The 288,358-nt window shown below is 40.3% G+C and overlaps 13 protein-coding genes and 1 long non-coding RNA gene across 30 annotated transcripts; 8 read left to right on the top strand and 6 right to left on the bottom strand.

Annotated features, from left to right (window-relative positions):
* Positions 1-3,565: 3,565 nt before the first annotated feature.
* ppil1 (peptidylprolyl isomerase (cyclophilin)-like 1) lies at positions 3,566-7,603 on the top strand. Of its 2 annotated transcripts, none has more exons than XM_048255167.1 (4): positions 3,566-3,747; positions 4,095-4,249; positions 5,492-5,560; positions 7,303-7,603. In XM_048255167.1, exons 1-4 carry the CDS (start codon positions 3,692-3,694, stop codon positions 7,518-7,520), a joined length of 498 nt encoding a protein of 165 aa, XP_048111124.1. In that variant the 5' UTR covers positions 3,566-3,691; the 3' UTR covers positions 7,521-7,603. The 2 variants fall into 2 exon arrangements, with proteins under 2 accessions (XP_048111124.1, XP_048111123.1); XM_048255166.1 differs by having other exon boundaries at positions 7,300-7,603.
* A 5,775-nt stretch (positions 7,604-13,378) lies between these two features.
* On the top strand, positions 13,379-17,806 carry LOC125301779. Its single transcript, XM_048254514.1, has 2 exons — positions 13,379-14,254; positions 16,440-17,806. The coding sequence occupies exons 1-2, from the start codon at positions 13,618-13,620 to the stop codon at positions 17,804-17,806; spliced, it is 2,004 nt and encodes a 667-aa protein (XP_048110471.1). The 5' UTR covers positions 13,379-13,617.
* A 38,265-nt stretch (positions 17,807-56,071) lies between these two features.
* Positions 56,072-79,405, bottom strand: slc6a11a (solute carrier family 6 member 11a). Its single transcript, XM_048254999.1, is given in 15 exon segments — positions 56,072-56,445; positions 57,419-57,589; positions 57,932-58,032; positions 58,804-58,906; positions 59,009-59,146; positions 59,248-59,265; positions 59,268-59,362; positions 62,054-62,178; positions 63,867-63,970; positions 64,060-64,194; positions 64,421-64,553; positions 68,849-68,927; positions 76,619-76,759; positions 78,666-78,800; positions 79,021-79,405. Coding segments are annotated over 15 exon segments (1,734 nt in total). The 5' UTR covers positions 79,193-79,405; the 3' UTR covers positions 56,072-56,361.
* Positions 79,406-84,729: 5,324 nt separating this feature from the next.
* On the bottom strand, positions 84,730-117,058 carry LOC125301830 (sodium- and chloride-dependent GABA transporter 2-like). 4 transcript variants are annotated; one of them, XM_048254608.1, is made up of 15 exons: positions 116,855-117,058; positions 115,469-116,138; positions 114,572-114,706; positions 112,997-113,137; positions 110,369-110,456; positions 105,718-105,850; positions 105,079-105,213; positions 104,154-104,257; positions 102,589-102,713; positions 99,194-99,306; positions 98,957-99,094; positions 93,835-93,937; positions 90,655-90,755; positions 90,324-90,494; positions 84,730-88,318 (listed from the first exon to the last, which is right to left on the bottom strand). In XM_048254608.1, the coding sequence occupies exons 2-15, from the start codon at positions 115,662-115,664 to the stop codon at positions 88,163-88,165; spliced, it is 1,839 nt and encodes a 612-aa protein (XP_048110565.1). In that variant the 5' UTR covers positions 115,665-116,138; positions 116,855-117,058; the 3' UTR covers positions 84,730-88,162. The 4 variants fall into 4 exon arrangements, 3 of the variants coding, with proteins under 3 accessions (XP_048110565.1, XP_048110566.1, XP_048110567.1); XM_048254609.1 differs by having other exon boundaries at positions 115,469-115,734; XM_048254610.1 differs by having other exon boundaries at positions 115,469-115,696.
* Positions 117,059-119,561: 2,503 nt separating this feature from the next.
* On the bottom strand, positions 119,562-147,552 carry frs3 (fibroblast growth factor receptor substrate 3). Its single transcript, XM_048254513.1, has 7 exons — positions 146,771-147,552; positions 144,979-145,103; positions 143,766-143,854; positions 142,241-142,427; positions 126,883-127,044; positions 126,596-126,717; positions 119,562-124,605 (listed from the first exon to the last, which is right to left on the bottom strand). The coding sequence occupies exons 3-7, from the start codon at positions 143,829-143,831 to the stop codon at positions 123,940-123,942; spliced, it is 1,203 nt and encodes a 400-aa protein (XP_048110470.1). The 5' UTR covers positions 143,832-143,854; positions 144,979-145,103; positions 146,771-147,552; the 3' UTR covers positions 119,562-123,939.
* A 16,311-nt stretch (positions 147,553-163,863) lies between these two features.
* Positions 163,864-165,692, top strand: tspo (translocator protein). 3 transcript variants are annotated; one of them, XM_048254611.1, is made up of 4 exons: positions 163,864-164,193; positions 164,750-164,923; positions 165,039-165,177; positions 165,357-165,692. In XM_048254611.1, the coding sequence occupies exons 2-4, from the start codon at positions 164,751-164,753 to the stop codon at positions 165,531-165,533; spliced, it is 489 nt and encodes a 162-aa protein (XP_048110568.1). In that variant the 5' UTR covers positions 163,864-164,193; position 164,750; the 3' UTR covers positions 165,534-165,692. The 3 variants fall into 3 exon arrangements, with proteins under 3 accessions (XP_048110568.1, XP_048110571.1, XP_048110569.1); XM_048254614.1 differs by lacking the exon at positions 163,864-164,193 and adding an exon at positions 164,256-164,403; XM_048254612.1 differs by lacking the exon at positions 163,864-164,193 and adding an exon at positions 164,256-164,407.
* A 1,325-nt stretch (positions 165,693-167,017) lies between these two features.
* Positions 167,018-172,996, bottom strand: LOC125301661 (ubiquinol-cytochrome-c reductase complex assembly factor 2). 2 transcript variants are annotated; one of them, XM_048254318.1, is made up of 5 exons: positions 172,678-172,996; positions 172,202-172,276; positions 170,271-170,340; positions 170,132-170,190; positions 167,018-167,197 (listed from the first exon to the last, which is right to left on the bottom strand). In XM_048254318.1, exons 1-5 carry the CDS (start codon positions 172,813-172,815, stop codon positions 167,147-167,149), a joined length of 393 nt encoding a protein of 130 aa, XP_048110275.1. In that variant the 5' UTR covers positions 172,816-172,996; the 3' UTR covers positions 167,018-167,146. The 2 variants fall into 2 exon arrangements, with proteins under 2 accessions (XP_048110275.1, XP_048110276.1); XM_048254319.1 differs by lacking the exon at positions 170,132-170,190.
* Positions 172,997-173,022: 26 nt separating this feature from the next.
* On the top strand, positions 173,023-174,504 carry tomm6 (translocase of outer mitochondrial membrane 6 homolog (yeast)). The gene is made up of 3 exons (XM_048254321.1): positions 173,023-173,297; positions 173,541-173,683; positions 174,300-174,504. Exons 1-2 carry the CDS (start codon positions 173,197-173,199, stop codon positions 173,635-173,637), a joined length of 198 nt encoding a protein of 65 aa, XP_048110278.1. The 5' UTR covers positions 173,023-173,196; the 3' UTR covers positions 173,638-173,683; positions 174,300-174,504.
* A 3,825-nt stretch (positions 174,505-178,329) lies between these two features.
* srsf3b (serine and arginine rich splicing factor 3b) lies at positions 178,330-184,586 on the top strand. Of its 4 annotated transcripts, none has more exons than XM_048254314.1 (7): positions 178,330-178,442; positions 179,424-179,464; positions 180,200-180,410; positions 180,661-180,795; positions 183,346-183,384; positions 183,551-183,637; positions 183,862-184,586. In XM_048254314.1, the coding sequence occupies exons 2-7, from the start codon at positions 179,449-179,451 to the stop codon at positions 183,887-183,889; spliced, it is 516 nt and encodes a 171-aa protein (XP_048110271.1). In that variant the 5' UTR covers positions 178,330-178,442; positions 179,424-179,448; the 3' UTR covers positions 183,890-184,586. The 4 variants fall into 4 exon arrangements, with proteins under 4 accessions (XP_048110271.1, XP_048110273.1, XP_048110274.1 ...); XM_048254317.1 differs by having other exon boundaries at positions 178,347-178,442; positions 179,424-179,442; XM_048254315.1 differs by lacking the exon at positions 178,330-178,442 and adding an exon at positions 178,665-178,689.
* Positions 184,587-195,662: 11,076 nt separating this feature from the next.
* LOC125302320 lies at positions 195,663-209,553 on the top strand. Its single transcript, XR_007194894.1, has 3 exons — positions 195,663-195,822; positions 209,088-209,209; positions 209,394-209,553. It is a non-coding gene; the product is annotated as an uncharacterized LOC125302320 (long non-coding RNA).
* Positions 209,554-254,170: 44,617 nt separating this feature from the next.
* On the top strand, positions 254,171-259,280 carry cdkn1a (cyclin-dependent kinase inhibitor 1A). Of its 3 annotated transcripts, none has more exons than XM_048255186.1 (3): positions 254,171-254,248; positions 257,126-257,603; positions 257,754-259,280. In XM_048255186.1, exons 2-3 carry the CDS (start codon positions 257,135-257,137, stop codon positions 257,807-257,809), a joined length of 525 nt encoding a protein of 174 aa, XP_048111143.1. In that variant the 5' UTR covers positions 254,171-254,248; positions 257,126-257,134; the 3' UTR covers positions 257,810-259,280. The 3 variants fall into 3 exon arrangements, with proteins under 3 accessions (XP_048111143.1, XP_048111142.1, XP_048111141.1); XM_048255185.1 differs by lacking the exon at positions 254,171-254,248 and adding an exon at positions 254,541-254,982; XM_048255184.1 differs by lacking the exon at positions 254,171-254,248 and adding an exon at positions 256,813-256,876.
* A 1,244-nt stretch (positions 259,281-260,524) lies between these two features.
* On the top strand, positions 260,525-267,586 carry tmcc2 (transmembrane and coiled-coil domain family 2). The gene is made up of 6 exons (XM_048255956.1): positions 260,525-260,930; positions 262,693-263,064; positions 263,603-263,999; positions 264,108-264,315; positions 265,345-265,480; positions 265,883-267,586. The coding sequence occupies exons 1-6, from the start codon at positions 260,928-260,930 to the stop codon at positions 266,180-266,182; spliced, it is 1,416 nt and encodes a 471-aa protein (XP_048111913.1). The 5' UTR covers positions 260,525-260,927; the 3' UTR covers positions 266,183-267,586.
* Positions 267,587-270,704: 3,118 nt separating this feature from the next.
* On the bottom strand, positions 270,705-282,483 carry usp49 (ubiquitin specific peptidase 49). Of its 5 annotated transcripts, none has more exons than XM_048255340.1 (8): positions 282,356-282,473; positions 282,072-282,162; positions 280,567-280,688; positions 278,558-280,069; positions 276,148-276,352; positions 275,609-275,717; positions 272,298-272,503; positions 270,705-271,923 (listed from the first exon to the last, which is right to left on the bottom strand). In XM_048255340.1, the coding sequence occupies exons 4-8, from the start codon at positions 279,995-279,997 to the stop codon at positions 271,820-271,822; spliced, it is 2,064 nt and encodes a 687-aa protein (XP_048111297.1). In that variant the 5' UTR covers positions 279,998-280,069; positions 280,567-280,688; positions 282,072-282,162; positions 282,356-282,473; the 3' UTR covers positions 270,705-271,819. The 5 variants fall into 5 exon arrangements, with proteins under 5 accessions (XP_048111297.1, XP_048111298.1, XP_048111296.1 ...); XM_048255341.1 differs by having other exon boundaries at positions 282,072-282,165; positions 282,356-282,444; XM_048255339.1 differs by lacking the exon at positions 282,072-282,162 and having other exon boundaries at positions 282,356-282,483.
* On the bottom strand, positions 282,288-287,560 carry med20 (mediator complex subunit 20). Its single transcript, XM_048255344.1, has 4 exons — positions 287,456-287,560; positions 286,505-286,650; positions 284,671-284,924; positions 282,288-283,524 (listed from the first exon to the last, which is right to left on the bottom strand). Exons 1-4 carry the CDS (start codon positions 287,467-287,469, stop codon positions 283,300-283,302), a joined length of 639 nt encoding a protein of 212 aa, XP_048111301.1. The 5' UTR covers positions 287,470-287,560; the 3' UTR covers positions 282,288-283,299.
* Positions 287,561-288,358: the final 798 nt, after the last annotated feature.

The raw sequence follows: 288,358 nt of genomic DNA, 5'->3' as shown, positions 1-288,358 counted from the left end.
CCTAGGTAACATTAAGTGGCAAAAAGTCTCCAGAGAGTTCAGCTCAGGGAAACTATACCTCACCTGTAGCTGTGTAACTATAACCCTCCTCAAGTGATACGTCATCTTTGTTTATAAGAGCAGAAATATAAAATGGTCAAAAGTGGCAAAGTAAAGAATCTGGGTTCAATGTCAACTTGTAACTCTCCTTTTCCCTTGTCCAGAGGTCTCAAATGCTGTTTCAGATGGTGTGAGATTCCTGTGTGTACAGCTGGTGTCCTCAAGTGGGCTATTTCCCCCATTGCCCATTGCATCAACAGCCTGCTTTCACATCTTCCTCCTTCTGTTATTATGTTATGATCTACAATCACAAAGCTCCTATGGACTTCTACCTGCCCTGAGAGGGCCTTGGATTCTGTCTGGATGCGGTCAGAAGTTCTCATGCACAATGAATGAATGTAGAGCTGTGCTGTCCCCCTTTGGAGCTAAAGTTGATCAGATTGACATGGGGCTTTTCCAACTCTTGTTCTATACTTTGTGTAGGCCTAAAACTGTCACAGTTTTTCTTTATTTTACCATTTCAAACATTTGTTCATATCTCTTATGAACTTAATACACATATAATTCAGTGCATTAAGGAAAAAGAAACAAAAACATTTGAAAATGTTCAGCTCCTGAAGTAGGAATCAGCTTGCTGTTGAGTCATGCCTCATACTTCAGTTTTGCTATCAGTCAACTACTGGTGAATATTTTGTTAACTGTAGCCAGATAAGCTTGGACACTTCAGAGTGTGCACAATGGTAGCAAAACCAGTGGAAAGAAGGGCATTTTATATAAGGCCTTCAAATGTTTGCTTCGAGGGGCATTTCCAAATATCATGTTCATATGGGATGGCCATCTTCATCTTACAAGGCAGTCTTGGATGTCCTTACTCTCTCTAATACTGCCTGGTAACGATGAGGATAACCTTCCACCAGCATCATATCTTCAGTATCCTTAAGGAAAACATATTTACATCCAACTCTGAGCCAAACTAAACTTCTTCAGATCAAGGGAATTTGAATGTATGATGCTATTGTCGTCATAACATGGTGTGGAACAATTTATTCTTTATTCAAGCATTATTCTAACCAAATAAGAACAAAACATATTTAATGGGCTAAATAAAATAATTGCTTACTTTTAGAAAGTTGTTCATATGTGTGTCAAGTTTCAAGGTTCAACCGAAAGGTCAAGGTGATGTATTTTAAGTTCTGCCTACATGTTTACTGCTTCTACTGCTTGGACAGTTGATTTTGAACTTAGTGATGCTTAATTAAAACAGTAGCATCTAGCTCTCAGAGCACATCTTACCTGACAGTGTTTGGCTGTTCCCAGGTGATCTAACACTGTCTGGTAATGATGTTCTCAGGGTGTCTATGACAACATAAACCCTAGAAATGAATGGCATTCTTTTCTACTATTCACTTAAGGCAACAGTAAACATGCTCTGACTTCAAGGTCAAATGCCAACAAGGTTGTTGTTCTACACTGGACTAAAGAAAAGACTAGAAGATGCAGGATAAATACGAAAAGCAGAAAACAATATCTGATCAATCCCCAGCCCTTTGTCTGCCACCCTTTTGTGTTTCGATTCAGCACTGCCACTCCTGCCATTCCGTTCTGAAATACTGGTTTGGTGACTTGTCACCTACTCAAACTCATTCTCATCCCTACTCATTTGCGCACCCAACCCCCATAGATTATGCTTGCTTGTTCTGACTGGGTGAGGAGCTCAGCACCTGAGTGGCACAATTGTGAGGCTAAACAAATACAAGTGATTTCATTGTTTTCGGTGTATGGACTGTATACTACATTTTCTGATAGGTTATTTTCTTTCTCTCTGAGTGTCTGTAAGCGGAACTCTGGAAAGTGCAACATAAATGCATCCCAGTCAAGACACAGTTGGTTTCTATGCTTAATGTCTACAAATAAATACTTGATGTTTTAATCTGTCGTGATAAAATTATGAAAACTGCTCAACTTCAAAATAAATGTTGATTGAAATATCAAAGGTAGGCTGTAGTGGACTGGCCATAACCCACTGGTGGTACTTTACAGTACGTCTTCGTCAATGGTAAGTTGTCACTGGTGTTACCAAAAAATGTAATGAAAAACTGCATTTTACAAAATGGCTGCTATAGGGAATAAAAAAATATGTTGTTAGTCAGGCTAGACTCACTAGTATGTAATTGAATCCATTTGATTTCAATTTTCTTCAATTTACCTAAGAGTTGAGAAGGTCATACCAGTGACTTTGACTAAGGACTTCAATAAGAAATCAGGATATAAATGCTAAAATTTCTGATAAATGAAAGGAGGCTGTGGATTTAACATGTGCCTTTCATCATATAGGCTACCTTCAGGTAAAGGGAGTACAGTGGTGTCAATGATAGCTTGTATTTCAAAATAAGAGTTTTGTTGTGCAGTAACACCAGTGACACGACTTCCTGGGACAGATGCATTTTAAATAAAATAATGATATTCATTTAATATTGTGTATTTAAATAGTTGCTTATAATTAATGTGATAGTTATGCATTATTACAGTTAAACTATTTCAAAAACATGTTTTTGGCCTCAGAATTTGGCCCTCAATCTGTATACATGAGGATTGGGACGGGCAATTTTGTAGTGCTTGGAATCCTATAAAATCGACTTAAAAATAAATACTGTCACTTTAAAGGCTCAAAAACATTTGATTGTTCAATTAACATATTGTTTTACTTATACACATATATATTTTACTAAATACAAAGAAATGCAAAAATTAGGTGTTTTTCAAAGTGTAATAGATGTGTCCGTTTCTGACCTGACTGACTGATGACTGATACGGAACCACTGTGTCCTTGCTTCATTTGCATAATAGCCCAGAATTAGATAACTGCTCTCATGACACTCAGCATCTGTGCATATGGTATGAATCTGACATTTGAGATTAAGACTCACCTGGCTAAAAGTGTGTGTGTATGTGTGTGTGTGTGTGTGTGTATGTGTGTGTGGGTGGATAGGCTTCAGCCTCAAAGTTCCTGTATCATGTGTGAAAAATGGCCATGTAAACCTACATATTCTATATTTTGCTTATAATAGGCCTACAACCAGTGTGTCACATCCTGCAATGTAGTCTACAAAAACACCCGTTGATATTGTCGGTGAATAACCTCAAAGAGATGCCTGCGAGTTCCCCATGGTGTAGTCAATGAAAATCGGATGAGGCATTTAACAAAGGGAATTGCCTCATCATAGCATCTGGATAAATGAGACAAGAGAGGCACTGCAAAATGTTCATAAAAATGGAGACTCAGGAGTGCAACAATGTTAACCTATTAGATAGTTTAAGCATAGCCTAGTGTTTTTTTTTTTTCCTAATAGCTGAATCTTTGGTGTGTGTGACGATAAGTGAAAATGTAGGCTAAAAATAAAACCAAAAGCTAAGGCCTGGGGCACAAACCAAAAGCTAAGGCCTGGGGCACTCTGCTCAACCATAGATATACTGTCATACTATATATATGGTGCTCATCATGAATCGAAACATCCACTACAGTAGGTGGCAGTAGATTGCTATTCTTAGCATTTGCTACGTGACAACAGGAAGTGTGCTGTCGATGCGGTAAATGTGAATTCAACATTTCTCTGACATTTCTTTATCCTTCGCAAATATAGTCGTTTTTGAAATGGCAGGACTACCACCAGATTCATGGCAGCCTCCTACAGTTTCATTGGAGACAACGTAAGCTGAGTTTGGGTTTTTTCTTAATGAATGAATGGATGACTGAATGATGACAGTGTAGCGTAGACTCTACTACTAAAACACTATAACGTTAACTGAAGTTAAGCTTAGCTATAGTAGCTATAACTTAAGTAGCAGCATCATATTTTTTATACTTTTTTTTTTTTTACTTTACCAGTTCACATAACGTGGCTATTTTTCCCTGCAGACTTTCAGTTTGTCTCGCGGTATGACTTTTTCTCCATTGTGCAGTATTGGTGATGGGCTACAGAACAATGAATCCACTTGCCAGGATATGACTCACTATTTAAAGTTTAAAGTCTTATTTTATCATGTGTTTATTTCAGAATGGGAACTATTGTGGTTGAACTTTACTGGAAGCATGCTCCGAAAACTTGCAAGAATTTTGCAGAGCTGAGTAGAAGAGGATATTACAACACTACAAAGTTCCATCGCATCATCAAAGATTTCATGGTCCAAGGTGGAGATCCAACTGGAACAGGTGAGGTAGCCTAATCTGTTGTTAACAGTCCAGGCAATCTGTGAGAATTTCACCCAATCCAAAACTAATCTCAACGTAATTTATGTTTGTTGTATTACGTTCATAAAACCTTCCCATATCACATAAGACAAGTCCATGAAAATCCAAGTAGTGGAACATTTGCATAGGTCAAAGGCCAAAAACTGTACCTTTGGCAGTTTTACTGAACTTGTGTAGTAGGACTACACGTGAATTGTGAAAATTAGGTCCATTGTTTTACATAAAAGCATGGAACTTGGTACACTTACACAGTGTGGAGCCCTGAACATTTTCAGATATAAAATTTTATACCAAAAAACCCTAATGTTTACCGAGGCAACCAGGGCCATATGCAGAGTTTAGAAAATACTGAGGTCCAAAAAACCGAGGACCCTCCATAAGCACCAACACACACTTATGGACACAGGATAAAGAGGGTGAAGAGAATTGCAGGTTGGTTAAGGCCTCAAGGTTGCTTTTGTCAGGGCCACCAAGTGATGCTAATGACTCTCATTGTCCAAGTAATCAGAGTGTTTCTGTGGCTTTTCATGTTACAGGAACATGAAAAAGAAACAACTTTGACCTCATGCTAGGCTATGTTGAGATTGTTAGTAGACAGAATGCTATTGAGAATAAGTAACAGTCTGAGATGGCTGGAGAATGCAGGAGTCGGCAAAAGTTCTTTGAATGGCTGAAAGGAAGTTGTTTCTTTAAATTTAATTGATTTAGATTGCAATGACTCTAGGGGGAGCTCTACAGTCGCCCAAAATACCTCAAACTGCATAGTATACCTTTAACATATTCTCACCAACGGGATTTTAATGGACTTTTACTTTGTTACGGCATCAATTGAAAAAAAAAAACTGAAAAACAATTATGTTACAATTAGTTTTGGCTGGACTTTTGGCTTATTTTGCCTGGACTTTAAAGTGGAAATGAAGCACTGAACAATGTCTTATGTTTTTCGGATGCTTTTATTTTAGGTGAGCTATGGTTTTATAAATATAGCCTATTTATAATAAATATTTGCTGAAAAATGAGGTAGAAATTCAGATTTTCGCCACCAGGGCACAGCCACCTTTGATCAAGGCTTCATTTTCACTTTAAGGCTCCACTCTGTCCTGGAAGGTGGTTTAGTGTTGGGTGATTCTACACTGAAAAAAAGTTTAATCTTATTGAGGCACAACTAAACCATATTTCTAAATTGGTGAAATGTTTTCGTAGGTCGTGGAGGTGCATCAATATATGGTAAACAGTTTGAAGATGAATTGCACCCAGAGTTGAAATTCACAGGTAAGTTGGTAAATTACCTCAAGGCTTAATTTAGGAAATCTCTGGAATGTTTCTATGCTGTATGCTGAGAGCCACCAGATTTGTGTATTTTCCACAAGGATATAAAACATTTGCCAAATCAACACACCACTGTGTACTCTAATGGACCAGCCATTTAGCATTTAAACTGAAATTTAGCATTTTAATGTTAGCCTCCTTTGTTTATTTGTATGTTTTTATTTACGCGTTTACCTTTACTTGTTATTCTACACATATCATGCAGATTCAGTCAATTTCAGTCCAATGTTATTCAGCATGCTCTAACAAAGCTTCCCCCAGTGGTTTGGTATTGTTTTGCACCCATTTTATTTCTATATCTGCAACAAAAATCCAAAAGGCAATGCATAATACCACTCTGTACCCTGAGCAGCACTGGTGAGTCAGTCAGAGTGCTGGATTGAATCTATGAATGGATCCAAATAAGCCCTGTAGTTGGGGTGGGCAGTATGAAATCATTTAGCTTGCTAGACAAACCCTAGCCAGTTTTTTCATTCAAAACTTCACACCAAATTATGTATTTTGTAACAGGACAACTTCATTTGTAAGTGACTGTAAGCTGGTCTGCTTATTTCTATCCCGTGTATGGAGTGGACAAATAATCTGGCAGCAAATGTCCTGCACTTCTCTGCTCATCTGACACAGTGCAGGGTAAAACTATACATTTCCTTGAGGTGCACTCCACTCCACTGGAATATACAAATGATTATCAAATTCCATCTTACTTTAACTTTATGTTAGCTATGACACCAGATTAGTCAGATCAGGACCACAAATTAACGGATTCGTCTTTGGCCCATCAGTAAGCCTGCTAACCCACCAACCAAGCAACAGACAGGTGAATACATAACCTCCTTGGTGAAGGGTCTGTTACAGATCCGAGGCGGAGGTATGCATTCTAATGAGTGCCATCATAGTTTGTATCTAATGCTTTTGTAGAGCTGAACATTTTATGCACCCTGATGAATAATACATATGATTAAATTTCAATTTTTTTATCTTTCTTTGTTTCGTTGTTCTCCCCTTGATTTAAGATTTAGGCCATGTGCCCAAGGTCCATCTGACAACCATTGATCCTTTCAGTAATAGACAGCTCATTACCTACAGCTTAATCACAGCCATGGCGATATCTGTACTGTAAATGTAAAATCAGGTTTATAGGCCAAGTATACTTGCGTATACAAGGAATTTGGTCTGTGCATTTATCCCATCCGTGAATGAGTGAACACACAGAGCACACAGTAAGGTGAAGCACACACTAACCCAGAGCAGTGAGCTGCCTTGCTACAGCAGCACTCGGGTAGCAGTGAGGGGTTAGGTGCCTTGCTCAAGGGCACTTCAGCCATGGATGTGGGCATGGGAGAGCAGTGCTCAACCACTTCCCCGCCCACATTTTTCTTATTGGTCGGGGATCGAACTGGCAACCCTTCGGTTTCAAGTCTGATGCCCTAACCAGTAGGCCACGGCTGCCCCCGTGCCATATCAATGCCACTCTCGCTCGTGCCATGTAGCGTAACTCTTATATCTGTTTTAATGGATTGGACATGCATTATCATGTGTTTGCGTGACGCAAATGCAAGGACACATAAAGCCTTGCACTGCCAAAGAGTTTAACAGATAACAGTGCTTTTTGAGGAATAGTGTAGGTCCTAGGATTGTTATTAACTGTAGATATGTAAGTCTGATATGTATTTTTCCACAAGGAGCTGGTATCCTGGCCATGGCAAATGCAGGTCCTGACACCAACGGCAGCCAGTTTTTCCTGACCCTGGGTCCAACTCAGTGGCTGGACGGGAAGCACACCATTTTCGGCCGTGTGTGCCAAGGCATGGGAGTTGTCAATAGGATTGGTATGGTGGAAACCAACTCACAAGATCGACCTGTAGATGACATCAAAATACTGAGGATGACTCTGCCGAACTGACTAAAACAAACCTCAAATATTTTTTTAATTTTTGTGTTCATAATCAAGGCAAGTTTGTAATAAAAAAACATCTGTGAAACTTTTATATAGTCTTTGTATATGATTTATTGTAATCTTTTAGAATTTAGTTAGTTTGTTAGCTTCACCCAAGCCACTATATATAAATCAAAATGCCATTTTGGGAGTAGCCAATTGATGCTGTGGCTACTGCCAGGGAATGTGGTTTTATTTTGTCAAGATAAGAATGAGTGATCAGATCACTGGGGCAGTGTTGTCCCTTCTCAGAACAGGGTTTCCTTGTAGGTACAGACTAGACCACAGAGTTGTGCTGTAGAGCTAACCTGGGATTTGGGATAATTCATATTGCAGTGCACATGACTCATGCAAAGGGAAACATTAGCAAGTCAATACTGGCTCTAGCCAACTAATAGCATGAAAGCAACCACCCGCAGGAGGTAAACAAGATATGGGAAAGGGGTTTTTTAAGCTTTAACTTGACATTGAACTTTTGTAGTCACTGTGAGATACAACAATGTTAAAACTGTTCACCAGCACCCTGCAATTGATAATATATCTCATACAAGAAAATTGGTTCATTAACAGGTTTAGGGTGCATAAAACATCTTACCACACTGAGACAGGTGTTTTTCTCATTGCTAGTTCTGCTCCATTTATTGCAACATATTTCATGTGGGTTAATATATAGATAGACCATAAACTCTGACACCTGTTAGGGATGTAAAAGATTCGCTGAAGTCCCAGCATGGGGTTCTCCCAGAGCACCCGCCTGGAATGTGCTCACCTCTTTGCCTCGTTGATGTGAAGTGAGGACACCGCTGTAAGTCTTCTCTGAATAAACATGCTGTGACAAAGCGTTGGTCTGCATGGACTAGGTGTAATTGAGGTTTACCTTTGTCATGGTTCTTACAGGTGAAAGTCAGGAGAGTCTTATTAAGCTATTTTTCTTTTTTTTGTTGTTACTTTATTGATGAACATTAACAGGCAATTTTAGGCTCTGGTGTTTAAAGCACCCACTGTCAACTTCAAGGCACCTAACCTTAACCCTAACCCTAGTGCCATGCAGCGCTGCCTGGAAGATTGCGTTGGAGGCTTAAAACACCACCGTGCCAATTTTAGCAGTAAAAGAAATCAAAATCACCTTGAGGTTGGGCTTCATTTGGCACATGCTGGCTACATGTACTTAATGGACATGAAATTACTCTGCACAGGGACTAAGTTGTTTTATGACTATTTTTGGACGTCCAGTGAATACTAAAAGGCCATCAGTATATTGGAAATGCCACTGCATGCAATCCTTATGTGACTGGAAATAGTGATGACATGTCTATATTAGAACACACTCCACACTTCTAGAATTCTATTAGAATTGTCCTTAAAGTTATCTCTCGTTTTGAAGTAGATAAAGGATTCCATAGTAAAGAAAATGTGCTTAATTGTAGCAAAATTAAAGCCATCTTTACCAGAAGATTTGGGGAAGATGGTAGTCTTTTGAGTAAAGTTTGAATGGGGGGCTTTAGTTAAAAGACTCCAATCTTGTCAAAGTCTTCTGATGTATGGGTAGCATAAGAGATTCTTCAATCCAGATAGTTGTCATGAAATCAAAATCAGCCTGGTTTGGTCTTTGCTCTGAGGTATTTGGCTTTTTTTAGCTGTTTTTTTCCATTCAGTTTTGCAACCTGGGCACGTGAAAAGGAATGTGATGTAATATGCTTCTAGTGAGACACTTCAATGAGACAGATTAATCTGCACTGTCCCTCTGTTAACCTCTGTTCAAACTATTCATTGCTTCTTGAGTTTTCCTTTTTGCCTACTGGATAATGGCCAAAAGCTTGAGTTTTGTAACTCCTGAAAGGCCACTTACACAAGTCCTTGTCTTTCTGCCAGGGAAGGGTTTATATCATCATCTAATGGTGAAACATGATTCAAATATCCACTGGTGAGGCAGGTCACATTATGAAAACCTTATATGGCTGATCTGAAGTAGAAACATTTTTGAGCTTAAAAACAGGTAAAAGGAATAATAAATAAAGTAAACTTAAGAAAAACAATAGTTTGCTTGATCAAGCCCACTAATAAACTAGACTGCATTTCTGTGAAACTGAAAAAAGTGTGCTGGCTCAACTAAACTTCACCAACAAGAGCAGACACAGTTTAGCAAGCACAAAGTTCCTCGGATATGCAGTCTAGTTGTAATTGTTCTTCAGCCTTAGTTTTTGCTTGTTTCGGTTAAATGATTAGCCTACACATCATATCAGCTCATCTGTTCATAGCCTGACATTTTAGCATTTACACAGTAGCACTGTCATTTTAAAGGTAAACTATGCAGTATTGGCAATTTCCTTACTGTTTTCTCGGGTTTTGCTTCTTTTTCGCTGGCTCTGTCATGACGAATGTCTGAGAAACTCCATCGCTACTCTTTTTCTAGCCGGTGCCTGGCGTGTATGTATATTTGAATGCAGTAAAGCAGGGATGTCAAAGTCAAATACATTAGAGGGCCAAAAAAACAAATTTGCTACAAGCCGAGGGCCGGACTGGTTCAATGTTTATTAAAACATATTAAAATGACTGCATGTAACCTATTGAACCAAGACGTGTACTGTATTTTATTTAATGATTAAATGAATAATGACTGTGACTGAAGTGCGGGCAAAGTTTGCACAAATGTACGATTTTTCCCATCCTCACCGACCTTGTCATAAAACTTGTTTAAATGATCATATGATGCCACCTTGCTGCTTTGTCGTCTACATGAGCCTTTCTCAAACTTCTTTGACCTGAGGCCCAGTCAAGGCATACTTTGGGGTCATAGGGCCCACCTACATGAACCCACCCCCTCCTCCCACCCCCCATTAAATTATCATAATGATATCACAATTATTATTATTTTTATACTATATTGCTATACATGCACTTCAAAACAGTTAATGTTTAAAGTGCTAAGATTGTTCACAAAAGTTTGTGAAAACATGCACATCAGAGTACTGCTTTACTAATGTAAAATATAATTAGGCCTACAATAGTTTCATTGTTTTTGCATTGTTGCATGATGCTTGCATGAGAAATACTTCTCAAAACAACTGCGGTTATATGCCGTGGTTTTGGGATGTTTCCCTCATGCAAGCATCCTACACTGATAGAATATTTATACGTTATTTAATTACATTTAATTTGAATGCCTGAATGTAAGGATTCAGGAGACACAATACCAGCTTGTGTGAATGGTAAATGGCGGGTCAGATCATGCGTAAATCACTGATCTGGAGATCTTTAACTATGACTAATTAATAGTTTTTGGCTGACTTTAATACTTAATGCCAAACAGTGTTTTATATAGTCTGTGCTCTGTTTTTTATGGAAGTTGCATAAATCCACGTCGTTCTATTAAATGTCGTTTCATAATTCCAATAGGTTGAAGCTTAGCTTTGCTACCAACGTGCACACGCATGCATTGAATAAACGCTCATACCACGACTTAATTATATGCCTCTATGTTTGATGACACCAAATTAGCAAGTATTTCCTACTAAATGCAGAAATGTTTGTTTTCTTTTTCTGTCCGCGGCTCCTTGACCAATTGCGCAGCAAATTATCAGACGATGGCCCGGGAATAATTTCACTCTGCAGACCATTGTCCACATTGCGGAACGCGGCCCATAGTTTGACAAATGGTGACCTGCATGCTGCCATATTAAGGCCTTTTTACGGTGTGTTTTAGCCGGGTTTTCGCGTGGAAGGCTCTGTAGAAATTCTGATATCCTATTCAACTAAGTTAACCTGAAAGAGCATGCCGTTCAGATACCAGAATGAACGAGTTCACAGTGACGTTCATCAGGCAGTAGTAGCCTAATACAGTACGCTCAGTTCACGTTCGCTCAAAATACATATGAACGAGTGACTTTCGTTCAATGAGCGTTCAGGCACAACACTGGGGAGGGGGGTAACTGAAAGTTGACATCTGCCCTGACTGAATACTGATGAATAATGAAGCCGAGGCCCACTTGCGGCGCCGCAGTGAGTTCGTGGGCTACCGTTGCATTGCGTGGAATGGAGTATTGATGCGCAAAACAGCACCTGGCGGCTGTGGCCTGCGGGCCGGTTCTAATACTAATCAAATATCATCCCGGGGGCTGTAGATAATTCATTCGCGGGCCGGGCCTTGACCTTGACATGTCTGCAGTAAAGCAATTTGTTATGTCACAGTCAGGAGGGTTTATTATTATTATTATTATTATTATTATTATTATTATTATTATGTATAAATGTCTGATGTTGGGGGAAAATGCTTATTTGTGCACAGTGCACAATGAACAATTCCCTGTGATGGACGTTTTCCTGCTTTCTCATGTGGAACACTGTGATTGGTGGATGGACTAATTGGACTGGGGTGTGTGAGGGTTTTGCGATTGGGAGAATGGGGAGGTAAATCCTTTTATAGGGAAAGGGGAGGTTGTAGTGACGACGGGGAACCCAGGGCTGGCCTGATGACCGACCCTGAAGCAACAGCTGATGCGAGGTGGACTGCTGAATGACTGACCGCTGTGGGTTGATTAAGAGGACGCAAACTAGCGATCCATGAAGGAAAGTAACTTTGCTTATCTGCTGTCTTGCTGTGTGAGTGGGCCTTCGGTCATCTGTCTAAGTTTTAAGAACTGTCCTTTTCGAGAGGGGTGCCGACTTCCTGGAGCTGTGCAGCCTGACTGAAGAGAGGAGACAGCTGATATGCGCGATCGTGACGTCTGCTAAAGGAAAGTAAAACAATCATTCTGTCTTAGTGTGGATGAGCCAGCTCAAGGTTTTACGAAGTATTAAAACATTGTTCTCTCCCGAGGCGATTGCTGCGTGGAAGAGCGCCTGCCGACAAGGAAGTCTTCTGCGCATTTTGGACAGCAGTCTGAGGCGTGCCCTAACGTCACTGGCTGCAGGGAGGCGGACTCCCACGGAGACAGCTGCTACACCACCCGTGCATTGTGGGATTTGTTGTTTTCTTGGTCGGGCGAGGAGGGTGCCGCGACCAATGTTATTTCTCTGATTGGGGGCCAGCAATATGCGACAGCCGGAGGGGCGTGGACTGTGTCATGGTGAGCCCTCCCTCCTTATAACTGCTTGGGCCTATTGCACAATTGTCTACCTGTGTGGCAATTAAGAACAAACTGGACTGAAGTGATTTATTGTGTGCTTATTCCTATGTGGCTTTATTGGTGTTAAACGTATTGCTATGCAATTCTGAATGGTACATTCTGGAGTGCTGTGAATAATATTGTGTTTCTACTAGTGCTAGCCTGTGTGTTGGTAATGCTATTCCCTTTGCTGTGATTGAGTGTGTGTGTGTGGGCTATTTTATCTTAAGAGTCCTGTGATGTTCTTCTTGTTGCTCAGAGTTAGGCTTCTAGTGGCTTAACTGGTATTGCGGGCATTGTGTGGGTGATATCCTGGGCTTTAACAGAGGGTGGGCTCGGGCCTGACACTGTACACTTAACATCTTCTGCCGGCTCTGCATGTATGCTTGCTGCTGCTGCTCCCTTGTAATAAATAACTGTAAATTTATTCAGTGTGGTGGTTGTGTCTCAGAGAGGTTCGAATCTGCATTGTTAAGAGTGGCACGACAATTTTGGCGTTAGTCGGCAGGACCTCTCTTAAGACACAGCACCATGTCTGAAGATCAGCAGGCCGGTGGAGCAGCTGGACCTGTAATCAACAACATGATGATGGTACCATGGTTTTTAGGGGGTCCATGGGTGCCCAAGTATGGGGAAAAGAATGGTCCCCCGCTAGCAGAATGGCGTAGCCAAATGGAAATTTACTTGAGAGCCCAGACTTTGTCACTTCAAGTGCACTTCAAGGTGAGGCTAAGAGAGAGGTGTTATTGTTGCCCCCTGCAGAGAAAGACACAGCTGATCATATCTTTGAGGCCCTAGGAAGAATATATGGGGATGCTGTAACAGTAAGCCAGTTAAGGGCACAGTTTTTTAAGTGTCAACAACAAGCAGGGGAAGGGGTGGGGCCTTTCATACTGCGTCTCCGCGAGTCTCATTCCAGGTGGCGTGCGAAAGAGCCGACTGTGGGATCCGATGATGAGATGCTTCGAAGCCAGTTGGTGCTTGGACTACAGCCTGGCCCTGTACAGATGGAACTGCAGAGACGAGCACGCAGGGAACCCACACTGGCTTTTGACGAGGCATGCAAGGAGGCAAAGGCTATGGAGAAAGAAACGCAACAGGCTCATGCACCAATGGATGTGGAGACCCGCCGCACGTATAACAGTCCGACTCCGCCCCAGCCCAGCCATGGATCGAAGTCCTCAACCGACCCGCTGCAAGACTGGGGTAGCCTCAAGGAGGCAATGCGCACTGAACTGGTGGAGGAGTTACGTGCTCAAGTAAACGACATGAAGACCTCTCTCTTAGCAGAACTGCGCACTCAACGAACAGCTCCCGGGCCAACACCTCGACAACCTGACCCGGCTAGCAATAACAGTAGCCATCCACAAGGGACCCGCCCCCGCCGGAGAGATAGAACACCTCAATGGGACGACCAGGGACGGCCCATATGCCTCCGGTGTGGCCAAGCTGGCCACATGCAGCACAATTGTGTTTCTCAGGGACCAGTCGACCATCGCAGAGTGGCGTCCTCTGCAGACGGCAGTAGCCCCGCGGAAGCCCCAATGAAGACGGCCCTCGTAGGACAGTGCCCTGAGGTCGAGGTCCTGGTCCAAGGTAAGCGGTTCCCTTGCATCCTTGACACTGGGTCCCAAGTAACCTTATTTAGCCGTGGTCTCCTCAAACAGCATCTGGGAGATATTGAAATGAAAGATACTAAAGATGTCCCATGGCTAACTCTTAAAGCAGCAAATGGACTAGCTCTCCCATATGTGGGCTATGCTTTATTAGATTTTGAAGTGGGTGGCATTGCAGTCCGGGGGAAAGGCGTGGTGGTGGTAGAAGATCACTACCTACCCCCCACTTATGGGGTGCTTGGCATGAATGTCATTCAGTACTGTTGGGAGGGCCTGCGACAGCAGGGGGGGCATCAATTTACTTTGTTTAAGTCCACTCTCCCCAGGGCAGCCACAGTAGCATGGGATCGGGCATTCGCAGCTTGCCGCCGGCTGCGGGCAGAAGAACGCCGAGGCCCAAGTCTGGGGGTAGCCCGCCTCCGCACGGCCGAGCCAGTGCGGTTGGCTCCACAGACAGAGACTGCGGTGTGGGCTCATGTCCCTGAGGTGCCGAGAGCCAACCAGAGTGTGCTTCTAGAAGACTGTTACCATGGGGCGCAGGAATGGTGTGTGGGGCGCGCGGTGGCCAACCTTCAGGATGGACGGGTCCTCCTCCGAGTGTGCAACCCCCATCCATATCCGGTCGAACTGCCTCCTCGACGCCCCTTGGCGAGGGTCTTGCGGCTGTCTCAGGAGGACATCCAGGTGCCCAACCAGCTGGTGCTCCGGAGGGAAGATGAGACTGTGGTGGAGGTGGATGGTCGCCCTGTAAGCAGTGCCCTCCCGACCACTTAGCCTCTCTGGTCCATCAGGCGGAAGACCTGGCCCCTCTACAGCGGCGACAGCTCGAGGGTCTACTGGGCCGATGGCAAGGTACATTCGCACAGAGTGAGGAAGATTATGGCTGCACTGATGTAGTATATCATACTATCCCGACGGGAGATGCTGCCCCCATATGTCAGCGCTACCGACCCGTGCCACCCAGCCTCTACGCCGAATTGAGGACTCTACTACAGGGCATGTTGGAGGGGGGTGTTATTCGGGAAAGCTCCTCTCCCTGGGCCTCGCCGGTGGTACTTGTGAGGAAGAAGGACCAGTCCTGGCGGTTTTGCGTAGACTACCGCAAGCTGAACGAGGTCACGCACAAGGATGCCTTTCCTCTTCCTCGCGTGGAGGAGACATTGACTTGCCTGAAACGAGCTGAGTGGTATTCCACCCTCGACCTGGCCAGTGGCTACTGGCAGGTTGAAGTCCACCCATCAGATAAGGAAAAGACTGCCTTTGCCACACCTGTGGGCTTGTATCAATTCGAAAGAATGCCATTTGGGCTATGTAATGCCCCCCCGCTACGTTCCAGCGTTTAATGCAGCGGTGTTTGGGAGGGCAGGTTCACGATTTTCTACTCATTTATTTAGACGATGTGATCATATACTCACCTGATTTTGATTCCCATTTAGAACATCTGGGACAAGTTTTCTTGAAGCTGCAGGACCACGGGCTGAAGTTGCAGCCTTCCAAGTGTCGTCTCCTACAGAAGTCAGTAAAGTACCTGGGCCATGTGGTTGGAGGGGGTGGGGTGGCGACCGATCCCAGCAAGACCCAAGCAGTGCAACAATGGCCAGTCCCAACAACGGTGCGTGAGGTCCGTTCATTCCTTTGGTTCGTTGGATACTATCGCCGCTTTATCCCTGCCTTTGCCCAGAAAGCTTCTCCCTTGCATGCTTTGCTGAGGGGTACAGGGGGGCATAAGACTCGGTCCATCAAGTGGACCTCTGATTGTGAACAGGCCTTTAGCCAGTTGAAGCAGGCGCTCGTGAAGGCTCCTGTGTTGGCGTATGCCGATTTTACTCTGCCCTTCCGACTTTATACCGACGCTAGTTTACATGGGTTGGGGGCTGTACTAGCTCAGGTTCAGGGAGGGAGGGAGCGTGTTATCGCTTATGGGAGCCGCAGCCTGCACGATGCTGAAAAACAAGACCAAAATTACAGCGCATTTAAGTTGGAGCTCCTCGCTCTTAAGTGGGCAGTGACTGACAAATTTAAAGATTACCTCTGGGGGGCAACCTTCCAAGTGTTTACTGACCACCGGCCTCTGCTCCACTTGCGGACTGCAAAATTGGGGGCTGTGGAGCAGAGGTGGGTGGCCCAACTGGATAATTTTGATTTCTCGTTGTGTCATAAACCAGGGTCAGAGCACCTGAATGCAGATGCGCTGTCCAGGCTTCCAGAGGCCCTGCTGGCAGGACGTGTCGAGGCCCCAACTAATGGAGGTACGCAGGAGGTATGGGCAGAGCGGCAGGGAAGTGATCCGGACCTCACACTTATACGTCGGTGGCAGCAGCAGGGGCATGAACCATCTGCAGTGGAGCGGCAGACCCTCCAGTTGGCTGGTCGACAGCTGTTAAGAGAATGGCCTAACCCAACTGTAATGGAAGGGGTATTGCTGTGTAAAAGGCCGGCCTCAGGTGCACTGGGAGAGGTGACTGCGGTGGTGGTGCCGGTGGCAGACAGAAGGCAGGTTTGGACTCGCTACCATGAGGCCCTGGGTCATGCCAAGGGGTACCGACTGCTGGCTGCACTGAGGGAGAGGGTGTTTTGGAATGGTATGAACCGAGACAACCGCAGGTGGGTAAGGGAATGCACCCAGTGCTGCCTCAATAGCAACGTGGAGGGGCCAAGGGCACCGCTATGCTCCATCGACAGCAGCTACCCGTGGGAGACACTAGCCCTGGACTACCTGTCGCTGAACCGGGCTGGTGACCGGTATCCATACATATTGGTCATTGTAGATCTCTTCTCCAGATTTGCATTCGCAGTGCCTACAAAGGACCAGACAGCACCGACGACAGCTAGAGTCTTGTGGACCACGGTTTTCCAATCATTCGGGTGCCCAGAGAGGATTCTGACCGACCAGGGACCTGCGTTTGAGGCTGAGTTGACCCAGCAGTTGTGTGGACTCTACGGCTGCCACAAGGTGAGGACCACGCCATATCACCCACAGGGCAATGGAGCCTGTGAGCGTATGAACCAGACCATCTTGGGGTTGCTCAACACCCTCAGCCAACGTGAACAGGGCCGATGGATGGAGCATCTACCAGAGCTGACGCATGCCTATAATAACACGCCCCACAGTGTTACTGGGTTGGCCCCCTTCTTTGTCTTGTTTGGTAGGCATGCGCGGCTGCCGGTCGACCAGCTGATGGGAGTACACCGATCGGAGTGGAGGGGTAACACCCTCGAGTGGATCGGTGAGCATCATGGCCGCCTAACCTCGGCGTACCAGCTAGTGCGCCAGGGGACTCAACAGCGGCAACAGCAGGATCAGCGGCGCCATAATCGGGGCCGGAGGGCCCTGCCGCTGCTTCCAGGAGAGCGGGTCTTGGTCCGGGATTTCCGCCGCCGTGGCCGGGGGAAACTAGGATACCATTGGGATCCTAGGCCCTATGTGGTGCTGAACCAACCCTCAGCGGACCGTCCAGTCTACACCCTGCGCCCAGAAGGCCGGGAGGGGCCCACCAAGACTATTTCAACCACCTGCGCGCCAGCCTGCTGACTGGGGGACCGGAGTGGGACTCGTGGAGATGCAGGTGAGGTGGCAGGGGAGCGTAGAGTAGAGGGTCCAGAGCTGGGGTGGTGGCCAGTGGGTTTACCTGTCCTGGGAGGGGAGCCCGGGTCAGGGGGAACCACAATGATGAGGGAGGGCATGGCCCCTGAGCTTGAGGAGGGGGCTCTGTCTGAGGAGGAGGCGGGATCTGTCTCTGGAGCCCGTCGGTCACAGCGACCCAACTTGGGAGTTCGGCCAGCTAGGTACCGTGAGTGATGGTCGGGACGACCATTGATTTAGTGGGGGGGAATGTCACAGTCAGGAGGGGTTTATTATTATTATTATTATTATTATTATTATGTATAAATGTCTGATGTTGGGGGAAAATGCTTATTTGTGCACAATGAACAATTCCCTGTGATGGACGTTTTCCTGCTTTCTCATGTGGAACACTGTGATTGGTGGATGGACTAATTGGACTGGGGTGTGTGAGGGTTTGCGATTGGGAGAATGGGGAGGTAAATCCTTTTTATAGGGAAAGGGGAGGTTGTAGTGACGACGGGGGGAACCCAGGGCTGGCCTGATGACGCCGACCCCTGAAGCAACAGCTGATCTTGAGGTGGACTGCTGGATGACTGACCGCTGACGGGTTGATTAAGAGGACGCAAACTAGTGATCCATGAAGGAAAGTAACTTTTGCTTATCTGCTGTCTTGCTGTGTGAGTGGGCCATCGGTCATCTGTCTAAGTTTTAAGAACTGTCCTTTTCCCGAGGGGTTGCCGACTTCCTGGAGCTGTGCAGCCTGACTGAAAGAGAGGAGACAGCTGATATGCGCGATCGCATCGCCTGCTAAAAGGAAAGTAAAACAATCATTCTGTCTTAGTGTGGATGAGCCAGCTCAAGGTTTACTGAAGTATTAAAACATTGTTCTCTCCCCTGAGGGCGCATTGCTGCGTGGAAGAGCGCGCCTGCCGACAAGGAAGTCTTCTGCGCATTTTGGACAGCAGTCTGAGCGTGCCCTAACGTCACTGGAGGCGGACTCCACGGAGACAGCGCTGCTACACCACCCCGTGCATTGTGGGATTTGTTGTTTTCTTGGTCGGCGAGGAGGGTGCCGCCGACCAATGTTATTTCTCTGATTGGGGTCCAGCAATGCGCGACAGCGGAGGGGGCGTGGACTGTGTCATGGTGAGCCCTCCCTCCTTATAACTGCTTGGGCCTATTGCACAATTGTCTACCTGTGTGGCAATTAAGAACAAACTGGACTGAAGTGATTTATTGTGTGCTTATTCCTATGTGGCTTTATTGGTGTTAAACGTATTGCTATGCAATTCTGAATGGTACATTCTGGAGTGCTGTGAATAATATTGTGTTTCTACTAGTGCTAGCCTGTGTGTTGGTAATGCTATTCCCTTTGCTGTGATTGAGTGTGTGTGTGTGGGCTATTTTATCTTAAGAGTCCTGTGATGTTCTTCTTGTTGCTCAGAGTTAGGCTTCTAGTGGCTTAACTGGTATTGCGGGCATTGTGTGGGTGATATCCTGGGCTTTAACAGAGGGTGGGCTCGGGCCTGACACTGTACACTTAACATCTTCTGCCGGCTCTGCATGTATGCTTGCTGCTGCTGCTCCCTTGTAATAAATAACTGTAAATTTATTCAGTGTGGTGGTTGTGTCTCAGAGCGGTTCGAATCTGCATTGTTAAGAGTGGCACGACAGTTACACTCGTTATACTTCCTGACACTGAGGCCGTCCTCAGATAGTGGAATCCACTATATTGAAATCTCTTAGCTTCTTCTTCTTCTTAGAGGGAAAGCAGATAGATAACAAACGTTCAGAAAAAGTCCTGTTGGCAAATTTGAGGAAAAGTCGGTAAAGGGGCTATTTCACACAATTTGAGGGTGCTGAATTCAAATATGTTGTTTACCAAGCTCAATTTTGAGTTTTAAGCTTGCTAATTAGCATAATTCACATACTTTTTGGTTTTGCCATCAGATATCATAAGAATTGCAAAAAAGAAGGCATTAATATACTCTTTATGTATCAGATATGTTGTAGGACAGGACAGGAATTACTCCAATGACCCTCAAGAAGCAAATGAAAATAAGCTACAACTAAAATACAAATTGAAATCATAGCTAAAATTCAGTGTGACGTTTAGAAACAAAATAGATTCCTTGATAATAAATTGATAGAATAGTAGGTGACTGCTCATTTTTCTGTAGAAAGTAGGCTACTTTGTCACTAACTATTATGAACAGTTGTCAGTCTTTACAGAGGATTTACACTGTATTTTTTTTTACTGTAAAGACGACTGTGCTTGCCTAGTTAAAACATCTTATTGGTGCTCTTTCCTATCATTCAAATTCCAGCCATGCAGAAAAATGGAAGAGTGTGCTGTGCATGTTTGAGGAGTGCTGAAGAGTGCTATGGAGATTGCATTATTTGCAAAAAAATGTATGGTTATGGTTATGGTTATGGGACGCCTTTGTCCAAAGCGACACACAAATACAAAAACAACATAATATTTAAAATATAACAGGGAACAGATTAGAATGTTGGTCAAAGTATAATGAGGAGGATAGCAATAATAAACAATAATGTCAATTCAATCAATAGCCTAATAAAATAAGCAATGAAAATGAGGGAAAAAGCAATAATATAAAAACAATGACATGGTAAGACTATATTAAGGAGAATATCAATAATAAACAATAATGTCAAATTAATCAACAGCCTAATGGAAATAAAACAATATTATACAAACCATAACGCATAAGAAGCACTTAAAGAACTAAGTGCATGTTGAACAGGAATGTCTTTAGACCCCTCTTAAACAACCCAAAACTACCACAGGAACGGATACCACTGGGCAACTCATTCCACCATCATGGAACCACTGAGGAAAAGAGTCTTGAATTAGACCTAGTGTTTCAATTACATCAATTACGGTCATCAATTACAACGGCCAAGTTACGTGCCGATCTAGTTGGGGTCAGTGAAGTTGAGTCAAGCTGGATGTTAATCTGTTGGGGAATAGCTGTTTTAGCTGGAAACACCAAAACAATTTAGACAAGATATCCTTTATAGTGCAAAAAACAAAAAGAAACATTCTCCAGTGCATCATTACTGCATATGATGCTGAAAAGGAAGTGGACCTAGGACAAATCCTTAGCTATGAACTGATTAATGTCTCTGTACTGTAGCTATTGCAGATAGCGATGGTTATTTGTGAAGTGGAAATAAGTCTATCCTCACTCAAGTGCTGTCTAGCAATGTGGAATGTCCAGTAGTGATCACTGCAAAAACTGCTCATTCAACACTGGTAATAGATGCTCAAGATCTAGTTATGTCTTTAGGACACCCATCTGACTGCAGCACATTTAAGAAGTATGCAGGAAGTATGCAAGAAGTTTGTAAGAAACGTTTGTATTGTTATTTGGTATTTCTTATGTGGGAGCAAATGATGTTAATCAAAGAAATAGACCTAATGTAGGAATGCACACAGATATTGCAACAGATAATGGTGTAGGCCTATCTGATGAAGACCTGAGTGGTTAAAACATACTTAATAAATTACACTGGGAGCAAAGAAGACTATCTTCACTTTTTTCCCTTTGCAACTGTCAAAGAAATCCCATAAACACGGGAAGGCCTAGGGTAGCCTACATCAGATGGCCTAAAGATTAGGCTCTTCTGCATAGCATTAAGTGATTTGCATCCAGTAATTTGAACACTGACCTTGATCTAGCCTACTTTGGCTATTTAAAGGTAATTTATTGCCAAAACACCACACAATATAATTGAGCTATAACAAACAATAAAGGACTTAATCACACACAAACTACTATTTTACTGACTACAAAAATAATAATTATGTATGAAGTTTAGAAGTTTAAAACCCAGAATTGACCAAAAGTGTACCAAATTCAACACACATGATTCAATACACTTGGAGGAGGCCTTTCTTTTCCAGATATTTTAGGATTTTGATATCGTTTCAGTATCGAGTATCAACATATTTATGGCAAGTATTGTATCGAAGTCATAATTTTGGTATTGTGACAACACTATGCCAGAGCCACTCTGTTTTCTCTGCTCTACCATCAACAAGTGATGCAGCTCAGTGGCATATTAGAAGAGCTCATTATCATGCTCCAGTATGGAGGCAAGCACACATACCAAATCCAGTGTTACTAGAAGTAAAATGTTTTTTACTTGTTGGTTGTTGCTGACGGTAGATGCAGTTCTGCATTAGGCTTATTCCTGCTATCTAAGTTCATATGTACTGTGGGATATATTCTGAGTTGAAGGTTATCTGTGCAACTTGTTATTGTGATGAAATGCATTAAACACCACATGAGTGACTCACTATGTTAGCAATAAAAAATACGGTTGTTTTGATTAGAATTTCCGAGTTTATTACATGTTAACTGTAATCATCATCATTTGTTCCCATTATGTTGACACTTCCCTGAAGCAAGCCATCATCCCATCATGTTTCAAAGCTGCCACCATTATACCTGTGCCAAAGAAAACTGCTCCATCCTGCTTCAATGATTACCGCCCCGTGGCACTGACACCCATCATCATGAAGTGCTTTGAGCGGCTTGTCATGTCACACATCAAATCCATTCTCCCCCCCACCCTGGACCCCTTCCAGTTTGCATACCGAGCCAAACGGTCCACCGAGGATGCAATCTGCTCTGCCCTCCACCCAGCCCTCACCCACCTGGAAAAAAGAGACTCATATGTGAGATTGCTGTTTATAGACTTCAGTTCTGCATTCAACACCATAATACCACAACAACTCATCTGAAAACTTGACAAACGGGGCAGCCGTGGCCTACTGGTTAGCACTTCGGACTTGTAACCGGAGGGTTGCCGGTTCGAACCCCGACCAGTAGGCACGGCTGAAGTGCCCTTGAGCAAGGCACCTAACCCCTCACTGCTCCCCGAGCGCCGCTGTTGATGCAGGCAGCTCACTGCGCCGGGATTAGTGTGTGCTTCACCTCACTGTGTGTACACTGTGTGCTGTGTGTGTTTCACTAATTCACGGATTGTGATAAATGCAGAGACCAAATTTCCCTCACAGGATCAAAAGAGTATATATACTTATACAGTACCTACCTCTGCAACTGGCAACTGGACTTCCTCTGTCAGAGGCCTCTAGTAGTACGTGTTGGCAACTATATCTCAAGCAGCATCACACTGAGCACGGGGGCCCCCCCAAGGCTGCGTGCTCAGTCCGCTGCTCTTCACCCTGCTGACTGCACTGCAACCTACAGCAACAACCACATAGTGAAATTTGCTGACGACACAACTCTGGTGGGTCTCATCACCAAGGGCGACGAGACAATACAGGATAGAGGTCGACCTTCTGACCACGTGGTGCAGGGACAACAACCTCCTGCTGAACGTCAGCAAGACCAAGGAGATTGTTGTTGACTTCCGGAGAGGTCACACCCAACACCTGCCACTGACCATTGACGGTGCTGTGGTGGAGAGAGTGAGCAGCACCACATTCCACTGCCCTCTGGGAAGAGGTACAGAAGCCTGCACTCCCGCACCACCAGACTCACCAACAGCTTCATACACCAGGTTGTTAGGATGCTGAACTCTCTCCCCCCTCCACCCTCAGCCACAAAACATCCTGGACTTTTGGACCCACAATGGCTGCTTTGCACTACTCCACTTGCACTACTCCACTTGTAGAACTACCTCAGCCATTTATTGGCCTGACTTTTGCACTATTATATTGACTGTCTACTGTATGCACAATTGCACAACTTCAACCCAAATTTTGGTGCTCTTATTTCTTCATTGTATGTGCCTTCTTATTTACTTTTTATATTGTTTACTTGAATGTTATGTTTGTCTGTGGACCTAATTGGTAAAATATGTCTTGTCTCCACCGTGGGATAGTGGGAAACGTAATTTCGATCTCTTTGTATGTCTTGACATGTGAAGAAATTGACAATAAAGCAGACTTTGACTTTGATTAAATACATGGGTCTAAATACATATTCTAAATACATATTCTAAATACACTAAATACATGTTTGAGCATTAAAGAAACCATACTATAGTTTATTAATGTGGGTCATTCCACGTCAGTTCAACCAGGGCCCACGCACTTAGGTCTCAAAAAATTCTGAAAAAATTACCAGGTGTACCTATGTTACCCAGGAGACACACTGTAAAATTACTCTTATGTAAGATCAATACTTTCCAAGATACAGCCAGTTTTACAGGGGGAGGGGGGTGTCGATTTTGTTCGGCCTCTTTTTTTTGTCAATGTTCACAAGCCCACAGCGCAAGAACTAAACCATGTAGGAGGCTCAAATTTTGCATGCTGGTACATAAATAGGAATAGTATGTAGCAAAATCGTCACGTTTGATCGCCATGTTCAGGGTGGAAAGTGAGAAAGAAAGATTTGCATAAGACAAGTCAAATTGGTGTTTTGAAAAGAAAAGATCATGGAGAATAAAGAAAAAATTTTTTAAAAAATCTTTGTATATTCCCACAAGGTGTTTGGGTGCTCTGAAAATGAGAACCAAAATGATTTTTTAGACTTGTAAAGTCTGCTGTTCAGACCCTTAATTTTCTGTTTATTGTTTTTTGTGAGAGTGTTTCTACTTATCTCAGTAAGGAAAATAAATCAAGAGCCTATGTTGAGTACAAATATGTCTTCTGAAGGCTTAAACAGAGCCCAGCCAAAAACTCCAATAAAATTTGTATCAACTTTGAGGGACAGCTATGACCATGCAGGATTATCCAGACCAAACGTGGACGATTTTTGCTACATACTATTCCTATTTATGTACCAGCATGCAAAATTTGAGCCTCCTACATGGTTTAGTTCTTGCGCTGTGGGCTTGTGAACTTTGACAAAAAAAAGAGGCCGAACAAAATCGACACCCCCCTCCCCCTGTAAAACTGGCTGTATCTTGGAAAGTATTGATCTTACATAAGAGTAATTTTACAGTGTGTCTCCTGGGTAACATAGGTATACCTGGTAATTTTTTCAGACTTTTTTGAGACCTAAGTGCGTGGGCCCTGGTTGAACTGATGTGGAATGACCCACATTAATAAACTATAGTATGGTTTCTTTAATGCTCAAACATGTTTTTAGTGTATTTAGAACACTTTTATTTGGTTTTAGTGATTACTTTTGAAATCAACCGGATTTAGGGAAAAATAAACAAAGAAAATCGCTATTTTATGTTAAAATGCTGATTATGTGGCTTAGAACTCAGAATTGAGCTTGGTAAACAAAATATTCAGAATCAGCACCCACAAATTAGGTAAGAAGGGTGGTTTACCAACTTTTCCTCAAATTTGCCGTCAGAAGTTCTTCTGTGAAGCTGCTCTCCCTCTATTATTGCCTTTTCTTTTTACCTTTACAGAAATGAATGCGGCACTAACCGCTTAGCGTACAGACATGTTGAAATAACAGTTGTGTAGGTCTGGAATTGGACAAGAGAGTTATCATTTCAGATTTTTTGAAAAGTTCATACTTTTGAAAAATAGCGGATTAAAAATGTAAAAAAAAAACATATTTCTCTCTCTATGACATCACAAAGGGGGCTCATTTAGAAGGCTCATTTAGAATCAGGTGCGGGTCCACCTGCATACAATCTGGCGCTCCCTAAACTAGTCCTACACATCCTGTAATTAATCGCTTTTGAACCACACTGCTCAGTTCTCTTCAAGAAAGTTTACATTCTTGGTGTCTGCTTCGTCCAACAAACTACGACGAAACGGACGTTTCACACCCAATGTAAGTTACAATTAATTTGTGTTTTTTTATTCGAATGGAGTATGTGAAGTCTGTTTTTAATGACTCAGCTAGACAAGCAAGCAAGCAAGCTGGTGTTGCCTGTCATCGATTAGCAACAAACTTATAGCTGCTAGAGAGGACGTTACGTTTAAATCTAGCTAGTTTGATAATATTGGTATTACGTCGAGTAAGTTCATAACTTGATTAAGCAATAACCAATGATTCAGTAGGTAAGTTATATTACGTTAGCTAGACCTCGGGAATGTTTCTAGGTTCGCGGTTGTGTGCAGTGGCGGCGGTAGTGTTAGCAGCTAAGTAATAATTAGCTTCACACTTAAATTGTCAGCCTTTCCTAGCGATAGCTGGCCTGACGAGGGAAATGGCTTTCTATTTATAAATTTATCCTGGCTGTAGATAAAGCAGGATATGAATTTCCCAATATTTTGCCAGATTAATAGTGGTTTACTGAGGTTTAATATCAATTGAAATTCCATTGAAATCACGTTGATCTTTAGTTTGGTTGTAGGCCTAATTTCAACATTGTTTCAATATTAATTAAGGGTGCAAAGTGATGTAGAATCAATGTTGCAGTGCGACTGATTCAAAGATTTAACGTTGCCAAAGTAATGTCAATGACTAATTGTTATCTGGGTGCAGAATGAGCAGTCATCAACACCAACTGAAAGCCCTGTTTTGCAGGTAGCCTATTGCATTGCATACAATTAGGGTTTCTCTGAACTACATTTTCCAAAGACCAGCTTTCGTGCTTGTGTCACACCTTCAGAACGGCTTGACGTACTTCAAATTTGGTGTGTATGGACTCAATGATGAAGTCAAATGTCAAGGTCAAACCCACCTTGAGTGTGATATCTAAAGAACGCTAGACACACAACACAGATTTTTTGGTAAGAGGGTTTGTATGAACTAAAAGATTAAGTGATTCAATGGGTTTTTTTTTTTTTTTCAGGAATCTCCCCACCAACATTAAGCCAGCAGCTTTCCATCCACTATTGTAATTCCTCTGGCATTACATTTCTAGTTTGTGTTTACAAAACAAAACAAGGAGGCTAGACAACTAAAGTAGGTCACATGAATAGACAAAAGGGTACATGAAGAGACACCTCTCCAAGAGCATGCATAAAAGCATGCAGCCATTCTCAACTTGTGGAAGCCTGACCTAGAAAGAAGTTATCATTTGAAGTCAGTGAGCAAAGCCCACTGCTGGTGCATTTACACCAAAGTTCTTAGTTGTATTTAGGGTTCCCACTTTAAGTCATGTGTCCCTGAATTTCCCCTGACTTTCACCGACTATAAAGCTGCATTTCCCTGATCTGTAATAAAAGGAAAACATACACAAACACCAAACTGCCACAGTATAAAATATATAGTTTAGAATAATGCAAGCTTTATTCCCTTGTTCAGCCATTTTCAGTTTAATTTAAAGTTTGCTCTACTGAAACAGTGCATGATCATAATACACCAGTGTCCTGCCTGAAGTGACTGTAAGTTGTTGACAAGCATGAAATAACTCAATAAAGAATAATACTGCATGGAAAATATTGCTTTTGATAAATTCCTTGATAGATGTTAACATGCTACAAACAATATTTTCTCATATTCCGTGACATGGCCCCAAAAAATTGATAAAATTCACTGACTTTCCATGTCAGGAATAAACTTTTTTCTTATTCATGGCTGTAATCATAGGCTATGAGGGGGACATGTTCCCCCAATATTCAACTATGCTCAAAATGTCCATATAAAGACTTAAATTGTTATGGTACAATATATCACTCACGGCTGTCCTAAATAATCACCTGCCAGCTGTAGCCTAATCACAAATTGTTAATAAGAATAAATTCTATAAGTCTACGTAACTAGCCATCAGCACATCACGTACATTTAGGATCTGATGATCCCATTAATTGTTGATGGGACGTTTAATGTTGTAACACCATACCAACACTAATACTTATACAGTATGCAACTAAATGTACAAACTAAATATATTCCATCGTCAGTTCATCTCTTATTTCATAATCAAAATGTAGCCACAATGGCTATATGACGGTCCAGAGCACGTGTTCGGAAACCAACAATGCACTCACATGTGGTGAGAGTGTCAATGCACACATCTGATGTGTGTGCAATTTTTTTTATCAAGTTTTATACATTGGAAACACTTACTCATTTACTGTTGGATGTAACGTTTTACACTGTGAAGTTGATACTCACTAGATGACACTTCACCAAATATGTAGGTTGCAATGATGTGTCTCTTTGTGTCTGTGTGTTTTGACTAGTGATATCAATTAGAATGTATTTTGTGTCAGCCTGAATATCTGTGTGTGTGTGTGTGTGTGTGTGGGCATGCGTGTGTGCATGCATGTGTGTGTGTCCGCAGATCTTTCCCATGTTTGCAATGTACAGGCAGGTCAATGTTATTGTGTGTGTGTGTGTGTGTGTGTGTGTGTGTGTGTGTGTGTGTGTGTGTGAGAAAGACAGAAAGAGTGTGTGTGTGGTGTGTAGTGAGACTTGTGTGTTTGACTGATCATGTTAATAATGATGTCTTTTTTTGTGTGTCAGATTCTGTAAGTGTGTGTGTGTATATCTGTGTGTGTGCGTGTGTGTATTGTGTGTGTGTGTGTGTGTGTGTGTGTGTGTCAGTGTTATTGTGTGTGTGTTAGGGGTGTAAAGATTAACCGATACGTATCGGTATCCGGTTTTAACCTGTAAGATACGGCTACATCGATACGTGAAGCCCCGTATCGGAATAAAACTGAAATGAACCGGTCGTTATATCGATTTACTTGTTACAAATCGGTTCACAACCTTTTCTGCTCACTCAGACTCTCATTTACGTTCCAAACAGCGCGTCCATCCCACTTCCGGTTTTGAAACAACACGTGGCGCGGATTTGTGGGTAATGCAGTTCGTTTTCGGCTACATTCATTGCCCAAAGTTGTCAAAGGACCTCATTACCCATACATCTACTGCAATTTAAACACGTGACAACTCGCACTCGGTCGTTGTTTCAAAATCCAGCACGAAATTATACACAGCAACGATAGTCTGTAGACTAGCCTTACGTTTGATGAAGGGATTTCCTTAATGTTAAATAATAATTTGGCCCTTGCTGCTAAAACGATACACAAATTATTAGCCAATTATTTTATTCACCCAGACTTGTGGCATTATAGGTTTCTGCATAGGTCTACCATTGGAACAAAATAAGCCCAGAGAGTTCATTGATATGTAGGCCTATTTTATTCTTGTAGGCTATATGAGAAAAGGCCAAGAGTGTCTTAAGCACGGTTTTATTTTATTTCGGTATTGTCTCACCTCAACAAGGCTACAGCTCCTTGAAAACAATCAGATATAACTATCTATATCTAAAGTCTATAAAGTATTTTTATGTTGTATTTGGCTGCTGTGTTTGACTGAAATGTAGACTATTCTTTTTTCATTTCAATACAGTATATGATACAAACCTCAGTTTAGATAATAATATTCACACATTTTTTTTTGCCTAATTGACAACCATGACCATGATGATTGATAATATAAAATGAATGTGCCCCTTGAGAAAATGATAAAAAATCTTTCAGAATCCTTTCCATTCTTGAACTGCATCGAATCGCATCGAATCATACTGAATCGTTTTTTATGAACATGTATCTTTTCTTGTATCGAATCGTGTCCATGTATCTAGATGTGAATCGTATCGTCTTTTACATGAAAGATTCACACCCCTAGTCCACTTACTTGGAAATGAGGTCCTATGTCCAAAATCCTTAACCACCCCTTTAAGGACATTAACTTGGACATTAAGGGCCCTATCATGACATTCTAAAGTGCATCGCCACTCGTCAAAAGTCTATTCAAATTTAGTAGGATGTCCAGTTCACATTGGGAGGGGTTCAGTTATCAAAAGTGGAGCGCATGGCATAACAAGGTGTTCCTAGGTCTTTTAATCAGTCATATGGGTGTGTTTGGGGCGTAACATAATTTTAAACCAATGAGAATGACATCTGTCATTCCCTTTAACGGCGCAACGCGCGATATGTCAAATAAATGCATCGGTATTTTGGCATTCAACGGCGCATTTGAAGGAGGCTGCTTGCGAGACCGTATGAAATAGTGATTCTTAAACCATGCATTACTAAAACCTAGCATAGCCTTCACGCATTTGCACTTGTCTATTATTTGAACTCATTGGCAAAGTGAAACTAACTTCACCAAGGTGTCAGTCAACGAAGACAGTTATATGCAGTTACTTTCACTATTGACTGACAATGGGTTACCATCGAAAACATAGGCTGAAAAAAGCAACACTTACCCTAATATTGCTCAAATGCAGAGGAGTTGCTTATATCTCGTGACAGTGCGTCTTCAGCTGTGCTCCATACGTGTCTCTCGCCTCTCCCTTAATCACTTTTAACCGTCATTACCAATTTGCAAATGATGGTGAATAACTTACTCATCATGAGATGTACAGTATTTCGTAATATCTTTATTCTAATTATGTTTCCCATTGTAATCGTGCAATTTGTAATGCTTTGCATGGACGTGCGCTGGTGTGCGTTCATGAATGATAGAAGGATGGTGCGTGCAGCTGCCAATATGACTGTTGACATGCGCTCTTAAAATAGCATATGAACAACTCGCCATTGACTTCTGACCAGGTTTAGGTGGTGTATGATAGCGATTTTTAGACAACGCGCTAGGATCCTCCCTAGGTTGTTAATTGCCACACCCCTGGGCGCAATGCTTAAACAATAAACGTGCAAAATACCGAATTAAGCTTTCCGCGGGTGAATAACGAGTATTACGCCATGCGCTGGTGGCCCAAAATACAGCCCTAAGACTTAGACATGGGAACTCTATCGATCAAATTCTCCCCGAAACAAATAAATCCCGAAAGAGACGAATTCATGAGAGCACGATCCGACCCTGAACAAATAAAATTATTAATCGACAATGTGATGGTAGCAATTAACACCAACATCTCCAATTTATCAGTTCAGGATAGAAGATCATATGGCACGATGCTTGTGCTTTACATTACGTTTCGGAAGCAAACTGATTTTAGTTACAAGACTCATATGGAATCATTCAGCTTTCAGGATGCCCTGTATAAAACATCCTTGATGCCATTACCAAGTTCTTAGCCTGGAAACCTGACTTCGCAGAGTCTGGCCTAGATCCATAGGCGTTCATTTATTTCCGGGTGGGAGGGCACAGTTTGAGGTTTAAAATCATTGGAGTTCCTTTAAACCGCATTGAACCAATCACTAACAACCGGCGTTTCGTCATACAGAGAAGTTTCTCTGCAGCACGCCCATAACAAGCACGGGTGCTATGGCAAGCCGTTCAAGACAAAACGTCTGTCAAAATTATGGCAAGCCGTTCAAGACAAAACGTCTGTCAAAATAACGCCTCCACGTGTAGATTTTTTACTTCTTCAGGAGTAAAAAATAGACGTCTGAGCGTCAGACGTCAAATTTTTACGTGTGCCACGCGCAAAAACTTTGCGTCTGACGTCAGAGGTAAAAAAATGACGTCTGGGTGATTTGCTGCAATGCCAGAGCCTTTGTGCCAGAGTAGACACAGCATTGGCTGCTGGAAACAGGAAATGCAGCCGCTATAGTTGCAGCAGAAGAAACAAGATGCCAGAGCAATGTGCAGCATATTCCTGCTCAAATCGGCGGACCATCGCAAACAGGGCTCGGGGGATTACTTTTCACAAGTAAGATTTAACATTATCGTACTATTGGTTGTATTTTGTGAATGCAATATTACCAGAGAGTTGAAAAGGAGCAAGGATCTTTGTTATTGTATGTAAATCGTAGCCAGCTAGCTAGGCTACTTGCTAGGTGTTCAGGTGTTCACCCGGCTATGAACTGAGACTTGATGAGTCATATTCCATAACACTGACTTACATTACAACTGACACAAGAATGCTATTGTAGAAATGAATCAAATATTACTAATATAACATTCGCCGGCGAATTTTACACAAGTTGCACAGACTGTAGCCTATTATCGGGCAGTTGCTACTTGTAGCTTAGCTAGTAATAAGTGTGTTGGTGGTAGCTTCACTATTTCCTGAATGAAGTAACTTTTCAATAGCTTAACTTCTTTATATGAAGTAGCTTGGCCAAACAAGCTACACTTTTCTCATGTGAAATTAGCACAATTTAAAGTAGCTTCCTATGTAGTGAACTAGCCTACTGCTGTGTTTGTGTTACTAAGCTTGCTACATTTGACTGGGGAGGTAGTTTTGTGTAGTGTTTTTCATGGCAGAGTAACTGATAGTTTCGCTCACTACAATTCAAAAGTAGCTTGCCCAACACTGTATTATTCACATGTAATTCACCCTAACAAAAATAAGATGCATCTCAAATCCCTTTTTATTCATTTATTTATTTTATATCTCCCCAGAACAACTGCCTTGCTCAAGGACTACCACAAATGAGCTGAACGGTCTCCTCACACCCCTGGAACTGAGGAAGTTGCAGCTCTACATTGCAGTACTGCAGGGCATCTGCTAGACTGTGACTGAATATTTGATTTTGAGCTCCACCTTCATCACCTTTTTGGTATGGCAACTGTTCTGCCCATGACCGGAAAGCACTGCAGAGGCTGTGAAAACTGCCCAACGCATCACCGGTTCCTCACTCCCCTCCATCGAGGCCATCCAGGGCAAGCGATGCTTGCGTAAGGTGCGCAGCATCATCAAAGACTGTTCTCACCCCAACCACAGACTGTTCACCCCACTCTCCTCAGGGAGGCTTTACAGGTCTCTCCGCACCTGAACCAGCAGGTTCAGAGGAAGCTTCTTTCCTGCGATTGTCACCCTACTAAACTCTAGCTCTGCATCCCGGTGACATCCAACGAACTTAAGCCCCCATCGCCCCCGCCTGATGCCTCCTTGTCTGTGCTTGTTGAGGTGTCCACGACCATGGTGACTCAAGGCTGCCATGGTCGTAGAGTATATACTTATACGATATACTATACGACCATGGCAGCCTTGACAGGGACAACAAGGAGACGGACATCCCCCACCCCACCCCCTCACAACTGGACTACCCTATCCCATCCATAGTGTTTATTTATTTACAAACTTATCCATAGCCATATTCTACTGCTCTTCATCCTGCACATACACTTATTCTTAATACTATTATAATGTTACTGTTTCTGCACTACAATGGTACTGTTACCACACTGCACATAGCTGTACATACTGTATATCTGTTTATATGGTTTATACTAAATATCCATATTTATTCAGTTTGTCTGTAATATATTCACTGCATAATACACTGCATATATCTAATATTTTTCATACTACTACTATAATGGTACTGCCACTACATTGCACATATCTGTACATGTTGTTTATATTACATGGCCATATTTATTCTGCTCTTCTAAGGTTACTGCTAATACACTGCACATACTTATATTTAATTTATACTACTCTAAACCACCTTCTGAAAACAACTGTACACTGTCTACACTGCACTATATCTTTTGTCTTTCTATGCACCAACTACTTTGTATATCACATTGCACTTTTCTGCTTTTTTGCACTTCTAGTTAGACACAAACTGCATTTTGTTGTCTCTGTACTTGGACTCTGCACAATGACAATAAAGTTGAATCTAATCTAATCTAATCACCTGCATTCGCCACTCTGTCTCCCATTTTCCCACTGTCTGTATGACTCGGTCCTCTTTTATGGAGTTTACCCAGTTTCATGATGTACTGCCACCTGCTGTCTGTAGCACTTTTGTTCTCAGTCTAAGTGTATCTAAGCAATTTTAGCAAGGTAGACTGGGAACATACAAAATTACATGCACCAGTTGTGCATGTAATGTCACCAGCATGACAGTAACCTCTGTCTCACTGAGCCTGTGAAGACACTCCCAGATTCTTTACTGATTGCATTCAACAGGGCTGATCTCAGCCGTTTTTAAAATGTTTCTTAATTCCTCTTTATTTGATCTCTTCATTGGGGCTGGAACCTGTGAACTGTTAATAACACATGCTGGCCTTTTTGTCTTGTATTAATGAACTGTTACACTTACTTATGCCAAAAACCAATGTCTGTTTTTTAACGATCAGAAACAAACCTACAAACTTGCACTTTTCAATGTTTATGGAACTTTTCTAACAGATATTGAACCCAGTTACACCATTTCCTTTACTTATTCCAAACCAATGTCTGTTTATCAAACTTTATTTTTGATGGCACTGAACTTAAATATGAAAACACTTGAAAATGTGTATGGAATTACAACTACATTTAACTCATTACAACTTGTATCAAACCAGTTTTTGTCTATGCTGTCAAACATTATGGATTATGTTCCCAGTTTTGATCTGGGATGTCATCACTTTATATGATATACAGTATCAGAATATTCTATTACTGTTAAGCCACTATGAATATTAAAATACACACAACCATGTTTCCTGTATCAGCTCTTCTACTCTGAGTCAATTTACTCAGGTTTGTCCTCAACTTCACGTAGCCTACTTGGAATAGCCTACCCCTCAGGTGTCTGAATGGCTGATCTCACACTCGATCAGTAGGAAAAATGTGGGCAGGGGAAGTGGTTGAGCACTGCTCTTCCATGCCCACATCCACAGCTGAAGTGCCCTAGAGCAAGACACCTAACCCCCACTGCTCCAGGTTTGGATAAATGCAGAGACCAAATTTCCCTCACGGGATCAAAAGAGTGTATATATACCATAGACTGTATATATAGAACTGGACAGTGTGCCGTCTGTTAAGAGTGATGCGAGCGTTAGTCCAGAGCCCCCTGGTGGCTGGCTGCAGTACAATGTGTAACTCCGCCCATCCCCATGTATTTCAATGGCCAAGTAGCCAACTTTCCGTGTCACTTTTTCTCACCTAAAACTATTTTTTGTATCAACAACTTTTTTATTGAAAAAATAGTTTTCAAGATGCTTCAATACACACATTTTTCTTTTTTCGCTGAAATTATTTTTTTTAATGTTATATTAACAAATCTAAAAGGGTGTGTTTTACACCTATGATTGACAGCTGGCTGGCTGCAGACACTGACAGCTTTGTCCATTATGTTTTTACCGTCTAGGCTGCAGACACTACTGCGCCATCGCTCACTTATTTTAGCGACACCTGATTTGACACATAATCTAACCTAAATAAGTGTTGCTGTCATTATCATTAGGCTATATCTTATCACAGTCTGACTAAATACATATTGATAGTCATACATTGTGTAGTTGTTTGTAAGAGACATCGTTGTTAGTTGTTACAGATTCTTTTGTGAAAAAGATATGTGCTGTTCTTTCGTAGATGCTAAGTATATTAGCTCATAGCATGCTACATCATGCTAGCATTAGCCAGTTGATAGGTAAAAGTAAAAGGGCTCTGCTATATTGATCAGTGGCGTTAGCCATAGTCCCCATAATTTACAGTCCTACTTGTTTCAAATGGTTTAACGTAACCAGTGAACCCATGATTGTTTGCAACTTCATTTGAATACACTTTGTCACTGGAGAAGGCGATGTTAAGTTTCATTAACGCGTTAACTCTTGCTTAGTTTTGCGAATGGCAAAACGCCACCTAGCCTGCTAGGTCGACAACCTCGGTATGCCCATTTATGAATCAGCCGACAAATAACTTTACTTGTGTTTTTAGTGAACACATTATTGGACCATAGCTTAACGTGGAGGGATTCAAAGTTACAAATGGACAATTTGCTTAGTATGCTCATAACAGCGGTATCTGAAAATGCTGAGTTAAGGTATCGTTGTCACCTGCGATTGCACTGCTGGAGAAGCATTTTGCATTGGTATGATTTGATCAGGTATTCCCAGTGATGTGTAAATCCTCCCATAGGCGTACCCCATTTCAAAATAATCGTCTAAATTGAAAACTGTGACAACTCATTGATAGGCTCTCTCAATATGTCTGTAATCATTATGCCTCTACAACAGGCTTGCTAGTCTTTCACCAGAGGGTGCTCCATTATAAATAAAAAATGTAATGCTGCAGCCTTCATGTCAGCTGTAAAAATATGAGAACATGGACCTACTACATCAGGATACTCTGTAAACATTTTACACATAATCAGGAAGCTACTTTGCTGTTCAGTGTGTGATGTGTTTAAAGTGGTACTACGTTTAAAGAAACATTTTTATTCTTTGTTTCAAGTGCATAAGAAAATACCACATTGTGATGATGATGGTTATGGTTACCCTTAACAAATACAAAACAATATAATACTTAAAACAGGGATCAATCAATAGCCTAATGAAATAAACAATGAGGGGAAAGCAATAATAAATAATAATGCCCATTCAATCAATAATATCAAAAACATGGTAAGACTACATTAAAGAGAATATCAATAATAAAAAATGTAAAATTAATCAACAGCCTATAATGAAAATAAAACAGTACTACTGCATACAAACCATAATGTATAAGAAGTGCTTAAAAGACCAAAAACTATCACAAGAACAAAGAGCACTGGGCAACTCATTTCACCAACATGGAACCACTGAGGAAAAGAGTCTTGAATTTGACCTAGCGTTTAAGACTGAAGCTCATCAGAAGACCGCAGTGGGCGGTTGGGGATGTACATCTTGATCATTGAATTAAAATAACAAGGTGCAGATCCAGTCAGTGTCCTATAGGCCAAAAGAGAGATTTAAATTTAATTCTGGCTACTGTAGGGAGCCAATGGAGAGTAACTAGGAGAGGAGTTACGATGTGTCCTCTTTGGCTGATTGAAGACCAGTCATGTTACAGCATTCTGAATGATAGATCACACAAAAGAAATAAAAAAAAACATTCAATATTGATTTAGTATCAACAAATAATTATTATTTTAGTAACGTCTACATCTTTGTGTAGGCTACAGTTAAATACTAAGCAATGGCCTCTGACTTAAATACCAAGGCAGTTAAATGACCGTGGTATGGTATAGTATACGGATACACAGGACTACACAGTAAACCCATTTAAAAGCATCATCATCTCAGTATACCCATTTAAAATAGGCAAGGATACGTTATTTAATAACATTTGGGGTTGCTCACAGTATACCCACCACTACAACTAACTAACTAGACTACACCACTGGTTAAATGGCGCATTGCAATTTACAATTTGTGTGAGTTCAGGGGCATACAGAAAGTTGAAGTTTGGGTGACATCAATAAAGAAAATAGAAACAAAGGGATGTGTACAGACTCAAGTATGAATGATGTCACATTAACAGAAGGTTCAGAGCAGCGGCAGACTTTTCTTGGTGCCACGCAAGTTATTGAAAGTCATGTGTTTTCAGAACGTAGTGGTGCTGTGCCATGTCCCATGTATAAGGGGCTTCATGTTGATCCAGTGGACGGTGGGTGATGATGTCAGGGAGATGGATGTCAGGGGACTTGGAGAAAGGGGGAGGACATGCCACCTCAGACCACTCCAGCCAAACCACTTCACGTAGGCATTCCCTTGCTTGCAGACTAATGTAGATCATGGAGACCACCTTGCCGCCACCTCCAGTACATTCAGCCATCACCCATATCTTACCTGCAAAAAGGAAAGTTACAATAAAGTTAGTCAGACAATTTTACAACATTACAAAGCATCTAATCAGGCACTCAACACCACTAGTAATACCAATTAATTAAATATGTGTGTGCAATAAACTTTACAGCCTACCTAATGTTAACTACACATTTAAATATGCGGTGTGAATGTTATTAACTTGCGTCAGCTTGAAAAATAACGTTATCAGTATGACTGATCATGGACGTTAGATGACAAACTAAGGTCTTTCTCAAATGTTCACCGATTTCCCTGGGAAGTGACTGGTTCTTGGCGTAGTGTTTAATGCAGGCGTTTCATTTATCGATCATTCACTTATGCGGTCTACAACTACCGACCTACTGATCTATTTTTTTTACAGTCTATGCTACCGACCTACCATCACAGAAGTAGCTCTAACAGGTGTCTGTCGTTAACGTTAGAAAAAATGCAACGCTGGCAAACTGGCTAGTAGTTACATTAACATGACGGGTTGATGAGGTCCATGCTTCACATTACGTTAACGTTAACGTTAACTTGCGTTGCTTTATCACATCATACCGTTGCTTTATCACATCATATACTGTACTGACTGTCTAGTGTTATTAATCCCCATGTACAGTCAATGGTTACTCCATGTTGAGATGGCATACATTAAGATTGAGATATTTGAAAACAGCAACAACTAATAAAACCAAGTATATCATGCATCGACTGTTCCGGGAGCTGTGTGCTAATCTTCACTTCAACGTATATAATGTAGCTGCTAACGTTAGCAACTAATTCGCTGTCCGTATTTCTGTTGTTAGCTCATTAGTATTCACCATACTAAATTGTCACAGTCTATAATCAACATAATAAGCTCTCTTAGACGTATTTAAGAACACCTATAGACAAAAAAAAACTTTTCAATTGATACGCAACACTTACCAGACAAGAACAAACCGATTGTTGTTTGTACTGTTTAGCTAACTCACAGCCGCAAAATTCATCCAGCCAGCTAGCCTTCTGCGCCGAGTCGACCTGAGTTGTGGAAAGGAGAAGGGGCGGGTTTCACTTGACAAGGGCGTGTTTAACTTCGCTGAGTGGCAACTGAGTGGGCGTGCCTGACCGCGACTCCTCTTCACTCGCGCATGCTTCAACTTTTGCTCGCAGCGCGCACTTCAAATTGGCTCCAAATTTTCCAAGATGGCGTCGCCCCGGTGGCTTCAATTCCATAGAACACTGTAGAATGCAGCCACACTGTCCAGTTCTATATATACAGTCTATGATATATACTTATACAGAAAGGTTCCATAAATATTTAAATGAGATCAGCCATTCAGACACCTGAGGGGTAGGCTATTCCAAGTAGGCTACGTGGTTACGGGTGCAGAGAGACCTGTAACGCCTCCCTGAGGGGAGTGGGGTGAACAGTCTGTGGTTATGACTTATCAAGTCTCAGTTCATAGCCAGGTGAACACCTAGCTGGCTACGATTTACATACAGTAATAACAAAGATCTTTGCTCCTTTTCAACTCTCTGGTAACATTGCATTCACAAAATACAACCAATAGTACGATAATGTTAAATCTTACTTGTGAAAAGTAATCCCCCGAGCCCTGTTTGCGATGGTCCGCCGATTTGAGCAGGAATATGCTGCACATTGCTCTGGCATCTTGTTTCTTCTGCTGCAACTATAGCGGCTGCATTTCCTGTTTCCAGCAGCCAATGCTGTGTCTACTCTGGCACATAGGCTCTGACATTGCAGCAAATCACCCAGACGTCATTTTTTTACTTCTGACGTCAGATGCAAAGTTTTTGCGCGTGGCACACGTAAAAATATGACGTCTGACGCATCAGTCATCAAGGCATCAAAATCTGCCACAAACACTTACAACACACATCACTCATAAACACACACAGATACACACGGACAGAACCACCACTGTTCAAGAGACCATTTTGGGGCTAAATGTGCTTTTTCTCATTTGGTTGTTTTCTGTTTGTTTAGAGCAGAATGAGCCACCGCTGTTGAAAGGGCCCATTTGGGTGAAATTATTATTATAATTTACATTATTATTATTTATTATTATTTACTATAGGGTTCTAGAATAAATAAAACAGTGTGTTTGAAATAATGAAATTTGTGCTCTCATGAAGCTGGGTCAATGGGACATGGGGAGGGTGGGTCTGTTGATCAGGGGAGGGGGCGTGGCACCACGAGTAGTTCAAGCAGACGTAGGACTTTCATGTAGGCCCCCCCCCCCAGGAAACAAAGTCTCACTCCTTGCAAACTTCAAAACTTGAGAGCCCTGGTGCATCTTATCAGCAAACAATCACACGTTTCATCTGCATAACTCTCGCCAAAATGCATCATATAGTGTTTTGTGAATGTACCCAAGTCAAACTTTCATATAAATGCATAAGTACGTCCAAAGCGCCACTTTTAAGCTTGTATGCGTTTATCGTTTTGGTGAAATTACATTTTGAATGGGATTCCTATAGGGCTACTACTTTTTTGATACAAGCGTCAAAATCGCTATTTTCAAATACTATGAAGGTTTCGACACAACATGAAACTTTGATCGAAGTATCATCAGTATCTCTACACATGAACTCGAGCATTGAGAACATTGTTGGTGTACACAGAGTTTACTAAAAGAGAGGTTTTGAACAACTCACTTGTTTTTTCTGCTCGCTGCCATCTTGCAAGGAGTGAGTTGTCCAAAATCTTTCTTTTTAGTAAACTATGTGTACACGAACAATGTTCTTAATGCTCGAGTTCATATGTAGAGACACTGATGCTTCGATCAAAGTTTCAAGTTATGTCGAGCCTTCTTAGTGTTAAAAAAAAAAGCGATTTTTACCCGACCATGTAGCCTACTAACTAAACTACAGTTTGACTCGGGTACGTTCGTAGCCTATTTCAAGTGACAAAATCTATGACTAAAGTTTAGCTGACGATATAACATCCTACTCCACTGTGACTTCGTTCATGACACTCCTGTTAATAGGCTAAACTATTATTTACATTTGCTCAAAGATTTCATAAGTATAAGTCCTTTTCGCTCCCTACGTTGATGTATTCCAAGCGATCTGCTTCAGGGCGGGGCGTAGTAATTGAAACACCATGCCTGGGTGCGTAATCGCTCTCAGGGGCCCTCTGTTAAGCTGGTTGGTCGGCTGCCCAACTGCCGAAGTAAACGAGCGTGAATCAACCTATTCCAGACGGAGTACTGTAGGGAAAAGAAATCGACCGGAAGTACGTAGACAGGCCAAGGCCAGGGTACCAAGTTCTACGCAGACCATGCAAAATGTATGTTTACTTCAGATGGTGCTTAAAGGCTGTATCAGCGATTACGGCTAAACGTCACATCTGTTGATGTTCAAACAAAACCTAGAGCTAGCTCGCTACTCCCTTCCCCTCCCTCCCGAAACTCTCATAAACGCGCATCTCGTCCGTTATTGGTTGGAACGCTTTATTTTGCCTTTGAGTGGTTGCCAACAATTGTTGGTAGCAATTGTTTTTGTATAGGCTACAGATCTCGGAGCCTAGGCTGACTACAGAGACGCGTTTTTTTTGATGGCCTGCTTATGGCAGACAGCTAGCGAATCGTTAGGAAAGATTAGATGAATTTGATCATTTATGTTTGGACCTTTTTTGTGCCTGAAATCGCTGATACAACCTTTAATGTTGGGCAGACTTAAAGGAGTGGCTGCTTTACTGAAGTGTCAGGTAGGCTACCGCACCTGACAAGATGAGCCACATAGCCAGATAGGCCTATCTCCCTCAATGAAATTCAAATGACATGCTTTGTAGCCTAGTTTGTTGCAAACCACTCCAGTTATAAAATTGTTTAGGCTACCTTTAGGAAAAATGACACCATGTCAATTTAATAGTCAATTTAACAAGCACTGCATTTTTCTTTCACTGAAGTTCCACTTGGCAACTATTTCAACGTTATAAACCCGTTTAGAAATCATTTGGATGATTAAATTACCTGTTCCGGTGAAAATGGTGACTTTCCCCACCAGGGCTTGAAAACGAAATTATTTTTCAAATGTTCCGTTCCGAACGGTTCAGGTAGGCCTATGTTTAACGTTTTCGTTCTTGCATGTGTTCCGCCACCAACATATCGGTCCTGAACCGGTTCGGAACGCAAAATATCGTTCATTCTTAAAGTTCCGGCAGTGTTTGGTCTATTTTTGTGGACTTTACCTTAGAATAGACGTACTCATTATTTCCCCTTGATTTAGCCTATACCGTAGCTATTCCCAAAAATAATAAATCACAGGCGGCATCCAAAAAGATTCAGATGGGCTATCCATCCCATAGCCTACAGACTTACTGTAGGCCTAACCTATGCCTATAAATAATTTCTTATCAAAAATATTTCTGGATACGTGCTATGGATAAGTTTTATCCATATGGAGATCTTCAAAGGCTTGCGCTATAATTCCCAACCTGTCTGTTGCTGACAAGGCCTAGCTCAAATTTCCTGTTTAACTCTTCTACATAGAATAGGCTATAATTGCGCAAACATTTCAAATCCCGACTTTAAAACAACAAGGCGTGGACAGGCAAAATAGGCTTTTACGCATAGGCTACAAACAATTTCCAAATCAGTTTCAGTAGCCTACGCTATGAGCTGGCCTAGAATCCGAAATGGCAGACGGATAGGTTACATTACAACAGCAAGACAAAATATACACATTTGGACCAAAGGTCCATTTTTTTTTTTCAAACTGCAGAAATCAAATTATTAGGCTGTTCGCCTACAGTAGTTGGCTACATAGCGGCTTGTTAGCTCACATTAACAGTGTAGATGCGGGCTTGTTTTTCGCACAACCGGAAATAGTCTCCCTGACATAGGATATGATTTTGTGAAATTTTATAAAATACGAAAAAGAACGAAAAAAAACGTTATTAACCGGTTTTGTGGATTTCAGAATAACGTTTTAGTTCCGGAACAGTTGAAGACCATTTTGTTTTCGTTTTCGTTCCTTGAACCGGTTCGGAGCCCTGTTCCCCACTGCGCCTAGCGTCCTCAGGCGGAAAACCAACCTTGCAACATTGAGACTACCGTCCCGGAAAGAGAAGTGAGAAACAAGAAACTCGTTTTAACTCGAGTTGCTTACATTGTAACATCCTCATAGTTCTGCCAAACTTATGCTAACCATTCGCTAGCTTGTAAACAAATCCATGTGCTTTATCGTTACCTCCACAGTTTGAAATAGCATAATGCACAATTTCTCTGCAGAGGGGGGAAATCCTAACCTGACCCTTTCAGGTTAGGATAGCTCCACTCATCCATCTGGAACCGATCCATTTAAGTGTTGCTTCAGAAGGCTGGGCCTAATCAAAAAATGCTTGCATATGATTGAATAAGCCACTTGTCCGTCATCTATTGACGTGCTACTTCAACCACTCACATCGAAGCCAACCCGTGATGGTAATAACAGTGTCACAGTCGCTTCTACCAAAGATAATGAATGCGTAGCAAGATGGGTCGTCCTAGTTCATGTCTATGAGGGCAAAGTGGAGTTCAGCCAGAGACGGGCTCTGGTTCAGTTCCCGCCTGCACAGGGGCGTGTCACTGACGTATGACTTACGTTTGAGCATACCGGTTCCCGCCAGACAAGCCGAGTACAAAATAAACTTGGTGTACACCTTCATTAATGTTGATTTTCTCCCGACTGGAGGGTCATACTATCAGGACATTCTACTGAAATAGGGAGGAGGGTTTGGAGATCATGATACCGTGTCCGAAATGTGCATCCATTGCTCAGAAAAATAAGGCTTTGACAAATTCTGGGAAATTCTTGGATTCTGCCATAGACGTTAAAAAGAGAGCCCGATCACTGCATAAATGTGCGGGGGCGTGTACTGCTACCCTATTTGCATACATTTCCAGGGACAGGAAATGGCCTCTCATGAAGTATCTTCGTAATCAACCATCTTTGCTTCTACGCTATGTCACATCTATGAAACTCCTGCCCTGCGTCCTGATTGGCTGAACCATAAAGTCGGTTGCAGAAATCACTCTCAATGGAAGAGGTCCCAGATGGATGTGAGTGAAGCTAAAGTCCTTTTAGGCAAGTCCCTCCACTCGGCGGCCATATACCAACGTTTTATGGGCACTCATCGGGCACAGTCTTTGGGTCGAACTGCGCGTGCGCAAGGCTTCACAACACCAATCTTGCTCCAGCGGCGAGATCACAACACATCATATGATTGGCTCAATGTATTCACATCACACCACATGATTGGCTCAATGTATTTACATGTCGACGTTTTGCCGAGGAAGTGGGATATGTGTAGACAACGGCCATATTGGCGTGACAAACTAGCCCCGTGCATTTCTATAGAGTATTTTTTGAGTGCTGTGTCTCCACATTAGAGTCTCTGGTGAAGCTAGGCGGAGCTAAGCGGAACGAAATTCATCTGGCTAGGTTCAGGTTAGGGAAATCCTGCCAAGTTTCCCTTTAAATGTTGCTGCTGAGAAATGACTAAACACCTTGGATACTTATATAATGATCATCATTATCAGTCATAACCTTAAATTTTCCTCTGAGCCATACCATATGCACAGGTTGCTGGGACTTGGAAGAGTATCAAAGGTGGACCTAATGAGGAAGCTCAACCTCAGTCAGTCTTTCCCGGCTGTCCTCCAGTCACTAAGAACAGAGCCTACAAAGGATTAGTCAGTTTTTCTTGATTTGCCGTTTAGATCAGGTGTGACTAGATGTCCATTCCTGAACATCATGAAAAAAACTTGTTTTCACTTTGGTGCATTCAGAGTAACAGAGAGAAAGAGAGAGAATGTGGACATGATGATGCCAATTGGGCAGTGATCGAAGGTGGCATGATTGAGTGAGGAAAGGAGCAAAGAGGAAATAAGATAGATAGATAGATAGATATATACTTTATTATCCCCTTGGGGAAATTTGTCTTGGACTTCTCAGAAGTTCTGACCCAATACAGACACACAGACATAGACATAAAAGGCTAATAACAGACAGTATAATTAAGTAAATAAAGTAATAAAAACAAATAAAACCTCTTGCTGAACCTGATGACTGAGGGCGCTTATTTGAGGTGTTTGTTAAGGAGTGTTATTGATATGGGGATAAAGGAGTTTCTGAATCTATTCAGTCTGCAGTGGGGGACTCTGAAACGCCTGCCTGATGGCAGCAACTCATATTGTGCATGCAGGACATGAGAGGGATCAGAAAGAATTCTGTCTGCTTGCTTTAACACACATTGATCGAAAATAGACTGAGGGTTGTTAAACCGCTTCAGACCATTGACTTTCATGGCTGTGTGGACTAGATAGTTCAGCTTTAATTTTAATGCAACAGAAAGGTTCCCAAACCAAGTGGTTATGCCAAATCTAATAATGCTTTCCAAAACTGCCTGATAGAACAATATCATAATTTTTTGGTCAACTCCATACAAACGCAACCGCGTCTGCAATCTTTGATGCAGGCGGGAACATAACAAGTCAACGTGAGTGTTCCATGTTAGGGAGCTATCTATATAAACACCAAGATATTTGTATGATTGTACCTGTTTGATTGGTTGCTGGTGTATAGTTACTGGGTTGTGATTACCGACTGACTTTGGGTCAAAAATGATTTCCTCAGTCTTTTTAACATTTAGAATAAGGTGGTTGGAGTCACACCAATCAACAAACTGCCTTACTTCTGAATGATAGATGTCCAGGTCATCATTTTGTTGAAGTAAGCATAGAATTGTTGAGTCGTCTGAGTATTTAAAGATGTAGTTCCCAGGGTGCTTAGATGAGCACTCATTAGTGTACAGAGTAAAAAGGACTGGTGAACTCACACATCCTTGTGGTGCCCCAGTACTAATAACTTTAATTTGGGATAGACTGGAGTTTACCCTGACCTGCTGTGTCCTGCTAGTCAGGAAAGAATGAAACCAGCGTTCAGTGATGGATTAACGTCCAACACTTTCAATTTCTGGATTAATAGGTAGGGCTGGAGAGTATTGAAAGCGGAACTGAAATCAATAAAAAGTAATCGGGCATAGGATGACTTGTCTTCAAGGTGTTTTAAGACAAGATGCATGATGGAGGAAGTAGCATCATCAGTACATCGCCAGCGTTTTGTTTAATTGAAGTGGATCTAATTTACTATATCGTCTATTTTTCAGCCTGCTAACTATGTACTTCTCAAAGCATTTCATCACAACTGATGTTAATGCTATGGGCCTAAAGTCATTGTTTTCAGTGGGATTTGCCTTCTTGGGCACCCGGGATAATCATGGAGGCGTTTCCACAGGGCAGGGACTGTGTGAGTGTCTATGGACTGTTGGAAAACAGGACACCAAGCTGCAGTTAGCTCCTGTGCAAATGTTTTTTAACAAAAATGGTGAGATCCCATCTGGCCCTGCAGCCTTTTTTTTAACGGAATGTGCCGAAATAGGCGTTCGATGTGTTGTGGATCAATCCACAATCTATGTGTCACACTATCAATGGGAGGTAGGGAGTCCAGCTCCTTGTTACACTTCTCAGAGAAGTCCTGTGTCTCAAATCTTAAATAAAAATGATTTAAGTCATTGGCCACTTTGGAGTCATCAAGTGATATAAAATGCTTTTTAGAAGGGTTCATGTTTGTAATAGCCTTCATGGAATCCCAGACTCTCTTAGTGTCTGAAGTATTAAAATTAAGTTCTAAAAGTTCTTTCTGTTTACTCCTGGCCACATGCAGTTGCTGGTTAAGTTCTTTCTGTGCTAGTCTAAGTGCAGCCTTATCATGAGTTTTAAAAGCAATTTTCTTTCTGTTGATACAGTCTTTAATTTGCCTAGTAATGTAAGGTTTGTTATTCGGGTATATGACAACATCCTTTTTGGTGACAACATTTTCAGTACAGAAATTAATATAATCTGTTATTGCCTCTGTTGCAAAGTCAAGGTCCTGGCTGTGAAATATGCTCCAGTCTGTACTGAGAAAACAGCCTTTTAGAGTCTCAATACTGTCGTTAGACCACACAGACACTCGTTTTGTCTTTGGCTTGGAGCTTTTTAAAACAGTTTTGTAAGAAGACAGTAAATGACCAGTATTGTGGTCCGAGTTGGCTATGGGAGGCTTCAGAGTGGCAGTGTAGGCATTTTTCACATTACCATAGCATTTATCTAGTATGCTCTTATCGCGTGTAGCACATTTCACATATTGTTCATAGCCCGGTAATAATGGTTCCAATTTACAGTGATTAAAATCACCCAGAATGAAGACCGGCGCACCCGGTGTACGTTGCAGCTGATCGTGTATACAGTCAGCTGTAAGACGCGCAGCCCTTGCTGCGTTCGCGCTGGAGGGGATGTAGGCCGCACATAGGATAATATTCCCAAACTCCCTCGGTAAGTACCAGGGCCTAAAGGATAGGCAGAGGAGTTCAGTGTCAGGAGTACATACCGTTGATCTCACCGTAACCTGTCGACACCATTTATCGTTCACATAGACCCCAATGCCTCCGCCTCTGCTTTTCCCTGAGGCTGATGTTCTGTCCGCCCGGAAAAGTGAGAATCCGTCCATTTCCACCAGGGAGTCAGCGATATCCGAATGCAACCAGGTCTCGGTAAACACCATAGCGCCCGCTTCCCGGTAATCGTAGTAGGCTCTGGCGTTAATACGAAGTTCAGCAATTTTGTTTTGCAGTGACCTGATGTTGGACAGGATCATTGACGGTAAAGGTGGTTTATATCCGCGCCGCCGCGCTCGTTGTCTGACGCCTCCTCTGCGGCCTCTTCTCCGTTTGCGTCTGCTGGTAAACTGGGCTCTGATGTCCTCAGGCAGGTCCGGGGCAGGAGAGACATTCGAGCACCGCAGCGACAGAAGGATATCTCTCGTGTATGTTAACGGTGATGCTGCCGTTGCACCTGGTACTAGCTGTTGACACGGGGTTACCAGATGTATCAGGAACAGCGTGAGGAGAAAGAGGATGAGGCTGGACGCCATGGCATGTCCTGAGGCATATTGTTCGACCTTGCCGCAAACGCCGGTTTGGGAGAGTTACTGTTTAGCCTGCTAATAAGTTAGGCCTACTCAGTCTCAGAAACAACACGATACGTGACAGGGAAGGACAATATACGAAGATTAACAAACTAACAAACAAACAGGTTTGGGTCACAACAGCGAGAGCCCGGGTCGCCAGCAGAGCAGCGCCACCGGAAGTACTACTAAATCAGGGGTTCCCAAACCTTTCCGGTTCCCAAACCAAATAAGGACTTATCCAGTTAAAACTGGAGTTAATCCAGTTAAGTCATAAGTCATAGCTTAGTCTAGAGTACAGTTGTTTTTGGCTTTAATACTGTTTACACAATCACATTGAACCATATTAATCTGGCCACACTCTAAAGGGGCTATGTTTTACATACAAATACAACTTGCTAAACTGTTGCTTATATTTCTATAGCAATGCATAGATATTTGTTCATATAATTTTAGTTATGGTTGTAATTTATTCCTCCCTAATCAATGGCATCAGCATAACACAAAGAGCGGAAGAACAGGGTTATGGAACACTAGTACTATTTTTAAAAAGAAAAGATATATAAACAAAATTATATCTGTTTATGAATTTGTATATGGGACAAATACATGCGACACGTGGGAGCCCTGACAGTGTCAAGTCCAAATGGCTTGGTCTTCAATAACATCCACAGTTTTACGGCCTTGAGCTGATGTTAATGGAATGTGAAAGCAGCTTACTGTAAATGATCAGTGGGGTATACTACGAAGCACGGTAGACATATCGAGGCTTTACAAAGCCTTGACTTAGGGGTATACGTTAAAGGACAATTCCGGCGCAAAATGAACCTAGGGCTTAATAACACATGTTTACCGAGTTCGACCGGTCGCTGGGATTTATTATTTTTATGCTAGTCGAATGTGACCAGTTTTATTGCAAACCGCTAATTAGCGTTTAACGCTAGCCTTCGGGGCACACATACAGTAAAAAGAAATCGCTATATCTATACCACTAACAAGGCTCAAAATAGCACCACACTTACACAGTAGCATAATGTAAACCGAAGCATTGAGAACTTTGTAAGTGTACAGGCAGTTTAGTAAAAAGAAACACATTACCGTTCACGTCTGGTTCACATATACAGGCAGGCGATGTGAACTAAAATCAAACGTAATTTGCTCAATATAGGCCTATCAGAAATAATAGCTCTGATGTAACATAACTTGTATAGTCTACTTACTTAGTGGATGTCCATCTGGTCCCTCTGGTATGGATCGCCGCCTCCAATTTCTTTTCGGGACATGGAAAAAAGTTTCAACTACAGCCCCAATGAGGGGAAATCTTCAGACTCTACAAAACACTGCGTCTCTTGGGGCTTGCGACTCAACAGGTCCCACTCCATGCAACACAGGCACTCCTCTTCGGTGGCCATAGCTTCACAATGTCCGCAGGTAGCCTACAGTTTCCAGAAGTGTGAGGCTGTGTGCGGCATTGACTACAGGTAGCTCTCTCTCTCATAGCCTTTTCACGGAGCTGCTGCAGCTCTTCGTTGGTATATTCCAACGTCCAATATGGGTTCATCCTCGATGTATTCAAATTCGTTCAAATAACCTGCCATCTATTATGTCTCCTGTTGCATTCAGTGCTTCTCTTTTGCACAGTCCTTTCTTTCGGCAACAACGTTTCACGCGAGATTCACTTCACATCCCAGAGTTCTGTTTTCCCAAGGCACCTGCCTGTATGTGAACCAGACGTGAACGGTAATGTGTTTCTTTTTAATAAACTGCCTGTACACTTACAAAGTTCTCAGTGCTTCGGTTTACATGTAGAGACCCTCATTATGCTACTGTGTAAGTGTGGTGCTATTTTGAGCCTTGTTAATGGTATAGAAATAGCGATTTCTTTCTACTGTAGGCCTACATGTGCCCCGAAGGCTTGCGTTAAACGCTAATTAGCGGTTTGCATTCGACTAGCATGAAAACAAACCCCAGCGAACGGTCGAACTTGGTACACATGTGTTATTAACCCCTAGGTTCATTTTGCGCCGGAATTGTCCTTTAAGTGACACTACGATAGCAATTATGTGATATATTTGTCAAACTAGGCTTTCAGCTCAGATTTGTGCGTGTTCTCGGTGTTGGGATGACGTTGGCCAATCGTGAAACGTGGAGACGGACAAGACCGCCTCTATTTAAAAACAGTTACTTCCGCATTCATGAGCGATAGCTTAATCTACACTGCGGTCATTTTTTGTGTCTAACCTATAACATCAAATAAATCAATTGTCATCAGTTTTTGTATGGTATGCACGTCCATACTGGGATATTTGCACGCACAGCACTATTAAAGCGCATTCGAGATCCAAAATGTTAGTAGAGGCGGAGCTCCACCTGTAAGATATATGACAGAATCCTACATGTGAGAACTTCGTTTTTAAGACAATTGATTGGTCAGTGGGCGGTAGATTACACGATTTGAGCTATAACTTAGCACATAACCTCCTTCCGACCAGGTTTGGTTGACAGCATAAGATACCATGGTGTTATAGCGACACTAAAACAGATCCACTTTCGTGTCGCAGCATACCCTGGCTTTGAGCGCAACATACCTCGCTAACCCACTAAAAGAGATTCGTAGTATACCCCACTGATGAGCTGTGATGAAACTAACTCATTTGAAAATTCATCAGTGCTGGTGATAATGTTGACAAAATTCCCATATTTATAAGAAATTGCATGTTTGAAATGGCTCAACAGCCATATAGTGTTTAAAATCAGCATGTGCTGAGAGACCATTTGCCATCTTTAAGTCATCATCACAGCCATTTTCATAAAACAACAAACTACTTTTTTAGTTTTGAAATTATCTGAATCCTGTGTATATTCTATAACACTGGCAAATGAACAATATTATGACTGCCACACAGTGAAGCGGCGGTCATATAGGTTTAGTCAGAGTTTTTTTTTTCCCTTCAGTAATTTTGTGTCAACGATTCCCGGGACACTGAAAGACCGGGGTGCACGAAACTTATTGGGCATGTTGATCCATCGCCATCCATCGAGAAGTAGCAGAACGCAAGAAAAAGTGTAGGAACTCGAAGGACCAAAATCTTCCAGCCCACTGGTTATTTACTACATCCATTTAAAGCTGCAGTTTGCAAGTCTGACAGATTGAGGGGACTTGTTTACAACTCTTATGCCCCTCCCCCACTACCACCGAGCACCCTCTCATCAAGTTTGTGTTCGTCAGTGCACACCAGACTGTGATTGAATTGATTGATTGAATCTCACACAGCCCTGCTCTGATTGGACCAGAAGAACTGGGAGCTGTGGATTTTTGCAAAACAAATAACAGGCTCTAGGTGGAGGTAGAAGTGCTGATTTTTTTTTTCTGAAACCGGCTGATTTATGTTGTTCTGTCGGATCATAGCGTCGGTTTCAATGAATATGATCAAAACAAATCTTGCCAACTGCAGCTTTAATGCAAAAAATCACCAATTTAACTCCTATAAATTGTAACTTATTTATATAATCTATGGTTTTAATGAATCTATAGGTGAACATTGTTCTAAAATACTGGTATTGTCCTTTGTAATTTTGTGGATGACATACTCTGCAATTCAACATTCCAAGTCCAACGACCAGATGCCATCCTCTTTGTTGCCACTATCTGTATCTTCGCCTGCCCATGATGCATGATGCATGATTCGCCTGCTTTTGAAGGGTATGTTGTTTTGCAAATGCATGGTTTTAGTTTTCAACATGTCAGTACCTATGTGCAATAAACTGCTGCTGGAATAGTCCTTAAACAAACACGTTTTTTCTTGCCTTGTTTACGGTCTGCTTTGTTTTGTGTTGTGGTCTTCTGTGTTTTAGTCTTTCCATGACATTGGTTGAACAATCAACACTGGCAGCAGTATCACTTAAATGCTTTATTTGTTTATTTATGTAAAATGTACATACAGGATATTTGAACCGACTTTATTGATCACATCTCATGCCCCATCAGCATAACTAAACTAGCAATATCCAACATACTGAAGAGTACCCTTTAGGCATTAAGAGGGTGGTGTTTTTATCCACAGGTGATATTGAATAATGGCTCTTGTCGACAGTGAAGAACAGCTAAAGGTCCAGTTGATGGTGGTGGACCTACATGTACTCTGGAGTATTTTAGGTTGCTGATAAAAGCCGTTCAGAATCAGAATCAGCTTTATTGGCCAGGTTCACGTTAACAAACAAGGAATTTGATTCCGGTTAATCTTTGCCCTCAAGTACAACAATACACTTAACATATAAGAATGAAGAATAAAAAAAACATACATTTTCAGTCCAACATATTTGAAAGATCTGAGAGAGACAAGAGACTGATCCTTGACACTCATGGAAATTTCTTGGTGATATTCTATCATGGTGTTTGTAAACCCTTTCATTAATACGAAGCATTATTAAAGCAACACCAAAGAGTTTTTTTGCACCATAAAAAATGTTTCCAAAATTGTTTCCGTGGTTCATCAACTCGTAACAGGGTGAACGGCACTTCTGCATTCGCTTCGCGGCCCTCTATCGGCTATAACCGCACTATGTAAGTTTGCCAGATCGGGTAGCGGATCTGTAGTTCGATGGAATGAGACATAAGAAACTACAAATTTGACTTGCATGATGTCGCAATACATCATAGCCTACTTTCATAAAATCATGCAACAAATTCTACCTTGTGTATGGACATCGTTATTTACAAAGCCGTTGGATAAACAAAGCGTGCGTGCAACAGAGGAAAAGTTCTTCGGTGCTGCTTTAATATGTACTGCAAATATCCAGACATTTATTAGAAGTTATCAATTGTACACAGATACATTTTACCATCATGTTTAAAATACAAAATATAAAAATGATTGATAATGTAAACTATGAAAGAAAGACCCAAACCACCCCAAGTTGCAAGAAATAAAAAACAATTTGCCACCATATACAGAGGAGTAAAGCAGGTCTACAGTAATTCCCTGTGTATTAGCCTCATCGTATTACCGGTAACTGCAAATAAAAATAACATGTATTGATCGCAGTGCCCTATATCCCAATGAATCACAATCAGATCATGCTTAAACCAGAAAGAACAATGAAGAAAAGAAATACATTCCAAGTATGGCTAGTCCTTCTGTATTAGCTGAAGAAATTTAGGCCATATACAAGTATCTACAAGTAGCCGGGTATTTTTTCATCATGCATACGCAAAAACAGCCCTCGTCACAATCCAAAAACTCCTCTGTTTTAGCTTGTCCACACAAAAATATTGAAACTGAGTTTTCAAAAATCTCCACTGGCTGGCGTTTTTAAAAATATCCATTTTCAGAGACCAAAAACAGCTTTAACGTGGACAACAGACCAAAATGCTTTACAACACCATCCAACCCCTCCGACTGGGAGACAAGCTCTTGCAGATGGGTGTGGACGCTCACCTGGTAGCTTGGATTACAGATTACCTGACCGAGCGACCACAGTTCGTCAGACTGAAGAACTGTCTCTCTGACACTGTGATCAGCAGCACCGGAGCGCCACAGGGAACTGTGCTCTCTCCAGTCCTGTTCACCTTGCCACATGCAGAAGTTTTCTGACGATACTGCAATTGTGGGGCGTATCAGGGACGAGCAGGAGGAGGAGTACAGGAGCCTGGTGGAGGACTTTGTGCAATGGTGCAAACTCAATCACCTTCAACTCAACACTTCAAAGACCAAGGAGATGGTGGTGGATTTCCGCAGGTCTAAGCCAGCTCTGCTACCAGTTTCCATTGATGGGGTCAATGTGGAGGTGGTAAGCACCTACAAGTATCTGGGTCTCCACCTGGACAATAAACTGGACTGGTCAGCCAACACTGACGCACTCTACAAGAAAGGGCAGAGCAGGCTGTACTTCCTGAGGAGGCTGCGGTCCTTCAATGTGTGCAGCAAGCTCCTCAGGATGTTGTACCAGTCTGTTGTTGCCAGCGTCCTCTTCTATGCAGTGGTATGCTGGGGAGGAAGCACAAAGAAGAAGGATGCTGGGCGACTTGACAGGCTGGTAAGGAAAGCTGGCTATGTAGTGGGAGCTGAACTGGAGTGCATCACTTCAATATCTGACAAAAGGACCCTGAACAAACTGATCAACATCTTGGACAATGAGTGTCATCCACTCCACAGCACTATTGTAAAGCAGAAGAGCCTGATTAGCTGGAGACTTCGCTCACTGCCTTGCACAACAGACAGACTGAGGAAGTCATTTGTCCCCAGGGCCATTGAACTGTTCAATGCTTCACTTAAGGGAAGAGGAGAGATAGACTTCTCCACATAGTCTGTCTGCCTCTCCACCCTCTCCATGTTTGGGTACTGTCTGTCCACTAGCCACTTTTTACCACTGTCTTTCTGCCTCACTGTTTGCATGCTATATTAGCACATATGCATAACCCCTCCCTCCATGCCACAGCCGGATTGTGGCCACACTTATACCTTTCCTAATATAGTTATATATATACATCTGACTTCTGCTACAACACCGAGTCATGCCACATGCAGAAGTTTTCTGACGATACTGCAATTGTGGGGTGTATCAGGAAAGGGCAGGAGGAGGAGTCCTGGAGCCTGGTGGAGGACTTTGTGCAATGCCTTCAGAAGACATATTTGTACTCAACATAGGCTCTTGATTTATTTTCCTTACTGAGATAAGTAGAAACACTCTAACAAAAAACAATGAACAGAAAATAAATTCCTTCAGGGTCAGCAAACAGCAAACTTTACAAGTCTAAAAAATCATTTTGGTTCTCATTTTCAGAGCACCCAAACACCTTGTGGGAATATACAAAGATTTTTTAAATATTTTTTTCTTTATTCTCCATCTTTTCTTTTCAAAAACACCATTCTTTCTTTTTCACTTTCCACCCTGAACATGGGCAAAATGCACCATTGACATCAATATGTTTTGTATAGAGCTACCACAGGTTACTCTATACAACCACAGGTGGCAGTGTGGTGACTATATACAAAACATATTGATGTCAATGGGGCATTTTGCCCATGTTCAGGGTGGAAAATAAAAAAGAAAGATTTGCATAAGACAAGTGAAATTGGTGTTTTCAAAAAGAAGGGATCTTCTGTTCAGACCCTGAAGGGATTTGTTTTCTGTTCATTGCTTTTTGTGAGAGTGTTTCTACTTATCTCAGTAAGGAAAATAAATCAAGAGCCTATGTTGAGTACAAATATGTCTTCTGAAGGCTTAAACAGAGCCCAGCCAAAAACTCCAATAAAATTTGTATCAACTTTGAGGGACAGGTATGACCATGCAGGATTATCCAGACCAAACGTGACGATTTTGCTACATACTATTCCTATTTATGTACCAGCATGCAAAATTTGAGCCTCCTACATGGTTTAGTTCTTGCTGCTTGTGGGCTTGTGAACTTTGACAAAAAAAAGAGGCCGAACAAAATCGACACCCCCCTCCCCCTGTAAAACTGGCTGTATCTTGGAAAGTATTGATCTTACATGAGAGTAATTTTACAGTGTGTCTCCTGGGTAACATAGGTACACCTGGTAATTTTTTCAGAATTCTTTGAGATCTAAGTGCGTGGGCCCTGGTTGAACTGACGTGGAATGACCCATAACAGAACACAGGCTAAGTCTCGAACAGTAAAACTGTGCAGAGTCTAACAGTTGTGGTTGTTATTAGAAGCGGCGGCTGAACCTTCCGACAGAAGATGCTCCTTGGTCGCTTCCTCGATCCGTCTCAGAGTCAAAACCTAAGACAAAGCCTGTTATACTAAAACATACAAACGAAAATCATGCCAACATGGCAGATGCCAACCGGTGTACAAAACCAGGCTCTGGCCGGATGGATACCAGCCCGAATGGCCCATGTTATGTCTGATGTTCCTCGGATGTTCCCAAACATCGGCCTGTCTGACCTTCCTGCTGGTGCACAGGCCTAAGGCACAGTTATGTTATGTAGTATGGACCTCTCCCCGTTGTATACTACACACAGTAGTAACCTATGAACACATCTGAATACAGTAAGAATACCCCAGAATTCTACAATGTTCTACCAGTCTGTTGTTGCCACCGTCCTCTTCTATGCAGTGGTATGCTGGGGAGGAAGCACAAAGAAGAAGGATGCGGGGCGAATTGACAGGCTGGTAAGGAAAGCTGGCTCTGTAGTGGGAGCTGAACTGGAGTGTATCACTTCAATATCTGACAAAAGGACCCTGAACAAACTGATCAACATCTTGGACAATGAGTGTCACCCATCCACAGCACTATTGTTAAGCAGAAGAGCCTGATCAGCTGGAGACTTCGCTCACTGCCTTGCACAACAGACAGACTGAGGAAGTCATTTGTCCCCAGGGCCATTGAACTGTTCAATGCTTCACTTAAGGGAAGAGGAGAGATGTTTTCTGCTGTTAGTGAATGTGTGTGTGTTGTCTGTATGCTACTGAGACCTTGAATTTCCCCTGGGGATCAATAAAGTATCTATCTATCTATCTATCTATCTACAAACTCTTGTTTAGAAAAATAATAGCCGGCAACATGTGGACATGGCCTTAGCTAAATCAATATATAAACCTTGGTTAATAGACAGGGAATTATGGAACACTATTATAAACTGATAGCCTACTCGTTCCATTGTAAGTCACAATTAATGGTCATTTTCACCATCAAAGACTTCAGGCAATGGTAATCAATACAAAACAAGGTTTTATCATTGTATCTGCAGATGGAGAGAGTATGGTTTCACAAAATGATTCACCACCAGCGTTTCTTATCTATCAAAAGAGTCTGTGTTTAAATATTCCAACATTGACAGTACATCCAGCTGACATCAGATGGTTTTGACAAAGAATGCAAACAAGTCCTTGCTCGCACACCATTGGGCCCAAATTTAAATGACTGGCAAAGTGTAAAGTCTAGCTAAAGTTTAATTAATAATTATGAAAATATAATTTCCAAGATCCTAAGCACAATCATACATAGGCCTGCTCGATGCTCCCACTCACCACACGTTAACTTTAGTTCACTCATGACACTTTAATTATTGAATGACTTTGTTCATTTAAATTAGAGCCTTTGGCAATATTCAATATTCCTTTAACACACGGAAAAAAAACAAAGATGTGCAAGAATCATTTCTGTTTCACTCTTATTCTGATGCAATGCACATGATATGATAGTGATTCTAATTGACATATTTTCACAGTGTAGAGAGATGCAGTCTTTCTGTCTCCCTCTTGGCCATGGGCAGATCATCTGCTGGGCTTGAGAGAAACTGAAGACGCTGGTTTGGAGACAAAAAAGTTTATGATTCACAAAGCAAGTTGAAGCATGTAGCTGCACAATTCTATGCCTGCCAATGTGATCATGTAAGACAATGATGTCATCGGCCTGAACCTGAAATCTCCAATCACCCGTCAAGGGGAATTTTTAAATGTTCTTCCTCTTTCCATTTGTCAGTGCCTAGAGCATCTCAAACCTGCAAAGAATTGCCTCCGATCCTCCTGACGTAGTACAAGCTCAAGATCTCCAGACAGGAGATCCCCCACCCCACCCCCTGAGCCTCACAGCGGTTTATCCTATTGAAAATAGTCTTTATAAAGGTGGCAATCTATTCCAAAGATGGGTTCCGACATTGCCCTACCCTAAACGATGCCTTCCCATTGTTTAACATCACGTGAACTCGACTGAAAGAGAACCAGTTTTTTTTTTTTTTTTTTTTAAAGTTGATTTCATATTGATTTCATTTGCTTTCATATATCAGAGCCCAATGTTGTCAATGTTGATGATGACTGGTTAATCACCCAATCTGGACTAAGCTTGTTTATCAACTACCAGCTGGTATTTAAGGCTTGTTTACCTACAGAGGTAGAATAGCCATAAGTAGAAAAATCAGGGGGCCGTTTGGACATTGATGACATGTGATTACAGCTCTCTGTGATAGACACTGTTGCGTGAGGTCATATAAATGCAGAAATGTACTACTTAGTTTTGCCTTAAAAATTACACCAAAACTGGTTGCTTTAAAAGTCTTACTGGCTCCTCCAAACCAAAAGGTTGTCATTGTAAACTATATCTCTCCTAAGAATTAAAAGGTACTGCAGAAAGACAACTTTTTGATGGATCCATCCAGGCAATCACATGCTACATGTCACAGTACTACACTAAAACACTGGCATCCAAAATCTACACCACTGAAAAGCAATCCTCACAAATGCTTCAGTAGTTTTGTTTTTCTTCATGCTAAATTGATTTACCTGCAGAAGTGTCCCTTTCCCATAGTAGAGTCTGTAGACCATTGTCAGGGGGATCCAACAGAGTGATGAAGCAGTCAGAAACCAGCCGAAACCATATGCCCACCATGGATAGATGTAGGTGTTGTTGAACTTCAGGGGGCTATACTTTAACAGTGAGAAAACAAATGTTCCCTTCGAAAAGGAAACAGCAGTTCATGGTTTCCAGTGATTCTTTAATAGTTTAAAAAGTATCATGTTACAACATGTAGGTAAACTTATACTATGTAAGAATACAGGTGGGCAACCTAAGCATTATCTGACTGTTCTGTGGCATGAACTCCCCCATAAAACACATTTCCAGTTAAGAAGATTCGCTTTGTCCAAAATGCAACATATTGTGATGAATATGACTGGAAAAACAAATGAAAAATAATCAAATCACATTTTCATTTGACAGGAAAATATTCCATTCCATCATGCAGTGAATGAAAGGAGCATTTACTGGTGGGTGAAGGTGGTGGAGAGCAAACTCACTGTGCAAATAGTTGGGGTGACATAGAGCCAACAGTACTTAATAAGGGGCAACGGCCTGTAGCCAATCATATCCTCAATGTTACCATAGAAGCGATCGGCACCTTAGGCAGAAGATAGATTGAACTGCAAAGTGAGGATCAATGACAATGATTGTTGATCACCAGGTGGATTCTAAAAATATAATATGGACCCTTTCAAGATAGTTCCATTATCAGCATCATAGTTGGCCCCACAAGACTTCCTTTTTAACATTCCATATTGTAATGATCTGAGCCTAGCTATTGATGACTGTGCTCCCATAATGCTGTGCAGTGTATGTGTGTGTAATGTTGATGTTGGTTTTGGTGTGAGTGGTTGCGTTTACCTTGTCATGTATGTGTTAGCTGGTATGGTCTTTCTTTGTGTTGTGCCTCATGTGTTTACCCCGTGTATTGTATGTGACTACCCTGTTTGTGTATCGTGCTTGTTTGGTTGACGTCCTTTGTTTTGCCTGTGTGGTGGCGTTCGTGTGTTTTGGTGCGTAACCAATAAAGACCATTTTGAGACAACCTTGCAGTTTGTTACAATATGTTATCTTAATGCAGAGGAAGTAGATTGGGGCCCAAATAGAACGTTCAAGCATTGTTTTTTGTTTTTATTGTTGAAAGGGTCTATATAATGTTTATTACAACAAAGTGCTAATATAGTTATAGGAAGTATTTTGTGAATACAATTTATGAAGAGTTTTATACAATTTTATGAACTCTTGACATAATCAGTGAATGTAAAGGTGGACTGAGATGAGTTGGCATTTCTACTTAGTGCAACTGGACATAATCTTGGTGAAGCTCTGTAAGCAAAAATCAGGATGGTAAACATCAAGCCATGCTTACCATAAATCCAGCCTACAGTAACAGACTGGCAAATGGCCAGAAAGAGCAGTGTGGCTCCACTACAGACATAGTGGTCAAACAGCTGCAGGATATAAAGCCCACCCTGTAGGAAAAAGGGGGAAAAAGGTCAATGTCTCTTGCAACAAAATGACCGCAGCACACATGCATTCGTCTTACAACCTTCTATAAAGACAAAGAATATCACCTCAGTGACCATAAATAGGCCAATCAGGAAGCAGAAAGAGCACAGTCCCAATAGGAAGAGCTTTCTGTGCCAGCCATGCCTGAGTACGGTAGGAAACCTGTCTGTCACCGATGTCATGAAGCTCTCTATTCCGGCAAACTACAAATCACAAGACAGACACAGAACAGGGACGGTGTGCATGGATATTGGGGAAGGGAGATGTAAGATCACTGAGAGGGCCTAAAGATGATGGTCCTGACCTGGCTGTCCACACCCAAAAAAGAAGGATCATGGTGAAGAAACAAATGGCCCAGAGTTGTGGCCAGGGCAGCAAGGTCACAGCCTGAGGGTAAACTATAAACACTAGCCCAGGACCTATATAGGTAAGGGGTAGGACATGAGTACATGACACAAAACACACAAAACAACCTCCAATGCAACCAGCAATGCAAATACAAAATATGTTACCTGGAGCCTGTACTACAAAGCTGGATGTTTAGAGTTAGCAGGGTAATTTCAGGTTTAAATGAAATCTCAGTTCACAACGGTGGTTCACTTGTTACCAGCATGGGTGGCATTTATGGTGGGGACGGTGGGAACATGTCCCTACCACTTTTCTGATTACTTAAAACTCCTCATAACTATTTTATGGCCCTTATAATGACCAGGATAAGAGTTTAAAGGGACACTTCACCCATTTGCATTAAGCTTTGTATCGTTAGGAACCCAGTCATGTTTCTGAATAGTCGTGCATCATTGCCTTATTTTCCCCTTAAACGGGAGACATACGGATTTTCAGTGTTGCAGTTCCTGCTTACAATGATGTAAAAATCGTAATTTTGCGTCATTGTAAGCAGGAAGTCCCATAGCTTTGCCAAAGGGGGTGAGACCATAGATATTAGAAAGCTAGATACCGCATTGTCCGTCGAGTTCTATTAGGTGGCATTGTAAACACGGCCGCCATATTGCGGGGGGCAAACACCTTTACTGTCTATGGGCAACACTTCCCGGCAACCAGAGACACATGCTGGAATTCTGAAGATCTGGTGTGCGAATCCGATGCTTGTGACGAGGCGCTGAACAGGTGAAATTGGTTCAATCACTCATCAAGTCGATCGTATATTCCTGTATGGGCAGTGCGTAAGCTACCCAAGTTGACTACTTTGCACTGCAGACATATGTCTGTGCTGAGGTCTCACACACCCACGTGAAGGGGACAGAGAAGGCGCTGGTGCCGGGGATCTGTCTCCCTGGCTGGAGCAGGGAATCGGTTATGCACAAATGACTAGCACATTAGTTAAATGTCGGATATGCTAGCCTATGTTGTCAATTCGCTGAACAGGACCTTCGATATATGGTCACAAAAATGAGACAATGATCGTTTTTAATTTTAGAATCCTCATTAATGCCAAAATGTTACATTAATGAGTCCCTCTGTGCTTGTAGTTCAGTTAGGCTTCCTGGGGGAGTGGCTTGGTAGAGCAGCGAAGAGCAGTGAAAGGCTGGGAATTATGGGAGTTGTTGGCTTTCATCCACTGTTGGCTTTTTCCATAGACAGTAAAAGATATGGACAGAGTCATCACGTAGACATCAGTCGAGGCAGGTGAAGCAAATTTAAACCGTTTCCTGTTGGTCGACGAAGCTTTCTGTGCAGGCTCAGGGGACGTAGATGTAAGGTAGGCACGTAGTCTGACTCGTGTAACTCTTGTGATAGCTGCACCAAGAGATTGGGTATGTAGCCCCTTACTTCGTTACCACCACGTTTACATTACTTTTCTTAAATGTCCTAGTTGTTCGTAGATAAATAATATGTGATTTCAAATAAACAGCTCTCGCCACATTCATAGCCTACTGTCAATCCATCAAAACTTCGCTGAAATTTTGTGCTCCGATGCTTTTGTTCTTATCCAGAGAATACGGTTATTTTGCTCCTGTGCGATGCTTTTACCCGCTCTGGTCGAATGCTCATTACGTAAATTACGTCACGTTAGCATTGATTTCGGAAAAAAGTTTATTACTCAGCTGGTAAGTCAGTTACGAGGTTATGACGCCAATCACACAATGTTGTATTACTTTGAAAATACTTCAGCTGTAATGTTATTTGATGCCAAAGTGGCGCCAAATTGAACGGGGTTCAATGGGATTGCTAGGTGGAACTGGTCTACTATTTAGCCTCAGATCCGCCATAGTGTCTACGCTCTCCGAACGTTCGCCTGCCCCCTTGGCTTTTTCTCGGTCAAGAAGGCACTGACTTCAATGATGACTCCACATGTCTACAACATAAATGACCCAATTTAAATACACATTCATGTTCCTAGTGGTGAAATATTCCTTTAAACATAGTAAATGGCCGAGGACCCAAAGGGTTAAACTGCAACAGGTGGCCATCAGTGCATTTATTATGCTTGATAGTTTCTGTTGTATGAGTTTGAAATTGATGACTACTAAAAGTAAGTTAGGCTAACACCAACCACTGACCAATCAATTGTCTTGGGGAAATTCCTAGAAGAGCCCTGGGACCTCTGGTTCACCATCAGTTGAGGCAGAACAGGTGCTATTATTGACGTTCACAAGAATACATCTGAACAACCCACTAACTTAGTGATGGGGTAGTGATATTTTTAAAATAATCGTATTATCTTGCACATTTACAAAGTAAGTTATTTTTGCCAGCTTTTCTGTCTGGGCTAGGTTGCAGCAACTCTGTTACTTTTAATATATTCTAATTCTTAATATTTGTTAAAGATTATTATTCATTCTTCTTTAGATTTGGCTCTAGACCTCTCCATGTTTGTTATCATTCATATGGTGCCACCCTTTTAACATGAACATGGTCATAGCTAGATTGGGACTGGTTAAGCTGATAACCACCGTTGTGACATTTGTTAATGCATTTATTTGTTAGGGTTTGCTAAGGCAGCTGATAAAAAGATACCCTGTGTATGTTGAACTTGAATCATAGTATATAGTGTAGCTTTGTAGTATAGGCCCCTGATGACAACAAAAAAACATGCTGTTCATTTATTCCGTGGTCGAGTGATGATCAAAAAAGTAGTTAAGTCTTACCTGACTCTGCTACTACAGAGATGTCAACACCTTGCACCTTAGCCATGTGCCCCAGTATAGAGAAAATAGCAAAACCCGATAAAAAGCTGGTTGCACTGTTCAAGATGCAAAGGTAGAATGAATCTCTGGAACACATGACAAAATCGAAGTGCATAGTTTTATTTCAACTGTACATATTTTAGTACAAAAAAATGCTTGTTCTATATCATAGTTTTCTCAATTTGTGTCTTTACTGATTCAAAATATAGGCATTTAGGCACAAGGTTTCTGTGAAAAGAAGAATGTTTTGAATAAGTCTGTTACTACTAACTACTTTCAGATTAACCACTTCAGCAACATACCGTTAATTCCTCCTGCCTTGGTGAGCAACAGAGTGCAATGTAAATATATGCACGTTGACCTTTCAACGCGCCTACATTCATTGTATGACCTCTATGCGTGCTGTTACTTACTACAGATACTGTATATTGTCCTGCAACTTTTGGAAGAAACCAATATCGCAGGGAAGGGGATATATGACTTTATGAGATAGAATGTATGACATAATCACAATTAGTATGTTTGACTTAACATTAATACAATAATCAAAATAATATTTTAAAAAGTCGAGATACTAAAAATCTGCTGATTACATGTCATGGAATTTTTTTTAATTCTCTGCATTCATATGCCAGTTATTTTCCATGCAATGGTGTTATTACAACAAAGACCCTTGTGGGCTTGCAGGCTTGACTGGAGGGGGAAGGAAACATAAACAGTGTCTCCACCACAATGAAAAGCTATATCAACACGACAGCGCATATCTGACCTGGTCAACAGAACAAATTAAGTTCAGATGTCCATGACCATGCTTCACAAGACTGTTGTTGTCCCTGTAAGTGTAATGTGAATGAACATCCCTTCCAGTTTCCAAGCTGAAAAAGCTCTTGTGTTCCTTCCCTTTTTTTTTAATTTCCGCAAAAAATGTCAAATCACAGAAGCATTTAAAGAAAATTCAAAACAAATTGCTGACATTATCTTAATTAACCTTAGTTTAAAAATGTTTAAGAGGAAATAACAAAACCCTTCTACTTCTACAGAGGAGGAGTTGATGACCGTGTAGGGTATATATCCCTGCATGCATATCCCAGTTATTTTCCAAAGTGTTATTACAGTAAAGACTCTATTATGCTTGTGATCTTGATCAGAGGTGGGGGGAACACAAACAATGTCTCATCACAATGACAAGCTAAATAAACAGGACCTGACATATCAGACCTGATTAACAAGTCTTCAGTGACCTGATCTGACTAAATTATTTAACTGTCTGAGCATAATGTACTTATAATAATGTACAACTAACTGGCATTATGTACTTATAGAGCTGCATCTCTCTCATTTAAATATATTTGTCAAAGCAAAGCAACTCTGACACGTCTTATCTGTTTGTCCGCTCTATTTGTTTTTATCTGTTTGCCTCCATCCTTGGCTTTACTTGTTCTCTCCACCAAATGCACCACTTTTACATAAACCTACTGTAAATACTCAAGGCATGGGCAACTTATTCATTGTTTGGCTTACAAAGCCTTAGGTCACTGAGCTGATTGCAAACATACATTCAAATATTTTCAACCTGAAATACATTCAATTAACTGTCTACAATAAATCTATGAAAACACAACCAAACCCTCTTGTATGCCTGTGGGTTGCTGTTAAGCATTTTAGTAGACCTGTAGACACGGGTATCCGGAACTGTGCATCAACCCCTGTCAACGTAAATGCAGTCATAATCTCTAGGATGAGTTTTTGCATGATGTACTTGGTAATTACTCACTTGTAACAATCATTGTTGTATTTGTTGTAACTCCCCAGGGAGGTCAGGTACCCAAGGCATATGGCATATGAGAAGAATATTTGGGTCCCAGCATCCATCCAAACCTTGAAAAGGGGAACCAAGACCAAATGAGTATGCATGATGGGACAGGAAATGAGGAATTCTAGACTACTCCATCTCTTAGCTTGCTTACCTGTGGATCTGCTAGACGTTTTGGGACTGGGTTCAGGTAAAAAAAGATGCCATCCAATGCTCCAGGCAGAGTGACACCACGAACAAACAGCACCAATATCATGACAAATGGGAATGTGGCTGTGAAATATGCAACCTGCTCACAGAAATGGGACAGAACCATTTGGGAAGTGCTTAGATTTAGGTTTTGCAGTTTTGCAAAGATGCATGCTTTCTCTGAGGTAAGGCACTATCAAAAGCTCAGAAAAGTGCTAGCAAGATAAACATTGACGGCTCATACTACCAAAAACTGCATCCTTAGAGGCATAACAATACTCCAATATAACCTTATACATACTCTCAGCACTTGTGTACCACAATACCTTGCCACTGGTCTTGATTCCCTTCCAGATACAGAAATAAATGATGATCCAGGCCAAGAGAAGACAAAGAGCTATATCCCAGTTTATGCTTCCAAGTTGGTCTATTCCACTGGAAAGTCTAAGAACTCTGTACCTGTGTGCAAAATCACAAATCAAAAGCTTCAAAAGTATCTCCAGTTCTTTCTTAACTTTACTTAATGACCCTGGCTATTAATTCAGTTGATTTTAGCATTTAAAAGTAATTGATTTAAGTATTATTTTCCACCTCGACCTTGTAGACCTGTACAGCCTTACCAGTTAAATTAATATAGGCTAGGCTACTATTTGATTTTTGAAACAGTAGTTTTGTGTGAATTTCAACATACCACCAGATCAATTTTAGACAAGGCAATCTGCTTTTATTAACTTTTTCATATTATGGACATACAGACATTAGCATAGCAGGATGACTTTCTGTTCAACTAAAAAGATTTGCCCTCTTGCCATTTTTAATTGCCCAGTCACTTCATCATGACAATAGGCCGCGATGGGCAGTATTTCTGATACATGTATTTATATATGTATTTCAAATGCAAAATAGTATTTTTGTAACTTGTATTTTAATGGGCTGAAGAAAATGGCTTTGTATTTTGTATTAAAATACTTTATTGGTGTGTATTTTTGTATTTTAAAAATACTGCAAAATATGACTATGTCTATGTAATGACGACGTAAAAGCACAAAATGGAGCCTCTGTAGCTGACTTATGCCAAGCCTGGAAAAATCCAAACTCATTCACAATTTCAAATCATTGGTCCAGCCTTACCAAACACATCAGAGATTCCTAACATTGCTTCCTACTTCTCCTAAACTTTACAAACTGACCATAAACAGCATTACCAGTCAAGAAATAATGCATGTGGATCTACCTTGTAAATACATTTCTGTATTTTTCAAACAGTATTCCTTGTTCCTTTAGCACCATGGACGGATTATGAGCACTGAGCCCCTGGGCACAGACATGAAAATGACCCCCCTGCCCACCGAGGAAGTTAGCAACACAGCAATGGCATGCTGGCTTAACACATAACATAATAACCTGTGTTATTTGACTGAGGGGCCCTATTCGGTTATTGGTGAAGAACATAGTGACTTCACACAGAGGTTTGAACTTCAGGGCCCCTGGGCCCGGTAGGCCCCTTCAGTAATCCATCCATGTGCAGCACCCTGCAGCACCCTCTGTTTTTCCTGCATTGTGATATTCACCCATAGGGCTATATATTATTAAAGTGTTTTTATTCTTGAATATGGGTTTACTTTGTGCAAAACTATGAGCACAGAAGGTGGAGATTTTGTTTCTACATATGTTTGATTTACTTATTTTCGAAATGTCTATTAGCCAATTAGATTTGTCTTTGATTACGATTGAGGCACCCACAGAGGGACGTTATCACTGTTACACACGCAGGTTACACTACAAGAATACACTGAATAAAATCATCAGAACTTTATCCTGTAGCCTACATTTAGTTCAATACCAGTATAGGCTGCTGCGTATTGCCTGGTTGGCTGATGCACTAAGTTATTCTCTCTGCAGAAAGCGAACACTGTACCTTGTCATAAGCTATTAGGGGCAGCCGTGGCCTACTGGTTAGCACTTCGGACTTGTAACCGGAGGGTTGCCGGTTCGAACCCCGACCAGTAGGCACGGCTGAAGTGCCCTTGAGCAAGGCACCTAACCCCTCACTGCTCCCCGAGCGCTGCTGTTGATGCAGGCAGCTCACTGCGCCGGGATTAGTGTGTGCTTCACCTCACTGTGTGCTAATTCACTAATTCACGGATTGGGATAAATGCAGAGACCAAATTTCCCTCACGGGATCAAAAGAGTATATATACTTATACATACTTATACTTATACTCGGAATTTACTAAGCTTTCACTTCATCAGGTAAACAACCTTTAACATTAAAATGAATACAAAGTTTAGCGATCATGAAATAGGCCTAATGTAATACATGATAAGAAGATGTCAACAACCAGAGATATAGGCTAATGCGGTAGTTCTAATCCACTTAAAAATACCTATGCATAGCCTATTTGAATGACGTAAAAGTAAAACATTAAAAGGCAAACAAAGCACACCCAAGTCAAAATGAGTTCCAGCGTCCCTGTTTTTGTTGCTGCTTCTGTTTATCACTGATTGGTCTGACATTTTTCTTGTCTGAGGGAAACTGTTATGAACTATGGTATTCCAGACTAGATCTCCCTGAAAAAAGATCTAGGTGATCGGGGCCAAGCTAACTCTGGGTTTGACCGAGCTGAGAAGTCAGAATAGAACTTTAGGGGGTGTTCAGAAGCTAACCAATACAGTTACATATTTTTTTAAAAAGTCAAAAGAATCAGGTTATTTTGATATTGATGTTGAATTATATATTTATGGGTGGGTGCTGTGGTGCGGCTGGCTACATTGCCCATAGCTTATTTAGGTCCACAGAGACCTGGGGTCAAATGCGACCCAGGTCATTTTCATATTTCACTCCATCTCTCTCTCCCACTTGCTTCTTGTCACTTTAAATTAAAGGCTTAAAAGCCCAAATATATATCTATTTATTACATGGCTCTTCAGAGTGCTGCAGAAAGTTACATTCACATGAATGGGTCTTCCCAACGTTCGGGCCTATGTTAAATCTATATAATCACCGGTAAAGTATATAACCTTTACAACACCTGAAACTGTCAAGTTCTATCTGTGTGGCAAACTATTTATTTTGTCAGTGGAAGACACGAAACGGTAGCAAAATCATTTTTAAAGACACATTGTGTTAGGTTTCTTTTCTTGTTTTGGCAAGTAGCCGTGTAATAAGCGGGATAATGTATTGTCTGCCGGTAATTATCAGAAAATAAGTCCCTTCAGGTCGAAGCAAAACCCCTCCGCTGCGCGTCAAGGTTTTGTTTTCGCACACAAATTTGGTAGACTGCGTTCACATTAGCAAAAATAACCGAACCGACGGTCCACACGAACTCGGATCCGGACCAAAGGGTCTAGTGTGAATGTGCCCTTAATCAACAGTCAGTGAACTGATGAAGGATAGATTAAATAGGTAGATAGATTAAATAGATGTATGATTCTCATAAAGCTGTAGTGATTGAACATGTCCGGGTCCTGTTTTCCGAAAACACTATTTTATTAACTATGAACTATGAGACATTAAAGAACACTAGGGAGAGACATTTTTATCAGCATTTTATCTCAATTTCATAGCATTTTAATGAAAAATAACAGTGAATTTTCATTACCGAAATGTGTCCGGATCCATTATTTTATTTTTGTTATATTTTCATGAAAAGTCCTTTTCACATAAATTGAAGAAGATTATGCAAAGTTGTGTAAAAATGTCTATACTTATGGTTAACATTGATATTTGTGGTATTTTGCAAAAGGAAATATTACATTTGTTGTAAAACTATTGTGTTACAATAAATGTTTCTCAGTACCGTAATGCTTTACCTGCAAAAATTACATTGTTCCTTTAAATTAACAAGCAGACCCATCATGCATCACTTGGGACAACTGTCATGAAAGTGTCATAAACAAGTCATGTTTATGACATAACACTTCTGTTTGTTTTAAGTGACATTCAGTTTTTGTCATAACAATCTTAGGGTTAGGGTTAGGGTTAGGGTTATAGTTACAGTAGGGTTAGGGTTAGGATTAGTGTTACAGGTTAGGGTTAGGGTTCAGATGTCATGACAGTGTCATGTGTTCATGTCGATACTGTCAAGTAAAGTGTTACCAAAAAATCAATCAAATGAGGTAGATAATATTTTGATGTCAGTTTGAAAGACTGTGAGATTCACTCAGATATGGAAGGTTTGCCAAGCGATTTCATGCATGGCATGGCTACTCCTATTTTGTAGTTTATTTCTATACACCTAAAATCAGAGTATCTGATATTTTATTTTAAAATACATTTTGAGATACAGTCTCTAAAGCTCTCACTTTTTGCCGAAGCCTAGTTCAATACCTTAACCTCCAAACCCAGCTGTAATTATCCATGGGATATATGATATAGAAACATCTCTAATGCATTTCTTGTGTGATTTGTCTTAATAGCTGTATTGTCAATATGCTGTGTGATTTTAATTGGTGTGTAGAATGAGGCCTAATATTCCTATGTAAGGTTAGATTTTGTTGTTTAAAATAAAAAACAAAAAACCCTCTGAGTAGCATCTACTGTATATGATGTTTAGATTATGTTTAGATGGATGTGCAGATTGTCCAAAACCTAGGCCACACAATTCAGTCACAATTCAAATGTCTGGGATTGAACCTTCAAACTTCCACTTATAAGTAAGCCACTCTGATAGCCTACATGCAATTCTTTTTTAACCAGAGGGCATTATGACACAACCTTAGTAATGATAGGGAAGTTTTGCATTTACACTTACCGCCAAAATTCCATGACCGAAGATGAACTGTTGATGGGTGAAGTCAAATTGGAGTTGTTACCAAAACTGACACAACTATCTGGGATATCAGAGACAAAATAAAAAATGAAATCAACATTATAAACATAGGATGTGCCACTTATCATGTTGTACCTACACATGCTGAATACAATGCTATAGATCAGGGTTTTCAACGGATTTTTCGTTGGTTTTTAGGCCTACTTTGCCAGAGACAGAAAAATAGATAAATAGATTGTGCGTTCTTTGCGTTATTCTTTTAAGTGTGAGAATGATCCGGGGAATGAATGATCGTTCACTAGTCTGTGTAGTCGCACTTTGATGATGACGTTCAAGGAGCCTCCAGATATCATACCCATCATGCACCGCAGTTGTCGGCAAATTAGACAAACATGATTTTTTTTTTAATTAAATACAAACCGCAAAAACATAGTTTAAAGGTGCCATGTGTAAGAATTGAGGTAAAAATATCCAAAAAATGAGCTACACACATCAAACGAATGAGAAGAAATAAGGGTGATGAAGTCGTTAAAAAAATGACATGGTATAGTGCTGCAGAGATATCAACCTGAATTAGCATGCTAAATTACTAGCCACAGCCCGACAGGTGTCATAATACCAGTTTTGGCCATGGGAGGCGGTATGCGGGCAACATAACCGCCAGCCAAACTGCAATACACGTTTCTCGGTTGTTACTCTAGGGTAGACCAACTCACTTTCTGGAGGTATACTGCCCCCATCTTTTATGGAATGTGGAGTATGAATTGATTTTTTGGCGGACATTACACATGGCACCTTTAACTACAAAACATTTAAATTATTATATTTCAAAACAGCTTTAGGGGTTTCACTGTTTTTTTTTTTTTTAAAGTAATGACTCCCACCATAATAAAATAGTATACCTAATGACAGATATAATTAAGCTTATCATCTCAGTACTTGATATAAAATATTCTATCTATAATAGGTAAACTATGCTTTCAATTTCTTCACAATCAGTGGAGGGGGCCTGCAATAATAGGCAACTTTAATCACTGTAGGCTTGGAAAGTTGCTAAGAAACTTTTCTCAATATGTCCTCTGCCCTACAAGACATATGAAATGTTTAGACCAGGGGTGTCACTAGACCAACAGCTGCAGTGGGGCACAAGCCTCCCTAAGGGGGTTCGGGGACATGGTCCCCCATAAGCAACCTTTGTATATTTTAACGTTTAAATGGATCAATCTGGTGCACTTTGAAAATAAATTCAGAGGTTAGACTTGATTATTTTTATATATGGATGGAAATATTTGAGCTGTAGCCTAAATTGTTTTGAGCTTCAGAATTTGAACCATGCACACACAGGTGGAATAGTTATGATGATACTGCAAAACGTTTATAACTTATCTTCTGAACTCATTATGCCAAAGGAGAGAGCTGTACATTTTGAATGCTTATTTGTTAATATTGCTTTTCATGAAAACAAGCAGATAACTATAGGTACATCTATAGACCTCCAAATTCCCAAATTCGACAAATTGTATTAATTCTTTAGAGCAGGGCATTTAATTAGTTTGTAATGGGGGCGGTGGTAGTGTAGTGGTTAAGGAGCTGGGCTAGCGTGCAGTAGCCTGAAAGTTGTCGGTTCAATTCCCGTCTTCCACCGTTGTGCCCTTGAGCAAGGCACTTAACCCCAAGTTGCTCCGGAGATAATGTGATCCCTTGTAATATAGCTGACATATGTAAGTCATTTTGGTCAAGAAGTGTCTGCTAAATGTAATGTAATTTAATGGGGGCCAGTTCATGAAAAGTATCACAACTGAGGGGCCGGAGAAATACGGCTTAAAATATGAGTATTAATAGCTGTAGATAGCCTACAATGAAGTACAACAGCAATATATGTTGTATTTTGTACATGCAACAACATCATTAGCTGGTTGTTGGTGGCTAGTATAATCTGTGATAATAGATCAACAGTAATGGAATCTGTGTTTTGCGGAGTAACTGCTAGATCCAAGATTTCCAGTGAGTACAAACAGGATGCAAACACTGTTCAGGTGAATTAAATGTTTAATCGGTTAAGTTGACTTATTTGATCTGACCTGAAATGAGGTATCATTGGAATCCTTGGACCAAGCTGAGGTCAACAAACACTATGACGTCAATTTTTGACTTCTATGTTTAAATCACAGCAAGTGTGATCATATCTCAGTCGATCTTTTATTTTTGATGTGAAACTGATGACAGCAAGTTCCATCCAGTTCATTCTAATGCATGCGTGCAGGGGCAGGGGTGTTTGGGGGGAGGGGCGGGGGGCTGGCTGGTGGAGGGGGCAGCAACACTCAGCCCTGGTTCAGCCCCACAATATCAGTTATGTTTTTATGTGAAGCTTGACCTTGTAACTCAGCCAATCTTGGGCACCTTGGGTTGTTTGGCATGGAACTGGCTGTGACTGCTTAATGCTATATATCTGACGCAACCGCATTGAGTTACATGACAAATATGGACTGCTGAACTGACTGCTTGGCCCCCTCATTGCTGCTTGCAGCTATATTTTTATTTCAGTTTGCTACTTACCAGATAGCAAAATCAGATTGGCAGATAGCTGACCGCTGGTGGTATGCCGCCGATGAAATGTGGCGATTATCTAGGGAGACTATATGGAACTAGCCTGTATTCCAGGGAATTACGAGTGCATGAAAATGCAAAAATGGCTGCTGAATGAAATATTGTTGAATGTTGTCTAAAATATAATCTAAGTAAAAAGATGGAGGTCAGATAGAGAAAAAAGCTGGCGGGGAGCCATAATTGATGACAGCTGACAGTTGTAATGGCTGAACAGTTAAAATAGTTGAGTAGTTTAAATAGTTAAATTATTTTATTGCGAATTATTGTATTGAGGACTTATTTGAAGTTGAAGTTGTGGGCAGAGGAAACAGTTGGCGGGAGTCATACTTGATGACAACTGACCGTTTGAAAGGCTGAACAGTTAATAGTTGGAGAGTTAAAATGGTTAAATTATTTAAAATGGAATTATTGTAGTGAGGAGTTTTACTTTGAAACAGTTGTGGGCAGAGGAAACAGTTGACGGGAGTCAAAGTTGATGACAACTGACTGTTGCTAGAGTAGTTATGGTGGTTGCTATGCTGGTTGCTAAGTTAATGTTGGTTGCAAGGTTTTGACTGTGAATGTGGTTGCTAGGCTGTTGCTAGGGTACTTGAAGTCGTTGCTTGAGGTTGTTGCTAGGGTGTCCATGGTAGCTACTATCAGAAATAAAGGAGTTACTACAGTGGTTTGCTAATATAATCATGTTGGTTGCTATGGAAACTGACATAGATGCTTAATTTCAATGGTTGCTAAATTGGTTGCTAGGTAGGTGGTGGTTTAATATTGTTGGCTAGAGGCATAGTTGATGATAACTGACAGTTGGAATAGTTGAAAAGTTAAATAGTTGGATAGTTTAAATGGTTAAATTATTTAATAGGGAATTATTGTAGTCAGGGCTCCGAACCGGTTCAAGGAACGAAAACGAAAACCGAAAACGAACGGAATTTTATGGAATTTTACGAGGAGCGTTAACGGAAACGAAAACAAAATGGTCTTCAACTGTTCCGGAACAGAAACGTTATTCTGAAATCCACAAAACCGGTTAATAACGTTTTTTTTTTTCGTTCTCGATATAACAGCCTAATAATTTGATTTCTGCAGTTTGAAAAAAAAAAAAAACGAATAAATGGACCTTTGGTCCAAATGTGTATATTTTGTCTTGCTGTTGTAATGTAACCTATCCGCCTGCCACGGATCTTAGGCCAGCTCGTGAGCGTAGGCTACTGAAACTGATTTGGAAATTGTTTGTAGCCTATGCGTAATAGCCTATTTTGCCTGTCCACGCCTTCTCGTTTTAAAGTCGAGATTTGAAATGTTTGCGCAATTATAGCCTATTCTATGTAGAAGAGTTAAACGGGAAATTTGAGATAGGCCTTGTCAGCAACAGACAGGTTCGTTTATAAACAGGGTTGGAATTATAGCGCAAGCCTTTGAAGATCACCATATGGATAAAACTTAGGCTATAACCAGGTAAGGAGTTTAGCACATATCCAGAAATATTTTTGATAAGAAATTATTTATAGGCATAGGTTAGGCCTACAGTACGTTTGTAGGCTATGGGATGGATAGCCAATCTGAATGTTTTTGGATGTCGCCTGTGATTTATTATTTTTAGGCATAGCTACGGTATAGGCTAAATCAAGGGGAAATAATGAGTAGCCTACGCCTATTCTCAGGTAAAGTCCACAAAAATAGACTTGATAGGCCCGCCAAACACTGCCGGAACTTTAAGAACGAACGATATTTTGCGTTCCGAACCGGTTCAGGACCAATATGTTGGTGGCGGAACGCACGCAAGAACGAAAACGTTAAACATAGGCCTACCTGAACCGTTCGGAACGGAACGTTTGAAAAATAATTTCGTTTTCAAGCCCTGATTGTAGTGGAGACTTATTTTGAAACAGTTGTGGGCAGAGGAAGCAGTTGAACAGGATCTGTAGTCTTAATAGAGCCAGATTGTATGCTTAAAGGTGCGATTTGTAGGATTGTTACCGAACATTCTGTAGTCCAAAATCAAAACACTGGTGAACGTTCTCAAGACTACCAGACGCGAGCCTCTTCTGGGTAATGAAGACTTAGCTAACGTTAGTTGACCTGCAGCTGCTTTAACGTTTCTCCAACCATGACCCAGCTACACATTACGGAAACAGTGAAAACAAAAAATACCTCTCTAACATATTTAGCTGAAGTTAGCTATGAAGTTTAGCCTAGGCTACCTGTTGTGGAGAAATATGGCTAGCTCTGCGTCAGACTTGATATTCTTCGTTTGACGAAGACGTCACCATCTCAGAAAGCTCCTCCAATGTCCACTTAATTTGTTTCTTGTTTTAATTTTGGAAATTTGCCTGCGTAGGCGTTCATGACTAGCCTACAACTGACAGCTGTTGACAGTTGGCCTTTGCTAATTTGGCAACCCAAATAGGAGGACGCGCTAGCCCATTATTAATACGCTATTCTAGAATTAATCGTTCAAAACATAAACGAAAATTCCAAGAGATTCCGCCCCGTAACTCATTTTTTTTCATGGGTTTTACGGGGTTTTACGGGTTAGAGTAATGTTGCCAAATAAGCCATTACTTCAATTCATTGTTTCCTTACTCTCTGACAACATATGGTGATCATTTTTGAAATGGTTACAGTTTATTTTCCATTATTTCCTACATACTGGTCCTTTAAAGCCTGAGACAGACAGTTGCTGGAGGTGGCCGGAACACTTGGCATAGTATTCTAAGTGCCCTACTGTGATGTCATAATCACCAATGTTAAGTCTATGGGGAAATTTTTTAGTAGTTTTTAATTAATAGTTCAAAAAGTATAAAAGTTACAAAGTTGAAAAATACATTCCACACCAGTCCTAAGTAAGACCTACGTAACGCAGTTTGAATGAAGTTTCTACATTAAACGGTTGAAGCCGCATTAAACACGGAAAAAGCGTTAAAAGAAGAAGAATAACTAGAAAAGCATTTCCTGAAGGAAATACAGTGCATGAAAAGGCAAAAAATATGATGTAAAATATCATACAGAGTAAAAACAAACTATATTGGTTGCTAGGTAGATGAGGTTTAATATAGTTGGAATGACTGAACAGTTAAATAAGTGGATAGTTTATATAGTTAAATGATTTGCTTGGTAGATAAGGTTTAATATAGTTGGAATGATTGAACGGTTAAATAGGTGGATAATTTAAATGTTTAAATTATTTAGGTAGATAATTGACGATAACTGACAATTGGAACGGCTCTAATGTTTGCTAGCAGTTATGGTAACTATGTTATCAAAGATAATAATGTTAACCAAGTTACTTAACTTAGTTAACTTAGCTAATGTTTTAATTTTTAGTAGTTATGCTAACTAGCACTATGTTAACCATGTGACTTAGCTAACCTAGCTAATCATTTTTAGTAGTTATGCTAACTATGCTAACTAGCATGCTAACATATTAAGTATGCTTACCATGTGACTTAGCTAACTTAGCTAATCATTTTTAGTAGGTATGCTAACTATTTTAACTAGCATGTTAACATGCTAACTATGTTAACCATGTTACTTAGCTAACCTAGCTAATCATTTTTAAAAGTTATGCTAATCCAAGATGCTTAACATGCTAACCATGTTACTTAGTTAACTTAGTTAATTATTTTTAGCAGTTTTGTTAAAAATGCTAACTAGCATCTTAACATGCTAACTATGTTGTTTAGCTAACTTAACTAACCATTTTTAGCAGTTATGTTAAAACGCTTAACCAAAGATGCTTAACCTATCTTAACCATGTTACTTAACTAACTTAGCTAATCATTTTTAGCAGTTTTTGCTAAAAATGCTAACTAGCGTTTTTAACTACGCTAAACCATGTTTATTAACTTAGCTAATCCTTTTAACAGTTTTGCTAAAAATGCTAACTAGCATGTTAACATGCTAAGCATGCTAACTATGTTAACCGTGTTAACTTTAGCTAATCATTTTTAGCAGTTTTGCTAAAAATGTTAACTAGCATGCTAAGCATGCTAGCATGCTAACTATCTTAACCATGTTACTTAGCTAACTAGCTAAGTGGGTTTTAGCAGTTTTGACAAGCAGAAAATGTTAAATAGCTGAACAGTTAAAAAAGTTCAGCAGTTTAAAGGGTTAAAGCTTTAACTGAACCATTGTTGAGGGACTTTTATTTTAACTAGTTTTACAGTGGGAAGGAGTTGAACATAGTTGATGACAAGCAGACAAACAGTTACAATGGATTCTAATTGCTGTGATGTCATAAAAAGGGCAATGTTAAGTCAATGGGGAAATTTTGATTAGTTTTAATTAACAGTTTAAAAGTATAAAAGTTACAAAGATGAAAAATATAAAGCACATGTCCTAAGTAAGACCTACGTAACATAGTTTGAATGAAGTTTCTACGTTAAACGGGTGAAGCTGCATTAGCTGCGTTAGAAGAAGAAAAATAAGAAGAAGAAGAAGAAGAAGCCTAGGAAGAACAGTACAGTGCATTTTCATGCACTATAAAAAAAGCCTTGGATTAACAGTACAGTGCATTTTCATGCACTGTAATAAGAAGAAATCGGATAACAGTAGAGTGCATTTTCATGCCCTCTAATAAATCGGATAACAGTAGAGTGCATTTTCATGCCCTCTAACTAGAAGTTCTCATACACATTAGAGTAATTCCTGACTCTAAATGAAGTTAAGGCAAAAAAAATGTACTTCTCCAAAGCTCAACTCTCCTCAACATTTTGTTTGAACCAGGGTAATTCAGTGTTAATAAAGATGACATATATTGTTAACAAATCTTGTTTGTGCCTTTTTTTTAATGTGAGCCCCTGTCCCTCAAAAGGTCTCTGCATATGCCTGTGCCAATTAATGATAAATCTGTAAAAAGATTACAGAATAAATGTGAAAGTATAAAGAGGAAGAAATAAAACAATAAAATAAAATGTGGACATATAGGCCTAAAGGGACATTGCTTTTGTTTTTCCCTATAGACCTCTGAAGTTCGCCTACAAAAAGTGCAAATTAAATTACAACTACAAATATTTCAATAAAGCACAACAGGAACACATGTAGTGATCTGGTAACAGATATGTCATATTTGTGTATTCTGTAATGCATATAATATTGACATTACAATAGCATTACAAGCCATAGATATATTTACAACTTTCTTGTACGTACCTGTATTCCATTTATTTTTACAGTTTGCCCATGGCAGTTCATAACTGAAAGATGAGAATAAATAAAAGAGAGCCCATGCGAGGATTATGATGTAAGTGATGGCACCATACATAATGATGATCGTACTGGCAAATCCCATGCCTGAAAAAATAATAAACACCATGAGTTTTTTTTTAGTGTTATTATTGTGAATGTTGATTAATTTGGAGATTTCATATACATTTAAAGCTTTGGGGGTTTTGAAAGACTATTATGAATGGCGCTACACACCTAAATAACAATATACTGTATATCTTAAAGTTCTATATACAGTACAGTAAAAACCAGTATAAAGAAATAATCTGTTGGTGATTTATTGTAAACTCACAATGAAAAAAATGAGGAAAAATCCAATATTGAAGGGAAGCAAATGTAATTTGAGAAAAAGAAAAATCTCATAAAGAAACTAAAACACGTTGCTAACAATTATTAGCACCCCTGAAAAATCTTATATACAAAACCTAACAGAAGTGTCTGTGAACTTTCAGAAGTAGTTTATGACTTTCTTTTTCATAAAATTAAAATGACAACATACTATTTTGTATTTTACAAGTAAATACATGTATCAGACATACTGCCTATCCCTGGCTGTTGGCTGCAGCAACTACTGTACTGAAAATTTCTACCAGCCCACCCAAATATAGTAGCCTAGCCTAGGTTAGAACCAGCCCTGCCCTGCATGGAGACATATTTTACGATAATTATGGAGAAAATGTTAGCAAAACTTTAGGTTTTTGTTAACAGAATCTCCCAACCCTCATTCATCTATTTGCGCAACAGCCCACATTCTGCCTTCAATCCAGCGAGACAAGTGAAATATTTTTTTTTTTTTTTTTTTTTTAAGCTGTCATCGCCATAGGCACGATATTTAGGCTACCTCTGTTAAGCCTACACAAAGTTGCGAATTAAGGAGTATTTCCTGATCGGGGAAACCTTTCGGTCTGCAGTTCAATTGTGCCGCAGGCCAATAAAGGCAAGCGTGTTTGCCACTTACATTTCTGATGTCTGACACTTCAAATTGCTGCAAGTGCATCAAGAAAGTTCCCGCCTTAGACCATGTTAATGGCCAATCGTATACTAGGATTTGGGGGTGGCACCTGGGGTGGCCAATCGAATCTCAAGGGTGGCCTGTGCCACCCAGAGCCACCCCTCTGGCTCCGCCCCAGACTGTTAGAGAGTTACAGACAAAGGTACCATCTTGAAGTTACCTCACTGTTAATAGATTATTTAGAGGGCATCCCAGGTAAAAGCCTGTCTAGTCATTTAATTACCAATTTAAACAACAGGAGTTACTGAATGGTACATAGAAGAATGGCTATACTGAAAAGAACCCCATGCCTAATGAGAATTATGGTGGAGAGGCTGTGCTATTGTGGGGCTGAACATTTTCAAAGGAAATCAAAAAAACTGAAATCTGAAATCTTTTTTTTTTTTAAAAACCCGCACTTCTACCTCCACCTAGAGCCTGTTATTTGTTTTGCAAAAATCCACAGTTCCCAGTTCTTCTGGTCCAATCAGAGCAGGGCTGTGCGAGATCTGACAGTCAATCACAGTCTGGTCCAGTCTGGGGCGCACTGACGAGCACAAACTCGATGAGAGGGTGCTCGGTGGTTGTGGGGGAGAGGCATGAGAGTTGTAAACATTCAACATTTTGGCTAAGTCCCCTCAATCTGTCAGACTTGCCAACTGCAGCTTTAAGAAGGTATTAAAAGCAGGGGGGCCAATAATTGTGAGCGACGTGTTTTTATAAAAGTATTTATTTATTAACGAGATTTTCCTTTTTCGCAAAATGTGTCTCCCTTCAAGGGTTAATTTTTCCTATTTTGTTTTCATTGTGAGATTACAATAAACCACCAACAATTTTTATACTGGTTTTTAGTCAATTTTAGCAAAGGTACCAATAATTCTGGAGGGTACTGTGGACTCATCTTAAAGTTTACAGTAGAGATATGCTGACACATTGTTTGCAGGTATTCTGATTTCTTTACTCAGTGTTAATTTTACTCACCCTCTAACAGAGGACAGCACTTCCTCCAGCATGTAATACCACCTTGGCTGGTATATTGGCCAAGTGCAGTCTCCAGTATAAACAGGGGGATACCACATGTCACCAAGTATAGGAAGTATGGAACTAGAAATGCACCTTGGGGTTCCGAACAGTAAAAGGTTACAACAGTGAAAAATCTAGACACTTCACCCTCTCACTCCTTTGCTCTTTTTGGAACTTAAGTTGATATAAGACATGATAGATTTACATAATTTTACAACAACTTTGTTGTACACAAAACAAAACTAACTAAAACAAAACTAACTATTGCCTGCTAAAACACACTATTGCCTGCTTAGCATTCATTCCAACTTACCTCCACCATTCTTGTAGCATAGATACGGAAATCTCCATATGTTGCCAAGACCTATGATGGCGCCAGCCACTGTGAGAATAAATTCTGCTTTGTTTGCCCACTGCCCCCTCTCCTGTTGCTTAGAGTTCTCAACAACTGACACCATTGCCCGACTTTGGGACGAGTCCAACATACTTGCAGTGAGAGAGTTACAGAGCTTAGTTCCAGAGGATTGGAGTGTGTGCTGTCATGGCTAGCTGGTGCTTTATGTAGGAGCTGGCAGGTGCTTCAGTTTGCTCCAGGGTGGGAGGTGTGTTAACTGGCTGTCACTTTATTATATCTTGATAATGACTATGACTTAAATACTTTACCTTATGAAGTATCAACAATTGACAGTTACCGACTGATACCCTGTCAATATCAGAGATGAGATAAAAAAGGAATTTTAAATGAAAAGTTTGGTTCCAAAAAGCAATATCCACCATTTTAATGACTTTTTATAAATATTATTTTTACATTTTGTTTTCCAAGTAATTTCAGTAGAATTGTAATGGGCTATTGTTATTTTATTTATCTTTACTCAATCAAATCAAATTTGATTGAAATATTTTTAATATTTTTAAAAACGGAGATATAGTGTTTTGGAACACTCTTAAAACTAATGTGTTGAAAACAACACAACTTGCGTTGTTTTAACACATCTCTGTGTCCAGATAGGGACAACACAAGTTTGTGTAGTTTCATTTTTTATTTATTACACAAAATGTGTTGAAAATAAAACAACTTGCGTTGTTTTTTAACATATCTCTGTGTCCAGATAGGGATAACACATTTGTTTTAAGAGTGAACCAAACTCTTCAAATACATGTTTTGTCTAGGTGCTACAGTTGCGCTCAAAACAGAACTGGCCAAGTACTGAGAATGGAACAGAGAGCACATTATGTCCAAGATAAACAATGTTTATAACATACTGTCTATAGAAATGCAGCATTCCTATGGCATATCATAGTTAAAAACTGAAGCTAGTTTCTGAGGTAAATTTGTTGGTTTAAAGTTGGTATAAACTGGGGACCACACAAATCTAAAGCTGATGATATATGGAGCAACTTTTTTTATCAATGTTACTGGGCAATGTTCCTCAGTATTATGGTTCTGGCATGTTCCCATTGATATTGGGCAACAATTTATCTAATCAAATATTTCAAGTAGTCAGTGAATGGGGACAGGCCAACAAGCTACAGACAGCCAACACGTTACTAGGAAACTACCAAATGTGACACCCTTGGTTTTCATACAACTACCCTACTGCCACTTTGAAAGTATTTGTTGTCTGTTTGCTCGAGTACTTACAAAAAACCCCATTACAGACCACTCCCCTGGCCAGGATAATTGGCATCTTGATTGTTCTTATCCACACATTACAACACACTGTTACAACACATTGTTAATGGTGTTACACTGTTAACACTGTTACAACACGTGATAATGGTTCTCACCTACATATTACAACACGCTGCATTTAAAAGAAAATTACATGAAAGGTAAGGCTTGTCTGCATGAATTCAGTGAAGTAAATGTAGAGATGAAACATGTTGCATACATAATATGTTAAAATGACAAAAAAAAAATACAAAAAAGCAAAACAATTAAAATCTGCCGCAGTCTTCCCTTTATATATTATGCACTGACCTGGTTTATACTGATTGACTTTACATTGTAAAATCCCTTTAGTTTCTGTTTCACAGTCCCACATCCTGCATTATGCATAGTCTCTCTGAGATGACTACTGGTATGAATGGATAAGGACCTATTGCCATTGTTTTGTATCTGATAAACCCAAATCCAGTAGCAACTGGATTCAGATACAAAATCAGATACAAAACATATTTACATCTACAGTATGTTATATCATATGATATCCGCTGCTGAAAGAAGTATGTAGGCTATACCTGCAGAATGTAATAATGTCTTTGGGGTTATTGGTTTGATGTGATTGGTGGTTTTATTATACAACAGGGTGAGGCTTGCCTGTTTTTTAATTGTCTTGGTGATTGATATTCTTTTCTTAACCTAGTGAACTGAATGAACTCATCATTGTCTGCCAGAACAATGATACATTTTAAAATATCAGTATGGTTTCAGATTTTTGTAACAATTCTGTTCTGTGTGGCCATCTGTTGGATAAATAATGACACTGCATGTTTGGTAAAGAAAAATTAGATTAGGTAAGAGTACATTCAACCAGACATGAATGCTAGTGAACAGAATTTTGTATAGAAGAAAGTGCAGTTAGATGTATGTGTTTTAACATGTATACAGTTGGTTATACAGTTGAGTGTATGTAAGCTACAATATGCAGTAAATGTAAACTACAGCACATTATCGCCAAAACTCTCCACTGCAAGGAGCCTTAATGACTTCCGTCCAGTTGCACTCACCCCCATCATCATGAAATGCTTCGAGAGGCTGGTCCTGGCTCACCTCAAGACCTGCTTACCACCCTCACTGGACCCTTTCCAATTCGCCTACCACCAGAACAGGAGTACGGAGGATTCCTGCGATCTGAATGACACTTCACTCCGCCCTGTCCCACTTTGACAATAGCAGAACCTATGTGAGAATGTTGTTCATTGACTTTAGATCAGCATTCAACACCATCATCCCCTCCAAACTGATCACAAACTTAGCGAACTGGGCATCAATACCTCCCTCTGTAATTGGTTTCTGGACATCCTAACCAACAGACTGCAGTCTGTTAGGTTAGATAACTACACCTCCTCAACCCTCACCCTGAACACCGGCATACCACAGGGCAGTGTGCTGAGCCCTCTCCTGTACTCCCTCTTCACTTACGACTGCACACATGGCTCTTACACCATTGTCAAGTTTGCAGATGACACAATATTGATTGATTGGTCTCATCAGCAACAACAATGAGACCACCTACAGCAGGGGTCTCAAACTCAATTGAGCTGGGGGCCAGTTCTGCCAAAGTCATCTGATTGGAGGGCCACGTCAGAATAATACAAAACAGAACGGCTATTTCTGAAAATGCAATGTCCCCCCCCCAAAAAAAATACAAAACTCAAAACTGCAAACAGAAAGTGCAAGTCCTTTTATCTTTTTTTAGACACTTAGCTTATAAATAAAATAATGATAAAATAAATATTAATACAAATTATAAAAACAAAAAAGCATAAAAACAGGTATGTGTGTGTTTCACACCAAACAAAAATATTTTCCTCTCATAACTTATTTAATCCTTTAGGCGCCAGGGTTAAGAAAACAACACCATTGGATTTTTATATCAAAATTTCAAAAGGCTATGGCTTGAAAATGGTCAGAGATAAAGTTCTACTGTAAATGTAAAAGTCTTTGAGTATAATCAAAAGTTTATGGAGGGGGTAAATTACCCATCTAATCTGCCACTGGATGGTATATAAGCACTTCAAATTATGCACCTTTCAGTAAATACTGAATGTTGAACATATTTGAGCAGGTTTACTTTCTTTTTTGTCATATTACCCACATAACAAATTAACAGGAAAACAGTAGGCCTAAGATGCAAACCAACAATAGTAAACTATTACTGTAACCACAAACCGTTATTACAGGCCTACAATAAAGTAGCCTGGTCAAATCAGTTCCTAACGCAGGTGACTTTGTAGTTCTTCAGAGCCCTATTTTTACTACCACTGCTGTCTGTACCACGTCCATTACAGACACTATCATCACGATTAGCACTGCCACCTCCAGCTATGTTGGGCAGAGGGTAATAAGCATGGTATGCTTAGTGGACACACGTGAACTTTTTTTCAACATTTGGTGTAGGCCTATATTTCTGCTTCAATTTGTGCAAATCTATGGCCTGCATCGTTTCCGCGTCATTACAAACAAATGCACGTCTTCGTGTTTCTCGTGTGTAATACAAGTATTTCCTGAAAACTTTGTGCAGCGAATTTGGGCTTAAATCAAAGCTCTGGATGTCTAGCAACTAGAGGAGAGTATCTATCGTCTATTTTAATCAGTGCCATTGTTTGTCGCAATTAAAAATACCCTCAAGGGCCGAATTACATTATTATTTTGACATTAGGTTGCGGGCCGGAATTGGACCGGACGCGGGCCGGTAGTTTGAGACCCCTGACCTACAGGGAGGAGAAGTATAGTACTCAGGCAGAGCATAGAGTGCTAAATTAATGCTTAGTATGCTTAGAATGCTGAAGTTCAGCAGGGTCATAGCCTCAGGGAAGACACTCTTCCTGAGCCTATACTGATGCAGGTATAGAGGTTCCTGTAGCCTAGTGCCTGGTGGAGGGGAGGAGAGTAAACAGTCCATGGCTGGGATGGGATGTGACTCAGAAAATGCTTTTTGCCTTGCCAAGGCAACATTTTCGGGTAAATGACTTCAATGTTTTTCAGTTTCCCCACACTAGTTTTAAACAAGCTAGCTTTTAGGTGTTACCTAGACAACTCTCAAGCTGTATGGGAGCCTTGCTTTGTTTGGATTCCCATGGATTTCCACCATTGCAAACAATTCTTGGGCCTGCACAATATGTGCAGAAACTAGCTCCTACTTAGGCTACATGAAAGTTAATGAAAACATCTGAAATATTTACATTACAATAGGCTATATCTGTGATAATGGCAAAAGAATATTATTTTGCTCAACAACCAATCAAATCACATTCCTTTCATGCTTGCTCCTGCAGTAACATGTTGTTAATTGTTTGGAATAATGTATGGATTGGCTCTAGCCATTTAGATGTCCATTTACAGAGCCAGGACTTTGTATGACCATTGGAGGTGTTCTGAGCACACACAGCTGAGGACATCTAACACATCTTGTTGACAGCTGGAGGACAATGAAGTAAGACTGCTGGTGTGATCAGCCATAACAAATATATATGACCATGTGTTTAGGATTCTACACAAACTTGATTCCACATGAAGGTTAAAAAATGACAGTCTGGAAAGGTTTTAATATCCAATGTTAGTGTAAAAATAATTTTTTTAATACATTAAGATAAAAGGTCATAAGCAGCAGCAGGCCTGCCACGATACCTAAATCAATTATGCTGTCTACTTGTCATTAGATCATTTGCGCTCACCTTATTATCACATTGATTGATGTCCTGAAGGTTAAAAAAGGATTTAGGCTGTTTGCCCCTTCTTGTTGCTTGCTTCCACTGGTTACTCCACAAATAAATACTGCTGATGAACTACAGTATAACTGTCATGTAAACTTCACTGTGCTGTAATTAGGCACACTCAATTCAGTCTCAATGTGGCTTGTTCCCACGGACATTCAGTATACTGTAATTGGCAGGTTGCCACTGACTTTGCAGAGATTATTAGATCCTTGTAAGGAGTCACCATATTTCAATTTTCAACAATTTAAAATGTCGAGTTTAACTATTTTCAAGGAGTTAAAAAGACCTTGAATTGAATTCTGTACTAAGTATGGAGTATGCCTTCTTCACAGACTCTTTCTTTGGTAAATAACAAGTTTTTACCTAAATATATGACAGATTTCAACTTGCAAGAATTTGCACTGAGACATTGCAAACAAACAGACTTTTGTAGTTCATACTCTAACTTAAATTACTTATTAATTACTAATTACCTATAGACAGCTCTCCGTAACTGTTTGGAGCTTAGGAAAAGGGTATATTCTTTTTTTCCCCACAACTGATCAAAACGACTACATGACGAAAAATGGTTGGGCAAAAGTTTGTTCAATCACTCTTTATTTTTACAGTGCATCATGTCCTTATAAGCTGCCATTACAAACTAATGTCACGAATGCGACACCAAGAAACAAAGGAAATAGGTTGATTATTGGAAAATATGATGATGAGAAAGGTGTGTGAAGCGTAAGGTGTCTAATGGTGATTGTTATTCAACCAGACACATAACAGTGTACAGCTGCTGGCTAACACACCTGAGCTGGTACCATGGCACCCATAGATGGTATACTGCTAATCAAATCTGAGCATTAACATTGTGTCATGAAATTTATTAAAACACTATTCAAAATTGAAAATAGTTACATCACTGATGATTATATATAGAAATGAATCACAAAATAATGCATCCTAAGCGTCCTTAAAAGGATGAATAAATTATTGTTGCAATTCACTGTTTCCTTGAAAAACAATATCCCCATAAATTCACACCCACAAAATGATCTTGTTGATAAAATTAATCTTACTGTGATTTCTGGAAGTGAGGTAGGCTATCTATCTATTATCTAAACAAATAATAACATCTATTGTTTCAAACGTTTTTGTTTGGTAATACATATTGTAGTATTTTTTTCCTGTCAAAACATCAGGCATCTTAGTGCGATATCTTTATCTGACTGCTATAGTTTTACTAGCATTGCATTGTTCATCTTCCACATATGGGTTAGTGATCTTGAAAGGCTGGAAATTACTTCGGCACATTTAGGTTTTGGTCTTTTGTGTGCTGAGAGCCAACACAAAGGCGATCACTTTGACATGTGGCAGATACAGTAGAGTTTTCGGTAACGCTTCACTTTGCAGTCTGCCCAGACTTAACAGACCATCTCTTTCAGTATGTAAAAGTTTTGCTTAACAATTACTGAATATCACCACAACCAAATCCAACCTAACCTTGACTTTAATCATAAATTGCAGTTGACAGAGTGTCACCAGATTGTTTGATGATAATCTATGCATCTGTAGATAGTCTTTGGGTGGACTATCCAAGTTAAGTGTGACCAACGTTTTTACTGTGTATTATATGGTATGGCAATAAGTCTTATGCTAGGCAGGTGGGAGCAAAGTGTCAACCTTTCTTTAGCTGTAACATAACTCAACGTCATTCAAATATTTCAGTTTTGCAGACCTGTCAAAGCTGTTTTAAGCATGGTAAAGTGGATCAGAATGTCTGAGATGAGATGCCTGAAATCATCACATCACTTTGCAACCAGACAGAATTCTATCGAAACATCTGCATCTGCTACACTTCTTAATTTCCACTGTGAACATACAGTACACTACAAAAAGCTACCATTGATCTTTATCAGTTTCTGTATAAATGTGCAATAGTAATAACATCATATTTTACAGTCCATTTTCTATATGATTTATTATGTTGCTTCGGATAAAAGCGTCTACCAAATACTTCAACTTAAATATGGGTGGGAAGGATTGGGGCACTGCCTGGCGAAGGCAGAACTGAAAGAGATGGAAATTAGAGCAGCAAAGGTGTTTTTTTTCATGGGCAGTTTTGAGTCAAGTAAAGTAAAGTCAGCTCGTAGACCTAAATCTTCAACAGATATTGTTAAATTCTTTTTCTGTCTTATCAATTGTAATTTCAAAGTACAATGTGGCAGACGTATGGGGATCTATTAGAAGAAATTAATGTAGTATTCATAATTATGCTTCCATTAGTGTACGATCATCTGAAAGTACAAATTATTGTGTACTCGTTAGCTAGAATGAGCCTTTCATATTACAGTGCCCTCCACAATTACCTCCTTGTAAAGACGAAAGAGGGTTATACAAAAATCTAATCTCGGTGATTTAACTTAGTCTCACACTGAAAAGAAAAGGTTTACCTTGACAGAAGGTCGCCCCTGTATATAATACTTTGTGCAACCTCCCTTTGTCAATAAACAGCAGTTAATCTTCCCTTATAACATCTCATAATGCCTTCAACTCAGCTCAACCCGCTGTTTTTCTATGGACTTCAGATCAGGGGACTGAGATCACCATAACAGAATCTTGATTTGGTGTTCAGTAAATCATTTTGATCTGCACATATTTTTATATCACATACATATCACACACGTTATAAGAGACCCTCTACCACTTAACAGTAGACGATTGTACTATACAAGTATTCATCCTTTTAAAACTAAATCCAAAGTGAGTGTTTCTTGCCAAAAAGCTACATTTTTATTTCAATTGGCCAGTAAACACAGCTTAGTCAAAATCCCCTTAGCAAACTCCTGGCTATTGGAAATAACAATGTCCACAGACAAGGTAGAGTATGTTTCATGATTTTCTGAAAGTATGTATTGCGACATCAGAAGCAAGTCAAATTTGTAGTTTCTTATGTCTCATTCCATCGAACTACAGATCCGCTACTCTATCTGGCAAACTTGCATAGTGCGGTTATAGCCAAGAGGGGTCGCGAAGCCTGTTATGAGTTGATGAACCACTAAAACCATTATTTTAAGATACAAAAACTCTTTGGTGTTGTTTTAAATGAAAGAAAGGGCTTTTGAAGTGGCATCTGGTGGGATTTTTTGTAGACTTGGTGACTCCAAGATGCTACTTTTTGCCGACGCTCTCTAATACTGATCCTTGGAGGTTTTTTAAACCTTTCTACCATCTCCATTGTGCATGGTGGTGAAAGCAACATGGGTTCTCATCCAGGTGTGTTTGTCCCTGTTCCAGTTGTTTTGAATGTTTTAGAGATTCCCCTAAATGTAGATTCAGGCATTTTTTGAGGTCTTATATTTTTCTCTAGATAAAGTTACATGAATCAATTATTGGATTTTGTACATTTGTAAACTGTGTGAAATTATGCTGATTCACAAAAAAATTAGATTTATAATAACCCTTTTACAAATATTTTCCAGGGGCACCAATTATTGTGGAGGGCACTGTACGTCTGGAGCGAGTCCACTTACTGTACATGGCTTTTGCCATGTTGAAGCGCCATACCGTTGGTAAGAACAAATCAAAACTCTGGCTCTAAAAAAGGGTTGCCCCACACGCTTGGAAAGGGAGGGGAACAAAGTAGTTTGTTGTCATCATTTAAAAATGTTCTCTCCAGAAAACAGAATAAGTAAAATACAGCAACAAATATTGAAGCACAAAATTGAGGTATACTGTAAGTGACTGTGCCAGGCAATTCATTTCCACATTAAGTAAAAATAGAAATGTCATCATTAGTTAAAATTTTAGTTTGATCTTTTTTATGATTTTGTTTTATATGTAACCATTTATTGCTTTCATTTTAGGGGCAGCAGGGAACTCAACTTGACTCTCTCTTGTCCATCTCTCTTGCTCTCCCTTATGCTCCATACACACAACAAATTAGATGATTACTAGATTAACAGATACGATGGGAGTAACAACTTTGTTTTTTCAAATGTGAAGCAATACAGCTGTAATAATGATGTCTGTTAAACTTGCATCTCCAGTTCCACTCCATTTCTCTTGAACTCATTAGAAGGAGGAGAATGTGATGCAACAGGGTTCAATGGGCATCGCTCAGCTGTCTGCTTCAGATTGAGGTTCTGATTCTGAATGTTGGCAGGACGGCATAGATGTTTTAGTGTCTGGAAAGAAGAAGTATTCATTGTTTACATTTAGATCAAGCAGAAATACAAATCAGCCAAAAAAGGCTAATGGAGCCCTTGAGACTGTTCAGCAAAACTCAATCTAAACTCAATAAACCCAACTCAATGGGCTCTAATTTGAAACTGTAACGTTTGTGCACATCACACACAGGTTTTAGTGGTGAAACGTGCCACCAGTTTCAACCAGAGTGGGGGCATCACTCTCTATTTTTTTTTAAAAAAACCTTGTGAAGACCTGATTCTTACGAGAGAACCTCCTCTCCTAGCACAGCTGAACATGCTTAATCTAGCATAACCACAACCTTTTTGTCCATCTTGACTATCCCTTTTGCCAGACATGGGCAGTATTTTAATTACAGTAGATGTATTTGTAATATGTATTTAATTACTTTAGCGTATTTTGTCATTTGTATTTTGCAGGATTAGAAAAAATCAAATGTAGTTTGTAGCAAAATACTTTGAGGGATTGTATTTAGAGTATTTAAAAAATGTGTACTTTTTTTCAAATAAGCCAAATTTCATCACTCAGTTAAATATACTACCTATAACCATGACAATAGGCTATGCTTATCATTGTCTTGATACTTGATACTTGATTTCCCCTTGGGGATCAATAAAGTATCTATCTATCTATCATCTAGATCTAGTCGCTTGATGGTCTTTTGAGCCCCCACCGTCGACTTTAAGGCAGCGCTGCCACCATCGACTTTAAGGCTATCCCTAACCCAAATGTATAAAAAATAGTTTTAACAGATCTCAGAACGTTGGGAAGGCCCACTCATGTGAATGGAACTTTCTGCAGCACTCTGAAGAGCCGTGTAATAGTAGTGTTTCTCACAGACTTAGATTGTATTGGGTGGGGTGGGGAGTGAGAAGGAGTTGTAGGGTTGTATCAGGGGCAGGTGTCGGTGTAGGGAGGCTTTGGGTTAATATCATCTAGGTGCACATTGAGGTGGGTGGGGCGGTTGCGTGCATAAATGAGAACTGTATCATGTCATATCATATCACAACAAGAAATATATCACTTGTGTTGGAAAAATGAGTCAAATGAATAACAGCCATCAGAGAAGTAATTTTAAACAATGAATCAGGTTTCTATGTAACTATTTTGTATAGTGTAAACTGTATGGCACATTACACTAAAATAGTATGGACTTTGTCACTTTATGTTAGTCTTAGCCTTTCAAAAAAAACAATACATTCAAAGCCAAGCTTGAAAATCATGGTGTCATGGTGAGAAAACCATGGCATAGCGGGTCATGAAGGACAGAAAGAGTTGAAGCAAAGTTTAATGGTGAGTCAGCAAAAAACATGATTACGCAAGAAAGCAGGTGCAGGCAATGCCGAAATATAATGCGATCTGGGAAAACGCTTTCACATGGTGCAATTTTACCAACTTATGGGGGCAGTGTCCAGAATGTTGCCAGGATGGTATCAGAATCTTAAGTTGGTGAAATTTCACCAGAGAGGGTTGAAATTGAGCAAAAATCAAGGATTTTTGAGTGCACCATGTGAAGGGTTTTCCTAGATCGTATCACAAAAATTATTGAAGGGCATGTAATAAATGGAAACAGGCTATGAGAGTAGCCCATGGGAAGGTCCTTGGGCAGATGCAAACCCACTAGGAGGAGCACCCTAATGGTATAAAAAAGAAGTGCAGACAAAGAGAAACTAGCTAAATTCTCGAGAATTTAAAAAATGCTCCAGTTTGTAATGTATGAATTCTAACAAAATCAGAGAAATGAGAGCCCTTGGGAAATGAAATGTGAGAATGTTTGTGTTCGGTTTTACAGTGGCGTTGAGTGTGATTCAGCCAATTTAAATCAAGGACCAGAAGTATCTGTTTTAGAACAAATCTATTATCTAATAACAAGTGCCTGGAGGTCAATGTTGGTTATAATGGAGGCCCGCCACAAATAAGTCAATGTATGGAAAACACTTCATTATCATCAGAATACATTATCAACTCCAGATGGTTTATTACCTGCAACATAGACATCTTGGACCTTGAGAGTTTATAGATAACCCACAGAGGCACCAGAAACACGCAGAACAGGCCTAAGAACCACCCCATTATGTATGCCCAGTCAGGGTACACATAGGTCTTGTTGAACTTCAGGGGCTGATACTTCACTATATTGAAAATAAAGGTACCCTGGGAAGAAGGCAGAGTTAGTTGAGGATAAGTTGCAGATCTGCAAAACATGATTTATATTGATTGGCTGACAAGACTTCTTAAAATATTAAACATGACAGTTTTATTCTTGGCTAGAGGTGTGAAAATTACAAATAACATAAGGTAATACTGTACTGACCATGCAAACAGTTGGGGTGATGTATAGCCAACAGTACTTCATGAGAGGCCATGGACGGTAGCCGATCATATCTTCTATGTTGTCATAAAAACTATCAGCACCTGGCACAGAAAATTAAAACAACAATTCATTGACAAAATTGCTTTTGAAAGCCCATTTTTGGTAATGTGGCAGAACTGACAAATTGACATAAATGGCCAAAGCCCTCCAGTGAAAAAGCTAAATAATCCATTTTACAACAATCAAAGTTATTTTATCCTAGAACTTTATTCTATATGTTCTCATTTGGAGGCTAAGAAATATTTTTTCTCTTTTTATGTGACCCTTCAGAGGAAGACTAAAGGAATTCAGCAGTCAAAAAATGAAAAGGTGAAAAGATGCTCGCGTTCACAAATCCATGAGTTCAAATACAATTTTACACATACAATTCTTGACTGAGAGCATGATCTAAAGCCCAAATTAATTTGTAACCCATACAGTGGAATTGTAGAGATCCCTCTGAAAGGCCAAATGGTTAAATGTTTGCATACTGAATGTGAATGCATGGCATGAGTACAGAAAATCATTTTTATTAGTCATCGCATTCTAGGCCATCTTTTGCGAAGTATTAATTGTGACTTTTCATATTGCAATGAAAATGTAAACAAGATGAATCATTCAGCCCTACTAGCTCTTACTTCAAGGTTGGATTCATTGTAAGAAAAACTGTTGATGTTATGTTGCCAAAAATTGCCTTTTTTTAGTTAACTTTAACAGAGGTGCCAATAAATGTGGAGGGCACATTGACAACAGTCATTTATCGATGTTCAAATACAGCCCCCCCCCACACACACACACATGCACACACACACACACACTGGTTTCACTGAACCATGGTTACATCCTTGCTTGTAGAAACATACCATACAATTCGACATAGCTGTCATCATGAAATTTACTGATGTAATTTAATCTATACCTTTGGGCCAATTGGATTCTATGATTAACCTTTTCACACTTCTAGACAGATGGAATTCTGAATGATTAGTTGTGTCCTGGGAGAATATTCACACTTTCTGAGAATACTTTTTTTACAGTCGCGTCTCAGAGCACTGGATAATACAGAATCTGCTCTGTTGAAAGTTGTCAGTGATATATTTCTCTCAATTGATCCTAGTTCCTGTGTCCTTTTAGTCCTACACATTCTTAATGTAACATTTAACATTTTTAAAACTTTAGTGTGTGAGGTTTGTCAGCAACGCTCAGTATAAAAAATAACTAAATGAGAGAATGTTTTCTGTTTAAATAGGAAACTGTTCGCCATCCTCTGCACCCATTAATTGTGGTATTGTTGGCAGCAATTTTAGGTACTCTTTTATTTTTATTGTATATGCTTCACCTTGGCTCATTCTTTGAGTTTACAGGTAAATGAAAACAAAACTGAAGTAATAATTATATTTGGCCCTCCTAGCTCTGCCTCGAACCTGAAAAACACACTTGGTCCCTTTGGTCATATTTTCACAGCATAGTCTTATCTTGATACTTCCTTGAATTTTTATTTAAGTTTTAGGTTAGGTTTTATTATTTTGCACAAATGTACATTAGATAAGATTAAAAAAAAATAAGCAATGCTGTGCAGGGAGATGCAGAAAGCCCAAAAGGCTTATTTGGAGCGTGCACCAATGATAACAAAATGTCATAAAGTTATACACATTTTAAATGAACATATTAATAAATAGAGTAGACTTCATGTGAGTGATAGCAAACAGCAAAATGACAATAATCACACAACAAAACAGAACATGCATTTATACATACAGTACATGCATACTGAACAACAATACAGTTACAAAGCAGCTTTTAAATTAACTTTTATTTTAGTTTTTAGTTTAGTTTTTATAGAGGAACAGTTTTTGCAAGATAGGAAAGGCTGTTCCATAAATCTTATAAAAAAAGAATGTCCTTCACTAAGTAAGAAACTGCAGATTGTCAAGTTAAATAAGAATGACCGTGAATTAGCTATAAAATAGCTCTTAAACTGCGCAGGAATATCCCCTTTGCTACGTGCAAATCATTTTCTGATGCATCTGTTGGGGTCAGTAGTGTTTGAATCACCATAGACAATGATTTGATTAACTAATTCCTGTATTACCAAAGAGACTAACCTGCTGTAGTGTCCGAAGAACACGGACTGATAATCAGTCCAGTTATGTTTATATATGAGGGATACTCGGAAAAATGAGAAGGCTACAATATGGAATCCGCTACAATATGGAATCCGCTTTATTAATAGCGTACTGTAAAATAAGTTGTGTTAGGTGTTTTTATTAGGATAAATACAAATGGTTGATAACATTTGCAGGCAGACTTGCAACATGCTGCATAAGTACAGAGCAGGCCTAATCCTTGGCACTTAAATGCTCAAACATACCAAGCTGACCTCGGTTGCAGCTGAGAGCCAATGCCAAAGCAAGCCTCTACAGGCTCATGACTGGAATGCTCATTGACAGCGCTCTATTGTCAGTATTCCAAAGAGCTTATAACCCAGGTATAGGGGTAAGGGTATCTCAATACAATATCCATGCAGTATGTACTGCATGCCAAATGAGTTAAATATTAACTCACAGGACAGGACAGAGTTTTAAGTAGAAACTAAAGAGCTCTGTTTTGTTGTGTATATGCATGCAATGTATGTGTCAGGTGTTAAGAGTTAAGTCTCATGGGAAAAAGGAAACTCTGATTCAAGCCAGACAAGTTCTTATGACCCCTCTCCGTCATACTCACTTGTAAAGACCAATACCACAGCATAGTAAAGTCTGCACAAAGCGCAATAGAATTAAGGACAAAAGACATCATCAATTTAGTAGACAGCATTCCTTGACCCACTCAGTTTGTACTTGGGTTCTCAGTGTGGAAGCAATTTCGAGGCCACTTGAATTGAACTGCTAGCTGTTTAAGCCTGTCAGGCAAAAGAACAGGTCTACAAAAACTACAAAAGATTCAATGGGTAGGAGAGTAAATTACCAAAAAGTGGACCGCAAGTCTCTAACCAGTTTATTAAACATTCACCATGGCCAGTTAATCAAACATTTATCATGCCAACTGAATACATTGAATAGTTATATCTGTAGAAACTTTTCAGATTAACTGCAGATTAACTGCAGATTAACTGCCAAGTACGATGATGAAAACACAACTCACCATAGATCCATCCAATGGCTATAGACTGGCAGACAGAGAGTAACAAAAGGTTGTTGCCACTGCAAACATAGTGGTCAAAAAGTTGTAGGAAATACAAGCCACCCTGAAAAAAGGAGAAATGGTTAATTGTTAATTGAATGAAAATGTTATTTTAAAATGCATGATTAGACTTAATGATAAAATAACCACTGATTGAAAGTCCATAGGAAGCTAATACAAAAACCTACATTTTATTTTAGGTTTTCATCAGCTTAACTGAAATGGACCAATAAGGGCCTTTCACACCAAGAACGATAACTATAACGATAACGGCAAAAAAATATTATTCTAGTTAATATGAATGACCAAGTCCTAAACTATAACTATAACAACATGAAGAACAATATCGTTAGGGATCACTTTCAGAGCGATTTTGAGAACAATAAATAGCTGATAGCCAATCAGAATCTATCAAATTTTAGCCATCACATTACACAAAGTGAGACTTTTCTTATTGTTGGTCAGTGTGAACGATTTTATCGCTATGGTTATAGTTATTGTTATAGTTATCGTTCCTGGTGTGAAAGGCCCCTGCCTTTTTGTCAATAATTTGTGGACAATCTCAAAACCATGGTTCCTGATGAACCATGAGATGCAAATCCTTGCATTGTTGCTAATAAACACTTTAACATTATCAGAAAGATGTCTGCATTGTGGTAAATGTCACAGTATAGGCAAACAATAATTATTATGCTTTGTGGACACTTGTGGTGTCTTGAATGCCGTCAACTACAGTATTTAGACCATGTTGAGTTTTTTTTTTTTTTTTTTGCCTAGCCATTCACATCACCTGGGTGTGCTTTAGTTGATTTTGTTTACAACATAAAGGCTTTTGCTAGAGAAGCTAGATGTTAAGATTTTGCTATTGTGTCTGTTGTGCAAGATATTGACAGTGCAATAAAAAGACACTTCACTTGTCAAGAAGAAGGATGTTTGGGCTGTTCTACAGAATTCACATAATTCATTGGTTAGGTCTATCCAGTTGTGTGCAGAATATTTTTTTACCCCTATTTTGTTGAAACACATCCCATAATCACATCCCAATGATCCAGTACCAGACTCAAATTCTGAACAGTCTGGCTACGTCAGGCTATGTTAACATGTCAGTCTGACTAAAATCGGACAAAACTGAATTTTATAGTCAGACTAACACAATGATTGGCCTATGCATGCTCCACAATTCCAGCCATAGCTCGACTTAACTGTGTAAAGCATACTGACAATGCAAAAACAAACATCTATTTTAAGGCAAAATATGCTTCTAATTTCCATACCTAGTGCAAGACACATATTGTCGTGGTGAATGTGTTGGCACATTGTCTGAGTGTGCTTGCACAAACTCTAGGAAGATCTTACTAATAATTGATTAATTAATTAATTAATTATACAACAGGATGAAGGATTCAACAGCAATGCCCAAAAGACTGGAGACAGCCACAGCACACAGATGCCATTTGATAACCAGTTCAACAATATTTTATGTAATGACTCAAGCAATGAAATGAAGACTATTATTTCATTGGGAATGACTATTCAGCATCCATAAGTATAGTTCATTTTGACTGACATGACAAAGCAACTGATACATGTTCAAAAGCATTTGCAATTTGTTCAGAGGAAGGAGAAATTGCTTTTATGATGTGCACAAATTACTAAATGTTGTGGAGGTTGAACTAATAGTTATGAGAATTTTCATTCTGATCTGAGAAAAGCACCAAAGCGACTAAGAAAAACTGTAATGAAAATATAACCACAACTGGCTAGTGGCAGCCACAAAACATGCCACATGTTGTACCTAAGATCCGTGAAGACCCTCCTTTACAGGACAACATGCCCTGTTAGTAGCCCACAACATCTTACTTGGCTGCCCAACTATAGAACCTGACCAGCAGAAACCATCAACAACAAAGCCTTCGTGAGCATTTTACTTTGGGTTTTCAATCAGACACCTTCCTACGACTGTGTTTAATTGAGTTAGGCCCACAACACTTCCACAAGCCTCAACAGTTTTATCTGGCATCCCAAACCTACTCATGATGGGTTACGACACATCATAACCAGAGACAGCAACAAATAAACAAAGATACAACTCAACAAGATTTCAGTTATCTCAGTGTTAATTTAGATTGCAGTCACCATCAGTCCGCAAACACCTCAGCCATAGTCAGTGGCTTGTCTTTTCAGTAGCCTCAAAGAACTTGTTAACCAAAATCCAAAAGAAGTGTTGCTAATTTAAAAAGCCTTTAACACCTATCTTCATTGTTTTTGTACATGCTTGTCAACCTCATTCCCTCGCTTTAGTTACCATTTCTTTCAAGGGCTTTCCCAGGAAGGTTTACTCATCACCTCTTGTTCCAGTACATTAGTACCTTAGATTACTCACAACCATGTCTAATTTCACTGCAATGCCTTCACCTGCTTTAACTTTTCAAGTCAAGTCAAATTACTTTTTAAATCACAACCAATTTTAAAAAAGGAGTTGGCCCAAGGACCTTTACAGGTGAGACAAGCAAGTAGATAATACAGCATAACATAATACATGAGTAGAAGGAGCAAATATTTAGAAGAATGACATACTGTAGATAAATAAAAATCAAATAGGCCTAAAGATAAAATGAGACAATAAATGAGTATGAAAAGTAGTAAGATTGTTTTTGGTCAAATTCTCATTACTGAAATGACCTTTTGTGCTAAAAAACAAGAGATGTGTCTTTAAATTTGATTTAAAACAGGCAATAGTGGGGCAGAATGTAATATGTGGTGGAGGACTATTCCCAAGCCAGTCACTTTTTGTTTTGAGGTGTGAGTGGGGGACCATGAGGAGTTCATCAGAATCCAAATGTTAAGGCTGTGGTTGAAGGAAACTAGAGTACCCAACATCTATTTATTTTATTTCTGGGATAGCCTATTCAAGTAAAAAATGTGACAGTGACCTCCTGGCCTTGTTCTCAAGCTTCCCATATTTCAGACAACACCAGCTTTTTGATGCATGTTAGACTTCAAATGACCACATCTCATCTCTTTACAATGCCTGCTCTCAGATTAACACACTGCAAAGAACTGTTTAAGTTGTATTTACCCATGATCGAACCGACAACCCTCGGTTTCAAGCCCGAAGCCCTAACCAGTAGACCACAGCTTGCGTTATTCCTGTTTTTTGTTGCGCAAAGTGCTGTCACATCTTTTTTTTAAGCCAATCCATTATCCATGTGTTATTTAGCATAGCAACCACCATATGTACCCTAGCAACCATCTTAATTACCATAGCAACAACCTAGCAACCACCACTATAATGTGACCCTAGCAACCACCATAGTAACCAACATGATTACCCTAGCAACCACCATAGTAACTGTGTTATTTAGCATAGCAACACCCTAGCAACCACCTAAATTATCCTAGCAACAAAGGAAGTAATTAGTTAATTGGCCATTTAAACTCCGGCTTTTCTCTATGCAAGGGTTTGATGATTTGTGACACGCGGTAAGGGGCTAGTGTGAGTCCTGCGATCAGGTCTGCTTTATATAGTGGCATGTAGCCTAGCCATAAGAGACCTTTAAATATTCATATCTGTTAAATGTTTTGTTTGTCATTTTCTTTTTACTTCATGTCAGGTGTGACCGAGTGTCGGATAGGAGGTGGACTGTATTTTTGACTATTTTTTCACATTGTAAATAAAACACTGTAGGCCCTCTTAAACCTGCTGTTTTAGCCTGATTTCTCCTTCACCACTCGGGTAATCTACCACAATCTTAATTATACGAGCAACAACCATTCAACCACCACTATGTCAACCTAGCAACCACCATAGCAACAAACATGTTTACCCTAGCAACCAGCATAGCAACCAGGTTATTTAGCATAGCAATCACCATATGTACCCTAACAACAATCTTAATGGCCCTAACAACAACCTAGCAACCACCACTATAATGTGAATCCAGCAACCACCATAGAAACCAACATGATTACCCTAGCAACCACCACAGCAACCATGTTATTTAGCATAGCAACCACCGTAAGTACCCTAGAAACACCCTAGCTAGCAACACCCTAGCAACCATCTTAATGACCCTACCAACACCTTAGCAACCATCTTAATTACCCTAGCAACAACCTAGCAACCACCACTATAATGTGACCCTAGCAACCACCATAGTAGCCAACATGATTACAACATGATTACCCTAGCAACCACCATATGATTACAGCATGATTACTCTAGTTACCTAGCCTGGCGGCCTATCCTATATCATTGAAATGTATAGTCTGGAATCGAGCCATTCACCTCGCTTAATCCATGGGGCGGGCAGAGAATTGTCTTTCAAACTGCCTAGGCATGCAATAGGCCAGCGCATTGTGTTGCTCAACTTTCAAAGAAAAGCACAAGTCCAACTCCTCCAAAGTTGACGCCAACGCCGATTCAAACAACCGCTCTTCGTTCGCAATAGCCACCTTCCTTGTTGTTCACCATCGCAGGACTGTCGTTATCCTGTTAAGCCCGCCTTAAGACTCTCTAACAAAATAGAGCGCTGTGATTGGATAACATCCACAATGTTCGCCAATAGAAATTCCTATGGTTTGCTACTAGACGTACAGGCTGAGCAAATTAATTTGACGCCGCTAGGGTGCGTCTAGATTTCTAGGCTACTAGTTACCACCATAGTTACTGCATTATTTTGCATAGCAACCACTATGTGCACCCTAGCAACCATCCTAATTACCCTAGCAACCATCTTAATTACCCTAGCAACAACCTAGCAGCCACCACTATAATGTGACCCTCGCAACCACCATAGCAACCAGCATGATTACCGTAGCAACCATCATAGCAACCGCTTAATTTATGCGTTTTGGCTTATTGGATGTTGCGTTAATGCAGATAACTTTTGATCCGTGTGTCCTATTTTCAAAATTGAGGTACTGTTGCAATCCTTTTGGCGAACTGCACCTGATCAAGCCCACTCTTGCAATTCCTCGGAGGTGCAATTATAGTTTTGGTTTACAATGGCTGCACCCTAAATAAGGCGTATTGATACTGTATGCGCCTTGATCTTAAAGCTTTCTGCAATAACAGACATACCTCAGTGACAAGTAGGAGCCCCAGTAAGAAACAAACCAAGCACAGACCCAGAAGCAGAAACTCTCGCCTGTATCCCCTCCGAAACACAGTGGGGAACATGTCTGTCACAGATGTCATTAGGCACTCCAGACTAACAAACTGGATCCAGGTGGAGACAAAAATAAATACATAAACATTAGTCAACAACAGAAAGTAAGAAATACCATAATAGTCAGAGTGAAGCCACCAAAGACTCACCTGGGTATCCGCCCCAAGGAGAATGACCATAATGAAGAAACATATAGCCCACAACTGTGGAAAAGGCATCATGGCCACAGCACGTGGGTAGGCGATGAACGCCAGTCCAGGACCTTAAATGTCACATGATATAATATTACACTAAAAAAATATTTGTTATCCAAGTACATACAGTAAAGGCACAGTCATTGGTTATGGTGCAAGGTTGTTGATCATGTAAGAGATTTTTGCTTTGAACAAAAGTGTCTGCTAAGATTCGTAACCATAAATATTAATGCTGGCCACAGAGGTGACCCGATTTACAAGGACACACACCAGGAGTGTGTTCTGTAGCATCTGCCAGAGAGATGCAGTTGGAAAGGATGTCTAGGGCATGAGGAGTGTCTTTGTCTGTTTACTGGTACATGAGGTGTACAAGTCCTGGCACTGGGTAAGGGTGGCCCAATGATTCTTTCTGTGGTTTTAATGGTTAGATGATAGTTAGCTGCTGCCCTGACCTGTCTTGTGGCTGCTCTGAATCAATCTGTGAACTGTGATGGAAGTGCACATGACCGATTTAATGACTGCAGTGTAATACTGGGCCAGCTCCTGTAGCAGACCATACTTTCTCAGTTGCCTCAGAAAGTATATTCTCTTTTTGAGCCTTTTGGGGATGATGTTGGATTCCCACTTCAGGTCCTGTGAGATGCTAGTTCCCAGGAACTTGAGGGTCTACTCAGTGGGACACAGACTGTTGGATATTGTGAGGGGTTGCATCGCTCAGGTGTGGCTCCTGTAGTCCACTATCATCTCCACCATCGTGAGTGTGGTCAGCTCTAAATTGTTCTGACTGCACTAGAGCACCAGCTGTTCGATCTCCCTTCAGTATGCAGACTTGTCAACATAGTGTTGTTTGCCAATTTCAGCAGTTTAACAACTGAGTACTTGGAGGTGCAGTCATGGGTGTAGAGGGAGAAAAGCAGAAGCAAGAGGACACATCCCTGTGGAGCACTAGTGTTGTTCGTATGCAAAATGACTTTTTCAAGTCTTACCTACTATTGCCCGCCTGTCAGGAAGCTCCACTGACAAAAGGTAGAAGAGACATTGAGCAGGGAAAGTTTGGAGGAGAGGATTTGTGGGGAGAGGATTTGTCCCTCTGCAGTCAAGATGTTGCAGAATGCAGTGCAATTCCATGTTTACTCCATCATCCACTGGCCTGTTTGCCCCATAAGTACACTGAGGGGATCTAGCAGGTATCCTGTAATACTCTGCAGGTGTATCAACACCAGCTGTTCGAAGGACTTCATGAGCACAGACATCAGAGCAATTAGTCAGGGGGAAAACTAGCAAAATGAGGTTGGACCCCTTCCAAAAATGAGTTATTGTGGGTTTTGCATTTTTGGCATCCTTAGGTCATCTAGTCAACATTTCTGGATGATAACATTACATTTAGGCAGTGGCAAATTTAAATAGGTCTGTAGTCATTCGGTCCTGTTATGGAGGGTTTCTTGGGGACAAAAATGATTTCATTTCATGAATTTGGTTGAAACAGAGCAAAAAATCAAGGATTTTTGATTGCATCATGTGAAGGGTTTTCCTAGATCGCATCACATACTGTATGTGTAAAGATAGGAGCCAGTTGGTCAGCACAGGCTTCAAGGCTTTAAAGGGAAAAGAAACACTGTACCCTGTACTTTTTTGATTTCCTGGTTTTGGAAGAGCCTTCTCACATCCTCTTCACATCTGAGCTGTGTTGGGCAACTAATATGCTGCTTATATTTTACAGTCGGTGCTTTCATTTTGCCCTGTTAAAATCCCCAGTGATTATGAAGTCTGTGGTGGTTATCTGATGGGCAAGGGTTTCCAGATCGTCACATTGGCCTGCGGTGAGATGTAAACAGGATAAAGGAGGAAAAACCCCCATAGTGAATAAAATGGCTCGAAATTCAGACAGCGGTATTTACATTGTGCCAATTCTGCTTCCTCTGGCCTTCCTTGATACACAATTTACTTGGTGTAGATGAGAACTCAGCGGAGGTAGTCCACTGCCAGGGATAGCATCACTGAGTCAAGTTTTGGTGAAAGTCCTTGTTGAAGATAAGCAGCTCATCCATTTTGATAGACAAGGAACAGAGATTCACCACCGGTTTTCAGACAGGTATGGTTTTCACACAGTGTTTTTGTTTTCACTAACTGTACGTACACACCGCCGCCGACTTGAGCTTCCAAAAAAGCTCAGGTCACTTTGTTAGAAGAGTCTGGGGACTCACAATTGGGAAACGCTTCCAACTCTAGAATGGTGATGAGCATAGACATAGGATTAACTTTGAAATCATTGGTTCAGCCTAACCAATTACTATTCCTAACGTTACTTCCTACTTCACCTACACTTTACAATAAACAGCATTGCAGTCAGTAAACAATATATGTACCTTTAGGCAGGGATCACACTGACCAGCGGCAAGCGGCAGGTTTCCTAATATTCTCTATGGTTCGGCTGCGGAACAATTGCAGCGTAGCGTAATGCTAGAGTACAACAAACGCGAGCGTATTCAATTGTCAGTTTAGGCAAACCGCCTGTGTTACTTAGGCATGAGATAGAACTTATGGTCTGAGCATTGTGTTTTGCTTACCTTACTGTACATAAATGTACAGATTCTTACATTTATGTGTTACTATAGTGCCATCCCCTCTCGTCACTGACTCGCCTGACCTTTTTGGGATCTGATGGAAACGTTAGTGAATTATGGTGTTCTAGACTAGTATCTCCCTGAGAGGAGGTCTAGGTGGGCGTGGCCAAGCTAGGTATTTCAGTCAAAATGAGAGAATAATGACTGAATGCCACCCACTATGGAGTGCTGCCCCGACCTTTATGCCCTGTCTCCCACTAAAGTGAAAACCTCATTGTCTTCAGTGCATCTCATGCCTGAAAATAATACTACTAATTTGGTCAATCTTTGTCAATCTTACAGCAAGTCAGCAATGACGCTGTCCTTGTCAGTCAGAATACAGTTGACAAATTGGTAGCATTTTGGGATTGGGGTTTCAGGATTACAATTGGGGTTCACACGAGTATCAAACACAGGGACACACTCTAGGCAAGGACCAATTAGATAAGAGATGATCCACACACCAAGAGTTTCCAGTCTGAGGAAAAGCCGTAGGGGCTCGAAACATCACTGCATAGTGGAATTGCATTCATAATATGCTGTAGTTTGATATTTGAGAATCTTGTTGTCTATTTGTAAATCTACCATTTCAAATCACAGGGTCTGAATTAGTACAAAACATCAACAGATCTGGCCCAAAACATTAACAGATCTGGCACATTGTGATTTGCCACTATATTTGTGGTATATATTTGTGATATAGTAGAAATAGACAAACAAATAGTAGAATATTAATAGAAATCTTACCAGTCGCAGCAACCTCCGATATGGGAATTCCTTGCTCATAAGACATAAAGCCCAACACAGAGAAAATGGCAAACCCAGCGACAAAACTGGAACCTCCATTCACCAAACATAAGACAAAGGTGTCCCTAAAAACAGCAAGTGTAATAAAAAATTATGTGTTGTGACACTTTGAATACTTTGTACTGTCTTTGGACTTTGAATAAACAAACAATAATTCCAACTGCACAGTCCCGAATCGAAACAAGTGACAATTCCAACTGTTAAGTCCCAAATTTAAGGGCGGTTTCAGAATTCCACACATGAAAAGACTGTGATGTCAATTATACTAGAGACCATTTTTAGAAAGTCACACTGTTGCAAATTTCATGGGGACCATGCATCATTCCACAAAATGGCATTTTGCTTCTCTGTCATGAAGTTATTAAATGTATTAAATAATTATGTTAAACATACAGTGCCTATAAAAAGTATTCAGCCCCTTGCTAAAGTTGACTAAAAGGAGGAATAAAAAAAATCATCTTTTGGAAATGGATCTTAATGCCTTAATTAAAAAAATGAGGAAAGATCCAACCTTTAAGGACACCAATTTTCTTTGTGAATGAATAATGTATCGTAAATAAATATATATTTTTTTCATTAAAATACAGGGTGCATAAGTATTCATATCCCTATGTTAAACCTATGTTGTTCTCCCATAGAGGCAGGCATTATTTTTAAAGGCCAGTTAATTTATGGATCCAGGATACTATGCATCCTGATAATTCCCTTGGCCTTTGGGATTAAAATAGCCCCACATCATCACATACCCTTCACCATACCTAGAGATTGGCATGGTGTGTATTTCAGTTAGCCTATTAGCTGGTTTGATGCTCATTGAGCTCAATGCAAATCAGGATGCATAGTGACACCCTGTCAGGCAAATTGCTCAGAGATCTGTGAGCTACCTTCTAAATGAGAACTCTAACATAGGCAAATCACTTGATCATGCAACCACCAACAAAGGACAGCCATGCGCCCCCATTGTGGATATAGCTAAATGCTAAGACTAAGCTCTACAAGGTTCTTATGTGTGGCTAGCCTCCTAGAACTGGAGTGACCAGAGGTGACTCTTCCAGCACACTCTCACACGAATTACTAGCTTCCAGCCAAGAATCAGCTATAGCAAGATGCCAAGTCCCCTTAACCTTACTGAGGAACAAGAAAAGAGCTTGATGAATACTGGGGGCACATTATTTAGTCAGATGAAAAGAAGCCTAATGAATATTGGGGGCACATTCTTTGGTCAGATGATACATTTGGTCAGTTCAGATGAGATTCAGGGAGCAATTGCTGTAAGTTAAAGTGATACCGTTTTAAATAATTTGACCTATTACCGGTACATTGCAGTTACTTTGTACAGTATACCCTACTGTATGTGCCAAGAATTCATGCAATGTATGTTAATTACATTAATACTTGGAAGTATGACTTGGGAGTTCAATACAAGTACCTCATAGTACTATTATTCCGACCATTTCATCACAACAGAACAGAAAACATATAAATAAATTGCAATGGATTCTTACTTGTAGCAGTCATTATTGTATTGGTTGTAACTTCCAAGTGCAGTCAGGCTGCCTTGACAGATTCCAAAAGAGAAGAGAACTTGTGCCCCTGCATCCATCCAAACCTGGAAAATAACAGTGTGTGAGTACTGTATCAAAAAAAAAAACACGGACCCTTCTGTCTGCAGCTGCACAGAATACACATACCTAACAGAATACACATACCTAACAGAATACACATACCTAACCTAACATATCAGCATTGGTCCCATCAGTTTAAAATGCTAATGTGGAAAATGCTCGTTTCAAGAGGAGGAAGGATAAAAAAATACCAAATGTATTGATTAACCACCACAGTTACCTTTTACAACATCTAATTCAAGGTTAGGGTTGTGTATTCATCCTGGTTTCTGTGGCTTAAAGAATATGTGTGTGGGAAAAGGACAGAATGAAGTATAACAAGCTATGGTTATTGAAGTAACAGTAGCCTAACTGATGCAATGGTGACTGTTTTCAATAAGCAGGACAGCCCAATAGACTTTCATGGAACCCTGCCCATTGACAAAATGGCATTATGGGTCTTTCAACAGTATTAATGTAATAACAATGCATCTGTAACCCATAAACAGTAAACACGTTCTTGGAATCACTGCACATGCTAAATTAAAAAAAGGTGAAAAGAAAACAGTGAAAAACAGGCAGCACGAATGGCAGACGAAAACTTACAGCTGCCAATACAAATATAATAGGGTAGCAAACTGAAGAATCTCTCATTTCAAACCTCACCACTTGTTTACAGGCGAAATGAAACCCTCAAGTGACTTCAGGCTAATATCTCAATCTGCCACACTGCCTTAGAGAAGCTTGGCGTAACATTTAGAACAGAAAGGTACACCCGTATCTCTTCTAATCTTCTGTGCTGGATGCAAAACATGCTTTTTGGCACCTGTGGGTCTACGAGCCGTGCCGGATCAGGATACAGATAAAACCGCAGGCCGTCTGCGGCCCCTGGGAGAGTGAGCCCTCGGGCCAGCAGAACAATCAGCATCAAGTAAGGGAATGTGGCTGTGAAGTACACCACCTGTAGTACATAAAACATAAGAGCTGATGTCAATGACATGTCCCAGAAATACAGTATTGCTGGATCTTGGTAATATAGCATTGTTTATCATGTATTTCGGCTGCATAGGAAGCAAAATGGATGAAAAGTTGCACATTGACATATAACATTTAATACATCATAAGATACAAGCAATGCCTTGTAATACTGTAATAAAAGACACATTCCAACCTGGGGATTATCATGGGTGTGTTCACACCTGCTCGTTGTACAACACAACATCTGGCATTTTTATCACCATAATCTCAATACTCCTCAATTAGCATCAACTCACATTAACTCTGCTGAATCTAGATGCACACCTAGGTCATCACCTATGAATGAGTCCTTGTGCTTCATCTGGCTTTGAGTTGCGGTATATTTATTTCACTGATCCTTCAATTAAAATAGGATCCATGGCCCAAAGGCTCTATGTACAATATCATGTCATTTATGCTAGCTGAAGGTTAAAAAAATCAAATATACCTTTCCAGTAGATTTAACTCCTTTCCACACACAGAAGTAGCAGAGGACCCAGGCTAATATCAAGCATAGGGCCAACTCCCAACGAACAGAACCAACATGGTCAATCCCCTCGGAAATGTTTAGGACCCGTCTCCTAAAAAGCACCAAACACAGTCAAAGAGGCAGATAAAGGCCTCTAGATGAAGCAGACAAGACAGATGAAGAAAGATACGGCAGATAAAGAAAGATAGAAAGCAACTAACTAATTCTGCAGGTGCCTAAGTAATTTCATAAACACAAATGAAAGTAAGTTGATAATTGAATCATTTTCTAAGTAATTCTGCTTTGTCGGGCTCTCTGCATCCCAAGAACAGAAGAATGTGGTGAAGGTTTATCTTTGGTCACATAACAAGATTGGCAGAAGACTCTTAATCTCAAATGGAATTTGTTAAGGCGATTTAGGTCTTTCGTTGTATTAATTTAGTTAAACCTTGACTACAGTTTTGAAGAAAATGACACTTCTCATTCTCCAACAGTCTCTGGGAGCACTGGGTTCTTGGTCAGTTGCTGTCTATGTTCAACTGTTCAATCCATCTAAATGTACTGGCGAATGAATCTGCAGGACCAAACAGTTGGCCCTGGGGTCCTCTCTGACTTGGGTCCTCTATAGAAACACTCTAATGGTTTATTTTCCAATTGTAGCATTCTAATTGATGTAGACTTTGCATTAACCTGGAAATCCTTGGTCCAGCCTAAACACTAGCGTAACTTCCTAACTTCGCCACAAATCTTTGAAAACTTTGAAAACCACATCGGCAGTAAGGAAACAATGTATTTACCTTTGCTGTATAAATTCTAAACATTCTTTCTGCTGCAATTCTTTAATGTTTGCTGGCATTGTTACTACTGCGTTATGGCTTCACCTAGCTCTAACACTGCCATTTTTTAAACTGTTAGATTATCCCCTCTGGTGGTCAAGGGAAACATTGATTTTTTTAAAAAGAGCGTTTCCAAATTGATATCTCGGTGAGAAAATTAACTTAGATACAGCTGGGCGGAGCCAGATTATGTCTGACTGCCAGTCAGAACCCATTTCTTAACAGCAAAATCACTATTCTCCAGTTTGTCTACATGTTTGGCCCCATGATTCACCTTTACTGACACTATTGAGACTCTATGACTCTTCGTAATTGTATCACTGTGAGACAGCGCCTTAAGTTGCATTACTAGATTGAACTAGACTAGATTGCCCCACCTCCTCCGTCCTAAAATAAAGGCATTGAAACATCAAAAGGGATGAAATATCAAATGTCCAAAATACATTTAAAGCAAGTGCTCAGTAAAGGAAAAATGAGACATCACTTTCAACGCTTCAACAATTGTGTTGACACATATAACCTATCTCCAATATTGCAAGTTCAGGCCAAAAGAATGGTACAGCCCCATATGATATATTATATCTTGTCTCCTGACAGCTGTGGTTTGTATTTCAGTTAATACAATATATCTTACAGATATTAATTACTACATTATAATTACTACATTTTGTGCCAACATGTTCTTATGGCACTAAAGCCACAGTGTGCAAGACATAATCAGACAGAAAATAGATATTTTCCCTTCTCTTCCCTCTCCTTCCTTCTCCTTTCTATGTTTAGCCAATCACTTAGTGTTCTGAAATCAGACTGATATCATGAAAGCCTAATCCCTGAGTTAGAGCTTCTAATAAAAGACCAAAAAGATTTGAGTGGGAAATATGTAATGCTGGCTATCTGATATCCATGAGCCTTTAAAAATATACAATACCAGTGAAACGTTTGAACATGTGAACCCATTCATAGCTTTTTTTTTTATTTTGACTATTGTCTAGAATAATACTAAGGGGATAAAATGACTATGACATTACACATAAGAATTTAAAATATGAAACATGCTGTTGTTGTTGGTTTCTAAAACGGAGTTCCAGTTGTTGATTATGATTGTCTGACTCGCGTGCAATGCCATTATAAAAACTAAAAGTTGCTGCATCTCGCCGTTGCTTGGCAACCAATCAGATAGAAGAAATATATTTTATGGCGAAAGAATGATTATCTATGAATAAATCATTAAATGTATTGTTGCTGTGCCTTCATGTTGCTGTGCCTTTATGAAATCTTGCCAGGTATCATGCACTGAGCAATAAGCCCTGGGGGGTCATTAGTTCCGGTAATTTTAGAATAGATAAGGGGCGTTATTAGACACGACACCAATCCGTAGTAACCTATAATCACTGGAACTTACAGCCTCCTGGGGCTTTTGTCCTCATTTTGAAGTAGTCTCCTGGAATGTTTTTCAATTTACATGAGTGACAGGAAAGCAGCCAACAAGTACTCAGCATGTATGGAAACACCTTCGAGACTTTTGGATAACCATTCCAGGTACCTGAAGATGGGTTAGAGAATGGCAAGAATGTACAAAGCGGTCATCAAAGCAAAAAGTGGCTACACTGAAGAATATAGAATATAAAATGATATACGTTTTTCACCCTTTTGTGTTTACTGCATAATTCCATATGTTATTTTATCATTTTTAACCGTCAGTAATATTATATAATGTGGACAATAGTCAAAATAAAGAAAACATGCATGAATGAGTAGGTGAGGTGCGTTCCAACATTTGACTTTTGACATAAAATGGCACACATCTATGGTTAAGGTGTCAGGCATTTATGGCTCAACCTTAATACACAGCCCCATGGATAATACTTCATATATCCATTGTTCTTTGACCTCAGTTTGTTGTGCACATGAGAGTGCTTCTGTCCATGAACATAGAAATGTAGTGAATTAGGGATCATAACTGGTGCTTTAACAGTATCTGTCTATGTTTAAACCTTTGCATGTGCTGAGGTCTTGTGTATGAATGAATTCCTCACTGTTGATTTTTTTCAACTTCAATGATGTGTGTTTCTCAATGAGTTATGGCAGTGTTTCTCACACTTGCCGGAACCCATTAGTGGGCCGCGCAGCGCCACCTAATGGGCTGGGATATGTTTTCAAGTTGTTTTATTTATTTTTTTAGATAGAGTACAATATTAATCTAATCTACAATGGAAATTAGATGTCTTAGAGTAACCATGTTAAACTTATAAGTAACTGAAGTAGGTTATATTGAGGCGCTCCGTTTGATAAGATAATGTTCTATGCTGTGGTGTACTTAGGATAGTTAGTGAAAAATGTCCCTGAAATGAAAAAAAAAATCAATGTTACTGATGGTTCTAATACTTTACCAAAAACTACTAAGGTTCTGTGAAAATACAATCCGGATTACAAAAAATATGGTTTTGTCAATGGAAGTGACGATGTTGAGCCCAAAGCCTAATGTGTTGAGTATGGCTTAACATTGTCAAATGAGGTGATGAAGCCTTCAAAACAAAAGCGGCATCTGTAAAGAAGATACCCAATTCTGGCTGGTAAGCCGGTTGACTACCGGTAAAAAAACGGACTTCAGCTACAGAAAAAAAAAACAAGCCCAAATTGGGGACCTTTTTTAATAGCCTCCAGCCTGTTACAAATAATGAATAGCCTTAAAGCAGAAAAGGTTAAGAACTCCTGAGTTATGCAATTTGTATGGAGGCAAATAGCTGATTGAGCTCACTAGGTAAGCAATACTACCTGTAAATATATTTCTAAGAATTACTTAGTGGCGCAAACAACTGGATGTAAAAATGAATTGTCCTCCTTTTGCATTGTTTATTAAGTACTATTGGTCATTGGTCAGGCATATCTGACCAAAAATGAGAGGTGGAGATAGTGACTCTATTTAAACAGCCTATACTGAAATAAAAAAATAAAATGAAATTGCTCGATAACATGGTGGGCAATTTACACTAAAAGAAGTCACTTCATTTCCACGACTCTACTTCCCACTTATTAATATGTAAGTCTTTGTAGTTAATGTTTGAGCTTTTGAAAGAGCTTTTTCTATAGCACAGTGAAGATCATGTGACAGGAAATTAGTCAGAAATAGATAGAGAGCGGGCCGTGACCTCAGGTCACCTTGGTCCATGTTGGCCCTATGTGTGGTGTTGGACTCTACAGCATCCCCCACTGGCCTGCAAGTGTCCCTCCCTGTCTGGACCACAACCGACAAGCAAATCTTTGGTCATATAACACACCTTCTACCTCTGCTAATATAGGAGTCAAGTTAGCCATCATATTTTTATCAGCTTCATATTTCATTTTTCCATGTCTGTCCCCACAGAGCTTTGGTTATCTACTAATTACGTTCCCTAAGCAGCTATCTGTTTCCCATACTGATTATACAGCTTTGGAAAAAATTAAGAGACACCACTGCACATTTTTCTGATGTCATCCTATGGTTGCTGAGGGACATTTGAGTGAGTTATCAGTCACATTCAAAATTAGGAGCGTACACTCAGCAACCATAGGATGACATCACAAAAGTGTGCAGAGGTATCTTAATGTTTTCCAGAGCTGTATAGTGCAGTCAAAAAGGTGACAGAATAGGATGAAAAAGCAAACATTGTAAAGACGTCCTAGACTGACCCTCTATGGACCTCTATGTTAAGCTGGATAACTCAGGACAGGACATGGAGACATATGAAGGTCAATGACCTGATATCTAGCAATTATTCTGTTCTCTACACACATCTGCGTGAACGTAAACCTACTCCCAGAACTCTGTTGCAGGTGAGGTGGCATTTTCTGGCACAGTCCAGTTTGATGAGACATTCCTCTTGTCAAACTCCACACAAGAATCTATAAGGATGAAACAGTGGTCAATGATATGAAGTTGGAGTGTGTGGTGTGTTTGTGTCTGTATGTGTATGTGTGTGTGTGTGCATGCGTGCATGCGTGCATGCATTCGTGTGTGTGTGTGTGTGTGTGTGTGTGTGTGTGTGTGTGTGTGTGTGTGTGTGTGTGTGTGTGTGTGTGTGTGTGTGTGTGTGTGTGTGTGTGTGAGAGAGAGAGAGACAGTGTGTGTTATAAACTGGCACATGCTAAATATTGGCACAATCTATGTTCATATTTGTACAAGGCTCTCCAAGGGAGTTCAAATCCAGGCTTTCCTAAGAAAAAAATCTCATTTCCTGTGGCTTTAGTCATATTTAATGATTTAAGTTAATATAATATGTTCTTGGTTCAAAAAACATCCTATGTGCCCATGCTGCCCTGGAGACCTCCAAAAATAACATTCCCAAACGATTCTGTAACATCAGTTAAAAATCTCAAAACACTGCAAAAAACACTAGCACGGTTTATACTTTCTCGCCTGATATTAGCAAGTCCTCTAGGGATTTAACTCTCTACGGGAGCGTTCTCTGAAAATTAAAACCTTCTTATATATATATATATATATATATATATATATATATATATATATATATATATATAGGCTTCCATAAAACAAAATAAGTTTCCTAGTTGGATACATTTACTATTATGACAATTTATCATGAGCACACCGACATACTGCTACAATTGATGTAGGCTAACTAACTAAGTCACCAATCTCTTTTTCCAAATATAATCCAGTTGCCTAAATTCACTTCAAATTGATAATATCAAAACCAAAATCAATAGCACCTGATGTGTGAAGAAGATTTCATACCATCATGATTGTAAACATGACAAAAACTTGCCTCATTAATGCAGTAATCATGGAATGTGGTAATGCAATGCACAAGGTATTGTTTTCCACCATGTGAAATGAGGGGAATATACTACAATGAAAAGCAAAGTCATCACTTCCTTGATTTCTATCTTGTTCCAGTACCATCCAGAAAAAAACAATGAGAAAGGATTACATTACATTTGGAAATTGTGCCATGCCATACTACACAAAAATGGAATAGGGGTCTTTGGTTTTCTCCTCGCTGCTCTATTAGTTCTTTCTTGAAAGGTACATGCTTAAAATTATGCCACCAGGAAATTATGCCACCACAAATTACTGTCCATCCACAGTAAACAGGGGGCGTGGATGAGGTCAGCAAGCAAATGTCAATCAGGGAAGATAGACTCTGGTCACCTTAGTAACCCGTGCATTCACATGACTTAACCCTGTTTTTTCAAATTATATTGTCCACAATAAACATCTTTGTAAACAAACTCAATATGTAGAATTTGTAGAGGTCAGTCTATTAGTCTGGCAAAAGTAAATTGCTTATGGAATTTCCATCCCTACACCTGAAAACAACACTGCCACACAGTGTTCAACACTAAAGCAGTGCTTGTATTACACCATTCTGTGCAAAGAGTGAAATGTCTCCCCTGTGAGGTTTTGTCACGCTATAAAACGAGTTTTGCATCAAGTCTTTTGAAAGCCTTCAGAGAATGACGGTTTATATGCATCCAACAACTCCTCTGCTGCCATCTAGTGGAAAAGATTTGTGTAACTTCCCCCAAATGGTGCAATACACCTTCAATGGTCTTAGTGCACAAATAAGATTACAGTTTTTCTCAGTCGCTTTGGTGCTTTTCTCAGATCAGAATGAAAATTCTCATAGCTATTAGTTCAACCTCCACAACATTTAGTCATTTGTGCACATCATAGTAGCAATTTCTCCTTCCTCTGAACAAATTGCAAATACTTTTGGACATGTATCAGTTGCTTTGTCGTGTCAGTCAAAATGAACTATACTTATGGATGCTGAATAGTCGTTCCCAATAAAACTAATAGTCTTCATTTCATTGCTTGAGTCATTACATACAAATTGGTGAACTAGTTATCAAATTCTGTCACAATGCTGTAGAATTGCAAAGAGCATATACAGTAAAACTGTGAAACGTACATATTCAGTGTCGTGTACTCACTTACTCTCCTAACTACAGCAATTTCTAACTTTACTGTAGTTTTCAAATGGCTGTACAAATACTGTATAGTGCTGTCTTGAGCATGTTGAGGTAGTGTCACCGAGTTCTGACCTTTTTTTGCATTGGAAAACACTGAGAGAATAAACTGCCATAATGAAAACATGACAAAGCCATTTGATTATCTTGTTCATAAACGATGGTGTCAAGACTTCTCATTTTGATGACACTGACAGTTTCATTGACATAAATACTTGCTTTTGAGGAATGGACTATCAATTTTGAGCAAGTGACATGCTTTTGCAGGTTATCCACTAGGTTTTGCAGTTTGCACTAATTGTTTTGAGAAATGCACTAACTTCTGTGCAAATGTTAATAGTGATGTGAGAAAAGCACCAAAGCGACTGAGAAAAACTGTAAACTTTTAGTCAAGAAACTCGAGCTTACAACTCTTTGAAGACAAGATGAAAAGTTTCTCCAAAGCCTACCTGTGTTCCAGGCATTTCTGCAGCTGGCCCAAGGCACCTCTGCACTGAAGGAGTAGAACAGGTAGAAGAATGCCCAGGCCTGAATGATGATGTAGGACACTGCAGCATATGCAATCACCACTTGTGTAGCATAACCAATCCCTAAGTAGATCAAGATTGGACAACAATTAGACATTAAAATACAATATAATCCAAAAGGTCAACAATATAATGCTGTGCTGTTAGCGTGTTGTTTCAGCAGAATAACATTGAGATTTGTCCCCTTAATGCTACAATCACATCTTACTCTTACATCCAAAGGTTTACATGTAAGTTAACCAACCTTATTACATTTACCAAAACAGTCATAAAAACGTAATAAACTAATTAAAGACTACAAACAAAAAAGTAACTACTAATTAAAGACTTTAAAAGTGATGATACATAGAACTACTTTTGAGCAATTTCCGGTGGATATTGACATTATTTTATCAGGAGATCTTTTTCACTTTTTCTTCTCATCCTTCTATGTAGTTTGGCTGATTAAACTGTGATACAATATTATATTATATATATATATATATATATATATATATATATATATATATATATATATATATATATATATTAGGGCTGTCAATCGATTAAAAAAATGTATCTAATTAATTACATACTCTGTGATTAATTAATCTAAATTAATCACATATATAATTTTTGCTGCGAAAGTATTTTAAATATTTAAATTCAAATGAATCATTGAATAATTAGCATTAGTGACATTAAAGTTAAAAAAACTCTTTTATTATTATTTTCACTGTTCAAATAATGGCCATAATAATCTATGATATGACCTAATATGCTGAGGAAATGAATTCAACAATGCTTCGGGAAGAAGTTTTTTTTTTCACATACAAGGCATTTCAGGCCACAGATATAACCTAGGGGACACAATGAAAATAAATAAATAAAAACACTCCCCTCAATGTCAACACTTATTTCTTTGCATTGATGTCCGACTATAGAGTTGATGAACTCCGGTGATATGCAAATTCCTTGCTGCACACATTGCAGAGGACTTTATTTTCAACACTTTATTTTTATCAACACCATCAGGCCATTTTTTAAACATAAATGTTCCAATCAATGATCCAGGCAGCACGTTTTCTTCTCTCTCCTTCATTTTACAGTTTAATTTTTACTGACTAGAATGGCTCAGGGTCAAAGGTCATACGGAATCGATTAATCTGCACTAATTTTTTTAATCAGTTATTTATTCTCAAATTAATTAATCTAAATTAATCAGTTATTTTGACAGCCCTAATATATATATATATATATATATATATATATATATATATATATATATATATATATATATATATATATATATATATATACACACACACACACACTTACACACACACACACACACACACACACACACACACACACAATCCAACAAATGGAGTTGGTTGAGAAGTCTGCAGTGTGTATGGGGGCGTCTTAGTTTAACATTTTATTTTAAGAATTTGGAAATAGCAACCACATAAGCAACCACAGCACGTTTCTGTGCTGCTGGTAATTCTAACAATGAACCTTCAAATAGAGGGCAAAAGTGTCTCCAGCAAGTGATGCATCCTTGTGAGGTATACTGTCCCATGGCAGTTTCCATGAGGAACATTGGTATCCCACAGGAGAGTAGGAACAGCACATATGGCACCAGGAAAGCACCTCAGGGAGAAAACAAAAACACATGCAAGTGTCAAGCGTCTTCACTTGAGTCTTTCAAGTCTTTCTTCCAAAGCAATTGCTCACTGGCTAAATTATCTGTTTCATGAATGTGTTACCTATAATATAATGCACATTAGGAGTGGAAACAAATGGGGGGGGGAGAATATAGATGCAGGAATAACAACAACCTCTGATATGTCAACAATAAGGTTATCAGATATTTAAAATATGTGGAAATCAGGCCTACGTCAGACACTGTGGCTGTGCCTTATTAGTTCAACTAAGGTGGAACAAAGGTACCTCAAAACTACACAATAAATCCTTAGCTAATCTGCCCTGTTTAGATTTTGAGCTATCTCAAATATAGCTTTTATTTCCACCATTAATCTCAACAAACATGTCAGGCTGTACTGATAGGACAGCTAACCCTGATGATGTTGTAAAGCTTCCCTCCCCCACACCCCAGAGAGCACATTGTTTGAAAAGAAACTCTTAAAGCTTGTGTTGGTTCTTGATTTCACTGTGAAATGATAACATTGTACTTAGATTGTACTTAGAACAAAATAATTGATAACAGTGGGTTATCGGACTATTAAAACAAAGAGAATGCCACAGTCAATCCCACAAATCTGAGCATTGTTTTACAAAGGAGTGCAGTGTTTACAAGTTATTTCACAACTGATGTTTACTGTTCAAAAATCCTGTATCTCTATGCAAGTAAAAGCATGCATGATGCAAAGCCCTGCTGCAAAAGAGCCTTACCTCCACCATTTTTGTAACACAGATAGGGGAATCGCCAAAGATTTCCAAGCCCCACAAGTGTTCCTGCCACGGCCAACAAGAACTCCACTTTGTTGGCCCACTGGCCCCGATCCAGAAGCAACTGGCTTTTTTTCACAGCACTGCTGTCTTGTGCAGTCTGATCACATCCTGTTTCCTTTGTGAGGTCCCTTGCCATTGTCACAAGCCTCTCTGGTTGAGAGTGCAAATCTGATCCAGTCCAAAGAGGGTGCAATAACTTTCACAGGCTGAAAAGAATCTTGCTGCTTCACACCACTGCATTACATATTTTAATTAAGACATGGGCAAACAGCTTGAGAGGCCAAGTTTCTAAATAAATAGGCTCCACCTTCCATAGGCGTTTCTTCGTTTGAAAAGAATAGCACAATTAGGTTAGAGAGCGTTGGAGCTAGTGAATGTTCTAGTTTGTGTACAGAGATACCTTTGTCTAGAGGTATTCTCACGAGTATCTTCATAGAAACCCTAATTTCGCTTCTATTGTTCTCAATATGACTGAGAGCCTAAAACTATTCAGCTGACCCTTACTTGGCACCGATGGTAAGCTTCATTCGTTTCCTCTTGAACTTTAGCATTTCGGATTAGGAGCCTACGGCAGTTTGCATTATATCAGCCTCTGCAGCAAGTTGACGCACTGCAAGACAAAATGATGTCATGATGCACAACAGGTGCTTACCTCCCCATAAAAAATATTCATTTGTCATCTGAAAAGTTGCATCAACGGTCATTGTATCCTCATTAAAAAAAAACACGCAGTGGCAGGCGAGACACTGTTAAGCGTCATTACTGGTGAATGTATTTTAAAACGCTTCGGTTAAGAGGGTCACCCAACCTAGTGGAATTACCCTGTCTCCAGCGCAGTACTTTTCCACTCGAAAACAGCACATTGAGTCATTCACATTGGCATTGCGGATAAACTAAACCAAGTCAGCTGAGTGGTCAATGGTATGTCGCTGCTCATTAATGAGTCTTGCTGTGTGTAGTCTTAAGAATAAGTTTGTTTACAAACCATAATGGTCATTTAGGATAGGCCTACCTCTTTGCTCGCAAATAAAAGTTAACGGAAAAGCCCAGTTTGTTAACTTGGCTATTATAGCCTACTCACATGGTAAAATAACCCGCCGTATACCTAAAGCAATTTGTGTAATAACGCGGTAATAGCCTAGGATACTCGGCCAATGTAACTAAAACAATTAGGCCTAGCAGTTAGTTTTTTATTAGTTTCTTTGTTGTTCATATACTTAAAAATAAACATTAAAGTCCGAGGTCAATCAAGGCGTTAGCCTATTCACACTTTTATAAAACTATAGCCTATTTTTTACATATTACGATGTCCAAACATTGACCTACCTGGAAATGGATCTAGACACTTGGGCTGCGTTTACATGAGTTGAATGACAGATAAGCCATACACGACCTTCCCCCATTCGAAGTAAACTAGCAGTAAACCTGCTACTGAAAACACCTGCCGTGCCACTGCCAGCAGCACCTGAAAGGGGTTCAGAGAGTCAAGGAGTCATGTTTTGTATTCTCAACACTGGATGGGGGTTAGCCTACAACATTAGTGCACTGCAAAAAATGAAATCTAACCAAGTGTTATTAATCTTGTAATAAGATCAAAAAATCTATTTGGTATTGTTTTTAGTATGAAAAGACTTACCTAGTGCTCTCTTGAAAGATAATTTTGACTTAATTTAAGAAGACTTTGACTTATTTTAAGGAGTCTTATCAAGACGCACTGGCAGACAAATTTGCTTGTTTTTAGGACAAATTTGCTTAACGCACTGGCAGAAAAATGTGCTTGTTTTCAGGATGAGATGTTTTAAAATAAGTCAAACTTTTCTTAAATTAAGTCAAATGATTTCACGAAAGCGCTAGGTAAGTCTCTTTCAGGGGTGGAGCCAGAGGGGTGGCTCCGGGTGGCACAGGCCACCCTTGAGATTCGATTGCCCACCCCAGGTGCCACCCCAAATCCTAGTCTACGATTGGCCATTAACATGGTGTAAGGCGGGACCTTTCTTGATGCACTTGCAGCAGTGTGAAGTGTCAGACGTCAGAAATGTAAGTGGCAAACACGCTTGCCTTTATTCACTGTAACAAGATTCTGTGATTTTCACAGCATCACTGCTGTTTTTGAGAAAAATGTGTACTGTATTTGTGAATACAGTATGTTGCTGTGGTTTCGCTATGAATTATGGTCAAACTACAGTAATAAAAATTTGCTGCGAATCATAACACAGTAATAAATCTGACTCCTCCCTCACTTGTCAGCTTTTTGAAAATTTTGAAAAAACATGGCGGAAAATCAGTTGGGGTTTTCTGTTTTCTTTTTGCACATAAATACAAAGTTAAGCTCCCAGATAGCAAGGTAACATTGATATTATGTTGATTTTCCATCCAAATCATCATTTTGAAAAGATATTGAAAAGTCATGGATTTATGGTTTACTGGGAAATGTTGCGTGGTGATTGAAGCATACACCGTAGCGGCGGCGTTTGAACTGTCCGGGCGGGAGATCATTTTTTGAGCAACAGTTCAGTCAGAGTCAGACCAACGGTGTTCAGCACTCTGTCAAGTTCGCAGCTCCACCTTAATGGTAAGCAATCATTTATTTATGTAACGTTAATGTTTCATTGTGAAATTGAACTACATTAAATTCGGGCATGTGTACAGTCTATGTACGTTGTACTGTCTAACTTACAAACTCATCCATGCTTGTTGGATCAACTAAGTAAGTAACGTTAGGCTAGCTACCATAGTTGCTGTTGCTGTGACGGTGGCATTAACGTTAGCTAATGTTTTATGTTACGTTAACGTTATGGCAGTCTCATTTATATTAGGCCTACCTTAGTTCTCAGTAAGTTACAGTTTATTATATTCATATAATTTATATAAAACATTCGCTAGTAGTGCTAGGCCTATGTTACTGTCACAATGTTAGGCTGAAGATGATGTGTTGCTCGTTAACGTTAACGTGGAGGTTTAGCTGCTACCAGCTAACTTATGTAACGTTAACTCCCTCGTGAATCATATGCGGTTTTGTGAGTTTAATAGGCTAACTTTAGCAATATTGATATAAGTTAACTTTAAGTCACATCTGACTATCATTAACCGTTGTTCGGACGAACAGCGAGAATGGCTGTTGCTGCAAGCAAACATCATCAATGAGCTCACCCAGCTGGCTAACGTTTTTAATTTGCCCAGACTTGTTGTGATCATAATATTGAGATTCAGGAAGATGAAATTGCTCATATACACAATACACTCCTTCATACCAACCTCAAGTTTCTTGAGAAAATAAACAAATAGACAAAAAAGCAGGTCAAATTATTGTAACACCTACAAAAATAGATGGCCATAGAGTGGGGGAAATGTCTTGGATGAGTATATTTTGTATATCTTCATTTACAGTAATATAATAAAATGATTATATTTTAATGTCCCCATGATGGAATTTGTTTTAGAACAGCATAGCCCAGTGACAGACAACTTAGATAATTAACTTTAATATGTTTGTATTACATTTTATTCAAATACAAAGACATTTTATGTGAGAGTAAGGTATTTGTGTTTTTTTGTCCTTCAATTTATGAGTTTGGTGTTTGCATCTGGTTTCCCTAATGTATTTGTGCTAATTTCACATCTTGAGCCTGTTTCTAATCTGGATGTTTTGCCTCATGCCACCCTTGAATTAATCAGTGCCTTACTAGTGCCACCCTTGTTAAAAATGTCTAGAATCGCCACTGGTCTCTTTATACTGAAAACAAAACAAACTAGTTATTTTTATCTTGATATAAGACTAATAATCTTGGTTAGATTTTATTAGATAAGCAGTTTTTTGCAGTGTGGCAGGGCAGGAACCTCCAGGCAACTCATTTGCAGACTTGTTTCTGTAACTTGAGTCAAGGACAAGACAAGGCAAAAGGACAACTAAGTTGCATGCCACTTCCTTTTAGAGTTCATTTTCAGCAATATAAAAAATAGCCTAATATTGGTCGGTCACTGGTCAAGAGCCTACAACATTGAGCTGCCTGACAGAGTTGATACATCAAACAAGGAAAGTTTATTTTCATTTTAATATGTTTGTTGATCACAATGACACATTATCAAAAATCAGTTAAACAAAATAAAAAGGATACGAAGATGGAAAGACAAAAACTTGACAAGACTACCTTGTGAGGGATATTTACAGCTTCCTGCAAAAACAGCATTTTTAAGACCATTCTCATTCTGCTGTCCACAAAAGCCAGACTCCTACACAGTTGAATTCATGCTTAAATTGCTATCCAGCAGCTAACTGTTACAGCAAATCTGAAAAAAAATAGCATTTAACTTTAGGCAAAATCTAAATTAATAACCTATTTTCTTTTGAGTATGCAACAACATTGTTGGTAAAATTGTTCATCCGTTAGGTGAGTTGAAAGTATGTCTTAACCAGGCAGCATTTGCGATTTTTTTTCCTCCAAAGGAAAAACAGTGTGTAAAAATCCACTTTGGATTGAAATAGTAATCAAAATATCTCTTTACAGTTTGATTATTTTAATGTTGACATAATACATTGAATCACATTCATTTTAATTGTACAAGCCTTTACGATTCAAAAGGTGTAAAGAACTGAAAATAGCATTCACCAGAGGGCATGCCTGATTTGTTTGGGGAAGGGGAGTAAAGGGGGAGGTTGATAAAATGACAATATTACTAAAGGAGCTTTCTGCAAAGTGACATGGCAATGCTTCAACCAATAGAATAATAATTAATAAATTCTTCGACTGTCATCCTTCCTCATTCTGTCACTCACTCACTCTACTCTGTCTCCCCCTGTGCCCGTGTTTAACCGCAGTGGCAAATGTGAAGTTTCCCTTTCACCTTTCCCAAATGAAACATACAAGAAGCAGACTGTCACCGCATACCCACATATATATGTCGATATATATAGATATATATATATATATGTATGTACATACACAGAAATACATACATAGAAGAAATGTAAATACTGTATACAAAGAAAACAAACTGCAATTTCTCTGCTTTTTGAAACGTTTAGAGACAAAACATCAATGATAACACTTCCACTTTTTATCTTTTGTTATTTTCATGGCAAGGATAGAAACATATGAGTGCAAGTGTCCACTTGCACACGGTGGTCTTACTGTTTATTACATTCATACTCTGGGGGGAAAATACAGCAATGAGAGTGAGCCACTAGTCCCCAGTGAAGTCTGTCCTTTATGGGCTTTGCTCTCATCCAAATTTGGCACACAGAACCATCAGTGTACATTACAATCAACCAGGTTTGCCAAAGAGTTGTTTTGACCAGCACTCACTCAACCGCAAGTAACAATCAAGATAATACAGCTCTTGATTGAACAAATTGCTGATGGATTCTTTTTTTTCTTCAATAAAACTGATTTCTGTTGGGTTAAAATCAACTTCTCTGTGGACAAGAGAAAGTCACGCTATTTTATATAAAGAAGCTGACCTATTGATTGCTTTGAAGAGTCTGAAGTACAAACTAGTCTTCTAATGGGATGCTAATTATAGGTATGCAACAGGTGTTGATGCTGCTAGGACATAGACACAATGGTAGGCACTGGCAGCTTCTGATAATGTTCTGAGGTATCCTCAGCATAAAAACAATGGTTCCATAAAAACCTACAATCTATGCATATCAAAAGAAAAAAATGCCAAAACACCACAAATGACAAATTATAAAATGTTGAGTAAAAGCAGTTGATGATAACTTTAAATGTTTTTTTCTCTCTGATGTAAACCTTCAAAAACATTCAGTTTTCATGTGAAACCTACAATACTAGTGTAAACACACACATTAAGAAAATGTAGCCTACTCTGGTTCTTATGGATTCATAGATTTCAACATTCAGTAATGCCATAAGTGCCCAAAACAGTATTTGGCAATAATCACTAATATGGCACAGTTGAGTCACCTACTGTAAAAGTGTAAATATTGTATGCTTCAGAAATGGATTCAGATCATGTGGTCTATTCTTTCTTAACCAAGCTTAACTGAAGCACAACAGAACATATTTATCAACACAAAAAGCCTGAGTGAGGTCAGTGATGATTCAGACATGTGTGATCCAGAGGAATTTCAACACTGCACAACCATTTTTACATTGCTACGACAACCTGGTTCCAGTCTGATTAACTCTCATTGGCCATTATTGCAAAATGTAAACACTCTTTAAAACATACTATACCATAAAAAATATATGTTTAGAAATTAATATACCCCCTCAGAAAAGTGGCAAAATATTTTTCTTCTCTTCAAGCTTATATATTTCTAAGTCAACAGATTAGCAATGCGCATCTTCTGCATTATCTACGTGGCCTTATTGTCATGTAGCATGGCTTAATATGCAAAATGTTATTCGAATCAGAGGCCAGAATCACATGAAACTCTACTCAGGTGTAAGTAGGTTAGACACATTTATGACATTCTGCACACACTAAAGCCCTTTAGTGAATCTGGCTTTAGCCGTCAAAAAAAAAAAAAAAAAATTAAAATAAGTCGAAGTGCAAGCTATGCATTACTATTGTGTGACAATGAGGCAAGCCGATCCTGTGATGTGATGAAAGGTTTGGCCATGATGACAAGGACATCATACCAATGCTCTGGACTTCCATATTTTCTCTCTTCTATAAGGTGTGTAACAGGAAACTGTGTGAGAAAAACATTTGAGCTTTTTCCTTTTGCTAAGTATAGCCACAAGCGCGTTGTGAAAGGAGAGCAGGGCAACATGATCCCATGACCAGAAGTTGGTCAATGCCTTTGACTAGACCAAGTTGACTGCTAAAGGAAGTGCCCAGTTAGAATTGACTGAGCTGCATTTATGTTGTGGAAGTTATTAGTAGCCCTCAGGTTAAATCCTCTCTTAATGTAATATAAATTACGTCCTTTATGTTTATTTTAGCAACTTCAAATTTGGCACTATACATCAACAATATGTGAGAGAAAAATCTCCTCCATACATGCTGTATATTTTCTGAGCAAACATTCAGCTCCGCTGGTAGGCTATCTATCTATGATGTTGACACAAGTGAAACTTTGGTCTCCAGATTGTCTGGATTACAATCACAATGGAGCTTAATGCTGTTCAAAAGGTAACGTCATACATAAATACATAAATAAATAAGTAAATAAATAATAAATAAATCTGTCCTGTCAAGTAAAAAAAACTTAATGGAATGATTTTTAAATACCCTCCTATCCCATCCCTGTAATAGATGATATTTCAAGAGGTCATTTCTAAGGGGATGTCAATCACTTTTTATAAACATATCAAACACTGGCAGTATCTTATCAAGTCTTACTATGCTATACGTCTCAGAGGATATGTTCTCTTTCTCATACAGTATATACATGAGCCATCTTTGTTTCCTTGTTTACAAGCAGCATTATCTCTGAAGGTTTAAGCCTGAAGGTTTGAGCTTTTAGCAAGGCATGATCACAGTATGGCACATCCTGCATTTTAGGACTCTAGACAAAAACAGTCCTTGCTCTTCACAGGATAAGTAAAAATACTCCATGGCCAAACTCTTTTGAACATCACCAAAGTCATAGGACTTATGTACCGTTATACTCAACCTGATGCACCCTAAATATGCATTACATAACCAGTAAGTCCAAGAAACCTATTACTTATGTTGCTCCCTTATTATGAAACAAATACGACTGATAAATGTGGCCATCCACTAATCCAGCATGCCAATGTAAATTTAGCCTTATACTGGTGTGTGAGGAGGTTTCATTACAATTGTGGAAGATAATGTGCAATTTCTAATTTCTGTATTGAAGGCAGATGACACTAACCCAAAGACCTACCCAGAGAAGCATGTTAACGATTTCACTTTGTGTTAGTGCTTCTTCACTGAATTCATATTCAGTGTACCTAAAATTGTTCACTAAAATGAACTCAGTACATGCTCTCTGATATGATTGTAATTTAGGCCAGACGTGGGTACACAAAATAAGGATTCTGCTACATCCTGTTTAATTATGGTACTGTAGAGGATACGTTTTGATTCAGTACTTGTTTTTGAGTGAAAAATTGTAAACACTGTCCTCAAGGAGCTAAACAAAATCTTAAATACATGGAGTTGGGAGATCCTCAGCTTTGAACAAGCCATTCAGTAGAATATTGATTCCCCAAGACAGGACTTTTAAACTATTTAAAAAAAAAAAAAACTAATAACAAATCCTTCCCCGTCATGCTACATTATCTCATCCAGTAGTGTTCAGCAAGGACCCTTTGTGTAACCTTTATTTATAATGAAGGTGTGGTGGAAGAGGTATTAAACATGAGGAAAAAACTAAACTGCTCCATGGCGATAATGCACAGACATTAGTGTTGGAGCGCTTTGAGTTAACTTTTAATAGCCGCCTTACTCACACTCTCCCTCTCCTCCCAGTCCTACAGAGGCAGGTCAGTGCTATTGTGGCGAGTCTTTCGCGAGGTTCCATCATCACGCGGCAGGGCTTTTTGCAGGTTGGACATGGCCACCGTCTTCTTCAGGTCGATGACGGCGTAGAACTCACTGCGGCGCGGTGGGGGTGGGCCTGAGGCCGATGCTGCCATGCCTCTCTTGTGAGCCAGGGAGCGCTGGGACACAGGGCCCACGCCAGCTGCCCCAGCCCCATGCCCCTGACAGACTGATGGCGACTCACCATCCAAGTCCACCTGGATGTAGTTGAGTTGGCGGGATGGTGGTGGTGGCATGTGACCGTGTTCACAGCTGCCTCTCCCGCCCCTGGCGCTGCCCCCTCCTCCAGACCTTCGTCGGAGGTGGGGGAAGCCAAAGATCCGCCCGCCCCTCTCGGCCTGGCAGGGCCTCTGTGGGTGGGGTGGCAGGTGGGGGGGGCAGGCGTGGCGCGGGGGTGCAGGGATCTGCATCTGGTCGGTGTTCACGTAGTTCTGCAGGGCGTCACGGTGGACCCCAGCCTCCTGTTGGTGGTAGCCGTTGGGTGTGCCAGGCCCCTCGGAGAACTCGTACTCATCAAAGTCCTCCTCGTCCTCCTCTTCCTCTTCCTCGTACTCCTCCTCCTCCTCCTCTTCCTCCTCGTCCTCGTCCTGCTCCTCTCCTCCTCCTCCTCCTCCTCCTCCTCCTCCTCCTCCTCCTCCTCCTCCTCCTCCTCCTCCTCCTCCTCCTCCTCCTCCTCCTCCTCCTCCTCCTCCTCCTCCTCCTCCTCCTCCACCTCCTCCTCCTCCTCCTCCTCCTCCTCCTCCTCCTCCTCCTCCTCCTCCTCCTCCTCCTCCTCCTCCTCCTCCTCCTCCTCCTCCTCCTCCTCCTCCTCCTCCTCCTCCTCCTCCTCCTCCTCCTCCTCCTCCTCCTCCTCCTCCTCCTCCTCCTCCTCCTCCTCCTCCTCCTCCTCCTCCTCCTCCTCCTCCTCCTCCTCCTCCTCCTCCTCCTCCTCCTCCTCCTCCTCCTCCTCCTCCTCCTCCTCCTCCTCCTCCTCCTCCTCCTCCTCCTCCTCCTCCTCCTCCTCCTCCTCCTCCTCCTCCTCCTCCTCCTCCTCCTCCTCCTCCTCCTCCTCCTCCTCCTCCTCCTCCTCCTCCTCCTCCTCCTCCTCCTCCTCCTCCTCCTCCTCCTCCTCCTCCTCCTCCTCCTCCTCCTCCTCCTCCTCCTCCTCCTCCTCCTCCTCCTCCTCCTCCTCCTCCTCCTCCTCCTCCTCCTCCTCCTCCTCCTCCTCCTCCTCCTCCTCCTCCTCCTCCTCCTCCTCCTCCTCCTCCTCCTCCTCCTCCTCCTCCTCCTCCTCCTCCTCCTCCTCCTCCTCCTCCTCCTCCTCCTCCTCCTCCTCCTCCTCCTCCTCCTCCTCCTCCTCCTCCTCCTCCTCCTCCTCCTCCTCCTCCTCCTCCTCCTCCTCCTCCTCCTCCTCCTCCTCCTCCTCCTCCTCCTCCTCCTCCTCCTCCTCCTCCTCCTCCTCCTCCTCCTCCTCCTCCTCCTCCTCCTCCTCCTCCTCCTCCTCCTCCTCCTCCTCCTCCTCCTCCTCCTCCTCCTCCTCCTCCTCCTCCTCCTCCTCCTCCTCCTCCTCCTCCTCCTCCTCCTCCTCCTCCTCCTCCTCCTCCTCCTCCTCCTCCTGGAAAATAACTAGCCATATATAACAAAATGTTGAAGCCAGGTCTTAAAAAATGAGTTATGGTTACATGTCCTTACATGTCATTTATATGACAGTGGCTGTAGTATAGTGTGCCATCTATCTACCTACAACAAGCCAATACATTTTTGTTTATGTTTAAGAAGATGTACTTCACTGTCACTTGTTGACAACCTATGCTTGGATCTGTTAGGAGGGGTAGCCCTTGCTAAATGACGTTGGGGCTCACAGAGAAGGCTGCAGACAATCCAAAGAGAGAGTGCCAATTCAGTGGAAAGTTCCATTGGAAACTGTACACACATTAGTTCTGTGGAAATGTGGATTGTCCACAACATGTTATTTCTGGTTTACTTGTTGTTCTTACGATTGGTTCCAATCCTGTCATGGCAAAATTATTTTGGATGCAGGCGGCGGCAGTCTGGCGTTATTGTGCAAGTCTCTCTCAGTTTAGACAGGCTATCCTGCAACTGTGTCATGCTAGAGGAGTTTAAGCTGTTTAAGCTGTTTAAGACTCCAACAGTGCCGTGTGCTGTAGACATAGAGCCGGATACCTGAGAACATCATCAGAGTCTTGTAAAGTATGTGCCTTGGCAGCCGTTTTGGTGCCACCAACAGCACATTGGGCTGGTCAGAATGTTTTGTCTCATCAGTGCAAAATTCACCACTCAATGAGAATGTAAAAAGCGCCACTCACTGAGAATGTAACACCAGTGAGACAAACCATGAATACAGTAAGTGTCACTGACTATTTCTGGTGGACTCACTTAAGGGAACTGAAAGACACCCAACCTATGATTAATCTAATGAATCAAGGGATAAGTTCAAAAGACATGACACCCTATTACACATTGTCATTGTCCTATATGCCCATATTGAAGTCACAAAGCACCATGTATGTTTTCTCTGATCACATGTTTCAAATCTTTCATCCTGTACGTTTTCACATGTTAGTGGATCTCCTCTCACATGATTACCTGATCATCTAAACCCATGAGGCTGTGTCCGTGGTCGTCATTGAGAGAGGGCTGAGATGAGTCACCGCTGATTGAGTAGCCTGGATATCCATTGGGAAAGCCCTGAACTGGGAATGCTGGAGCTAAAATGGCAGGGTCAGATTCACAAAGAAAGATTTAAATACCTTCAAGACATCAACACAAATAAATATGTCAACATCTTGTTATTCATAACTTCAAAACGCCTGTTTTGTGTGAATTGTGAAAGCAAGGTAAATCATAATGAAATGAAATAGGCCGCCACTTACTATTGGGTGTTTGTGGTGTTCGTGACATGTCTATCTCAGGTGTGTGTGCTGGCCTGGTCATTAGCATCGGCTCCTCCACCACGTTGATACTGTTGCACTGCATGAGTTCCTGCAGTAGGTTGAAGATCTCCTCTGCACGTGAGCATTTGAATGCAAAGATTCCTGTGGAGAGACCAGACATCAACTTGAGAAATTCTAAACTGTCATCCAAACTTTTTGCAACAAAAAATTAAAGAGATCTCAAAATCCCCTCAAATGTATACATATGAGCAGGGATGGGCAAAAATGCATCAAAGTGTATTGGGAAATAAAATAACAAATAAAATAAACAAAATAAACGTCAAAATACAGTAGCCATGCCATGTATCAAAATAAAATACTGTATACTTCATTGATCCCCAAGGGGAAATTCAAGGTCTCAGTAGCATACAGACATCTCACACACATTCACTAACAGCAGAAAAAAGTAATTAAAAGTATATAATATAAAAAACACAACTAAGCAATAATGACAGTCGAAGATAAAGAATACACTAAAATACAAATTATACTAATTAACACTTAATCTAAATCAATTCTAAAAACAGTATCCGCATAGTGGGTGATTAATCAAGAGGTGCTTGCAATGACTGAGGCAGGGACTGAGCCTGTGATTCTCTGTGCATAATAAGGTAAGGTGCTCTGTGTGAGTGAATGTCATGGTGATGGGTTAAATGAGTAAGTCCAACAGTGCAAGAATAAAGTCTAGAGACCAGCATAAAATAAATATGGACATATCAGAGAGTAGGCAAGGTCATATAAAACAACTATAGAAAAAACTATATCTGTATATATATAACTATATTAGGAAAGGTATAAGTGTGGCCACAATCCGGCTGTGGCATGGAGGGAGGGGTTATGCATATGTGCTAATATAGCATGCAAACAGTGAGGCAGAAAGACAGTGGTAAAAAGTGGCTAGTGGACAGACAGTACCCAAACATGGAGAGGGTGGAGAGGCAGACAGACTATGCAGAGAAGTCTCTCTCCTCTTCCCTTAAGTGAAGCATTGAACAGTTCAATGGCCCTGGGGACAAATGACTTCCTCAGTCTGTCTGTTGTGCAAGGCAGTGAGCGAAGTCTCCAGCTAATCAGGCTCTTCTGCTTTACAATAGTGCTGTGGAGTGGATGACACTCATTGTCCAAGATGTTGATCAGTTTGTTCAGGGTCCTTTTGTCAGATATTGAAGTGATGCACTCCAGTTCAGCTCCCACTACATAGCCAGCTTTCCTTACCAGCCTGTCAAGTCGCCCAGCATCCTTCTTCTTTGTGCTTCCAGTCCAATTTATTGTCCAGGTGGAGACCCAGATACTTGTAGGTGCTTACCACCTCCACATTGACCCCATCAATGGAGACTGGTAGCAGAGCTGGCTTAGACCTGCGGAAATCCACCACCATCTCCTTGGTCTTTGAAGTGTTGAGTTGAAGGTGATTGAGTTTGCACCATTGCACAAAGTCCTCCACCAGGCTCCTGTACTCCTCCTCCTGCTCGTCCCTGATACGCCCCACAATTGCAGTATTGTCAGAAAACTTCTGCATGTGGCATGACTCGGTGTTGTAGCAGAAGTCAGATGTGTACAAGGTGAACAGGACTGGAGAGAGCACAGTTCCCTGTGGCGCTCCGGTGCTGCTGATCACAGTGTCAGAGAGACAGTTCTTCAGTCTGACAAACTGTGGTCGCTCGGTCAGGTAATCTGTAATCCAGGAAAATAACTAGCCATATATAACAAAATGTTGAAGTAGCTTGCAAACGTTCGTCAATAGCCGAGATCCCAGACCCTTGTGGAAGCGAAGCGTACCAAGGGGATGGCAAATGGCCAGGCTAGGTGAGAATGTGTCCTGTGTAGAAGATAAGTGATGGCATCGTCCACGCCCACTTTCTCCTGGTATACAAACTGTAACCAGCATGGCGTACCTGGGGTCTGAGCATACCTAAGACCAGTCGCTCCATTGTCTTCATCACATATGATGTTAGAGCCAGGGGCGGAGCCAGAGGGGTTTGCTTAATTCCTGGTTTTGTGGTTTAGTAACTGTGACAAACTCTCTTGTCCCCAGCATATACACTTACCTTACAAGATTCATTTAGAAAAATGGATTACTGAATTGAAATGACTATTTGAACACAATAAGGTGTTGTTTCATTAAAACTATACTCCTTTATGTAATTGCAACATAATATGGTTTGATAAATTGGATGGCCCTGACTTTTTTGATGATGTGGTGTCCTTGAAAAGACTTGCCGTTGAGTATGCTTCCTTGACTTTGGAACATGGCTATACTACCAGTACTTGTCTTGCGGTCATCACCTATTAGGGTGCATGTCGCCATCTAGAGATGAAATCTTCTGATAGCAGCCTACTTACAATATGTGCAACTGACTGGAGATGATTGCACAGATGATTCCTGTTCTGCTTGTTTTTACAGAGGAATCTTGTCATTGCCAGACATAGGAATTTTTTGCTTTGAAAGTATTTTGAGTTAGATATCTCTGTTTTGTCTTCAACAAAAAACCTTCAACTAAAACATTAAATAGTGCTATTTCCAAAGGCAGAACTAACAGCCACTGCTATTCATCAACTTGGAATAATGTGTAAAACCATTTTGTGGTACTATTACTAATGATGTAATTACCATATGTAATTTAACATATGATTAAGATTGTGTACTGTAGTATTAACAAAATATGACCGCCACTCAGTCCTGTACATCCTCTCCCACTTGTCACGCTTGTCAATTTGTCTCCATCTCCTACTCCACCCCCTACTCTTGCAACTTTTGTGTATGCTTGTACTGTGTGTGTGTGTGTATGCGTGTGTGTGTGTGTATGTCAATTTGTCTCCATCTCCTATAGAGCCTGACCGATAGGGGATTTTGAAGGCTGATAACCTACTGATATCGATATTTGAGTTTTTCAAAACCTGATAACCGATATATCGGCCGATAGTCATTTATAACAAACACGATGTAAACATTTTCTCCCATAACGAGGTTCTAATCAAGGTGGAGCATTATGTATTTGAATAGGCCTATCTATCTAGATTCCTAATGAAAGGCTCTTCATATACAGCAATTTATTTGTTTAAGAAATAAAAGAGTGCATAGAATAGAATGAATAAAAATAAAATAGGTCTTGGTCTATAGGTGATAACCACATTGCCATAAACTACTAATGTAAGTGGCAAACACGCTGGCCTTTATTAGCCTACAGGCTACTGCTTGTGCTAACACACAAAGATATCTATTTACCTATTGCATCTGCCTATTTATCTAATCACACACTTAAGTCGCCGACATTTGCTAGGTCATTAAGTGTTAACTGTAGGCTAGGCCTGTATACTTTTGTAAATGTTTTTATGGCAATTATGTCCTAATGTAATGTTAAGAATTTTTTTCATTTATGGTTCATCAAGCTTAGGCCTACTCACTAAACTCTCGTAGCATCTAGGCTACATATTCTGAGCATTTGTTGTAAAATATTGAAATTATGGGAAGTTTAAATAGCTTAGGCTAAACTGTTTTTTTCATCCCCCATGCCTGCTTATTCCTCCCGATCAGGAGGGATAAATGAAACATTGCGCACGTTCCACTTTTGCTTAAATAATTCCTGAACGCAGGGCTGGACTGGCCATCTGGCATACTTTTTTCTTTTATTTTTTTGGCCGAGCCGGTCTTTATAAAGTTAATTTTCCATAGTAGCGTGTCACAACAAAATCATAGGCCTATGCCTGCATTCTTTTCACAGAGCTTTCTCTGTCTATGATCTGCAGCGTTTCTCAAATTATGAGCCTCCTCGACGAGTAGATTGCTGGTCTACGGAGCCATGAATTTAAATCACGCCCCGCTTCTGTCTGTTAATTTGCGGCACAATTGAACTGCGGACCAAAAGGTTTCCCCGATCAGGAAATACTCCTTAATTCGCAACTTTGTGTAGGCTCATGCCACCCTTGAATTAATCAGTGCCTCACTAGTGCCACCCTTGTTAAAAATGTCTAGAATCGCCACTGCAAATTGCATGCCCGCAGGTAGGCATGCTTTAAAAATAAGATGATAGGGAAAAACATTATTTCAGCTATTCAAGAATATTGAATATTAGATTGTAATACATTAGCCTTTAATAAATGTGCAGTGAACAGAATTTAGGCATGGCTGCATGTGACATCTGCATGTGCATCTGATCAGCTATTTTGAGTTAAGGCTATATGTTTGTTAAGCCTATTGAATTACTTTATGATAGAGAAGACCAACCATTTTGTGGAATGATGCATCATATGAAATTTGCAACAATGAGACTGTGTCTCTGGTAGGCAGCATAAGTGACATCTCGCTCTGTCTGCCAATTGTTCTCTGTAGCTGTGTGGCATTCTGAAACGTCCGTCCTTAAATTTGGGACCATTAGTGTATCACTCTTTTCAATTTGGGACCTTTCAGTCAGAATTGTTTTTTGTTTAATCCAAGTCTCAGGTCCAAAATAGCCTGGGTTATTCCTATTGTCAGTTTATTGCACATAATTTTTTCGTCGTTTTGAATAGACACTGCATACCCGTGTTTGTTGGCGTGTTAGCGGAATCATTTTATACAAGCAAATTGCGTACAGGGAGCCTTAATTGTTAATGACAGAAATGATAATCATCCAAACATCTTGCATTTTGACCCGTGATGATTCAGTGCTGCCAAAACTCTGCTTACCCCCTCAGTGTTTGGTCCCAAGTACCAAGTACCCTTGTCCTGCGCTGTGGTGTGTAAGAGGGGTAGTAGAGCGGAGAGAGCCAATGTGTGCTACTTATTTGTGCTATATATTTATTATTTGCTCCTATTTAGCAAGCAGAAATGTCCTAGCCTGGTGTTTAGGGTGCATCACCAGCAAACTAGTGCTGGGCGGTATACCGGTGTATATTTTCGTTATGATATGAATGTCAGAGGTGGAAAAAGTACGAAACTATTGTACTCAAGTAAAAGTACCAATACCTTGATGAAATATTATTACAAGTACAAGTTAAAATACCGATCTGAAAATGTACTCAAGTAAAAGTAAAAAGTAGTTCATTTAAAATGTACTTTAAGTAAAAGTTACTTTTTTTTTTTGAGGGGGGGGGGGGGAGGGGGGTACCAGAACAACTAGTTTTGCTAGAGACTTTCTAATGAGGAGATACAGCACTCAAAAAATTCTCCATAGTAATGCATGGGGTTAGTTTGTAACGCCAATATGGCAGTTGTCTACACCAGAGGTTCCCAAACTGTGAGGCGCGCCTCCCCTGGGGGGCGCCAAATAATTTGAGGGGAGGCGCGGAAGGTTGATTCAAAAAAGAAGGAAAAACGTTTATTTCATGTTAGAACTATCTTTTTTTTTTTTCAATGATTATGTAATGTCAACATTATAAGTAAGGGATAATGTATAGAACGCCGGTCATTATGGGAAAAATAAGTCCCGACAGGCGAACCCGGACCCGGCCAGCGGAGGGTCTTGTTTTCGCCCTGAAGGGACTTATTTTCCCATGATGACCCGGCGTATCATTAATATCCCGCTTATTATCTGACTGCTTGCCAAAGCGAAAAAATAAACTCCATGATATGTCTCTTTACACTTATTTGTTACCGTTTCGAGTCGTGGCTTTTGCTGAGAAACAAATAGTTTAACACACGCTGAACTTGAATCAAACATTCTTTAGAACACAGCTGATCAACTGTCTGCTTTCACTTTTGAATGAAGTTCCAAGCACAAACTCCGTTGCCATTGACAGCGGTCATTCTTGTTTTCAGAGGTCCTTTCCCAAGAAATAATGACCACTAGAACGGATCCGGAGGTGTCACTGTTTTCAGAGGGGAGGCCCACATTGATGGAGTTTGGGAACCCATGCATTAAGGCACGTTTCTGATAGGCCTATTTGACAGAGTAAGCATATTGGCAGAGAGGTTTTATTTTCAATTGTATCATTTTCAAAAAAGTATAATTATTGCAAGTTGCACTACTTTTTGTATTGGTTTTATACAAGATGTTTGTGAAATTTGCACAGTAAAGGTTCTGTATTTTGACTGCAATTGTCTTTGCATTCTGATTCCTTACTTCATTAGACTCATGAGTGGCTCTTTGTAAACAGCATCATTTCCTGGGGCCATGCAAACCTGCTTTACCACTAGTGTGGAGTTAGTCAACATCATGACAGTAAAATAGACCAATAGTCAATCTACTGCAGCAATTCCTCTCTCAACCTGTAGAAAATGCTGTGAACATCTGATTATACCATGAAACCGTTTTTTGAAAAATACTGTGATATACATTTTTGATCATACCGCACAGCACTACAGCAAACCCTCACATAGCGATTAACTAGTTTTGTGGCTAACTAACTTAGCTCCTGTCAGTATAGTCAGAACACAATGGGATGACAGTCGAAAGAGATATTACAGTGCTGTTATCAATTTGCTCATATAACCGCGTTTATGTTTCAAAACTACACCAACAATCTACGCCTCCATCACTCAACCAATGCAAACGTTAATGTTATTTTACCTATGGATATAACATTAAGCTGGTGAAAGATTAACGTACCTACAGTAAAAACCAAGCATGTCTGATAAACATTCTCATGTTTATTTCGGCTTCATGAAGAAATGGGAATCACATTTCACCTGAAAATCATCCTACTTATACGATGAATACACAAGCCACAAAGCTGTGAAACCATAAGCTATCCATTGTGGTTTTCGGAAGTGAAGTGGAGTAATGAATGTGTCTGGCAGCAGAACCATACCTACGGCTCTGTCTTGCAGCAATACGCTGCGCCATATGGTGGACAAACTACGTAACGCCAATACTGGAAATACAGAATGTGACTTTGTGTACATGTGTGTGTGTATGTGTATGCGTGTATGTGTGTGTGCGCATGTGTGTATATGTGTGTGTGTTTATGAGAGAAAGTGTGTGTGTAAGACAGTCCTGCCTTGTAGTTCCTCTCATCATCCTCTACCAGCAACCCTTCGCTCAACACTACCATCTACAGGCTGATGGGTGTACAGTCACTAAATGTACACATGAATTCATTTATTTTATACCCCCCCCCCCCCCCCAATTTATATGTGAAACTTAAAAGATACGGTACATAGAGCAACCTGCCAAATAGGGGCGCTTCAGTACAGTGGCCCAACAGGGCCAGAATTAAGGATAAGAAGTGTAGAACTCTAATACACCCCCCTTATTTAACACAACCACCTGCAATTGCAATACAACACCATCAAAATGAACACTTCCATTTTAGGACAGAATGTGAGAGCTACATTTGTAAATTATAAGTTCAAATGGTCGGGAGGATGCCGCTCCCGTGTTGGATACCAGCTGAGGTTGTTCTCCATGGGGGGCTGTGCTGGCCCAGGCCGGTAGCCACAAAGATCTGGGCTGCTGTGTCCACTCCTCTTTGGTCATGAAGGGTGGCGGGTGGAGTCTCCGTATCGTTCCTGACCTCTGACATGACTCCTGGGCTCAGGGTGTCCTGCACTGGGTACTCGTTCTGCTTGGTGAATGACGTTACCTCTGTCTCTGGGTCCTTACTAGCAAGCAACTGGTCAGTGTGGCGCCGCCACATCATGTCGTTCCTGGTGCATACCTGGTATGACAGTGGACTGGTCACGACCACCACCTCAGCAGGCACCCACTTAGGTCCACCATGATAACTCCGAGCTAGAACCTGGTCACCGGGAGAGAAGGACCCGTAGTGCAGCAGCTTGCCACCGGGCATGTTTTTGCTGACAGTGTTGCACAATTTCACTTCCTGTTGGTGGTTTGATTAAAGGGAAACTTGGCAGGATTTCCCCCTCTGCTGAAGAAATTGTGCATTATGCTATTTCAAACTGTGGAAAAAGGTATAATGATAAAGCACATGGATTTGTTTACAAGCTAGCAAAACGGTTAGCATAAGTTCGGCAGACAATGTGGATGTTACAAGGTAAGAAACACGATTTTCTTGTTTCTCACTTCTCTTTCCGAGACGGTAGTCTCAATATTGCAAGGTTGGTTTTCCGCCTGGGGACGCTAGGGGCAGCGGGAAAAGTCACCATTTTCACCGAAACAGGTCATTTAACCATCCAAATGATTTCTAAACGGGTTTATTACGTTGAAATAGTTGCCAAGTTCCCCTTTAAGTCCATGTTCGTGTGCAGTTCTCTTTTTAGTAGTAGTGATGCTGGGGATGACTTTGTGATGCCATGTGGGGTGGTTCGGTAGTAGGGGCGGGGATAAACGATTATTTTTTTAAACGATTAATCTAGCGATCTATTTTTTCGATGCATCGATTAATCTAATGATTCATTTTTTCAGTCCGATTCGATTATCGACCCATTAATTGACTAATTGCAACTTATACATGTTGATTTACATATCTGAATAAAAAAACATGAATTCCTTAACATTGCAATATATGTTTATTGCTCTTAAGATTCCAAAATAAAAGACTATACAAGTGCAAAGTAATGCATTCTTAGTCAGAGGTAGCATTCAATTCAAGTTCAGTAGTGTATAGGTCTAATTGAGTGCCTGTCACTTTAAGACGTTCGTGAGGGAATCCTTGCAATTAACATTAACATAGTTAAAAGGCTGCTGATGTGTGGATGCAATTCATAACGTAGTTCAAATAACGGTTCGTACTTCTCCTTAGGACAAGCACTTTTGAGTCTTGGAAAACACTTTTCCATTTACATTGGGATTTTCCAAACATTCAGAATCAATATAATGAACCCTGCATGACTAACGAAATTGACAAGCAGCTGTAAGTAAACATGCTAAACTTGACATCCAAACAGTATTCTAACGTTAGCTTTGAGATACTGCTTGATTGCATAACTTAGTTTAGTCTCCTTAATGTACTATGTTGTGATAAGACCTTAGCAGTTAACTTTAATTCAGCAGTTTTGAACAAATTTGCGCAGCATGGTCATGATGCATGGTCACAAAGCGGATTTAATAGCAATTTAGCCCGCCGTGTTCTATGCAATGCTTCTATGTGGTAACAACAATCCTTCAACAATCGTGAATATTTTGCAGAGGAGGGGCAGCGTGTTCGTTACGAGAGAGAGCGGGCAGGGCAAGGAAAGGCTGCGTGAGTGAAAAGCGCAGCTCAGTGAAAGGACTTTATCTCATCTTTAATTTAAATAGTAGGCTACAACATAGAACGTCAATGTGTGGTGGCCGGTTTCGATTTTGTGGCTCCCAGCCACAGATTAGTCAACATGTGGGAAACCCTGAAGGTGTAAAATTAAAAATATTTAGCGGCACACGTTATGCTGGACGAATAGGCATATTTTGCGCCTACGTATTTTTTGCGTCGACGTTATCGATTATGTCGACGCGTTGTCCCAGCCCTATCCGGTAGGTCAACAGGAAACGGTGTAGCCGCTGGTGGAGGGTACCCTGACCCGCTGATGCTTTTAGGCTGTGCTTCAGCGTTTGTACAAACCTCTCCGCTAAGCCATTAGTGGCCGGGTGGTAGGGTGCAGACCTAATGTGTTGAACACCATTGACTCTAAGGAACAAAGCCATCTCTTCGGACACAAACTGAGGCCCGTTGTCACTCACCAGTTGATCCGGACATCCGAACCGACTGAACATTGCTCCCAGTTTCACAACGGTCTTCTTTGTTGTTGTTGTTGATGTCATGATGGCAACATCAGGTCACTTACTGTGTGCGTCTACAACCAGCAGGAACATTTTGTCCTCAAATGGTCCAGCGAAATCGATGTGTATGCGCTGCCATGCTACAGCTGGCCACTCCCATGGATGAACAGAAGCTGGTTGCGGTGCATTTCTCACTCTCTGACATGTGGTGCACAATTTAGCTTTATCTTCAATGCACTTGTCCAATCCTGGCCATCAAAAGTAGCTTCGGGCCACCTCTTTCATGCGCACTATGCCACAGTGTCCAGCATGGAGCTGTTTTAGCATGGGTCTGCGCAGTGATGGGGGCATGATGACCCTTCTCCCCCCCAGCAAACAGCCCGACTGCACAGACAGTTCTTGTTGTCTGACCACATATGGCTTAGTTTCTGGTGTGTCTGATATCTTTTTTCCTTTTTTTATGGCTTCTAGTACTAGTATAGACAACACCGGATTGTTCCCGGTGACGATTTTCACTTGATGTGCTGTAACAGGGGCATCTTCAACTTAGTGGAAGTAAAAGATGTCTGAGTGCCGTGTCATAGGCCTAGTTACAGGAAGTGGAAGGCGTAAGAGGCCGTCTGCGTTGCCATAGAGTTCTGATTTCCTGTATTTGATGTCTTAGTCATGGCCTGACAACAGCAAAGCCCATCTCTGCATTCTTCTGGCAGCCAGCAGTGGAATGCCTGTGTGTGGTCCCAGGATAGCAGTAAGTGGTTTGTGATCAGTTAGGAGTGTAAATCTCCTCCCGAACAGATATTGATGGAACCTCCTGATTCCAAACACAATGCTCAGGGCCTCATGCTCGATCTGAGCGTAGTTGGATTCTGCTTTATTTAGTGTTCTCGAAGCGAATGCTATGGGCTTTTTCGACACCGTCAGGCATAATGTGAGAAATCACTGCACCTACCCCCATAGGGAGATGGGTCACATGCTAGCTCATGGAGAGATTCTGAATGAACCGGCTGTAGTAGTTAAGCAGCCCTAAATATGAGCGCAGTTGATTCACATTTTGAGGAGGTGGAGCCTCCACAATGGGTCTTTGAAGGAGCTTTATGTAGCCTGGAGGCGTCGATCACATGTCCGAGATATTCCACAGAGGAACAGGCCTGCAAACAAATCATCGATGAGGGGAAGTGGGTAGTGCTCTGCTTGTAACACTGGATTAACAGTCACTTTGAAGTCACCACATATCCGGAGTGTCCCATTCTTTTTGAGGACAGGCACGATTGGTGTGGCCCAGTCAGACACTCACTGGTTCCAGCACCCCACTTGTCACTAGATCATCTAACTCCTTCTCCACCTTTGGCCGAAGAGCATACGGAACTGATCGTGCCTTTAAAAATCGTGGACTGCTCCCTGGTTTAATGCTCAACTTTGCTGTACTGTCTTTCATGTGGCCCAGTTCATTTGTGAAAAGATCAGCGTGCTTCTTTAAGATCTTCTCTTACACTGTCTCTCCCTTGTTTAACATTCGTACTGCTGACAAGTCAATTTTTACTTTGTCCATCCATGATCGACCCAGCAGGGATGGGTGATCGCTCTGTACGACATGCAAAGGCAATTCCAAACATTGGCCATTCAGTTCAGTGCTGACCTTTCCCAGCTCCACGGTTCCTCCCGTATACCGTAAAACTTCAAATAATAGTCCCAAATAGACGCCCGTCTCTTTTAAACGCCTGGTGTGGCTACAGGTTTGGATTAAAGGCCGGTCTCAAATAGAGGCCTGGTCTGTTTTTTAATTTCGGGTTGTATTTAAATCTTCTAAAATCCGTCAGATCGTCTGTTTAAAGATTCACAATGACACGAAACCGTTGCAGAAAGGAGTTGCAGCGTTGTGAATTAGACGTTGCACGTCGTTGTAAACCGTCATAAAGCATTCACCATGTCTAGTCACAGTTGCAAGGTTTTAGAATGTTGCATCAAGTTGCTGGTTTATAGAATGTTGCAGCTCATCTGCAGCTCATCTGTGAATTGGGCTTAAGCCAGTATGGTGCAGACTACGCACGCTAATGTTATGATTAGATGGCATTAAAAGACAGCGGTGGGGAAAAGCTAGAGATCCTAATTATATAATTTTTTTCAATATGAACTATGCCTATATGTCCGACTTCGTCACCGCTCAATTCATCCCTTTTGTTTCAAATTTGTGGATAGGCCGATAACAAGTTTGTTTTTATGCTGGCAACAAAACAAAAGAGAGAATAAAACATTACGCACACTCCACTTTTGCATAAATAATTCCTGAACGGTTTTGGTCAGGGCTGATAATGCAACTGTATTTGACAGAGGACAGATATAGGCTAGGTTGCTAGTGTCAAAATATGAGCTTTCAGTGTGATTCGATCTCTTTGTAAATTACGTTTGATTAAAACGTGTTTCATCTGTTCTGGCTATCCCCGTAATTGTCATCGGATAGCCTAGTCATATGGGTAGACATTCAGTGTGTTTGAAATAATTCATTTGATAATATTTTGCATCTTTGCAGAGGAAAAGGTTTGTGTAAAGGGAATTAATGGCCTGTCTCATATAAACGCCTGTCTCTTAATACTAGCCGGTGCAGTTTGGCGATTTGGGAAAATAAAAGCCCGGGCTATTATTTGGAGTTTTACGGGTAAGTCTTCAACACCTCCCATTTTGGCAGGAGCGGAAGATGTTTCAAGTGTTGCTGATACACAGTCTCTGACACAAGGGACACTGCAGCCCCTGTATCTATCTCCATATGTACTGGGTTGCCCTCTAACACGGTTGTTACCCAGTAGCTGTCTGACCCACCTGCCACTGTAAGTATGTGTAATGGTAATTCGTCATCTGATGAATCACTGAAACTAACTTGTCTTTCCACAGCGTGCACTGTTTTCTTATGTGTGCATTTATTTGTTTGTAGGTATTCCTATTCATTTGTTGTGTACTCTTTTTCTTACTAAACAGGCCCTTTCAATATGACCCTTTTTCCCTTCAGGCATGACAATCTAGCTCCTTACACCAGCTTAATAAAAGTACAGCGCATGGCGAAAAAATCAGAGAGTAAGATAGGAATAAACTTTGCGTCCGGATAATAATCCGCTTTGCGCCAGGTTTTGCATTGCGAAAATAGGGCCATGAATATTATATTATAATACATTATAATAAATGTGCAGTGAGCAGAATTTAAGCATGGATGTGACATTTCAAAATGACAAGCTTAACAGCTGTTTTGAGTTAAGGCTATATGTTTAGCCTATTGAATAACTTCATAATAGCGAAGACTAACCATTTTGTGGAATGATGCATCATATGAAATGTGGGACTCAAAAACAGTCTCTGGGAGCCTATAAGTGACATCACACTCTGCCACCCCTTGTCTACAGCTGGTATTGCTTTGCATGTGTGGCATTCTGAAACATCCGTAAATTTGGGACCATTATCGCTCGTTTCAATTTGTGACCTTGCAGTCGAAATTGTCGATTCAAAGTCTAATGACAGTCCAAAGTAGCTGCCCTGGGCTATTCGAAGTGTCGGTTTAGCCTGTTGCACATCATTTTTTATCATCGTTTTGAATAGCCACTGCAGCCTACCCATGTTTGTTGGCATGTTGTAGCAAAACCTCTTGCATCTTGACTACCCGTGCCGTGCATGATTCAGTGCTGCCAAAGCTCCACTTCTATCCTTTGTCTCTGGTCCTGCGCTGTGCTGTGTGAGAGGGGAAGTGGCCAGCGGCTAGAGCGGCAAAAGCCAATGTGTGCTTCTTATACCAGTAAAACATAGTGTAACAACTTTCATTTAAACACTGTGTTTAAAAACTTTTGTTTAAAAACATTTGTGTTTACTTGTGCTATCTTTGACTAATATTTAAATTTGTTTGATGATCTGAAACATTTAAGTGTGACAAACATGCAAAAAAAATTAAAAAATCAGGAAGGGGACAAACACTTTTCACACCACTGTATGTTTTACAATATTTTGCATTTGTTATCCAAACAACGTCAAACTTAACACTGCACTTACTTAGCAAGATACATCTTCCTCATATGCTGAGGCATTTGTTAAATTCTGTGCACATCATGGCAAATTAATGCAAGCATTGTGAGGGCTGGGACTCAGCATGCCAGCCAATCAGCTTTAATCAGCTACGATTTTATATTTGTCAGTTATCCACTGTTACACAAATACAAAATCAGGAACTCAAAAATATTAATTATGAATTTCCAATTTCCTATTTTTCATGTTGTAAGTAGAAAATTTAACTAATAAGTAGGGCTGTCAAAATAACTGATTAATTTTGATTAATTAATTTGAGAAAAAATAACTGATTAAAAAAAATTTGTGCAGATTAATCGATTCCGTATGACCTTTGACCCCGAGCCATTCTAGTCAGTAAAAATTAGACTGTAAAATGAAGGAGAGAGAAGAAAATGTGCTGCCTAGATCATTGATTGGAACATTTACTTTTAAAAAACGGCCTGATGGTGTTGATAAAAAATAAAGTGTTGAAAATAAAGTCCTCTGCAATGAAATGCCTTGTATGTGAAAAAAAAAAAAACTTCTTCCCGAAGCACTTTTGAATTTATTTCCTCAGCATATTAGGTCATATCACAGATTATTATGCCAATTATTTGAACAGTGAAAATAATAATAAAAGAGTTTTTGAACTTTAATGTCACTTTCACAGCAAAAATTATATATGCGATTAATTTAGATTAATTAATCACAGAGTATGTAATTAATTAAAAAAAAAATTTTTAATCGATTGACAGCCCTACTAATAAGTGTCACACAGACCAAAAAGGCTTTGAGGTCGTTTTCTCTCATTTTGTGGTTGTGTCAGAGGTGCTATCCTATCAGCAGGGACATGACTATAAAACCTGCGCTTTTAAAAGGCAGTGTGCACAGTGTATCCACCTATAGCCTAGTCATTTACATATGAAAAATAAAAAATGAAAAGTTGAAAAGAAAATTGAACATATACATTTACATCGGGCTCGGGGGGAAAAAAGTGAACAATGGCCTCCTCAGCTGTGGTGTTCAGTGCACTGTTCAACACTTTGTTACTTTAGTTTTGTCCAGGTTGAACTTAAACCTGATCTCTTCAACATACCAAATACCAGTGAAGCAAACCCAATATAAAAAATATCTTCCAACCTTTTGAGTCCAGCTTTAAAATCTAGCTGTGGTGTTCTGAATCCCCCTAAGCTGAGAAATGCAACACTGGCTATACATTTGTTCTTATCTTCAATATCATCAAATGATAATATCAGTCACTCTGTCATTTGAAGCAAGTAGGTTCCCGGAAATTATACATTATTTGCAGTCTATCCCCAAGTTAAATAAGAGGACACATATCCTTCTCTTCTCTGTGTGTGCAATATCCCTGTTTGACACCATTAGCCTGGCTAAGCATAATTCTTTGGTAGTGGGTTACACCAGTTAGCATATAGCTAGCCTATAGCTAAAGGGGAGCTAACTGGTGAAACCCACTTCCAGAGAAGGGTATGTATTGTGGTCATCTGGAGAAGTTGGCAAATAAGCAAAGTTCCCAAAAAGTTGGTGTGTTGCTTTAACTAGCTTTGTTACTATAGATAAATCCACAATAATGGAACTATTCACTGATGAAAACATTTTCTTTAAACAAGTTTGGCAAGATGGGAGCATTTATGTGCCTCAAATATATAATTGTATAACTCCTATTGAAGACTCACCCTGTCCAGTTTGGCATCGCCTCCCACTCTCAAAGGAGAAGAGGTTGGAGTCATAGCCATAGCGCCGGAGACAGAGGTAGGGCCACCGGATGGCATCTCTTTTCCGTGTGTGCAGGATGAGCTCTGTCTGTGTGAGCTCCATAGTTCCCGAGCCCAACTCGTTCCCCTCATCATCCACATTGGTCACCTGCATTGACAGAAATGATTAATTAATTTTTTTTTACTTCATTAAATATTCAGTAGAAATCCCAGAAGGCCTATGTCTCCATAATTGTGAGGGCTGTTGTTCCTTAACTTAATGTACACCATCTGAAGTAATCTGATTGACCCCACTGACCCAAGCAAAACAACATGGATATAATTATTACTGTACATAATTTATTAACGTGACATTTTCTATCTTAGATAGAATGTCATGGTACTACTGAAATACTGAATGCTGAAACGTTATTTACATTACAGAGCATATAGGTTACATTACATCCATTATATCTTTAGAGGAGCTGCATGTGATTTTCCCTGCTAACCTTCATCACACTCCCTGTGAACAAGCAAAGTGATTGGCTACCAGGGATGTTTGTGCCTGATGCTTTCTGAGTTGTTTAGCTTGGTGATGTTGAATCTTTGACCAAAAATGGCTGAACTGAGGATTGTACTTAAGGATAAATTTCTACAATGTTAATTGTATTTCTAAATAATTGCAACAGTTTGAGTGGAAGATCCTCATTCATCCTCAATATGTATCAACACATTGGTCGTTTTGCTACATTGTACTATTCAGTACATTGAATCATAAGCTGTATGTTTATGTATTGTGACCAGATGAGCACTAAATAGAAGTATTATCTAACAAGTATGCCCAAATCACAGAGACAGTAGTGGCTGTTCTTCACTACATGTGTTGAACACTGTCAAAGTCCAAAGAGATGCAAACTGGATGCTGTAAGGGGGAATGAGAGAGAGAGTTTGCATGTGCTAAACTGCCCCATTCTGTTTTCAGGAAACAGAGTTGCAAATACCCCATCCTTGTGTGTGTGCACCATTCCATCCTGTCCTTTCCATTCAATTAGTCAAACCACTCGAAATCTTCTACATAACACAGGATGAACACTGTCTTTGTCCACTTTGGAATCCACTTTTTGTGAAACTGTGCGCATGAAATCTTGCACAGCACAATTAAGCTGCAATTAATTAGCAATTAACAAAATAATGATCTAACACCAAGAGTTTCAGTTGAAATGGGTTGTCTTGACGGGTTGAACATTTTAATGCAGCTTGTTTGTTTTCTGTGCCACGTATTCTACAAGATTTGGTTCCACAGAATAATGTTTTAGGCTAAATATTGCACAGCGAAACAAATGGTGAGCTGTATGCTAAATGGATCATTATGGCAAAATGCTATTAAACTGAATAGATAAACAGAAAATTAAAAATACAGAAAAAATAAACATTTTGCACCAAAACAAACGAATACCACTAGAATTCTTATGGAAAACATAATACAAGAGCAGGTCAAAACAGGTACCTTGAACTTGTTGGGGTGGTTGTCTTGAATGGAGTCCCTGTATAGACAGCTCCAACAGCTCCCCATAGCTTCAGCAGGACAGCTGAAACCTGGCCCAGGAGAGGAAGATCAAATGTGAGGTGCGGGCAGGGAAAAGGTTGGCGTTATAGGCAGTACCTTCAGACAGCTAAACCATACGACTGACACACACTACTTCAGTCATCCGTAACGGAATGAAGAAACTGGGCCAAAATATTATTAAAGAAAGTTTTTAACAGAGAAAGAATAAGGGGAAGCTACACAACTCAGTCAACAGCTGGAAAAAGGGCCAAAGCCTCCTATGATTCTGTGACATTTATTTATTTTGCAGCTTCACTTCTTGCCAACACGTGTGCACAAGTTAAATAGTTTTTGTAGGGTATTAAAAAGACAAAATACCAAAATAGAGACACCTAAATTTGTAGCTACCGTTTGTTGGTAGCAGTAATAACAGACAGCAGACCTTCCTTACAATAGGTTGTACTCCTGTCTTGTCATGCTTAGAGCATGTGTCTAGCTGAAAGAACACACTTACTACATATGTATTACATGTAAATGCACAACACTTTATATCCTACTGTTCTTTTGAACTGTGTTTATATTTGATGGAAATGTGCTATAGTCTCTGCTCCATACTAAATGGCAGTCAGCAGAGAGTGGGAACTGAAACACCTAAAAGCTACAGTTAAACATGAATCATGATCTATCCTGTGGACAAACAGTAGCCCCTTAAATCTCCTAATAACATAATAAGCACATGCTGTCTGTTGTCAAGTAAAGTTTAGCAAACATCTAGTAAGATAAGATCTACAACATATATCTAGTAATCTAGATATAAAGTATTTAAAGTGTGTTACGTGTCAAAACACAAATTTCTTTCTGAAAGACTACAGTACTTATTGATGGGAAGATGTATTATATACAAAAGAGCACCTGTAGCTTTGGCTTTAGGAAATTAATTTAATTATTAAGCAAAAAAAAAAAGACTCTATAGAGACAAATGAGTACTAGATACTTATGGAATCTGAGTGGGTGGGCGGCTCCCCTTCAGCTCCATTCAGACATGTCAGAGCTTTGATTGACCAATCAGAATAGGGTCTAATTAAGACTTGTAAGGACTGAAGGTAAAGGGCACAACTAATACATGTGCTATTTAATCCATCTTCAAATGTATATTTATTGTTCTGCTTCTTACCCACACCAGGCCATCAGTGGGAGTGATGCTTCTGTCAATCCCAGAGTTCTCTGCTGGGGGTCATGGCGAGGAAGGAGCCCTCTTGTTGGAAAACCATTTCCCTGAGGTGTCGAGTACCCCCTCTCCTGACAGATTGGAAGAAAAGTCTTGGGTTTGACTTTACATTAATATCACTACATTCACCACCACCCACTCCCTAAGGTTTCTATGACCTCTCTTTGGCTAGATGTAATTAAAATACTACAAAGATAATTAATCTTGACAAGAACATAAATTATTGCAAGCAAATTAATCAGGACACTCCAGTATCAGTGTAAAGTATCTTTCACTGGGGTTAACATTAAAGCCACACAATACGACAGTTTGCCACTTTATGAGGTATGTTTTGGTATAATCTTGAAATGCATTATGATGGCATATGGTCATGTGAGGGACAGAAAACACAGCTGTCATTCCCATTCAATGCAAGAACTTTTCAAGGCAATGCAAATACTTGTCAACTATCCTCAAGAAACATCAGTCAGCATTTTATCACGTTTTTCATTGCTAACAGGATTGTTGGTTATCTATGCACGGTAAGACCAAACTATTTTACACTTCTGGCAATGTAGGCCAAGAACTCATCTATAGTCCATCTGAGTGCTACCTACCAAGTCTAAATTTCATCAGAACATTCACATTCAAGCCAGAACTTGAAGCGAGGTAACCAATTATTGCAATAAGCTGTAATGGTCTATCCAAAGTTGGACTGAAAACAAAACTTGAGTACAGTTTGCTACAGACATTATTTTGTCTTGTGTACCCATCGCGATTTCAACTTGGGCTACTTGAAATGCATCAATGAGCACAATGTGAAACAATGTTTCACAATGCGTTGTAGCCTATCGCGTTACATTTAATGGGAAGCCTAGTAGCCTATCAATCCCCAAACCACATCAGGCATAGCAATGTAAGGGAAAAATAGGCTATTTATGGATACACAAAACAAATATAGTCCTAAACAGCAATAATAGGATAATTTGTAAGAAAATCCACAGGTGACTCAAGAACCAGATGTGACATATGTGGAAATTAATATGGCAAAATATCCCCAAGAGGATGATGACAAAAAACGCAATCCAACAAACCAGATTTCAGACTACTATTCCTATGGCAGGTAACCTACTTCAAACAACTGCAGAGCACGATGCCAAACGATGTGCAGCCTATTCTGAATGACGCGGGGACCAGCGCTGTATGTCATGAAAAATAATTTCAAATTGCAACGTTTGTACGATACAGACAAGTAGTTGTATATAGACCAACAACGATTCTTCTTCTATTCAAACAATACCCGTCTTCCAACAATGATGTGAGTGAGGTGAGCCATCACAGCTTTTGCAAATGCAATAGAAAGGACTGATAAACAGGCTAGTGCAATAGAGCTCATTTTAACGTGCCACTTGAATCTAGAAACGTTTAATCAGGAAACCATAGGCTACTGACTAACTGAAATGCCAACCTTGAGCACAGGGGAGAAAATCCTCACATGGCACTGTGAAATCTGCATGAGGTGACAACGCAAGCGAATCACTTCACAAGATATGACACAAAGGCACCATACATGAAGCTGCCGCGTTCGGTGATGACTAGCACTGAGGACCATGAATGCACGAATAGCTGGAAATTCATTCAACACTACTGGGAAGATATGTTAATAGAGTGGAGGTGGCAGACAAGCATCAGCCATAAGCTCCACAGAAGGTGCATTACATGTTTACGGAAAAACAATTTAGCTGCGATTGCTACTCACATGTTTGGCCAAGATTTCAATACGAGACGAGATGAAGGCTGCAAATACTGCCGCGCGCTTGCTGTCAGCGGACGAGAATGGAGAATCGTTGATTTGCGTTGATTAATATATTTGCGCATCCAAAAAAAAGGATTATTATTAAATATATAACAATAAAGGCTATTGTTTTTCCCTTAAACGCCCCCTTGCTGCAGCACGGGCCTCTCTCTGACATTTCCCGACCACTGAGGTTAGAGTTCACAGCCAGACAACGAAGGCTGGTGCCGCGACAAGAAGGTAGAGCCGCTGGAGGACCAAGAGATGATGTGAGAACGTGTTTGCCATTGGATGGTGACGTACACGAATAACTTCAGAGATGTAAAAGAACATAGGTAACAACGCCGGTCTTAAATGTGTGCTGTAACACTTCAAATCAGGTGACTGATGATAGCCTGCTGGTTGGATTTTGCAACTCTACTTTTGGATGGCAACTCACAGTCCATCATCTATCTTGTTATCAATACACTGCAGAAGACCACAAAGCTGGCATTGGCCCAGTGTTTTTACATAGAAGGCTATGTTGGGGATTAATGGCTATAGTATAAACTTTTATTTGCAGCATTAACTGTCATCAAACTTGTAGGCTAATGATTCGGAATCATAGTTTGTAACATTCCGTTCTCATCCCTTGAGATATTTTGTGAAATGATAACTATGACAATTGGGCACTTGTCTTAAAGTAACCTTAAAATCATATGTCTTATTATGGTCATGAGGACTGTGAGAACAAGTCTTGCAGCCTGTCTGTCTCTGTTCCAGTGTTGTGCAAGTGAATATGCAGGTCTAGAATAACTGATACTATTTTATGTCTGAAAAAAAGCTTAAGTGAATGTCAGTTTTGATGATTGTCATGTTCAGCTGTTGCAGCTGCTGTTATAAACTTGTTGAAACCCTTTGAAGTTTGAACAATAATGGGGATTATTACACTTATAGGCCTACCTTTAGTTAATAGTCGGCAATATGCTCCCCTTTAAATTCCTTAAATATTTTCGCTGCTATATTAGGCTACTTTAGTAGGCCTATGCAGAATCACTAGATTATACAATCCCATCATGTTAACCAAATTGAAGATGGTTCAAAGATAACATATCAGTTGTTAAAACTGAGAAATGGTATTGTATATGTTTATTTTGAATTTGATGCCAGAAACAACACCTCTCAAAAAAGTTGGGACAGAGGCATGTTTGCCACTGTGTTGCTTCACATCTTAACTGAACAACATTCTGTAAATGTTTGGGAACGGAGGAAACCAGCTGGTAGAGTTTTGAGAATTAAATGTTCAGTTTGGGGTATTCTCAACCATATTCTCATTCCATGATGCACCTAATGTGACAGGTCTGGACAGCAGACAGGCCATTTTGTCACCTGGACTCTTCAGCTATACTTTTATAATATATGCAGAATCAAGTTTGCCATTGTTTTCCTGAAATATTCAAGGTCTTCCCTGAAAAAGACATCTGGATGGCAGTATAAGTTATGTATAACGCCTGCATCATTCAGCATTAATTTTGCCTTGATGTGCAAGATACCCATGCTATAAGCACTAATGCACCCCCATACCATCATAGATTCTGGCTTTTGAACTGTGCACTAATAACAAGTTGGATAGTCCCTCTCCTTTTAGCCCGGAGGATGCAGAGTCCATGATTTCCAAAAAGAATGACACATTTTGATTGGCCTAACCACAGGACTGTTTTACACTTTACCTCAATCCATCTTAAATGAGCTTGGGCCCAGATAAGTTGGCAACATTTTTGTATCATGTCTGAATATGGTTTCTTCTTTGCATGGTAGAGTTTTAATAGCATTTGTGGATAGAGCATTCAACTTTACAGTGGTTATTAGAAGTTTTCCTGAGCCTGATTTCCTTTACAGAAACAGGTCTGGTTTTAATGCAGTGCCATCTGAGGCCCAAAAGACCACGGCTATCCAATATTGCTTTTGACCCGTCCCTTGTTTGCAAAGATGTCTCTGGATTCTCTGAATATTTGAATGATATTATTTAGGATGAACCCAGACGAACCTGTTAGCACATTTGAATTTGCTCTGCAGGTCCATCTGGAAAGGAGCCCATTGACGCCCATTTCCAAATCACCAAAAACCCAGGATCCAATAACAATCGCTTATTTGCCGTGAGGTGGGCAGTGCATTCAACACAACCAATGTCTGCACTTATGGTGACAGGGTTAAATAGATATGGATGTTTATTTTCTTTGGATTCGATGCACCAATTTAAGTTTAGTTTCACTGCTGGTTATGCCCCTGGAAGTCATAAGTCAATGAAGCCTTTTCAGACCCACTTTCAATCTCAATTGAGATTTGAGATGCAGTTTGGTAACCTGACTCTCGCCAGATGAATTTTGTTCCGCCTAGCTCCACTCACATCCATCTGGGATCGCTTCCATTGAGAGTGATTTTGGCACCAGATTTTATGGTAGAGCCAATCAGGACGCAGGGCGGGAGTTTCATAGCTGTGACGTAGCGTAGAAGCGACTGTGAGATTTGATAAGGCCCAGCCTTCTGAAACATCTCTCCAATGGATCGATCCCAGATGGATGAGTGGAGCTAGGCGGAACGAAATTCATCCGGCGAGAGTCAGGTTAGCAGTCTGGTGCACCAGGCTAGATGTACTGTAGATGATGAAGTCCCCATATACTTTGTAATTTCAAATCGGGGAGTATTTTTTTTTTTCATTTTATTGCATTCAAACCACACAGGTTTTCACGGAATGATGAATGCCTAGGCAACTCTAGTTTGCTCTTTTCATTTCCAGTTATGGTGCCAGTTTACCCAAATAGTGACATATTCCTCCTTCTGTTATTCCTCCTTCTGATTTTGCAGATTATAACATTCTATTTGATGTGCATTTCACAAAGTGATCCAAGTTTTTTGGAATTGTTGTGGGTCTTTCCCACTTTTGTCCATCTCTCTAAACCTCAACTCAAACATATTTATTCAACTATACATCTACAAATCCCATGTACATGCATCTAAAAATCCAATCTCCCTAAGCCCAAAACCACTTGAAGAGTTACTTAGATCCAGGGGAAAAGAATTTAAGGCAATAAACAAAACTACTGAGGCACAAATATTCTAAACACAGGAACATTTTAATTGGCTTTTATGAGTAGCCAGCCAGGGCAACAGTATAAGGCTAGAGTGCAGATATTAATTTTAGTGTGTTTCTTTGAATTTATGTCTTCATCTAATTATACCATCTGAAATTCCTGTGTGGTATGATGACATGCCAGTCCAAACCGTGGCAGCAGCAATACGTGTATCACTTACAATTTCATGATACAATCGATAAGCTAGTGCACTTTTTTTTTATATAATAATTTTTTATTGTATGAAGTTATTAGGGTCAGCACCTTACAACTGAAGATACCATTCAAACTAAATACTTGCAGAGGGAAAATAACAGCAGTTTTTAAATTACATTTCTCTCTAAACACGTTCAATAAAAAGAAAAAAAAGGAAAAAAGAAAAAAAAGAGAGAACTCCAAAAGTTGATTTCCCTCCAACATTTCATGCTTCCCTCATAACACCAACCCCAAAACCTCCCACTCCTCCCTCATTCTAACAACCTCCCAGTCCCACTCCCTCCCTGCACCCATTCCCCACTTCCCCAGCCCCCTTCAACTTCATCAACGTGACTGACCTGCCCCATGTCATCTATGCATGCTTTGTTGACATCTTTGCACACTTTGTTAATCATTCATGGGTGTGTTTTGGGCGTAACATCCTTTAAACCAATGACAATGACATCTGTCATTCCCTTTAACAGCAAGCAGCACAACTTCAAACAGCGCATTGGTAGCAACGGCGCATTTGAAGGAATCTACTCCGAGACCATATGGAACAGGGATTCCACTAAACCTTGCTTTACTAAAACCTGTTTGTGACTAGCAGAGTATAGCCAATATGCATCTGCAATCACCTATTATTTGAACTCATAGGCAAAGTGAAACTAGCTTCACCTTGTGTCATAGTCAACGACAAAACAGTTCTGCACAGTTAATTACTTTCACTTTTACTGACAAGGGGTTACCATTGAAAACATAGCCTGAAAAAAGCAACACTTTTTTTAACATTTTTAGAGGGTGTTGGCATCTTGAAGTTCATTTTTAGTCCAATTTCAACTTGGCTGAATAGTGACGACAGATTCTTCATCAGAACATCCTACATGTAGCCTGAGAGAACCCCGACAAACCTGTTAGCAATTGAGATTTGAGAAGTGTTCTGGTGTTAACCAGGCTATCCTCCATGGTGAAAATGTTTTAGATTTGTGAACAGAGAATGAATAATGATTTAAATTATATTATTGCATCCATTTGAACAGTTGCAAAGTTATGAAAATACGTCAAATGTTTTTTTGTTGGATGTAAGGAACTAAAGGTCATTACATTAAAAAGGACAAATACATTAAAACAAATTAAGACTAATACTTGTACTTCTGAATACTATTTTCAAAAACAAGTACTTCTCCATCTACTTCAACTTATAAGTAAAAATCTGACGTAGCAACTTTTACTTGTATTGGAGTAATATTTGACAAGGTGTGTCTATACTTTCACTTAAGTAAAGGAGTTGTGTACTTCGTCCACCTCTGGCCAGACTACACTTTATGTTGTTAATTGCAACACCCCTGGGCACAAGGTTTAATAAAAGTGGAGGGCATGGTGGAAAAATACTCACTCACTTTATTGAGTGTAAGATAAGAATAAGCCTTCCGTTAGGCTTTGCGCCACCTTGTGCCGGGTGCACGATAGGGCCCTTGTTGTTTGTACACTTATATATTTGGAGGTAAAACTGACATATAAAGGTATCTTTTTAAATGGTGAAAATCATGATGAATTTCAAGGGGGTTGAATATTTTGCAACCCACTGTACTGTCCAGCATAGCCTTTATATTCCACACTTATCCCAGTAGTCGGTTTGCATAACAGAGTTTACAATAACAGAGTGAGCCATCTCTAACTTGGGCCTAAACCTTGACGTTGTACAGCCTGACTATCAACAAAGGAAGACAGACATAAGCAAAGAGAGCACATATTTGGCCCTGATACTGGAGAAGGACAGAGGAAACATACAGTGATAAACTGTTAAAGTAGGCTATACAGAAGCATAAAACACAAAAAATCAACCAATAAATCATAACTCTCCTTTCGATCACAAACAAAAAAAGAATACTTTCAAGTCACACAATGTGATCTTGCATGTTAACTTGGGATCTTGGGAGTATTGCGAGTATTGCCATTTTAGAGATTACCTTTGTTCTATGAATTGTATATTAGATTGACTAAGCAGACACAAACACAGTGAGGTCTTAAATTTCTCCACCTCTGAAACAGCTACATTGTAATGAGTCAAAGTACCACCTTTAACATGGCAAAAATCCAAACTGTTTCAATGTGTTGACCCTCATCAGTGGTATTGATTGTTGTGTCCGACTGGTGCATGCTCACCATGGAAGAGGCGGAAGTGAAAGGATCATCAACAACTTTATTTCACTGAATGCCTAACAGGTCTGCTTCACATGATGAGTGGGAGTAAAAGAACAATCGTAAACTCATGGGAGCTGAAGTGTTAATAGCAATACACAACATTGATAGCCTTAGCAAAGTCTCTTAGATCAGCAACCTGCCCTCAGTCTAGTCAGTCAGCATTGAATTGTATCACCTCCACCTGCCCATGCTCTTAAAAGAGAAAGTCCATTCTAACAACAACCTAGGGTGTATTTTTGGATGATAACAAGTGTACATTTTCATTTGGGTCTAAAACAATGTCAATCGGTGCAGTTAAAGGTTGTATCAGCGATAGCGGGGATACGTCACTTCTGTTGATGTTCAAACAAAACAGAGAGCTAGCTCGCTACTCCCTCCCCATCCCTCAAGTGCAATTAAAACTCTCCTAAACGCACATCTCATCCGTTATTGGTTGAAACACTTTATTTTTCCTTTGAGGGTTTGCCAATCCTTGTTGGTAGCAATTATTTTGTGTACAGATCTCGGAGCCTAAGCTGCATACAGAGACGCGTTTTTTTGACGGCCTGCTTATGGGGCAGGCAGCTAGCGGATCGTTAGGAAAGATTAGATGAATGTGATCATTTATGTTTGGGCCTTTTTTGGGCCTGAAATCGCTGATACAACCTTTTAAGTTGAGTAAGACTGGAATATGCATTTACAACTGAATAGCCCAAGCATAGCCTTTGGGGGCAATTTCGCTATATGTCAAAGTAAATCAGGGTTTTCCCTGATGCTCCAGAAGGCGATGAGAGATAGCGTCAAAGGCTGCACTTAGGTCTAGGAAGATGAGGATAGTAAACAGTCCCCAGAATTAGCTGCACAGAGGAGGTCATTGGTTATCAAGGCAGATGCTGTGCCCTTGTGGCATTACAGGATATTTTCCCTAGACTACGCCACCCCAGGAATTGCCAGGGGCCTCAGGGACACCCCACACATGATAACAGGTCACACAAGTTTGTTGACTGAATGGGCAGAGGCGTGGTTTACAAAATTATAATATGATTTATTAAACAAACAAAAAAGTCTACTCGGCGCTTAGGCTTGTTTCCAGGGAACTTAGGAGAGGGATGCAACATCCCCAACCAAGGGGCAAGTCCACAAAAGTGCTCCACAAAAGACACATCAAGCTGGGTGAATTAACAGTACAAGTCAATAGGCACGGCAAAGCACAGCACAGCACACAGTAAACGCCTTAAAGGGAGTTCCCCATTTAGCCTAAGCACAGAACAGAAAAATAAATACAATACACTAAATGAAAATAACAAAGAATAAGCACAGACTGAACACAGATGAGTCTGGATGGTGCAACAGGTTTCGGCCGTTGTACAGCTCACACCTGTTCCAGCACTCGAACCAGCGTTGCACAGACATCACAGACCGGAGGCAAGACAGTATGAAATGAAACCAGAAACAGAACAGCCATATTGTCACATAGAATGTTGACAACCATTCAGCGGTAACCTTAAAGCAGTTTGTGGCCAGCAGTCTTCTAAGGACCTAGAGGGATCCAGTGCACAGGTGAGTGAATCCAAAAGCATGGCCACTGCTACTACCGTAATCGTACTAATTTGTCGCAGTGACAAACAAATATCCAACCTGGCTGGAGACACAGGGAAGGAACTGGGGTGGCTCAACACTCTCACATGCCACACAATAGCTTTAGTTCATGGAGACTGCTCCTTCACTGACTTTGTACTTTGCTCGGTGTTTAACTTTGGGCTCTATATGTTTATTACCTAAATAAAAGTTTTTAAAATCGTGTTACATATGCTTTTATATTGCAGAAGATTGTAGCTGTAAAACCTAGAGCTGCACACATTTTGCAATTTGGGATCTGTACCCTACCATATTTAGCATTAACATTTCTTGAATTTCCCCTAGGGATCAATAAAGTGTCTATCTATCTATTAACTCAGAAACCTTTAATCCATTGTTGGATAATATTCAAGCTCTGTGTTAGAATGTGCTTTCACACCAATTTTGTTGTCTCTTCTAGTTCCCATAGGTACAGCATACAATAGCTTGCAGAGGCCTCAGAAATCTCTCACCTAGGCTCAGACATGTTTTGGTTGAAATAACGGAGCCATCACATAATACAGTGTCTTATTCTTTGTAACTTTTACAACATTTAAGTGAGCTACGCAAACCAAAATCAGCTCAAAAAGGCCCCAACTGTAGCCAGTTTTAAATCTAGACTTACAACCAAACTGTTCTCAGATGCTTTCTGCTAACTAATCAAATGCACTTCCTGTTATCACTGAGTTACAACATTTTAAATCTGTCTTTTAATTATTCAACCTTGTGGGCTCTAGCGATGTTTCCGGCGATGTTCATGAGCCCCCATATTCATGCCCCCATTAGCACTGTTGGCTGCAGCAACTCGTGCTAGGTTAAACCGATTGTTTTCGTTTGTACAGTAGAGTACAGTTATTTAGCCTCTCTCACAGCCTTGTTGAACCTATACTTCACTGTTTTGAGCTGTCTGTCACCACTCTTAAACGCTTCCTCCTTTTCCATCCTTAACCTTCTGTGCCTGTAGGCTAAACAAGGGTTTGTCATTGTTTTAGCACACCCTGTATGTTGGTACTATCCTCACAGAAACTGCCTCTGTATAGGCCTACTCATCCAAGCTGTTAGTAGTGGTTCAAGTCAGTGCATTTGTCCACTGCTTTCCTGTTTTTACAACAGGTTTACCACGTTTCAGGTTCTGCCTGTATGCGGGGATCAAGTGAACCATGACCTGATCTGAGAGTCCTAATGCACAAGGTACTGAGTGATAAGCACTGCTTACTGTAGTGAAACAGTGATCTAAAGTGTTGTCCTCTCTAGTCATACATTTAATGAACTGTCAGTATTTAGGAAGTTCATGGCTGAGGTTTGCCTTGTTGAAAACACCCAAGACAAAAACTACAGTCTGGGCTAGTATGCTCCACAAACAGTGTCTGATCAGCGAGTGTGCACTGTGCCTCCTGTAAGATGGCTTGCAGTGGAATGTAAACACCAACCAGAACTAGATGTACCGCATAGCGGTACAAAATATGACCGCCGCTCAGTCCTGTACATCCGTTCCGTGAAAATAAATCACACTTCAATTTGTCTCCATATTTTACTCCATCCCCCACTCTTGAAACGTTTGTGTATGCTTGTTTGGCATGCCTGAGTGTGTGTGTGTGGCTGCACAGAAAGTACCCTACTGGTGCTGAAAAGGTGAATAGATTGTAGAATAGCCAAAGAAGATGTAGCATTGTTATAAAACCTTTAAATTCTCTAAACAATCACAAGTAGGGCAGTTCATCACAGTTCATCCATTGCAACTGGATTGATGAAAGGTCACTTACACCTGTAGGCTACATTGTATTTGGGAAAAGCAAAAGGTATCAGCATAATGTTATTTATTTATTTATTTTTTATGTATTTATAAACAAAAACATCTCTGTCAGTTCCATGCCGTTTTCAACAGCTATCAAAAACAAAGGTCATTTTGGATGGATGGATTTTTGTGAATGTTTCTTCTTCTACATAAGATTTTAGTCATCTTTAGTTCATGTAATACTTTATTGTCAATTCACAAATTAAGTAACAGTAGTCTGAAACGTTATTGTTAATGCACAAATTAAGTAAATGCTGTTTTACATCTAACCAGTGGTGCAAATAACTGACATGTCCAAATGGGCCTTGATGAAATGCGCCGCTAGACTGTTCATACACATTTTAACGGGCCAAAGTTGAAGAGCTTTTGTCCGTTATTGTTCGGTGCAAAATATAGGCTGATTCATGTTCCCTTGCATTGTTTAACTGAGGTCCATGGCTAGTCTGGCTTTCATCAGACCAAGCTCAATCTTTTAAGAAATCAAAAATAAATAGCAGGGGCAGATCAGGCTGGGTTCACCCAGCCTAGTCCATAGGCACCGATATTGTTTAATTTTCAGATTGAGATATACACGCTCTGGCTATTCTAAATGCAAAAATGCATCAGGGAGTTATGACAAAACGGTAACTAACAAACTAGATCCTAATAGAAAGCTGTTAGCTTCCCTAAGCTACAGGTAGGAGGCCTATTTACAACATAAATTGTCAATAGGCTATGCTGGCGACACAAATAAAATCTCCTTTGAAACCAATGGCTTACGCCTTACAGTATCAAGCCGGACTTAAACTGTCATATCGGCGAAAAGTTGCAATAACATTCACGCAGCTCCATGAATCAAGGAAAGCGCGAATGAAGTTGCCACTTCTAAATGGGACCCACTACACAGTAGCTTAAGGTGTTTTGCTAAAGCAGACATAATGAAATAAAGGTGTCATTGTTTGGATACTTCACACACACGTGCTTTTAATTTCACAGACTACAACTACCAAGCTGTAATCAAAGCACATCGATTCCCCTCTCACACCCTGCACGCACTTAAAAAACAAAATAAACAGGCGTCTCAGTCTTCACGCATGTATAGGCAAAACTGTATCAGACCCGGTGTAGTGTAACGTTGGTAAATCTTCCATTGCACAGAATGATTTTGTAGCACGTGCAATAAATGACAGTCGAAGATACAAACAGTGCTGCTATACATTTGCTTGGTATAACCGCATTTATAGTTTTCTACAAATGCAATCAATCAAATGCCTCTAACGGTAACATTACCTAGGTCCTTATTGATATTACAAGATTAACGTACCTGCAGTAAAACCAAGCATGTCCGATAAACATCCTCAGATTTATTTCGCTTCAAGAAGAAATGGGAATTACACTTCATGTGAACATCGCCCTATCCTTATGTTTCGCGCGGTAAATTACAGTCCTTGTAGGAAGCGTCCATTGTTTTTCCAACCCACTTTTAACTTCCAACAAAATTACGTCTCACTGCAACGATGCGCCATCTAGTGGACAAACGACTACTTCTCGCCAATACTGAAAATGCAGCCATGATGATGATGATGAATATTTATTTTGGCTTTCTTTTAATCCTACTGAATTTGTAATTATGTATCGGCCGTTCTAATACCGATAGTATGTGGGTGCCTGTGTGTGTACATGTGTATATGTGTGCACCGCCATTTACAGGCCAATGAGGGGACGAAATGAACGAAATGAGGACGAAATGAAATTTTTCCGTAAAAGTCTAGTGGGGCTACATACCCACCAAATTTCATGTACCCCGGTGGTTCGGTGTCCCGGGTATCAATGACCAAAAATTCAGGGAGTAGATGACGGGAAAAATTCTTGAATTGTGAATGTGTGTGTACAAATTTGTGTTTATGTGTGTGGGTGTGTGTGTGTGTGTGTGTGCGTGCTTGTGTGTTTGCCTGCGTATGTGTGTTTGTGCATGTGCATGCATGCGTTCATATGTCTACTGTGTGAGTATGTGTCATAACATTATGATTACTGTAAATGTATGTGTGTGCGTGTGTATCTGTTTATGCACATGTGTGCACATGGAATGGGTTAACATGACCCCTGGAGGCAAAACATACGGAAAAAATTGGTCATCCTAGGCCCTACAGTTCTCAAGATATCCACAGAGAACTGTGTTCGCCCTACCCTCCTTTCGGGGGGTCCAGTCCAGCGGGGGAGGGCTACAGATCAAAACGAAGAATGACGGTTCCATGCTATCCATGGGGTACATGCCCACCAAGTTTTGTGTACCCGGTCTTTCAGTGTCGGGAATCCTTGTTGGTGTAATGCCACTAAATGTACACATAAATTATTTTATTGTAAGGCCCCCATGAACGAAAGTACACAAAACTTGGCATGCATTCGGAGGGTGTCATAATGATCCTACACTTTTAATTTCGTGCAGTTTTGACCTTGTCAGCCAGAGATATTGTGATGAAAACACCTAATTTTTGCTTTTTTAATTTTTTAACTAGGTGGGCTATACATGAAATAAGTGGTAATGGGATGGGTTGACATGCCCCCTTAAGACCAACATACATAAAAAAGGTGGACCTCCTAGGCCCCCACGGTTCTCGAGATATTCACAGAAAACTGTCTCCGCCACCTACAGGCCAGTTGGTGTATAGTAACATAAATTAATTTATTGTGTGGCCCCCATGAACGGAATTCCACAAAACTTGGCGTGCATACAGAGGGTGTCATAATGATCCTACACTTCCAATTTCGTGCAGTTTTGACTATGTTAGGTCACAGATACCTTCAATTACAACACCTCATTTTTACTTTTTGTGTTTAACTAGGTGGCGCTATACATGAAATGAGTGGTTATGGAATGGGTTGACATGGCCCCTTGAGATCAACATACAAAAAAAATGGTCCTCCTAAACCCCTACGGTTTTTGAGATATTCACAGAAAACTGTGTCTGCCCTACCCTCCTTTCGGGGGTCCAGTCCAGCGGGGGCTACAGATCAAAACGAAAAACGATGGTTCCATGCTATCCATGTGGGGTTACATGCCCACCAAGTTTAGGTGTACCCGGTCTTTCAGTGTCCGGGGAATCATTGATGGAAATTTGGGCATCGAAAAAAAAAAAAAAAAAAAAAAAAAAAAAAAAATCTGACTAAACCCTATATGACCGCCATTTCTGGGCGGTCATAATAATTGAAGCAAACTTTTGCAGGGAGTGGAAGTTTACAGTTAGTGAAGAATGACTCCAAGTCAGGAGAACAGTGCTGTTGAATTACTGTTACATCATTACACCAGGCGCTGTTGATATAAAAACATATCCTGTGTTATGCAAGGCCATCACCTGTGCTATACAAGGTCAATTGTCGACTACAGCTTGGCATTTAACATCGCCATTCCATCCAAGTGTGTCCACACACAGGGCCTTATTCTGAGCCAAATGTTGTAGGCTACTCCTAGTATAGTATAAGTATATATACTCTTTATATATATACTCTATATACGGCTTAGTTCACTTGACTATGTAGCGCTACTCTGAAATCTTTGGGGATAAGTAGGCTAGATGAAAAAAAAGTATTGGTTTATTGTAAAATGTTGGACAAATATATATGCCAATTGTTTAATATTTGATGTGGCAACTTAATAAGCTATATTTGTCCCAATAGAATTCCACAGTAAATGTATTCTCGTAAATATCAACAACTTTTGACCTATGCATTAGCAGTAAATCTGAGTTATTGTGATTTGTTATAACTTACCATTTTCCTGTAGCCTAATGAGGGAAATGTTTCATAGTGAATATAGTAGCCTAACAGCATAGGCTTTTAAATAGATTAAAGTGAAGCATAGTATATTAATTTCTAGTGTTAATAACAAAACCGCTTTGGGATGACTTGGGATAGACCACTGCGATTTTTTCTGAAATCAGCATCTCTACATGTATGACAGCCATTTCATTCTAGTGTCTGCTGAATTCCAACACAAGTACACCTCATTTTACTTAATGAGGTACCGATTAGGTGATCACCTGATCCAAATATTATTTAACAAAGAAAAGTATAAACTAGAAAATGTAATTCTGAGGAATTACCAGTGCATGTATTAACATAAAATGCAAAACACACTTTTATTGCCAGTGCATGTGCATGTATTAACATAAAATACAAACTTTTATTTGAAAACAGTTGTGGGCAGAGGAAACAGTTGATGACAACAGTTGGAATGGCTGAACAGTTAAATAGTTGGATAGTTTAAATAGTTAAATTATTTAATAGTGAATTATTATTGTGAGGACTTTTATTTTGAAACATTTGTGGGCAGAAGATAGCCTGTAGATTCCAGACCTAAATCCGAAAGATATAGGGCCCTATCATGACAGTCAAAAGCGCATCGTCACTCGTCAAAAGCTTATTCAAATTTAGTAGGATGTACAGTCCACATTGGGAGGGGTTTCGTTATCAAACATCGAGCGCATGGCGCAACAAGGTGTTCCTAGGTTTTTTAATCAGTCATATGGGTGTGTTTGGGGCGTAACATCATTTGAACCAATGAGAATGACACCTGTCATTCCCTTTAAAGGATAATTCCGGTGTGATTTTGACTACAATTTTGACTACAACTACTTATACTACAACTACTTATACTACAACTACCAGTGCTTTTTCAAAGTTCTCCATGTCTCGTTTTAAATGTCAAGGCCCTCGGAAGTCTACCAATGAAGTATGGAGCTACTTTGAGCCTCGTAAATGGTGTAAAACAGTGATTTATTTGCATGGCTAGGCCGATGCCCGAGGCACCACAACGAAACACTGTGTTGGTAGCATTGGATAACTAGCGCCAGATTTCTGAGTGCAGGGGACAAGCCGAGGTGAGCTATGAGACATACGTTCACACTCGGTATCATGTTTCAACACACTTTAGGTCAATAATTCTCCTTTAATGGCGCAAAGCGCTATGTCAAATAAATGCATCGGTATTTTGACATTCAACGGCGCATTTGAAGGAGGCTGCTTGCAAATCCGTATGGAATAGTCATTCCACTAAACCATGCTTTACTAAAACCTAGCATAGCCTTCACGCATTTGCACTCGTCTATTATTTGAACTCATTGGCAAAGTGAAACTAACTTCACCAAGGTGTCAGTCAACGACAAGACAGTTATATGCAGTTACTTTCACTATTGACTGACAATGGGTTACCATCTAAAACATGGCTGAAAAACAGGCTGAAAAAGCAACACTTACCCAAATATTGCTCAAATGACTGAACAAAACAACATTTATACTGCAGAGGAGTTGCTTATATCTCGTGACAGTGCGTCTTCAGCTGTTCTTCATACGTGTCTCTCGCCTCTCCCCTAATCACTTTTAACCGTCATTACCAATTTGCAAATGATGGTGAATAACTACTCATCATGAGATGTACAGTATTTCGTAATATCCCATTGTAATCGTGCAATTTGTAATGTTTTCCATGGACGTGCGCTGGTGTGCGTTCATGAATGATAAAAGGATGGTGCTGGTGGATATGACTGTTGACAATGCCCTCTTAAAATAACATATAAACAACTCGCCATAGACTTCTTAACCAGGTGTACAATAGCGATTTTTAGACAATGTGCCAGGCCACTCCCTAGGTTGTTAATTGCCACACCCATGGGCGCATTGTTTAAAAAATAAACGTGCAAAATAAGGAATTAAACTTTGCGCCAAGTGGAAAACAAGTTTTACGCCATGCGCCAGGGTGCAAAAGACAGCCCTAAGGGTCTGGCCACGAATAATGTCATGGCCCAACTCGAGGGGCGGCACCAAGCATGCATTTGAAAATCTTACTGCACACAATTGGATAACACTATACGACCAATGTTTACTGACTGATTCCGGACCTCGACGCAATTGGATAACACTACGACTGTCATCTGTTTAGTTCGCCTCTGGTCTGCCTATATCAGATACAGAGATGTGATTGGTTCCCTGTGATCCAAGGGGCAAAAGTAACGTGCATCATTACTCATTGCCAGAGTCTCTCGCTGAGCAAATTGATATTGTGCGCCCGCAAGAACTCTGGATTCCCAGGGTAGGCAGAAGAAACAGTTGAACAGGATGTGTAGTCTTAAGAGAGCCAGATTGTATGCTTAAAGCCTGAGACAGGTTGATGTACTGTAGATATAGTGTAATGGATGTTGATAGACAGAAAGTTGAATGGATGTTGATAGATAGTTTAATGGGTGGATGAGTGAATGGTTTGAAGAAGATTGATAGATAGAAAGTTGGATGGAATGTGCCTTATATCCTTGTAGAATGAAGCTCGATGGTGTTTTATGCCCCCAACCTCATCTTCCAGGCAGCGCTGCCACCGCTGACTTAAAGGCACCTAACCCTAAACCTAACCCCAACCCTAACCTTAACCCATGCCTAACTCTAGTGCCTTCCAGGCAGCGCTGCCTTGAAGACAACGTTGGGGGCATAAAATACCAAGAAACTAGAAGCGAGGGAGACAGAGAGATTTGGCCTAGTTGAGCAGAAAGCAGTTGATACAGGTGCAATCAGTTTAATTGTTTCTTTGAGGGGGCCAAGTTGAGCAGCTGGCAGTTGATACAGGTGCAAATCAGTTTAATTAGCCCTTTATGATGTCATAGTGCCAATGCAAAGTCTATGGGGGAAAATAAGCTTGTTTTTTGTTAATATCTCAAAAAGTATAAAGTTTACAAAAATGAAAAATACATTCGTTCAAGTGTCATTTTTCAAGACCTACATTACAAAGTTTGAATGAAGTTTCTACGTTAAACGGTGGAAGCTGAAAGAAAACTTTTGAGTGAGGCAAAGAAGGGTTCAATTCTGGCTTTACTGGCAGAGGGATACAGTGAGCGTCAGGTTGCTTCCATCCTTAAAATTTCTAAGATAGCGGTTCATAAGTGCAAGGTCAAGCAGCAGACATTCCTATGGCAGAGGGTGAAAACGACTCTCCACTGACAGGGATGACCGTCAACTCATTCGAATGTCACTCAGCAACCGTAACATCAAGTGACCTACAAAAAGAATGGCAAATGGCAGCTGGGGTGAAGTACACGGCGAGAACGGTTCGAAACAGGCTAGGGTAAGTACACGGCGAGAACGGTTCGAAACAGGCTAGGGTAAGGCTCAAGTTGTGTAAAGCCAGAAAAAAACCTTCATCAGTAGGAAACAAAGAAGAGCCCCATTGTTCCCCAACTCTGAGGATTGTTGTTTTTTTTTCCAGCAGGACAATGCTCTATGCCATACAAGTCAATCAAGGTGTGGATGAAGGACAACTAGATCAAGATCCTGTCATGACCAGCCCAATCTCCAGACCTGAACCCCATTGAAAACCTCTATAATGTGATCAAGAGGAAGATGGTTGGTCACAAGCCATCAAACAGCTGAGCTGCTTGATTTTTTGTGTCAGGAGTGGTATAAAGTCACCCAACAGCAATGTGAAAGACTGGTGGAGAGCATGCCAAGATGCATGAAAGCTGTGATTGACAATCAGGGTTATTCCACCAAATATTAATTTCTGAACTCTTCCTATAGGCTATTATATTCCTATAGTTAGGCTATAACTCTTTCCAAACTACTGCATCTGGAGAGACAATCCTGAGAAAAATGAATAATTGTGTAAAGCAAAATCTTACATAACAGAATGCAAGATAGCCGTGGCATTCTACATTTATTCTTGTCATACAAGGCAAACCAACTGGTCTTGTTATATGTGTGGAAAGATGCATAAAGCTTTTTTTCACACTTAATATGGTTCTGTTCTGTAACAAAGCCATAATTATTAGAATGCCAAGTGAATTAAATGAGGGAATATAAAAGGAATATTACAACTCATGAAATCGTCCTAAGTTAAAACATTAGTATTGTATTGTTTATAAATTAATATCAATTTGTTTCTATGCATTATTTGAGGTCTGAAAACACTGCATCTAACTGCAAATAAATTCTCTAAATGACAATATTTTTATTTGGAATTTGGGAGCAATGTTGTCAGTAGTTCATAGAATAAAACAAAACTGTTAATTTTACTCAAACATAGCCTACCTATTTAAATAGCCTAACATCAGAGAGACTGATAATTTTGCAGTGGTCTCCAGAGCTGATAATACAGAGTTTTTCCAGTATTTGTGTGTGCTAAGTATTTATTTGTAAAGTTGCTTCCCCATTGCGGCGTTACCAGCCTCTTGCATTGCCCAGACCATTCACGTGAACATCCCAAACAAGGAAGTGGCTGCTGCAGGAATCCACACAATTTTTGGCTGAGTCTGCTTGGTGAATAGGCTATTACAAAAGGCATGTCCGCGTTCGAAAGGCATAGAGAGGTCACACATTATCAATAGTTACAAAACTCGGCGCATTTAAAAATTCGGCGCACCCATTCTTATCTTATTCACGAGTGTAGCAACGACACAGTGACACCAGCTAAGCCTACTCGTACGATAAGCTAGTTTCTTGTTTTTTGGAACATCCAAGGGTCAGTTAAGGTAAGATATAATCAAATTCACTCGCGTTACAGATTAACAACATCTCTTATGACAAAATAGCCTATATTTTAAGCGCATAGATTTGCTACTAACGTCTCACGGCTGTAATGCTAATGTTACATGTAACGTTAATGTTATGAAGTCTGGAGTCGGACGTTAAGATAGTTGGCTAACCATCTGGACAATTCTCTCTACCTGTGAAGATTTAACGCAAGTTAGAAGTAAAATATTGTGTTGTACTAGATATCCTGCAATCCATGTAATGTTCGAGCTACGTAGTCACGTAGCATAATTTGTGTCAAAGGGGAATGCATGCACAAGCTAACTGTCATTCAGCTCAGCTGTCAAGAACTTTATCAGCCTAACTTGGTTTCTTGCTGCTGTATTGTAAAAACAAGTGACCGTAGGTTTAGATTGATGTTTCAGACTAGTAACTGGAACAATGCTACATCTATTATTGTTTATTACATTTGATAGATAGAAAACTATTTTTACATAGGCTACATTTGAAAGCGAACCAAGATCTAATTGTTTAATGACCACTCTGTTGATACAGGATGTGGATGCCTATGTTGGGTCTCACTGCCCTGCCTCATTTAGGAGGGCTGTGTGGCGGTTTTGTCACTCGTAAAGAAGTGAAGACATGGTATCCAACTATAAACAAACCTTCCTGGCGACCTCCTAATGCAGCTTTCCCAATAGTTTGGACAACACTCTACACAGGCATGGGGTGTGCATGCTTTTATACATTATCACTGTAATGTACTGTAAGAAACACTATCCTGTTTTTAGTGTATTGTTTGGCTTGAAGGTATGTAAGCTGACATTTATTTGTACTGCATTAGGTATGCCTCCTACCTTGTCTGGAATGAGCTGGGTGGTTTCACAAATGATGCTGTAGTACCTCTAGGACTCTATGGTCTGCAGTTGGCTCTGAACTGGGCATGGACACCCATCTTCTTTGGCGCACATAAAATTAAATTGGTCAGTGATAGAGGCATGATATAGACCCTTAAGGTGTTTTATAACACAATTTGAGTTCATTTTAGTGTATACCCTTTGTTTTGTATTTCATAATGATATGACATAATATGCATTTGTTTGTCACTTGAGAAAATGTGCGTATTCTCTTTAGCACTGTAATATCTTCTGCTTCCTCACAGGCGCTGATTGAGATTGTGCTGCTCACTGGGACAGTGGGTGCCACCATGGTGTCTTGGTACCCCATCAGCCGTACTGCCACTCTACTCATGACCCCATACCTGGCCTGGCTCTGTCTAGCCACCACCCTGAACTACTGCATCTGGAGAGACAATCCTGAGAAAAAGGAAAAAAAATAATTGTGTAAAGCAAAATCTTGCATACATATAACAGAATGCAAGATAGCTGTTCGTGCTCCGTGGAATTCTATATTTCTTCTTGCCATTCAAGGCAAAACAACTGGTTACCAATCTTGTTATATGTGTGGAAAGCTACATAAAGCTTTTTTCCCCTCTTGATTATGGTTCTGTTCTGTAACAAAGCCACAATTATTAGAATGCCAAGTGAGTTAAATGGGTTGGGAATACAAAAGGGATATCAATTACAACTAATTTAGTTAAATATTGGTGTCTGTGCTTTACTTTGTAGAGGTCTTACCTCTTTTCCTGGGTTCCTTACAGTTAGCCTATTTTAGCCATATGGTAACCCACTTCCAATGATTTACGCTAAGATAGTGTCAGTGTCAGACAGGGTTATTGCACACACAGATGAGAAGGGTATGCATTCTTGAATTCGAGTAGATATTTCATGGATTTTCAGGGTTTAAATAATGATGCATCATTCATCAGTTTTTTTTTACTCAAATGATGGGAAAATGTCATAAAAAGTTTTTAGCTCAACTTGCCATGTTTCTGTGTAGGACTGAGCTGCGGTTACAGGGTCACAACAGGCCAATATTTATTGCCTTATTCACTGGTGCTATACTTTGGTCAGGACAAATATTTCTTAAGCTAGAGGCAGGACAGTGAGTGAATCAGGTTTATAGGCCAAGTATACTTGCGTATACAAGGAATTTGGTCTCTGCATTTATCCCATCTGTGAATTAATGAACACACATTGAGGTGAAACACACAATGAGCACACACTAACCCGGAGCAATGAGCTACCTTGCTACAGTGGTGCTCGGGGAGCAGTGAGGGGTTAGGTGCCTTGCTCAAGGGCACTTCAGCCGTAGATGTGGGCATGGGAGAGCAGTGCTCAACCACTTCCCCCGCCCACATTTTTCCTACTGGTCAGCAATCGAGCCTGCAACCCTTTGGTTTCAAGCCTGAAGCCCTAACCACTAGGCCACGGCTGCCCTCCAGTGATTAGGAATTATAAACAGTGTGGATGAGGCACCCAATGAGGACAGTTTTGTAAAGAGTAGAACTTTACTTGCGCTCGTCATCTATGTGCTGACCCCTGGAGTAAGGTAGGCTGCCATACCAACATCATGTATCTAACCAAACCAAAGTAGAAAGATAGGCAACCTTACCTCCTCACCAGTAGCAATCTAATCAGACAACTTAATCTCATCTGAGGTTTATCAGATAGGGCTCATTTAACCAGCAGGTGGTGGTGAAAATATGAAGAGCAAGGGATGGACTTAATCTCACTTGTTGCCAGGTGCTGGGTGTGTACTTCCCACTTAGTTACCCTGTTTATCTCTCTTTAACACATTCCCCAAAAATCAAGATAGTGAAAGTGAAATAATGTGCTTAAGTCATCTCAGACCTTTTTTGTAGCCTCTAATTTTAACCCTCTTTTACCTCTGTTTTCAAGTAAAAACACTTACATATTCCTATTTAATTACAATATTTTTTTATTTATACTTGGACCAAGAAACAGGTAAAATATACAGAAAGAACATTGGCAAACTACTTTTCAGTGGGCTTTTCAGGGGTCTCCTCAGGCTTTGATGAGAATCGTTCCATCAGGGTCTTCCACAAACCCTTCTTCTCCTCGTCCATCTGCTGCATGTTCCCTGGAACACACCGGTAAGGCACATCAGTTCTTGGAATCATGTGTCACTTTTTATTGCAATGAACATCGGGAAAGGGGGGAAAATAACTTCACAAATGTATTTCACCTGTACAGTCGCTGACAGATAAGATATTTACAACATCGGATGGATAGATGCATTAGTAGCCATTGCAAAGTGCCATGAAACTGAATCCTGGCCATGCTTCACACAATATAATATATATTATACATGTCCCAAACAGTCAGTGTTTGGCAGTGTTCAGTTGTTGCATGACTGGAGTAAAAACGGTTCTAAAGTCTGTCTGTCTGTGATATGATGACCCTGAGAAGTCTATCAGAGGGCCGCAAATCAAACAGATGATGTCCAGGGTGGGTTGGGTCTTTCAGTATGTCGACTGCTAAGGAACTGCTAAAGAACAAATCCCCCAAAAAAGGGTAGTAAGTTGCCAGTGATGTTTTAGCCAGTACTGACAGCCCACTGATTGGCTCTTCTGTCTGCTGCTGAGCAGCTGGCATACACTCGATAGAGTGGCAGTAGTAAGGACACCAGCAGCTTCTGCAGCAGCTTGTTTTTCCTAAAAAGAGTCGCTGCTGTGCCCTCTTCACTACTGTTGTGGTGTTGGTGGTCCAGAACTTAGGCAATGTCTTCTGGAACAAAAAAAACAGGAACCCTTTCCATACAGTCAAGTCAATGTATAATGACTCTAGGTCTGCGCTTTCCTTTGGAAGTCTATTATGAGATTATTCTCTGAACACTATGCTGTCAGTCTAGACCAGGGGTTCTCAACCTTTTCTGCTTTAAGGCCCACCTATTCTATTTGTAACAAGCGGAGTTCCATTAAAAAAAGATCCCCAATTTGGGCTAGTTTTTCCTGTAGCTGAAGTCTGTTTTTTTTTTAAACAGTCAACCGGCTTACCAGCTAGAGTTGGGTGTCTTGTCTCCAGATGCCACTTTCCTTTTGAAGGCTTCAGCTCCTCATTTGACATTGTTAAGCCACACTCAACACACTGGGCTTTGGGCACCTCTATTGATAGCCATATTTTATGTAATCCGGATTGTATTTTTGCAGAACAGAAAAAGTTTTTGCTAAAATATTAGGACTATCATTAGCATAGACATTTTTTCCCACTTCAGGGACTTTTCACTACCTATTCTAAGTACACCCCAGTATGTAACATTAGCTTGTCAAACTGAGCGCATCAAATAGAAGTTGGAACCAATAATATAGCTACTTTGATAGCTGCTATTTATTTAAGTTTAACATGGTTACTCTAAAACATCTAATTTCCAAACAACTTGAAAACATTTCTCAGCCCACTAGATGGCGCTGCACGGTCCACTAATAGGCCCCGGCCCATTGGTTGAGAAACACTGGTTTAGACTTCATCCCTGTGCACTGTCTAATCTGCTCCGGAGATCACTCCAACCACTGTTGTATCATTAGCAAACCTGATGGTAGTGCATTTGTTCTTACCATTCTTTTTTTCTGTCAGACGAATTCCTGAATGAACTGTCAGTACATTGTTAGGCCATCCTTAAAAATATTTTCGTTTGCCGTAACCCGACCGACCCTGTCAATTTAGAACCGACCCAAATATTTATTTTTTTCCCCTTTTAGTCCGACCGACTTTCCGTTTGTAAACTTGCGTTAATACCGACCGATTGTTTTTTTTACTCTAAACAACCAATACAAATGCAATAAAATAATATTTATTTTAGTAGGCCCAAGTATTGTGAATATAAATTGCCTACATGCAAACGTGGCTCACTTAAAAAAAAACACCTGTGGCGTCATCTCTACACCATTGGTTTTACGATGTCACACTATGGCCTACGCCGTTTCATTCACACAAACTGATAACGCTGTTACAGTTCTGGAAGAACTGTGGCCAGATCTTTTCTCATCCCTTCTCCCCCTAGTCTAGCGGTGACCGTGTCGGAGTATTGAAATTGGTTGTGGTCTATTCAGCATTTCTCAAAATATGGGTCCATAACATGGAGACTGCTGGTCAGCGGAGTCGTGGAGTGAAATTAGGCCCGGTGCTTCATCTGATAATTTGCTGCGCAGTTGATTAAGAAACCGCGGATCGAAAAAAAAAAGAAAACAAACGTTTCTGCTATCGATGTCATTAAACATGGAGCCCTACAATTAAGTGGTGGTATGAGCATTCATTCAATGTGCGTCTCTTGTGAGAAACTGAAACTAATCGATAACGTTGGTATCAAAGCTCCGCTTCAACCTGTTGGAAGGCTATTTATTTATTTAACGAAACTTAATAGAACGACGTTTTTTTTGGAACTTCCTTAAAAACAGAGCAGAGACTGTAAAATACACTGTATAGCATTGAGTATTGTATAGTCAAATTTCAATATAACGTGGCCAAGAGCTATTGTAGCCTTCTTTCTGCGTACATGTAGATGAGCCCTATGACCCAAAAGTCTGCCATGACCGGGCCTCAGGTCAAAGAAGTTTGAGAAAGGCTGGTCTATATAACCTGCATCAGAATGAGTGCAGTGGTAAGCCCTGAAGGCACGGGTTGAAGACCCAGTCAGTTACGTCACAATATGCACATTTGTGTAAATTCATTCCTACGTAATCACCATGACCAAAATTGAACTTTTTTTTTTACTTTGAATCTTGAAAAAAAAAATATTGACCTACCTACCGACCCATTTTTAATTGTTTTTGGCTGTTACTGCAAACAAAAATATTTTTAAGGATGGCCTTATGATTTGCAATAATCTACAGCTTTAAATGAGCATGTATAAAACACATTTCTGTAAGGCACACACATCAAGCCAAGTACTGATTCTTACCACAAACCAAGTTTGTTAAATCGACAATATTGTGTAGTAACCAAATTATTCCAAATAGTTTAGCATTGTACACCAATTGATTTTCATAAAGTAAGAGAAAACTGGATCAACACTAACCATTTTTCTCCTTTTGGTCTGGCCATGTCCTTTAAGGACTGAAGTACCACTTACTGTATCTAGAGAATATGACAAAGCTACAGGCCATCACATAGTTGAAACTGTAGATGAACATGAAATTCTGAAATTGTTCCCTTACCTGTTGATAACAACATCCGACACTCCTCAACTGTAACACCTGTGAAACTTGTGTCCTTTGCTCGAGGAAACTGTGTCAATACATTTGAAAAACAATTTAAATTTTCTATTTAAAATTTGTTCCCAAATCCACAAAATGTCATTTAACAGTAGTGACTGATATTTCTATTACCAGCCAAACTCTGCTTCATGCATTTACTGCAACCTAAAAAAAGAATATACGGGTCATTCCACGTCAACTCAACCAGGGCCCGCGACTTAGGTCTCAAAAAATTCAGAAAAAATTACCAGGTGTACCTATGTTACCCAGGAGACGCACTGTAGAATATACAAAGATTTTTTAAAAAAAAATTTCCTTTATTCTCCATGATCTTTTCTTTTTTAAAACACCAATTTGACTTGTCTTATGCAAATCTTTCTTTTTCACTTTCCACCCTGAACATGGGCAAAATGCACCATTGACATCAATATGTTTTGTATAGAGCCACCACAGGTGGCAGTGTGGTGAATCTATATAAAACATATTGATGTCAATGGGGCATTTTGCCCATGTTCAGGGTGGAAAATAAAAAAGAAAGATTTGCATCAAATTGGTGTTTTCAAAAATAAGGGATCATGGAGAATAAATAAAAAACATATTTAAAAAATCTTTGTATATTCCCACAAGGTGTTTGGGTGATCTGAAAATGATAACCAAAATGATTTTTCAGACTTGTGAGGTCTGCTGTTCAGACCCTGAAGGGATTTGTTTTCTGTTCATTGCTTTGTGAGAGTGTTTCTACTTATCTCAGTAAGGAAAATAAATCAAGAGCCTATGTTGAGTACAAATATGTCTTCTGAAGGCTTAAACAGAGCCCAGCCAGTCAATCAAATTTGTATCAACTTTGAGGGACAGCTATGGCCATGCAGGATTATCCAGACCAAACGTGACATACATACTATTCCTATTTATGTACCAGCATGCAAAATTTGAGCCTCTTACATGGTTTAGTTCTTGCGCTGTGGGCTTGTGAACTTTGACAAAAAAGAGGCCGAACAAAATTGACACCCCCCTCCCCCTGTAAAACTGGCTGTATCTTGGAAAGTATTGATCTTACATAAGAGTAATTTACAGTGTGTCTCCTGGGTAACATAGGTACACCTGGTAATTTTTTCAGAATTTTCTGAGACCTAAGTGCGTCAGAAAAATGTGCAGTGGTCTCTTATTTTTTTTTCCACAGCTGTACATCTAACCACAATGAAATCACTGAACTCAACACTCAGTTGCCATGCATCAAATTTACTCAATTATGTAAGCACTAGTTAACAAGGTAATCGATGCCGTATGCCAGTACTGTAGCAAGAAACAAAACAGGAGAATGACAAGGTTAAAATCCCCGTGCGCAACCCTTCTTTCTCCAGGTGCTGATGATGTGCAGTTGAGCTAAATGGAAATCTCAAAGACGAGTATGTCGCACACTGGAGGATATATTTTTGGTGCACTTTCAGTAAACACACAGATTAGGATGCACAATAAATAGTTTACTAAACTACTTGCTACCAGTGTTCAAGCTTAAACATTCTGTTTACAGCATTAATACTAAAAAAGACGAATAAACCTTTACAAAAAAAAATAACTGTATATGGCACAGTTATACTGCTGTTTTTCTGAAGTACAATGCCGTTAAGTAATATTTTCGTGTAAAGCCGCTTTTTTCTCGTGTCTAAATATTGCATTTCCTGGATATGAACTGCAAATAATTCCTCCAAAACTGCAGTTTTGCTACTCAGAATACCGCAATTTTGACACCTGAAGTAGTGTAGTTATTGTCAGGGAACATCACAATAAACAAACATGATTGACCTCACCATCATCATTACCTGACCTAAGGGCGAGATCCTAAAAAAAGTCCAGATTTGTAGGACAAATACAGATTTGTAGGCAACCCTTACCTTTTCCCTGTACATGTTACTGTTGATTCGGGCCAAGCTTTCGTACATCTGGTCACATTTTTCTGGGTCTGACAACTGCCAACACAGACATACACACGAGAACACAGTGCTAAGACACATTTCACTTATTTACACATCAACACCATGAGTAGCCTAGTTGCATATTTCCAAAACGAATGCAATTAAAACTGTTTAGGCTACAGCAGAGGTGTTATACAACGCAAGTCTAGGACACAATACAACTAGTTTAGTAGTTAGACGACTAAATAGATTTGCTCTGCCGGTGTCAATCTAATTTACTCATATCAGAAATTATGATTAATGTTAAACATAAGTAGGCCTACATCAGAGTGTGGTAACGTTATTATGTTAAGAAAACGATGAAACGGCTCATGACGAGGTCATGCATAGTTGTAAGCTAGTTGGCCATCATGAAGTGACTAGAATCAATTCGGGAAAATCGTGGATCCACAAACCTGGGTATTTTCTCCTTCACGAAATGCATGCGCTACTCTCTGTCGAAGGAACGTGCCTAAATCACGACCTTTTTTTGATTCGTCCCTTGGCCATTCTTCGCAGAGTTTGAGAAATCGTCTATACCTTGTGGCGGACATTTTTGTGAGGTTAACGCATATATACGGTCTATGGGTTAAAGTTAACTTTGATGTACGCTAATACCAGGCGACAAGTAAATTCCTATTTTATGTCCTGTTTTAGTCATACGTTCTCAGAAACACAGAACTGGTCAACATCAATCACGGGCATACTAGACACAGTAACAAATCTAAATATTTAGGGACACCTTTAAGAAGAAATCGCTGCTCGCTCGGTTGCCGTAGCTTCCTTTTTCCAAATTGTATAACTTCCGGGGGTCATTACACGGAGGTCAAAGTGTCCATGCGTGTTATATATTCTTTAACTGTATGGTTATAGACGTTTATAGATATAGGATACCAAATAAATCTGGTAGTTTTCACAAGTAGAATTCATTAAATATGAGTGGACCGACAAAGAAAGCCGGATCGGCGTCATCTGGAGTCTCGGAATGGATCGGTAAAGCCTGTCGTTTTGCCACAGACAGAAATGATTTCAGAAGGTAAATAACGTTAGCCAATAACAAACATTTCGCTTTAAACTAGACAACTATTGTTATTATCTTGTAGTTGTTTTAGGAACTAGTTTAGAAACTATGTTTTTGAATAATAAATGATTGCAATAAATCCCAGGGACAAGTAGGCGAATGAATGAATGAATGCGCAGTCTTCGGATTAAGGGTGTCTGTTGAGTTAGCTTTTGCCCTCTGTATAAAATTTTGTATTCGTGTGTTGTGTTTTCAAAGGAATCTCCTCGTCAACCTGGGTCTGTTTGCAGCAGGCGTTTGGGTAGCGAGAAACCTGTCAGATTTTGACCTCATGGCCCCTCAGCCAGTAACATAGGTGGACAGAAGTGTGTGGAAATCATAATGCAACATTAATGTAACAGGTAAAATAATGCCAATGTATACTTTTTGCACTGTCAGCTTTAATTGCTGGAACTGGGCTGGGATGACAAAATCATATTAATAATCATGTTTGTATTGATTGACTTTTGTTGTGCAATATAGCTTTCCTGTGTAGTAATCACATTGAGCCTCATTGTATATCCTTATATTATGATGCTGAACTGATGGGGCAAAATGTCCCCTGATGACAGTTGTCTATGTGTTTTTTTTTTTTTTTTTTTTTTTTTTTTTTTTTTTTTTTTTTTTTTATAAATATTATTATTTCTATTGTAAAGGCACACTTTAATTCCATTAAAATGTGCATACCCTCCTACATTATTTTGTAGACTAGTTGTTGCTCCCATATGAAGTGCCATCATGGACATGTCATGCAGTTCAGTGGTTTAGCAAGTGAGACCACTTTAAATAATCATGATTTGTTTCTTGTTGTTTTTTTTGTCATGTATTCCCAGGAAAACTCCTAATATTGCAGTTAAAATATGAATAAAGATTTTAATGAATGTTTTTATTAGCTTAATACAGCTCAAATAAAGAACGTTTACCTTTGCATATGACCCTTCATACTAGACACTGACACAGTCTTTCTTGTTGTCTTAGATGCTGACCAAACTATCCATCCTAAAAGAAAATGGCCTGCTACACAGTGACCAATGGCTGGAAGGGGTTGTCTCCCGTGATAGTGTGTTGAATTAAGAATTTTCTTATCGTAATAAAAGTGTTCTGTTTGTGCTGCTTTCTAAGTTTTGCTTGAGAGGTGACATGCTGTGATATTTAAAATGGATAAAAGTTCCCTAAAGTAAAAGCAGCAGCTTCTGTGTGTGTTTATGATATTTTTCTTGGAGCTATTGATGTGTCTGTGAACATACAAGGTCTGAGTTTTTATTTAGTATCTAAAAGTGAGCACCATTAAGAGAAAGAAGCTCTCAGTTAATGTCTCAATAATGATCATAATCATTTGTTACTGGCCAGGTATGCTCACACACAAGGATTTCGTTAATACCTACAGATTTCATAGATCACATGGGCATCCGTGGCCTACTGGTTGGGGAATCAAACTTGTGACTGGAGGGTGGCTGGTTCGATCCCTGACTGGTAGGAGTGGGTGGGTGGGTGGGGGAGTGATTGAATAACGCTCTACCACATCCACGGAAGAGGTGCCCTTGAGCAAGGCACCTAACCCCCAACTGTTAGGGTGCCGGATTAAGGGGCTGCCCAATGTTGATCACTGACTGATGGGTAGAACTCCTCCCCACATGAAAGATTATTTAATGTGTTAAATTGTCAAAAAGAACCCCAGGGCCTATTCGATACTCACACATATCTAAGAATAAGAAACAGGCTACTATACATCTCACAGCGATTTGAGAGACTTTCTTTCTTAAGTTGTTGGCTTTGTTTGAGTAATGGGAAGTTGTGATGCACTCTGTCTTGGAAAGGACACCAGGCAACGTTTTCGTGTTAATTAATCATCTTCGTAAATCGGTATATGGTTAAATGACTCATTACAGGGCGAATTAAGTTTTCTGATGATACTGCAATTGTGGGGTGTATCAGGGACGAGCAAGAGGAGGAGTACAGGAGCCTGGTGGAGGACTTTGTGCATTGGTGCAAACTCAATCACCTTCAACTCAACACTTCAAAGACCAAAGAGATGGTGGTGGATTTCTGCAGGTCTAAGCCCGCTCTGCTACCAGTCTCCATTGATGGGGTCAATAGGGAGGTGGTAAGCACCTACAAGTATCTGGGTCTTCATCTGGACAATAAACTGGACTGGTCAGCCAACACTGATGCACTCTACAAGAAAGGACAGAGCAGGCTTTACTTCCTGAGGAGGCTGCGGTCCTTCAATGTGTGCAGCAAGCTCCTCAGGATGTTCTACCAGTCTGTTGTGGCCAGCGCCCTCTTCTATGCGGTGGTATGCTGGGGAGGAAGCACAAAGAAGAAGGATGCTGGGCGACTTCACAGGCTGGTAAGGAAGGCTGGCTCTGTAGTGGGAGCTGAACTGGAGTGCATCACTTCAATATCTGACAAAAGGACCCTAAACAAACTGATCAACATCTTGGACAATGAATGTCATCCACTCTACAGCACTATCAAAAAACAAAAGAGCTTGATCAGCTGGAGACTTCGCTCACTGCCATGCACAACTGAAAGGCTGAGGAAGTCATTTGTCCCCAGGGCCATTGAACTGTTCAATGCCTTAGTGTGCCCCGGTGTATCCGACCCGCCAACCTTCAGTCTCACAAAGTCTCAGACATCGTGAGAAGCAGGATCAGTTTACATCCTGCATCCTCAGCACAGAGGCAGGCTAACAAAACGCTAGCGATTGTTGCAAACGTGTGTATAATGGCAGAGCCGGCAAAGAAGCAGCGAAAACCCTTGATGGAAGACGAAAAGGAAAAGGGCTTCAGACCGAGCGAGGGCTCGCACACGTATCAACACGTACAGACGCTAGGGGGAGCTTCGTAGAGAAAAAGCATCAGGCTTGCCTGGTGTACCTTTAATTATTCTAGGCTACTTTGATTGTCGTGTAATGATAAAGAAAACTAAAGTAAAGTAATGTTTCAAAACAAATTAGGGTAACTGGCAACATGATTGGGTATGAAGAGCATCCCAGAGAGGCAGGTCTAGAAGTAAAGATGTATTCATCACTCTGTAAACCTGTGTGCACAAATTATGAAACAATGTAATTTTAATGTTTCTTAACATGAAATTCTGAAGCATTTGAGGAGTTCATCATATACAGGCAGGGGTGGACAGTAACTACATGTACTTGATTACTGTACTCCACTACATTTGAAAGACAAATACTGTACTTTTGACTCCACTACATTTGAAATATGAGCATAAAGTATTTGTTACTTTTAACCACATTTGAGTCTTTGAATGCAATAATGCATTTTTTTCCAATAGTGCAATTTGAACTTGGCCGAATAGATTCTTCATCAGAACATCCTCCATGTAGCCTGGGAGAACACTAACCTGTTTGCAATAAATTCTTCATCAGAACATCCTCCATGTAGCCTGGGAGAACTACACTAACCTGTTTACAATTGAGACTTGAGAAGTGACAAAATTGAGTATGGTTTTGTATTTGGCAGTATAATTTATATATATATATATATATATATATATATATATATATATATATATATATATATATATATATATATATATAAATGATTAATAGATAATAATGATTTAAATTATATTATTGCATCCATTTGAATAGTTGCAAGGTTATGAAAATAGGTCAAATGTTTTTGTTGGATGTAAGTCCTATGAGTGACCAAATTATGAATACCCTATTACTGTAATGACCAAATAAACATTACATTACAAACATTAAAAAGGACAAATACTTGTACTTCTGGATACTTTTAAGTAAAGTAAAGTATTTTTAAAAGCAAGTACTTTGTACTTCAACTTTAGTAAAACATCTGACTTAGCAACTTTCATTTGTATTGGAGTAATATTTGACAAGGTAACTATGCTTTCACTTAAGTAAATAAATTATCTACCTCTGTAGGACATAATATAAAAACATATTCATAGAAATCTTTGTAAACAAGAGATAGAGCTGAAAAACAATATTTGATGGCCGTGGTCTTTTGGACCTCAGATGGCACTGCATCAAAACCAGATCAATTCACAAACTTTAACAATGCAACAGCCAAAATTGTATTGAGACATGATACAGAAAATACCACTGTCTTATCTGGGCCTGAGCTTGTTTAAAATGAACTGAGGTAACATGGAAAAAGGTCCTATGGTTAGATCAATCAAAATTTGCAATTCGTTTTGGAAATCATGGACTCATCTGGGCTAAAGAGGAGAGGCGTATCCAAGTATACAACTTATCCAACTTGTTTTAGTGCTAGTTCAAAACCCAACACCTATGACAGTGTGGAGGTGAATTAGTGCCTACAGCATGGGCATCTTGCACATCTGGCAGGCACAATCAATTCTGAATGATGTATACAGGTTTTGAGCAACATGAGCAAATTTAATTCTGAACATATTTAAACCATATTTCTCCATATAGAAACAGTCCAGGACCTGGTGCTGAAATGGCCTGTCTGCAGTCCAGACCTGTCAAATTAGGTGCATAATAGAATGAAAAACATGATTAAGAATACCCCTGTTGAGCAACTGCAATCCTATATCGGGCAGGAATGGGATAACATTTAATTCTCAAAACTCTAGCAACTAGTCTCCTCAGTTCCAAAACATTTACAGAATGTTATTAAATGAAGGGGTGAAGCATGGTAGCCTAAACATTCCCTGTCCCAACTTTTTTTGAAACATGTTGCTGGCATCAAATTCAAAATGAACATATATATTATTTTCCATGATTTTTTTTTTCATTTTCAACATTTGATATGTTGTCAATGTCCTTTTTGCAGCTAAATATGGGAGCTTGTATCACAATCGGTTTTTATTCATTATTCAAATGCATGCCATTTACTTTTAAAACATGTTTCAACTACTTTTTTTTTTTAATGATTTGCTTTTGTTTAAGCAAAATGCGCTGGAAATAAACTTGCCTTAATGAATGAGCATTTTGCTCCAGTAGGTGGCAGGTGTAACCAACCAATACAAATTCAAAGAAGAAGAACCGTGTTACCATGAGGCCGGATATCCGTTTGGTTTGAGCAACGCCATTTCATTTCAAAGTCTCGCTCCTTCGACCCACGAAATCGACAGAGGTCCGGAGATCCTTTTAAAGCAACATTGACGGTAATTTGCACAAATGTTTTTGCAAGCTTTGTATGATTTGTGGCGGTGTGATTTTCAACGAAACTGCTACTAATTGCTTTGTTGGCGCCACATCCTTCACCGGGAATGTAGCATAATGCGGCAGCCATTTTCAAAGCCTATGTAACATTAGCTAACGACATTCTCTGGCTAACGGTAGTCTTGCTCACAAACAGCTAGCTGCTAATTGCTGCTAGCTTGAGACTGAAAAGGTAACATTGGACGCACAGTAAGTGTGAATGAGTCGTGGGCTTATCTTTGTCTTTATATATCGTTTATATACTAGCAACATAAATGTCAACAATGTATTATTGTGAGCGTGTTTTTCACGGCTAATGTTTCTAAGCTTATTAGCCGCCTGAACGGGTTATTTGATGATTGGTAGCAATCCAGCTATCTTAGGAAAGCTAACCAGGTATCATAGCCATGTCTTGTCCGCCATTTTGAACTGTAGACAATAGCGGAGTCTGGTAACCTAACCTACAGTTTTCAATTGACAAGATGTGCAAGACCTTAATGTTAATTTAACGTCAACGGGCTGATTCACAGACAGAGGACGCTATGTCGAAAGTGTTTCGAGGTTTCGAGGCTAAGAATGTAACTTACCAACGTTAGCGACCGTTACGTCGTTTGATTTAGCCTAGCATTATAATGTGCAAACATTAGCGTTGAATAACACTATCCAACGTTTCTGGACTAAAGTTAGGGCACGTACTAACGTTACGCAGTTTTAAGGTTCACGTTAGTTATATTAGGCTCAGTTTAATTTAGTTTTGTCATCTAACATGTAAGATGTCATCAGTTATCACAGACATCAACGTAGACGTTATTATTGAAGCGTAATGTTGACTAACGTTAACTGTTGGCACTGCCATTAACCAAGTTAACGTTACTGAAGATGCGGTCATTCAACCATTAGCATGATAATTAACGCTAACTCTAGTTTCCTATTTTTGCTTTCAGGATTCGTTAGCCTGTTAAGGTGAATATGACGGATAACTCACGTGAGGGGCTTTATTCATTTTAATTGGATATTTGGTTCATATTTGCTATGAACAATGCTAAAATGTAACTCCAGTGTTCAGTGTTAAAATGTAACGTTAACTGGTAAGCTGAATTCCGCACCACACCAACATGCAGACATTTGTTGCGAACTTTTCAGCTATTTACGTACTCATTTCATGGTCATTAATATCCCATGGATAATTAAACTAGAACTGCTACCTTTTGCACGCTTCCGCCCCTTTCTGTTGCAAGATGTTCGTGGGAAACAGCTAACATTAGGGAGACTAATTACAGATAAAGTTAAGCCCATTAGGTTGAGATTTCCTGCTATGATGGGCTTGCCCTTAGTGCCTTAAGGGGACTCTTCACATCATTCAAGTTGTTTGCTGGTTCTTCCGTCAGGGGCTGTAGGACTCATGTTATTTCAAGTATCTGGGTGTAAACGTTCGGTCTTTGGTTTATCTTATTTTATGCATTGTTGCATTTGCCATTGTGAAGTTGCTCTTCCAGCCCCTTTGAACAAGTATAACTTGACAAAGCATGAATCCCTTTTATCATTTTGACAGCTTCAACTATAAGATTTGAAACCAAACCAGAAGTGCATGTTATGGGGCTTTTGGCCCCACCCCGGTACATGTGAATGGTTAACTTTTGTGGGAAATGGGGCCGGATTGTTCAAGTGACAAGCAAGAAAGTTGCGCCTAAGCCTCACACTTGTGGTGTTTTGTTGTCAGAGCCCAACATGCACAGAGATTGCCCTCTGGACTGCAAGGTGTACGTGGGGAACCTGGGGAACAATGGCAATAAGACGGAGCTGGAAAGGGCCTTTGGCTACTATGGCCCCCTCCGCAGTGTCTGGGTGGCCAGGAACCCCCCAGGGTTTGCCTTCGTGGAATTTGAAGACCCCAGAGATGCAACAGATGCTGTGAGGGAACTTGATGGAAGGTAAAGTTCAGATGAGAAATGTAAAAATATATGCTAATGTATGACTGAGGATACGAGTTAGGTTTTTTTTTATTTCATTTTGTATTCCTTTTTTCGTTTGTTTTTGATGCACCGTACCAGGTTAGAGTTTTGCCTAATGCTAATTTACATATATTTATGGACCTGTTGTATAAAGTCACTTTTTAGCTAGTTCAACTTATTTATTCTTAACAGTAATTTGGTAATAGTAATCATGTTAATGTATTTGCAGGACATTGTGCGGCTGTCGGGTGCGGGTGGAGCTGTCCAACGGTGAGAAGCGCTCCCGCACCAGGGGCCCGCCACCATCTTGGAGTCGGCGCCCACGGGATGACTACCGTCGGCGGAGCCCGCCAGCTCGGCGCAGGTAACCGCACCCTGTCCACCCCCTCACCTGACTTCAATCTCTGTGGTGGTCTGTGGGTTATGACTAACCTTTTTTTTTTGTCCTATCTCCAGTTTAACCTTTCCTGTATTTTCCCTTGCTCTCCTCACGCTGCTACTCTGCCTTGTGCCAGTGTTATAAGTCATTCAGACGGTGTTTTTGGTGTCATACAGCCATAGGCTAGTGTGTGTGTGACCATGTAGGGCTTTCTAAACAGTCATTATCCTCTGTCATTTTTTATCATTAAACATAATTCAGATCATTTCAAACCCAAACATTAGTGACTGGGCTGTCAGGCCAAAACAATCTAAATGTTCATTAAAGGGGAGCTCCGGTCTAATAACAACCTTGGGTTGACTTTTTTTAGGTGGTGACGAGTGTACATTTTTGTTTGGGACCAAACCATCATTCGGTGCAGGTTTGAGACTAAACAGAAATATGTGGCATATAGCATAGTCTTTGGGGGCAACTTTGCTATGTCAATGTAAACCTCTCTTGTAATTGTGTATAGAAAGGATATAAAAATACCTGTTTGTGCAATCACTGCTTCAGGTTGCCTGCTGTCTTGTGAGGACTTTGTACAAGTTGATTACCGAGCGCTCCTTTTGCAACCATTGACAGTTGCTTGTACTGCATTTGATAATTGACTTGTACACGGACCTTCTCCACACCAGATGGAGGCACCGTAAAAAGAGCCATGTAATGCACTGACTGCACAAACAGTTTGGTACCCTCTTACCCTTTTCACCTTTGTAATTGTATGTTTATCTGCAGAGACCCTCTCCATAGTAGCAGATGTTTAAAAAATATTTTTTTTTTTAAAGCCTAGCTAATAGCTTTAAAAGCGATTACTCTAGAGATGGTACACTTTAGATTTACTTTGACGTAGCTGTGATGTATGTGGTTTTGTTTAAATTTATTCAGTTGAAAATGCATATTCTGGTCTTACTCAAAACTTCAGCGATTTAGGTCATTTTGGTCCGAAATGAAAATTTACCCTCGTTACCATCCATGAATGTACCCCGGGTAGTTGTTAAACTGCTCTTTCTTTTTTTTAACTCATTTCTCAAAGCCAAGCACTTTAACAAAGTTTAGCAAGTCCCTGTCCCCAGCTGGCAGCCCACGTCTAAGTCTAAATTGTTCTCCTGCATTTTTGGGAAGGGAGGGATTGTATGGATTTGGTTGGTTGCAATGCTAGCTTTTGTTTAATTTTTTTTCTTAAGGTTGTTTTTATTTATTTACCATCTATATTAATTAAAAAAATGAACCCCGTTGCAGAGTCACCACCATGCCTCTTCTCACCAACCTGTGACTCACAGTCAACTAGTCCTCTTTCAGCATCATGTGACCGCTGATCAGCGTGCCCCAATCAGCTTGGCTGGTGCTGTGTCTCATGACCCAGGCATGGCCAACCTTCAGGTCGCATCAGCCCATTGGTTCCTGAGCATGCCGTTCTCAGCCTCCTCCTCCAACCTCCTTCTCCTCCAACCTTAACCCAATCGGCAGCGGCCCACTTCACATATCCGACCAATCAGCGTTTTACGTTCCCAAATGTCTACACTACAACCTGCCAGCAGCAGCCCTCGGCTAACCAATAAAAGCAGGAAAAATCCACAGCCAGCCCCCATCCGCCAGACAACTAATCACCTCGCAGCATCTGGCCAGTCCTATTCAGCCAATTCTGCCTACCCAGCCGACAGTCTGCCTCCCCTTCGTCATTTCTAGCTTGTTGAAAACCAAAAGACTAGTAAGTTTTTCCTGCTTCATACGGTTTACTGCTGATAACAGTTTTAAAGTGAAGAGAAAGGTGCTCCTTTTTCTTGTCAGGCAAAGGGTTGGTTTTGAATCATTTTTATTTTCCTTTTCTTTGTTCTGTTTCTGAGATCTCAGTTTAATAGAGATTAGCTCTTGACACTGCTTTGATGCCTCCAAACAGTTTTAAGGAAGGTGTAGATGAGGCCCATGTGTGTTTCAAAGCAGCATCAAAGACATTTGACCTCTATGAGAAGCAGACCTGATGAGAGCTTTTCTTTGTCATTTGGTTCATGGGTTGGGATTTCTACGGTGTATGAGTGCTTTGGTATGTGTGTGAGAGGAAGTGCTCTGACAGCTCATTGGGTAACTTTGACTTTCCTGGTATGTTAAGGGCCCTTTTCATTTATTGGGTGTGGTCTAGGTCCCACAGTGAAATGGGTGCTTATAGAACTGTTTTACTTGCCCAGATGTTGAGTTACAGTTCTTTCTTCTGAAATCCTGAAACGGCAGAATTTTGCCAGTCCAGCCCTATGAGGGAATCGGATGAGTTGGGTTCAGATTTCAGTTTCCAGCCATCCCCTCCTAAAAATCCTGTCTCCCTCCCCCTATCCTTTTAGCAGGAATGGGGAAGATCATATGTGTCTAGCACAGGCAGTTGTGAGCAGGAGCGGGAATAGTGCATTAAAGGGGTTTAAGAGACAAATGGGGCAGGTCTCCACACCACCGTATGCGCTCTCACCCTTTACTCTTTTCTCTATCCGTTCCTCCTCCTCTCAGATCCCCTAGGAGAAGGAGCTTCAGCAGGAGTCGTAGCAGGTAAGTACGCTCACCTTTTTCTGCTGGTGTGCCATAAATCGTCCCTTTGATGGCCACAGAGCTGGTGGATTCTGAAGCTACTATAGCAGTAAGACATAGGAAATCAGAATACAAAGACTGTTGTGCACTAGGGCTTAAAATAACTCTCCTTTTCTGTCCGCTTTAGGTCCCTCTCCAGAGATCGCAGGAGGGAGAGGTCTCTGTCACGGGACAGGAACCACAAACCATCTAGATCTTTCTCTAGATCACGCAGGTAAGCTCTTTGGCCTGCTCTACTGTTAATGTAGGCTTTAGCAAACACGCCTTTGTAATGTCTGAGTAATTGATGAGAAATGCACTGTAAACAGGTTATTTTTCCTTGAAGGGGTTAGCTGCTTAGTTTGCATACTTTCTCAGTCATCTTTGGACAGCTGATACTATTGACACACCCATGCCAAATATCTCTGGGATTTATGAACTTGTGTTTGCCCTCTACAGCCGCTCCAGGTCTAATGACAGAAAGTGAAGCCCATGCTGTGTGAAGCAAAAGAAGAACATTTCGCCAGTCAGAGTTTATGGCAATGAGAAATCATAACGGTCGCCCATCAATGGATATTACTGCCCCAGAGTCTCTTTTTTTTTTTTTTTACGCATCAATTTTAGCTTTTACCTTTTTTAGTCTTTTTTTTTTGCAGTGTGCATTTTCCCCTGCTGTGATGTGTAAGGTACCTGATATCTTCTGTGATTTTTTTGTAAATAGTTGTTGTATTCAGGTGTCATGCTCTATTGTTAGTCCACCATTATTTCTTGGCAGCATTCCACTGCTTCTGTCTCATAATGGACTTTTTGTCTTTATATTGGTAGTCTGAATGTAAAGATCACACATTATAACTGTAGTCTGTTTTCCAAATTTTTTTTTTTTTTTTTTCTTCCCTGTTTTTATTTTATATTTTTATTTTCTCCAGCTATTCATGTAAAAACATCTGGAATTCCGGTCCCAAACTTCAAGATGTAGAATGTTTTTGGTTTTTTACGCTGCCATTTCATATAGAAGGCTCTGGTTCCTCCTAGTAGAGTGTATGCCAGGGCTTCACAAGGGAAATGAATGATTGAATGAACTGAATGGCAATGTGAAATGGCTTCTTTTTTTAAAACCCATGGAAGTTTTCCCCCATATTTGTACCGTTTATAATGTTATCAAAATTAAAACTGGTTACACTAAAGTAATTGTCTTGTCTTTGAAATGCAACACAAACTGTGCTACCTCAAACACAGCACAAAATGAATTTGCCTTAGGCAAATGTCCTACTCTATTTGGCACTGGTATGTTTGTGTAGCTCTGATAAAGTACCACTAAACTCTAGATTGTTGTGTTAATGCAAAAATGTAGTTTTTTTGTAGAAGTTTACAAGAAATGGACACTATGTTCTAACAACCTGTCATTGGAACAGAAGCAAGGCAAGTTCATACTAAATATATGTTTAAATAACATTCAGACCCCTAATTTAAACAACAGGGAAAGTGCCAAGTCAGTCAATGAGCAAAGTCTCACACATGAACTCCAATCAAATGAAATCCACTGATGGCTGTGCTTAAGATCTTTGTCATAGTATTAAATATGCAAATACATTCATTAGTAAGGAAATATGGTCATAAAAATCCTCAGCAGTCTGAAGGTATGGAAAATTATGGAATTTTGACATGCAAAAGGTGTAGGAACCCTGGTTGTAGTCTAGTCTAATTCTATTAAATCATGGAACCCTGTGTATCCAGTTTGATAATTTTACCTGCATAGTAACTACCTACCTGTAGGGAAAATGTCAGAAACAGTCAAAGAGTATTGTGGTAAAAAATAAGTATTCATCTACAAAGAGGCAAAAAGTAAGGCACAGGCAAGCCCACCATACGGCAGAGTACAAAGCTTTATTCACAACACTGGAAACAGGTTACAAACACACACGAATAGATGAGCATGAGAGTCATAGACAAAATCTTACCATTATTTATAGGACTAAAATAGGTGCTCTTGATGGATTACAAAGAAAAGAATAGTGAAAGCTGTTATTACCTCTGAATCCCTAAGGGGGAGGTTGACCTGTCATAGGTAAGAGAAAATACAAAATAACAGATCAACCTTTTATTTTAATGTCTAAAGTGTAGCCAGTTGGACAAAAGCAACCCCAGTACACTAGACAACTAACTGCTGGGAATTTCCCCACAGCATACAAAACACTTAATCATAAGCATTACCCCACTGAACTACTTTTTTTGTTATGTTAGTGCACCTCTGGGGTGTCTGAGTCACTCAACCGATTTTAAGACTATATTTCATATATTTTAGAATTGAAACCTGTATTATTTTAGAATTTAATGAATTGGTGTATCTATCTGTGTGGCAATCAGGTGATATTTGCGGTGAAAGGTGAGAAGCACAGCTGAACTCAGGCTGCCCTGCCCAATGTGTGGGAGGCTTTGTGTATTCAGTAGCTACAATAAAACTAGTTCCAAGAAGAGCGCTACTTTCATCTCACCTAGCAGCTTTTTTAATTGGATACACTTAAACAGAATTATCTGAGTGTGTAAGTTTGTCACAAAAGGTTTTGGTTGAGTGAGACATTCTGGTCATATTTTCATGATCCATACATTAGCGTATTAGCATTTTGCAACAAGATATTTAAGTCAAATACCGGGCAATAGTTTCTGTCTGTCAACAGAAGCCTGATTACTGGCCTGGAGCTAGTTGTAAGAAATGCATTCATCTTGTTGAGCAGCTTTGACATATTTTACAGCAGTAGCAAGTTGAATAGTTTTTGTAATTTGGTGCACTTAAATGTATCTTAATTAAAATCTGATAAATACAGTGTATAGATCAGAGGGAAAAAAATGGAAGGGGGAGGGGGCAGTTTGCTCAGGATCAGTATTTGCATATTTGCTTTTAACTTACCGAAAGCCTACGCATGCCATTTATTTATTCACCTGCTGCCTGCAGCCTACTTCCAAAACTCCAAAGCTGCTGTCAGATTTTGTTCTGAGGACACAAGTTGTCTATGGTGTATCAACAACACTCAATAACAGTTTATTTGATGTGTTAAAGCTGCAGTTGGCTGACAGATTGAGGGGACTTAGTCAAAATTTTTAATGTTTACAACTCTGTGCACGCCCCTTCCTCACTATCACTGAGCACCCTCTCATCGAGTTTGTGCTCGTCAGTGCGCACCACACTGCACCAGACTGTGATTGACAGTCAGATCTCACACAGCCCTGCTCTGATTGGACCAGAAGAACCGGGAGCTGTTGATTTTTGCAAAAGTAATAAAAGGCTCTAGGTGGAGGTAGAAGTGCGGGGGGTTTCCTAAATCCGGCTGATTTATGTTGTTCTGTCGGAGCATAATGTTGTTTTCAGTGAATATGATCAAAAAAAATCTTGCCTACTGCAGCTTTAATCAAATTCCCAAAAATGTGATAACAGCTAGTTCTGGGGTAGGTTAGGCTATTCAACTAGCCCGCTTGCTAGCGAGACTCAGTGGCACTTCTTTTGGGTTTTGGGTTGCCAGGTTTTAGCCTATGACAAAAGGCTTGAAATTGAAAGTACAGTAAGTGATTGTGTTTGTGTAGTGTGTGTTTCATACACAATCTGGCTACCTTGATGTCAAACTAACAGAAAAAAATAATGGATCAGTGATTTTAAAATTATGTTTGATGGCAAATTACAGGAGTTTTCCAGGAGAAACAACAAAACAGGAGGGTGCCAGGAGGGAGATGACCATGAAACATGGGAGAAACCCTGGAAAAACGGGAGTGTTGGCAGGTAGGGTGTAGATGTGTGAAGTCAGGACACTAGTATGTTGACATGCACCTAAACTGAATTCATCTAATGAATCTATCAATATCCAAAACAGATGGGGAAAAATCCTTCTATTGCCAGTTGGTGGCGCTATACCACACACATTAATAAGGCATATGAATATCATCATAATAATTATATCCAATATTTTTGTGAGTTTCCAACCAATTAACCAATGTGTTGTCAATGTCTGGCACACTTCCTGTTTGGTCAGCTAGTGGCGCTTGAAAGTAATTGTGGTGAATAATTACTTAATATTAATCTTAGACTGGCAAACTTCAGGAAAAACTCAGGAATCAAGTTTATTCTGTTACAAGCAGAGAGGGTACAAAAAAAGGTCTATGGTCTATGTAGGCCTAGCCCAGGCCTGGAAGGCCTAGGTTGGCCTGTAGCCAACTTCTCCTCTCTTCCGTTCTACATCCTTAGTCTTAGTCTAAGTCCAAGTCTAAATCTTATTCTGACAAACATTGCAGTTTAGTTACTTTTAAATGCTTTAAACAAAGAAGAAAATGGCGCCAAAACAAGCCCACATGATTGGTTCTCCAGTTGGCATCAGACACACCTACTCACACCCACTTCACACCTATCTGAATAGCATGAGGAGAGATATCTTATATATCAGAAATATCACTTATAGAATGTTCCAAACATTCTCATAATCAAATCATTACAATCATTGTACTGAGACTATCACAATGATACCAGACATGAATACATTTACATTTCATGACACATGGATACATTATATCAAGGTAACATCCTTTGTCCTGTGTACCTGAACCACTACATTAGCATTTGATTGGGGGAGGGGAGGGTGTCTTTGTTTTAAACCAAGAAGGGCCACATGGCAATTAAACTATTAATAATTTTAACCGTAAAATTATTGCTATCACGCTATACCAGGTTGGCAGTTTGGGTATGTGGATATCATCAGATGTATATTAACTAATATTTTGTTAATAAATTCCAAAAACTATTCTGACTTTGGCCAGCTGGTGGCGCTACGCCAGACAAGCATATTGGGTGTTTGGATGTCATATACAGCTAATCTGATTAATCTGATTGTGATATCCAACAGAAAAGAAAAAAAACACATTCCTTCTCTTGCCAATTGGTGGCACTATGCCAGGCATGTTAATAGGACATGATATCTAATATTTTGTAAAATTTCAGATCAATCAGTCAAAGCATATAACATTTTTGGCACATTTCCTGATTGGCCAGATGGTGACGCTATGCTAGGCAAGTGAATTACACATGTGTATATCATTACAATCATGATATCCAATATTTTGTAAAGTTTCAGATCATTCCATCAAAGCATTGAACATTTTTGGTTCATTTCCTGCTTGGCCAGATGGTGGTGCTATGCATGTGAATTACACATGTGAATATCATCACAATAATGATATCCAATATCATGTAAAGTTTCAGATCAATCAGTTAAGGCATTGGCAATTTCTGGCACATTTTCCTGCTTGCCAGTCAGGCCCATTGGGTTTCTGGATATCATCATAATATCTATTAACCTGAGAAGTTTCAGACCATTCATTCAAAGCAAAGAAACATTTTTGGTACATTTCCTGCTTGGCCAGATAGTGGCGCTATGCTAGGCATGTGAATTACACATGGGAGTATCATCACAATAATGCTATCCAATATTGTATAAAGTTTCAGAGTTAAGGCATTGCCCATTTCTGGCACATTTCCTGCTTGGCCAGGTGGTGGTGCTATGCCAGGCAGGCCCATTGGGTGTCTGGATATCATCATAATCATAATATCTATATATCTAATATCTAACCTGAGAAGTTTCAGACCATTCATTCAATGCACTGTGACTTTATGACACATTTCCTGTTTATGTGGTGAGATATTAAAATCATAACATATTACAACATATCAAAAATCCTTAACATCAGCGACATCTTGGCATCATGTTTGCCAAATTTCACATGAATCTGACAACTTTATTGTTTATGTGGAAGGGTGTTCAAATTCATAGTTTTACCATTTCGTCAAATTACAACATATCAAAAAAAGATTCTCAATTTAGAATATATACCAATGTAACTTTGACATAAATCGGATCAATCCTCTAGGAAAAGTGTGTAAAAATTGATCATGTCCACAACGCACAAAATCTCAATTACCTCACTTCCCGTGGGTGTGGCTAATGCCGTGTATATACAAAAGTTGTTTGTCTTGGGGAGGTACACCTATACCAAATTTGGTGTGTGTAGCTGAAACTATATGCCAACCACAAGTCGCAGTGACATTAGGGGGAGCTATGGAGTTCCTGGGCCACGCCTGGAGCCAAGCCTTTATTCCTGTGTATTCACTGTACCAATTAACATGAGTTTTCTCCCTGTTGGGAACCTGTTGGGTGTGGCTAATGCATTGTACATACAAAAGTTGTTCATCTTGGGGAGATACACACACCTACCAAATTTGGTGTGTGTAGCTGAAAGTATGCCAACCACGGGATCAGTCACCTAAGGGGGCGCTAGTGAGTCTCTGGGCAAAGCATCTGTAACTGAGTAGCGGGTGCAAAGACTGACATGTGTACCAAAGTTCATGGGTCATGGGAACCATCTAAAAAAAGGCAAAGTCATGTCCCAAGATTAGGAATAAGAAGAAGAAGGCCTACCCGGCCCTGCACCGTCGGTGGTCGGGCCTATAATATACACCAAATGAGAAGACAGTGAATGGGCTGGACTAGAGGTTGTTTGAGATGGGCAAGAATACATCAAAATGTATTTCAAAATACATTTGATTATTTTAAAGAAGCCCTATGCAGGTCTGATTATTCCTTCGCTGTTTCTGGGTTTTCGCCTGATTTGGGCTCGCATTTTTCACGACATAGCTCCCCCTGCAGCTTTGGTAGCAAGTGCCTGCTACGCTAAACCCCCACTAGCTAGCAACCTAGCCATCAAGAAACCAAGCTAAACACATACAGGGCTCACAATAAAACAGTCGGGCAAACACATTGTTCAAGAGACTATCAAATCACATTACAAAAACGAAGTTCACCCAGGCTACTTACAATTTCAACAGCAACAAAGCCAAGTCGGAGTCCGTTTTGCAGTCTTCTTAGAAACTACAATCAGACTACATTTTCGAGGTGCGATTGGATACTTCCGCTGAGTTACATCCGGATGTGTTCGGACCGCGACCAGAAAGTTGCATATTCGTTTTTTCCGCGGAGAAGCACTAGGAGGAGACAAAGCACCCACCAAACGACCCAAAAAGTGTTGTAGAACCATCAGAACGACTCTCAACCTGCATAATTAAGGTAATTTTAGGTAAGGTAATTTTTGCTAAAAACATACATTATTAATATTTTTATATTATCACAGTATTTCAGTGATTAAAAATAAACTAAATATTCACAAAATGGACAAAAATGGACGTAGAGTCTATGTAGTGCTATTATTAGCTAAAAGGTCATCTGGAGTGTTGAACAGATAGAGAAACCGGGTCCTAACATACATATGTCTAGGCTATCAATAAACAACTCTTTGCTTTCATGTCAGTCCAAGCTGTTTACATCAGGTAACAGATCCTTAAGAAGTCTTAAAATGTCTTACATTTTTTTTTATATAATAAGGCCTAACTAGACGTACCGCACAATGGTACAAAATATGACCGCCGCGAAAATAAATCATATTAATGAATTTGTCTCCATCTTCTACTCCATCCCCCACTCTTGAAACTTTTGTGTATGCTTGTTTGGAATGTGTGTTTGCGGGCCGCACACAAAGTAGCCTACTGGCGCTGCAAAGGTGATTTGTAGCACTTGCCAAAAAATTTGTAGCATTGTTGTAAAACCTTTAAAATCTCTAAACAATCACAAGTAGGGCAGTTCATCACAGTCCATCCATTTGCAACTGGACAGATAAAAGGTACACCTGTAGGCTACATTGTATTTGGGAAAAGCAGAAGGTAGCAGCATAATGTATTTATTTATTTATTATTAAACAAAACAATCCCTGTCAGTTCCATGCAGTTTTCAACAGCTATCAAGAAGAGAGGTCATGTCATGGATTTTTGTGAATGTTTCTTCTTCTACATTAGCATAAGTTTAGTCATCTAGTTCAGTGGTTCTCAACCTTTTTTCAGTGATGTACCCCCTGTGAAATATGTTTTCAGTCAAGTACCCCCTAACCCAGGGGTGGGCAAACTTTTTGGCTCAAGGGCCACATTGGGTTTTGAAAACTGGCCGGCGGGCCGCACAACAACCCCCCCACGACACACACAAAAAAAATACATTTATTATAGCCTATAATTTAGTATGAAAAGTATTTGTTTTAAAATATGAATTGCTTAAAAATGCTGCTAATTTTACGCTCTTTAACAAATGTATAAATTGTGCACTGTCGCTTTAAGACAGTCGCTTTAATTCACGTTTATTTGATCTTCTGCCTGCTCTGCTATGGCTATCGCTGTACTGGGCCCTCTCACAGTTTTTCAATGGTCAGTAGTGGGAACTACTGTTGCCTTCAAAGTTTCTTATAAGAAGGAGATATCAATTATCAACAATGACAAGCAAGCTGGAACCTGCGGCTCTCTCTCCCTCTTGTGAGTACAGACGCGTTCCCAATTAAATGGATCGCATATAATGTTCACGTTAGATCTGCTGCAAAGGAGATAACTAAGAGTTAACTTAGTTTAACATGATGTTATCTCTATTTAACATGATGTTTTGACATTGACATAATGTTCTCTAAGGAGAGTGAAAAGCAGTTTAAAGCTAACCAACGTCGTCTCTATCGCAGGAAAAAAATAGCGAGCAGCCTGATAACCAAATGAAATGCTCGGCGGGCCGGATGAAAGTGCTTGGCGGGACGGATCCGGCCCGCGGGCCGCATGTTTGCCCACCCCCGCCCTAACCAGTGCAAAGCATTTTTAGTTGAGAAAAAAAGACTTAAAACAGACTTTAAAAAAAAAGACTTAAAACCATCCTGGTATGGGGGGGACTCTGGGTTTTTAGGATAATGAAATTGAATAGCCTACTGAAATATAAAATTCATTTATGAACTTATATTTTCCTGAAATATTTATTAAATAATTGTTTTTAAAGTATTTTTGCATGGATTCTACTTTTTAAATATATGTATATTTTAAAATCTCACGTACCCCCTGGAGTGCCTTCCCCCAGGAGCGTACCCCCATTTGAGAACCACTGTTCATATGATATTCAGCTTTATTGTCAATGCACAAATTAAATACCAGTAGTCTAAAACAAAATGCCGTTTTCCCCAGTGGTGCAAATAACTGCCTTGTCCAAAAGGGCCTTCATGAAATCCGTTGCTATACTGTTCATACACGGGCCAAGTTGAAGAGCTACTGTGCGTTATTGTTTGTGCAAATAATATGCTGATTTATGTTCCCTTGCATTTTGCAACTATGAGGTCCATGGTTAGTCTGGCAGCTCAATATTTTAAGAAATCGAAAAGGAATCGCCGGCAGATCAGGCTGAGTTCACCCAGCCTAGTCCATGGTAGGCGCCCAATAAAAATATTGTTTAATTTTGCGATTGAGATATCCACGCACTGGTGCCCCCCAACCCCCCCCCGCGGCGTGTTCGCCCCCGGTTTCAGAGCTATTCTATGCAAAAATGCATAGAGAGAGTTATGACAAAACCGTGACTGTTAACAAACTTTATCACGCATGTCACGCATCTTGCACCTCTCAAACTGGGCTATCGGGTAACCTAGAGAAAAATTTGAAATTATGAAATATGACTAAGGCATTAAAATGCTGCTTGTTTGTCAGGATACTTTTTCACTGATTTATTTTAAAAATATGAGCTATGAGTGTGAATGTTATATATTCCATCCCCTAATTCTGTTTTGCTGGTTTATTTGACAAATAATCTATATGGATTTGCTCTATAAAGACCTTATGTCTGTTTGGGAATTTTAGCAACACCGTATTTTGTGTGGCCCATAACGACCCAGTGGATCATGAAAACGTGCCAAAATTCACATTCCTTGCTTGCTTGTTGGTACATTTTAATCCCATTCAGATTGCCACTTATCTGTGATGTAAGAGTTCAGTATAGGTTTAAGGTCTGGGGCAGGGATTTGACATTCTGTGACTTCTTCATTGAGGGCTTGCTAAGCAGCACTGTCCGGTTTCTCATTTCCCCTCAGACCAACATGGCCTGTGACCCAGCAAAAAACTACACTCAAGTTCTGGTTCTTTAGACGTTCTAGTTGATCAAGCTCAGCTTTGGTTGTACTTTTTGCATGACATTAAAGCCTACTGGAAAGATTTTTAATTGCAATTTAATTGAATGCAATTTACTTTTACGATTAAATAAAATTTAATTTATCCCTCTCACCCATAATTTTCTATTTATTTACAAATGTACATAGGCCTAATGTAATTACATTTATACATAGCTATTCTACTGATCTTCATACTATTTATCCTGCACATAGACTTATTGCATTGCATGTAAATGCAATAGACTATTATCACTGTTCTTCTTATTATCTGTTATTACAGTCTGTACTGTTCTTCCAAGGCTTTTTACAGTGCATGAAAATGCACTGTACTGTTCTTCCTAGTCATCTTCTTATTACAGTGCATGAAAATGCACTGTACTGTTCTTCCTAGGCTTCTTATTCTTATTCTTCCGCTAACGCATTTAATGCAGCTTCAACCGTTTAAGCTAGAAACTTCATTCAAACTATGTTACGTAGGTCTTACTTAGGACATGGGGCCTTTGTATTTTTCATCTTTGTAACTGTTATACTTTTTAAATTAATTAAAAACTATTCAAAATTTCCCCATAGACTTAACATGGGCTGATGACATCATAATAGAGCATTTAAGCAATTAGAATCCTAGGCCAGGTGTTCCGGCCACCTGCATCAACTGTCAGTTTCTCAGGCTTTAAGCATGCAGTCTCATTCTCTTAATAAGACTACACATCTTGTTCAACTGTTTCCTCTGTCCACAACATAATTTAACCATTTAAACTATCCACCTATTTAACTGTTCAGTCATTCCAACTATAATAAACCTGATCCAGGCCTACCTCGCAAATAATTTAACCTTTTAAACTATCCACTTATTTAACTGTTCAGTCATTCCAACTATATTAAACCTCATCTACCTAGTTCAGTCATTCCAACTATATTAAACCTCATCTACCTAGAAAATAATTAAACCTTTTAAACTATCCACCTATTTAACTGTTCAGTCATTCCAACTATATTAAACCTCATCTACCTAGTTCAGTCATTCCAACTATATTAAACCTCATCATGTTGGTTGCCAATTAGCACATCATCTGTTTTAACAATATATTTCACACCATATGTTTTGCATTTTCATGCACTGGTAATTCCATGGAATTGCGTTTTCTAGTTAGTATACAACAATTGGGTTCTATGGAACTGTTTATTTGTTTCTGATTGGCCGAGAGACGTTCCATGAGTTGGAATATCCCTGGACATTTCAACTCAGACTTTGCACAGCTAATAATAAATCACTCCGCAATACAATGCGAAGATTTGACACAATGTTCTCATCCCAGCTCTCCACTATTTCAAGCAATGGGTCCCTATCTTTTACTGTCTATGGTTACTCCTTAGCAAACCATAACGAAACAGTGCTTCACCACATCTGTGGATTAAGCCACACAGTCAACTCAATGTAAGTAAGATAAACGAGGATGCTAATTGTTCTCAGCATTGCCACCATTGTGTATAATATGATTGTCACTTGGAGGAGACTTGTAGATAACTAACGTTAGCATAGTTAGCTAACCGCTGCTAACCTGCTAGCATCGTCACGTCAGGCTGTGCACAGTAGTGTAACATTTATTCACCATAAATTAATAAAGTTGAGTGGTTCTGCAATGTAGACTATGTTTCCGTTTTTTTTGCAGTACCATGTCCCTTACATGACATGGCCCATCCTTGTAACATGCATGCAGCAAACCTAGATATGAATGTGATTTCAGCCCGACTTTCAACATTTCTTTCAAGAAGGCTGTCAGTACACGATCCGTACCGCCTGCCAGATCCGTTCTGCGCATGCGCATAATTACGTAGTAGAAGACGTAACGATTCCTCTGTAATATCTGTACCACGCATGTCTTGAAACAGTTGACGGCCAAGCGGCACATTTGACAAGACCAACTTCGCAGAAAAATATATTTTGACTACACCCGACGAATTATGTTCACAGATTGTGCAGGTAAGAGTACAGCGTTCAGATGTTCAATGTATCTTTGTCTTTAGAAATGTTGCTATTGTTGGTTAAACGTAATGTCACTATATGGCAATTGTTAACAGTGAACGTTAGCTATCGTTAGCCGTTTGGGTAATCATTAACGTAACAGTAACGGTAATTTAAATAGGGACCACATTGAGCATTTGCTAGTATTCATTCATGCCAACACAGCAACCAATCTTAACTTATCCAACACTTAATATTTAGCTAGCTTACTAAATATTAAGTGTTGGATTAGTTAGGTTGCTGTGTTTCATCTGAAGGTTTATGGGCTAAGGTTAAGGTAAATAATGTGCATTTATTTATCAGGTTGATGGCATTAAAGACCACGATTAACTTCACCAAAGGACATGGAAATATGTGCGGTAAGTACTTTTTTTTACTGGTTAACGTTAGTTAAGGGACCTGTTATTCAGCACATGTTCTAGATAAGGTCGTAGTCTGAATTTTTAAAATACCAAGGTCGGGGGCGTCGCTAGAAATTTTGGGCACCCCAAAATGCTAGGGGCTTCTGAGCCCTCTGATCATTTTGCCAACAATGACACAGAACGATAGATTTGTTAATTTTATAACATGTTTTTTTTATTTTTTTTTTTTTACTTGAACCAACACACTTTTCCACAATATTCCACAATATTCTATTTATTTTAGATGCACTTTTATATCTCAAGAGCCTTTTCCCAAATTGGCTTTGGATATTTGCAGTGCATAAGGAAAGTATTCACAGTGCTTCACTTTTTCCACATTGTAAGTTTCAGACTCATCTTAAAATTAATTAAATTCTCTCATCTCAATCTACACACAATACTCCAACACTTCAAAGAAAGTGTGGAGTATTTTGTAAATTTATAAATAATAAAAGACTGAAATATTTAATTTACATATTCAGACCCTTTGTCATGACGCTTGTAATTTAGATCTAGTGCATCCTACTTCTATCAATGGTTCTTGGTAGCCTGGGTGTTCCCATGCTGCCTTGCGCGCGATTTGATTCACGCTGCTAAGGCAGCCTGGAGACCATGGAGCAAATTTTAAGCCTGAGATAGGGAACCAATCACAGAACAGGTGGGAAAGCAAGATGATGATGAGCTATGCACAGGCGCATTTGATAGACATCCGTGGCACCCAATAAACGGATCTGGGCATTTTTTCAAATACGAGAAAATGAGCGTTTGGTTCCCCAGACCACGCCTCATTGAGAAGTGGTGGGCTAGCCAGGCTAGGTTCTTGGTCCTTGGTGGACTTGATTGGAGTCCACCTGTGCGAAAATTAATTCACTGGACATTATTATGACCGCGCTAGCGAAGCTAAGGTGATTCATGGCTCAAAGTAAAGTAACTAGGACTGAAACTACATAAATTCGTCAAAGACTCAAAGTGAATAATTTGTGTCAACTTCGCCACAATATAGATTTATTAACGCACTTTTAGCGATGATCTACATCTCCATTTAAACCAAATGTTTTAGAGCTAGCGTTGAGAGATTTATCCAGGGCAGGGCTGTACCTACCTACACAAATCATTCTTTGTGATGGATGATTTAGTAGCCTACCAACGTTACACCGGTCCGATACAGTTTTGCCTATGGCTATACCGTGAGACTGAGGCGCTTTTTTGTTTGTTCGAAGTGCGTGTTTAGGGTGTGAGAGGGGAGTCGATGTGCTTTGATTCCAGCTTGGTAGTTGTAGTCTATGCGGTTAAAAAGCACATGTGTGTGAAGTATCCAAACAATGATAACACTTTCATTATGGCTGCTTTAGCCACAGACCTTCAGCTACTGTACCGTGGGTCCCTTTTAGAAGTGTCCACTTCATTCGCTTTTTCGTGATTCACGAAGTTCGCGTGAAATGTATTACTACTAATATGCAAAACTATTAACTTTTCGCCAAGAGGTGGCAGTTTAAGTCTGCTTGATACTGTATATATGGTCTCACAGTTGATGGTGCATGTCAGAGTGAAAACCAAGCCACGAGGTTGAGAAAATTGTCTGTAGACCTGTGAGACAGGGTTGTGTGAAGATCTATAACAACATTTCTGCAGCATTGAAAGTGGCCAAGAACACAGTAGCCTCCATCGTTCTGAAATGGATAAGTTTGGAACAACCAACGGTCTTTCTAGATCTGGCTGAGTAATCCGGGACAAAGGGCCTTGGTCAGACAGGTAACCAAGGACCCAATGGTCACTATGAATTAGATCCAGAGTTCCTATGTGTCATGACTTACTGACTCAAGGCCGCCACAACATAAAAGGGGGAGACCACACCGGAGTATATTAAACACAAAAATAGGTTTATTAAATAAACTATGTACAGAAGTCAGTAAATGTATGCCAAAGTAAAACTGTGGTGTATGTCAGCATAATGAAATGTAATGCAAAAAGGTGTGTCAGTGGGGAGCGCGCAGCCGCAAGTGTGATGTCGAGCAAGCAAGCCAGCAAGAGGTCTCTCGCGACTAGGATAGTGAAATGATTTCACTAGCTATGCATTTATTATTTTTGCAAAACTGTAAAACACAATTAAAGTTTCTTTCAGCTTATCCATGTTTTTTTTTAACGTGTAAATCGCATAGAATATGTAGGCCTATATCAACCGTAGGCCTACACACTTGATCGCTATCACATAGATGAAAACCACGCCCACGGTTCTTACAGTAACTGACTCCACGTTCACGTTGATCTCTATAACTGTTAATTTTTAGTAGCCTATATTCGAACCTATCCATTGAATTAGTTATTGGATGATATTAAAAAGAAGCGGAATTATTTGTGGTTGACCTGGAAATGTCAACTTGGTGATCAAAAAGTTATGGATTTCATGTTGGCTGCGAATTCAGAGCATTAAGTTACGTTGTGTCAGTGTAACGTTAGCTAGCCTAGTCTATTTGTCTATAACGTTGCTGCCATACAAATCTAAACCGCAGTAGGCTCATGTTAATCTAATGGGCTTTGAGACATCTGTTTTGTCTTGTGACAATTTAATTTATTGTTTATAATGCTAAAGAGGAAAAATAAAAAATATGGTTTGCAGTGATCACAAACAAGGTATGTCATGAATATCTAACATAGTAAAGACTGTTACAAAAAAAATCTCAAAACAATTCAACTGATCCTAAAAATAAGGTATGACCACTAGAAGCAATAGAGGGTCTCCGCGGATCCTTAAAAAGTATTAAAACGTCTTAAATAAAATATAAATTTTTTAAGGTCTTAAAATGTATTAAATTTAGCAAATTTTCGAAGAGTGGCATTAAATTTCATCTGGGTGGAATGTAAGAAATATGTCTGGAGAGACTATTTTCCATGCTAACGTTATTTCACCAGTGCACATCCCTGGCTGTCTAACAAGACAGTGCCAGGAGTGATTTCAGTGAAGCAGAGAAAAGCTGTGAGTTGATAAAATAGGTTATATGTGCTCTGAGCACAAGCTCACTTGTAGTCGGCAAACCAGTTTCCTGTTCTTTGACATGGCTGTCAACAAGCACCTGAAAATGAGTGTTTTAGTTCTACTAAAATGTAAAAATTAGAATGTACCGCCTAGAACAAGGTAGCGATGGAGTTTCTCAGACATTCGTCGTGACAGCCAGTAAAAAGAAGTAGAAAGCGAGTAACTGTTGTCGGAAGAATAGGGAAGAGGAAAACGACAGACTGACCGATTGAGGAGTGTCGTAAACAGGGTAGGAATTTCACGGCGGCCACGACGGCCATGGTCGTCGTAGCCCCTTGCGTTGGCCGTGAAGCCCCTTTGAAAATCATAGGTTTACAGGCCACGGTGGCCTTGGTGCTCCCTTCTTTCAATATTCTGCTTTGTGTCCTACTAATAGCTATATAATTTTTATTTAGCCTGTGGCCTGTCAAAATAATCTTAGCATTCACAGCGCAAATTAATTTAGTCTTTTACGCAGTGGAGAAAGTGACAGTGCAAGAAAGAAAGTGCGTCTAAATTCACCCATTCTTCTCAGTTGAACTACTATTTGCGAAGTAGCCTATTCATCACACAGACATCACAAGTATCACATGAAAGAGCTTTTTCTCAGCTTTTAAACGATGTTAGCCGATAATTGCTGTGTTGAACGGTTAGCGAGAAAAGTAAATAATATAATTCAATTTAATCATACATTCTACTGAAGGTTTTGAGGCCATGATCTCCCTACCCATTCATCTCGGTGGAATACTTCACAAACCCTTCTTTTAACACATGACAAACCACATATCAGAACTAGAAAAGCATTTCCTGAAGGAAATACAGTGCATGAAAATGCAAAAAATATGATGTAAAATATCATACAGAGTAAAAACAAACTATATTGGTTGCTAGGTAGATCGAGGTTTAATATAGTTGGAATGACTGAACAGTTAAATAGGTGGATAGTTTATATAGTTAAATGATTTGCTTGGTAGATAAGGTTTAATATAGTTGGAATGATAGAACAGTTAAATTATTTAGGTAGATAATTGACCATAACTGACAGTTGGAATGGCTCTAATGTTTGCTAGCAGTTATGCTAACTATGTTAACAAAGATAATAATGTTAACCAAGTTACTATGCTAACTAGCATGCTAACAATGTTAAAATGCTAAGTATGCTAACCATGTGACTTAGCTAATTATTTTTAGCAGTTATGCTAACTAACATGCTAACACACTAACTATGCTAACCATGTTACTTAGCTAACTTAGTTAATCATTTTTAACAGTTATGCTAACTATGCTAACTAACATGCTAACTATGCTAACCATGTTACTTAGCTGACTTAGCTAATCATTTTAAGCAGTTTTGCTAAAAATGCTAACTAGCATGCTAACTATGCTAACCACGTTACTTAGCTAACTTAGCTAATCATTTTTAGCAGTTTTGGTAAAAATGCTAACTAGCATGCTAACTATGTTACTTAGCTAACTAGCTACAGTGGGTAGGAGTCATAGTTGATGACAAGTAACAGTTACAATGGCTGAACAGTTAAAAAGTTCAGTAGTTTAAAGGGTTAAATTGTTTAACAGTAAAATATTATAGTGAGGACTTTTATTTTGAAACAGTTTTTGGCAGAGGAAGCAGTTGAACAGGATGTGTAGTCTTAATAGGGCCAGTTTGTATGCTTAAAGCCTGAGACTGGCAGTTGATCCAGGTGGCCCGAACACCTGCCATAGGATTCTAATTGCTTAACGGCCGTATTGTGATGTCATAATCATAATGTTAAGTCAATGGGGAAATTTTGATAGTTTTTAATTCATAGTTTAAAAAGTATAAAAGTTACAAAGTTGAAAAATACATAGCCCAAATGTCCTAAGTAAGACCTACGTAACAAAGTTTGAATGAAGTTTCTACGTTTAACGGTTGAAGCTGCATTAAACGCGTTAGAAGAAGAAAAATAAGAATAAGAAATTTTGGAAGAACAGTATAGTGCATTTTCTTGCACTATAACTGGAAAATGCAATTCCAGGGAATTACTAGTGCATGAAAATGCAAAACACATGGTGTGAAATATATTGTTAAAACAGATGATGTGCTAATTGGCAACCAACATGATGAGGTTTAATATAGTTGGAATTACTGAACTAGGTATATGAGGTTTAATATAGTTGGAATGACTGAACTAGGTAGATGAGGTTTAATATAGTTGGAATGACTGAACAGTTAAATAAGTGGATGGTTTAAAAGGTTAAATTATTTGCTAGGCAGATTAGGTTTAATATAGTTGGATTGACTGAACTAGGTAGCCTAGATGAGGTTTAATATAGTTGGAATGACTGAAAAGTTAAATAGGTGGATAGTTTAAAAGGTTAAGTTATTTTCTAGGTAGATGAGGTTTAATATAGTTGGAATGACTGAACAGTTTAATAGGTGGATAGTTTAAATGGTTAAATTATTTAATAGGGAATTATTGTAGCGAGGACTTTTATTTTGAAACAGTTGTGGAGAGAGGAAACAGTTGAACAGAATGTGTAGTCTTAATAGAATGATTATGAAACAGTTGAAGGCAGAGGATACAGTTGATGGGAGTCATAGTTGACTGACAGTTACAACAGTTGAACAGTTGATAACAGTTTAACAGTTTAAAAGTTGGATAGTTTAAAGGGACTTTTAATTTGAAACAGTTGTGGGCACAGGAAGCAGTTGAACAGGATCTGCAGTCTTAATACAGCCATATTGTATGCTTAAAGCCTGAGACAGTGGCTCCAGGTGGCCTGAACACCTGGCATAGGATTCTAATTGCTATTGTGATGTCATAATCTAATGTTAAGTCAATGGGGAAATTTTAGTAGTTTTTAATTAATAGTTTAAAAAGTATAAAAGTTACAAAGTTGAAAAATACATAGCTGAAGTCACATAAGTAAGACCTACGTAACGCAGTTTGAATGAAGTTTCTAAGTTAAACGGTTGAAGCTGTATTAAACGCACAAAAAGCATTAGAAGAAGAATAATAACTAGAAAAGCATTTCCTGAAGGAAATACAGTGCATGAAAATGCAAAAAATATGATGTAAAATATCATACAGAGTAAAAACAAACTATATTGGTTGCTAGGTAGATGAGGTTTAATATAGTTGGACTAACTGAACAGTTAAATAAGTGGATAGTTGAAATGGTTAAATTATTTAGGTAGATAGTTGACGATAACTGACACTTGGAATGGCTCTAATGTTTGCTAGCAGTTATGCTAACTATGTTAACAAAGATAATAATGTTAACCAAGTTACTATGCTAACTAGCATGCTAACAATGTTAAAATGCTAAGTATGCTAACCATGTGACTTAGCTAACTTAGCTAATCATTTTTAGCAGTTATGCTAACTAACATGCTAACTATGCTAACATGTTAACTATGCTAACCATGTTACTTAGCTGACTTAGCTAATCATTTTAAGCAGTTTTGCTAAAAATGTTAACTAGCATGCTAACATGCTAGCATGCTAACTATGCTAACCATGTGACTTAGCTAACTTAGCTAATCATTTTTAGCAGTTTTGCTAAAAAATGCTAACTAGCAAGTCTTAACATGCTAGCATGCTAACTATCTTAACCATGTTACTTAGCTAACTAGCTACAGTGGGTAGGAGTCATAGTTGATGACAAGTAACAGTTACAATGGCTAAACAGTTAAAAAGTTCAGTAGTTTAAAGGGTTAAATTGTTTAACAGTAAAATATTATAGTGAGGACTTTTATTTTGAAACCGTTTTTGGCAGAGGAAGCAGTTGAACAGAATGTGTAGTCTTAATAGGGCCAGTTTGTATGCTTAAAGCCTGAGACTGGCAGTTGGTCCAGGTGGCCCGAACACCTGCCATAGGATTCTAATTGCTTAACGGCCGTATTGTGATGTCATAATCATAATGTTAAGTCAATGGGGAAATGTTGATAGTTTTTAATTAATAGTTTAAAAAGTATAAAAGTTACAAAGTTGAAAAATACATAGCCCAAATGTCCTAAGTAAGACCTACGTAACAAAGTTTGAATGAAGTTTCTACGTTTAACGGTTGAAGCTACATTAAACGCGTTAGAAGAAGAAAAATAAGAACTAGAAAAGCATTTCCTGAAGGAAATACAGTGCATGAAAATGCAAAAAATATGATGTCAAATATCATACAGAGTAAAAACAAACTATATTGGTTGCTAGGTAGATGAGGTTTAATATAGTTGGAATGACTCAACAGTTAAATAGGTGGATAGTTTATATAGGTAAATAATTTACTTGGTAGATAAGGTTTAATATAGTTAGAATAATTGAACGGTTAAATAAGTGGATAGTTTAAATGGTTAAATTATTTAGGTAGATAGTTGACGATAACTGACACTTGGAATGGCTCTAATGTTTGCTAGCAGTTATGCTAACTATATTACAAGGATAATACAAGGATACAAAGGAAGTTTATTGTCACATGCATATAGTTACTGGAAGTAAGAAATGCAGTGAAATTATGTCTGGTGTCAGCCTATTTGTGCATTAATGGGGGTAAAAAGTGCAGTAGAAGAGGGGTTTAGTAGATTAAGTGGCAAGGGCTGCATAAAAAAAGGTGGGGGAGGATTGGGATTGGGTGGGGGCACCAACAAGGAGCACCCAAGAGCAACAGGGGCAGGAAAAACTCCCTTACCAAGGAAGAAACCTTGGGCAGATCCACGGCTCAAGGGGCTAACCCAACTGCCAGGGTCTTGGTGTGTGTGTTGGGGGATGACAGGGAGATGGGATAGTGTGCTGTGTATGTGGGGAGAGGGCAGTGTGCAATATGTGTGTTGGAGAAGCTTCCTCATGAGACAATGTGCTGTGTATTGGGGGGCAGGGACTTACTATTGCAAGCAGAGTACTGTATGTAATGTATGTAGTGATGACAGTGAAGATGTGTGTGTGGGGAGGGAGGGTGGAGCAGTGACTGTGTGTGTGTGTGTAGTGTGTAGTGTGTAGGTGGGTAGGTGGGGGCAGTGTGCTGTAAGTATGTAGAGGATGTGTGTTGGAAGATCCCTGAAGACAATGTGCTGTGTGTGTGTGGGGGCAGTGTGCAGCAAGTATGTAGAGGAGGCTTACTGTAGCAAGCAGTGTGCTGTATGTATGTTAAGTGATGACAGTGATGATGTAAGTGTGTGTGTGTTGGGGGTCAGGGACTTACTATTGCAAGCAGAGTACTGTATGTAATGTATGTGAGTGATGACAGTGAAGATGTGTGTGTGGGGGGGTGGAGCAGTGACTGTGTGTGTATGTGTGTAGTGTGTGTGTGTGGGTAGGTGGGGGCAGTGTGCTGTAAGTATGTAGAGGATGTGTGTTGGAGAAGATCCAGAAGACAATGTGCTGTGTATGTGGGGGCAGGGACTTACTATTGCAAGCAGAGTACTGTATGTAATGTATGTGAGTGATGACAGTGAAGATGTGTGTGTGGGGGAGGGGGGAGTGGAGCAGTGACTGTGTGTGTGTGTGTGTGTAGTGTGTGTAGGTGGGTAGGTGGGGGCAGTGTGCTGTAAGTATGTAGAGGATGTGTGTTGGAGAAGATCCACAGAAGACAATGTGCTGTGTATGTGGGGGCAGTGTGCAGCAAGTTTGTAGAGAGTGCTGTATGTATGTGAAGTGATGACAGTGATGATGTAAGTGTGTGTGTTGGGGATGGGGGTGGGGTGGGGTGGGGGTGGGGGCAGAAAGGCTAGGCAATCAAGGACATGGGTAGATGGAGGAGAAATCAAAAATAATAAATAAAAAGTGTGCAAAAGTTGGAGAAAGTCAGATATGTGTGTGTGTGTGTGTGTTTTGGCGTGTGATGAAATAAGAAAATAAATAAAAGGTCTGTAGCATAGGAGAGGGATGTAAAAGTGCTAAAAGTCTTGTAGGTGTGTGTGTGTGTGTGTGTGTGTGGGGTCATGAGTGCTGAGAGTGAATGAGTGCAAAAAGTCAGTATAGTGTGAGTTCAGAGTTGGGAAATGTTTGAGAGTGCTGAGGAGTGAATGTGTGCAAAGTCAGTATAGTGTGAGTTCAGAGTTAGGATGGCCTGGGGATAAAAACTTCTCCTGAGTCTCTCAGTTCTGGCTTTGTGACTACATAAGCGTCTTCTTGATTTCAGCGGTAGGAATAATCCATTGTTAGGATGAGAAGAGTCCTTCAGAATCTTTTGGGCTCTTAGGAGTACTCTTCTGGAATAGATATCTTGTAGAGCAGGGAGTTGAGTTCTTATAGTACGTTCAGCTGGCGCACTACTCTCTGCAAGTACTACAATCTCTAACTGTGGAGTTCCCATACCAGGTGATGATGCTACCAGTTAGAACACTCTCAACCGCTGAAGTGTAGAAGGCCTTCATGATGGATGTAGAAACTTTGAATTTCCTTAAAATTATTATCTATTAACAAAGATAATAATGTTAACCAAGTTACTATGCTAACTAGCATCTTAACAATGTTAAAATCTAAAAAGTATCTTTAACCATGTGACTTAGCTAGCAGCTAATTATTTTTAGCAGTTATCTTGTAGCATGTTAACATCTAATTATCTTAACTATGCTAACCATGTTACTTAGCTGACTTAGCTAATCATTTTAAGCAGTTTTGCTAAAAATCTTGCTTAACTAATCTTAACGTGTTAGCATCTTAACTATCTTAATCATGTGACTTAGCTAATCATTTTAAGCAGTTTTGCTAAAATGCTAACTAGCGTGATAGCATAACTATCTTAACCATGTGACTTAGCTAGCTTAGCTAATCATTTTTTAGCAGTTTTCCTAAAAAATTAACTAGCATCTTAACTATCTTTAACCATGTTCTTGCTAACAAAGCTAATCATTTTTAGCAGTTTTGTTAAAAATCTTGCTAATTAGCATCTTAACATGCTAGCATGCTAACTATGCTAACCATGTGACTTAGCTAACTTAGCTAATCATTTTAAGCAGTTTTGCTAAAAATCTTTAATTAGCATCTTAGCATGCTAACTATCTTAACCATGTGACTTAGCTAACTTAGCTAACTAGCTACAGTGGGTAGGAGTCATAGTTGATGACAAGTAACAGTTACAATGGCTGAACAGTTAAAAAGTTCAGTAGTTTAAAGGGTTAAATTGTTTAACAGTGAAATATTGTAGTGAGGACTTTTATTTTGGAAACAGTTTTTGGCAGAGGAAGCAGTGACTTAGCTAACTTAGCTAATCATTTTTAGCGGTTTTTTGCTAAAAATCTTTAATTAACATCTTCTTAACATGCTAGCATCTTAACTATCTTAACCATGTGACTTAGCTAACTTAGCTAACTAGCTACAGTGGGTAGGAGTCATAGTTGATGACAAGTAACAGTTACAATGGCTGAACAGTTAAAAAAGTTCAGTAGTTTAAAGGTTAAATTGTTTAACAGTGAAATATTGTAGTGAGGACTTTTATTTTTGAAACAGTTTTTGGCAGAGGAAGCAGTTGAACAGGATGTGTAGTCTTAATAGGGCCAGTTTGTATGCTTAAAGCCTGAGACTGGCAGTTGGTCCAGGTGGCCCGAACACCTGCCATAGGATTCTAATTGCTACTTGGCTCTATTGTGATGTCATCAGCCCATGTTAAGTCTATGGGGAAATTTTGACTAGTTTTTAATTAAAAGTTTAAAAGTATAAAAGTTACAAAGTTGAAAAATACAAAGCCCACATGTCCTAAGTAAGACCTACGTAACATAGTTTGAATGAAGTTTCTACGTTAAGCGGTTTAAGCTGCATTAACTGGCGTTAGAAGAAGAAGAAGAAGAAGAAGAAGAAGAACTAGAAAAGCATTTCCTGAAGGAAATACAGTGCATGAAAATGCAAAAATATGATGTAAAATATCATACAGAGTAAAAACAAACTATATTGGTTTGCTAGGTAGATGAGGTTTAATATAGTTGGAATGACTGAACAGTTAAATAAGTGGATAGTTTAAATGGTTAAATTATTTAGGTAGATAGTTGGCGATAACTGACACTTGGAATGGCTCTAATGTTTGCTAGCAGTTATGCTAACTATGTTAACAAAGATAATAATGTTAACCAAGTATGCTAACTAGCATCTTAACAATGTTAAAATCTTAAGTATCTCTTAACCATGTGACTTAGGTAACTTAGCTAATCGTTTTTTAGCAGTTTTCTTAAAAATGCTAATAGCATGCTAACTTTCTTAACCATGTGACTTAGCTAACTTAGCTAGTCATTATAAGTAGTTTTGCTAAAAATCTTAACTTAGCATCTAACATCTTAGCATGCTAACATCTTTAGCATGCTAACATGCTAGCATGCTAACTTTATTAACCATGTGACTTAGCTAACTTAGCTAATCATTATAAGTAGTTTTCTTAAAAAATCTTGTAGCGTCTTTAACATGCTAGCATGCTAACTATCATGCCATGTGACTTAGCCCTAGCTAATCATTTTAACCATGTTTTTTAGCTAAAACTTAACTAATCATTTTTAGCAGTTTTGCTAAAAATGCTAACTAACTAATCATTAACAGTTTTTGCTAAGCATTTAACTATGCTTAACTATCTTAACCATGTTACTTAGCTAACTTAGCTAACTAGCTACAGTGGGTAGGAGTCATAGTTGATGACAAGTAACAGTTACAATGGCTGAACAGTTAAAAAGTTCAGTAGTTTAAAGCGTTAAATTGTTTAACAGTGAAATATTGTAGTGAGGACTTTTATTTTGAAACAGTTTTTGGCAGAGGAAGCAGTTGAACAGGATGTGTAGTCTTAATAGGGCCAGTTTGTATGCTTAAAGCCTGAGACTGGCAGTTGGTCCAGGTGGCCCGAACACCTGCCATAGGATTCTAATTATGCTTGGCTCTATTGTGATGTCATCAGCCCATGTTAAGTTTATGGGGAAATTTTGACTAGTTTTTAATTAATAGTTTAAAAAAGTATAAAAGTTACAAAGTTGAAAAATACAAAGCCCACATGTCCTAAGTAAGACCTACGTAACATAGTTTGAATGAAGTTTCTCGTTACTACGGTTTAAGCTGCATTAACTTCGTTAGAAGAAGAAGAAGAAGAAGAAGAAGAAGAAGAAGAAGAAAAAGCCTTGGAATAACAGTACAGTGCATTTTCATGCACTGTAAAAAGCCTTGGAATAACAGTACAGTGCATTTTCATGCACTGTAATAAGAAATTTTGGAAGAACAGTACAGTGCATTTTCATGCACTGTAATAAGAAGAAGCCTAGGAAGAACAGTACAGTGCATTTTCATGCACTGTAATAAACAGCAGACCTTACCGAACACAAAGGTGTAAAGCAGTCCCCTGTATAGTTAGCTGTTCCAGAGTAATCCAGTTTTGAATTTGCAGTACATTTCAACATACATGGATGTCTCCAAATTTGGACTTTAAGTTTTACAATGTGTTTAAATTGTTCCACATGATTTCATAACGGGCCAAATACAAAATAAATGTTACAAATATCGCCTAGATATTGGTAAATCAGAGGACAGCTGACTAAGTGTTTGTGAAAGTAGCCTTAATGATCACAAAATGCTAAGCATGCATCTTGGCTATTTGAGTTTCTTAAAGCTGAGCTGTGCTTAAATTTAAATTGTTCAATACATGATTTCATAGCAGGCCAAATATAAAATAAATGTTATATATAGCCTAGATATCTGTTTTTATTAGATGATCAGATGATTTACAGTTATATGTAATATGTCATGTTTCATGTTTTTGTAATGTTTCATACAGTGATGCATGCAGGTCTACTGCAGTGAATAGGCTAAATACAACTTTGAGAATTTTTATAGCCTGTTTAGTTAACTTTGGCCTTGGTGCCCTGACATGTGGCCTTTGTGCCCCCCACCAAATATGCCCAACTGAAGGCCAAGTGGCCTTGCCCCCAGAATGGTGAAATTCCAAGTCTGGTCAGTAAAATCATATACTCTGAGGCTGTAGGGGAGCTCTGTAAAAAGAAACCTGCGAGCAAAAAAGTGAGAAAACAACAAAGAAATGGCCAAAACTGCATAGTTTCTCTTTAATCACAGATGCATCAGAGTATTTATTGGATTATGACCTAAAGATTCTTAGCGTTGCCCCTTTTGTTTTTCTAATCCATTATTACAGTGTATGAATGATGATGATGATAATGATGATTATAATGATGATACTCTGTTTTAGTGCTGTAGTAATATTATTCTAAAAAATTATTTTGTCTGTCCTATTTCTCTCTCACACTCTCATTTAACAGTTCAAACCACCAGAAGGTGCAGTGCAACCAAGTCCACCAAGCCCCCCCAGGACACACAAATCACTCAACAACATAGAATGACAAAATGCCACCCCAAATTGTCAGATGGCACAGTTCATGTCGTAAGTTCACCATATGTTTTTTATGTTTAATGTAACCCTTAGCTGAAAAAGTTGGAAATTCCTTATAGGGTGACATATTTCTCCTATTTTAGTCAGTGTCAAACCACTGCATAAAGACTTATAATACATCGGTGTAAATAAAGTGCATTAAAAATGGTCAACTCCAGGTGATTCTCTTTCACAGAAAAGCCCAAGGACTCAGAACATGAAGCCAAAGAAGTAGATGATGACTCGGCCCAGTGACACCAAATGGAAAAGCCCATTGCAGTAGTCAACCCTACTGGAGATGAATGCATCAATAAGTTATCTAAATCATGTTTTGACATTAGACATCTAAGTTTGGCCATGTTTTTTGGGCTTATGACTCTGCCACTGCACATGGTTTGTAGAGAGGCACTTTTTACACTCTATTCTGTCAGATAAAAATGTTTGCATGGCTCTGATTGGAAATTGCCAGAAGGGATAGGTCAAGCAGGAGCAGTGTGAAAGCCCGTCCCTAATTGCTTGAGTGGGAGGGGAAACATCTAATGGCCACCTTACAACAAACAAGTTTGTCAAGATTTGGGAAAGATTCTTAAAAGATTGTAGTTTTTTAACTAATGCCCCCATTCAAGCTTTACTCAAAAGACTCCAATCTTTAAAGAATCTTTTCTCAAATCTTGTCCAAAGTTGTTTTGGTGTAAGGAGGCCATTAGTCTAATAGCCATGCACCAAACCACCAAAGTACTCATGACTGTCAGGTAGGGTTGACGGTATTTTAACACTATTTCAAAAAAATGTCCAGTGATGACATTAACAGCAAAACCTTTTATAGACTATTTCTTTGTACAGTGTACTCATGCAATGGGCAGCAATCATTGAGATGTTTGCTTAATGTTATAGTTGTGAAAACATTAGAAAATGTTATGGGCTTGAAATTGCATACAATCCCTGATGTATTTTTTCATGTTACATGAATTAAAATGAAGTGTTATTTATATAAGATCATACTTATGTGCCTATTAGTGTGTTTATAGTCAGAAGTTGCAGAGCATCTTCAAAAGATGAACACCCATATGCTCTATGGCCTTGAAGGATTTGTTATTTATGCATGCAATAAAATGATATTAACGGTCATTGAGTCCATGTTCTTGTCTCAACACAGCAAGTTAGTTTACTTGTTGCCCCCCCTCCCTCTCCTCCTATAGGGCTCATTCTCTCAATGCATTTATTCATGGTTGTAATAGGCAGCATTCATTTAAATGTAGGTGACCATACTCATCTTTGCAAGTTTACACAGGCAAATACATAGGCTAGCAAGTTCACAGTAAAGGAATGAGTCATTTGATGATCATTCCATGTGTGAATTTGAATGTGTGCTCTCGTTTTGATGCAGTGTTGCCTCCTGAAATCTCATTATGCAGGTGTCTTGCGTGGATGGATGCATGCAAGCGTTATGGGCCACTAAATGAAAGTATCCAGTTCCCAGATCAGTTCATATTTCATTATTAAATTATAACAATGTTACATGTGAAAACAAAGACTTAACAGTTAAGCGTTGAGGAGACTGCATGTAGGCTAATGAGAGCTGTCAATTGTGTAACCTAGCTTAAGTGTAAACTAGAAAGCTGTTTACAGTATATCTCATCAGGGTTTTGGTCTGTAGAAGTTACAACTACAAATATTTTTTTTTTTTTTTTACGTTCTTCGCGTTTTCATGCCCGTTGATTCATTGTGGAATTTGATTCGTCTGACAGAAACCGACCAATCTGGGATCGTTTTCCCAAATAGTTGCTAACCTGTTAGTTGGTTGGCAATGGGAAAATTGCATTGCAACCAGCTAAGTTGCTAACTTAGCAGCTAGGAAACGCAACCCTGACCAATCAACGTTGATTCGACCTCCTTTGCTATCTGAGTAGCCTCCATACATTTCCGTTGGTTCCTTAAAACATGTACATTTAACTATTATAACTTTATTACTGCTACAAACAATGTTAACTTGACTTATTATACATTTCGTTCTCTGAAAAGGTAATACTGACAATCGGCCAAGCGTAGAACCGATCATGTAGTGTCGTAAACCATCGTAAAAGACGTTGAACTTCTGCGCATGCGCAGAACGGATCTGGCAGGCAGTACGGATCGTGTACTGACAGCGACACGTAAACCACAAAGACCCGTAATGAGGGATCTGGAATGTTGGTTACCTAGCAACCAAGACGCTGAAAAGGGAACTATTTTTTGGTGCGAAAGAACGATGTCGAAATTAAAAAAATTTAAACAATAACGGGATGTTTTCAGATTATTTAGTTTGTGGTAGACTTGTTGTATAAAAGCAATATACTTTTCGTGATCGTGGGATTGGTCATGGATATTCCCACGGCTGTTGTTGCCTCGCCACTTTCGGCCTCGACCGGCATACGGGCTCTGACGAACAACCATGGGAATATCCATGACCAACCCCACTCTCACTCGTGCTATATTGCTTAATTATTCTTCTTCCGACCAAATTTGACGTTTAATGACACTAAACCCACTGAACCGTTTGACGTCATTCAAACACTCCTACAAAGGTCTTGTAACGGACAATTGTACAAAGTATTTTTTACATTTGTGAACTTTATACTTTTTGAGATATTTACGATAAAAGAGCAATAAATTCCCATTGACTTAACATTGTCAGCCGTGGCGGCAACTTTTAGCATTATGACGTGACCTCCAGCTGAAAGCAATCAACAGTTGAACGTGAGCTACCGCTGGCCCTGGAGCTGTGAATCTTCTGAACGTCTTCGCCTGCTGTGCCTTGGTCACTTTATTTGCTTGTAAAACTCTCCTTCAGAGGCACATTTCTCTAATTACAGACAAGGTAAGTGTTCCGGTTTTTGGTATTTGAGTCATTTATGTCGTCAAACATTATGTAACGTTAGCGTGTATGAAATGATGGGTCACAAATAACTTAACTAACGTTATAACGTTAGGTAACGTTAACGTTAGTGAAATAGTTGACGTTAGCACCTTGCTACGTTGATATGTATTATGTAAGGAAACCCACTGTTAATCAACGTTAATATGTCAACTTTACAGTGACCGATTAGCTGTAGGTTTAGATAGCTAACGACAATCAAACGTAATGCACTAACGTTACATTTGTCCATTAGGCCTACCAACCAGGACCGTTTTAACTAGAACGTTAACGTCAACCAGAGAAGTAGGCCTACAGATACTAGGCTCGTTCTATTCAACATCAGGTCACTTTCCACAGGTCTATAGAATCAAGCACCTAGAATAGATTATGAATGCAGACTTCGTGGTGCTTGATTATAGCCTAGGGCTAGGCTGGGTGAAGGGACCTGATGAAACCCATCATGGGTTTCATTCATGGCATGAATATAGTTAGCTAACGTTACTTGTTGATGGTCATAACGTTATAGCTTCTACCATTCACATTTTAGTTGAAGTTAACAAATATATGCTCCTGTTTTTATTTTAACAAATGTTTTAACGTTGTACACCGCTTGTTTGTGTATCAAATAGGCCAGGCTACGTTTCATTCTACACTCCTGATTCGTACGTAGCCTAAGTAAACACTATCATGGTATACTATAGTTCGTCTATTGATGGGTTTCATCAGGTCCCTTTCAACAGGTGTATACAATCAAGCACCTAGATTATGAATGCATTGGTGCTTTTATTAATACTCCTGTGGAAAGGGACGATATAAAGCCATGAATAAAACTACTGTTAGGAAATGGACAATACGACTAAAGTCTTGTTAAAACACACAACAGAAGTTGTGCTATAATGTTTGTGTTGTCAACATAGGCTACAATGTTTACTTGGCCAACTCATTTCTGCATTGTTCTGGTCTATAAATTAAAGTGTAGCCTGGCACGTGAATCAAACTTTCCAGTTGTAGTACATTAATCTGTAGGAAAAAATGTGGCTGACAGACCTAGCAAGCTGTTTAAGTTATAGCAGTTGGTTATCAAGATACTTAGTATCAGAATGATCCGTCCTTACTCATGATTATCAACAGCAACAACAGACCCTTTGCCTGCAAAGTTTTCTAAGCTGTTTACGTTTTATATTTTAAAAAAAATATGATTAGCTATCACCTATACTAAAACTGAAAACAATAAAACACAGAATTCTGCTTTGTTTGCAATTTAATATTATAGGCTAGTATTTAACTACCAGTAGCTTGATGGTGCAACAATTGTATTGTAGGCCTACTCTACCTTTTTTTTTTTAAATTGTCCTAGAATTGTTGAGAGAATTGTTTAAAAAGCTTAAACTGTTTACCATGTTAGTCGTTAGGTTATAATGTGTCAGCCTAATGTAATGTAACAACTTCACTTAAATACCTTAGTTGTATTGAACAATTGTACAATTGCAGACATTCCTTGTTTTGGTATAACTGTTAAACTGGTTTGCTTTTGCCTTTTAGGTTCCAGACCAGACCAGACCAGTGGTGATGACCGTGTGTGACATTATGTGTGTGCCTGTCTGTGTGCACACCTGTCAACCATACATCTCTGACGATGTTGCTAGCAACATACCTACTAACATACATTCTTACAAACATGTGACCATATCTCAACATATCTGTGCACATACCATTTAACCATACTGAGACTTATCTGAGATCTACACTGAGACATTCTGAGAAATATATTGTGTGAGGACTATACTCACTAACTATATGGAACATGTATACCTGTGAATCATATTTGTCAACCATTCATACCTTTAATCATACCTGTGCTGTAACATCTGTGAAACATAGCTGTGCTGTTAGACCTCTCTTTTTTAGACCTGAGCTGTGCTGTGTGAAAAATAAGATTCTAACCTAAGTTATGTCTAAAACTGATCATCTGAAGTGCTGACTCTTTTATTCTTCAGTGTATATATCTCCATCAAATTTGACCTAATACCATTAACTGAGGCCTCTAGCTGTTGCTGCCAGTTCAGAGTTACCACTGATAAATAGATCTGTCTTCTATATATATAATATACACAACTGTGATTTTTACTTCAAGCTTACATTGGTAAGTGTTCATTAGTGTATTCTGAGTATCATTCTGCTGTATTAAAACAAAGAATGTTGATCAATATTGAATCGACCATTTATTTTTACTGACTGTCATATACTCTAAGCTAACATCTAACCAAGTAAGTGGTTTTCAAGAATACTGTAAGACTATGTAATCTAATAAATAATCATACTGTAAGTAATATAATGTTATACACAGCAGCTTTTTGCATTTACATGCAATGGTAATTCCCTGGAATTGCATTTTCTAGTTCTTACTACTCTTATAATGTTGTTTCTGCACTACAATGACACTGTTTCCACACTGCACATAGCTTACATATCTGTTATTTATTTGTCATATTGAATATCCATATTTATTCTGTTTTATTATATTCTGTTAATACACTGCATATATCTATATTATTATTTCTACTATTATAATGTTACTGCTACATCTACATACATTATTCTACTTATTGTATGAGATAACTGCTAATACACTGCACATATTTATATTTAATTCATATTACTCTAAACCACCTTCTGTAAATCAACTGTATACTACTGTCTACATTGCACTATATTTCTTGACCTGTCTCTGTATATTTCATCACCTTTCTATACTTTGCATCACATTGCATGCATGCATACTGTAGCTACATGAATCACAGCTAAGATCCTTGGTTGCTATGAAGGCCAGTCGTTCTAAATGGATGGTTGCTATGGCCAAAGGCCAGTTATCTCTGCCGTTGTCAAGCGGGCATATCCTAACCTTATCTTATTTGAAACATCTCTATTTTAGCCTACTTCCATATAGTGAGTTCCATTAAGAAGTGACCACTTCATTCGCGCTTACCGTGATTCACGCAGTAACATTATTTAATTAATCTGTCACCATATGCCTATGCCAACGTTTGCAAAGAGGATAATCTTTTCATTTGATTCACAATGAAACGTTACATTTAATGTACATGTAAACAATGAGTAGGCTAGTTTTGGTTGTTGGTGGTGGTGTTACTGCATCCCTTAGTTATGCCTACAATGCAAAATTGTTCCCTCGTGATTGTTAGACGCATTTCAAAACATCGCGACGTGAAATGCCACCACAAAACATTGTTTGTGAATCGGTCTTATTAGGAGTCCTCGCTTAAGCTGTCACAGACTCAGGCGCTACTTTCAGGGCTAAATGCTTCCTGAATTACTCTTAGAAAAAAAAATAGGACTCCTAAAGTTAAGAGTGACGAAGTTACGAGTACAAGCATCTCATATCAAATGACCATGGCATTATGCTAAGCAATATAAATCCCATAACGTTACAGCAACATCTCCTCCCTATGACATAGCTAGCTAGCTTCTAGCCACACAAGAAATGAATGATGTTAAATCTTCGCTTAGCATTCTAATAACAGAAGGGGCACATTTATGTGGACCACTACAACATGACTCATTATGTCTGTAACTCTATAAAACACTTACTTTCATAAAGGACGCACACCATCCAGCACATACACATGGAAACCGATATTTTAGGTTCTTGGACACGAACTCAAAATGTGTCTCTCTGAAGCTCTGTTCTAGAATCTTTGCTCTGAAGTCTGTTCCTGTTGCTAGGCAACATCAAATAAACGAAATGAGAGTCTTCCAGGTATTAAATGTGTAGGCCTACGTGTGATTACGAATGGATATGTGTGGTTTGCAATTAGAATAAACAAGAAATAACATTTCCAATAATTTCCCATGATAAATGACATAATATTTGCACCTTCCTTCCTTGTGAAGCTCACACTAATTCCACCACATTTAGTGAAATGTAATACAATGTTGCCACCTAGCATTCAGATGTAGCCTAGGCTATTTAAGATTAACGTGACAGCTGCTTATTCTTTCGTCAACTCCATGCTTTTAGGAAAACAATCTTTTTATCATAGTTTCCTCTTCAATGAGCGATTACCAGCTCGTTTTTGTAACAGAGATAGCTGTTTATTGTCCCTAGGTTTACAGAAACACCTATTCATATTAATACGTATGGAGTGCTGCCGACCACTGTTCATTACATGGCCCAGAATGCCTTGCATGTCTTTACAACAAAACAACACAGTAAACCTAAATGCCCGTAAACATATGAATTTGCATACTTGTAACATTTTTAATAATACTCTCCCATCATGATATTTAACAATAATGAAAAATTTTATTTGAATACCGTCAATGTGAAAATAACTGTACTGCATCAGCAATAAATAGCTAATGTTCTCCTTACCATTTCAGTTTGTAAGTCCATACTATCCCATGGCTGAGCTAAGGATTTCATGATTGGGCAGGGCTGCCCAGAGACATTGTGGCTGGCCAGAGACATTATGCATACTTGGAAGGCATTGTGATAGATGTACCAGAACAACTTCAAAAGTGGAAGGTGATAGTTACCAAATACAGGAGGGTGGTTTGCCAAATGCTGGAAACTTTTGGAAACGTTTTCTTTTTTTTTTTTAGCTTATGCACCCTCACATTGGAGTCCCGAGTTCAAACATAAAATTTGGTATCGATATGTGACAGTGTTCCTAAGATATGGACGACTTCCTGTTTCTGAGCTTCGCCGCCGATTTCGTTTGGCTGTGACGGGCAAACGCTTCTGAAAATCAAAAATCCTTTCTGTAACTTTTGTGAGGCTTGGTCCAAGGAACATGTACGTCAAGTTTCGTGAAGTTCGGACCATATTTGTGAACTGTGAAACTTTAGTTTCACTTTCTATTCAATCCAATATGGCGGAAGAATGACAAGGGTCAGTGACATCATTTTCAATTTCCACACTACACCGGTTCCGGCCGAACGTTCCAGAGTTGGACCGGTGGCGATATCTCAAAAGGTCTTGGAGCAGGAGCTGGCCAAAAATCGGGCTTACAGGAATAAGAAAACTTAAGAAGAACAATAAGTGTGCTGCTTTCAGCAAGCACACTTAATTAAACTGTGTTAAGCAGACGTGAACGGCAGGCTGAACAGATCTGCAACAGAAGGAGGTTGCTATGTTAACTCCAGCTGCAAAGTCAGCCATCTTCACCAGCTAACACGATAATCCAGTAGTGGTAATTTTGATACCATAGATTTAATAGAGACCGAGTCAGACCTATAGTATGAAAAATCAGGAACAGAGTTTATTTACAATGATGCGCATCAAGGGAGAGACACCATGACTTCACCTAAAGATCCATCAGCTGCTCTAACTAGACAAGGAAATAGTTAGGGTAAGTATCCTTCCAGGCTGACAGGAGATGGCGTTGGTCATCCCATCTCACGTGGACTACACTGAATCAGACTCTGATTAGTGGCAACCTGGCAATCCGGAGCAGATAGCTACTGACGCAGTTCAAAGTCAAAGTCAAAGTCAGCTTTATTGTCAATTTCTTCACATGTTCCAGACATACAAAGAGATCGAAATTACGTTTCTCACTATCCCACGGTGAAGACAAGACATATTTTACCTATTTAAGTCCACAGACAAACATAACATTCAAGTAAACAAAAAAGTAAGTAAATAAGTAAATAAGAGGGCACATATAATAATGAAAAAATAAGAGCAGCAAAATTTGGTTGAAATTGTGCATTGACAGTCAATAAAATACTAGTGCAAAGTCAGGCCAATAAAAGGCTTGGGTAGTTCTGTTTGACCTAAGTAATAAAGAAAGTGGCATAGTGGTGCAAGTTATGTAAGAGCAGCAGAAGTGTTGTGTTTTCAGGACAACAACACCAAGTTGTAAAGTGTACAAGTGTGGAAGTGTTCAAGCGCAAGTGGAGTAGTGCAGGCTGGCCATTGTGGGTCCAATGTCCAGGATGTTATGTAGCTGAGGGTGGAGGGGGAGAGGAGGAGAGAGTTCAGCATCCTTACAGCTTGGTGTATGAAGCTGTTGGTGAGTCTGGTAGTGCGGGGCGCAGGCTTCTGTACCTCTTCCCAGAGGGCAGTAGATCAAACAGATTGTGAGCGGGGTGACTTGCATCACTCACAATTTTGGTCGCCTTGGCGGGTGAGGTGGGTGGTGTAAATGTCCTTCAGAGGGGTGAAGCACCAATGATCCTTCCAGCTGTGTTCACTATGCGCTGCAGGGCTTTCCTGTTGTATTCAGTGCAGCTCCGCCCCACAGCGATACAGCTGGAGAGGATGCTCGATGGTGCCTCGGTAGAATGTGGTCATGATGGCTGGTGGAGCACTTGCTCGCCTGAGTTTCGCGAGGAAGTACAGGCGGCTGAGCTCTCTTCGCCAGTGATGCAGTGTTGGTGGTCCAGGAGAGGTCTTCACTGATGTGCACCCCCAGGAATTTGGTGCTGCTCGCTCTCTCCACCACAGCACCGCCGATGGTCAGTGGCAGGTGTTGGGTGTGACCCTCTCCGAAGTCAACAACAATCTCTTTGGTCTTGCTGACGTTCAGCAGGAGGTTGTTGTCCCTGCACCACGTGGTCAGATGGTCGACCTCCAACCTGTATTGAGTCTCGTAAGCCCTTGGTGATGAGACCCACCAGAGTTGTGTCGTCAGCAAATTTCACTATGTGATTGTTGCTGTAGGTTGCAGTGCAGTCATCGTCAGCAGGGTGAAGAGCAGCGGACTGAGCACGCAGCCTTGGGGGCCCCTGTGCTCAGTGTGATGCTGCTTGAGGTATTGTTGCCAACACGCACTACTTGGGGCCTCTGACAGAGGAAGTCCAGTAGCCAGTTGCAGAGGTAGGTACTGAGTCCCAGTTTGTCAAGTTTGCAGATGAGTTGTTGTGGTATTATGGTGTTGAATGCAGAACTGAAGTCTATAAACAGCAATCTCACATATGAGTCTCTTTTTTCCAGGTGGGTGAGGGCTGGGTGGAGGGCAGAGCAGATTGCATCCTCTGTAGACCGCTTGGCTCGGTATGCAAACTGGAAGGGGTCCAGGGTGGGGGGGAAAATGGCTTTGATATGTGACATGACAAGCCGCTCAAAGCACTTCATGATGATGGGTGTCAGTGCCACAGGGCGGTAGTCATTGAAGCAGGATGGAGCAGTTTTCTTCGGCACAGGTATGATGGTGGCAGCTTTGAAACATGATGGGACGATGGCTTGCTTCAGGGAAGTGTTAAAGATGTCTGTGAAGACATCCTTAAGCTCCCCAGCATGCAGTCCTTCAGCGCCACGACCTGGGATGTTGTCTGGACCTGTTGCCTTACTGGTGTTGATAGCAGCAAGTGTCCTCTTCACGCTGTCGGCAGAGAGGCACAGGGGCTGCTCATGTAGAGGGGGATGGGTCTTCTGTGGGCAGGTGCTGTTTTGTGCTTCAAAGCGAGCAAAGAAGCCGGTTCAGGTTGTTGAGCAGAGGGATGTTGCTCTCACCGCGCTCTGTGGCTGGGCTTGTAGTCCGTGAGGGCCTGAATGCCCTGCCATAGGCTTTGTGCGTTCCTGCTGTCTTTGAAGTGGGTGGTTAACTTGTGAGTGTATTCCCTTTTTGCTTCCTTGATGCCACGGGACAGGTTGGCTCTCGCTGTTTTCATGCCAGCTTCATCCCCAGCTCTGTAGGCTTTGTCTCTGGCCCTCAGCAGCCTGAGGACATCCCCTGTCAGCCATGGCTTCCAGTTAGCCCAGTGATGATGTCTTTTTGTGTGGGTCACATCATCGATGCACTTGGTGATGTAAGAGGTTACAGTGTCTGTATACTCCTCTATGTCTGTCGGTTGTTGTAAGTGGCTGCCTGCTTAAACATTTCCCAGTCTGTTGTGTCAAAGCAGTCTTGAAGAGCATCGGAGGCTCCCTCAGGCCACACTTTTACCTGCTTACGAACCGGTTTGTTCGCTTTTACCCTTTGTCTGTATGCGGGCATTAGCATAACAGTGATATGGTCTGAAAGTCCAATGTGGGGGAGGGGGGTGGCTTTGTATGCTCCTTTGTGTGTAGTGTAGACCAGGTCCAGGATGTTATCTCCTCTTGTTGGAAAATCAACATGCTGGTGTAGCTTTGGAAGTACAGTTTTGAGATCAGCATGGTTAAAATCTCCAGTGAAGATGGTGAAACCGTCTGGGTGTGCGATCTGTTGTTCACTGACAGCCTGGTACAGTTCACTAAGAGCCGCGTTCTTATCGCTGTTGTTGTTGGTAGGCGGGATGTATACTGCGACTAGCAGAATCGCAGTAATTTCCCTTGGCAGGTAAAAAGGACGGCACTTTATGATCATAAACTCTGCCAGTGGTGAGCAGTGTTTGCATACTACTACAGTGTCCGGCACCATTCGTCCACGGATGTAAACACAGATTCCTCCTCCTCGTGATTTACCTCCCTTTACAATGGCCCTGTCTGCTCGATAGCATGCTAGCTGCTCCAGTTGTACAGCAGAGTCCGGAATGTTGTCATTTAACCAAGTCTCAGTGAAGACGAGCACACAGCAATTACTTACTGTCCGGTTCGTTGATCTCAGCAGTCGGATGTGATCCATTTTGTTGTCCAGTGATCGTACATTTGCCAGGAGAATGGATGGTATGGCTGGGCGAGTTGGGCTGGCCGCTAGCCTAGCCCGGACGCCCTCAGCGCTTGCCCCTCTTCTGCTTCCTCGCACACCGCTTCCGGCGCTTTCTTTCCGGGGAGGAGTAGCAGGCGAGTCGGTGTTGTTGCAGGCGGAGTAGTCCGAGTTCCTTTAGCGTCTCTGTTGCAAAGTCCAGAACGCTGCAAAACTTGCTTTTGCAGATGTCAATTAAAAACTGCCTGCTGTACTTGTAGTACGACGTAGTAAGACGAGACGAACACGTAAAACTTTCAGACAAACACTTTTTAAACGAGCAAAACACCGTACGGTTGGGACAGAGAGAGGTCGCTGCGTGTGTACGCGCCGCCATCTTGGACATCCTATGTTATAGGATGTCCAAGTTATGCAGTTATGCAGAACAGTGAAACACTGCAAAGACATAATATTCCCGCTTATCTCTAAATACAGTCACACACAGATATACACAGGGACAGTACAGATATCATACAGTCATTACATAGAATCATACTTTTAGTATCAAAGTGACTCACTAATGAGAAATGCAGAACATTAAACCACATATTGGAGTATTGGACATAATGCAGAACATTAAACCATATATTGGAATATTGGACATAATGTTCTATTCCACTCTCACCAGTTACTGTACAACAACAGTATGACAGTTACAGGAAGATAATCGCTCAGATTTTCGTTATTAGGCCACTTGAAAATAGGCTATGGCTAATCTAATCACTGGAGGTATTTTAATATTATGTTTGTTTTGCTAATGGTTAGGCAAGGCCTCTCTGAAGTTTTGATCATCCTAATAATCTTTGAAATGTCAATTGTAAACACTAAGTTGAAATGCGTTGAAACTGACATGCCACCAGAACAGACGTTTTATCGGCTTTGAGGTATAATAAAGTCCCCAGTCTTGTAAATTCACATTATGTAACATCCGTAACGTCACATTAAAGGTTTTAAAAGTAAGAAAGGGGCACAATTTGGTCATCACACTTTACATTGATATAAATCAGCTTTGCACAGAAACTATGGACATTGTCGCATCAACACTGTATGTGTAGCATAAACTTTTCCTATAAAACGTTATGGATGTGACATGGCCATGGAACTTGCTGACTTAAAAACAAAAGCCTTACAAATGTAAGGAGTTGTGCTCTTAAAGGCAAGCTGAGCACAGACATTGCTCTACCATTCCCTTGTCAATCTGGAATTTGTCAAATGACACAATTTGTTTGAACATTGGGTCCATTTATCCACTTTTTAAATATGTATAATATTACCATGTGAAAAATCTTGTTTCTGTATGGTTGCACACCATATGTATGATGTGAGAGTGTCATTCTCCATCAAATTCAATCAGATCAGTTACAAACAATAAAATATAGACCTAAATAAAGAGTTTAACAACAGTTCTGTTTGCTTATGCACAACTTTTTTTCCATGGTAAGGATGACCTTTACATGGAATTGCCCAATAGTAGGCTATCAATAGCCTAATTATAATAATAAACGATTGACTATGACTTTTCTGCTGCTCAGTCTTTATCAGTTCCTCATCAAATAAATTAAAAGAGGCTAAAAGCCCAATAAATGTGCCACACTAATAGCCGAATATAAAATAACCCTTGCCTATCCCATTTCAATTAGGCAGCACTACACCACCACTAACAAGCATAAACAGTAAAAGACATGGACAGAGTCATCACGTAGACGTCAATCAAGCAGTAAATCGAGGCGGGTGAAGCAAATTTCAACCGTTTCCTGTTGGTCGACGAGGCTTTCTGCTCAGGCTCAGGGGACGTAAATGTAACAAAGGCACGTAGTCTGACTCGTGTAACTCTTGTGATAGCTGCACGTCACTTTAGCATTGATTTCGGAAAAAAGTTTATTACTCAGCCGTTAAGTCAGTTACGAGGTTATGACGCCAATTACACAATGTTGTATTACTCCGAAAATAGAAAAAGTTCATATAAAGGCTTAAAACGCTTCAGCTGTAATGTTATTTGATGTCAAACTGGCACCAAAATTTAATGGGCTTCAATGGGATGGCTAGGTGAACTGGTCTACTATTTAGCCTCAGATCAGCCATAGTGTCTACGCTCTCCAAACGTTCGCCTGCCCCCTTGCTAACAAGCTGTCATTAAGTTTTTGCGTTTAGTAGTCCTACAACTTTTATGACATGACGTTTCTTGGGCATTTAGCTTCACCATCACGTCAAGTTGTAACGTATGCGCAATGCTCATCTAGGCTATGGATTTAAGTGGCTTAAAGGCAGCAAAAGTGGGATATAGTGCAAAAAAGACAAGGCAAGCTGGTTCGTTATATGGCAAAGCATATAGCCAACTTTGTTTGCAGCAGTGAAGCTGAGTTTGTTGTTAACATTGTTGGTAACTGTCCCAACGGGAATTTAACCCCAACATATAGATACAAGAACCACAACACGTAGTATGGCTTTGCCCACAAACTCTGGTACCAAGAGGAGAGCCTGCTAATGTAAGGAAGAGTTCCTCACACCATCAGCCTGACTCTGCAGCCCAAAAGCTGTCTTTTATTGTACAGATGCACACAGAAAATAGGAAGCAAGACATAGCAACTTCATTGTGACATACTCTTATCTCACCCACACAGACAGGGTGCAGTTCCTGTCTGTCTGGGTGCACACTTCTGTTTTTAGAACTCAGCACAACAATATTTCTGCTTACACAAATGGTTATACAATGATAATAATAATTTCCTTACAGTAACGTAAACGTTTCTTCAGTTAGGAGCAGTATCCTACTGTTTTTTTTATGTTGCATTCATTTTTATTGGCAAAAGCTAGCCTAATATGCAGCTGTTAGCATCAGCACGGTCATATTAACACAGCAGGCACTAGCCCAGTGAAGGATCGTGTAAACACCATCCCCAGAAACCAGTTTGTAACATGTTAAGTTAACCGTAGCATTACCTACACAGTAACCCCATGGTAATGCGATGCGAGTGATCATAATAACATATAAAACGTGATAGTCCTTGATAAATGACCAGGCTATGAACTCATAAACAGCATTTTGTCACAGTTTGTCATTCACCGTGCTATTAATACAGCATTAAGATGCTAGGCTAAAGAGCTTGAGATTCAGAGAACCTGCATGGTTGTGTTCATCCTGTAAGAAAATAGCATCTGGGGATGGTGTTTACACGATCCTTCACTGGGCTAGTGCCTGCTGTGTTAATATGACCGTGCTGATGCTAACAGCTGCAGCTCCCTCAAATCTATATAGGTTCTCTTGCCAATGAAAATGAATGCAACATAAAAAAAAACAGTAGGCTACTGCTCCTAACTGAAGAAACGTTTATGTTACTGTAAGGACCCAGAGGAAAGAAAATGTTAAAATGAGAGCTCCTCTCTTTCTCAATTGTTCCTCCTAGACAATAATGAGATCACAGTGATATAAAAATTAGATTATTGCTTTTGTCTCCCGCTTCTCAGGTTTGTCTCTGGAGCAAAAGAGTTAAGTTATCTCAGTGTAGACTCCCTTTAATCTACAAATGAGATCTCATCAATATTTTAAATAATGCTCAGTCTTGTTTAATTTATACATCTCATATTTTACTCAGGATGATCCACCAGCGAGCTCTCTCTGTAAACTCATGCAATTCTCATTTCAGATCTTTTTGGTAAATCTCAGATTAGGCTCCATCAGTTCTGTAAAAGAGATCTCTTCACAAGCTTGAACCATTCTCATTCTAGTCATCTCAGTTTAGTCCTTTTTGATTTACAAAAAGAGATCTCAGCAAAGGCTTATACAATACTCAGACTTGCTCAATTTATATATCTCATATTTTACTCAGGCTTATCCATCAGAGAGCTCTCTAAGTGAACTCATGTAATGCTCATCCAGACCTATTTGTTTTATAAATTAGTCTGATCTGTAAGAGCTCTAGCTGTTGTACAACAATTCTCAAATGATTTAAATTGGCTTATTTGTTTTAATTGCACATATTTTCAAGTTCACATTTGCAAACAGTAGGCCTAACCATGTGATGTGACCACCACACATGACGATGCTCTGACAGACCTCTGAAGTTCGCCTACAAAAAAAGCTACCATCTATGCCCATATAAGGAGATCACCTGTTAAATTCTCGCGCAGGGAGACAACGAAATTGGAGATGCATGCAGACGTTTTCCTGAGGCACTTTTGTCTTCAACCTTCGAGTAGATATTATAATCAATGGTACGTGAAGGCGGCACAATTTTTGCTACCCCAGAGCTAACTTGCGACTTGTTAGCGGTGGATTGTGCCACCACGAAAACTCAGAGAAGGTACATTAACATTTTGGTAATTTGCTAACATTCTTGCATATTTTTAGACTCAATATATCATTGAACAACCTGACGAAGCAGCACATAAAGTTAGCTAGCTAGTTAATGTTAGCTACTTGTAAGTTACATCACTGGCCCGCTTGTATATAAAGCTAACGTTAGACATAACGTTGCTAGCTTACTTTGCCTTATACAGCTTTAGTCTGTATGTTTTGAATGGTGTTAAGCCATGCTGTAGCCAAAATGCACGGAATTTTAAAATGTCTTTGGGATGTCAGTCAAGATGACGAAGCTAGCGTTATTGCCACTGGTTTAAACTGGTTCCAGCTCAATGCCACTGAAAAGAGGCCGGCAGCTTCTTAAAAAAGACTGCGCTAGACCATCTGATCAAATTGCTGAACAAACAGTGTACCAAAATGGTAAGTATATTTTTCCCCACAATATGTTCTCACTTTTGTTTAACCTGCTATAAATTACAGCATATTGTAACAGGAGTGAAAGGGCATTCTTGTAACCCAGGTAAACTAGGAAGTAGCGTTGCTGCGGTCGAAGGATCGAGAAATAGGCAAGTCAGCATCTGCAGTCATGAATAACTTACCAGTCAACATTTCTTTTGCAATTAATAGAATCTGTAGCATGCCAATCAAACCAGCTATTAGCCTAACTGAAACAAAACCATTATATATCTAGGTATGGTGAAGGGTATGTGATGTGGGGCTATCTATCTATCTTTTAATTACCAAGGGAACTTTATCAGGATGCATAGTATCCTGAGTCCATTCAATAACTGGCCTTTAAAAATAAAAATCTGCCTGCCTCTATGGGATTTTAACATAGGGGGTTCCTTACTTATGCCCCCTGTATTTTAAGGAATAACATTTATTAATTTACGATACCTGGTTCATTCACAAAGAATATTGGTGTGTTTAAAGGTTGGACTTTTTCCTCATTTTTTAATTGAGGCATTAAGATCAATTTCCAACAGACGATTTATTGTATTCCTCTTTTAGTCATTTCAGCCTGGTTGTCTTACCTTATGCACAGTTGATGGTTTTATAAAGACACCCCTACACCAATAAATAGTTCATGTAGACTGTCACACAATGGTAAGTGGAACATTGGCCACAGCTTGTAACAACTTTTTTACCATTTTTTGTTTAGGGATGTATACACAAGGATGTGTAACCTTTTGTAAGGTTAACTTGGGAATTACAACAGAAAGGAACACGTTTCAGCTAATCAAAATCAATGACTGGAACTGTCAGTTTCAGAGCTATTATTACCACACTGATAGATTGATTTTGCTTTTTATTTGCAGCCTTTTTTTTTTTTTTTTTTTATGCAGCCCTTGCCACTTAATCTACTAAACCCCTCTTCTACTGCACTTTTTACCCCCCCCCCCCCCCCCCATTAATGCACAAATAGGCTGACACCAGACATAATTTCACTGCATTTCTTACTTCCAGTAACTATATGCATGTGACAATAAACTTCCTTGTATCCTTGTATCCTTGTACGTTATGCACTGTGGAACGCTCTGCGGATGGACAGCTGTGGAATCCGCAAGGGTCAAGAAGGCTTTTGTTACGAGGGCTGGAGGTTCCAAAACATCCATGAAGCTGGGGTAATTTTCTCTTATTTTGAATTATTTCCAATTGTGGTGAGCATTATTGGTGGGCTTTTTATAAACGGTAGGCCTCTATTGCACTAAAATTATTCAACCATACAGTTAACGTCAAACTGTGTAGCTACGAAAGCTACAAAATCACATTGTCATAGAAATGATAGAGGCGAAATTTTTATGAAGATATTTTACAGATGGGCTGAACATACATCAAAAGTAAAAAAAATGACATGGCCAAAATGATTAACGTAAAATTATTAAGTATAGCCCAGAGCCGTATAGAAGTACTTTTGGTATTCCTGACCTAATGCAGGGTAGCCGCGGGGTCTTAAAAGTCTTTAAATGGTCTTAAATGTCATGTTCCTTAATTAAGGTCTGAAAAAGTCTTAAATTCTGTTGCCGAAGTCTTAATTTTTTAAACGAAGGTCTTAAATTTTAATTATACTAGCCTGCAAGCAAGGTGAAATCGGGGAAAAAACAACAACAATGTGAAAATTCAACAGGGGGTTGCGTAACGTCAGAGATCGTCTAATTTAGTGTTGCACGGTGCACCGACACTACAAAAGTGTCTATTATAGCTATTAGCAGTTGTCACAATACCTAATTTTATTAGTATCAATACTTTTAAGAATGACCGTGTTCTTGTTCGTGTGCACAAGGCATGCTTCTAGTGCCTCCTCCCCAAGCCTGTGGCTGTGCGTCTTTTCTCCTCACACACATACACGCAGCTGTCGTGCCACAAACAGCGAGACATGGCTGCTAGTTTAGCTTAAGTGATTCTGTGGTAACACATAATAATAGGCTAATATCAAGTTGATTTGAGTTCACTTGCACCTCTCAACTTTGTGTTGCTAACCAACCTAGGCTATGAGATGTACGTAGGTCTACTATTGGGTTTAATGTCATTTAGAAATAGGCAGTGCAACCTTTGCAAACTTTTACATCTGGACATAACTCGGGTCATGTATGTCATTCGTCATTAGTGCTAAAATCATTATTGAACATGATCCCTTCTATGAACTTGATAGTTTTTTATTTACATATATTTTATCTAATGACAGACAACAATGAATTGCATCCACATATCCTTATACATTATGTGCAACTATTATTCACTAGCCTAAAACCGTGCGACTGAAGGCTACAGTAATTACTCACGTATTTCTTAAAGTGACAAGCACTCAATTACACCTAGGCCTACACACCACATTAAAATTTGCCTAGGTGTAATAGTTAAAAAATAAATATTTTTTTTAAAATAAAAGTATTCAAATGACTAAATATGTTTAGCAATTAAGCAGATTAATAGTAATTATGCAAATTAAAAAAATACTATACATTAACTGTACATTTTATATGAATATGACATTAACTGTACACTTTATATGTGTATGAAATAGAAACATATGAAATAAGCCATAATTTTCCGTGTGTGTGGAAAGAGTCAAGCAGAATCTAGGATGCCCACTGGTGTGAATGATAACACTATATTCAATATTATTGATGATGTCAAGGTGGTCTGGGCCCCCAAATCAAATACATTTTTTAAGAATTATCGAAGAAGTATCGAAATCGCTATTCTTGATGTGGTATCGGTATCGAAACAATAATTTTGGTATTGTGACAACTACACTAGTCTAAATTCTTGGAATATGCGCAAACAATACTTTGGGTTTTCGCACCGGCAGCAATGAATCAACATAATCAGTCGAAAGGAGAGGACAGCACATCACGGGGAAGTGTTGTTTTAATTGTCATTATGGATTTGATCTGGTGTTTTACAACCGCATAATGGGTGTAAAACACCAGATCAGCTTTACTTTCTTGTCCATAACTTGTCTAGGTTATGACACATTTTATTGTTCTTTGTCCTTTGGACAGTGCCTGGTGAGCTCGAACAACAAGGCTTTGAATCAGTTTACACCAGATTTGCCCTTCAATGAGACTGTGTGACATGTTCCAGCAATACTCATCACTTAAACCTCACTGATCACAGGAGAAATGTTCCTGTTGAAACCCACTATCAGAACTAAACAAGGCAACGCTGCATTTAGCTGTTATGCATTCGGACTATGGAGCCAGCTCCCAGATGACAAAAAAAATTGCCCAAATTACTTTTTTGACATCAGGACTCTGAACTAAACTATTTTACACTGAATAGGCTTAGTCCAGCCAAAACAAGGTTTTGCCTAGCGGTAAGCTGGATAGCTTGACAAATATATCAATAAAATCTGTTTTTCAATTGGGCAACATATAGCAAATGTGAGTGGTAGCTATCACATCCCCCATTCTGTGTTTAAGTGATTAATAAGGTGTGTATGATCTTTGTGCTGTATCAAAATTCCCACAGTTATGAAAGCAGACGGTCAAACAAATGTCTTACTTTTTATTTTTGAGTGGCTCACAAACTAACAATGTTCTATTTTCTGCTCTTCTCTCCCTCCTCCCTTTGGTTGGTTCCACCACCAGGATAAAAGACGCAGATTGACCAGCCCACATTTTCATCCACCATTGTACACAGTATGGCACGCTTTGGCACAAGTTCAGTTTGTTTATGTTATTGTTTATTAGTTCATTTCTCCATGTTGTATGATTAATAGATAGACTTAAATTGTCATTGTGCAGTTGGTCCGTACAATGCAATTTGCTTGTGCAGCTTTTAAAAATAATACTCACATACACACTCACACACAAAAAATAAATAAATAAGAATACACATTATAAAAAGAACATATCAAGGCATTAACATGGTTCCATTGCTTGAAGTCCACTTTTAAAGTACAACTGTTTTGCTTTGTTTTATAAAATAAACGTTTGAAATGCTATGGAGTGCCCTATTTTTTGACCCTCAAACTGATATATCAATTGTAACTCCTACTTCTCAACAGTTTCTTATTGCAACGTCTCCTCATTTGCTCTATTATTTCTCCTAAGGAGAAACAAGTTGTAAATGAGACTACACTCAAACATATAAGAGATCTCCTGTATTTCTCCTGCTTCACAAACTAATATCTCTTATGTGACTCCTACTTGTCTTATTGCTATGTGTCTCATCTTTTGCTTGTTTTATTTCTCCTAAGGCAAAATTAGGAGAAATAATTGTGACAAAAGTAATACTTAAATGATCCTTAAAAGATAATCACCATTTTGCCTCTTTAGCAACAGAAGGGATACAAATGAGAAGCAAAAGTTTCCTCTGGGGAAATTATTATTATCACGGTATAACCATTTGTATAAGCAGAAATATTGTTGTGCTGAGTTCTAAGAACAGAGAGTTCAAGTTAAATGTTGTTGCGCTGAGTTCTAAGAAGTGTCCACCCAGACAAACAGGAACTGCACCCTGTCTCTGTGTGGGCAGGGTGCGATTTATAGAGGGGGATGGTGGGGATTCACCTCTGGTTTTCCTATCCCTACCTCTGCTAAATTATTTTTTATCCCTGGTGGGGACAAGGATTTTTCCCCCCTTGATAGCGATGAATGCAACTTAACTGCTAGCCTACTTAAACTCTTGAAATCTAACGATCTTCACGAATACATCAGAGTAGGCTATTCAGTAGCCTTCTGGCAGACGGCGCATATTTCTGAACGTCATTGAACACAAAAACATTGTAACATTTTAGTGCGGGAACTTCGCAGGGAAAACAGCGCTGAACATGAAACGTTCAGAGCAGCAAATCGTCTTACTTTACAGGATCCAATAATAAAACAACTAAATTAACACCTGAGAGTGATAGCGCAAGAAATGCGCTGGAGGTTGGCGCTCATGTAGGCCTACAGGACGATTCCCAGCCTCTTGATGATGAAAGAAACGCCGATGTTGCTAGTGACTCTGAAACGCATGTGGTAGGAGGGTGCATTGAGCCGGGGCGCTTTGCTAAATGGAGGGAGGATCGTGAGTGGCTAGCTGTCAGCACAGACGGGTCAAGCTTGTTCCGACATCAGGGACTAACGGCACAGATCCACTTGTACTTCACTTCATTTTGTCGTGTCGCATTCCACTCTAGTCCTATGGGTGACGTCAAGCAACTTTAACGCGCCCACAAAGCATTCCGGGAAGGCAGTGCTGCATTTGAAATAATGTCGCGCGTCAAAAAGCTGGCCGATGCCCATCTTTATGCAAATGAATCAGTTGAACGCGAGGCGACTCTCCAATGAAAGGACGAGGTTGTAGGACCTTTGTTCTATCACAACGGTGCCTGTGAAACTTTGGTTCCGCTTACAAATAATGTTTTAACGATCTCTTCCACGACCACCTAGTAGTCCATAAAACAAACGAAACTGCCAATGCTGAACTGAGGTCCATGACGAAGGCCGATGGAGTGAACATACGATGTCTGAAGGAGGAATTGGGCAGCAAGCAAACATTTAAGGGGTTAATGTGTCTCAGCCGAGTGACGGAGAACAACGACAAAGGCAGAGACCTTTCGTTAGCGTTTTTTCATCTCCTTGGCCGATAACATTCAGAGCAGGCTCGATGACAACGGCATTTTTTCTGCGGCGGCTGCGCTGAACCCCTCAAATTGGCCCTCCGATAAAGATGAAATCGGGCGGAGGCTGCACGTCAGGGAGTTTATTGCCCCTCGCCCTCGTCCATAATTCCGTATAACAGGACACCTCGGCGGCCGTTATCCCTTACATAAGCTATATAAGGTAGGCCCTATGCTAGGCCTATTACACAACATAAATTGTCACTGCTGTGCTGGCGACCCAAATAAAATCTCCTTTGGGAACCAATGGCTTACAGTATTACAGTATTTTGCTTATCAGTAGTACTAGCCTACATTTCACGCAGCTGTGTGAATCACGGAAAGCGACACTTCTAAATGGAACCCAACCCACTGTACAGTAGCTCAAGGTCTGTGGCTAAAGCAGCCATGATGAAAATGTTATCATTGTTTGGATACTTCACACACACGTGTTTTTTAATCGCATAGACTACAACTACCAAGCTGGAATCAAAGCACATCGACTCCCCTCTCACACCCTAAAACGCGACGCCGAACAAACATAAAGCCGCCTCAGTCTCGCGGTATAGCCATAGGCAAAACTGTATCGGACCGGTGTAACGTTGGTACTAAATCATCTATCGCAAAGAATGATTTTTGTAGCACGCGCAACAAATATGTGTAGGTACAGCCCTGCCCTGGATACATCTCTCAACGTGCGCTCTAAAACATTTGGTTTAAATGGTGATGTAGATCATCACGGGTGCGTTAATAAATCTACATTGCGGCGAGTTGACACAAATTATTCACTTTGACGAATTTATGTAGTTTCAGTCCTAGTTACTTTACTTTAAACCATGCTCTTCCTTACTTGAATCACCTTTGAAAATAGAAGATTGAAGTAGGCCTAGCTTATATGGGTGTTTGGGAATGAACGTTGACTCAGATGCTTTTTGAGACTTTGAGCAGAAATGTCCCAGCCCGGTGTTTAGGATGCATCATAGACAGGTTATCTTTCAGGTAGCCTATTTTCCATTAGAAAGCCATCACGTAGCGAACGTGTTGTGGCTAACTCATTTAGCTCCTGTTAGTAGCCTAGCCTAGGTTATGGTCATAAGCAAATAAAATGACAGTCGAAAGATGCATTTAGTGCTGTTATCAATTTGCTTGGTAGCCTATAATCGCATTTATGGTTTTCTACAAATACATCAATAATCAAATTGGCCTCCATCACTCAACCAATGCTAATGGTAACATTATTTTACCTACTCTAGGCTATTGATATAATTTAAGATTAACGTAGCCTACCTGCAGTAAAAAACAATGTCCGATAAACATTCTCAGATTTATTTCGGCTTCAAGAAGAAATGGGAATTACATGTCATGCAGAAATCATCCTACCCTTATTAGACGTTCTCTGCGGTAAACTAGTCTTGTCCTTGTAGGAAGCTAGTGTCTTTCCAACCCACTTTAGATTAACTTCCAACAAAATTACGTCTCACTGCAATGATGCGCCATCTGGTGGACAAATGACTACGTGACGCCAATACTGGAAATGCAGCCACATTATTATGATGAATATTTGTGTTTCCTTTAATCCTACTGAATTTGTAATTATGTATCGGCTGTTCTAATTGCCGATACTGATGGTATGTGCCTGTGTGTGTGTGTGCGTGTGTATATGTGTGCACCACCATCTACAGGCCAATGAGTGTACAGTCACTAGCCTAAATGTACACATAACTTAATTTTTTTAGACCCCCCCATGGATGAAATTCTACGAAACTTGGCATACCCCCAGAGAATGTCAGGTTAATCATACACATACAATTTGGTGCAGTTCTGAACATCTTAACTGAAGAGAGGGGCGATTAAAGCAGAATGATATTGCATTTTCATTTTTTACCGGGGGGGTACAAATCACAAATGAGTGATTATGGGCTAGGTTGATGTGGGCCCTTGAGACCAACATACCATAAAAATTTCTTCATCCTCGGTGCTACGGTTCAGGTAGGAAAAACTTGGGGGGCCTAGCACAGGTGGGGGTGGGGGGGCAGTGGCCCCGGGGACCAAACAAAATTTTTCCGTAAAAGTCTAGTGGGGCTACATACCCAGCAAATTTCATGTGCCCCGGTGGTTCGGTGTCCCGGGTATCGTTGACCAACAATTCAGGAAGTAGATGACGGGGAAACTTTGACAATCCCTATATGACCGCTTCGCTAGCGGCGGTCATAATAAATCCTTACAATGTCTGGAATTATAAGACTTACAGTTGGAGCAGAGGGGTGTCTTATTTGTTATAGTTTTATTTTACCTGTCCCCCACAATGACCATTTCAGCAACTGCAAGTGAATATGTCATCAGGTCTAGTCATTTCCCTGCATTCATCACCTATTCTCCAACAATTAGACTCAGTTAAAGGAAGATGTTCTGTGGGTTTCACATTCAGCAGCAAGTCAGCAGTACTTTAATGTATGGTATTTTCTTTTCCTTTTAAAGGTATTAAAAAGGTCTTATTTAATTAGCAATTATATTTCTATAAGTTAGAAATGAACATATAATGTTACATAATGTCAAGCGCTTCTTCTACTTTATAAAACTACTTAGTAAACCATTTTTAGAATCAGATTTTGTAGATGTTTGGGTATATTGAGACCAAGTTTTGAGAAGGCTGTCAGAAAGACTTTATATTATGAACAGCAGAGGGCGATCATGATCCTACGTTGAAGCTATGACTAGTGCAGCGCTGTGAACTCCATGACCTGTTCATCGCAGAGCAAACTAACTTTGTCCAGAGTTTTGTTCTGTCAGGACTTTTACTATTCCTGCACTGCTATGACATTTTGAATCTGTTTTTTCCCCCTGAAATATTTCTTATTCCTATCTGAGTCTGGATTGTCTGATATAGGGCCTAAATCTATCCATCAAGATAGTGCTCATTTACCTGACAGTGGTGGTGCATCCTTCTTATGCTTTGATAAATGTCTGTGATTAACACTTGTAAACTTCTAGAAATTATCACTTCATGATGGAATATTTTAATTCTTCCTGACGAATAACTTCATGCCTCAGCAAAGCTTTAAAGTGTTTGAAGGGTAGGCAGCTTATACAGTTAAGTGGGGATATGGGATAGGCTAGGTGATTACAGCTACAAAATTGAGGGAAAATATCTAATTGGACAGATATTGTGATTTGATTTGTGATATTTTTAAAGTCAGACATCAGTTCAGCATTTTGGCTTTATGTTGGGCATCTCCTGATTAGTGAGCATGTCTAGTATATGAGAGGCACAGCACTCCAGTTAGATGGGCTTCACTGTCATAAGGAGGCTGGCATGAATTCAGAAATCATATGACAGATTACTTGCTTCAATGCTTCACTAAAGGGAAGAGGAGAGATAGACTTCTCTGCTTAGTCTGTCTGCCTCTCCACCCTCTCCATGTTTGAGTACTGACTGCCCACTACTGCTTTACTACTGCTTTACTACTGTTTTACTGTTTTACTAATGTCCACAGCCTAATGTTTTTACTACTGTTTTCCTGCTACACTGTTTTTCATGCTATATTAGCACACATGATCAATGGCTTCTGCTACAATACTGAATGGCTGTAACCCTATTACCTCAACCTGTTCTTGCACTGACATATTTTTTTTATAGTTTTTTATATTACCTTGTCTACATTATACTTTAATCTCCGATTTGTCCATATTATTTATGGTCTCTAGACCTTATTATTGCACTGTTGCACTGTTGGACAAATGTTGGACTACTTTTTGCACCTTCACCATGACACTCACTCTCTTGAGCACCTTACCATGCACACATAACTAAAGGACTACTGTTGGACTACTTTTTGCACCTTCACAATGACACTCACTCTCTTGAGCACCTCACCATGCACACAGAACTACAGGCCCTGTCACTACAAGCGTCTCATGTTTGATCACCCTCAAGCACACTGGATTTTTTACATTTATTTATATAGTATAGTATTTAGTTTTGTTAGTTTTTCTTATCTCCTACTGTCTCTATTGTACAGTGGAGTTTGGTTATATGTTTATACTTATACTTATATTTACCATTTCTGCTGTAAGTGCATGTTGTGTGTGATGTCTGTATGCTACTGAGACCCCCCTGAATTTCCCCCCGGGATCAATAAAGTATCTATCTATCTATCTATCTATCTATCTATCTAGATCAGGGGTGGGCAAACTTTTTGGCTCAAGGGCCACATTGGGTTTTGAAAACTGGCCGGCGGGCCGCACAACAAGCAGTTTCAAGCTAACCAATGTCGTCTCTATCGCAGGAAAAAAATAGCGAGCAGCCTGATAACCAAATGAAATGCTCGGCGGGCCGGATGAAAGTGCTTGGCGGGCCGGTTTGCCCACCCCCGATCTAGATTAACCATTGGGACTGGGACAGAGTTGTGAGTGGCACGATTAATTGCAGCCTTTGTTATTAACTAATTGTGAGTTCAAACTGCCACTTCAATCAATCAATCAATAATTGTGCAGCCCTATATGGGCGATTAGGCTATTCAGGCTATTGTCTTGTAAGAGTTGTGTAATAGAGATAGACAGAGTGTGTTGTCCAAATATTCAATATGTAAATTATGAATCAGGATCATGTAAAGAGATATGCAGATATAGATATGCTGGAACCTTTATGTGATGGGAACTGCATTTCCAAACCTTCAGCAGTCTACTGTATGTGAATGTAAAGTTTAGGCTTAGAGTTGGGGTATGCCCACTTGGTGTCCTTAATAATGACACTTCAAAAAAGTTAATCAAATGTTTGGTCACAAGACAATTACATAACAACAACTTAAGACTAATGACTTTCGCCCTCGCAAAATTCCTTCCATTTTTCTGAGCGGGCCAGAGTTGTCTGCCTGTTATGAAACCACGGGAACAGAGTGGAGTGGGAAGTTAACCCTTTCAGCAAGGAACCACTCAGTCAGTCACAGTCTAAAAGGCATGACATAATGGTTCTGAAAATCAGCTTCCCATCAGAGTTTATTATTCAATCAATAAGGTTGTTTCATAAACTTGTCAAGATTACATCAATTCTGATTGATCTGTGACTTTTACCAGCATCAACGTTCATGAATGAATTGTTACAAATAACTAAATAAACCGCACGGGGGTCATAATAATATTAGGTCTATATTCAAATACTGCTATAGGCATAGGCCTGCTTGAATAATGTATTCATAATTTCTATTAACCCTATTGTGATCTCATGTTGTAGACAAGGCTAGTCTTTTCTCTAAATTCACAGTTTTAAAAATGATCAGTAGGCCTAGGCTATTGGCCTACACGAAGAGTATTGTTTAAGTTAGCGTGCATAAACCCCTGAGAAAACGTTCTCAACAGGCCAACAAAAGGCACGCTTTCTTCCATGAATGGTATCTGTGTAATTCCAGTCCCGGGCGCTGTGAGTCCTTGAACCCCACCCCTGGATCATCAGCTTCCCCGTATTGTCCAATTGCGTGTTTTCAGTCCCACCCATGTAGCAGCACAGCTCCCACTACACGCAGCCAGTCCACGTGAACCGGCACGCTCTGCACTTTCAAACCAATCTCCGAGTCAAAAACGCGCGCGCTTTTATGTCGAATTACTTAACGCTGCATTACGTCAAGTCCGTATGACTCACGGTCACAGCAAACTTACTGTTCCGCCCCTACTTTCCCACAACGATCCACTCGAAAACTTGTAGCTCCACGAAGTTATGTAACAGTCTCGAGACAGTGACAGCGTGAAGACCGATTGCATTTATGTTAAAGGTTGTTTGCTTGTAATTCCTTGCCGCCAAATATGTCCAGCTTTTTTCTCCCTCAATTTATCAGCGCAGACCAATTAGACGCTCCATCTGATGGTTTCGTTGGAAGTGAAACATGCATATGCCTACAGACTAATTGACCAGAGTCAAAAGAATGTCCCATATTCCTTTCAGGCTACTTGTTTTACCACTCAACCCCTACCTTTTGGACAGGTAGGCTATTGGTTTGAGTTTAAAGGGTGGTTGCAGGCATTCATTTCGGATTAGAGTACATTTTAATGTATTTTGCCCATCCCTGTTTACAGTTTATGACCATTTACAATTTCAAAACAACTTTGAAAGTGGTTATAGTTGCCCCTCATTTCCAGGTCCATTATCTTAAAATGTAGCCTAAACACATATTTTAACAGTGATTAAAGATAAACCAAATGTTCACAAAATTGACATAGCCTAGAGTCCGTGTAGTGCTATTATGAGCTAGAGTTGCAAATGAGGTCAGATTTCACCCAGCCACACAATTGTTGTGTTGAAATTGACACAAAAATGTGGCTGAAAAGGATGAAAACATATTTCAGATCATGATCTTTCACATATAATTGTCTGTCTATATCTGACTTTTCGTAACAAACAGCAAACTACACTTTCTTTATGTGACTAGATTGTGTTTGGTCATCTGTGATTAGGCTGTCAGAAAGACTTTATCATATGAACAGCAGGGGGCACTCATGATCCTCCGTTGAAGCCATGACTAGTATAGCGCTGTGAACTACATAACCTGTTCGCCTCAAACTAAGTAGGCCTACAAGGAACTTTGTCCAGGGTTTTGTTCTGTCAGGATTTTTACTGTTCCTTTTCAGTGCGGCACTGAACTGCACTGATATGATATTTTGAATCTGTTTATTCCCCTGAAATATTATTTTTTGTCCTCTCTATCTGAGTCTGGATTGTCTGATATCACTCTATCCATCAAGACAGTGGTCATTTACCTGACAATGGTGCTGCATATGTTCTGATAAAGGTCTGTGATTAGCACAACACTTATAAACTTAAAATAAAAAACAAAACAAAATGATACCATCACTTCATGATGGAATACTTGCATTCTTCTGAACAAATTACATAATGCCTGAGCAAAGCAAAGAGAGACACATCACTCATGTTGGGTGAGCTTCACTATCTGTCATAAAGGAGGCTGGCATGAATTCAGAAATCATATATGTGGCAAGATTAACCATTGGGACTGGGACTGAGTTCAAATTGCCACTTCAATCGATCAATCAATCAATAATTGTGTAACCCTAGGGGCGATTAATATATAATATATATAATATAATATATAATATATAATATATATAAGCTATTCAGGCTATTGTCTTGTGAGAGTTGTGTGATAGAGACATACAGTGTGTGTTGTCCAAATGTTCAATATGTAAATTATGAATTAGGATCATGTAAAGAGATATGCAGATATAGATATGGCCATATACTATGCTGGAACATTGGTGTGATGGAAACTGCATTTCCAAACCTTCAGCAGTCTACTGTATATGTGAATGTGAAGTTTAGGCTTAGAGTTGGGGTATGCTCACTTGATGTCCTTAATAATGACACTTCAGAAGTTAATCAAATGTTTGGCCACAAGAAAAACAGTTGCATAACTAAACAACTCAAAAGGCAGTGATTTTTCGTCCTTGCAAAATCCCCTCCATTTTTCTGAGCAAGGGCAGAGTTGTCTGCCTGTTATTAAACCACGGAAACAGAGTGGAGTGGGAAGTTAACTCTTTCAGTAAGGAACTACTCAGTCAGTCACAGTCTAAAAGGCATGACATAATGGTTCTGGAAATCAGCTTCCAATCAGAGTTTATTATTCAATCAATGGTTGTTTCATAAAACGAATGAATTGTTACGAATAACTAAATAAAAACTCATAAGAAACTGTCTTATGAGTTTCAGTTTGGTATACACTTACAACAAGCATGTGGATGATACCTAATTCAAGTCACTATCCTTTCACCATACTGTGTGTTGCCCACTTGCATGTAGGATAGCCACTCCAAGCTAATACTTGTTTTGTTTCTCATTTTTTGGCTTTCATGAAGATGTGTGAATTGGAGTTTGTAATACCTATAGGTATATTATTCAACTAGGCTAACTGAATTATTTAATTTCTATTAACCCTATTGTAATGTCTCTGTTGTAAACAAGGGTAGTCTTTTTAAATTCACAGTTTTAGCCTATGATAGCGTATAGGCTATCTGAAGATCATTGTAAGCCTGCATAAACCCCTAAAAAAACTTTCTAAACATAGGGCAACAAAAGGCACGCTTTCTGCCATGAATGGTATCTGTGTAATTCCTGCCCCAGGCACTGTCAGTCCTTGAACCGTATTGTCCAATTGCGTGTTTTCAGTCCCACCCACAGCTCCCACTACACGCAGCCAGTCCACGTGAACCGGCACGCTCTGCACTTTCAAACCAATCTCCGAGTCAAAAACGCGCGCGCTTTTACGTCGAATTACTCAACGCTGCCTTGCGTCAAGTCCATATGACTCACAGGCTCCACAGCATAGGGTCCCGCCCCTATTTTCCCACAACGATCCACTCGAAAAGTTGTAATTCCACGAAGTTATGTAACAGTCTCGAGACAGTGACAGCGTCAGGACCGACTGCATGTCTGTTAAAGGTTGTTTGCTTGTAAGCTAATTCCTGTGGGCAAATATGCCCGGTTTTTCTCTCCCTTCACCAGCGCAGACCAATTAGACGCTCCATCTGATGATTTTGTTGGAAGTGAAACATGCATGAGGCTAATTGTCTGAGTCTGTTTCATATGTTTTGGTAACTGGTGACAGGTTTTGATATGTCTTGTTAAAATTATTGATTTAAAGTCATGGAGGGGAAAGGGCGTTGCATTATGAAAATAGCCTATGCAGATTATTCCAGATTATTCCTTTATTCAAAAAAAGAAAGAAAAAAATCAACTGATGGTCTGAGTAGTAGTCTAGTCTGACACATGTTCTTTCTTAACTGAGATCCACAACCTTGGCCTACAAGTTTGTTTGAACACACATTTACTATCAGAAGAATGTCCCTTCCCTCCATTTGACGTTCTTTTCAGATAGGCTACTTTTACAACTCAACCCCGTACATATTGTTTTGAGATTAAAGGGTGGTTGCAGACCATTCTGGACTAGAAAGTGAATAAGACTTCGAAAAGAAAAGCTTAGGTGAGTTTGGGAACAGTTTATTTTGTTCTGTGGGAGCCTGGCCACTGATAAGTCCACAGCATTCCCCCTGAACACACCCTGTTTATTAATAGGTGGGTCTGTAGGCTATTCCTACAGATTATTTTTTGGAAATTGGCTGCTTACTTTCAGTAACTTTAAAGGGCTGGCCTTCTATGACCTGTCCACGGGGCACAGAACTGGGTTGAGTGCTGTCAATCTTGATAAATAAATAAATATTCACACTAGGCCTATATAATACATAGGTCAACTATTTATGTGATTATTGTTGTTGGTAGGCTATATGCAAAACAGTTCTAAAAAGATAATTGTTTAATTGACTGACTTTAATTGACTGATCAAGAGCTCTTGACAAAGTCAAACATCATACAATACAAAATTTGAAGAATTAGACCAACAGACAGCTTTCAAGACATTTAAATTACTCAGGAGATTTAGCATGTCTACAGTGCATTAGTGTTAACTAGAAAATGTAATTCCAGGGAATTACGAGTGCATGAAAATGCAAAAATGGCTGCTGAATGAAATATTGTTGAATATTGTCTAAAATATAATCTAAGTAAAAAGATGGAGGTCAGATAGAGAAAAAAACTGGCGGGGAGCCATAATTGATGACAGCTTACAGTTGGAATGGCCGAACAGTTAAATAGTTTAAATAGTTAAATTATTTTATAGCAAATTATTGTATTGAGGACTTATTTTGAAGTTGAAGTTGTGGGCAGAGGAAACAGTTGGCAGGAGTCATAGTTGATGACAACTGACAGTTTGAAAGGCTGAACAGTTAAATAGTTGGATAGTTAAAATGGTTAAATTATTTAAAATGGAATTATTGTAGTGAGGAGTTTTACTTTGAAACAGTTGTGGACAGAGGAAACAGTTGACGGGAGTCAAAGTTGATGACAACTGACTGTTGCTAGAGTAGTTATGGTGGTTGCTATGCTGGTTGCTAAGTTAATGTTGGTTGCTAGGTTTTAACTGTGAATGTGGTTGCTAGGCTGTTGCTAGGGTACTTGAAGTTGTTTCTAGGTTGTTGCTAGGGTGTCTATGGTAACTACTATCAAAAATAATGGAGTTACTACAGTGGTTTGCTAGTAAAATCATGTTGGTTGCTATGGAAACTGACATAGATGCTTAATTTCAATGGTTGCTGAATTGGTTGCTAGGTAGGTGGTGGTTTAATAATATAGTTGGATAGTTTAAATGGTCAAATTATTTAATAGGGAATTATTGTAGTGGAGACTTTTATTTTGAAACAGTTGTGGGCAGAGGAAGCAGTTAAACAGGATCTGTAGTCTTAATAGAGCCAGATTGTATGCTTAAAGGTGCGATTTGTAGGATTGTTACCGAACGTTCTGTTGGCCAAAATCAAAACACTGGTGAACGTTCTCAAGTAAAAACAAACTATATTGGTTGCTAGGTAGATGAGGTTTAATATAGTTGGAATGACTGAACAGTTAAATAGGTGGATAGTTTATATAGTTAAATGATATGCTTGGTAGATAAGGTTTAATATAGTTGGAATGATTGAACGGTTAAATAGGTGGATAATTTAAATGGTTAAATTATTTAGGTAGATAATTGACGATAACTGACAGTTGGAATGGCTCTAATGTTTGCTAGCAGTTATGCTAACTATGTTATCAAAGATAATAATGTTAACCAAGTTACTTAACTTAGTTAACTTAGCTAATGTTTTCATTTTTAGTAGTTATGCTAACTACACTGTAAAAAATAATAAGTAATGGTTACTTGAAAAAAGGGTGGAAACTCGTTGCCTTAAATAAGTTAAGTAAACAAAACTTTTCTCTTCCAAGTTATGTTTACTTGATGTCTACAAGTAATGCTTACTTAGAAGAAGTTATCCTTACTTAAGACTTTAAAGTTCTGGTTACTTACTTCCAACTAGTAAAGTTTACTTCATGCCCTCAAGTAAAGCTTACTTGAAACAAAGTTGTATTTACTACTGTTAAATGAGTTACCCTTACTTTAAGTTGTAAAGGGTACTTTATGTTGGATAGTAAAGTTTACTTGCAGAATATACACAAATAGTTGGCACTATTAGATTAGAAAACTTTATTGTCATTTTGCAGAGTACAAGTACAAAGACAACAAAATGCAGTTTGCATCTAACTAGAAGTGCAAAAAAGCAGAAAAATGCAATCTGATATACAAAGACAGGTGGTGCATAGACAGGATAAGAAATATGCGGTGTAAACAGTAGTATACAGTTGGTTTACAGAAGGTGGTTTAGAGTAATATAAATTAGGTATAAATATGTGCAGTGTATTAGCAGAATAAATATGGATATTCGGTATGAACCATATAGACATATATGTACAGTATACAGCTATGTGCAGTGTGGTAACAGTACTGTAGTGCAGAAACAGTAACATTATAACAGTAGTAAGAATACGTGTATGTGCAGGATGAATAGTATGAAGAGCAGTAGAAAATGCCAGGTATAAGTGTAATTACAGTATGTACATTTGTAAATAAATAGAACACTATGGGTGGAATAGGGTAGTGCAATTGTCCAGCTGGGGTTGGGTGTCCCCGTCAAAGGTTTCCATGGTCATGGTGGACACCTCAACAGGCACAGGCAAGGAGGCATTGGGCGGGGGCTTAGTTGGTTGGTTGTCACCGGGATGCAGAGCTAGAGTTCAGTAGGGTGACAGCCGCAGGGAAGAAGTTTCCTCTGAACCTGCTGGTTTGGGTGCAGAGAGACCTGTAACACCTCCCAGAGGGAGTGGGGTGAACAGTCTGTGGTTGAGGTGAGAACAGTCTTTGATGCTCTTGGCTATACACGCTTAAGCATCACTTGCCCTGGATGGCCTTGATGGAGGGGAGTGAGGAACCCGGTGATCGTTGGCCAGTTTTCACCACCCTCTGCAGTTTTTTTTTCGAAGTATTCTGGTGTAACCTCCATGTTTCAATCAGTAGTGTTTGAGCAACTGACCTCTGACTTCACATCCAAACAAGCACAACTTACATGTCCAGTTCATTGCTCTGCATTTTCAGTTTTCCAACTGCAAAAGAAAAAGAGGGCAAAATTATTATCAATATGCATCTATTGGCCATGTTTAACTAAAACAGCTGATTAAGTTTATCACATTAAATGTTAATTTAAATTATTTCTCCAGAGACCTAATTAATACTGTTAAGCTAAAAATATTATGATTTAGCAACTTAATTTTCTCTATTGCTTCAGGCCTAGTACATTTATCACAATAGAATTTAAAATGTCAATCATACGTTGGAATTATATGGATGCCATTTTGCACCTCAATAACGGCACATTAGTTCAAATTCCACACACTGCAACCTAAGTCCTCTTGCTAAATCACAGCGAAAGATTTTAGATAAAAGACCATGGCTTTCTCAGTCAGTAAGGTTATGAGTCCAATTATCCTAATTGTTTTATCAATACAGTAGGAATATCGGCGTAAACCATACACAGTTTAATCTTTACACGTTTTGAATCAACTTAGCATGCTAGCAAAGCGTTTCTCATGAAATGGCTAGCGTTAGAACTAAACTTCATTAAGAGAGCTCATGAAGACAACTGCTATTGGCAAATTTATACAGCCTAGTTCTAGACCCCAGAAGCCACCACTTCCTCATAACCGATAACATAAAAAATATCAAAGGGCTTGAATACCTAGAATATTTGTTTTCTGCTCTGCATGGTCTGAGGCAGTGTTCTTTGGTGTTAACTTCGCATAGAAGCTAGCTGCTATCAGTTAGCTGCAAACTGTTAGGAGCTAAGCGCATATATCGACCCTTAGCAAGTTGAACTTAACATTACCCCAGCTGTTAATGAAACCCGAATGTACAGTTTTGCACAAATGCTGTTAGTTCAACCTATACTGTAAACATTTGACACATTAATACATACTGTAAACTTACCGGACAGAGCAAGTCACTGGTGAAGCTGCGTTACACTCCCATCCCAAAAGTCAGCACCACCGTAACACTGCCGACCGTTGGCTGTGGAATCCAGAATGCTCCCTCTGCTAACTGTGCTTGGCGTGTGCACTCGCGTGAGTCCAGTTTACTCAGGTCTGAGTTGTGAAGCTTACTCGTGTATCTCAAGTTTTAGACCCCATTGTTGCAAGTTCGGCACATTACTAATGTTACTCTAGTAAGAACACTAGGTCAGCCTATAGTAAGTAAAGTATACTTGTGTTACTGCAGTAAGATGTAGTGTCATTTTTTACAGTGTAGCACTATGTTAACCATGAGACTTAGCTAACCTAGCTAATCATTTTTAGTAGGTATGCTAATTATGCTAACTAGCATGTTAACTATGTTAACCATGTTACTTAGCTAACCTAGCTAATGATTTTTAACAGTTATGCTAACTATGCTAACTAGCATGCTAACTATGCTAACCATGTTACTTAGCTAACTTAGCTAATCATTTTTAGTAGGTATGCTAACTATTCTAACTAGCATGCTAACATGCTAACTATATTAACCATGTTACTTAGCTAACCTAGCTAATCATTTTTAGCAGTTATGCTAACTAGCATGCTAGCATGCTTAACTATGCTAACCATGTTACTTAGTTAACTTAGCTAATCATTTTTAGCAGTTTTGCTAAAAATTTTAACTAGCATGCTAAAATGCTAGCATGCTAACTATGCTAACCATGTTACTTAGCTAACTTAGCTAATCATTTTAGCAGTTTTGTTAAAATGCTAACTAGCATCTTAACTATCTTAACCATCTTACTTAATTAACTTAGCTAACTAGCTACAGTGGGTAGGAGTCATAGTTGATGACAAGTAACAGTTACAATGGCTGAACAGTTAAAAGTTCGGTAGTTTAAAGGGTTAAATTGTTTAACAGTAAAAATATTATAGTGAGGACTTTTATTTTGAAACAGTTTTTGGCAGAGGAAGCAGTTGAACAGGATGTGTAGTCTTAATAGGGCCAGTTTGTATGCTTAAAGCCTGAGAATGGCAGTTGGGCCATGTGGCCTGAACACCTGCCATAGGATTCTAATTGCTTAAAGGCCGTATTGTTATGTCATAATCATAATGTTAAGTCAATGGGGAAATTTTGATAGTTTTTAATTAATAGTTTAAAAAGTATAAAAGTTACAAAGTTAAAAAATAAATAGCCCAAATGTCCTAAGTAAGACCTACGTAACAAAGTTTGAATGAAGTTTCTACGTTTAACGGTTGAAGCTGCATTAAACGCGTTAGAAGAAGAAAAATAAGAACTAGAAAAGCATTTCCTGAAGGAAATATAGTGCATGAAAATGCAAAAAATATGATGTCAAATATCATACAGAGTAAAAACAAACTATATTGGTTGCTAGGTAGATGAGGTTTAATATAGTTGGAATGACTCAACAGTTAAATAGGTGGATAGTTTATATAGGTAAATAATTTACTTGGTAGATAAGGTTTAATATAGTTGGAATGATTGAACGGTTAAATAAGTGGATAGTTTAAATGGTTAAATTATTTAGGTAGATAGTTGACGATAACTGACACTTGGAATGGCTCTAATGTTTGCTAGCAGTTATGCTAACTATATTAACAAAGATAATAATGTTAACCAAGTTACTATGCTAACTAGCATGCTAACAATGTTAAAATGTTAAGTATGCTAACCATGTGACTTAGCTAATTATTTTTAGCAGTTATGCTAACTAGCATCTTAACATGCTAACTATCTTTAACCATGTTACTTAGCTGACTTAACTAATCATTTTAAGCAGTTTTGCTAAAAATGCTAACTAGCATGCTAACATGTTAGCATGCTAACTATGCTAACCATGTGACTTAGCTAACTTAGCTAATCATTTTAAGCAGTTGCTAAAAATGGTAACAAGCATGCTAGCATGCTAACTATGCTAACCATGTGACTTAGCTAACTTAGCTAACTAGCTCCAGTGGGTAGGAGTCATAGTTGATGACAAGTAACAGTTACAATGGCTGAACAGTTAAAAGGTTCAGTAGTTTAAAGGGTTAAATTGTTTAACAGTGAAATATTGTAGTGAGGACTTTTATTCTGAAACAGTTTTTGGCAGAGGAAGCAGTTGAATAGGGTGTGTAGTCTTAATAGGGCCAGTTTGTATGCTTAAAGCCTGAGAATGGCAGTTGGGACAGGTGGCCCGAACACCTGCCATAGGATTCTAATTGCTTAACGGCTCTATTGTGATGTCATCAGCCCATGTTAAGTCTATGGGGAAATTTTGAACAGTTTTTAATTAATAGTTTAAAAAGTATAAAAGTTACAAAGCTGAAAAATACATAGCACCCATGTCCTAAGTAAGACCTACGTAACATAGTTTGAATGAAGTTTCTCGTTAAGCGGTTGAAGCTGCATTAAGCGTTAGAAGAAGAAGAATAAGAAGAAGCCTAGGAAGAACAGTACAGTGCATTTTCATGCACTGTAATAAGACATTTTGGAAGAACAGTATAGTGCATTTTCATGCACTATAATAAGAAGAAATCGGATAACAGTAGAGTGCATTTTCATGCCCTCTAATGATAAACTCAACCAATCAAATAGCTGGTTTTTGTGCGTCATCAACTAAGGTCTTCTCGACTCATTCTGCAATCACACTCTGGGTTTATAACACTTGCATTAACATAATAAAGGTATATCTTTTGGAAGTCAGAAGGGATATTTATGTTTCTCAGTTGTAACTCATTTGTTTCTATGCTTAACATGAACTTTCATTTTGTTGACACTTTTATTCAAAGCAACTTTCAAGAGAGACACAATGCAAGGAAACAGCTATAGGCTAATTAGTGAGGAGCGAAAACCAAATTCCGGCATACAAGTGAGACAGCTGTGAGAAGTGGAAGGAAGTTAATTTATTACGGCTTAGAGAACTTGTACAGGACATTAGAGGAGCTGCAGTGCCTTTTCTCCTTTAAACTCCACTACACACTTTTCCTGATCATCATTGCTCTCTCTCAATGAAGTCTGACCATGACTTAGCGCAAGTAAGGAAGTATTTCAACAAGGGAGATGTAATCAATATGCATTATGCACTACAAGTGACGGAAGTATGGTGTTTGCTTTGGGGTATAAGTATAAGTATACTGTATACTCTTTTGATCCCGTGAGGGAAATTTGGTCTCTGCATTTATCCCAATCCGTGAAATAGTGAAACACACTCAGCACACAGTGAACACACAGTGAGGTGAAGCACACACTAATCCCGGGGCAGTGAGCTGCCTGCAACAACAGGGGCGCTCGGGGAGCAGTGAAGGGGTGGGTGCTCAAGGGCACTTCAGCCGTGCCTACTGGTCGGGGTTTCGAACCGGCAACCGAGTCCGAAGTCCGAAGCGCTAACCAGTAGGCCACGGCTGCCCGCCTGTATAGCCTACTGTAAAGTACTATCTACCGCTACTGTAAAGTGCTACCGGTATGTGATATCTACCCAAAACTGGCCTCTTTATAGCCTAACCTACTTTGTGGGCTCTATGCAGTTGTGGACATTATGCAGCAGTGTAATGGTCACAAGCAGGCCATTTATCACCTAACTTAATCCACTTAGCGAAGAAGATGGTCTTTTAAATCAATGAGGGATTACATTTTATTCTTGACCTTAGACACTGCTTGCGCCTTGATTGACTCATTTAGGCACATGAGTGCAGGAAAGGAGTAAACACATGTTATGAATGTCCTGGGTTTTAACACACAGTTTATACCATCTAGGACATATACGTTTTTGAAAGCATTTCGAAGATAGACTGCCGCCCAGCTGAGGCTCTGCATTGCTATGGGTAGATAGCCATTGTGGCTAAATCCTCAGCCTTTTTACCCTTATATTTTGACTAACTTGTACTGTGCCTTTCCATACCTCTGGTAATTGTACTACTAATAGGGGGGCCTATGTGTCTAATTTGGGGGCTTGTGGGATTCGCATGTTAATTTTTGGAGAGTATTATATCTTTGTTCTAGGGGTTCTTAAGAGTAGAAAAAAACATGTCTCCATTTTTATTTGAAGGTTTTGAAGGACCCAAATCAAAGGTCAAATTCAGAAAAGGTCAAATTTGGTGTTTTGTCCATAAACCTCACATTGCTGGTATTGTAGCAAAGGGTTTGGTGCCAAAAAGCAAAGATATTCTACAAGGTAGTGTGCAAAAGTGGACCACATAAACAATACAACATTATAAAACATTTTAGGCTGATAATTGATCTCTTTAACAAGAAATTCTGGAAATTGTCCGCTTAAAAAAAATAATACTTCAATATCAATTCATGCCTATAAGTGTGCTTGAGTGTAGGCCTAGCCTGCTCTGCCAGTTCTTATCTACACCCATTCAGAGCACAAAGTGCAGAGATCTCTGTTAAATCAAGTTTAATAGACTTTTACATAGCTAGTATCAGCTGAAGTCTGTAAGGCCTTCAGTAGCCTATGTAAGTGTGAAGAAAAGAAAGGGTAAAAGGATCAGATAGACAAACTGACAGGGTGTGTGTGTGTGTGTGTGTGTGTAAGAGAGAGAAAGAGAGACACTAGCAGTGACAGTTGGCTGTTTAGCTGGCAGTTATAGAATTTAAAATATCAAATAACCTGAAGCACATAGTGCTCTGTTCTTCATGGTTGGTGATATTAGTGACCTTCTAGCCTTCTACATTTGAGCAAGCACATTTTCATAGTTCATGGTGGCACAGTCTAGTTAGGTTATATTCTGAGGTGTGTATTTCCAGAGACTTTCTAATGTGGAGACACAGCACTCAAATAATACTCCATAGAAATGCATGGGGCTAGTTTGTCACGCCAATATGGCCATTGTCTACACATATCCCACCCCTTCCTCGGCAAAACGTTGACATGTGAATACATTGAGCCAATCGTGTGGTGTGATGTGAATACATTGAGCCAATCATATGGTGTGTTGTGAAGACATCATGCCAATCATGTGTTGTGATCTCGCCGCTGGAGCAAGATTGGTGTCATGAAGCCTTGCGCATGCGCATTTCTACCGAAATGGATGCCCGACGAGTGCCCAAAAAGCGTTGTCATATGGCCGCCGTAGAGCCCATTGGTGCCACAGCATTACAAAAACAGAACATGTACACTGAATACACAAAATGCACATAATAAATACATAATAAATATGGCTAAAAAAGGATAAGGACATATTGTCCATCTCATCAATAGGTACACTTGTGCATACTTGTACACTACATAGGTTTATACACTTATTGGTCTCACCAGGAACACACAAAAGTTAAATAAAACACCCAACATTTTATGCAAATGATCAAAATTGATTTTGTGGGTTCAGATAGATAGATAGATAGATAGATAGATAGATAGATAGATAGATACTTTATTGATCCCCAAGGGGAAATTCAAGGTCTCAGTAGCATACAGACATACACAACATGCACTTACAACAGAAGTATATAAATATAAAAAAATCTATTTTCACTGCACATTTACGGAGCCCCTAAGGGGACATGAGCAAAATAAAATCTAAAGTTTAGTTTCACGTGCTCACATGAAAGTTTCATGTGCGCACATGTGAGCACATGAAAGTTTCACGTGAGCACATGAAACTAAACTTTAGATTTTTTGCTTATGTCCCCTTAGGGGTTCCGTACACAATAGAGAAAATACTAAATATACTAGATAAACTAAATCAAATATCCACATAGTGTGTTTAAGGATGATCAAGCATGAGGCGCTTGCAGTGACAGGGCAGGTACTGAGCCTGTAATTCCGTATGCATGGTAAGGTGCTCTATGAGAGTGAGTGTCATGGTGATGTAATAGAGACCAGCATAAAATAATATGGACAGATAAGAGAATAATGTAGACAAAGTAATATAAAAACTATATCAGTGCAAGAATAGGTTGAAGTAGGGTTACAGCCATTGGTCAATAAGTATAAAGTATTAGGTATTAAGTACGGCCACAGTCCAGGCAGTGGGAGGGAGGGAGGGAGTGGGTATGCATAATATAGCATGTAAACAGTGTAGCAGTAAAACAGTAGGCTAGTGGACAGTCCGTACACAAACATGGAGAGGTAGACAGACTCAGAGAAGTCTATCTCTCCTCTACCTGTGAAGCATTGAACAGTTCAATGGCCCTGGGGACAAATGACAGTGAGCAAAGTCTCCAGCTGATCAAGCTCTTCTGCTTTGTAACAGTGCTGTGGAGTGGATGACATTCATTGTCCAAGATGTTGGACAATGAATGTCAGTTTATTCAGGGCCCTTTTGTCTGATATTGAAGTGATGCACTCCAGTTTGGCTCCCACGACAGAGCCAGCTTTCCTTACCAGCCTGTCTAGTCGCCCAGCATCCTTCTTCTTTGTTCTTCCTCCCCAGCATACCACAGCATAGAAGACGCTGGCAACCTCAGACTGGTAAAACATCCTGAGGAGCTTACTGCAGACATTGAAGGACCGCAACCTCCTCAGGAAGTACAGCCTGATCTGCCCTTTCTTGTAGAGTGTTTCAGTATTGGCTGACCAGTCCAGTTTATTGTCCAGGTGTAAGCTACTTGTTTGTTTGTTGTTCAGATACTTGTTGTTTACCACCTCCACATTGACCCCATCAATGGAGACTGGTAGCACGGCGGGCTTAGACCTGCGGAAATCCACCACCATCTCCTTGGTCTTCGAAGTATTGAATTGAAGGTGATTGAGTTTGCACCATTGCACAAAGTCCTCGACCAGGCCCCTGTACTCCTCCTCTTGCCCTACTCCTCCTCCTCATACCTGATACACCCCACAATTGCAGTATCGTCTTCTGCATGTGGTATGACTCAGTATTGTAGCAGAAGTCAGATGGGTAAATAGGACTGGAGAGAGCACAGTTCCCTGTGGAGCTCCGGTGCTGCTGATCAGTGTCAGAGACAGTTCTTCAATTTGACGAACTGTGGCCGCTCGGTCAGATAATCTGTAATCCAGGATACCAGGTGACCGTCCACACCCATCTGCAAGAGCTTGTCTCCCAGTCTGAGGGGTTGGATGGTGTTAAAAGCACTTGAGAAATCAAAGAACATGATTCTCACAGCACTTTTCCCCTTGTCTAGGTGAGAATGTGTCCTGTGCAGGAGATAAGTGATGGCATCGTCCACGCCCACTTTCTCCTGGTATGCAAACTGTAGCGGGTGTAGTGCATGGCATACCTGGGGTCTGAGTATACACAAGACCAGTCGCTTTGTCTTCATCACGTGTGATGTTAGAGCGACAGGCCTGTAGTCATTAAGCTCACTTGGGTGTGGCTTCTTAGGGACAGGGGTGAGACATGATGTCTTACAGTGTTGGAACTCGTCCGAGATACACACAAAGCTATGGAGCCTCATGAAAATCAGATTACATTAATATGTGAAAGAGAAATTGTAAATCAACTTTGATCAGGAACAAAGAAGGAGGGTTAAACAGCCTTATGAGTGACACATTCAGTAAATGTATTGTTCTACTCATGAACTTACACCATAAAATAACCTGCTAGGTTAACAACATAAGCAACACATCAAAATATCATGTTCCACATTTATGAATTTAGTGCTATGCCCATAGTAGAAAACCTTGATGCTGTCTGGAAACAGAAATAACTTATAGGTGGACCGAAATATACAGTATAAATTATAGGCCTACTGAAAATCTGTTTTCCTACAATTTTAGACAAAGGACCGTCCAACATATAGGCCTAAATTCGAATACCTTTATTCTTTTTCTAAGAGAATGGGTAAGTGAAATATTGGCATAACATTATGTTGTGTAATCTTTGTTTGGTAGGGTGATTAAGAAACAAAACAAGTCATTGAAATGTTGCTGAACAATCATTTTCATATTTGTGATGGGATCTACTTATTCATACACTCTGTATTATTCACAAGCACTACTTCTTTCCAGTCATGAGTGGTTAGCTTTTTATGGAACACATACAGCATCGATATAATCATGGAAGGAAGTATAATTTCAGCTACACAGCAAGCAAAAAGAGAAAGTTACCAAATACTGCAGAGTGTATAGGATCTCGATAGCGTGGTTGCCCATTCTGGTACACGTGCCACGACTTCAGGTGAATACTAATAAGAACGCACCATCAGATAATCTCCCTTTTGAAAGAGAGACTGTAGCTCTATTGAAGAAACCCACCGATATGTCAGCAGTGTGTCAACCAAAAGGAGTCCATGTTGCCCTCCACCTACTCCTACTGTATACAAGCATTGTACCAACACTGCCACCAAAATAATAGGAATGCACACCCCCAAGTTAGAGGTAGACTACACATTATGATGAACATTTTACGATATTATACATAAAGTCTGGAATTTAAAGGTTACAAAATATGGAACAAACGGATAGTAGGTTTATGGGTATCCCCCCCTCTGGATTACAGGGCATAAAACAATCTGTACAGAGATAAAGTCTTTACTGTCCCCAGATCTACTGTTTTGCTCTTTCCTGGTGGTGCTGATGCTGTTGATATTTTCTGTGATCTGGCTGCTTCTTGGAGTTTGTTGGAACTCCTTGCATACAACAAACCTTCTCCAAATTGCCACCAGGCATACACGACTGGGTTAACAGCTGAGTTTGCATAAGAGAGGAGTATCCCGTTATAGAAGGCCTGGTGAGGATCTGCAGCCCCATAGAAAGAGGAGACGTTCATGAAGTGCAGAGGTAGCCAACAGACAAGTTGGCCATGTAATATAAGGCATGGGAATCACCATCAAAATTGTACAAGTGATGGTTGTGGAATTTGATGCTTCATCTGTTCTTGAGTGTTGTGGCAATTTAATCCAAACAGACCCCAAAATACCTGACAGCCAGCAGACTCCTACTATAGGATTTTGTCAGACATTTTAGTTTTTTTCTGTTAGTCTGACATTTCCAAGGTTGCCATATTGTGTATGAAATAAACACATACACAATAACTTACTTTCAATTTCAACCTAATGCCACCTATCAGCCACGAGTCTTGCAAGCGTGAATAGCATAGCCTAACTGTGAAATTGTTAGGGGAATTGCTATAGGTAAAAGCAACGACCGAAATGCAGTGTTGCAAAGAGTGTAACTTGTGCAAACACTGATTCACACACACACACCACCACCACCAAATTTGTTTTCTTTTTTTTTAGAACTCTGTTGCCGTTTCAAGGGGCAAACAAAAACACACTGTCAAGACAGTGCACTTTACCAGGCACACGAATTACAGATTCACGTGGAGTGAAACAGTGGGCAGCGGTCTGAGGTGTGACATATATTCCTTTCACCAATCAGTAGGCTAAGCTGCTTCACTCTCCCGCCATGACTTTGAATATTTCCCCCCTCCTTGTTTGACGTCAGTCATTTTTTCCAGTCCTTAATTCATTCATTCAAGATCAAATACATCTTTGATAGGCTAGGCTACTATAAGGTGAAACAATTACCTTGAAACATCACTATAATCCAATAATTCGTATTTTTTGTAAGGGGCACTAGGCTAACCAGTTTGTCAAGACCATTTTTTAAATAGCTAAAATAGCCTAAACAACTGATCTATTTTCAAACTTTATTTTTCTTTGTTTAATCAACCTAAGTAGGCTAGCCTAGGCTATATATTTCGCTTCTACATGGAAATGTAGGATTGACAATAAGCTTCTTGAATCTTATTTGCATTTCTTTATAGCCAAAGAACAAAAAGGCCATTTTGCAGTGATCAGAACGGAGGTTGTTAAACTCCTGCAACACCACACAAATGAGTTATCCCACTTTGATACCGTCATTATAGCCCTTCAACCTGCGTTACGGATGCTGTTTACTCGACAGCTTCTTTAGAAAGACATGTGCCACTGTCAATGCAATGCAGTAGGGACTTGAACTGCAGCCAAGAGAGAAAGAGGCCGAAGCTCAACGGGTGCAGGAGCTGACAGAGTTTTGGCTGACATACATAAACAAACCTGACTTTAGCAACACGTGGACTGGGCGGAGCTATACCAGAGCCCGTCTTCCTATTAGACATTCTCTGGCTATACTCAAATTTTCGCGCGGATCTCGATACGTGCTCTCTGGGTTGTCCCAGCAAAAACGACTTTTTTTTGTAGCCTGCTGTTATTTTGAGATGGTTTATATTTGAAATCATTCATTTATTTATTTTAGGCTTTGTCTTCTTCATGAAAACGTGTCAAACCCGCATCAGGATTAGGCTAATCTCAAACAGGTTAGTTAATGAGGTCAAACACAATTTGTGACTGAACAGAACAGACATTTTGTTTAGAAAATTAGGTTAGACTGTGCAGTGGGAGCAATAATAGCCTATGCGGTGCCAACTAATCCTCACAGAGGGTTAGGCTAGCCTAGCCATTTAGACTTCATGGCAGGGAAACGTTTCTGTAAATAGGCTAGATCTGGTTGTCTGTGCGTGGGTGTGACACAAGAATGCCTCATAATTAGTTCCACAGAGAGCCAGTGGAAGTGGACTGCAGAGGTATTTCCTCAACCCGGAAGAATGGGAGAGGATAGTAGGCTACATTCACGTGTCCACGAGTGTTTACCGTGGTCCGTGATACCCGTGATCCACGTGTTCTGACAATCTCGCTCCGCCCGTCCACGAGAGAAGACCCAGGCAGTCTCGCTCCGCCCGTCCACGAGAGAAGACCCACGCCCACCGAAGTTCATAAAAATGTCTCTTCCCTCTGCAGCGTGAACAGTTTGACATTAGACACGACATACCTGGACTCCGCTGAAAGGATAGCTAATTCGTCTCGAACACCCCTTGACGATTTTGCATTTGTAGGCTAATTTGGGATTTGAGTGGATATATTTCAATAGGACTTTCAATCTCTGTTGTTTTAGTCAGTCAATCAGTTTCGATTAATTAGCTCTAAGTGAAGCCATAAAGGCTATCCTAGGCTACAAGAAATATCATCATCTATTGGAGGATAACACTGATCTGTAAGTGGAATGTTATTTTCCTTTAAGTCTTGTCTTTTCAGCCTTTTTCAAGTTCTTGGTAGCATATCAATTAAAATACTTCTAGACATGTAATAGAAAATAGCTGTATTTATGCTACATAACGTTATTAGGCTACACTGTTGCATATCATTCAAGCTAGTCTGTGAATTGTTACAAACGTACCTGGCCTACTTATTTTATGTAGGATACATGGACTAGCCTTTACAAGAACTAACACATATAGGCTTAAATCTACCATTTAAAAATAGGTAGGCCTAGATAATTTGGCTTGTGTTGGATTGTCTGTGTTTTTTTAGAACTCTGACCGTGAAACTCTGACCGTATTTGTACCATAGACTGTTAGTTAGATAGTTTGTACAATCGCCGTTTCAAGGGGCAAAAAAACACTTGAGACAACCTCGTAGTGAACTTTACCAGTCACACGAGTTACAGATTCACGTGGAGTAAAATAGTGGGCAGCGGTCTGAGGTATGTCATATATCCCTTACACCAATCAGACAGTACTTCCCTCTCCCGCCATGACATTTGATTTTCCCCCCACCTTGTTTGACGTCAGTCATCTTTTTCAGTCCTCTATCAGAAACCTGAAGATCCTTACTGGTAACGAGATGTCACTGCGATGCTCGCCATTTCCATATTGATAACCTTTTTGAATTTTAAACCAAATTATAAAAAAATATTCCACATTTGGATCATCAGCCTAATATTGGTATGCGTCGTTTAGGAAACAAAAACAAATGTGAACCGACCTTAACAGAACCCAGTGTCTAGCATAGTGTAACAATGTCTAGCATAGTGTCATGTAGAACTATTTAATCATTGGCCTACTATTATGGGATTTATTTAGGCTGTGTGTTTTAAAATCTGTCATGATTTGTCTAACAGATTTTCATTTTAATTTGGTATGAGAGGCAGTCAAAGGCGTCAGTCTCTCAGACATGTCTAAATGACATCAGATTGAGCCACTCCCAGTTTACTCGAAAAACCCCAACTTCATGAGAACCTGTTCAATGAAACCCATTCATAGCCAAGTCATTTGCTTGGGGGATTTCTGATGACTCAGACAGCAGAAGTTCGAACAATTTTGTGAGGAGGAAGTTGTCTGGTGGTAAATTGATCTTTGAGTTTGTATTGAAAACGAAAAATACACTGCTGAAGGGAAGAGTAGAGAGAGGCTTCTCAAGCCCCTGTCCCCACCTCCAACTTCCCCTGTCTGACCCACACTGTGTGTAATTTTCCTGAAGTTACCCAGCTGGTGGTTTCCCTTTGGACCTTTGATTTGAAACCAGGAAATAGTGCTGAAAGAGGAATGGGCAAGGATTTGCCTTAAAATGACATATATACAGCTACATGATGAAATTGTGAAAAGATTAAGATTGTAGATGTATCCAGCACAGATTTTAAATTATGATTAGGCCTACAGCCTTTTCAGGATTTTTTGAGAAGTAGAACTTTGGCAATTGGAAAAGGGAAGTATATTTACAAAGAAATACCTTGTGTTCTATATTGTGAAATACCACATACTTGAGAGAAATTAAGTGAAGGAATCCCTAGCAGGGCCCAGCAGTTTTCTGAGATGGTTAGAAAACTGTTGAGGTACAGTACAGTCTCTATATGTAGTACCGTTTTCTCCCAACAGTGTGTTTCTATCACCCCCTAGAGGTTGTAGTTGGCTACAACCGCTGTTTGGTTAGACTTGCCCTTGCAAGTAGCTAGGAGTTTTGCCCAGGCATGTACCAGACAAGACCTGCCTGTAGAGGGTTGGACCTTCATGAGTCAGCAGTAGACTGATCAGAGTTTAAAAAGCCTTGTGCTGTCTGAGTTGAGTTCAGTTTCAACAAACCAGCAGTGAAGCAGCCAAGGTGCAATCATGGTGAGTTCAGATGGGGGAAAAAAGCATTTAAAACTGTATATCTTTCAGGGCATGTTATTGATATGGTTTGGATTTTCTAAACATGATGGTTTTTTTATGTGAAAGGTTTAGATGACTTGATAAAACAGTGTTTTCAAAGGGTCATGTAGAATTAAAGAGAGGTTCTGAATTTGATGGCACGGTAGTCCCAGGGAACATATGACTATGTAGAATATTGTTAATCACACTTATTCTCTCTTCTCTTCACAGTGTAGAACCATGTCCTTCCACAAGCGTGTTCTGAGGTCTCTGGGAAACGGGTCAGCCAGACGGAACCTGTTTGGGCCAGTGGACCGTAACCAGCTGCAGCAGGACTACCACACAGCGCTGAAGCGGGACCTAGAGGAGGCATCACGGCGCTGGGGCTTCAATTTCCTCACCGAGGAGCCCCTGGACAACGCCGACTTCCTGTGGGAGGGTGTTTCTGGGGCGAAGGTTCCCCTGGTGTACCGCTCCTCTAAGCGCAGCAATGTCACCGACTTCTCAGCATTATCCACATCCTTGGAGGCCGGAGTATCCATGGAGTCGGCATCAGCAGAGACCATGCCCAGCACATCGCAGAGCAGTAAGGAAAATGTTCCTGGGACACCGGAGAGACACCCAAACAACCGGAAAATCCTGGAAAGAACCCCAGTGAAGAACGATGCCAGTAGCAACAAACTGAAGAGGAAACAATCTAATATTACAGGTGTGTGTTTTTTGTCTTTGTGCTAGTATTTCTTGAAGTGTTTTTTGTTTAAGATTTTTTTTCTATTGTCTCATCTTCAGTGAGCTTATTCTGTTATTGCCTATTTATGTCCATGTTATTGAATGTCTTCTACCTCTGGTTTGATTCCAGATTTCTACCAGGCAAAGAGAAGGGTAGTGGGCACGCCCAGAAAATCAGGCCAGTGATTGGACAACTGGTAGTGACCAAGGAAGCCTCATTTGCAAGCAGCAAAACTCACTACTTCTCTCAGGAACTTAAAACCCAACACAGGCACTGCACATACAAAGCCTACCTAAAGACTTGTACATAGAAACAAACACCTCAGAGGTATCCTTTGTCATCTCCTCTGGGAGACTCTTCTACAAATCATGGCTGTCAATCCCACGAGAACCCCCATCACCCATTTATGAAAACCTCATAGTGGGGGGTGCTGTTGCTATTTAAAGGTGGAGGTGTGGTCTTGTAAAATCACTGTAGCCTCTTATTGGGAGGGTGGTCCAGAAACATGTCTGACTCTGCTACACCATGGACCAACGTGAACTTTGCTACTGGTTCTATGCTTTATGTAAACTTGAACTGGACTGAATCACTTACACTCCGTGACCGTTCTGAGTGGGATAATTGTGAGGGCCTTTGTTGACTGCTCGTAGTGTAGGTACACCTATTCCATCATAGATGAGTGGTGGCAAAGTATAGCAGAGGAGCAGTGCCAGTGAGGTAAACTCAAAACACTGCAGTATTCAGAGAAGTTCTCCAAAGGTGCTCATTTTTGTTCCTTTTTTACAGTTGCAGTAGCACTAAGGAGCCTTTCCTGTCATTTATGTTTAATAGGAAATTATTTGGGGGTGGGGGTAATCAGGTTCACAACCTAACATGTAATAGTAGGAAACTGTAAACTGGAAGGCTTATCCAGTGGAAAATGCACTGTTATACCTTCATTATTGATAGTCTGCTAACAAATCATATGCAAAGGTTTGGAGCATGTGTTGAAGGAGGATGAAAGAAAGATCTGTTCTGTTCTAGACATCTTTGTGTATTTTATTTTTTTGCATTTTAACTTCCATGTTTTCCTCTCAACCGCCCGAAGCTTTAGCACAACTTTTGCAGTACTGCAGACATATACTATTGTAACTAAAATTAAGTAGCACAAGTCTATTAAGCAATTGTTTGGCCTTTGAAGGAGTCTCTTTGGAGAAATACATTAGACCTCGATATATCAAGTAAGCTATTTCCACATACTAATGTACTTTTTATTTAATTCACAGTGCAATATATATTTTTTGCAAGCTCCCTCACGATGGGGAAAAAAGTTTATCTTATAATTTATTTATTTAGATTTTTTTTCTTCTTGCTGCTATTGGTGACAATAGGGGAGACAGGCAGCATCAAGGCATTCAGATAGACACCAAGAAATGAAACGGCTTTGAGTAATATGCACCACCCTGATTAAAATGCCTTGTTCAATATCAGTCTGCAGTACCCCAGAAATTGCACTCACCGTAATCTGTTTCTTCAAGTGCACAGGGCCCATCTTCTTCAATGTGTAAATATATGGTATATATATATATATATATATATATATATATATATATAAATGTACATATTTATTGTTATATAAGTCATGTTGTGTTCTTGACATGTTTTCACTTAATTATGAGATGGAAATAAAATTATATGTACTGTATGTCTGACTCATTTTCGTTATTATTTTAGTGGTCTGTTTTATTGTGGTGTATTAACCTTGATGGTAATGCTTTATAGCTATGTCTACTTTACCCATTATTTTCCTCTATATGAACTCCATTTAACACATTTGTAGAGATAAAACCATCCATGGCCATGATTTAAACTGATTGTGCTTTCCCAACTTCTATAGACAAATAGTATGCATAACTAGTATGCCTCATCAGCATCACTAGCAGCAAGTATTCACTCAGGTGCCAGGCTCTGTGACCTACTTGTTGTCAAGCAGGTTGCTAGGAAGATGACGACAGTAACCCCCCTCTGCCCCCACCTTGACCAGTTCTCTTGTTTACATCCTTACATCCACACAGTCATTCTCCCTGCTGTCTCTCTTGGGGGGAGACTGTAGAGTCTCAGATTAGTTGTTGCAATCAGCACGCCCCGCTTCGCTAGCACTACTCATTAGTGGGGAAGAACCTTTGCCAAAGGGAATCTAGCCAAATGACCTGTTGGAGTCTAGTCAAATGGAACTTACACTCCCTACACAGGCAGACATGAATGTCATCCAGTGGTTTTAGAAAGGAACTATCAGAACCAAATACTATTAGGTGGAATTTGTCTGGTTCAGCAGAAGTGAGTGTTTAGTCCAGTGATACTCAACTGAACACTGTGTAGAACCGTTTCTGGTAGCTACACCAGAAACAGAACCAATCAGCAGAATTGAACCACATTCAGGAAATCTGGATTCAGCAGACTGAGTTAGAACCTCTCAGAACTCAGCAGTGTGTGTGTGTGTGTCAGATGCCCACCATGAAAGGGGTGGGTGGGGCGCTTGCTGTGACGAACCTGGTGAATATTTTAAAAGGAAGCGAAGATCTACCGGTGACAGTTGCTGATAACGCACTGCTCTAGTCGGATCTGAGACAGGAATCTAGCGCGTTCTCTCGCGCCACTGCCGCTCTGTGCATGCGACATCGGCAAAAAGAGGAGCCCTTCAGCCATCTCAAAAAGGGCTGTGAGGCGTGCGAACGAGGGGCCAGAGTTGTAGAGCGGACGAGTGGACCATAATGGCACTGACGCATGCCCTGCTGCCTTCCCTCTCTCTTGCTCCCCTCCCCCTCCCTCTGTTTATCCAGCTTGAGCTCAGAGGGGCACCTGCACGCGTGCGCTAAGCTCCCCCTCCCTCCATCTAACCCCCTCTCCCTGGCTCTCTCATGTGTGCCTCAGCAGCAGCTAGTCCTGTGACAGAGCAGGACCGCTAGCGTAGTGCTCTCTCAGATAGGGTGGTCACAGAGCTGAGGACACAAGTACAGACAAATAACGTACAGTAAAATACATAGGAAGAAGGAGAGAGGGAGGCTGAAATTTACTGTGAGATGGGTGGCTGTGGAAGAGAGCACAGTCGCTTGAGCGCTAAACAATGGCACACGAGGCACGGATAGAGCTGTAGTCAGACAGCGGGGAGACAGAGAGAGCGTGAAGCAGAGAGGGGGTTTTGGGGAGGGGAGTGAGTCTGTTGTGACTGAGAGAGAGAGGGGGTGGGGTGTGGAAGGTAACAGAGAGAAGGATGGGCCTCCTATACAGAGCTGCAGTGGCACTGCCAGTCCTGGATTAAACAGTATGGTAATGTTCCCAAATTGATATTATAATCACCATGCTTTTTGGTTGATATGTATGCCTTCTTTTACATCACTATTTTTGTTTGTTTTGTCATTTTGTAACCATCCATTGCTCCGTCATGCAACATCATCATCCAGTTTTCTGCCATGCTGCAGTGCATGTCTTCACATACGTTTAAGTCAGCGCCACATCTGTGTGCAGTCATCATCACAGGCATCTTACGTTTGGCCTCTAAGAGCTTGTCATTTGGTCATTTTCGCTCATCCCTGGGTTTAAAACAACCATGGTTGCCATGGTGTGTTTTGTGCATGTAGATGTATGTGTTGTGCAAGGCTGTGTTTACTGCTCGAATAATCTCCGCATCTTAGCCCGGTCTCTGTGTAAAATCCTTATCTTAAGTGTTCGAGGGATATCGAATAGATGCAAGTACCCTGGCTGCTATACACGTTGACATGGATTTTATCCTCCCTGCTTTTTGCGGTTAAATCCACTCATTTGCCGTGTGGCTTTCTGGCGTAACCTACTTTCTAAAAATGTCATCGGGTGACCGGCTGTTGAGATCATTGCGGAGAGCACCCGTGAAGCTCGTGTATCTCTCGGATCGCAGGAAAATAAAAAATAAAACGCCATCAGAAGCACGCCGGCTTTATGCCAGTTGAAGTAGGGCAGCTGTGTGAACGTGTGAGATGGTGTCGTCCGATCCAAGCCCACAGAATGGCCTCAGTTACCCTACATTTCCTGCAGGCTTTTATATTTTTCCTTTCCCTTTCCCTTTTGTCTGGTGGCTTGCCATGGATGACGAGATAACGGGGTTGAGAGGTCAGTCACAGCAACAGGGCATAATGATTAACCCCGTGACGAGTCCCCCCTTCTTTTCTGTGGGGAGCAAATATTCAAACTCAAAACTGGCACAGCCTACCGCGTGCAGACTATTATTAACCTCGCTGAGCTCCAGTGTAATTTTCTCCTAGCTGATTCACAGTGGAAAGGCAGCTCAGACGCTGTCAAACTGACTGGGACTATGACTAGGAGGTTTTATGAACTCATGTCATGTTTACAATATCTTTTTGTCTGATGCACTCTCTTATTTAGCCTATTGTATCCTGTACATTAGACAAGGAATGGAGTATGCAAAATCTGCTTTTTCCTTGTCATCACCATTATTAGGCCAAAGCAATAATTTGATATAAAGGCATGCTACTGTTAAGTTGCTTTGATGCAAGCATGCCCTTGATTCATCAAGCTGCTACTGGGAGATTTGCCTGGACAGATGTTCCATATTTTGCTTACAGTGCAGTGGAATTATTTATTTATTTAGTTCATATTTGGTTATTTATTTATTTCCCTTATGAAACGCTGCAGCTTATAATGGCTAGTTTAGTCCTTCATTCACACACATACACGCAAATAGAATTTAAGGCCAATTCAAACAAATAAGTGCCCACAAAGAGCTGTGGGGCGACGGAGGGTGTGTTATAATGTGCGCACAGTTGAATCTCCAAGTGCACTGGAAACACACTGAACTGTTCTCTCATCGTGATTTATAATCTGCAGTTCATCCTTTCTTTTTTCATTTAGTTTCAGTGTTCGATCAGGATCTTTTCTGGCTGAAAGCAAACATCCCTTTTGTTCTCTCCTCCCTGTTCTTCCTTTCCTTTCACATTGGCCACTTTCTTTTCCCTCCTCTGTTATTCATTATCTCTCTTCTCTCACACCTCTCTACCTTTCCACCTTTTCCTCTTTGCCCTTCTCCCTCCGTGCACAGCTGGATAAGAGTGAGGTGTCCACGCTGGGCCTGCCGCCCTCCACCAGCCACGGGGGTTCGGATGGCAACATCAGCGTGGACGCGGCGGCCGCGGTTGCGGGCTTGGAGGCCGCTGAGATGCAGCGGACGCGCGCCGCCCTGGAGCACCTGCAGCAGAAGATCCTCAAGATCACCGAGCAGATCCGGGTGGAGCAGGAGGCGCGCGACGAGAACGTGGCCGAGTACCTGAAGCTGGCGCACAACGCCGATAAGCAGCAAGGGGCACGCATCAAGCAGGTGTTTGAGAAGAAGAACCAGAAGTCGGCGCAGACCATTGCACACTTGCACAAGAAATTGGAGCACTACCACAAGAAACTTAAGGAGATTGAACAGGTGTGTGTGTGTGTGTTTGTGTGGTTAAAATGTAGAGAGACACATAAACACATTAGAGAGAGATGGGTAGAACGACAGAGGTGGTGAACCAGGTGGATATTGGATATTGCACAATTTACTGGATGTGGATGGTTGGCCTGTTGTAATTTGAAAGTGGCAGTCATTGTTCTATGGGGTAGATACACACCAAACAGACTGCCCAGGTGTTTATTGCACCATGGGCTGAATACACACCAAACAGACTGCCCAGGTGTAAACATAAACTGGATTGCTGCTGTTGGATGAGGTGGAACATCAGCACAGCACCTGATCTTTCAGTCACCCATACGTTACATATGTTTTAACTTGTCCCCAGCTCTCTGCTTTTCTGCTCTCCTCTTATTCCCCCCTTTTCTCTTATTTTCTTCTTTTTCCTGTTCTATGCCTCTGTTCTGTCCTCTTTCTTTCTCCTCCTTGTCTTCCTCTCTCTCTCTCTCTCTGTCTTTATTTTCTCTTCCCCACTTCCCTTTTACTCTCTTGCTCTCTCCGTCCTGTCTAGAACGGTCCAGGGCGTCAGCCCAAGGATGTCCTGCGGGATATGCAGCAGGGCCTGAAGGACGTGGGCGCCAACATGCGCGCGGGCATCAGCGGCTTCGGCGGCGGCATGGTAGAGGGTATGAAGGGCGGCGTGTCGGCGTTCACGCACACAGCCGTGGTCTCCAAGCCGCGCGAGTTCGCCAGCCTTATCCGCAACAAGTTCGGCAGCGCCGACAACATCGCCCAGCTCAAAGACCCGCTGGAAGATGGCCACGGGCAGGAGACGCCACGGGCGCTCAGTGGCAGCGCCACGCTCGTCTCCAGCCCCAAGTACGGCAGCGACGACGAGTGCTCCAGCGCCACCTCCGGCTCAGGTGCCGGCAGCAACTCTGGGGGGGGTGGAGGTGGGGGTTGTGGTGGTGGAGGTGGAGGTGGAGGTGGAGGTGGAGGTGGCGGTGGAGGTGGTGGTGGTGGTGGCGGTGGTGGTGGCGGTGGGGGTGGCGGTGGTGGCGGTGGTGGTGGTGGAGGTGGGGCGGCCATTTTGGGCAGCCCCCGTCTGGACGGACACCACCACCACCACCACCATGTGCACAGCTCGTGGGATGCCCTGCTGGAGGGGCTCCAGGAGATCAAGTCCAGCCAGGCCCACATGGAGGATGCCATAGAGGACATGAAGGGACAGCTGCAGAGCGACTACTCTTACATGACCCAGTGCCTGCAGGAGGAGAGATACAGGTACAGGCATACACATGGATGGATACACACCCACACACACACACACACACACACACACACACACACACCAACACAATCACACTGGTAGAAATAGACTAGCTACGAGAAATGTTAAAGCAGTCAGATGAAAGGAAAAGAGATAGTCTGTCTGGTCTGGACACACAAAGAAAGAGAGGTAAAGTCAAAGGTAGGCAAACACAGTGGCAGAACCGACAGGGAGACAGACACAGAGTGAGTGAATGCAGTGAAGAGACTGGGAGACGTATTGAGAAGGACCCAGAGACACACATGGAAAGTTGAGAGGGAGACGTACAGGGGAGGTATGCAGTGATGCAAGTAGATAGTTACAACAAGGACAAACGGAGAGCTACAGGCCAGGACACAGGTTGACCTATAGTATATGTAACTGATAGAAACAGATCAACAGACATGTTGAAAGATGTTGAAAAAGAAATGAAAAAGATTTAATGACACAGTGAGGCAAACAGTGAAACGCAGACATACTGATGGAAAAATACAGGGACATAGAGCCACAGAAAACTGTGTAGCGTAACAGAGTGGCATACAGGATTTGTATAGTTAGACATGCACTGAAACAGACAGGAATACATCCAGATGGGACTTGGGTTGGTAATGAACAACAGCATGGCAGCTTAATGAATGTTTGTTCCAGCCATACCCTGAGCTAGATGATGTATTAGTTTGATTAGTATCATTTCATTTGACTACTCTAATTCATGAACCTTTGCTCAATGGCGAATCCTGGTGGTTGGCACTAAATACTGGAGAGGATTATTACTTTCCTCTTTTTTTCAATCTAAAATCATCCTTATCTTGGGCAGATGGCGTTTCATTCAGAGATGATAGATGGCCATGTTGGTTTTCTTATTGGATTTAGCATTAAGACAAATGGTACAGAAATAAATGAAATACACATGGAAGAAGCTGATACATATACCAAAGATGTTAGAACATGTTAAATGCTTCTACAGTTGGGGAGGGAGATTATTAATGGACGTGTGTTTATAGGTATGAGCGGCTCGAGGAGCAGCTGAACGATCTGACTGAACTCCATCAGAACGAAATGACCAACCTGAAACAAGAACTGGTCAGCATGGAGGAGAAGGTGGCCTACCAGTCCTACGAGAGAGCCAGAGACATCCAGGTCAGCAATATCTCCATAGTTTATGTGTGAGACACGCAAGGAATCTGTAGTGAGGTTTACAAGCAATGCTTGTAAAGACCTGTGTCTTTTTGAAGAGCTTGTAAACAGAGGAAAGTCTTCCAGTCATGGGGTTTTGTATTTCATGTACACATACAAGGGTAAAGTAAACATAGTACATGTATGTATAACTGAATGTGTGTGCTTGTCCAACATCAAGTGTGCACAGGTTTGGGTACATTGTATTTGTCTTTGTATGTTTAGTGTCCACATGCGCATGTTAATGAGTTGCACATGCATTTCTGTGTCCACGTGCACATGTTAATGTTCACATTGCGTGTGTGTGTGTGTGTGTGTGTGTGTGTGTGTGTGTGTGTGTGTGTGTGTGTATGTTGACCTGTACAGGAGGCTGTGGAGTCCTGTCTGACCCGCATCACCAAACTGGAGCTGCAGCAGCAGCAGCAGCAGGTGGTGCAGCTGGAGGGGGTGGAGAACGCCAACGCGCGCGCCCTCCTGGGCAAGCTTATCAACGTCATCCTGGCCCTGATGGCCGTGCTGCTGGTCTTCGTCTCCACCATGGCCAACTTCATCACGCCGCTCATGAAGACCCGCACCCGCGTCGCCTCCACTGTGTTCCTCGCCCTCTTCCTCTTCACCCTCTGGAAGCACTGGGACTTCCTCGAGCTCTGGTTGCTCCCCAGCTGAGCTTGCCCCCCCCTACACCCCTCTTCTTCCTCCTCTTTTTCTCCACCTCACCTCTTTATTTCACTCACTCCTTCCTTCCTTCCTTCCCTCTCTCTTTTTGGTCCTCTGATTCCATCACCCAGCACTCCCTCTCCTCCCCATTAACTGGCTCGGAGGGAGAAACGGATCTGATGATGAAGCACAGACCTACTTGAGACACGACTAAATCTGCTGCATGACTACCATCAGGAGATAGAAGTTGTGTGCTTTTTTTTCTAATGAACGATTTGCACTTTTCCCGGCACGAGGTCGCCGTTTTTATCGAGCGGCACGTCATCCTGTTCACAAAAAAAGAAAAGCTGTGACAATTGGGGGGATTTGATGCTGAAATCCACGAGCTTCGCGAGCTGGGTGGCTGTGAGCTCGCTGTGAACTGCCCGACTTGCATGCGAAGGCTGACTAATGAGAACTAATGGCCAACGATGACTGAGGCGTGACTGATAAGGCTGGAAGAAAGAATGGCAGCCCTTCTGAAGACATCTGAGAAAGACAAAGACAGAGGAGATGGGGGGTGATGGACACAGCTCTGGTTTGGTTATCCTACCGCCCCTTCCATCATCTTTGTATAGACTTTACGACTGGCAGTGATTGAACATCATGGGCCCCAATGTGAATTTTATAGCCTTTTAAATTAGATTTTTTTCTTTTCTTCATCCATTGTTGTGTGTCTTTAGTCTCTGCTCTAAACCAAGTGGGATTTATTTTTCTTTTCTTATTTTGTTTGAGGTAACCCTTACAGGGTGAAAGATAATCAGAAGATGCATTGAGGATGTGGCAATGGCCTTGTGTGATATTAAGCTATCAGCTTATGTGCTGAATATCTGAGAATGTGCTTATGCATGCCTGCACTCTGGCATTCATGTATTTTGCAAGGAGACATGACCATAGCTTGCTATGACAGGAGGGGTAAAAACATTCCAAAGTTGTCAGACATGCTTGGGGCTCATTGAAATTACATTTAGTTCTCCTGGTGAATTTATATGAATGAAATTCTATTGTCTTTGAATGTTTTCATATCATGCTTTTTGTGTCTTTTTGGCCTTTTAGCATATTGTTCAAGTATTTTGGTTTCGCTTGAAAAGGATGAAAAAAGGGTGTGCTTTTTTTTATTTATGACATATGATGAAATATTGACAGACCTGAGAAAGAACAGCTGAGATTTATCTCTACAGCAATTAACCATAATTCCATAACGCAGCCAGACCATCAAACCGTCTTTATAACCACAGTGGTAGTGCATCATAGAATCTATATGATATCAGATTCACTGGCATGTTTCATCATTACTCCTTTCTATCCAGTTTGCTACCATAGATCCATCACAGCTCTCTTGGATTCTTAATAAAAGATTTGACATAGGACTGACATGCCTTTCTTTCACAACTGTGTGCTTTCGTCACTTGGCAAGTGCTGGATAGTTTGCCACACATGTGACTTAGTGACACCTGCTGGTCAGACCTGTGCCTTTGAATGTTATACACACTGCAAAATGACACCTAAATTTGACACAAAAACATTTTAAGTGGATATCCTCATTGAAGTTCTCTGTTAGTCTAGGACTATGCTTAATACATGTCAGGAATCTTTCCCTAGTGTGACCTAGAGTAAGAGTGCAGTTGAACATCTACATATCATTCTTCGTATATACACAGTGTGCCCCCCCCCCCCCCCCTCTAACACATACACACACACACACACACACACGTTCACACACTGTCACAACAAGAATAAAATTGACCTTAATTGTATGGTATTATTGTATGTTTCAGGAGGGGCCTGCTTGTGCTGTCTATAAAAAAACAACCTATTGCAATTGCAAGAGCCATGTCCTAATAGTTACTCCACAGCATTACAGAACAGTTACATAGTGCACAAAAAATATGGGCCTGTCTGAAACAGTGTAACTAGTTTCTGTTGTTGTTGTTTATACCAGTAATCTAGACTCCAGAGGTGTGTGTGTAGATAGGATTATGGCCGCTTTGACACCTTATAACGCTGAGAATTTTCTGCAGGCTCTAAAGGGCCTGTGAGATTCTGCTTCGGTTCCACTAGATGTTCCCTCCTTAATCGCCTGGATTAAACCATTGCTCACAGTTAACTGAACTCCTCTCACATCTTCCCTAATCCTCGTGTGTGACTGATGGGTGAAAGGCGTTTCTGCTCCAATGGGTTGAGATGGCGACGGAGCGAAACAAATGCGCCACAAAACTTCTGCCAGAAGTTGATCATTCCAAAGCATTAAAAGCCCTTTTTGCTGGACGGGAACAGATGAATTGTTCTGTGTGGGCCATGAAGTTTCAGCAAAGGGGAAAAAAGTGTTGATTTGTGTGGTGTGTTCGTTTTCCCTGATAGCATTTGGCAAGTGTCCTGAAACAGTTTTATCTTCTTTAAAAGGATAAACCAAACATTAAACCCAATGGAACTCTCATCCCTCTCTACAAATGTGCAAACATCCAATGAAAAGACCAGCCCTTTTTTTTAACACTATTTGAACTTTTTCCACAAAACGATATGTTATGGCAGGGGTTCCCAAACTTTTCCACGACAAGGCCCCCAAAATACCACTAGGTTCTGGCCAAGGACCCCCTTAATGTGTTATTAAACCCATCGACAATACTACGGCAAATGTAAAAATACATTAAGCTAATCCTAATCCTTAGCCACAAGCACTTCGCGATAGAGCATACAGTGTGTAAAAATTGTATTTGGGGCTTTCTGCTATATGAGAGCTATCGCTCTACTATTATTCAGTCATTATAATGGAAAATATAATGTCCAGATATGCGACACAATATTATAATGGCATTGTATAACAACCCTCATAGTAATAGGTATATTTGACATTTTCAAGTGTATTTATTTGTTCCTTTTATTTTTCCTTCCAACTTGCTGAGGCCCCCCTGGCACCCCCTCGCGGCCCCCACTTTGAAAACCACTGTGTTATGGTACTACTGCACCATTCTACTACTACTGTGCTCTATTAGTATAAAGTAGGAGCTGTGTTAGTGTTTTCTCCTGAAACTACTAACTACCCAAATTTGTGGGTATAAATTGGGATGTAGGGCTCATTAAATGGTGCTGTTCTGTAACCTTCATCGTCCAGTCAAATCAAGGGTTCACAGCACCATACATAACGTTACAAATTACAAAAATGTATGGTGTCAAGATGGTGCCAAGGATTACCCCAAGTGCTGAGTGAAGTGAAGTCTGGTTGCATCTGTTGACCCCACAGCCAGACATGTACAGGCTGTCATACTGTACATACCCAGGTGTCTGCTCCCAAACACAACGGGAGCTAATTAGCCTGTAATAATATTGTAGAGGTCAGCTGTGACACCATACTTGACATGTATAGCAATGGCTGAGCCAAGCAGTGACATGACATGCTTTCAGATGTAACATGCTTTACAGGTCCTTCGTTATTCAATTCCGTCAGTACATCTTATATGGTGTGCCTGATATTTTAAAAGCACATATTTAGTCAAGTTTGTATTTTCCACACAACGCCTTTGCACTTCTCTGGCCGGTAGTACTCCTTAAATACACCGGAGGCCGCCCTTGTAACCACCTGTGACTACAAACACTACATTAAAATAAACATTAAAAAGAGAGGAAACTAAGGATGTCTCTCCAAATTAAGTGACTAAAGGCAGGAAAGACAAAAGATCTGTTTTCAAGTAAGGATAAAATACCAACCTGTGGGTTCCAGGCCTTTTGTGTTTTCTTTTCTGATCAGGTATTTATGGGTCTCTACAGGAGTGAAGGTCAGTTTGATCACCTCGTTCCATAAATATACCAAAATTCTGCATGACCCTTAGCATCACATACTATTTGTGCATATAAACTGTACACACAAATCTCTCATTGTGGCATTTCCTATTCACTGCAAAGGTCTACTGAGTAGAAAGCCACATTCATTTGCACTGAAATGAAAAAAGGGGCTTTCAACATATCGAAAAGAAAAAAATGCAGTACACTGGACAAAATGTAGGACACGGCTTGTCCAACATTTTGTGTAGACTATTCCTAATCCTAGCTATCTGATGGAGGCACTGACTCAAGGGCAATCCATTTGCATAGATTTGCCATGCGATGGATAAAGAGGGATAAGCCATTTGCTAAGGTGCAAATAGACCATTTACAAAATAGGACAGAAGCTCAAACAATCTTGCTTATTTAACAGTGGGTAATGATTTGCTAAGCTAGCTTTAAGTAAAGTTTTATCTGATACATATTTACAAATGAAAAGAAACAAAAACAAGTATATCTTTAAAGATTAACCAAAGATTAACAATTTGCAATCATATAATGTGACCTCTGGCATATTTCCAAGCCAGTAAAACAGCGTTCTTGTATGTACAGAAACACAAGTAAGATATTGTATTACACTCAATAGAAGATGTTGAACTCATTTAAACCAGGAAGCGCGCATTTGAACCGCGAAGTGCTCACAAATAAAGTAAAACCCTCCGACTAACAGCTGTGTATTTTAGGCTTTTAATCTTCATCATCATCATCATCATCTGGCATCTGTTGTTTGATCAGTACAGTAATCACAGGTGCTTTCACAACACAGGACTAAAGGGCCAGAGCTGCTGACCACAGCTCTAGCTGACCACTGGTCTACTTCTCCACCCTCACGATGGAGTCAAAAAACTACAACCCACAACCCAACCCCATACAAAAAGAAAACAAAAACAAAAAAATAAACAAAAGAACAAGACATTCATTGTCATTAGATTGTTTCATTACTAGTTCATCACAACCCATTGTTTTCTTTCTTTCTTCTTAAAAATGTACTCCTTCCATTCATGATTGATAGGACAGCAGTGATATTTCCTGATTACCTGGCGACAGAGGTTTAATAACAACAGCCACAACCCAAATAGAAACAGCAGAGTAGTAAAAAAAACAAACTTGTATTACAAAGTCAAAGATTTTTCCTGATTTTTGCTTGTTGATTTCCTGTCGTGACGTCGATTTTATATTGCTCTGCTCTCGTTCTGGAAGGAGACAAGCCACTCCTCTCCATAACTTTCCCCTCAAATCTGAACAATCATTCAATCAATAATTCAATCGATCGGTCAATCGAACGATCAATCAATCAATCAATCAAGTCGGTCAATGCCCTCTCTTTTTTTCTGACAACGTGAAGAGATGCGATCTGAGAGCCTAACAGAGGCTCACCAACAACCTCACGTCTTGTGCAACGTCTCCGTGAACATCAGCTTCTCACTCTGCTCTGCAGCAGCTGCTGCAGCGGCAACGTCCATCTGGGGGGAGGGGGTGTGGGCAAGAGGGGGGCAAGGCTCTGAATGGGAGGGGCCAGACCCTGCACGCCCCACGCTCAACCCTGCTCAGAACGCAGAGCTTGGTCCTAAGTTTAAAATGCCCTGGTTAAGAATGGTTCTCTGAATGTGTGTGTGTGTGAGGTGTGTGGTGTGTGTGTGTGTGTGTGTGTCTTGGTGTGTGTCTGTACATATGCAGGCAGCAGGTCCCCATCCGTCTCTGGCTGGCTGTCTCTCTGCTCTGGCAGGGGCAGGATTGGCTGGTGGTGGTTAAAAGAGGCAGACGGTGCGGCTGACGGAGCCCCGCCCCTCACGCTGAGCGCTGGGTATAGAACAGGATGTAGGCCTGAGTGTTACACACCTCCTCCACAGAGCACACGTTCATCACCGAGTCGTTACAGTGAACCCAGAAACCTGCCCAAATGCAAACACACAGCAGAGCATGCCTTAAGAGAGGGCTTTCACAGTTGACAACACTTAAGCTCTATGCAAGCATCCATTTCAGAACAGTATTCTCTTCATGAATTTCTTTATGGGACAACACTTATTTGTTATTATTATTATTATTATTATTTGTCAGTAGTAGTTTGGATTTTTCCTTCTGACCATAAATATGTGTCTGAAAATGGCCTCATGAAAAATGATAGATAGCTAGATAGATACTTTATTGATCCCCAGGGGAAATTCAAGAATGTAGAGCTATAGGTATTTTGAGGTGAAATCCATTCTGACTTCCCCAGCAAAGCAAATGTAATAGCTCTTTCCTGTCTGAGATTGCCTGTACTCACCGCCCTCAGTATTGTAGCAATATGCTGTATAGTGTCCTGAGCCAAAGCCCTTCCCATGATGCATCACTACAGCAGAGAGGTCATAGGTGAAGCCCTCTCGGTGGAGGCCAGAGGCGGAGTCTCTGCAGCAGTAGGGCTTGATGTTCAGGACCTGATCAAACGCCACGTGCACACCGATTTTCTCCCGGTGGTTTCTTCCAGACCACCTATGATGCCGAAGGCACAGGAAAAGGTAAGGCAGTTTAGCTTTGGCTGTGCAAAAAACACAATTCAATATCTAGGGTTCAAATGAATTATGGGGGTACGCAGATGGGTATTTAACCACATAGGATTGTCGAGTTATCTGGAGAGCGGCTCAGTTAAGTTAAATTGGCACATTGTGCTATTGTGGTGACGGAGAAATTTTACTCTGAATTTACCTGTATTAAAAATGCTATTTTCTCCACCCTGCTTTGCTCTACTCCACTACGTTCTTGCCTCTGCCTCGTCCATTAAGTCCAAACGTCAAGACGCTGTTATACCGTATATACACACAGCCCTTATATATCAGCTATATACACACACAAACACCTATATATGGGCTAACCAGGGCAGCCGTGGCCTACTGGTTAGCACTTCGGACCTGTAACTGGAGGGTTGTCGGTTCGAACCCCGACTAGTAGGCACGGCTGAAGTGCCCTTGAGCAAGGTACCTAACCCCTCACTGCTCCCCGAGTGCCGCTGTTGATGCAGGCAGCTCACTGCGCCGGGATTAGTGTGTGCTTCACTTAACTGTGTGTACACTGTGTGCTGTGTGTGTTTTACTAATTCACGGATTGGGATAAATGCAGAGACCAAATTTCCCCTCACGGGATCAAAAGAGTATATATACTTATACTTGTGGACCCTTAGGTGATTCAGGGGATAGTTTTAGCTTTATTGTTTCCAATGCAATATGTACGGCTAAGAGAACCACAATACACAGTGTTCCAAATGATTATGCAAATTAGATTTAAGGGTCATACATTTTTTTTTTTTTTTTTCCTAATTAAACTCATGGATAGCATTGTGTCTCAGGCACCTGTGATAATTAGTTTGCCAGGTGAGCCAAATCAAAGGAAAACTACTTAAGAAGGATGTTCCACATTATTAAGCATGCCAGAGGTTTCAAGCAATATGGGAAATAAAAAGGATCTCCCCGCTGCTGAAAAGCGTGAAATTGTGCACTACCTTGGACAAGGTATGAAAACATTGGATATATCCCGAAAACGTATGCGTGATCATCGTACTGTGAAGAAATGTGTTGCTGATTCAGAACACAGGCGGGTTCGTGCAGACAAATGCATAATAAGGAAGGTTTATGCCAGAAAAAATTCTGAAATGCCATTGCAAAGCAGCTAACAAGTATTTGAAGCTGCTGGTGCCTCTGGAGTCCCGCGAACCTCAAGGTGTTGGATCCTCAAGAAGTTTGCAAGTGTGCATAAACCTACTATTCGGCCACCCCTAAAAAACTAATTTTCAAACAGTTTTGTTTACTGATGAGTGCCGTGCAACCCTAGATGGTCCAGATGGATGGAGTAATGGATGATGAATGGCCACCATGTCCCAACAAGGCTGAGACGTCAGCAAGGAGGTGGCAGAGACATGTTTTAGTCAATGTATGGGAAACACTGATCTCCTGCTGCATAGAATACCTCTGGGTCATTGGCTGCTATGGGCATAAAAGGAGAGAAACTCATGGTGTGGCTCCCCATCTTCCCCTGACCTCAACCCTATTGAGAACCTTTGGAGCATAATCAAGCAAAATATGAGGGTGGGAGGCAGTTCATATCCAAGTAGCAGCTCTGGGAGGCTATTTAGACATCCTGCAAAGACATTAAAGCAGAAACTCTCCAAGAACTTACAAGTTCAATGGATGCATGTATGTTAAACATGTAACTTGGCCTGTTAAGATGTTTTTGATTGAAATAGCTTTTGATTTAAAATACCTCCTAATGCTGCAAATTCAACAAATTACCATTTTTAGTTCTTTACAACCTATAAAATGTCTTGAAACTCTGTTGTGCATAATTTGGAACAGTGATTTTGAGTTTTTTATTTTTCAAAAAAATACTGTTATTAGGAGGTTTGTTCAAAAAAATTCAAATTATACTCTTGATGGTTGTTTGACTTGAAAATTATGCTGACTGTCATTTGCATCAACTTTAAATACTCATTGTGTATTGGGAGACTTTGAGGACTGTGGACATTTGTTGGCCAATAGGGTAAATATAAAAGTATTTTGGATTAAAGGTTAAATTTACTTCCACAATTCCACATAGTAACACAGTGTGTAATGTGAACCAACAAGAGGTCACTGTAGCAAAATCCTTCATTACTAAACTTGTGTAACCTAAAGTTCCTTACAATGAAGTGGTAGCCACTACAGAACTGTGAGGAAATCCATCTCAGCTGATTAATCCTGAAAAGGACATCTGTGACAAAAACGGCACACGTGCCTTCACTGGCATGCAAAGCTTCCACACTGTGCAGTGATTCGGTACATTTCCTTCTGTTGTAAAAATATATCTGTGTGCTACCACATTGGATAGTTACAACAGCATTTTTGCACTTGTTGGCATCCATTGCAACATCAATGTGGTGGGAACTAGAGCTAAGGTTTGGTTTCTAAAACCAAAGAAGACTTGTCATCTTTCATTCTGGTGTTTGTGCGGATGTGTGGGGGCGGCTGCATTTCTACAAAAAAGGTGTTTTTTTATGTTGTGAAAAAGTTTCAGACAACATTTCCAACACGTTTTTAACCTAGCTAGATCATTCTTGGTTTTAAACTGTTGTCTTGTGAAGTGTTTCTTTGTAAAAGTGTTTTGTGCTTGTAACACATTTCTTAATGAAAAGCTATAAAGAGCTATGGCCTCTTTAACAGCAATGCTCTTGTGTGATTTGCCCATTAAAATCTTCAGCAACAAGACTGCAGGTTACAATAATATCCTGATCTCTATCTTGCCTTTAGAAACTGTTTGGACGCTGACAACAGAGGTTTCATTTTTCCTCTAAGAAATTCAAGCCTTGATAAGTTCAACAATTATTAAAAGCTCTCTCAATGTGTCATTTTGCATTAAGCAATTTGAAAAACAAGTTTCACCATAATCTATCAATTAGTTACTTAGTTCTAAGTGAAGTGGTTGCTCAAACTGCTTTGTAACCATTTTATAAAAAGTACTTTACTGAGGAATCCAAATATTCATAGTCCTGGGAACTGGTGTAAGAAAAGAAAAACAAAAAAGGTTTTGATGGGTGATGAAGGCTGACAAGTGGACGAGGACAGAACCTACCGGAAGCGTTTGAGGTGTAACCGTAGCACCTGAGGCAGGCGGTAGATCAAAAGCTGCTTGCAGGCCTCTGTGAGAATCAGTGGCTTGTGAGACGTCTTTCGCCTCTTCTCTGTCACACAAAGAAAACACCAAATCTCATTTTCCTCATACCTAACATACAAGCATTCCAAATTCGTAACAGTCCAAACAGACTGTCACAATAACAATAAGCACAAATGATCGAGCTGTGTCTATGCTTGCAAAACCCCAATTATCTACCACTTTGTGTTCACAGTGTATTGAAGAACACGACACAATGTGACAGTCAAACGCGACGGTGGAATTCTTTTAATCACTTTACTACACACACTACAGGCGACGCGATCACTCATCGTCCCAGACAGCTGTGTTCTATTATGACTTTTCAAAATCGCCCTGAAAAATAAAGAGGGGCCGATTAGAGCGATGTGACGGCGACAGTTGCCGGGTGCCTGCCATAAATCGCCGGCCCAGTGTGCAGGCCTTTAGTTGAAACAAATGTGTGCACTGAGGGTACTGACTGTTGCAGTGGTTGCAGGCGTAGATACGTCCCTCCAGCGCCTCGGTTTCGGTGAACTTCGCCAGCATCTCCGTGAGGGAGCAGCTCTTCAGTCCCAGCGAGCCGGAGGCTTTCTGCCCGCTGTGGTACCGCTCTGGGAACTCCAAGGACAGGTCCCAGAAAGGCTCCACCGTGTTGGACTTGTGCTTGCAAGAAAGACACGTTACCTAGAGGCCAAGAGAGAGAGAGAGAGAGAGAGAGAGAGAGAGAGAGAGAGAGAGAGAGAGAGAGAGAGAGACAGAATTAAGAGAAAAGATGAGAGACAAGACAAATAAGAGCAAATTGTGGACACAGAAATAAGAAAAAGATGAGAGAGAAAGATAGACAAGAAAGAAAGGCAAAAAAGAAGGAAAAGGGAAAGAAAGAAAGAAAGAAAGAAAGAAAGAAAGAACATGTGAAAGGTACCTGACAGAGAAGGTACAAGGTGGAAGAAAGGATGAGGGAGGAGAGCTAATGTAGGAGCGGCTGCATACATTTATAAATAATATTCAGAGAGGTACATTAATATTCCCCACCAAGCAGCAGCATACGAACAGAAACAAAGAGATGATAAGTGGCTCTCCCAAAAGCACTACGCCGCAAGTCACAAGTGCTGTGATGAAGCTGAATGATCTGCATTTAAGATGGGCTTATCAACTGAACAGAATAAGCTTACGGCTTCACATTTTTTCCTGTAATTGTATAGCCAGCTGCCGAGAGCACCAAGAAGCCTTCCACTCAGAGCCCAGAGACGCTGGGTTGAACTGGGAATCCCTTGATTACAAGTTACCAACCCAATGATGTGGAACTACAGCAATCCAGAAAAAAAAGGGTGGGGTTGTCCCTCCTCCACTTTCTCTCCATGCTCTCTAATATTTAATGATACGTATAGCCTTAGCAGTAGTCAAGGCCAGGGCACCTACTCACAAACAAAGAGAGCAGAGAATAGAAGGCTAGGCAAGTCTGAACCCAGCTTGCCGAAAGCAGGCAGTGCCACTGCCACGGATTATCCTTCCCTCTCACCGTAGATACGTCCGTTAGGAGTTTCTCAAGGTCGACCACTGGAGAGTTGCTAAGGGTGATTAATTGATTTGTTATAAAAGGCAAGATTCTGAGTCACAGGCAATGGAGTCCAATTACTTCATTATTAGATTGCTGTCATGTCAGTGATGACGGATGAGTCTGCGGCTGCCCGCGCATCGATTAAGCCTGTATGACGAACAACATGTTCTGGATACAGAACCACAACATCCTACATTTATACAAAGCCAAGAGACAAAGTTTTAACAGTTACCTCGAATACACTCAAAAATGTTTAACTAGCAGCATATGAAAAAACAGTGTGCCAAAAAACAATGGCGCTACATCTAGTCACTAAGCAGCGTCACCAGTACTGCCATGGTGATGCTATGGAAAACAGCTTTGCAGGAGTGTCTCCATCCCTGCAGTATGCAGTACTGGGTCGCCAAGTAAATCTGAATTGAATTAGAACTTCATCACCATTGTAATGCAACACAAACAACAATAACCAGACCATAAGCCACAATAAGTGCTTAAAACAGCCCAAATAATAAAGATTTATTTACAGTATGTGGCGCAGTACTTTATTGTCCTTCAATTTACTTCAGAAGTCAGACTTTTAAAAGCAGCAGTATTTAAAGCTTGAGGGTAACAGACAGCTGAATGTATCCAGTCAGAAGACACACACACACACACACACACACACACACACGCAGAGGGGAACCTTTAGGATCCACAGGTCCCTGTGGTTTAGCAAAGAGTAGCAGATGCTTTCAAGCTCCCAAAAACACAGATTCAGCAGTTATTAAACACGCCTCCAACATTAATAGGCAGGATAATCTCACTGGATCATCAGCAAGAATCAGTTCTCCCTTTTCTATTCGCCAATTTAATCCCCTGATTGCTTGTGAGCATATATCTCTGTTTGTTTGGCCCTAAATGTGTATGCTTATTACCACTGCACATATGTTATAAAAACCTTTGGGCTTTGGACCTCTTCCCGTAAGAGAGGAATCTTGATGCATTAGCCCGATGACTCCAGACTAACGGACTTAATGAGTTCTACAGCCATCAGAGCATTCGAATCAGCAAGGATTACATCAGCACTATTACCTATACCTGATTACCTTAAAAGATGTGCAAAGAAAATACCTTACTTGTACAGTAATTACTCTCAAAGAAAGAAAACTTACCATATTTGATTATAATTAATATCAAACTTACATAGTTTTGAGCAATCAAAAACTTGGAGAAGTAGAACATACAGCTCGTAATGTGTCAGCAGTACCCAAAGCAGAACTCTGTGCACTGTGGAAGACTACATGAAGGATAGCAGAGACGGGTAAGAGAGATGCGGAGGAAGGTGAGCTCACCTGGCTGAGTAGCTGGCCATGGAAGATGGTGTTGAGCACCTTGAGCACCTGCTTGGAGAGCTTGCGCTGGGTGATGGGCATGAGGATGCGGCGCTTGCTGCCGTTGGACTCCAGCTCCTGTTGCACCTTGTCCAGCAGCTCGCAGAGGAACTCCTGCGCGTCTTGCTGGTCGTAGCCGCGGAACGCCGGGATCAGGTTCCACACCGAGTGCAGCATGGCGAAGGGCGAAACCAGTGACCAGCGGCCCGACCACATGACCCTGAAGAGCGTGTGCAGTTCGTGGCACAGCGACATGCGCTGGCGCGAGGACGAGCGGGACTCCTTGTTGCTGCCCGCAGCCGGACCCCTGGCCTCGCCCTGCACCGCTCCAGTCCCACCTCCTGCTGCTCCTGCTCCTCCTCCTTCGATGGCTCCCCCTCCTCCTCCTCCGCCACTCCCCACCACAACGCCCTTGACACCCTGCGAGGTCTTGGTTTTGGCCAGCAGCTCCTCGGTCTCGCACAGGTCCAGCGTCAGGAAACACTCGCGGAACTTCTGCAGGTGGCTCAGCACCTGCAGGATGGAGTTCATGTAGCAAGTGTTGCCCAGGTTACGCAGCCCAGTGACGCCTGGCGCCAGCCTCCGGCGCCGCGGGGTCAATGAGGCGTGGTACCGCCGCGGCTTGGGCGACTGGGCATTGGCGTTCCGGACCGACAGCGCCGAGGGTCTCCGCACGGCAGCCGACGGGGTTGGCGGCGACGAGACCTGCGGCAGGCGCTCGGGCGGGTCCCGGAACTTGAAGGGCACGAGTGTGAGCGTGGGCCGCGGTGCCTGCGTGAGCAAGCGCGCGCTCTTCCTGGGCGGCCCGCCGCCGCTGCCACTGCCACCACCGCTGCCGGCCAGCTCTCCCAGGAGCCTCCTCTTGACTTCGCGGCGCTCCTGCCTCTCCTGCTCCAGCTTGCGGCAGCGCTTGCGCTCCTCGTCCTGCCGCCGGCGCCGCCACTGCTGCAGCATGCGGCCCAGCAGCGCCTTCCGCCGGTGCCACAGCGCCACCTGGGAGGGCGGCCGCAGCATCCCCTCCGCCTCCATCCACGCGCCCCCCTCGCCACCGCCTGCCGCCGCCGAGGAGCGCAGCGAGCGCCTGTTGGGGCTGCGGATGGTGGACAGCGCGCCGCGCAACAGCTTCAGGTCGCCCTCGGCGTTGTCGTTGAGCACGTAGTCGCCGCAGGCGAAGCAGAAGACGTCCAGCTCACGGACCTCCATGGCCAGTGGGTGCCGCGAGGCCTGGAAGTGGGCGAGCGCATGGTCGTGCAGGTCGCGCCCGCAGGCCACGTGCGCGCACTTGAGGCACGCCCACACCGACTCGCCGGTGCCACAGTCCGTGCAGAGCCATTTCTGCGGGTTCAGCGTCGAGTGGTCCTGTCCCAAGCGCAGGCGGCCCACATGCTTGCAGCGGTCCATCGCAACCGCTGAAACAGCATGTGCTCACGCAGTCAGGGATACGTTGGCCGCCGCGTCCACAGAGAACACATTCTGGGGACAAGGAAGACACAGGTGCTTAGAGAACTCCAACTTCAAATCGTGTACAAAGTCTTTCCACTCTTATAAGACTTTACAAAAACTTTATAAAACTAGCAAGAACAAACAAACTAAACAAATGTGCATCAATGGATGAAAGAACAACACACACACACACACAAAGACATGAATAGTAATACAATCAGATAATTCATCAGATACGAAAATTAAGCGGACTTTCCCATCATGGCGCTATAAATGATTGAGACTGAAACACAGAGGCCAAGCTCCTAGTGTGCTTGCTACTGGAGTGAATGGGCTCCCGTGGCTCTGTTGGGTCCTTTGTGCAGTACACTGCACCCCCCCCCCACCCCCTGCTGTGTCTACTCAGGCACACAGAGGGGGTGTCCTGCTGCTGTTCAGTGTTTCGATGATCCTTAAGTTTCTAAATGTGTCTTGTTGCAAAGGATTTTTTAAGTTCATATAATTAAACCACATTTTGGAGTACTTACAGTGACGAGCCTGCAGTTAGTCCTCTGGTGATGGTAAAAGCACAGTCACCATTAGAATCAGAGAGAACTTTTACTGCGGCCTTCAGACAACCAACTTCAAACCACAGGCGCACATCGGAACACTGTAAAAGAATTTCCAATGTAAGTGGAAAACCTAGATGGGAATGATTTCGAGGGATGGAACTGCGTAGCAGATCTTACAATACACAGGCCTAGGACATACATGAAGGTACAACACTCATTTGCGTTTATTTATAGGCACCTTGTTATAAATACCAAATCGATTAAATGGAGACCAAAAATGTCCCCAAATACTACTGTACATGTCAATACAGAACGAGGCTAGCAAATAGTTAATCTTAGGGATTTCACTATTGTGGTTGTTGCATCCAATAGGTATCAAGACATCCACAATTAGCTACCAAGTTCGGCTACGCCTGTGTGTTAAAGGGGTAAATATTTGGTTTGTCACCATTGTTCAGACATGGTCCTATACAAAGCAACGTTAGGCAATGCATCTCATATAAAACAGACAGCTTGCAAACGTTATATTTACACACTCACGGCTGTCAAATACTAACGATCTACGTTAATGCGAACATGGTAACGTTAACGTTATCTGTATACCGATCAACATTTTCTACAGCACAAGTCAGACTTATTATTTGCCGTTATATTTTAAGCAAATATTTTACCTGTTAGTCAAGTTGTAAACAGACCTGTAACGTCGGAAACGAACTGCTGGTCTCTGCCGAAGCGATCATTAAAGACAACCAGCTTGATATTTTAAGCAAGAAGTAATGTTATAAAGTTCAGCAGCCAGCTACCTACGTTCACGAGGTTGGGGAAAGGCTTCTGGTATTGTTCGGTCGCATGCTAGCCAGCTAGCCGTCTCAAAAAATAGCTCAGGTTTAGTGATGTTGGGACACCGTTTCAAACGGTGGTTATAAAATGTAGCTAAATGGTCTTTACATCCATGATGTTTAACAGGCTAATTGTAGAGCATCTTAATCATTGCATCGTCTATATGCTAACCAGAATGTCATGAAACAAACGTATCAGAATAGAAAAACATAATACTTCAGGTGTGTGTATCCTAACATTATCAAAACTAAGTTAGCCCATCACCCTATAGACTCTCAGCTAGCTAGCTAGCAAAGCAAGCGACTTGTAGCTATCACACACTAGCAAGGTTAGTTGGCTTGCTAGATGGCTAGCCTACGCTTACTGGCAATGCGCTGAATGCTAGCCCAAACTACGTGGCTTTGACAAGCCTACTTCGCTCTCACCAGATTTTCCATGACGCTATTTGGTTAGCCGTATCTTTTATTTCTCGACTGCTTATTAATGTTTTAACATGGAATACATTATTGTCCGTCATCTCAACCATTGCACCAGTTTGCCAGTCTTTTCCAAAAATTTAGACAATGCAGACAATCAATAGCTAACGGTATACTAGCTAGCTGGTTTTAGCAGGCAAGCTATACTGGTGTAGCACTACTTACCAGAACAAAGACCACTGCTAGACCCTCTCTTTAGCGAAATCCCTCTCAACAACTTCTGGGTGGTATTGACAACAACGCATAGCCCAATCCCCTACTTGTGATTTCGCAGATGATTCAAAGTCAGAATAAGATTTTGAAATCAACTTTTGTGTTAATATTTTAACAAAACACCGAGGTCAACCAAGCAAGATTAAAGTCATTTTCTGTGCAAAACACTGACAAACAAAAGCTCTCAACTTTTAATCATAATATAAAAGATCACAACTACTATATGAGACACTCACCTGATTTCTTTCTGTTCTTTCTCTTACAGTGGTGTTAGTGTCCTGCGATAAAGGTTTTCATGGTTTTATTTTGTATACGGCTTTTATTTACCGCCATCATCTGCACGCGCGAGCTGTCACAGATCTCGAGTCAACCAAACTATTTTACTTTAGCGTTCCCTCGCTCTGATTGGACAGAAAGTGATCAATCTTCCGCCAACCAATTACTCCCATTGCTGCATGACTCCGACCTTTGCCGGTCAGATTGTAAAAGGGCCCCGAATGTCTTCGGACTGCGGTTCACTGACCAATTTCACAGACCCATCTGCACTTTGCAAAATTATCAATAAAGATACGTAGTCATAATAATAATCAAACATATCGGATCCGACAATAGATCTTTCGCCCAGTAACGTGCATGCTTAGTCAATCCTCTCAAAATGCCCTGCTCCTCCAAACCACAAGCAACGTAGAAATGGTGTTGAAAATAAAATTAAAGTATAAGAGAGACGCCCACATAGCCTACCTATACAAATGTATGCAGCGACCTAAAACGGTATCAACTTACATCACTTGTTGATGGAATTATAATTGTCGTTCAATTGTCCTTTCTGTCTTGGAACCATATGGTTCCCAAGAAAGCAGAAACAAAAAAATATTGTACTAAAAAAAAACATACTGTTTACCACAACCACATCAAAATGGAAAGACAATACAGACACATACATGATGCATACTTTGTAATCTGTATATTCTTGTTTATACATTTCCACCTCCTAGGCTTCACCATACAGGCCTACCAGTTCATGTAGAAATGTTTGAAAATGTCAGGTGTGAAAGTTATTCTTGAAGCCTTAACATATAAAACCCAACCAGCAACAGCAGAATGTAAGAGTCCCAGCTTCTGCAGTTTTGTAAGTCCTTTTTGTTGGTACTACTTAGCACATCCCATATAAGTGATGCTCTTAGCGTACACTTGCTCCTGGAATCACTTGCTGCTTTCGAACCTTGCTGAAAAGCTCAAGGTACTGGGTCATGGTGTCCATGCAGTCTGAAGGGGCATACAGTCCTTCAGATTTGGTGGCAAAGACAGACGGCAGTTCCGGAACATTGGCCCCCAAGAAGCTTTGCATGAATTCCTTTATAAGATTCCAACAGTCTCCTGGGACCACACAGGCACAGTACTCCACCTACAGTCATAGGGCAATTCACAGTACAATTAGCAATCACCACACAATCAAGATGAAAGTAAAATATGATCTGTTTCACATCATTCTGACAGCTGTGATTTATTTTATTTTATCTAGGCTAAGTTTACATCAGAAGCCTTATAGCTCAATTTGACTTAATAATTTGGCTCAACACTTTTTATGTGGTTAACGTCAGACTCTAGTGAGGACTAGTGAGTCTTGAGCTGTCCTGAGCATGCAAACAATAAATATAAAACACAACACCCTAACTTATAGAAGTAAACAGAGACCGTGTCATTTATAAGTGGATAAGCCAGCAAATTTGTGAGCAGATGATAACAAATGCAAGAAAATTAGCGGGTTAATTTCTGAACATATTTTGTTGACCGATTCACTGGTTTGAGTCTAGCTCTCAAATTTTCTGTTGTGCTGTTCGACTATTTGTTTTTCAAACAGGCTTGTAATGACCAATCAAGTTTTGCTTGCCAGTCACATTAATTCCGATATGACCATTGAGAATGTGGTCACATTGCAAAAATAGATAAATAAATCAGATAATAATAATCTGATTTAGGACTACATATGGAAGTGGTCCAAATCAGAATTTGGAAAAACAAGATTCTATGTGACTTGTGCTGTTCAGACCATTATTAACAATATCAGATATTCGATATGTTAACTGGAAAAAAAAGAAAGAAAGAAAATCGGATTTAGCCAAGCAATAGCCTAATTTGATAAGCACATTTCTGATGTTCTTATCCCACAGGTTTACTTTCCTTCAGTGCTCTAAATGAGATGCACCGGAGTCTTTTAAATACACATGTTACAGACATACCTATTCATATTAGCAGCTGTTTGGAGGAATTATTTATTTATTAAGTTTTATTACATTTTGTTCCTTACATCCACCTTGAATCCACCATTCTGCTTGGATCAGTATAATTCTGTCCAACTAAAACAGAAAAGTGAAGGTTTGACCAAAATCAAAACCAAGACTGGATTACGTGATTACGTGATGAATTTCAGAATCCTTTTTGTTGTTTTGGAACAACCCATCTTCATAATTTGATCAGATTACTTCTGCGCAACTGGGTCCAGAGGAAGATGAATGGGTTTGCACATGCATACAATCCCACAATTACACACCTCCACAGAGATTCCTCTGGCACTGGAGCTCATAGTGACTGCCCCCACCTTCACCAGGAAGTCGCAGTACCGGTAGCGGGTGCCACGGCTCTCCACTTTGTGGCCCTTGGCATTCTGGAAATGGCTCTTGAGTTTCAGCATGAGAACGTCGAAGTTGACGTCAGCCGTGAGACAGGGCCCACCTTCAAATAGGGCCATGCAGCTGAGAGGCGTCTCAGAGTTGTGCATGACGTATAGCAGCTTGGAAGGCTGACCTGGGAACAATTGAGGCAATGGATACATGAGACATTAGCCTATATACAGAAGAGTCCAGACTTAATAAAAAGACAACTTTGTCACAGTTGTATTGAATGTTCATATTTGAACTCAAAAGAATTGTCTATGGGTATGTCTGAGCCACTATGCTTGTTTCCTATTTACTGCACAAAAAGGGAATACAACCAGAGGACCATGAGGAGTAATTTGCTGGATTATAAAAAATAAAAAAAAAGGATTGGAGGTGTATTAGAATTAGATTAAACCTTGGCTCCAGCTTGGGAGAAACCAAGATAAACTTTGAAACAAGACCAGTGAAACCAAATTCCAACATCTGCTCTGCATTCATTGTGAACCAAACAAACTCCGATGGTCATGTACAGGACCACCAAGACATAGCAACACAACACTAAACATGGCCCCACACCCCTCCCCTCCCCTCCCCTCCCTCCCCTCCTACTGAAGGGTGAGGGTATAAATCACAAATAGGAAAGGAAAATTTCTATCTGCAACGTGGCACATAGGCAATGTTAAATAACACATTTTATTTCCAACACACTGGAGCTCCTTAGGGCCAACTCCATAGTTCCTTTCAACACTATAAAAAACATGACTGGATTAACCCTCACCTAGGGATGTAGATGATACAGGGCTCTAACTAAAATGATGGACAAAGCGCAAAGCCACTCAATGAACAAAGTGTCTTGTGCATGAACTAAAGTAATTGTGTGACATGTGGGAGCTTGTGAATGGGGGAAAACTTAAGTAAAGTAAAGCGTTATCAAATGCCAAACCATTCAAATTAAGCAGGCTAAAAAACAACCCACTAATGGCTACAAAATTGCAGTCAAAATGCAAACATAAATGATTTATCATATCAGTTACTATGGGTAATGGATAATACGATATGGTACTATACAATAAGCTAGAACATACTGTATATAATATACAATATAACAATACAGTATGGCAGTGGTTCTCAACCTGGAGGTCATGAGAATGTCTGGGGGTCACCACTAAATAAATACACTTAGTGGCCACGTCTAAGTAGCTAGCCTGACTAACGTTGTACCCACTTCATTCGAAAGAAACGTGTCAAACCTCTCTTGCTGCTGTTGGACTTAGTTTAGCCCTTACAAAAACGAACTGCTATTACATTAATTTGTACTGCAGTTTTTCTTAGGTACAATACAGTTTCATGTCCAAAATACTGCATTTCTACTGTGAAGTGCAGTACAATGCAGTTTCAATGCATTTTTTTTCCCCATGTCAAATACTGCCATCAAAGTTAACGCTATATTTATGCCCATCACCATGCTAGCGTTGTAGACGATTCCACATTGCTAGTGACTAGACTCTATTCACTTTGTGAATGAGTCTTGCATGTCAGGCTAAAACAATGGTACCACACTGGCACTTTGTACACTAAATCCTCACTAATGCCTGACTGCTCTTGTTGTAGGGTGTGATCCATATAGTCACTCAATATCTAAGCAAAATAAGAACCACAAGGAAAATAAGGAAGAAATGAATCCTGGTACTAGATATACTTTTCTCAGTTCCAGGAATTGGTAATTACCGCTTGTGTTACCAGTGGCATGATACGTCTCACAGTCCACCCAGAAGCTGCCCTGCTTTACTGCACCCAGCTGCTCCAGCTTCTTGTGCAGCATATCCACTGTCTGCTGCACACTCTTCCCCTCTGCCACTGGAACTTGGCACACACTGGTGGAAGAAAGACCCATATCACCTGAAGAGGGGGTGTCATACCGCAAAATATGTCCACCCACATGTGCATCTTGATTTTGCTGTTTTGTACCAACAGCATTGCACCTGAATATCATAACAATCTAAATAAACATTGACTAAAAACAGATACCACCAAGAAAACATTTAATATAATAAGGTTTTTATAACAAAGGCAGCTATACAGCATGCTCACCCTTACAAAAAGTGTCAAAACTTTACTTTTCCAAGAGTTCCTTGCAGTTCATATGCAACAATGCAGTATTTGACATGAAAAAACAAATGCATCGAAACTGCATTGTACTGCACTTCACAGTAGAAATGCAGTATTTTGGACATGAAACTGTATTGTACTTATGAAAAACTGCAGTACAAATTAATGTAATAGCAGTTCGTTTTTGTAAGGGCTAAACTAAGTCCAACAGCAGCAAGATAAGTTTGACACGTTCCTTTCGAATGAAGTGGGTACAACGTTAGTCATGCTAGCTACTTTACAGTCCTGTGTTAACGCTAGTAACAGCAGGACCATGCCTACAACGGCTTTTTTTACTTAATATATAGAGGGAGCATTTGATGTAAGCTAACATCAGTAAAAAAATAACTGTTTTTCAATTTTACTTGTAAGTCTTTCTGCCCTGCCGACAACGGGGAACATTAGCACAAGGTATCTGTTCGCTGTTATGTTTTTACAATGCATGTATCTACTTCAACAAACCCAAAAAAAGTGACACTAGCTGGAGGTAGAGGAACTCTTAGAAGTGAAAGTGTAAGATCAAACACGTACCACGTTACCCCCATCTCTGACAGTAACGTTACTCCTGGAACACACACAAAAGATGCTTTTCGAAGAGGAGCCTGCCGCTTCTTTCAAGCAGCTCGAAACACGCTTCCGGTTTAAAAAGGAAATGATGTGGGATACAATTGAATAGAATTCAATTAAAACGTTTGAAGCTTATATAGCATTTAACAATCTATACAAAAGAAAACACATGTTTATATATATAATGTTGAAAATAACTGTTTTTTTTTTAGTTTTTTTTTTTAGATCAGTTTCATTTTGGTGACGTTGCTGTTCCCAACCTATTACATCATCAGAAAGTGCCGTTGACACACACACACTCAAGGGTTAAAAGAGTCATAAAAGAAGCTAAAAGGACATATTGGCGTGACTTTTGTGGTAAAATAGGAGCAGAAGTCAAAGTGGGTGATGTTTGGAGCATGATTAAAAAGATGGGAGGCATTAGAAGGGAATTTTCTCTACCTGTAATTAAAAATAATGATAAAGAGGCAGTAACTAATCAAGAGAAAGCAGAGATGCTTGCAAAAAGTTTTGTTAAGGTTCATAGTTCAAAAAACCTAACTGATGAGGAATTGTCTTGGAGAGTTAAAGTTATGGATGAGAGTAAAGGGCTACTGGGGAAACATGTAATAAACGAGAGTGTACTAGATAAGGAATTTCACGAATTGTCATGTCACATATCAAAGCCATTCTCCCCCCCACCCTGGACCCCTTCCAGTTTGCATACCGAGCCAAGCGGTCTACAGAGGATGCAATCTGCTCTGCCCTCCACCCAGCCCTCACCCACCTGGAAAAAAAGAGACTCATATGTGAGATTGCTGTTTATAGACTTCAGTTCTGCATTCAACACCATAATACCACAACAACTCATCTGCAAACTTGACAAAC

Source organism: Alosa alosa, chromosome 10 (assembly GCF_017589495.1).
Source record: "Alosa alosa isolate M-15738 ecotype Scorff River chromosome 10, AALO_Geno_1.1, whole genome shotgun sequence".
Lineage (NCBI taxonomy): Eukaryota > Metazoa > Chordata > Actinopteri > Clupeiformes > Clupeidae > Alosa > Alosa alosa.
Note: the sequence above shows the minus strand (reverse complement) of the source record. Positions and strands in the feature narration are given on the sequence as shown.

Bases quoted from the DNA above. Each gene is read 5' to 3' on its own strand.
- usp49 (XM_048255339.1), bottom strand. From the start codon at position 279,997: ATGGACCGCTGCAAGCATGTGGGCCGCCTGCGCTTGGGACAGGACCAC. The intron at 276,353-278,557 runs GTGAGCTCACCT...CTTGGCCTCTAG, and splicing joins ATGGCCAGCTACTCAGCCAG to GTAACGTGTCTTTCTTGCAA. The intron at 275,718-276,147 runs GTCAGTACCCTC...TTTGTGTGACAG, and splicing joins CGCCTGCAACCACTGCAACA to AGAAGAGGCGAAAGACGTCT.
- med20 (XM_048255344.1), bottom strand. The intron at 284,925-286,504 runs GTAATTACCAAT...AATTGTTCCCAG, and splicing joins TGCCACTGGTAACACAAGCG to GTCAGCCTTCCAAGCTGCTA. The intron at 283,525-284,670 runs GTGTGTAATTGT...CTATGACTGTAG, and splicing joins CCAGAGGAATCTCTGTGGAG to GTGGAGTACTGTGCCTGTGT.
- cdkn1a (XM_048255184.1), top strand. The intron at 257,604-257,753 runs GTGTGTGTTTTT...GTTTGATTCCAG, and splicing joins GAAACAATCTAATATTACAG to ATTTCTACCAGGCAAAGAGA.
- LOC125301830 (XM_048254608.1), bottom strand. From the start codon at position 115,664: ATGGCAAGGGACCTCACAAAGGAAACAGGATGTGATCAGACTGCACAA. The intron at 105,851-110,368 runs GTAGGTTTACGT...GGTGCTTTTTAG, and splicing joins CCTGCAACAGAGTTCTGGGA to GAGACGGGTCCTAAACATTT. The intron at 104,258-105,078 runs GTGCCAAAAAGC...GTTATTTTCCAG, and splicing joins CACGGCTCGTAGACCCACAG to GTTTGGATGGATGCAGGGGC.
- srsf3b (XM_048254314.1), top strand. The intron at 180,411-180,660 runs GTAAAGTTCAGA...ATGTATTTGCAG, and splicing joins GTGAGGGAACTTGATGGAAG to GACATTGTGCGGCTGTCGGG. The intron at 183,385-183,550 runs GTAAGTACGCTC...TGTCCGCTTTAG, and splicing joins TTCAGCAGGAGTCGTAGCAG to GTCCCTCTCCAGAGATCGCA.
- ppil1 (XM_048255166.1), top strand. From the start codon at position 3,692: ATGGCAGGACTACCACCAGATTCATGGCAGCCTCCTACAGTTTCATTG. The intron at 3,748-4,094 runs GTAAGCTGAGTT...TGTTTATTTCAG, and splicing joins ACAGTTTCATTGGAGACAAC to AATGGGAACTATTGTGGTTG. The intron at 4,250-5,491 runs GTGAGGTAGCCT...ATGTTTTCGTAG, and splicing joins TGGAGATCCAACTGGAACAG to GTCGTGGAGGTGCATCAATA.
- tspo (XM_048254611.1), top strand. From the start codon at position 164,751: ATGTGGATGCCTATGTTGGGTCTCACTGCCCTGCCTCATTTAGGAGGG. The intron at 164,924-165,038 runs GTGTGCATGCTT...GTACTGCATTAG, and splicing joins ACACTCTACACAGGCATGGG to GTATGCCTCCTACCTTGTCT. The intron at 165,178-165,356 runs GTCAGTGATAGA...GCTTCCTCACAG, and splicing joins GCGCACATAAAATTAAATTG to GCGCTGATTGAGATTGTGCT.
- frs3 (XM_048254513.1), bottom strand. From the start codon at position 143,831: ATGGGGAGCTGTTGGAGCTGTCTATACAGGGACTCCATTCAAGACAAC. The intron at 126,718-126,882 runs GTAAGTGGCGGC...CTGCCATTTTAG, and splicing joins AACACCACAAACACCCAATA to CTCCAGCATTCCCAGTTCAG. The intron at 124,606-126,595 runs GTAATCATGTGA...GGAGGAGGAGGA, and splicing joins TCATGGGTTTAGATGATCAG to GAGGAGCAGGACGAGGACGA.
- tmcc2 (XM_048255956.1), top strand. The intron at 263,065-263,602 runs GTGTGTGTGTGT...CGTCCTGTCTAG, and splicing joins AACTTAAGGAGATTGAACAG to AACGGTCCAGGGCGTCAGCC. The intron at 264,316-265,344 runs GTACAGGCATAC...GTGTGTTTATAG, and splicing joins CTGCAGGAGGAGAGATACAG to GTATGAGCGGCTCGAGGAGC.
- LOC125301661 (XM_048254318.1), bottom strand. From the start codon at position 172,815: ATGTCCGCCACAAGGTATAGACGATTTCTCAAACTCTGCGAAGAATGG. The intron at 170,341-172,201 runs GTAAGGGTTGCC...GTATTGACACAG, and splicing joins GTAACATGTACAGGGAAAAG to TTTCCTCGAGCAAAGGACAC. The intron at 170,191-170,270 runs GTAAGGGAACAA...CATATTCTCTAG, and splicing joins TCGGATGTTGTTATCAACAG to ATACAGTAAGTGGTACTTCA.
- tomm6 (XM_048254321.1), top strand. From the start codon at position 173,197: ATGAGTGGACCGACAAAGAAAGCCGGATCGGCGTCATCTGGAGTCTCG. The intron at 173,298-173,540 runs GTAAATAACGTT...GTGTTTTCAAAG, and splicing joins GACAGAAATGATTTCAGAAG to GAATCTCCTCGTCAACCTGG.
- LOC125301779 (XM_048254514.1), top strand. From the start codon at position 13,618: ATGCTTCGAAGCCAGTTGGTGCTTGGACTACAGCCTGGCCCTGTACAG. The intron at 14,255-16,439 runs GTAAGCGGTTCC...GTCATAAACCAG, and splicing joins GGTCGAGGTCCTGGTCCAAG to GGTCAGAGCACCTGAATGCA.